The 288,358-nt window shown below is 41.4% G+C and overlaps 1 protein-coding gene and 2 long non-coding RNA genes across 3 annotated transcripts; 1 reads left to right on the top strand and 2 right to left on the bottom strand.

The window, feature by feature from the left end:
- Positions 1–161,226: 161,226 nt before the first annotated feature.
- On the bottom strand, positions 161,227–165,810 carry rtn4r (reticulon 4 receptor). Its single transcript, XM_069930430.1, has 2 exons — positions 165,400–165,810; positions 161,227–163,208 (listed from the first exon to the last, which is right to left on the bottom strand). The coding sequence occupies exons 1-2, from the start codon at positions 165,407–165,409 to the stop codon at positions 161,767–161,769; spliced, it is 1,452 nt and encodes a 483-aa protein (XP_069786531.1). The 5' UTR covers positions 165,410–165,810; the 3' UTR covers positions 161,227–161,766.
- Positions 165,518–247,547, top strand: LOC138759967 (uncharacterized). Its single transcript, XR_011355282.1, has 3 exons — positions 165,518–165,784; positions 243,592–243,736; positions 247,403–247,547. It is a non-coding gene; the product is annotated as an uncharacterized lncRNA (long non-coding RNA).
- Positions 247,548–254,316: 6,769 nt separating this feature from the next.
- LOC138759965 (uncharacterized) lies at positions 254,317–279,979 on the bottom strand. The gene is made up of 3 exons (XR_011355281.1): positions 279,902–279,979; positions 269,816–270,078; positions 254,317–254,432 (listed from the first exon to the last, which is right to left on the bottom strand). It is a non-coding gene; the product is annotated as an uncharacterized lncRNA (long non-coding RNA).
- Positions 279,980–288,358: the final 8,379 nt, after the last annotated feature.

Raw genomic sequence — 288,358 nt, 5'->3', positions numbered from 1 at the left:
TGGAGTAAGGTACTTCTCCAAGGAGAGCCACAAGATGGTCCATTTTCACTGCGTCTTGCACAACATTGTTCACTCGCATGTAGGCTTCAAAAACCTGGAGCCAGTGGTGAAAAATTTCTCCAGCTCGGGTGGCATCTTGATCTATCTTGAGTCTTCCAGGTTTCAGGGAAGTGTCCATGATTAAATCTGTTAATAACATTGATATGCTATAGACATGGACCAGACAAGTGTTATATTAATACTGGGCTTTTATTAACAGACTCTCAGCCACCACTATACTGGGAAAGTATCTCCATCTTTTATACCAGTAGGATGGAGCATCTCTACAGCTATAGCCAATAGCAAGCAACTCCATACATGAGAGGTAGTCAGTATAATACACCCCCTGCATTACATAATCACACACACACACACACACACACACACACACACACACACACACACACGCACACACACACACGCACACACACACACACGCACACACACACACACACACACACACACACACACACACACACACACACACACACACACACACACACACACACACACACACACACACACACACACACACACAGCCTTCCGACTTATGGTAGGGCTTACTGAGAGTTCGTAATGTCTCACACTATGTCATTGCTGGGGGTGGGATCCCCCTAAATTGCTGGGAAAGGCAAATTATAGGGAATTTGGACTGTGGTATGAAAGGCCCAGGATGTTCTGCCTTTCCTGGAATTTCACCCAGGTCCAAGTAGGGTCATTGCTCATCATGGTGTGAAAAGGCCTATTAAAGGATGGCCAGAATACCTCACTGACCTCAGTGGCAGATTGCTCGCCACCCTATCCAAGGTCACCCAGGAGGACTGAGAAATGACCTCAGACCCACCCTGACCTCAGTGGGTTGGCAAGTCTCTGAGGCCCACATGGAACCATGCTGTGTCCCACCAGTGGGCCATAGCCCACTGATTTGGAACCATTACAATAAAGGGTCCTGACCCAAAACATTGAGTGTGTGCTGAATTCCTCCTGCTCCTTGTCCTTTACTCTTAAATTGTGCCAGAAGTAGATTCAAAAGTAATCCAATATAAAAATGAAAGGAAAAAAGAGAAAGATCAGAGGAATGAAATGAATTGAATCACTGACAATGACAAGGGGCCAAATGGCCTCCTTCTAAGTTGTAACATTTTATTGTTGAATGAAAATTTCTGTAGATGAATTATTTTTTTCCGTATTCCTTAAATTTATGTTCCAACATACATTGGAGCCATCAAATCTTATTTGACTTGTTATTCCCAATAGGGCATAAAATTGTTTATACAATGAAAAAAATCTGTGTTTTTTTAAATAAATGACAGACTCAGCTAATAAAATAACATACAAGGTTGTTACCAATTTATTACCTTTTATGACTATGATCTGGCTCTAACTCATGGCCTCCAAAGCAATTCCTTTCACAGTGTCTCATTTGTTTTGAAAGTTGATATGCTCCTTGACTTGGGTATATTGCAACAGTGTAACTTGAATAGATTCTGTCCAGTGTTTTTGATAGATACCTAATGCTCAGTAATCTGATTCCAAGTATATCCTTTCAAGGCAGCTATTATCTTAGTCTGAACTTATGGACAAAGAGAGCAGTAAAGATATAGCTGTTTGTTCACTCAGGAAGTCCCCTTTCAAATGCAAAAATGTGATAATATTTGCCCAGTCCCCTCACACCCCCCCCCACCCCGAACCATCCAACCCCCCACCCCGTGTTTGGATGTGAAAATCCAGGAACAAAAATAGTTAATTCACTCTGCATTTAAAGCACCTCCAACCCACAGTACCATCACAACACGTGATTAATTTATCAGTAATCCAAATGCAAGTACAATAGAAGGTTTCCAGTGATTTCTTCATACATTGAAGGACACTTCACAAAATGTTGCAGCTGAGAAAAAAAAACCTTCCTTCCACTGCCCTCCCTGTAGCAGCTGCCAAAAGCAACTCACGCCTCTCATCCTTCCACAGGTATTAACTTGTCAATTACCTTAAAGAAATTTCAGAAGAATGTTGGAAAAAATATAGATTCAAGTCTGAATAGAAACTCCAGATATCAGTCTGAATGATTCCTCCAAAAGGTAACTGGGTGATCCAGTGATGCAGGTAGTTGCAGTAATTGGTTCAATCTTGGCTCAGAATTGCAACTGGCTAGTTAAACCCAAGGGCATGAATATTGAATTTTCCTATTTTAGGGAATGCCCATACCGATCCTTTTACTCAATCATCTTTTTTTATACAGAGAACAGAAGGTAAATGACTATCAAAATTAACATCCAAAGCAGATTTATTGGCGGAGTATATACTTGACATCTCATACAACCCTGAATTTTTAATTTTTTTTCCTTCAGGCCAGGCAGAATTTCTACTAATTGGTTTTTTTTAATTTTTTTATTTTTCACACTATGAACCATATTAACCAAAATACACACAAACATTTCCCTCTTGAATATACAGTGTTATTTTCTCCTTTTTTTCTCCCTCCTTTCCCTCCTTTCTTCCCACGCCCTCCCTACCCACTAAACGTTCAACATATATTATACAATAAACCCATTAAACAATGTCCTCACACAATGAAAATAAACAAGAAAAATTGTGTCATCTACTTTTACACACTGGGTCAGTTCATTTCATCTTCTCCTCATTCTGTCATTTTAGGTGGTGGAGGTCCGCGGTAGGTCCTCTCTGTTATGTTCCATGTACGGTTCCCAAATTTGTTTGAATACTATGATGTTATTTCTTAAATTATATGTTATTTTTTCCAAAGGAATACATTTATTCATTTCTATGTACCATTGCTGTACTCTCAGGCTCTCTTCTGATTTCCAGGTTGGCATTATGCATTTTTTTGCTACAGCTAAGGCTATCATAATAAATCTTTTTTGTGTTTCATCCAAATTGAGGCCTAGTTCTTTACTTCTTATATTACTTAATCTCTTGGTGCCTGCCACATTGACCACCGCCAGTGGGCTGATATCGCCTCAAACCGTGCATCTTGGTGCCTCACAGTTCAGCGGGCAGCAACCTCCTTTGAAGAAGACCGCAGAGCCCACCTCACTGACAAAAGACAAAGGAGGAAAAACCCAACACCCAACCCCAACCAACCAATTTTCCCCTGCAGCCGCTGCAACCGTGTCTGCCTGTCCCGCATCAGACTTGTCAGCCACAAACGAGCCTGCAGCTGACGTGGACATTACCCCTCCATAAATCTTCGTCCGCGAAGCCAAGCCAAAGAGAGAAGAGACTTAGAAGAAAGATCTCTGGATTTTTTTGGTATGTTGCTTTTTGTGATTTTATTTAATACCTGATTTAGATCTTCCCAAAACTTTTCCACTTTCTCACATGTCCAAATTGCATGTACTGTTGTTCCCGTATACTTCTTACAGCGAAAACACCTATCTGATACTGTTGGGTCCCATTTATTTAACTTTTGGGGCGTGGTATATAGCCTGTGTAACCAATTATATTGTATCATGCGTAACCTCATTTTTATTGTATTTCTCATAGTTCCAGAGCATAGCTTTTCCCATTTTTCATTTTTTATCTTTATCTTTAGATCTTGTTCCCACTTTTGTTTGGGTTTACAGCTTATTTCATCGTTCTTTTTCTCTTGCAGCTTGATGTAAATGTTTGTTATAAATCTTTTAATTATCATTGTGTCTGTAATCACATATTCAATGCTGCTTCCTTCTGGTAACCTCAGTCTGCTTCCCAATTTGTCCTTCAAGTAGGTTTTCAGTTGGTGGCATGCAAACAATGTACCGTGAGTTATACCATATTTGTACTTCATTTGTTCAAAGGATAATAAATTATTTCCCAAAAAACGATTTTCTATTCTTTTGATCCCTTTTCTCTCCCATTCTCTAAAGGAAAGGTTATCTATTGTGAAAGGGATTAGTTGATTTTGCATCAATAATAATTTTGGTAGTTGGTCCTTTGTTTTTTTCCTTTCTACGTGAATCTTCTTCCAAATGTTGAGTAGATGGTGCAGTACTGGTGAACTTCTATATTGTACCAGCTTTTCATCCCACTTATATAGTATATGTTCTGGTAACTTCTCCCCTATTTTTATCTAGCTCTAATCTGGTTCAATCTGGTTTTTCCCTTGTTTGATAAAAATCTGATAGATATTTTAATTGTGCTGCTCTATAATAATTCTTAAAGTTTGGTAGCTGTAAGCCCCCTTGTTTGTACCATTCTGTTAATTTATCTAGCACTATCCTCGGTTTCCCCCCTTTCCATAAGATTTTCCTTATTATTTTCTTTAGCTCATTGAATAATTTCTCTGTTAAGGGAATTGGTAATGGTTGGTAATTGTATCCTTGGGAAGATATTCATTTTAATGCAATTTACCCTTCCTATCATTGTTAGTGGTAAATCTTTCCAATGTTCTAAGTCATCTTGTAATTTCTTCATTAATGGCTCATAATTTAAATTGTATAGATAGCCTAGATTATTATCTAGTCTAATACTTAGGTATCGGATTGCTTGTGTTTGCCATTTAAATGGTGATTCTTTCTTAAACTTTGTGAAATCTGCATTATTCATTGGTATCGCTTCACTTTTATTTGCGTTGATCTTGTACCCTGATACTTCTCCATATTCCTTCAATTTCTTATGTAATTCTTTTATTGATAATTCTGTTAAATCTACTATGATGTCATCTGCAAATAGATTGATTTAATATTCCTTCTCTTTTATTTTTATGCCTTTTATTGTATTTTCCGTTCTTATCAGTTCTGCCAAGGGTTCTATAGCTAAAGTGAACAGTGAGGGAGATAGTGGACATCCCTGCCTAGTTGACCTGCTTAACTTAAATTGATTTGATATATATTCATTTACTATCACCTTCGCCAATGGTCCCTTATATAATGCTTCAATCCAATTAATATATTTCTCTGGTAGGTTGAACTTCTGTAGTACTTTGAATAAATAATTCCATTCTCCCCTGTCAAAGGCTTTCTATGCGTCTAAAGCAGCCACCACTATTGGTGTCTTATTTCCTTGTACTGCATGGATTAAGTTAATGAACTTACAGATATTGTCCGTTGTTCATCTTTTCTTAATAAATCCAGTTTGATCTAGTTTTACTATTTTTGGTACACAGTCGGCCAATCTGTTTGCTAATAGTTTAGCTATTATCTTATAATCTGTGTTAAGTGAAGATATTGGTCTATATGATACTGGTGTTAGTGGATCTTTACCCATCTTTGGTATTACTGAAATTATTGCTGTTTTGCATGAATCTGGCATGTTTTGTGTTTCTTCAACCTGGTTAATTATTTCCAGGAGAGGAGGAATTAATAAGTATTTAAATGTTTTATAGAATTCTATTGGGAGTCCAACCTCTCCCGGCATTTCATTGTTCGGTAGCTTTTTTAATATATCCTGAATTTACTCTATTTCAAATGGTTTTATCAATTTGTTTTGCTCCTCTTCTTGCAATTTCGGTAGTTCAATTTTAGTTTCTATTTTGTCTTCTTTCCCTTCATTCTCAGTTCAGTATAATTGCTCGTAGAATTCCTTGAAGATTTCATTGATCTCTGTTGGGTTATATGTAATTTGCTTGTCCTTTTTCCTTGTTGCCAATACCATTCTTTTAGCTTGTTCTGTTTTAAGCTGCCAAGCTAGTATTTTGTGCGTTTTTTTCTCCTAGCTCATAATACTTCTGCTTTGTCTTCATTATGTTCTTCTCCACCTTATACATTTGTAGTGTTTCATATTTTATTTTTTTGTCTGCCAATTCTCTTCTTTTATTGTATCTTCCCTTGTTGCTAGTTCTTTTTCTGTACTTGCTATTTCCCTTTCCAGCTGTTCTATTTCCCGATTGTAGTCCTTCTTCATTTAGTTACATAATTTATTATCTGCCCTCTGATGAAGGCTTTCATTGCATCCCATAATATAAATTTGTCTTTCGATGATTCCGTATTTATTTCAAAGTACATTTTAATTTGGTGCTCAATGAATTCTCTAAAATCCTGTCTTTTATGTAGCATGGAGTTTAATCTCCATCTATAGATCTCCATCCTCAACCGATGGTCAGAACACTTCCAATCTCTTTTCAGTGCCAACCGCTCAGTCCAAGATTCAGCCCTGCTCCAGCTCCCTCAACAGCCCCTAAGGCTAGAGCTGGATGAGGTCCTCACCCTGGATGAGACATATAAGGCAATCGAACAACTGAAAAATGGCAAAGCACCAGGTATGGATGGAATCCCCCCAGAGGTCTGGAAGGCTGGCGGCAAAACTCTGCATGCCAAACTGCATGAGTTTTTCAAGCTTTGTTGGGACCAAGGAAAACTGCCTCAGGATCTTCGTGATGCCACCATCATCACCCTGTACAAAAACAAAGGCAGGAAATCAGACTGCTCAAACTACAGGGGAATCACGTTGCTCTCCATTGCAGGCAAAATCTTCGCTAGGATTCTACTAAATAGAATAATACCTAGTTTCGCCGAGAATATTCTCCCAGAATCACAGTGCGGCTTTCGCGCAAACAGAGGAACTACTGACATGGTCTTTGCCCTCAGACAGCTCCAAGAAAAGTGCAGAGAACAAAACAAAGGACTCTACATCACCTTTGTTGACCTCACCAAAGCCTTCGACACCGTGAGCAGGAAAGGGCTTTGGCAAATACTAGAGCGCATCGGATGTCCCCCAAAGTTCCTCAACATGATTATCCAACTGCACGAAAACCAGCAAGGTCGGGTCAGATGCAGCAATGAGCTCTCTGAACCCTTCTCCATTAACAATGGCGTGAAGCAAGGCTGTGTTCTCGCACCAACCCTCTTTTCAATCTTCTTCAGCATGATGCTGAACCAAGCCATGAAAGACCCCAACAATGAAGACGCTGTTTACATCCGGTACCGCACGGATGGCAGTCTCTTCAATCTGAGGCGCCTGCAAGCTCACACCAAGACACAAGAGAAACTTGTCCGTGAACTACTCTTTGCAGACGATGCCGCTTTAGTTGCCCATTCAGAGCCAGCTCTTCAGCGCTTGACGTCCTGCTTTGCGGAAACTGCCAAAATGTTTGGCCTGGAAGTCAGCCTGAAGAAAACTGAGGTCCTCCATCAGCTAGCTCCCCACCATGACTACCAGCCCCCCCACATCTCCATCGGGCACACAAAACTCAAAACGGTCAACCAGTTTACCTATCTCGGCTGCACCATTTCATCAGATGCAAGGATCGACAATGAGATAGACAACAGACTCGCCAAAGCAAATAGCGCCTTTGGAAGACTACACAAAAGAGTCTGGAAAAACAACCAACAGAAAAACCTCACAAAGATAAGCGTATACAGAGCCGTTGTCATACCCACACTCCTGTTCGGCTCCAAATCATGGGTCCTCTACCGGCACCACCTACGGCTCCTAGAACGCTTCCACCAGCATTGTCTCCGCTCCATCCTCAACATCCATTGGAGTGCTTTCATCCCTAACGTCGAAGTACTCGAGATGGCAGAGGTCGACAGCATCGAGTCCACGCTGCTGAAGATCCAGCTGCGCTGGATGGGTCACATCTCCAGAATGGAGGACCATCGCCTTCCCAAGATCGTGTTATATGTCGAGCTCTTCACTGGCCACCGTGACAGAGGTGCACCAAAGAAAAGGTACAAGGACTGCCTAAAGAAATCTCTTGGTGCCTGCCACATTGACCACCGCCAGTGGGCTGATAACGCCTCAAACCGTGCATCTTGGCGCCTCACAGTTTGGCGGGCAGCAACCTCCTTTGAAGAAGACCGCAGAGCCCACCTCACTGACAAAAGGCAAAGGAGGAAAAACCCAACACCCAACCCCAACCAACCAATTTTCCCCTGCAACCGCTGCAACCGTGTCTGCCTGTCCCGCATCGGACTTGTCAGCCACAAACGAGCCTGCAGCTGACGTGGACTTTTTACCCCCTCCATAAATCCTCGTCCGCGAAGCCAAGCCAAAGAGAATAAATTCTTGGTGGGATGTCCTCCAGCTCTATTGCTAATAACAGGGGTGAGTGATCCGATAACAATCTAGCTTTATATTCCGTTTTCCTAACTCTCCCTTGGATATGGGCTGACAACAGGAACAGGTCAATCCTTGATATGTTTTATGTCTACTCGAATAATATGAGTATTCCTTCTATTTTGGGTGTTGTCTCCTCCATATATCCATAAGTTGCATTTCCTGCATTGATTTAACTATAAGTTTGGGTACTTTGTTCTTTCTGCTAGTCTTTAGTCCAGTTTTATCCATCTTTGAATCCAAATTAAGGTTAAAGTCCCCTCCTATCAATATATTCCCCTGCGTATCTACAATCTTCAAAAAGATATCTTGCATAAACTTTTGATCCTCTTTATTAGGTGCATATATATTGAGCAAATTCCAAAATTCTGAATATATCTGACACTTTATCATTACATACCTCCCTGCTGGATCTATTATTTCTTCCTCTATTTTGATTGGTCCATTTTCAGTGATTAATATAGCTACACCTCTGGCTTTTGAGTTATAATTTTTACTTACTGTTAATGCAAAAAATATATTCATGAAAAGATATGCATACAAAAGAAAGAAATGTAAACAAACTGACTGAGCAATGCAGAAAAATAATAAATATTCAGCAATAAATAATGTGCAAAGTAAGAATCCTGAAATGGACCTCTGATTGAGTTTGTTTCAGAGTCTGATGTTGGAAGGGTAGCAAATGTTCCTGAATCTGGTGGCATGAGTCTTGTTGCAGCTATACCTCTTTCCTGAGGGTAGCAATGAGAACAGAGTATGCTTTGAATGCGTGGTTCCTCAATGATTGTTGCTGCTCTCCAATTGCAGTGTTCCATGTTGATTTTCTCGATGGTGGGGAGAGTTTTGCCTGTGATGTACTGGGTTGTGTCCACTAACTTTTCCAGGGGTTTTCACTCAGAGGTATTGGTGCCCCCGTACCAGCAGTGATGCAGCTGGTCAGCACACTTTCCTCTGCACATGTGTAGAAGTTTGCCATGGTTTTTGATGTCATACCAACCTATTGCAAATCCGGAGGAAGTAGAGGCACTGATGTGCTTTCTTCACGATGACATTCATGGTTTGGTTTCAGGAAAGGTCCTCCGAAATAGTGACTCCCGGGAATTTAAATTTGCCCACCCTCTCCACCTCTGATCCCTTAATGATCACTGGAACATACACCTTTTCCTTTCCTAAAGTCCACAATCAGTTCCTTGATTTTGGTGGCACTGAGAGCAAGGTTATTGTTCGTGCACCATTCGGCCAAGTTTTCAATCTCCCTCCTGTATGCTGATTCATCATCCCTTTATATTCAACCCACTACTGTGGTATCATCAGCAAATCTGTAGATGGTGATGTTGTCATTGTACCAAGCCACACAGTAGTTCAGGGGGTTAAGAACGCAGCTCCGTGGTGCTCCGGTACTGATGGAAATTGTTGAGGAGATGTTCTGACCAATCCGCACTGATTGGAGTCTGGAATTACACAGTGGGGTATTAAAGCCTATGTCTTGGAATTTGCTGATCAGTTTTGAGGGGATGATAGTGTTGAATGCCAAACTGTAGTTGATGATTGAGTCTTCATTGTCCAGATGTTCCAGGGCTTTGTGTAGAGCTCGTATGATGCCATCTGCCTTAGACCTGTTGCTGCAGTAGGCAAATTGGAACAGCTCATGCTGTTGCTCAGGCAACAGCAGATGTGCTTCAACAGCAGCCTCTCAAAACACTTCATCACTGTGGATGCGAGTATTACTGGTCGTTGGTCATTTAGGCAGATTATCATACTCTTCTTGGGCACCAGAACCATTGAAGCCTGTTTGAAGCAGGTGGATACCACACTCTACTGGTTTGAGATGTTGAAGGTATCCATTGGCAAGTTGATCAGCACATATTTTCAGTACTTGGTCATGTACTCTGAATGGACCAGATGCTTTCCTTTGATTCATTCTTCTGAAGGCAGCCCGCATGTCATCCTCGGATACTGACAGTAGAGGGTCATCAGGAGACATGGGGGTGAGCGGTGGTTCTTCCTTGTTCTGGTATTCAATGACTAGTTCGACCTGAATATTTGGTCTTTTACACCGAGAAATGAGTGACTAGGAAATCTGTGCACATCGTTGGTGTTAACTCATGGAGGAATGAACTAGCATATGAACATATGAACTAGCTGTTTTACTTCAAATTCCCTCAATAATCCATGCAGACAAGCAGCAATTTGGTTTAATATCTGAAAAGCCAACAATGTAGTTCTAATACCTGATCAGAAGGCAATTTGTTAAATGATTTTGTTTTAAATTGGTTAAATTAGAAGGTTCTCATTTCAAATGTTTAAACTGAAGGGCTGTTGGCATTAGAAAATACTGAGATTTTTTTCCCCTGTTCTTCAACGATTTCCTACATAGAGATGGCTATGCTATAATCATTTTGTAATAGAAGAATTATGAGAATATGTAAGTTATCTGGTTAACTGATGTTTAAGGATAAATGTTTGCAGAGCATCAAGGAGAATTTCCCTCTTCATCTTCAATTATTGCCTTTATACTTTAATGTCATCAAAATAGAATGCACAGAGCTTCAGTTTAATTTCTCATCTGACAGACTTCATCTCTTTTGTGCAGGTCTCCTTTAATAGTACACAGGACACTCAATCAAGGTAATATGGTGAGCTTTGTAATAGGCATTCTGCCCAGGTCCAAAAAATGAAAAAAGTAAATGCTTACATTTGATATGCTTCAGCCAAATATACTGATCATGGTGTTCTCCTTAAAGACTTACCCAAAGACCACCTACTCTGCTTGCATTGTATTTCCCTATACACTCAGACTCCTGAAAGAATTCTGATACTTTCCCACCAAATCGGTTATATTTTAAGTGGTATTTCTCTTTCCTCAATTACATCTGTGGTCATTTCAACTCAAGATAGAAGTATTTTACCTGCCACAGATGCTGGTTTAAATGACCCCCAATTACACTGAGGAGCACTATTTTTCTTTTTCATAAAACTTTCTATTGGCAACTTACCAGTCCTCCAGCGTGCATCCTGTTCAAAGTGCCCTGAAATGTAATTTCTCGACTCTCCACAATTTCGACACCCAGGAGATACCCCATCAAACCCTAGCTTGTTGTCCAGTTATCTAAAGCTAATTATATTAATGTTCCTTAAATCTATCATTAATAACACTCAACTTGCTCTCAACCATTTGAGAATCCCTTCCCTTTGATCATCTTTCAGTAAAGAAAACGGTGCAAAATACCTTCTTTACCTTCTAACAATGAACAATTGTTTCCACTTGTGAATTGTGCCCACTTTTTTTCTTTTTTCTGAAATAATTTTAAAATACTTGGCATGCTTTTAGCATTTTTGATTATTTTCTGTGCTCTTCAGAGGCTTAATACAGACTGTCAAGGCCATCCTTCACTTGCTTAAAAGTTTTGAAACTCTTCATGCACTCATGATATCCTAAAATGACAGTAAAAACCCAGTTATCCAGAATTCAAGCCACCAGCAGACAAAAAAAATCAAGGAAAATAAAAAAAATAAATTTTGTAATAAATAAAAATTTAAATAATAGTTCAAAAATGTAACAGTAAATATAAAATTGTAACATTAATCGTTCTCAGAAGTAACACATAAACATTTGGGAGCAAAAATTCATCCAGCAGAGTGTCTTGGTCGTGCTTTGCTCATAGCAGCTGTTTGAATAAAGTTGTATGAAACAGCAATGGTGACACCCAGGGTGAAGACCTGGTTCATGCTGCTTGCCATTGGGGTGAAACTCTTAAAGTGTCTCCTTATCCCCGCTTAAAAATTTTAAATATACAGCAAGATAACAGGCCCTTTTGGCCCAGGAGCCCATGTTACCTAATTACACCCAATTGACCTACAACCCCCGGTATGATTTGAAGGGTGGGAGGAAACAGGAGCACCCAGAGAAAACCCACGCAGGCATGGGGATAAAGTACAAACCCCTTACAGAGAGCACAGGATTTGAACCCTGGTCCTGATTGCTGGCACTATAACAGCATTGCGCTAACCACTACACTATCTATGCCACCCTAATACTAAGATCTTTATCTTTATTAGTATCTGTATATTATTAATTATATTAGTAAGGCTTTATCTGTAAATTTGGAGGAGAAGGGAGGGTTAATTACCTGTAATGTTATTGTTCGTCTTTCTGGCAGCTCCGTGGAGGGGGAGGGAACTTCAGATGCAACGATGGTGAAATGTTTTCTAAGATGGTGACTGAAATTAAAGTCAAATGTTTTAAGGTTTATACAGTATATTCATGCAAGTGAAGTTTGTTCAGTATAGTATTTTTGTCTTTTAAACTGTTTATTCTTAATGCAGGTGTATTAGTTTGTTTACATTCATTACCTGTTTACAGTTGTTTATTTGTTTACATCGTTATGCTGTGTACCGTTTATTTTTGCACTACCAATTAGTGGCAATTCTGCCACACCCATAGAAAAAGGAATCTCAGGGTTGTATGTGATATCATGTACGTACTCTCACAATAAATCTGAAATCTGAATGGGCTGCACTGTCCTGGAATGTTCCATGTTCTATGTTAATGGCTAGTGTTGCTACATGTTTTTTTGGAGTTCTCATGGAGTGAAGATCATTTCCATTGTACATCTTAATGATCTGAATCCACGCATAGCAGGGAACAGATCTTTATTCAATTAAGGGAGGTGGTTGAAGAGGAACTGGGTGAAGACTTTCTCTGAGCTCGGTAACTATGAGTCCCATCCATGAAGACTCCTTATGACAATGGCATCACTTTCTCTTCCCAGATGTGGACGATGGGATTGAGGATTTTTGACTGAAGGAAGTCTAGTACTCTGAATTTCTTCCTAAGACACAAAGTTGACAATTCTCGCACCCCTTGATTACATCACACCATCTCTTTGATTCTAATTCTGGATTCCGATTCAGTTATTTCTCATTTAGCTTTTATCTGTATCCTTGTCAGATTTTGAAAGATACTGAACTGCATTTCCTATCTTAAAAGCAGTAAATCAAGACAAGGTTTTGAGAGGCAACAAATTAATGTGAGGAAGGAGAGGATAAAAACTGAATATTAAATAGCTTCTAGGTTACTTGTCCAGTGACATAACCACTCCGTTGGTGGACACTGCAAGAGAGCATTTCTAATCACTTCCTTGGAGTTCTGAATAATGACAACTTTAAATACGTTGCTTTTCAATTGGATATATAAACCTGGAAATTCTCTGTGCCATATCTCACTCTGTCCTGCATGAATTGAATATCAGAAGTGAAATGGCTGAGTGATAGAGTGGAATGAAGAAGCAGATTTATATAGCTGGGGATTCATCCCCCTCCTCACAGGATCATCTGAAGTACGGCAATCAGACTGTCTCAAAATTTAATAGAGTGTTGAAGCCATGCTGACAGGGCAGTTGGTTGCATTTATGATTGATTCTCTCGCTTCTAAACAAGAATAATCTTGCATGATGGCAAGTTGAAATAACATCACTCACATCGAAGCAAAGCACTGAAGATGCCTAGGAATCGGAACTAAAATCAGAAAATTTTGCACATGGTCAGCAGGCCAGGCAGCATCCCTGCAGAGAAAAACAGGTCGTGTTTCAGGTCGATGATCTTCCATTTAAATTGGTTTTAAGATGTGGTAGGCAAGAAAATAAGGAAAGGGTAGAAGGCCCAGATTAGAACCTGGCAAATGGAAGAGAAATGGGATGAATAATGAAAAACATTTGATATAAAGGAGATGTCAATGGAAGTGTCAGAATATTTACCTGGAAATGTTGAACTGAAACAGTGACGGTAGTGTTTATTGTCGTACACATTGTACAGTATACATATGCATCACCATTCTTGCTGCAGCAGAATAGGTTCTTTCTTAAAAAAACACACACAACTGAAAAGCAACCACAATAGAATTGTCTAATTTATTAAAAAGAGACAATAAATGCAAAGTATAGAAAATAAATATTCGCAGTTATCCTCACGGTAAAAAGTGACACCAATAGTCTCTTCGGAACGTCGGAGCAGTTCCTGATTAGTGTCATGAGGGGAGCTGGAAGAGCCTGATAGCTGTTCTTGAACCAAGAGTGCTGGTCTTCAGGCTGTACCTTCTGACTGAAGCTAGCAGTGAGAGAGCTTGTGCCCAGGTTATTGGGGTCCTTCCATAGATGCATTCAATGGATGGAAGTTCAGAGTCTGTGATGCACCTGGCTATGTTTTTTTTTTCCAACCTTCTGGAGCCTTCTCCATTCCTGGGCAATCGAATTCCAAAACTAGGCTGTGATACAATCTGTCAGTATACCTTCCTCCGTGTACCTGTTGAAGTTTCATTCAGTGTCATGCCAAATCTCCCCAACCTCCTTAGGAATTAGAGATGCTGGTGTGCCTTCTTCATATTTGGTGAAGTTGAGAGCAAGATTGTTGTTCTGGCACCACCCAACCAGATTCTCAATTTTCATTCTTTATTCTGACTCATAATTTCTAGTAATTCGGCCAACAAGGGTGATGCCATCATAAAAATATTATACCAATTTGGAGCTGAATTTGACTATGCTCTCATGAGTGTATAGGGTGTAGAGTAGAGGTTTAAGTGTTTATGGTAAGTGTGGAGGAGGTGACGTTGCCGATTTGCACTGATCGGATCTATTGATGAGGAAGTCAAGGATCCAGTTGCAGAGGGATGAGTAGGGTCCCAGATTCTTTCATTGGACATATTATTTTGTTGATGTGATGGGCTGCAGTTAAAGAGCAACAGCGTGATGTGTGTCCATGGTCCACGTGGTAAAAGGCAGAGTGGAGGGCCAGCAAGATGGCATCTGTGTTGACCTGTTGTTATGATAGAATAATTAAACTGGGTTAAGGTCCTCCCTGAGAATTGATTTTATGCCCTCCATAACCATGCTCTGAAAGCACTTAATCAAGGTGGACATCAGTTCCAATGGCCTATAGGTATTGAGGCATGTCACCTTGCTCTTCTGAAATAATGGAAGTCCTTTTCAAGCAGGTGGGGAGTTCTGACCATTGTCATGAGAGGTTAATGCAACACAGGGCTGATGTTAGCAATCAAAAAGCAAACAAAATGCAGGAAATAGTCTGTCAAATAGAATCCACAGAAATAGAATTTAAAACTAGACATTGTTGCCTTCATATCAGAAACTGTTACGTTTGATGAGTCTTGAAGTCTCACTGCCAAATGATGACATCCTGCTGCTAAGTTTCAAAGTTCAGATATTTTGGCAGAATACAAACATGACATCACAGACAAGCATGAGATTCTATTCCTGCGGGCAAGGCTGAATTACCTAGTGCAACAAACTATACTCAAAAAGACCCGGTTATATGTAATAAAGAAATGTAAATAAACTGACTGTGAAATACAGAGGTAAAAAAATCAATAAAGTGCAAAAGTGAGAGTCCTTAAAGGAGTCTCTCATTGAATTAGTTCCTGAGGAATCTGATGGTGAAGGAGTAGCAGCTGTTCCTGAACCTGGTGGTGTGAGTCTTGTGGCATCTTTCCTGATGGCAGCAGGGAGAAGAGAGCATGTCCTGGATGACGTAGATCCTTGATCATTCCTGCTGCTCTCCAATGGCAGGGTTGCCTGTAGATGTTCTCAATGGTGGGGAGGATTTGGCCTGTGATGACCCTGGCAGTGTTCACCTGTTGTAGGGTTTTCACAGGTGTTGGTGCCCCATACCAGATCATGATGCAGCTAGTCAGCACAATTTCCACCACCAATCTGTAGAAATTTGCCAGGATTTCCGATGTCAAACCAAATGTCTACAATGTCCTGTGGAAGTAGAGGCACTCACATGCTTTCTTCATGACGCTATTAGTGGGCTGTGCCCAGGAAAGATTCTCTGACCTAGTGACTTCCAAGAACCTCATTAGAACATTGCAGGAGGCTAAGTGCAGATAACACAGAGTATATGTCTTATTCATTTTTTTAATACTTTCTCTTCTGTCATAAAGACTTCTGCCATGGAGTGTTTATCATTAAGGAGATAGGCAGAAATAATGCAGTAAGAACTCATTACATGCATTCTTCCCAATGTGTCCCCTTCATTTCCAATGAATGGCCCCACCAGCCAACTATTTATGAGCAGTTCCTGTAAATCAGATCTTTATTTTCTGAAACATCTGAGGATGTCATCAAATAGTCCAATGAACTTAAAAGGTGTACAGTGCAAAGTATACTGACTGATTACATCACGGCCCAGTTTGAAAACTGTGTGCACAGGAACTCAGAAGGATGCAGGGAATGACAAACAGGTCATGTCCATCATGGGCACTGGCTTCCAATCCACTGAACACATCCATGTGAGATGCTGCCTCAAGAAGGCAGCCATTATTGTGAAGCATCCAATCACCTGATCATCACCCCTTCTTGCTGCTGCTTTCAGGAGCTTGAAATCTAGCACTTCGAGGTTCAAGAACATTATTTATCCCACCGCTGTCAAGTTCTTGAGCCTCCCTGATTACCAATTGATCTGTTTGTATTATTGGAACATCAATAAGTTTGCACTAACTGCATCTATGAATATTTATTTATCAATCGTTTTATATTGATTATCTTTTTATATCTCTCATTGCATATTATGGTAATATAATTTATACTGCTGTTTTTTAAATATCTGTGGGAAGACTTATGGTGCATTTAAAAATTAAGCCTGACAATAAACCCTCATGCATGATTTCAAATGATCTACTACCTTGTTTATATCTAAAAATGAACTTAAATACAGCATATGTTTGACCATCTCGTATACATCTCTGTATTCCATATGGGCCATCTCCAACCAGATGGCAGTAACATCGACTTCTCCGGTTTACGTTAACTCCCCTTCCCTCTTTCTCTTCCTCTGCCCCTATGTCTCCTTTCTTCCTGCTCTGCATTCACAGAGCCACACCCCTTTCTCGCCTTCCCCCCACCCCCCTCCCCCATCCCCGTCCTCTTATCCATGTCCAATTATTGCCTTTTGCCTGTCGGCCCATGCTCCTCCTCCACCAGCCTTTTTATTCAGGCCGCTGCCTGCTTTGCCATCTATCTTTACCTCCAATGGACGCTGCGTGAACTGCTGCATTCCTCCAGCTATTTTGCATTTTTATGAATGTTTGACCCCTTAGTTTATTTGATTATCCACCTTTCTTATCTTACTGCATGTAGACATCGATCTAAATCTACCTGTGAAAATATCTAGGACATGGTGTTGCTGTTTCTACCAGGAGTGCTGTTTTCTCTACCAGCACTTCGGTAATATACCTACAAACTATGGGCAGCCAGTTTGATAAATGAGTACTTTCAATGGGAACACCCTTCTTACTGAAGTCATCTCATGCAGGATTGGCAGTTGTGGGTTTCTTTTACTGCTGCATTGTAAAAGTGATTTATATGAAATACCTGGGGTTGTGCTAGTCTGAGAAATTACTGTAAATCCATAGCATCCCATTTTATTGTTAATGCCGTAACTGGGATGAATTGCCATCAACTCAACATAAGTAGCTACAATTTAAAATCACAGATCTGGATTACATTGTATTTCTGTGTAGTTAAATTAGTGTTTTGAAGTAGTTTTGTCTTAACCCTGCTCCAGTCTTGATTCTCAGCATTACTGAGAATATTTTCCAGCGAACAAAATTAAATGTGAAGTACTGCCCTCCTTCTACTGCTGATTTACCATGGAGGTTCTTTTTATCAGGATGTTGCCAGCTGTAAATTCATACCAGAATGGCGGTGGATATCATTGTGTCCAGGTTACAGCATTGCATCATGTTTACAGGGCTCATTACAGAGATGTCACATTCAGCATCTGATGCTGAATGCTGGTTAGATCTGAACTCTGAATCTTTTTTTCCACTATTGCATTTATTGTCTGAATTATACTCATAATTTTTCCCTCATTAAATGTTATTATTATTAAGGTTATGAATTGGCAAGATCAATTTGGAGTTCTCTTTTGCATAGTGTAAACTCACACAGACAGTCACGTAGTGGTCCTTTAGACTTCTGCACCAAGGTAGATTAAAAGTGCTCCAAGTACTGTCATGGTTAAGGTATACGGGGAAGGGTGATTTCATTTGGCAGTTTCAATTTAGTTCAAGAATTTCATCGTGCCCTGAAGGGCAATTTTCTTGGTTAAAATTGAGGGATCATTGTTAGAAATTATGGCAATTTGTTAACCTGGAGAATAATGGACTTTTTTTTGGCATCTGGCATGCATAATTTGTTCAGAGTAATAGGGATTTTGGTCCAAGTTATAAAAGCAAAGACAAAGCAGGTCATTTTGCAATTATAGGGAAAAAATGGTTATTAATGTTTTGGGTTGATAACCATTTATCCAATCATTCTGGCACGATGATGGGTTCATGACCTGAAATGTTGACCCTGTTGTCTATTCATTGATGTTGCTTAACCTACTGAGAATTTTCAGCATTTTCTATTAATATTATCATTATTATTATTACAGATTTCAAGCACCTGCAGTATTTTGCGTTTGGTGAATTCATGCGGCGTCTTTTCTTTGAGTGGTAAAGGAGACACCTTAATTCTGTAACATTCAGTTCAGTATTTGTCCTTGGAGTGGTTGTCGAGGGTGCTACATTTCACCCATGCTGTGCTTGGCCTGAAACATCTGAACATTGATTGGAGCAAAAGAAAATGCAAGTGCTGGAAAACCAAAACAAACAGAATCTGCTCAAAGCAGAAGAAGCGGCAACCGTGGGGAGAGAAAGAGAGTCAAAGAGCCTTCAGCTGAATTGTTTGATGCTGGGTTTCTGAAATGGAAAGTCCTCTCAGATCCAGCTTTCATCCACGCACACACATTAAAGAAATGGTTTGTTCATATGACTTCCTCACTTCCAATATAAAATGCTTTTGGAATACAACGCACTGTTGCAATTTGAAGCTTGTCACCCATCCAAGAATATGGTTGAGTCTGAATAAACCACCTGCTGACGCTTTGCTTGGAAAGACTGTTGTCTCTTTGAAGTAATTTAACTTATCTTTTACATTGATTTGAATGCCACGGAGGGGAACAGATATTATCCAGCCCTTCTCTGCAATATGGCTCCATGCGTTTCATTTGAACTATAACATAATTAGCATTTCTTTGATATCAGTGAAAATTCAAAGATTTTTTTGACAGAGATACTGGATCATTTTCACTGTCATGTCATTGCTCTGCCTGTAATTTACAATGTGACCAAACTCCTGAGCAATTCATTAGGTTGTTGTAAAGGTAATATCATCTCTTCACTTTAAATCTGAGCAAAGCTCAAACATTATAATTTGGGATGAAGTTGAGAAATAGATTTAATCAAAGCTGTTTTTGAATCTCAATTCCTAATACCGAGAGATTGAAGCAATGCTGAAGTCTTGTAGCAGCTCTTCTCACCAGTCAAGACATTGACATCATATTGCCACAAACAGTAGAACCGTGAGTAAATTCTGAATTGGCAGCTCCATATTGTGAAGCGAAGACAGGAGATAGGATCCTGTTTAAACATGAATTTAATTCTTTTAAGCAAATCTATTTTTCAAAAAAACGATTATGAAACTTATGGATAACACAGGACAACAATTTTTTTTCAAAAGGTTTGCTTGCTGGAAAAAAAAATTGGGGATTATGATAGGAAACCAAGCTGAATACAAGGATAATTTGAGATTTGCTGTATCACGTAGGAAGTTGGAGAAACATTAAATTATATTTTATTGAATTCAGCATGTTTAATCTCTTAATAGAGATTCCATTAGTTCAACTGACCTAAACAATGACGGCACCAAGATCAGCAGGGAAGAAGACCAAGTGTGAATGCAGAAAATGAATTTTCAATGACATCTTGCACTTCATGGTTTTATATGCTTGAAGTAGACAAAATATGACAATAAATCACAAAAATAGGTTATATTTAAAAATCAGTATGTGATAGGAAAGTTTTAAGGTACTGTAATTTTCGAGATAAGTTGCCTGAAATTAAAAAAAACCCAGTGTTCAGGAAGAAAAAATCTTTGTTGACAAGTATAATCAGAAAAACCCACTAATATCCTTTTACAGAAGGAAATTTTCCATGTTAAATTGTTAAATTGATCTAATATAACTTCAGACTCTTAGTCATCCAGTTTATTCTTAACTTCACTCTGAAATAATCCAGCAAATATTTAATTTGTATAAAACTACTATGTCTGCTACTTAACTCTCCTGAAGGAGTACCTATAACAGTACAGTTTGAGAGGATGTCCCACCTGCACCTTCTCAATGGTAATTTGAAATGGGAATTAAATGCTGGCCTACTCAGTGGTACCCTCATCTCTTGAGAGAATGGGATGATTTGTCCAATGCTCATTTGTCCTGGATCAGCATTACTTACAAACGCCTGTACCCAATGAAGCTGGCTGGAGCCATGAATACAAGGTCAGGCTTACGAATGAAAGCTGAGGCATACCATTTGACATGAAATAAAGCTGCAGAGCAAAGGTCATTGAGCATCAATGACTGTTGAATGGCTGCATTAGATCCTTACAAATTAATTTGTTCTTGGGGAACTAGTGTTGGCTTAAAGTATAGAAAGTTTATGAAGCCATGTGCAGGAAAACATTAGCGAGAGATGGCCTCCCAGGGGAAGACCTGCACATTACTGCAGATCTCCATCGCCATCAGGGGCAGAAGAACTGCCTCCATGGTTTTGGCTGCAGTGGTGGCGCTTGTCCCCAATGCTAATAAAGAGTAGATCACTGAATACAAAAGATAGCAGGCCCCTAAACACACAAATGGTGTTCTGAGCATTTTTTATTTTAAGCTGTCATTTTCAGACCAAGGATTACAAATTATAAGTATTAAGTTGTCCCACCATATCACTGGCATCCAGATTTATTAACTTTAATATCAGCAAATGAAAACCAGTTCACTGTTTATACTTCCAGCTTTGTACACCTACAGGTCTTATCCAACCTCAGAACTGGTTGTTAGTGTCTACATTTCACAAAGCTTTCCCTCATACTGGTGGAAAACCTTCCAAAGGTTTTGCACTGCTACTGGCCTTTAAGGATATAATTACCTTCACTTCCAATGTATGGGATCATTTCAGTCTGTTCCTGTAAACATCATTAATCAGCTCTTGGCGAACATGTATAAGTCCCTTGTAAAAACTTTTGTTTTGTGTGTACTATCCAGAGAAGTCAGCTCATAGAGTAGGTGGTGCAATATAGTACATTTCCGATTATCCAAAAATCACTTAACCAAAATTCTTACTAATCCGAAAAAAAAATTTTTCAGTGGTAACCTGACGTCACAATGTAAAAAAAATCTTCCACCCAACGTGGTCATGTGGGGCTCTGATGCGCTGTTAGCGTCAGTTTGGTGACATCAGTGAGTGAGTGGAGGAAGTCAGTGGGTGAGGCAGCGTATGGGGAGATTGTTCTCATTTCAGGTAACTCTCTCCCCTCTCTCTTTCCATTTCTTCTTTACCCTCCACTGTACTTGGTTCTCTGCTGTCCCCAGAGTCGGCGTCAGAACAAATCAAATTGGGAGGCATTAGGGTAACTGAGTTGGTGGGGGGGGGGCACTGATTTTTCGGCATCATTGGACCTGGAAGGGTGGTGGGTGGTGGAAGCAGCATTGGAACAGCGTAGGGCAGTGGCAGCAACATCGGTCTGGTGGGTTAGTGGCAGGAAGAGCAGGGACCTCGGGCACTTAAGCAAGATCGGTGTTGGCGGTGGGAAGGTGTCTGGGATCGGAGTGGGGATCTCGGGCTCCCAGGCAGATTCAGCAACGGCAGTGGGACGGTGTCAGGTATCGGTGATGATAGCAGGAGTGGGGACCTTGGGCTCCCGGGCAGGATTGGCATCGGTGGTGCGGATGTGACAGGGATCAGCAACATCTGCTGATGCTACTGGCCTGCTTCAAGCTATTTCTCAGTTATTTGAAAAATGCAGTTAACCAATACATGTCAGGTCCCAAGTGTTTCAGCTAATCAAAAATATACTGTAATAACAAATGAACAAATAAATAAACACAGCATTAGTAGAGAACAGCACGCACCATGTTTAAAGATACACTGAGTGATACACTACAAATTATGAATGAAATGTGAATGGAAAATAAATAGGTTAAGGCACTGAAAAGCTAGCTTTGTGAATTGACAGAGGTCTCCAAGCATAAACATAACACACTGCTCCTCAGGAGAACTGAGATGCACAGAGTGGACCTCATTGGTTATTATTAAAAGTCCTGGTTTAGTGCAGACAAGTGGAAAAGTATTTTCAATCCCAACCCACAGCAAGGCACTTAAAACACATCCAGATATTAATATTCATGTACTGCTGTGAAATTCTGAGAGTATTTTTAGAAGCAATAAAATATTAATCAAAGTATATTATTTTACTGTTATCTTGCTGGGTTTCAAATAAAGTAAACGTTATCAAGAAGAGTTGCCTTGTAACATAACAGAGCAGAGGGGCTATTAACAGGTAATATTGTTGAAGTATTTACTGAACTCAGTCACTGCCATATCCTTGTCTTCAAGTCACGGGTGGCAGTGAGAGGAGCCCTCCTGGTCAGATCCTTCTTGTATAATGGGAATACTATCCATAATGCATGCTTCCCCCCCACCCCACCCAGAGTCAACTGCAGTGGAGTGGAGACAGTTGCTCACCTCTTTGTAGACTGCAAATTTGTTAAGGGTGTGTGGAGAAGGAGGCAAGAGACTTTATCACAGATCATTCCCATAGAGGACTCTTTGATTTAAGGGCTGTTCCCAGGGATTCACACAGAGACACACATCCAGGACTGCTGGGATATTATCAAGTTGGTGATAGACACACTTTGGTCTGCACAAAACCTGTTAGTCTTCCAGCACAGGGAGATGTCAGTGTGAGGATGCTGAGAACTGGCACATTCCAGGCTTTAGGAATGAGGGATGTGCTGAGGTGTTGTACAGCCAACACAAGGGCACAGTGGGGATGGAAAACAGTCTAGAGCCCTTTGGCTACCAAGCAATCAGGGGATGAGACCAGAGGGAATGCAGCAGAGGGGGTGCTCTACAAGGGGCCACAGTAATAGCAACAGTGCTATGTCGTAAATTAAAGGGTAATGCAACAATTTACAGTAATGGAATGTATATGTTGGATGACATGATTAGCACAACACTATTATAACACCAGCAACACAGGTTCTAATCCAGCAGGGTGAAACCACTATTGTACACATTTGTTATATGTAAATATCATGACCTTTCCTGGTTGACCCTGCTCTCACTGGCTGGCTTGTGACTCCTCCCCTTTCTTCCCCATAAAGGCTACCATGCCACAGCCTGCCCCCAGTTCGAGTCCAGGTCAGTGTGAGTGACCAAATCAGGGATACTGTCCATCTCTTGCAAATAAAAGCCTTCAGTTTCGTTAACTTCAGTCTTTGTGCAATTGATCATGCTGTCTGTATATTTTCCCCATGTCAGTGTGCGTTTCCTCCAGGTGGTTAGGTTTCCTCCCACCCTCCTAAAATGTATGGGGTTTGTAGAATATAGTAATTGGTACATTTGGGTGGCATGGGCTTGTGGGTTGGAAGGGTCTACAACCTAAATTTAAATTTAAAATTACATTAAGGATGTGAAAAAAAATTGCACTGTTTTCCTCTGTCTTATTATGAATAAAGTTTATTATTAGAAAATAAGTCCTAATCTATTTCCTGTATTCTAATGGCATACCCTTGACTTCTCTGAGAGCAAGTAAATCTCAATGCCATCACTAGATAGGGTGCTGGGACAGCCCTGGGTATTAGGAATAGATTTGTTGCAAGTATCTACTTGCCTTGATTTTTCCCAATGGAAATTATATACTGATTGCCCACTATATGCAAGTCAATACATTACATCTGAATCAAGACATTAGAGAGCAATGAGATGAAAGGGGAAACAGACCAGACAAAAAAAGAACAGATGAATATGTCGCTGAATAAGAATTTAATGAATGCATTAAAAGATTCAAGAGGCAGGTAAAATTGATAAATTTAATTCATCAAAAGGTAGCAAAAGATGTGTTTTTTTTTAATTGTTTCAAATCTTTGAACATGAGAGATTTGTTGCACAATAAACACATGATGGCCAAATTCATTCCCTGAAAGCATCTTTGAGCCAATGCGGAAATTATTACAGACCACTCCATGACGGTCATTAAAGTATTATTGAAGCACCTTTTGGAGCAGCATCTATGGGTGTTACAGACAAATGTTACAGCCATTTCAGTGTTAAATTTTCAAAAGAATCATTTACAGCTGTGTTCAGTGTTGCCTGTGAATCAAGTACATATTATAGTGAATGGATTAATTGTATAACAATAGCAAGCAGCTGGAGACAATTACAACAAGGTACCATGTAGTGAATTAGATTCACTTAATTCTAATGTTGCTGTAAATCATGGTGATTGGTGTAAAATAAGAAAGTCAAACAGGATCAGATTGGTGTGAGCGCTGATTTATTTAAAAAAAATCTAAAATAGAATTGAGAAAGTCAATCTTCGCAGCAGTCTGAAAAACTCAAGTAAGCGGAGTGAGAGTTGAGATACTTGTACGGGGTTTGTCTCGAGGCACAGAGAGAGAATGCAGGAGGAATCTCTTTATGACCAAATATCTTTTTCTAATTAATAATTCCCTTTGCGATCCTGATTCTGGAACAGAACTACCTCATAAATTTGAACAGCAAATCTGAACGACACAGTGACATAGCTAGAAGAGTTGCTGGTTCAGAGAGCCAGAGACCTGGCTTCGATCCTGACCTCGGGTGTTGTCTGTACAGATGTTCTCCTTGTGGTAGCATGGGCTATCACCAGGTACTCCAGTTTTCTACCACTTCTTAATGATGGTAGCTCAAATGGTCTCTGTAGATTGCTCCCTTTCAGTAAGTGATTTGTCGAAACAGGAGGGAGTTAATGAAGCTGGAGGCATATTTATTGTTATATACATAAGTACAGATGCATCAAAATTCATACTTACTGCAGCCAAACAGGTATGGAAGATACACCAAGCACAATAGTAAATATTTAAATTATTGTAAAATGCTAGGACAGAAAGAAATAATAAATTTCAATGGCTAGATAAATATTCACATTTGCATTTAGTGGATGGAGAAGAGAGCTATGGAAAGAGAGAATTGAGAGTGAGAAGGGTCAAATGGATGAATGGGTTGTAGCAGGTGTGTGTGTGTGTGTGTGTGTGTGTGTGCGTGTGTGTGTGTGTGGATTTTCCATTCCTATGGGCCAAAGCCTGGTCTTCCATCATATGCAAAACTTTTGGCACTGGATTATGAGCAGTGTCTCTGTTTAAAGTGTGTGGTGGTTAACATACAAAGGCAATACCTTGTTAGAAGAAATTACACACAGAAAATTTCCATTCCACATTGTGAAGGCTGGGACCTGGAACATCAGGAACCTCACAGACAACCCTCACAAAGACAGACCTGAATGTCACTCCACTCTCATAGCTTGGAAATGTGCTTTAACTTTGCTTCTGGACTGAGATACAGAAAAAAAAAAGAGGTGTCTGGCTCAAAGGACAAAGCAGTGGATGCAATTTCTTCTGAAAGACCATACAGGGACTCTGTCTTTATGGGGGTGAATTTTGCCATCAAGAATGAGATAGTCTCACATCTCAGTAAATCTCTCTGTTGGATAAGTGAACATCCAATGATCTTTCATCTCAAACTACCATTCTGCTCATCAGCCTCAACCCAGAAACTCCTGATGTGCCCAAAAAGAGCCTATTCTGACTTTATAAAGGTGTTAGTTCATACCCAAACGAGTGACAAACTGCTCTTATTGGCCAACCATATCAGGATTAGAAGAACATTAAATCTTCTATTAAGGTTGGAGTCAAGAATTTTAACTCCAATGGAGCCTTCCTCCTGGCAACATGCTTGGAGCACAGTTTTATCAAAATTCAACAATCTGTTTCACTACACAAAAGTGCTGGAGAAACTCAGCAGGTCATGCGGCAACTAAATGTCCCAACATTTCAGACCTGAGCCCTTCATCAAGGTATGAGCAAAAATCAGGCACGCGACTCAATAAAAAGATGGGTGGGGGGGAGAAGAGAGGAAGAAAAGGAGTGGATCACAGGTTAACAGGTGGATATAGGTGAGAAGATAGAAGAGAAAAAAGGTGAGAAATGATAGGCAGAGGAGGTAGCACTGAATGGGCAGGGAAAGAAGAGAGAGGAGAGCTGAAGAAGACAGAGGGATAGGGAAAGAAAGAGACTTGGGAGAGTGTTTTAGTGGAAAATGGAGAAATTGATGTTTATAACATCTGGTTGGAGAGTGCCCAAATGGAATACTCGGTGTTGTTCCTCCAATTTGAATGTAGCCTCGATTTGGCATGCGTGAGGCCATAGATAGACATGTCGGTGTGGGGATGGTATGTGAAGTTAAAGTATTTGGTCACTGTGAGGTTTCACCAGAGGGATTAACAAATAACCTTGCAGAAAGACATCCTCAACTTTAAGGGTCTATTCAAAAACCTAAGGTACAACATGGACATCATGAACATGTCCAGCAAACTATATGGCGATCATTAAAAGGTATCTGGGGTATTAGACAGGAACCATGAGATAACATGTGGATAAATATTAAAAATCTCCATGATAAAATATGTAATCATTAATAGGAGCTTGAGCTGTCATGTAGGGTCTCATCAAAGGATTTCTGGTATCTTGTCCAGACAATGCTCTATACTCTTTCATGAAAATAATGCTTGTTTCTAAGAGCATCCCTGTTATACAAAAAGCTTGTGCATATTTATTCAATTTTGATATTTTGTTCTCCTAGTTTACATGTTGCATTTCCCAATAGTCTGAAGAAGGCAATTGCACCTGTAATGTTCTTTGAAGTTTGCTGCTATTTAAATCTGCCTGATTTTCATTGATTTGAAATAAAATCTTCATATTGCCCTTGATCTTCACACCCAGTGAAAATACTCTGGTTGCACTGCAAATTTGTTTTCATTTTGTGTCAATAAAAAATACAATGGAAACTTGGAAATGTGCTATGTCTGATTATCTAAACAGAAAAAAGGCAGGTTGATGGTCAGGGTTAAGACTTTCTCACTGGAAATAAATCCCAATGAAGTCTCTTCCCTTGCAATGCTAACGTTTTCCAGCATTTCCTTGTCACCTTTGCATTTGGTACAGATTCAAACAATTATGGAAAAGCAACTAAAAAACAGAGAGCATCAGCTGATCTGGCAGGGAACGAGGCTTCTATGATTAGGGTCCAAGGGTTGGGGGAGAGGGCACATGTGGAGTGATGGGGATAATCAAATATGCAAACTGCAAATGCAAGAGGTTTATGAACAGATCTTAAAATCAGACATTTTGCACATTAATAGTTAATACACACAGCCTTACTGCAGTCTCTGGTTCATTACTGCCTAAACCCTCAGTCACAATTAATGCTTTCATGCTTTTGCAAAGCTAATGTTCTGCATCATTCAGTGATGGACACAGAACCCACCATGCAGCGATTGAACTTTAGCACTCTTTCATCTGTGCCTAATGTTTGTTATTTAGATGAGCTGGAGAAAACTATTTTGTTGTGCTCAGGCCTGTCAATGAAGGCAGTTGTACCAATGCTGCTTGTTATATAACTTGCCTGAAACACCCACGCTCTATAATTCATCACTACTTCAAAGAGGCTGGGCCTGGTAAGCAAGCTGAGAAATAGGCACCCAATCAGCTTTGGTCACTGTAGAGTCTTAGATAGCCATTATCACACAGATAAATATCACAAATAAATTAACTGGTCATAAATCATAACAAAAGATTATTGTATTCTGAAGCAGATCATTGAGTTCATAACCATCCAACTAAAATAATAAATAATTCCAACAAGGAAGATTCTGAGCTGTGACTCTGTGGGAGAATCTAGAACTCATTGGAGGGGGGGGGAGTTGAATACTTTCAAAATAAGAGATTGTCATTTTAAAAAAAGATGAAGGTTCATTTACTGTCAGGTCATGAATCGAGAATTTCTGATCCTGTTGATGCTGCCTCATGCAAGGTTGAAGTAAATGGAATATTGGCTTCACAGCTAGTCGATAAGACCCTCAGTCAGCAGCTAAAGCTCTCCAGCATCCTCTGAACTGACCTGTGAGTGGACATGCTGCTCTCCACTGAATAATTACACATTCAATGAAAAGGCCACATATCCTACAGATCCAGCAATTCACCACTAAGTTGGGGATTCCAGTAATCTCATATCAGTGATTGGGAAAAATTCACGGAATAAGTTGCACCATCCCTCCAAACACCAACTCCTTGAATTCAGTTAGACAATCTGCCATTGTCTCTTTCACTTTGGTACTTATCACAACCTTAATAGTCCCAATACTCTCCATTTGCCTACACGAGTCTAGCCATTCTCATTGGGGGCCCTACACACCCCATCTCCCTTTCCAGGAGCCACAGCACATTTAAGTAAAAGCCTTGTTTTCTTTTCACCTCACATAACATCAATGTGTGTGTGTGTGTGTGTGTGTGTGTGTGTGTGTGTGTGTGTGTGTGTGTGTGTGTGTGTGTGTGTGTGTGTGTGTGTGTGTGTGTGTGTGTGTGTGTGTGTGTGTGTGTGTGTGTGAGAATATATATAAATATTTTTTTTTTAATCGGTAGGAAAGAAGTACAGAAGAAACCTAAACTTGACTGCTTCAAGGGGAAGGGGAGGGGGGCTAGTAAAAAAAAAGTTGACAATGACTGGTGAACACCATGCAGGATATAGCAGCCTTCTTGTGGGCACTCCATCTACCACTATTCATTCAGTCCGCCATCAATGCACAGTAATAGCAGCACCTACAGGATGCATTACAGTAACTCGCATAAGACTCCTTAGACAACTTTTTCCAAACCCATAACCTCTACTGGTTAAAAGGATGAGGGTAGCAAAAACACTGGAACATGACCACTTGGAATTTGCCTGCCAATCCACATGCCACCCTGACTTGGAAATGCATCACCGTCCTTTCACCGCTGTTTGGCCAAAATCCCAGAACTCCTTCGCTCTCAACTTGAGGGGATGCCCACACCTTAAGGACTGCAGAGGTTCAGGGAGGAAGCTCATCATCACCTTCTCAAAGGCAATCTGGGATGGGCAAGTTAAACTCTGACTTAGCTTCTGCAGCCCGTGTTCTTTTAATGAATTTTAATAAAAATGTCAGCATTCAAGGGACAGAATTTTGCATCTCCATTCCTTCCTGAAAAAGAGTGATATCCTTCTGAAGGGGCTGATTCCATGAAGTCACAGTTAGTGGGTCAGAGATATACCACATTGACATCGGCCCTTCAGTCCAACTCATCTTGGCCAACCAAGAGGCCTTTCTGAGTTAGACCCACTTGCCTGCATTTTGCCCATATTCTTCCAACCCTTTCCAACCTAAATGTGCTTTAAACTTCTCTCCTCTTGATGATTCACCCAACAGGCTTCTATGTATCAACCTTTCCAAATAATTTAGTGTTCTAAAACTTTATTCACCTCACTACTCAATGGGACACCAACTGTTAACTCTCCTCATACCTTAAGCCTCCAGGTATTAGTATTATTGTAATAAATAAGAGCTGTGCCCCTCCAAGACAGCTTGCTGTCTAGGAATCCACTAATTTGGTGGGAAGCTAAGCTCCCTACAATATGTGCACTTAGGAACATCACATCTCCATCCCACATCAGTGAGTAGCATCTCTGTGAAGTGTTTTCTACTCAGTGCTGCTCTGCAATAAGGAAAATAATAATAATAATAATAAACATTAATACTAGAAATCTGAAATAAAACCAGGAAATGCAAACACCAGCAGATTTATGGAGAATGAAACAGATTTAACGTTTCAGGTACAAGACCCTTTGACAAAGTGCAATTGAATGAGGGGTCATTCAGGTTCATCGTCCCAGAGGTGAATGATAAATGTCTGGACATCATCCTCAAGATTAACCTTTGATGAGACAGGTAAGATACAGCAGATTCTCTTTGGATTGTGGGAACCTGGGACTTCAAAGCACTAAGCTCTTTCTCGTCTTCAATTGGATCATGAATGATTCATCACAGCAATGCACACCTGGCTGAATGATGCAGATGACATGCTGTCTTGCAGAATGCACATTGCGACCACTCATGACTGTGCTGCGTCTCTAATTGTTAGGATGGTTCTAGCAAGGAGCAGTTGGGCTGCTGGCGATCAGCTCCTTGGATTCAGGAATTGGACTTGGGATTCAGGGAGCTCCAATGGAGAGCTAGCCTCAAAAGGAGATGGGGTCTGACAGCTTCCTACCAATTCAAGGATTTGGAACCAGGGTTGGAGGAGGAATGAGGCCTTGAGCTCAGATTCACTACTAAAACATTATATCAAATGACTGCAAAAAAAGTACAGAGGCACTGAAAACTATGAGATCCACAGCAACTCAGTCTCTGAAGGGACCATGTTTTGCTTCTCTATCTTGTTTTTATAATGGTGCTACAACAAAGGAAAAATTTTGTTCATCTTGTGTTTATAACAATCTCGAATCTTGAACATAGCATTAGAGCTGGTGATAATTGATTGCCACTTGACAGTATTTGGGGAGAGGCACTGGGAGTTTGTGGGATGAAGTAACATCAGATGAGCACAAAATGGTTTAGAATTGGGAAATGACAGGTGGTCATTTGGAGGTGGCGTGTCCTGCATTAAAACATTTCTAAATGATAAAAGAATATATTAAAACATCTTAAGAAAGCTATCAATATTTACTGCATATATTTAAATTACATATATGATTTTGTCATTGTTAAATGCATACATAACTCATTGATATATTTATACAGCTTTTTTGTTTGGAAAGAAGGTTGCCTGACTACATCTCTTTGTCTTTTTCCAAAGAGTTGTTTGGGTAGAAATCGTGATTTTACTTCTGCAGAAGTTCAAGCCAGTTTGAAGTCTGCAGTGCATCAGCAACTCTGCAGGGATGAGTCGTGTTCTACTGTATGAAAGTATATAATACTATGTACTTTTTCAACAATTGCAGGCCCAGACCATTGTGTGGCAACCAGACGTCCCCATGATATACTTTGATGTCCTCCTTTGTGTCAATCTTTGATCTGCTTTAAAGGAGTTGAAATTGATTTAATTTGATTTATTTTAATTATTTATGTAAGAAGTTGGAATAAAAGATAATAACTGCATTAAACTGCTGCTAATCAATTAAGAGACACATATAAAAATAAATTTAAAGACTTTGATAAAAGTATCTTCACAATTAAGGTCAATGGCCCTGCTAAAAAGAATACGACTACCATCTCTAATTGGTGTACAGCTGAGGGGCTTCTCAGGACATGATGGAATGCCTCTGGACTCGAGGCTGAATCTGACCACAGAGTGCTCCATACTGCCACATTGCAGCGAGCAGGCAGACTAGTCTGGAATGTGCTCATGTGCACACTGCAGATAACCAGCAATTCTCTGTGGTCCAACTGCTGGTCTTCACTCCTATAGTATGTTTGATAATGTTTCTCTGTATAAAACATTCAGTAAAATATCACTCTTTGACAGTAATTGTGCAGATATATCATGGATTGTAAAAATCAATCTCAGCTCTTCGATTGTGTGTGCTAATTTTGTATTTGATCTCACATGTTGATCTTCAATCTATTTAGAATGACCGCAATAAGAACTTGAAAGTTGTTGTTGCATATCTATCAAAAATCATGATAGAGTCTTTAAAATGGCATCTTCATTTGTTTCGCTTTGGATGAGGTGGTAAAAGAGGAGGAAGCATCGCACTGTTCATCAAGTCAGAGAGGGCCTGATAGTGGACTCAACTACTGAAATAGTATGGGTAAAGGTAAAAAAAAACAAAGGTGCAATCACTTTGATACGGCTGTTCTGTTGGCCTTCCTATAGCCACCAGGAGCATGAAGAACAGATATATTGACAGATATGGAAAGTTTCAAAATCAACAGGGTTGTCATCATGGGGGACTTTAATTTCCCAATCTTGATTGGGACATATTTAGTGTCGGAAACATAGATGGGGCAGAATTTGTTAAGTGCATCCAGGAGAGTTTCTTGAAGCAGCTTGTAGATCAATGGTTCTAGGATGGCCCCCTTCATGGTTCAACTATCTACCTCAGTGGTTCTCAACCTTTTTCTTTCCACTCACATACCACTTTAAGTATTCCCTATGCCAATGGTGCTCTGTGATTAGTAAGGGATTGCTTAAGGTGGTATGTGGGTGGAAAGAAAAAGTTTGAAAACCATTGTTTTAATCGTACCTAATTGACTCATTATGTGAATGGTTACATAACTCCAAAGGAAATGGGCCAATGACAATTCTGCAAGCAAATATTTCAGTTACAACTGGGTCGAGAGCAGTGATTCTCAACTTTCCCTTCCCACTCACATCCCACCTTAAGCAATCCCTCACTAATCACAGAGCACAGACAACATAGGGACTGCTTAAGATGGGATGTGAGTGGAAAGAAAAAGGTTGAGCACCACTGATGTAGATAGTTGAACCAGGAAGGGGGCTATCCTAGATCTAGTATTGGCAAATGAACCCAGACAGATGATCAGAGTTTTAGTGGTGGAATATTTTGGGAATAGTGATGACTTTTCCTTAATGTTCGAGAAAAGTTCTAAATTAGAGGAGAGCAAATTATTAGACAGAGGTTAAAAGGAGTAAACTGGGAGCAGTTGTTATCTGGCAAGCCCTTAACTGACATGTGGGAATTGTTTAAGGACCAAGTATTCAAGTCCAGGACTGGCATGTTCCAAGTGTAAAAGAATGAATGAGATAGCAAGGTAAGAGATCCTTGGGTGATGAATTTAGTTCAAAAGAAAGGGAGGCATATGTAATCAGACCCCTGGAGGAATATAAAGATTACAGGGAAGAGCTTAAGGAGGCATTAGAAAGGGCAAAAGGGGCCTTGACGTGTACTTGGAGAGCAGAATTAAAGAAACTCCAAAGGCATTTGTATTTGCATTAAAAACAAAAGGATATCTAGGGAGAGGATAGGACACTGAAGGACAAAAAGGAAGGAATCTATGGTTGGAGTCGGAGGAAGTGGGGGAGGTACTAAATGAATACTTGGCATTGGCATTTATGAAGAGGACATGGACAGTGATGGAGGCATAATGTTGAGAAAGCTCATGTGTTGGGGCATTTGGAAATCAAGAAAGAGGTGGTGTTGGGCCTTCTGAAGAGCATTAAGGTGGACAAGTCACGTGGGCTTAATGGGATATCTTTCTCTTTGGCTTGGCTTCGCGGATGAAGATTTATGGAGGGGGTAAAATTCCACATCAGCTGCAGGCTCGTTTGTGGCTGACAAGTCCGATGCGGGACAGGCAGACACAGTTGCAGCGGTTGCAGGGGAAAATTGGTTGGTTGTGGTTGGGTGTTGGGTTTTTCCTCCTTTGCCTTTTGTCAGTGAGGTGGGCTCTGCGGTCTTCTTCAAAGGAGGTTGCTGCCCGCCAAACTGTGAGGCGCCAAGATGCACGGTTTGAGGCGTTATCAGCCCACTGGCGGTGGTCAATGTGGCAGGCACCAAGAGATTTCTTTAGGCAGTCCTTGTACCTTTTCTTTGGTGCACCTCTGTCACGGTGGCCAGTGGAGAGCTCGCCATATAACACGATCTTGGGAAGGCGATGGTCCTCCATTCTGGAGACGTGACCCATCCAGCGCAGCTGGATCTTCAGAAGCCGCCAAATGACGAGATTGCTGGGGATATGACAAACTTCTTTGTATCCTAATTGTAGATAGGCGCTGCCATCAGCTGCTCTACACCTGCTGCAAATGCGTTGCAGCCACCGTACTCGTGGTGAAAAAAAGGCTTTGGCATGGAGTGCATGCCACATAAGAAGCTCCCTCTCCTGGGTGTACAAAGTAAACAGTTTGCTTAACATTACTCTCAGTTGTCATCTTGTTAATCAGCAAGCAATAATAACCATCGTGTCAGAAGCAGGATCACAAGTGTCCCAAGCTGAGACCTTCCAACCGACCAAAAGTGAGTAATCAACACCACGTTGCAACATTGCAGCAGTTGCCATAATGGTGGACAGATTTAGCGGCCTGACTCACTCGTGTTCGAGGGCAATGTAGCTGAGAACTGGAATATATTTGAGCAAGAGTGCAACATATTTATTGCAGCAACAAGCCTGCTTGCACTAGGGCATATATTTTATTGAATTTAGCGGGCCCGGAAAACATTGAAAGAGAGAGGTCATTTGTGTACACAGACAAAATGTGCAAAGGGGAATTCATTACCAGCCTGGCTGAGTCGAGAGAGGACCTTGAGTGTCTAAAAAGAAAATTCAGGGAAATGTGCAACCTACAGAGAAATGTAACAATGGAGAGACACAAATTAAATCAAGAATCTGGCGAGTCAATGAACTTGTACATCAGCGATTTGAAAATCAAGGCAAAGACCTGTAACTTTGGAATGTTCTGTTAAATCTTAATTAAAGACAGGATGGTCTGTGGCATTCATGACGACAAGTATGAGAAAGGCACTTCTGCACGACAATGACAACATTAGCAAAGGCCATCTCTACCTCTTTGGCTTACGAAACCATGGAGGAGAATAGCAGGGAGCTATCCCCCTCCACAGCAACATGCCATGAGCATTGATGCAGTCCAGCTGGGACCTGCAAACAGACAATGGCTGGAGGTCAGGAGGAAAAGCCATCTAGGCTATGCCACACTCACATCCAGAGAAGAGTGCATCAACTGCAGAGATGACCACGTGGCAAGACAAGAAATGTGTCCGGAATTTGACCAGCAACTTAGAGCCTGCAGAAACATTTCAGCAGATGCCGCAGGGCCAGGCAGCAAACCATTGCTGGGAGGACACTAGAATCGACCTAGGAGGATGATCGACCAGCTGGAGTCGGAACAAGGAGAAAGCAACCCAGATGATGAGTATTACATTGATGGGCTGACTGTGGATGGCAGGGAAATATCGAAAAACAGAGGGAACAACGAAGCCTTCACGACTATGAAAGTCAATGGCAAGATGGCAGAAATGAAGGTCGACACAGGAGCAAAGTGCAACGTCATGTCGCAGAAGACATTCAGTCGGCTGAAGAAAATGGAACAGATTAAGCCATGTGTTAGGTCAACAAGTCTAGTGGTATATGGAGCAGGATCAAAACCAACTGCACGGTTCAGCTGCAGTGCTACATATAGGGACAGTTATGTGTACTAATGTTCTTCATAGTCCAAGAAGATGCCATGCCTCTATTGGGCCTGAACACATGCATAGACAGAGGACTTGACTCATTTAGCAGAGAAATACACCAATAAGCCCCTCCGAAGATGATTTGTCCCAGAGAATTTTTTTCAGAATACAGCGCCCTTTTTGCAGATGAGCTGGGGAAGTTGCCAGTAATGAACTCTATGAAGCTTGACCCAGAAGTGAGTCCCTGCAGTTCATCTGGTGCACCGTATACTGGAGGTGATGAATGACAAGGTCAAGGCTGAGATGGACAAAATGCAGGACCTGGGCGTGATTATCCCGGTCTCTGAGCTGACTTAATGGGTGTCCTCAATGGTGGCTGCCAAGAAGAAAGACGGACAAGAGATCCGGATATGTATAAACCTGCGAGACCTCAATACAGCCCTGAAGAGACTGCACCATCCGATGTGAATCATGGAGGAAGTTGCCGCACAAATGGCCGGTGCAACAGTGTTCTCAGTTCTAGATGTGAAAAATTTCTGGCAGATCTAGCTTAACTACAAATCATCACTTCTGACCACATTCAGCACTGGGCTCGGTCGATAAAGATTTCTGCGGATGCCATTCCGGATCAATTGGGCCAGTGAAGTATTCCAGAGAACCATGGAGCAAATTTTGCCGGGTTCCCCTGTGCCATCATAGTTGATGGCATTCTCATGGGCAGCAAGATTTTAGAGGAACATGATGCAAATTTAAAGAAGATACTTGACCGAGCCAGGAATATGAACTTTAGGCTCAACCCTGGACGTGCAAATTCTGGCTGAATCAGGCCAGCTATGTAGGTCGTGTGTTTACTAGCAGAGGTCTGACGGTAGACCCCCTGAAAACCAAGGCCATCAGCGAGATGCTGGTGCCGGCAGACGTGACAGCCCGACAAAGATTCCTTGGTATGGTTAACTACCTGAACAGGTTCATCCTGAACTCAAGCGAACTCACAGCTCCACTGCGACAGCTGATGCTCAAAGATGTGGAATGGACATGGGCATAGTCGAAGGGAGCTGCCAGGAGCCCAGGTCATACCTGGTCTGATCAGATGGGAGGGTGTACAGAAGAAACTGACTGTTTATCCTTCCAGTAAGGGAGCCACCCCCATCCCAAACTAATCCTGACGAGACTATGTTCCAGGATTTGGAAAGTGAGCCTGAGATCAGAGAGACTCCCTTAGTGACCACCTATGAGACTTTAGACAACACACACTCTCAGGGTGAGGGAACCCCAAGCCTCCACATCCATAGAGGGCTACTACAGGACACACTTCGGGCATATCTGTAAACCTGACCTGAAGTATAGACGGAACTGGGTTAGCTATTTTGTTACTTGAACATAATAAATATAATGTATAGCATTAGCTTGAACTGTGGTACTTGGGGGGGGGAAGGTTGCTCAAGAAAGGGGATGCCGACAGCCACCACCATTGGCTGCTCTGTACCCGCTGCAATTGTTTTGCAGCCACCATACTCACCACGGCATGCTGCGCATGCGCAAGCTCCGTAAAGGTGTGGCAGTGAAAAACGGGCTTTGGCACGGACTGTATGCCGTGTAAGAAGCTCCCTCTCCTGTGTGTACCAAAGTAAACATTTTGCTTAACGTTACTCTCAGCAGTTGTCTTGTTATTCAGCATGCAAACACCTAGTGATACGAGAGGTCCCAAAGGACTGGTGAGCAGCTCATGTTGTGCCTTTGATCAGGAAAGGAAAATGGATAATCCAGCAAATTACAGGCTTGGAAGCCTCATGTCAATGGTAGGGAAAATATTGGTAAAGATACTCAAGGACAGGATTGATGTACTTTTGGAAAGTTATAATTGGATTCGGGACATTCAACAGCTTTGTGAGGTTCAAGTCAAGTCTTACCAATTTGATTGAGTTTTTTTAAGATGGTTGATGAGGGTGGAGCATTGGATGTCATCTACATGGACTTTAGTAAGGTATTTGACAAAGATCCTCATGTTGCCAGGAATAGTGGTGAAAGCAGATAGCAGTTAAGAGGTTTCCAGATAAACACGTGAACATGAAGAGGATGAAGGGGTACAGTATCTATCAGGGGCAAACAGCAGATCGTTAATTGAATTTTGATGTCATATCCTGCACAGACTCATGGGCCAAAGGCCCTGTTTTTCTCCTGTACGAGTATTCTATACTCCATGTTTGTCTTAAATTGAGTGCAGTAATGATTTACACATCTGAATTCTTGGATGAAGAGATGGTTTGACATAGAACTATGCTCCTTGGAAATTTAAAAGAATGAAAAGCAATCTTTTTGAAACATACTGATGTCGATCTTCTTGTGTCCATCTCTCCCCAGGCCATGCAGAATTCCACTCTGCCCGGTTCCAAACACTTCAGTGTAGCCCAGTCCAGCAATGGAACAGGCATACAAGTGCATTCTCAGAAAGCTTTCGACAGCAAGTAAAGCCCTTCCCTCAAGTTCAGTGTGATTGGAGCTATTAAAGATATGAATGTTTTTGCTTTGATATTAAAAATTAAAGTATTGATTTTAATTATATTGAAAGACTGAAAAGCAATGCAGTTGCTAAAAATAAATTGAAGTCATTGATGCCAAGATAAATAAATAATAATAGCATACCTATTTACCTTCCTCCTTGGGGCTTTTTTATTTATTTGGATGAGGATTGTTCTGCTTACATCAGATTCAAACTACTCCAGGCTCAGCAGTGAACTACATACATCAGGATGCTCTTTACCAACTACAGTTCAACATTTAACACCATCATCCCTTCAAAACTGATCAGCAAACTTCAAGGCCTGGGAGTCAACTCCCCACTGTGTAATTAGACCATGGATTTCCTCCCCTCCAGACCACAGTCAATGAAGATCAGCAAGAACTTCTCCTCCACAATCTCCATCAGTACCAGAGCACCACAGGGCTGTGTTCTCAGCCCCCTGCTCTACTCACTTTACCCCTACGACTGTGTAGCTCGGTACGACAATAAAACCGTCTACAAATTTTCTGACGATACCACAGTAGTGGGTTGTGTAAAGGAAGGGGATGAGTCAGCACACAGGATGGAGACTGAAAACTTGGCTGATTGATGCACCAACAACAATTCTGCATTCAATGTCTCAAAAACTAAGGAGCTGATTGTTTACTTCAGGGAAGGAAAGCCAGAGGTGCACAATCCAGTGATCACTGGCGGATCAGAGGTGGAGAGGATGAGCAAATTTAAATTCTTGGGAGTCATTATCTTGGAGGATCTTTCCTGGACCCCACACACTAATGGCGTCATGAAGAAAGCACGTCAGTGCCTCTACTTTCCTCAGGAGTTTGCGGAGGTTTGGTATGACATTAGAAACCATGGCAAATTTCTACAGAGGTGTGGTGGAAAATGTGCTGACCGACTGCATTACAGTCTGTATGGGAACACCAACATCCTGAGCGAAAAGCCCTCCAAAAGGTAGTAGACACAGCCCAGGACAACATAGGCAAAATCCTCCCTGCTATTGAGTGGAGGGAATACTGCTATTGGAGAGCAGCAGGAATAATCAAAGATGCACACCACCCAGCACACTTTGTTCTTGCTGCTGCCATCAGGAAAGAGGTCTAGGTGCTACAAGACTCACACCACCAGGTTCAGTAACAGCAGCTACGCCTCCACCATCAGACTCCTCAATGACAATCTCAGTCAGAGACTCACCTAAGGACTCTTACTTGTGAACTTCATTAATTTTCATTTTGTTCTCTCTGTATTGCACAGTCAGTTTATTTACATTCATTATCTGTTTACAGTTCTTTGTTTGTTTACATGTTTTATGCTGTGTACAGTTCAATTTGTGCACAACCAGTGAGTGGTAATTCTGCCATGCCCTCAGGAAAAAGGAATCTCAGGGTTGTATGTGATGTCATGTATATACTCTGACAATAAATCTGAAATCTGAATAAATCTGAAATCGGAACTAGGAGGACTGCAGAAAAATCACACTACCTGTTGGATTCCATGCTACTCTGTTGCCCCACAGGGGCGGGTGGAAACTGTGCAGAAGATGCCCACCATCATTAACAATGGGAAGAACAACTTCTGTAGGAATATCCAGAGAGGTCATGGCACTTGTGCTGACATAGAAGCAGAAGATGTTCCCCAATTAATGTTTAAGACATTTTGCAAGAAGGGTCCAGAATAATGTTTACCTACTAGCTTCCATATTCAGACACATTACAGACCTACTGGTCTCAGTGTAACAGGATTCTCTGTTTATATCCTCATTGCAACTTCATCAATTTGTGTCAATGTGCGATGCCTTAAACCAGTGGTTTTCAAACTGCCCCACTAAACTAACATACCACCTTATGCATCTCTATGGTCTGTGATAAGTAAGGGATTACTTAAGGTGGGATGTGAGTGGGAAGGGAAGGTGGAGAATCACTGCTCTGGACCCAATTGTTACTGAAATATTTTGCTTGAGAAAAATTGGAGTTATGACACATAACGATTCAATTAGGTACTATTAAAACAATGGTTTTTCAAACCTTTTCTTTCTACTCACAATCCACCTTAAATAATCCCTTACTAATCATAGAGCACTTATGGCATAGGGATTACTTAAGGTGGAATGTGAGTTTAGGGGGTCAGTTTGAAAACCACTGCCTTAAACAGTGATACACTGCTCACTTTAGGAATTTCAGTCCTCACATTAAAAATAATTAATCTGTGAGTGTAATTTACTCAGATGATCAGTAAAAAAATAATGGTGATGCTTCCAGAACTGCTGTTACAGCAGTGAAGCCACTGATACAGACCAGAGGAGAGCAGGGAGTGGAGACACAGTGTTCCCCCATGGGATCCTCACACTTAGTCCTAATCCCGTCGGCTCCGAATAGGCTTTAAACAACCTGCTAAAGAATTCCACAGTGTTTTATTTAAAACCCTGCAACCCTGGGGACTGGGCACAAGATGATGGCACTTCTGTAGTGTAGATGGTGCAGCAGCCTCAAGGTGTTGCAGAATCTGGGGGACTGGCATTGGGTACTAATAACCGGGAGAACACCCCTTGTTGACATGGAAGAGAAGAAGAGAAAACCCTAGGTGGTCACTGGATCATGGTGGCGGACCAGCGAAGGGCTCTGCAGCTGAAGGACATGCACATACACAACGAGCTGTTGGTGACGTGGGCGAGGAACACACACAGGCTGTGGGCTGCGGGTACTTGTAGACAAAGGACTCACACCAGGTTTCTGGAGACTGGCTCATGAAAACCAGGTGTCGGAATCAGGATTCAAGAGGATGCTGAAGGCAAGAAGGGCTCCCGAAGTGCCCTGGTCATTGAATGTTTCCTCATTGTGTCAGAGGTTTGGAGCTGGGCTCTGGTTGTGAATGGTTTGAACTGAACTGGAGTCAAATCCACAGACACTCAATGACTCTGAAGGGACTTTCTTTCTCTTCCCTTTCTCTGACTGTAAGGGGCATCAGGCGAAGCTAAAGGGGAATCTTAGTCTATCTTAAGGCAGTCTAAAGGCATTTTCATGTAATACAGGTATACAATCCTTAATATGGACATCTAAAATCCAGAAAGCTCCAAAATCCAGCAAGTGGGGAGAGAGGCAGAAGTGCAAGTTGGGTGGGCGAGGGGGGGGGAGACCAGCAATGTGAGGCGGGCAGCTGGAAGACTGGCAGCGTGAGATGGGCAGGCAACGGGGAGAGATCTGCAGTGCGAGTCGGGCGAGGGAGAGACCGGCAGCACGAGTCGGGCGGGCGAGGGACCGGCAGCGCGAGTCAGGTAGGCGAGGGGGGAGATGGCAGGGGAACTAGAAGGGGCGGAGGTGGATACAACAGCACAATCTAGCTTTCCGAAATCCGGAAAAATGCAAAATTCGGAACACACTGTCTCCCAAGGGTTTCGGATAAAGGATTGTGTACCTTTTTAATGCATAACCATAAATAGTTTCTGATCTGTATGTGATCAGAGTTTCCTGATGTGGTTGAGTTATAACATTAGTATTTTATTTGATCTTCAGAAGATCCCTGTCTATTCTCATACCTGCTCAAATATAAGACCATCTATTTCATCCACCATTGTCTCATGGACTTGCTGCCAAATCCCTCAACTTCAAGGGGTGATTCATGTTCAAGAATTCCTGTTTCCATGGTTGACCAACTTAATCTGAACCCAAGCCTACACTTGGTTCTATCTAAAACCCATACAACTAGTCAGATCCCATTTGTTTAGACCAGTTAACAGACATCTTAATTGTTATGGATATCAGGCAGGAAAGTGGAGTCAAAGTAAAATACCAGCCACAATATTACTTGTGGGACTATATAGCCAATCCCTCCCTCTGTCATATATTCTTAGTTAAGAACTACTTGCGTTGTTTATAGAAGCTATTGGAAAAGAATGCAAAAGATGAAACATTGATGTATCGATTTTCCTGCATTTAATTGAGGAAAATATACCAAGCATTTACAGAAATACAACGATATGAAAAGGCAATGAATTACAAACAGACAATGGGCTATGATAATTTTACAAAACATAGCCTTCAACAAAGAAGATAATGAGAAAATGGAATAGGTAGTTTTCATTGTGAATATTTGCTCTAATATGCAAGATATAATTCAGCTTGCCGAAGAGTTATGCAGTCTTGATAATTAAAGGTAGTAGTTACCAGAGATTAAAATAAATTGTGTTGAGAGGATGAGAAATATGGTCTTGGTAAGGACAGAAAGAAAAGATAGAATTGTATAGATGGGAGTGAGTGCAGTGCTCGGTCAATTGTTACCCTTGGGAAAGCAAGCATACAAATCAACAAAGAGCAAAATAGCAGACATCCAGCAACTGGCAAAGTTTAGTGGGTGTTATGGAGGTAAGAATGATGATTTTTTTTTGTATATATGCAGAAGTAAAGAAAATTAAAAGTGATTATTTTTTTGATGCACTAAAATGTGATATTGTTTATTACTCAATCATGAGTCAAGGCAAAGCATAGCAGTAAGAGAGTGCTCTAAAGTCTTCTAACTGAACACTACACATCTCAATGAATCTCCAATGAAATCTTTCTTGTACAACTGGAACATTATCCTCCACACACGTTGTCTTCGGGACAACACGGCAGAGTGGAGATTGTCGGCCACCTCTTTGCTGAATGCAAATTCGCGAAGAGTGTGTGGAGAAGAATGAAGCAGCATAACAGTGGACTCTTTGATCTACGGGCTGTTCCCAGGGTCACACTCTGTCCGACATCCAGAAATGCTGCAGGACCATCAACTTGGTGAAAGATGCACTTTGGTCTGCCCAGTAACTGTTGCCCTTTCAGCATACTGAGATGTCGGTCCAGGAATGAAGCCGACTGGCGCATTCCAAGCTGCAGGAGTATGTACTAAGGGACACTCTGAGGTTTGATGCAGCCAACATGAGGGAACCGTGGGGAAGAACCACAGTCTAGAGACCTCCCATTACTGGGCGTTGAAGGGCTAAGACAGAGAGGAAGCCCCTCAACCAACAAAGGGGAGAGAAATTAAAAGATCCCACAGTAGTAGTAATGGGATATTGATAAATGTAATGATGTACATTTATAAGAATGTATATATATCTAACATTATGAGTGTAAAAAGACCAACTCTTTTCTTGTTTGTAAATTTTTATCTAGAAAAGGAGTGTCTAATGACAATGTATAGAAACAAGTAGGTGCTGCAGTGGTGGGAACAGTGTATTGAGAGCACAATGTAAAATGTACATTAATGAGAATGTATACTGTAGATATGACCAACATTATGAATGTAAATGTCTTGAATAGTTTACTTGTTTTGTAAATAATTTATTGTGAATAAAGTATATTTTTTGGGGAAAAAAATCTAAATGATGACAATATTGGAAAATCCGTGCTCATGAAACATGGTCATCAGATAGGTCCAGATAACCTATGAGGTCTCTGCAGAATCTTTGGTGATGGGAATATCTCTATCTGTTACTCCAAATTCCAGGACCAATGCTGGATGACTAAAATGATGACTGACAATACGAACGGTGCCACTGCCCATGAGGTGAGTGTTTCAGCACCTGCGTGAAAGAGAAGTGATATTATTTTAAGCACATTGTGGACTTTGAAGAGCTTGCAGGCAGTCATCATGTAACATTGCTATAATGTCATAATATATTCGGGTCTCCCAATTGCAGCAGTGTGCCCCTTTAATTGGTGACAATATCCATCGACACACATAAACCACTGCTCATTCCACTTGAAAGACATCCCAGGTAGTTGGCGTGTGTTACTTAGAGCCTCAACTTATATTGATTAGACCAAGAATAATGATATGTGCCTGATCCTAGGAAAATCTTTGGCACACTAATATAGATGGCATATGGAAGAGCCTAGTCCAGTTTACCAATTGACACAATCTTATCTTGACATCAGAATCAGAATTTATCGTCATGAACATGCCACAGAATTTGGTGTTTTGTGGTGGCATTACCATGTAAATGTTGCTATAAATAACATTTCAAAAAGAAATAGTGCAAGAATATAGAAGAAAATGCAGGCAAGTTTGCAAGAAAATTAAGAAAATCAAGACAAGGAAATAGTTTGCAAGTATGATCTACCATAGGTAAATCTGAATTTCTGCACAATTATCCCTCAAAATGTGCCAAATCATTCACTTTCTAGGTATAAGGATATCCTTATCAGTCAATTGAACCTGTGCAGCGGCCGAATCGCCGCTCCAGTCATCCGACTCAAAATAGAATGGATCCCCTTCACTCCCGAGGAGAAGCCCACGGTTAATGACATGTGTTGCCCGGGGGACATCGCAACATCTGGGTGGCACACCACCAGCCAGTGAATGATGCTACGACATGCTGACATCACTTTCAGAAGCTGGCACATACGTCACCGGAAGTGGGTGTTTCCCTGCGCACAGCGCCAGGAATTCAAGCAATAAAGTCAGTTACTAGTTCACCCTCGCACTGTGTGGACACTTCTTGATTCTGTAACGCTGCCATAGCAGACACTACAGTGGTGACCCCGACAGTTCTAACATTTTTGGAACCCACCTCAAACACGACAGAATGCAGGATGCTGCTAATACTACAGTCACAGCGGCTGTGACCAACATGGTGGCCATGCATTTGCCGCCCTTCTGGGCCAACAAGCTCAGGAATTGGCTGCAACTGGCCAAGTCACAGTTCCACATCTGATACATCATCTCAGAGGACACCAAGTTCTGGCACATCGTCAGCACTCTGGACGCTGTCACCGCAGCCAAAGTAAGCTCCATCATGGAGAACCTGCCAATGGAGTGTAAGTACGAGTAGTTCCGATGTTTCCTCCTTAATTCCCTGGAACTCAGCTGGCATGAGCATAACGTTCGCATCCTAAATATGCAAGGCCTGGGCAATAGGAACCCCTCCGAGCTCATACATGAAATGGTGGCCCTAGCAGACAGACACACGAACTGTTTCCTTTTCGAGGCACTGTTCCTCTCCAAGCTGCCAGTTCACATTTTCTTGGCAGTTTCCGGCATGGATTTCAGCACCCCACACCTAGTAGCCAAGAAAGCAGGCAGACTTTTCCGTACCCTGTAACAGAGTTCGATCCACATGCAGGCCATCTACGCCGTGGGTACTGTTGCTTCAGTACCTCTGCTGGGTTCCCCCAGCAATAGCCGCAGCCCAACCTCAGCACAATGAGCACCAAGACAAACAGAGCAAATACTGCTTCTACCACCACAGATGGGGCCAAAACACCCAGTGGTGCCCCCCACACTGCCAAACCAAACAGGCAGGCCAGCCACCAATAGTGGCCTTGGCGGTTGGCTCTCATAAAGGCCTACTCGACCTCAGGGACCAGTGGACAAAGAGGGACTTCCTAGTTGACAAAGGCACAGGGATAAGCCTCATCGCACCGACGTATTTCGAGACCAAATGCAATCCCAAGGGTCTCCCTCTACAAGCAGCCAATGGCTCTTCCATTTCGAGTTACAGCCATTTGTACCCCCTTACTCTGTGGCGACATCCTTTTCTGCCGCTAGGTATTTACGCTTTGGACCGGAACCAGTATGCCTGCCTACTGGCCAAGTACCCAGCCCCACTGGTGTCCAATTACCACGATGCCAAACCGCCACATGGCATGGAGCACCACATCGAGACCACCAGCCTTCAGTATATGCACGAGCTTGGTGCATCCCACAAGACAAACTCCAGCAAGCCAAGATTGAGTTCACCACCATGGAGGAGCTGGGGATCATCCGTCATTCTAACAGCCCCTGGGCCTCCCCACTGCGCATGATACAAAAGTGCTTTGGTGGCTGGCTCCCATACGGCGACTACAGTCGCAAATGAATTCCCTATCGCACACGTCCATGGTTTCGCCATGAGGCTCCAGGGCTGCTGGATCTTTTCTGAGGTTGACCTCATCAAGGGGTATCACCAGATTCCGGTGCACCCCAGCGACATTCTGAAAACAGCCATCATCACATCCTTTGGCCTTTTAGAGTTCCTTCAGATGCAGTTCGGACTAAAGGATGCAGCCCAGACATTTCAGCGTCTTATGGACATGGTCAGCAGGGACCTCAAATTCATCTTCACCTACCTGGATGACATCCTCATCATCAGGCTCAATGCCAGCACACACTGAACACACCTGACTCACCTTTTCGACAGTTTGCAGCAGTTCAGGCTCACGGTGAACCCAGCCAAGAGTCAGGTCGACTGAGAGACAATAGATTTCTTGGAACACCGTATCACCCAAGAGGGAGTCAAACTGCTGCTGGACAAGGTAGAAGTCATCCAAAACTTCCCCCAAGCCAAGCACGATCAAAGCCCTGCAGGGATTCCTGAGGATAGTGAACTTCTATCATCGCTTTCTGCTGGCAGTGACCACCCTTATGCAGCCCTGTTCAACCTCATCAAACTCATCGACAAGATGCTCCAGTGGATTCCGGAACCACAGAGGCATTCCAGACTGCGAAAGCGGCTCTAGCATTGGCCACATCCCTGGCCCACCCAGATTCTACCTCCCCCTGGCCCTTACAACAGACACGTCAGACAGAGCAGTGGGCGTGGTGTTAGAGCAATGGGTCGACGAGCAATGGTGCCCCTTTGCCTTCTTCAGCAAGCATCTCCAGACACCAGAGCTCAAATACAGTGCATTCAACTGCCAGCTGTGTGTCTGTACCTGGTAATACAATAGAAGAAATGGTTTTCACCGCCTACAAAGACCACAATCCACTCACATATGCACTCAGCAAGGTCTCAGACAAGTAATTGGCGAATCAACAGCGTCACCTCTCCTTTCAAAGTACACAATAGACATCCACCACGTCGCAGGCAAGTCCAACATGGTGGCCAACTCTTTATCCAGTCTCACAATCACCACCACCTCAGGGGGGCTCGACATGGCTCAGCTGATCAAGGACCTAACAGAGGATGCAGATGTCCAGGCCTACCGGACTGCCATCACCTGCCTGAAAGTTAGCGATTTCCGTCCCTCACTGGGGTGCCCGTCTTTACCTTGCGACATATCCACAGGCTGCCCCAGACCCATCCTATCTATGACCTGGTGACAGCTGGTATTTGATCAATCCATGGCCTATATCACCCCACCATAAGGTCCACAGTCTGCCTGTTGCCCGACAAGTTCATGTCGCATGGCCTCTGCTACAATGTGACCCTTTGGACTAAAACTTGTTTGCAGTGTCAATGCACCAAAGTGCAAAGGCACATGTAGGATCCACTCCAGACTTTCAAGCTGGCACAATGCTAATTTGAGCATGTGCACATGGACATCGTTGGCCCACTCCCCATGAGCCAAGGTATGCAGTATCTTTTCCCAATAACCGTTTTACCTGTTGGCTGGAAGCCATACCCCTACCCACATGCGACACAGAGACTTGTGTCAGAGCCTTCTTGTCCACTTGGGTCACACATTTCGGAGTGTCAACCCACATCATCTTGAACAAAGGGGCCCAGTTCACTTCCTCGCCCTTGGCTGACCTAACTAAGTTCTGCAGCAGCCAGTTACACCAGACTATGGCCTTCCATTCTCAGGCAAACAGCCTGGTCAAGCATTTCCACTACTACCTGAAGGCAGCCCTAAAAGCTCGATTACAAGGCCTGAATTGAATTGGTGAACTCTCATGGGTGCTCTTAAGCATTCGAACAGCACCGAAGGAAGACCTACCACCCTTGTCTGCTGGGATAGTGCATGGTTTCCCACTTACTATCCCCAGGGACATTCCTTTCAATCCCTCCGGCCTACAGCCTAGCTCCCTAGATGTCCTCCATTGGATCACATTCCTGATCCAACTCTTTACCCTGCCATATCCCCACGGACCTCAAGTCTGCAGACTACATTTTCGTTGGGAGAGGAAAGCAAGGAACACCCCTAAAGTGCCCCTAATAGGGCCCATTCAATGTGTTGCAGTGGAACAGTGTTGTTTTTACACTGGACATTGCCGGGCGACAGGACAGGTTTGCGATCGACCGCCTCAAGGTGGTGCATCTGGACTCAGGCCAGCCTGGCCTGGAACCCCCCCCCCCCCCCCCAGGTCAGACGCAGAGGCTGCCTACCAAAGCACTGTACGGTAACCTACTCAGAGGGCATCAGCGATTTTCGGGGGTGTAGTGTTGTGGGCCGAGTGACCGCATGGTTAGACGGGCCAAATCACCGCCCCAATCGTCCAACTCAAAATCATACGAGACCCCCTTCACTCCCGAGGAGAAGCCCACAGTTAATGACACGTGTTGCCCAGGGAACATCACCACTTCCAGTTGATGCACCACCGGTCTGGGGGGGACGCCGCAACGAGCTGACAATGCTTCCGGAAGTTGGTGTTTCCCTGCACGCAGCGCAAGGAATTCAAACAACAAAGTCAGTTACTCGTTCACCCTCGCACTGGGTGGACGTTCTTGATTCCGTAACGCTGCCGTAGTAGACACTACACCTGAACAATTTATGAAATTAGAACATTATCCAAAACTGCAACAGGGGTAGATTGGCAATGTGTACAACAGTATGACAAGTAAGGAGAAAGAATGCCACCCATTATTTTATACAAAAGATTTAAAGTAATCACAAATTTGAGTAAGTTTAATTTTGAAGATTAGACTGAAAATGGGAATGAAACACCTATCAGGAAACACAAGATCAATTACAATGTGTCACTTGCTTGTGGTCTCTCCACAACAAGTAAGAGCAAAAAAATAAACTTTTGAGGGAATTCAGAAGGATGGACAACATCCGTGGGGAGGGAGGGGAAAGGATAGTTGACATTTCAGGTCAAGACTCTACATCAGTATTGATGTAGAGGGGTGATGACCAGTAGAGAGAAGCGAGAGAGAAGAGCAAGGCTGGCTGGCCGGCTGGCCAAGTGTTCTACCAAGCAAGGATGATGATGATGCATAGATGGGGACAGGCAGGAGAGAGGTGAAGTTGAGAGACAATGTGTGGTGGGTGGACGAGGCAGGTGAGGAAAGAGAATAAAGGGTGCAAAAGGAGCCAGAGGCTGGAAGGTGATAAATGAGAGGCTGCATATGCTGGATTCTGAATAGTGAGAAAGGTGATAAATATCGGGCAGGATAAAAAGGAAGGTGGTAAATGGAACTAGAAAAGGGAATGATAATAAGGTACCTCTGCAATAAATCATGTACATCAGTTATTTTTTAAAATTAGATGCACAGCATGGTAACAGTCCTTTCCGACCCCCAAGCCCCTGCTGTCCAAATACACCCATGAGACTAATTAATCTACTAACCCTGTAAAACTTTGGAATGTGGGAGGAGACTCGAGCACCAGAGGAAATCCATTCAGACACGTTGAGAATATACATGCTCCTTCCAGACAAAGGCAGTTTCACACCCAGATTGCTGGCACTGTAATAGCATTTGTGCTAACCGCTACAGATCATGCAATATCCATAAAAAGTAAAGGGTAACCAACATTTCAAGCCCAGCCCTTGCTTAAACTAAATATTACTTAATTGATTGGAAGATTTAAATGAGCAAACATTCAAACTCTGAAGGAAATTGTGGAAGTTTTCTAAAGCATAATATTTTAGCAAATCAAATGTACCTTTAAGCTTCTGGCAATGAACAATACATATTCAGTCAATTCGATAGAAGCCTCTCAGTTTTGTGCCATCCATTTACTGTTGCATCAGCTCTGTAAATGTATCACAAAGCTTTCCAGGTGATATATGAGTATATTGGACATGTCGATATATTGATAGATTACATAATGGAGTTATATTTTTTCAAAAAGTAAAGTAGTTGACATAGCTGACAGTGTAAATTTGGACCTTAATAAGGACAAATGTGCATTTGTTAGTCATTTGAAGAATATGTGTTTGATAAACACTCCTCTGAATGGAGCTGAATGTTAGGCATGAGCAAGAACAACAGGGAAGTCTGGTTTTGTCTTTTCAGAAAGGTCTCTGATCTTCAGTGAGAGCAGAGATACACATTAAAATGCATCAGGGTATAGAAGAGGAGCCAAAGTCCTAGAACACAAGAATAATTAGCAGTAATTTGTTAGACATTGAGCATTATTTGATATGCAAGTAAACAGTTGTACAAATTGAGAAGGAAATGCTACCCGTCTAAAGATTTAATTACTTTGGGCATAACTGCATCACAAGTGCAAAAACAGTTCCTGAACAACCCCTGTTTTTGAGCAACCTTCTACTATGAAGACATAAAATGGTGTCTACAGAGGCATGACCCAAGAGATTTATAAATTTTCTGCAATTTTAAATCCACTCTTCAGGAACTGTCGAAGGTCTAGTGATAATACCTGAACATTACCCTGAGTATTCTGTAAAGGACACCAAGAAATGTAAACTATTAAAACAGTTGCTAAGGATGAGAATGGGGAAGAATAACAATGACACTCATAACAGGGGAATACTTGCAGCAAAATGGCAGTACACCTCCTAATTCCAACTCTCCAACTCCCTCAAGAGACTCAAGATCAAAAAAGTGCCGAGAGCTATGCCCTTGTAGCTTGACGGCTCTTTGGCATTCAATATAGAATGGTTGCGATGAGCCATTCCCTTGGAGAACGGGAAAGGTAATAGGTGCAGGCAAAAACAAGACCATCCCATCAGCCAGACTAATGGCAGTGAATGTCCATTCATTGTGTGTGGGAATACTTATCAGCGATGGTTTCATTATTGGTTCTCAGAGTTATATATTGACAACTTTGTTATTTATATAATGATTCTTCTTTTTTCTTTGGCTTGGCTTCGTGGACGAAGATTTATGGAGGGGTAAATGTCCACGTCAGCTGCAGGCTCGTTTGTGGCTGACAAGTCCGATGCGGGACAGGCAGACATGGTTGCAGCAGTTGCAGGAGAAAATTTGTTGGTTGGGGTTGGGTGTTGGGTTTTTCCTCCTTTGTCTTTTGTCAGTGAGGTGGGCTCTGCGGTCTTCTTCAAAGGAGGTTGCTGCCCGCCGAACTGTGAGGCACCAAGATGCACGGTTTGAGGCGAGATTAGCCCACTGGTGGTGGTCAATGTGGCAGGCACCAAGAGATTTCTTTAGGCAGTCCTTGTACCTCTTCTTTGGTGCACCTCTGACATGATGGCCAGTGGAGAGCTCGCCATATAACACGATCTTGGGAAGGCGATGGTCCTCCATTCTGGAGACGTGACCTACCCAGCGCAGTTGGATCTTCAACAGCGTGGATTCAATGCTGTCGGCCTCTGCCATCTCGAGTACTTCGATGTTGGTGATGAAGTCGCTCCAATGAATGTTGAGGATGGAGCAGAGACAACGCTGGTGGAAGCGTTTCAGGAGCCGTAGGTGATGCCGGTAGAAGACCCATGATTCGGAGCCGAACAGGAGAGTGGGTATGACAACGACTCTGTATACGCTTACCTTGGTGATGTTTTTCAGTTGGTTGTTTTTCCAGACTCTTTTGTGTAGTCTTCCAAAGGCGCTATTTGCCTTGGCGAGTCTGTTGTCTATCTCGTTGTCGATCCTTACATCTGATGAAATGGTGCAGCTGAGATAGGTAAACTGGTTGACCGTTTTGAGTTTTGTGTGCCCGATGGAGATGTGGGGGGCTGGTAGTCATGGTGGGGAGCTGGCTGATGGAGGTCCTCAGTTTTCTTCAGGCTGACTTCCAGGCCAAACATTTTGGCAGTTTCCACAAAACAGGACGTCAAGCGCTGAAGAGCTGGCTCTGAATGGGCAACTAAAGCGGCATCGTCTGCAAAGAGTAGCTCACGGACAAGTTGCTCTTGTGTCTTGGTGTGAGCTTGCAGGCGCCTCAGATTGAAGAGACTGCCATCCGTGCGGTACCGGATGTAAATAGCGTCTTCATTGCTGAGGTCTTTCATGGCTTGGTTCAGCATCATGCTGAAGAAGATTGAAAAGAGGGTTGGTGCGAGAACGCAGCCTTGCTTCACGCCATTGTTAATGGAGAAGGGTTCAGAGAGCTCATTGCTGTACCTGACCCAACCTTGTTGGTTTTCGTGCAGTTGGATAACTATGTTGAGGAACTTTGGGGGGCATCCGAGGCGATCTAGTATTTGCCATAGCCCTTTCCTGCTCACGGTGCCAAACTGCATGAATTTTTGAAGCTTTGCAGGGACCAAGGAAAACTGCCTCAGGACCTTCGTGATGCCATCATCATTACCCTGTACAAAAACAAAGGCAAGAAATCAGACTGCTCAAACTACAGTGAAATCACGCTGCTCTCATTGCAGGCAAATTCTTCGCTAGGATTCTCCTAAATAGAATAATTCCTAGTGTCGCCGAGAATGTTCTCCCAGAATCACAGTGCGGCTTTCGCGCAAACAGAGGAACTATATAACGATTACCATTGTGCAAAACATACAAGTTAGGTAATAGTTGTTATTATTCTTTTCTTTCTTTTGCTGATCTAATTAAAAGATAATACATACAAAAAGAACATAAAATAAATTATCTATATTCACATAGGGTTGTTAGTGTCACAATGTGTTCTCTCAATAGTGCAGGCAAATCTTTAATGGTTTTGTAGTCGTGCAGTAGTGCATGTGATACTGAGGATTTTGTGCTTTTAAAAAACAGTTGAAACCAATGGAGTTGAAACCTCCATTTATTTTTTCCACAATGTCCAACAAAAGCTTTCATCTTGCACAGGGGTTGATTTTCCTCTCCAAACACAGGTGTTGTAATCTGCAGGAAGTGTGAAAACTCTTCTGAATTAGGGAACATTTGTCTCAGCGGTCCAGTGCAGTTCACTCCTCACCAATGCCAATTAATGTCAAATTCATTTCAACCTTCAGGAAACTATGGTAGTTACATTACTTGACTTGGAAGATGAAGTGATAACTCAAGGACTGAGGTGAGATAAATGGGATTTGATTTGTAATAACACTGGTATTGGTACTGGGGAAATGAGGGAACTTATCTAATGGACAGCACCTGGAAACAGACTTCCAAAAAATCAAATAGGTAGGGAAGGGGTAATCCCAATGAAAGGAAATCTAGTAAAAGGTAGCAGAGCAGGAAAATCATTAGGACATGGATAAAACAAAAATGTTAATTTGCAATTCTGTTCAGCCCAAGAAAAAGCTGCATTGAGGCAAGTAGGTCCATAGTACAAAATAGAAATGCCAAGATATCTCAGTTTAAAAGATAAATATAATGCTGCTGTGTTTAAAAGCAATAACTGTTCGTAAAATAAAGTGGATAAATTAGCAATGCTTCTAGGGGTGATTGCCCTTAAGGTGTGGGAAAATTAGGCTTGGAAGCTAGATCTCCAAGAATATTCCATATTAAGGAAGGACAGGGAACATAGTTATAGGATGCAGGGAAGCGGTGTTACTCACTGCAATAGTGACAAAGGATATTTGTTCAGAACCAGTCTGGGTGGAGTTCAGAAAGACCAAGGATTGGAAGACATTGTGGACATTTTCTGTAGACATTTATATAATTTAGATAGATGGATGTAGTAAGAGTAGTGCAGTGATTGGTGTGACTTTAATCAATGTATAAACTAGCCAAACTAAAGAGAGGAAGAATTCATTGACATTGTACATGATGGCTCTATGGACCAGTACATTCAGTAGCTGACTGGAAAAGAAAGCTATCCAGACTAGGAATTGTTGAACTACAGTGAAACTCTTGTGCAGGGTCCATAAAGGAAGTTGGGTGGGGGGGGGGGAGACACTATAACATATTTCATACAGATCAAAATTAAAATTAAAGAAGATCAAACCAAAATGAGTGTCCTAAATCTAACCAAAGAAAACTTTGAAGAATCAAGTACTGAATTAGTCAAGATAGATTGGATTTGCAATGAAATGCATAAAGATGAACAGGCAAATACCTAACATTTAAGGAATAAATGCAGGAGCTGCCTGAAGTTATGTATATCTGCATGACGTTAAAATACAGAAGGAAAAGCTACCCAACCTTGGCTTATAAAATAATGTAAAGGCAGTATGATATTAAAAGCGGAGCTATATGTCTGACAAAGTAGTAAGTGTGAAAAATGGACCAGTGGAAATCTGCAAAAAAAGACAAAGAAATTGAATATGAGAGTGAAAATAATGAGAGTAAACTTGGAAGGAACACAAAAGTGGACTGTAAAGGCTTCCATAAATGTGTAAGAGAAAAGAGACTAGTGATGTCAAATGTATATTCCCTACAGTCAGATAAAGGAAAATGCATAATGGAAATAAGGAAATATCAGGGCAATTAAACAAACAACTTGGCTGTATTTTCTTGAAATAGGACATGTGACTTTCTAGAAATGTTAGGAAACCAAGAATCAAATGAACACGAGTATCTAAAGAAGAGTAAATACCTATAAGAAAAGAGTCCCGGAGAAAACATTGAAAGCCAATACATCCCCAGAGCTTGATCATTTTGCTACCAAGAGAAATAAAGGAAGTAGCCATAAAAATAGGGGATAATTAGTTGTCAATTTTCTAGAATTCAATAAATTACACAACAGTTCTTATGGATTGGAGAATGGCATATGGAACTCGACAGTTTAATACAGGCAAGAGGGAGACTGGAAAATAAGAGGAAACTAGAGACTTCTTAGTGGAAAATAACTTATGGGACAATGCTAAAGGAATACATAATTGATGAGATAACAGGCCCCTTAAAAAATATTAACAGGTTTAAATTAAGTCAACATGGATTTCTGAAAGGGAAATCAAGTTTGAAAAAAACTATTGGAATTTCCTGAGGGTGTAACTGGCATAATAGACAAAATGAGTAGATAGGTATTTTTAAGTTCAAAAAGCTTTTGATATTATCCCCATAAAATATTAATGCATAAAGTACATAGTACTGGGATGATGTATTGCATTGATTTAAAATTTGGATGACAAACAGGAAACCTAGGAGGCAGGAGGAGGGTAGATGGGTGACAGTCAGGAGAGGGAAAGAAAACAGGCAGGCAATGCAGGGTATCCCTGTGGCCATCCCCCCTCAATAACAAGTGTACCATTTTGGATACCATTGGGGTTGGGGGGGGGGCCTGAGGAATGACTTGTCAGGGACAAGCCATGGAGATCAGGTCTCTGGCAAGAGGTTTGGCCCTGTGGCCAAGGGAAGGGAGAAGAGCTGTAGTGATGGGATACCAAAGTTAGGGAGTAGATAAGAGGTTCTGTGGAAGAGATTGAGTATTCCAGATGGTATCTTGACTCCCTGGTGTTGGGTTCTGAGAAATCTCAGATAGAGTTCATGGAATTCTCAGGAGGGAGGGTAAGCAGCCAGATGTCATCATCCATGTAGGGACCAATGACATGGGTAGGAAGGGTGAGGAGGTCCTGCAAGGAGAGTTCAGGGAGTTAAGCGCTAGACTGAAGAACAGGAACTCCAGGGCAGTGATCTCAGGATTATTACCTATGCCACATGCTAGTGAGTTTAGAAATAGGAGGATAATGCAGCTTAACATGTGGCTAAAGATATGGTGGGGGAGGGAGGGCTTCAAGTTTCTGGATCATTGGGCTCTCTTCCAGGGAAGGCAGGTTCTGTTCCGATGGGATAGTATGCATCTGAACTGGAAGGAGACGAATATCCTTGCGGAAAGGTTTGCTAGTGCTGCTCCGGTGGATTTATATTGGATTTGCTGGGGGGGCAGGGGTAGATACCAGAGCAGATAGAGAAGTGGAGGAGGAAAAATATGATGTTAAAATTGCATCCACCATTAGAAGTCAATGGGTTGAATGTGGTGGAAATGTTCTCAGGTACATCTATTTCAATTCAAGGAGTATTATAGGAAAGGCAGATGAGCTTGGAGTGTGGATTGGCAGGTGGAACTAAGAGAATGTGGCCATTAGTGAAACTTAGTTGCAGGAGGGGCAGGACTAGCAGTTCAATGTTCCGGGCTTCCATTGCTTTAGATGCTATAGAATGGTGGGGGGTGGTGGGAGTGGATGAAGGGGGTGGAGGAGGAAGGTGTGGCATTGCTCGTCAGGGAAAATACCACAGCTGTGCTCAGGCAGGACGGACCAGAGGGCGAGTCTACTGAAGCTATATGGGTGGAGCTGAGGAATAGGAAATGTATGACCACACTCTTCGGGTTGTATTATAGACCACCCAATAGTCAGCAAGAATTAGAGGAACAAATCTATAGAGAGATAGCAGATAGCTGCAGGAAATATAAGGTTGTGATAGTAGGAGATTTTAATATTCCACATATTAACTGGGACTCCTATACTTTAAAATGGCTGGATGGATTGGAGTTTGTCAAATGTGTTCAAGAAAGTTTTCTAAATCAATATATAGAGGTACCAATTAAAGAGAGTGCAATACTGGATCTCCTATTAGGGAATGAGACAGGACAGGTGACAGATATATTTGTAGGTGAATATTTTGGGTCCAGTGATCAGAATGCCATTAATTTTAAGTTAATTATGCAGAAGAATAGGTCTGGTCCTTGGGTTAAGATTCTAAAGTGGAGAAAGGTCAATTTTGAGAAATGAGAAAGGATCTAGAATGCGTGGATTGGGATAAGTTGTTATCAGGAAAGGGTGTGAGAGGTAAGAGGAGGGAGGACCTTCAAAGATGAAAATTTGAGAGTACGAAGTCTGTATGTTCCTGTCAGAATTAAAGGCAAGGTTAACAGGCATAGGGAAGCTTAGTTTGATGGATATTGGGGATCTGGTTTGGAAGAAGAGAGAGGTGCATAACAGTTATAGGCAACACGGTGCAAATAAGGTACTCGAGGAGAATAACAAAAAAATCAAGAAAAACCTCAAGAAAGAAATCAGGAGGCTAAAAGAAGACATGAGGTTGCTTTGGCAAATCTTTCTTCTTTGGCTTGGCTTCGCAGTCGAAGATTTATGGAGGGGTATGTCCACGTCAGCTGCAGGCTCGTTGGTGACTGACAAGTCCAATGCGGGACAGGCAGGCACAATTGCAGCGGTTGCAAGGGAAAATTGGTTGGTTGGGATTGGGTGTTGGGTTTTTCCTCCTTTGTCTTTTGTCAGTGAGGTGGGTTCTGTGGTCTTCTTCAAAGGAGGTTGCTGCCCGCCGAACTGTGAGGCACCAAGATGCATGGTTGGAGGCGATATCAGACCACTGTGGCAGGCACCACGAGATTTCTTTAAGCAGTCCTTGTACCTCTTCTTTGGTGCACCTCTGTCTCGGTGGCCAGTGGAGTGCTCGCCATAGAACACGATCTTGGGAAGGCGATGGTCCTCCATTCTGGAGACGTGACCCACCCAGCGCAGTTGGGTCTTCAGCAGCATGGATTCGATGCTTGCGGACTCTGCCAGCTCGAGTACTTCGATGTTGGTGATGAAGTCATTCCAATGAATGTTGAGGATGGAGCGGAGACAGCGCTGATGGAAGCATTCTAGGAGCCGTAGGTGATGCCAGTAGAGGACCCATGATTCGGAGCCGAACAGGAGCGTGGGTATGACAACGGCTCTGTACATGCTGATCTTTGTGTGTTTCTTCAGGTGGTTGTTTTTCCAGACTCTTTTGTGTAGTCTTCCAAAGGCGCTATTTGCCTTGACGAGTCTGTTGTCTATCTTGTTGTCGATCCTTGCATCAGATAAAATGGTGCAGCCGAGGTAGGTAAACTGGTTGACCGTTTTGAGTTTTGTGTGCCCGATGGAGATGTGGGGGGGTGGGGGATGGTGGTCATGGTGGGGAGCTGGCTGATGGAGGACCTCAGATTTCTTCAGGCCAAACATTTTGGCAGTTTCCACAAAACAGGACGTCATGCGCTGGAGATTTGGCTCTGAATGGGCAACTAAAGCGGCATCATCTGCAAAGAGTAGTTCACGGACAAGTTGCTCTTGAGTCTTGGTGTGAGCTTGCAGGCACCTCAGATTGAAGAGACTGCCATCCGTGTGGTACCAGATGTAAAAACCGTCTTCATTGTTGAGGTCTTTCATGACTTGTTTCAGCATCATGCTGAAGAAGATAGTAAAGAGGGTTGGTGCGAGGACGCAGCCTTGCTTCATGCCGTTGTCAATGGAGAAGGGTTTGGAGAGCTCATTGCTGAATCTGACCCGACCTTGTTGGTTTTCGTGCAGTTGGATAACCATGTTGAGGAACTTGGGGGTGCATCTGAGGCGCTCTAGTATTTGCCAAAGCCATTTTCTGCTCACGGTGTCAAAGGCTTTGGTGAGGTCAACAAAGGTGATGTAGAGTCCTTTGTTTTGTTCTCTGCACTTTTCTTGGAGTGCCTGAGGTCAAAGACCATGTCAGTAGTTCCTCTGTTTGTGCGAAAGTCACACTGTGATTCTGGGAGGACATTTTCGGCGACACTATGTATTAATCTATTAAGGAGAATCCTAGTGAAGATTTTGCCTGCAGTGGAGAGCAGCGTGATTCCCCTGTAGTTTGAGCAGTCTGATTTCTCGCCTTTGTTTTTGTACAAGATGATGATGATGGCATCACGAAGGTCCTGATGCAGCTTTCCTTGGTCCCAGCAGAGCATGAACCATTGGCAAATAATGTAACAGAAAATCCTTAGGGTTTCTATGGGTATATTAAGAGCAAAAGGATAGTAAGTGACAAAATTGGTTCCTTTGAAGATCAGAGTGGTCGACTTTGTACGGCGCCAAAAGAAATGGGGGAGGTCTTAAATGTTTTTTTTCCCCCCATCATTATTCACTAAGGAAAATGATGCAGAGTCATAAGTAATATGAAAATAAGCAGTGAGGTCATGGAACCTATACAGATTAAAGAGGAGGAAGTGCTTGCTGTCTTAAAGCAAATAAGGGTGGACAAATCCCTGGGGCCTAACAAGATATTCCCTCTGACTTGAGGGACGCTAATGTATAAATTGCAGGGGCACTGGCAGAAATGCCCTTAGCCACATGTGTGAAGCCAAAAGATTGGAGAGTAGCTCACACTTAAAAAGGCTTCAAAAGAAACCCTGAAAATTATAGGCCGGTGAGCTTGATGTCACTAGTAGTTAAATTATTGGAAGGTTTTCTAAGAGATAGGATTGTATAGCCATGATTTGATTATGGATAGTCAACACAGTTTTGTGCATGGTAGGTCATGTTTAACCAATCTTAGAGTTTTTTGAGGAGGTTACCAGGAATGTTGATGAAGGACAGGCTGTGGATATTGTCTACATGGACTTTAAGGCCTTTGACATGGTCCAGCATGGGAGGTTAGTCAAGAATGTTCAGATATTAGGTGTTCATGGTGAAGTAGTGAAATGGATTTGACAATGGCTGGTTGGGAGAAGCCAGAGAGTAGTGGTAGATGATTGCTTCTCAGACTGGCGGATGGTGCCTAGTGGTGTGCCTAGGGATCAGTACTGGGCCATTGTTGTTTGTCATCTATATCAATAATCTGGATAAAAATATGGTAAATTGGATTAGTAAATTTGCAGGTGACACTAAGATTGGAGGCATTGTGAATAGCGAAGGTTTTCAAAGCTTGCAGAGTGATCTAGAAATCTGGCCTGAAAAATGGCAGATGGAATTTAATGCATTTTGGAAGGACAAACCAAGAAAGGATATACGTGGTAAATGGTTGGGTTCTGAGGAGTTCAGTAGAACAGAGGAATCTTGGAATACAGATATATAATTCCCTGAAAGTGGCATCACAGGTGGATAGGGTTGTAAAGAGAGCTTTTGTCATATTGACCTTCATAAATCAAAGTATCGAGTACAGGAGTTGGGATGCTGTGGGAAAGTTGTACAACATATTCATGAAGCCAAATTTGGAATACTGTGTGGAGGTTTGGTCACCTATCTATGGGAAAGATATCTATCAATAAGATAGAATGGAAACAGAGAAGATATGAGGATGTTGCCTGGATTTCAGGAACTGAGTTATAGGGAAAGATGTTATAGGTTATACCCTGAAGTGTAGAAGGATGAAGGGAGGTTTGAAATTTTGAGGGGGATAGACAGAGTAAATGTAAATAAGCTTTTCCACTGAAGGTAGGTGTGATATAAACCAAAGGCTATGGGATAAGAGTGAAAGGGGAAATGTGAGGGGAAACTTCTTCACACACAGAGTGGTAGGAATGTGGATCAAGCTTCCAGCTGAAGTGGTGAATGCAAGATCAATTTTAATATTTGAGAAGAAATTGGACAGGTACATGGATGGGAGAGGTATGGGGAGGGCTATTGGCTGGGTGCAGGTCAACGGGACTAGGCAACAAAAAAATAAAATGGTTTGGCACAGACTAGAATGGGCGAAGAAGCCTGTTTCTGTGCTGTAATGTTTTATGGTTGTATGGAAACTGAATAGGAATAAATAGGCCTTTTTCAGGATGGCAAGCAGTAACTAATGGGATATCACAGAGATTAATGCCTGGGCTTCATCTATTCATAATATACATCAATGATTTAGTTGAAGGAAGAGAATATAATATTTTGATGCCTGCTGAAAATATTAAACTGGATAGGATTGTAAATTATGAGAATACAAATAGTCTTCTGGGAAAGTGGGCAAAAATATGGCAGATTCAATATAATGTGTATTTATCCTCTTCATAAGGAAGAATAAAAAGGCATCACATAATTTAAATGGTGTTTGATTGGGAAGTGTTGATGCACAGAGACATGTGCATCAGTCACTGAAAGTAAAGCGGCTGGTACAGCAAGCTGTTAAAAAAGCAAATAATATATTGACCTTCATTGTCATAAACACAGGGGAAGCAGCATGCCTGGTTAATTTGCATTTTGCATCATAAAATATTGTGTAAAGCATTTTTTACGAGCTCTGCTGCATTTTTAAAAGATCTGAAGACACCCAGGTACCACTCATAGATGGGGGGAAAGGGAGAAAGGGAGAAAGGGAGAAAGGGAGAAAGGGAGAAAGGGAGAACCATGAATGACTCAAAAGACAGAAGTTGAGCAAAACTATTGCTTTTATTAGCAATAGAATGAAGGCACATCTCTGCTGGTCAACTGTCCCGAACTGAGGAGGGGTCCTTTATTGAGGAGACTGTCACTTTTATTTGGGAGCCTGTGGAGGAACCACAGGTACAGTCGTCCAATGGGTGTGCCCAGACAGATAAATACATACCAGTGGTTTACCACTTCATCCCTTGTTTTTTTTTAAAAAAAAGGGTTCACGGGGTGACGTGTTGATGATACAATTACAAATTAAGTCTTTCAGGCAATTTGGTTTTCTGCTGTGACCATCGTAGTACTTGCTGCGACTGCGGTGCAGCAACGGGATCCTGGACAGTCTGGGCCACTTGTATGCAGTCATTAGCGTTGAGCTGGTGGATGCATGGCAACGAGTCTGGTGAGTCATTTATTGGGACTAAGGTAATGTGCCATGGCCCTGGTGCATTGTGACTGGTGAGGGATGGGAGAGGTGTGGGGTGATCAGTGGTGGTCTCTAGAGTCCCTTCGGGCACCAGTTCCCTAACGGAGACAGTGTCTTCATGCCCATTGGGGTATGCCACAAAGGCATATTAGGGGATAGGGAAGTGCAGAGAGACCTAGGGGTACTTGTACACCAGTCTCTGAAGGCGAGCATGCAGGTACAGCAGGCAGTTAAAAGGGCAAATGGTATGTTGGCCTTCATATCAAGAGGGTTTGAGTATAGGAACAAGGATATCTTGCTGCAGCTGTACAGGGCCTTGGTGAGACCACACCTGGAGTATTGTGTGCAGTTTTGGTCACCTTATCTAAGGAAGGATGTTCTTGCAATGGAGGGAGTGCAGAGGCGATTCACCAGGCTGATACCTGGAATGGCAGGAATGACTTATGAGGAAAGATTGCACAAATTGGGATTGTACACGCTGGAGTTTAGAAGATTGAGAGGGGATCTCATAGAGACATATAAAATTCTGGCAGGACTGGACAGAATGGATGCAAATGGGATGTTTCCAATGATGGGAAAATCCAGAACCTGGGGCCATGGTTTGAGGATAATAGGCAAACCATTTAGGACCGAGATGAGGAGGAATTTCTTGACCCAGAGGGTGGTGAATCTGTGGAATTCATTGCCACAGAAGGCAGTAGAGGCAGGTTCATTAAATATATTTAAGAGGGAATTAGATCTATTTCTTCAGTATAAGGGTATTAAAGGTTACGGAGAGAAGGCAGGGACGGGGTACTGAACTTTAAGATCAGCCATGATCTCGTTGAATGGCGGAGGAGGCTCGAAGGGTCGAATGACCTACTCCTGCTCCTATCTTCTATGTTTCTATGGATGGTGTGGAGGAGGTGGACCCCTTTGACCTGGATTGAACTTGTGACTCCTTACGTTTCCGGAGTAGGACCGGCCCTGGAGACATTAACCATGCTGACAGTGTGATTACCTGGGAGAGGAAAACATACGTTCATGCAGTGTGGCATTGGTGGCCAAATAGAGAAGGGACCTGATGGAGTGGAGCACCTCTGGAAGGACCTTTGGCCAGCAGGAGACTTGGAGCCCCTAGACCACAGGGCTAGGAGGACAGCTTTCCAGACTGTAGCATTCTCTCTTTCCAGGGGTTGTAGCTGGTAGTCCTGCTCAAGGCAATGCCTCTGGTCAGCAGGTACTGGCGCAGCTCATCACTCATAAATGAGGTCCCCCAGTCACTTTGAATATAGCTGGGAAAGCCAAGCAGAGTGAAGCGAATACTTAGGGCCTTGATGACTGTGGCAGTTATCAAGGGATGGCGAATGGAAAACGTGAGTACTCATCAATAACATTGAGGAAGTACACATTGTGGTCCAAGGAGAGGAGGGGTCCTTTGAAGTTGACGCTTAGGCTTTCAAAGGGGCAGGTGCCCTTTATCTACTGTGCTCTGTCCATCCAGTAGAAGTGTGTTTTGCACTCCACACAGACGTAGAGCTTTTGGTCATCGACCTGATCTCTTTGATGGAGTAAGGCAGGTTGCAGGCTTTGATGAAGTGGAAGAACCTGGTGACTCTGGGGTGACAGAGATCATTGTGAAGGGCTTGTAAGCTGTCAATTTGTCCACTGGCATAGGTTCCACGGGAAAGGGCATCTGGGGGTTCATTGAGTTTCCCAGGCCAATACAAGATATTGTAATTGTAGGTGGAAATTTTAATTTTCCACCTCAGAATCTTGTTGTTCTTGATTTTATCTCACTGCTGGTTATTGAACATGAACACGACTGCATGTTGTCAGTTAGCAAGGCAAATAGTTCCCAGCCAGTGCCTCCAGCGCTGACAAAGGGACTGAGTGGACTTCGAATTTCGGAAGGTGTGGGAAAAGAAAGTGATGTGTCTGCCCATCTGGTTAAGTGTGACGGCCAGGGTAAAGTCAGATGCATTGCTCTCCACCTGGAATGGGATGGATTCTTCCATGGTGAACATCATGACTTTGGCGAAGTCTGCCATGATACGGCTGAAGGCTGCATGGGCCTCTGGTGTTAGGGGAAAAGAGGCCTTGTCTGCATAGTTGAGGACCCATTGGAAAAAACCCAGGCACCTTCAGGTCCTTGAGGTGTGGGGGAGGGGGAGGAGGGGAGTTTCAGGAGCGAATGCATATGGTCAGGATCAGGACCAATGACTCCATTTTGAGCCAAGGATAGTTTTTATTGTAAATAAGCTTGAGGGGCATGGCAGTGTGCAGGAATTTTTGAAGGTGGCGTCATGGTCCTGCAGGTTGTGACCGCAGATGGTGATGTTGTTGAGGTACGGAAATGTGATCCATTTCCTGTTGGAAAGCCAAGACCCTGTGGGTAACACTGATGGGGACTCTCAGAAAATGATAGAGATAGCTGTCTGCCTCGAACCCAGTATATTGGTGATTCTCTAAGCAGATGGGGAGCTGATGGTATGCCGATTTTAGGTCAATGGTGGAGAAGACCCTAACATTGTGCGATTTGGTTCGCCATATCAGATATACGGGGAAGGGGGTATGCGTCCAGTTTTGTGTGTACCTGTTAATGGCCTGACTGTAGTCGATGACTATCCTGCTTTCCTCCCCATTCCCCACAACCACCACTCTCCAAGGACTGGTGCTAGCCTCAATGATTCCCTCGTTGAGGAGTTGCTGCATTTCTGCCCTAGTGAAAGCCCTGCCCCTAGCACTGTACTGCCTACTTTTAGTGGTGATTGGTTTACAGTCAGGGGTGAGGTTGGCGAACAGCATTGGAGGGATGATTTTGAGGGTGGAGAGTCTGCATGTCGTGCATGATGGGTGATTAGATTGTTGGCAGTGTGTGGTGGGGAAGGGGGCTGAAAGGTCGGTGGAGCGCAGTGGGCAGTTTAAAACCTGCTGGTTACAGTCAGTGAGGTGTGGATGGGGCACATCATACTCCATCATCATGTTTTTAAGGTAACATTGAAAGTCCAGTCCCAGTAGTATGGCAGCTCAGAGCTGTGGCAAGACCAGAAGTTTAAAAAGTTTTTATAGTTTTTGCCCCGCACGGTGAGAGTCACTACACAGTAGCCACAAACATCTGCCATGGGAACCTTGAGGCCAAGGAGACTTTTTGGCTTATTGGCCTCACAATGAGGGAGTAGTACTACACCATTTCAGGGTGGATGAAGCTCTGTCTCCCACTATCAAATAGGCAACTCATCACATGGCCGTTTACCTGAATATCCATTATTGAGCTGGCGAGTTGATGAGTTCGGCCCTCATGAGTTTGAGTAATGAGGCAGGAGATTGCAGAATCCAAGATGGTGGCCCCCATGCAGCGCTGCTGGATTTCAAAGATAGTGCCCAAGATGGCAGCCCCCACAACTTGCACAAGGCACTGCCAAGTCTTGGAGATGGCGCCAAAGATGACAGCCCCCACGACTCAAGCATATTGCCGCTAATTCCCAGGGATGGCGGCGGCCCCAATGGCCCACATTATGGTGCCTCTAGGGACTTGTGGTTTCGATCTGCACACCTTAGCATGGTGTCCTTTCTTCCTGTAGCTGGAGTAGACCATTTCTATTGGTGGGCAGTGTTTCCTCGGGTACTGGCCCAGGCTGCAGAAGTAGAACTTTGAGTGCTCGCAGAATGCAGCAGTCATGGTTGGGTCTCTGGCGGAACATGGTGGTAGTGGTGTTAGGTACTTGCGGTGTAGAGCTGCCATGATTGTATTGCTGGTGGAACGTGATGGAGGTGGCGTGTCCAAAGTCCAAAGATGGCTGCATTGTCGGTCGAGTAGGCCTCCATGTTCTGAAGCACCACCTCTAGTGTTGCTGCCAATTTGACCACCCTCCACAGACTGAGCTCACCTTGCCCTAGTAGTTCTGGCAGATGTCATTGGACCTGATCAGGTCCTCCGTGTACTCCATCATGGCCTTACATTTACAGTCCCGTCCAAGGGTTCTCAGGGCCCAGAGGTACTCAGCGTTCCACTCCCGGGTTACTGCTTTCCAGTTGCTAGGTGGCGTCTGGTGTAGACCTCATTGACATTTCTCAGGTACTGGCCTTAGAATATGGCCATTGCCTCTGGATAAGACAAGGCATCCCTGACCATCAAGAACACCAGGGGCTCTGTGTGCCCTTTCTATTTTCATTCCTTCCTGTAATTCTGGCATTCCTAGGACCCTGGGGATCCATTCTTTTATAAATTCTTTTATATTTTTGCCTTCTTCATCTTCCTTAAGGCCCACTATCTTTATATTGTTTCTTCTATTATAGTTTTCCATTATATTCATCTTCTGAGCTAACAGCTCCTGTGTTTCTTTAACTTTTTTATCAGATTCTTCTAATATCTTTTTCAAGTCATCTATCTCCATTTCTATGGCTGTTTCTTGTTCTTCCACTTTGTCTACTCTTTTTCCTATTTCTGTCATGACCATCCCTAATCTATTCACTTTACCTTTTATTCTTCTTCTTATTTCACTGAATTCTTGTGTCAGCCATTCTTTTAACGTTTCCATATAATCTTTAAAAAATTTTTTATCCATGTACTGTCCCTTCCCTTCATCTTCCATTTCTCTGTGTAGGATTTGATGTTCTCCCTCCTCTTCCTCTGAGTCCACTCCAGGATCTGTGTCCTTTACGTCTGTCTCCTATGATTTTCTTGTTGGATTTTTTATTTTATTTTGTTGGGTATTTTTGTTTTTCTTATTTTTATTGAAGGTGTCTTGGTGTTGGTCTTCTTCCCCTGGGTTGGTCATCTGTTGTTTCTCTGATTTCCTATTTTTATTCTCTTCCTTCTTGTTCCCATTATTTTCTGTTTTCCTGTTGAGAGTCTTGCTGTTGTGTTATACTTGTCTATTTCAGCTGTGGAGATTTACTGCTCAGCTGGTCCCCCCTCCCTTCGGTGTTGTTTTTGTCTTGTGCATCCGCGCATGCGCGAATCTTCGCGCATGCGTGGTTGCTCACTTTTGTTTGGCTCCGTGAGCCATCTTTGTAGTCCTGAGTTTGGGGTTTCCACTGACCTCAGGGAGCAGGCTTCTCTCTCCACGGCGGGCCTCCTCATACAGGTAAGGCCTTCACCTTTCTCTTCCAACGTCTTTCCTTCTTCTTTTCTTCCCGTTGTTTTTGGTTTTTCTTTCTTTGCTGCCATTTTCTCCACACTTTTATTTTTAATTTGTTATAGTTTCTGTGTTTGTGGCTTTGCTTTCTCTTTATTTTTTTTTTAAACTTTTCTGGAGAGGGCTGGTATTTTCTTACCGGTCACTACTCCATCACGTGACTAAACCACACCCACAACAAAAACCAAGATCCATTCTAGTAAAATTCCTAAGATATACGACAAGAGAAATTATATTGGAGAAGGCAATGAAAAAAAATAAGAGAAGACAAAAAAACCACTGGAATACAAAGGTCAAAAATTTTTTTTCTATCCAGACATAAGTTTTGAACTCCTGAAGAAGAGGAAGGAGTTTAACGCAGCAAAAATGACCCTATGGAAAAAATATTATAAATTTATGTTAAAATATCCAGCGGTGCTTAAAATACTTATCCCGGGGCAGCAAAGCAAACTGTTCTCGGATCCGGAAAAAGCACAAAAATTTGCAGAACACCTACAAAGCAGACAGAGAGATGAGAGATATAACAAAAACAAAAATGACAACAAACTATATATATAAAGAAGAAGAAAGTATAAGTAAGAACTAAGAAGGGAAAGAAAAGGAAGAAAGGAAGTAAGGAGGGAATTAAGAGAGTGAGTTTTGTTATATATGAAGATTAAAATCTTTTATGGGGGGTGCTGGGTGGGGAAGAATAACAGTCACTGCGAAATCAATTGACGCTTGCGAGCGGGTTCACAAATCCAAATGAAGAGGGGAGATGTTGTGCCCGACAAGGGACAAATGGCAATTCAGAGAGGGAAGGGACTATTGGGGTTAAAGGAATTTTAGATATGGGAATAGTGGAAATATTTTATGTATTAGAAATGTTGTTTTACAATGTGTTTAAAAAAAAACAGAAATGGATAAGGAGGGAAGGTGGTGATGAGGAAACAGAAAGGAAAGATAAACAAAGTATGAAATGGCCATGTTGAACTATATGACTTTAAATATTAATGGAATACATAACCAAATCAAAAGGACGAAGCTGTTAAATTTACTGAAGAAAGAAAAAATTGATATAGCATTCGTGCAAGAAACACATCTAACTGAAGTGGAACACAAGAAATTAAGGAGAAATTGGATAGGACATGTAACAGCAGCATCATGTAATTCAAAAGCCAGAGGAGTAGCTATATTAATCAATAAAAATGTACCAATCAAAATAGAAGAGGAAATAATAGATCCAGCAGGGAGGTATGTAATGATAAAATGTCAGATATATTCAGAATTTTGGAATTTACTCAATGTATATTCACCTAATGAAGAAGATCAAAAATTTATGCAAGATATCTTTTTGAAGATAGCAGATACACAAGGGAATATACTAATAGGAGGGGATTTTAACCCTAATTTGGACTCAAACATGGATAAAACTGGAAAAAAGACTAACAGAAAGAACAAAGTAACCAAATTTATAATTAAATCGATGCATGAAATGCAACTTTTAGATATATGGAGGAAAAAACACCCAAAGGAAAAGGAATATTCATATTATTCAGGTAAACATAAAACATACTCAAGGATAGACCTATTCCTGTTATCAGCCCACATTCAAGGAAGAGTTAAGAAAATGGAATATAAAGCTAGATTGTTATCAGATCACTCACCCCTGTTATTGGCAATAGAGCTAGAGGATATCCCACTGAGAATGTATAGATGGAGATTAAACTCCATGCTACATAAAAGAGAGGATTTTAGAGAATTAATGGAGCAAGAAATTAAAATGTACTTTGAAATAAATACGGAATCAGTGAAAAATAAATTTATACTATGGGACACGATGAAAGCATTTATCAGAGGACAGATAATAAGTTATGTAACTAAGATGAAGGACTACAATCGAAAAATAGAACAGTTGGAATGGGAAATAACAAATACAGAAAAAGAATTAGCAATAAAGGAAGATACAACTAAAAGAATAGAATTGACAGACAAGAAAATAAAATATGAAACACTACAAACATATAAGGTGGAGAAGAACATAAAGAAGACAAAACAGAAATATTATGAGCTAGGAGAAAAAAAGCACAAAATACTAGCGTGGCAGCTTAAGACAGAACAAACTAAAAGAACGGTATTGGCATCAAGGAAAAAGGACAAACAAATTACATATAACCCAATGGAAATCAACAAAAACTTCAGGGAATTCTACGAACAACTATATCAAACTGAAAATGAAGGGAAAGAAGACAAAATAGATGAATTTCTAACTAAAATTTAACTACCGAAATTACAAATAGAGGAGCAAAATAAATTAATAAAACCATTTGAAATAGAAGAAATACAGGTGATATTAAAAAAAACTACCAAACAAAAAAACACTGGGAGAGGATGGACTCCCAATACAATTCTATAAAACATTTAAAGACTTATTAATTCCTCCTCTCCTGGAAGTAATGAATCAGATTGAAAAAAAACACAAAACATACCAGATTCATGCAAAACAGCAATAATTACAGTAATATCAAAGACGGAGAAAGATCCACTAACACCAGCATCGTATAGACCAGTGTCTCTACTTAATACAGATTATAAGATAATAGCTAAACTATTAGCAAACAGTTGGCCGACTGTGTACCAAAAATAGTAAAACTAGACCAAACTGGATTTATTAAAAAAAGATGAACAACGGACAATATCTGTAAATTCATTAACTTAATCCATGCAGTACAAGGAAACAAAACTCCAACAGTAGCGGTTGCTTTAGACGCAGAAAAAGCCTTTGACAGAGTAGAATGGAATTATTTATTCAAAGTACTCCAAAAATTTAACATACCAGAGAAATATATTAATTGGATTAAAGCATTATATAAGGGACCATGCGTGAAAGTGACAGTAAATGGATATATATCAAACCAATTTAAATTAAGCAGATCAACAAGGCAGGGATGTCCACTATCTCCCTCACTGTTCACGTTAGCTATTAGAACCACGAGCAGAACTGATAAGAACAGAAAACAAAATACAAGGGATAAAAATAAAAGAGAAAGAATATAAAATCAGTCTATTTGCAGATGACATTATAATATACTTAACAGAACCAGAAATATCAATAAAAGAATTACATAAGAAATTGAAGGAATATGGAGAAGTATCGGGATACAAGATCAATGCAAATAAAAGTGAAGCAATGCCAATCAATAATGAGGGTTTCACAGAGTTTAAGAAAGAATCACCATTTAGATGGCAAACACAAGCAATTCGATACCTAGGTATACAACTAAATAATAATCTCGGCCATCTATATAAACTAAATTATCAGCCATTAATGAAAAAAATTACAAGCCGACTTAGAACACTGGAAAGACTTACCACTAACACTGATAGGAAAGATAAACTGTATTAAAATGAACATCTTCCCAAGGATACAATTCCTATTTCAATCATTACCAATTCACCTAACAGAGAAATTCTTCAAGGAGCTAAAGAAAATAATAAGGAAATTCTTATGGAAAGGGGGAAAACCGAGGATAGCACTAGATAAATTAACAGAATGGTACAAACAAGGAGGCTTACAACTACCAAACTTTAAGAATTATTATAGAGCAGCAGAATTAAGATACCTATCAGATTTTTATCAAACAAGGGAAAAACCAGATTGGACCAGATTAGAACTAGATAAAATAGGGGAGAAGATACCTGAACATATACTATATAAGTGGGATGAAAAATTGGTGCAATGTAGGAATTCACCAGTATTGCACTATCTGGTCAACATTTGGAAGAAGATTCACGTAGAAAGGAATAAAATAAATTATCAACCACCAAAATTAATATTGACACAAAATCAACTAATCCCTTTCACAATAAATAACCTTTCCTTCAGAGAATGGGAGAGAAAAGGGATCAAAAGAATAGAAAATTGTTTTTCGGGAAATAAATTATTATCTTTTGAACAAATGAAGGACAAATATAATATAACTCACGATTCAAGGTTTGCATACCACCAACTGAAAACCTACTTGAAGGACAAATTGGGAAAGAGTCTGAGGTTACCAGAAGGAAACAATTTTGAATATGTGATTACAGACACAATGATAATTAAAAAATTTATTACAAACATGTACATCAAACTGCAAGAAAAGGAGAACGAGGAAACAAACGGTAAACCTAAACAAAAATGAGAACAAGATCTCAACATAAAGATAAAGAATGAAACATGGGAAAAGCTATGCTCCGGAACTATGAGAAATACAATAAACACGAGGTTATGCATGATACAATATAATTGGTTACACAGGCTATACATCACACCCCAAAAGTTAAATAAATGGGACCCAACAGAATCAGATAGATGTTTTCACTGTAAAAATGAAACGGGAACAACAATACATGCAATTTGGACATGTGAGAAAGTGAAAAATATTTGGGAAGATCCAAACCAGATATTAAATAAAATCACAAAAAGCAACATACCAAAAAACCCAGAGATCTTCCTTCTAAGTAATATAAGAAATAAAGAATTTGGACTCGATTTGGATGGAGCTCAAAAAAGATTTATTATGATAGCCTTAGCTGTAGCAAAAAAATGTATAATGTCAACCTGGAAATTACAAGACAACTTGAGAATACAACAATGGTACACAGAAATAAATAAATGTATTCCATTAGAAAAAATAACATAGAATTTAAGAAATAACATCACAATATTTGAACAAATATGGGAACCATACATGAAATACAATAGAGAAATCCTACCATGGACTTCCACCACCTAAAATGACAGAAGGAGAAAACAACGAAATGAACTGACTCAATATATAAAAGTAAAAGACAAAAAATTCTTGGTTATTTTTATTAAGTGACGACATTGTTTAACAGGTTTAATGTATCTTATAGATTGAACTTTGAATAAATGGGAAGGGGGGAGAGGGAGGGAGGGAAAGGAGGGGGGGAAAGTGGAGAAAATAACACTGTATATATTCAAGAGAAAAATGTCTGTATGTATTTTGGTCAGTATGGTTTATAGTATGAAAAATAAAAAAATATATTTAAAAAAAAACACCAGGGGCCTGGCTCGGGAGTGCAGTACCTGTAATTTGTCATTCTCCAACTGAATGATGGCTGATAATGCCGGCAGGAACACTTCGAAACAGTGTAGCCAGAGTTCAAAGTTGGTAGATGCCTCAGGCAATTGAGGGTCGATTTTCAGTTTCTCTGGCTTCAGGACCTGCTCCATTTTCAAGACTATTGCAAATAAAATTGATGCACCTGCAATGACTCCAAAGACTGACGTTGAGCAAAACTGATAGGCTTTTATTCATAATAGAATGAAGGCACATCCCTGCTGGTCGACTGTCCTGACCTGAGGAGGGGGCTGAGGGACAGTCACCTTTTTTGAGGAGCCTGTGGGAGGAGCCACAGGTACAGTCAGTCAATGGGTGTGCTCAGACAGTTAAATATATATATACATACACACACATACGTACACAAATATATTACATACACAGTGGTTTACCACAATCATCAACTGAAGAAAGATGCACATTAGTCTGCCCAAAACTTGTTGGTCTTTCCTTCTAAAGAGATATCAGAGACTTTATAAACAAATGCTGCCATCTGATAATATACCAGGCTAGGGGAATACACATTGAGGGACACACAAAACATTGATATAGCGCAGCAAAAGCTCTGTGGGGAATGTAAGGTAAAAACATCATGAGATGGGACCGGAGAAGGAGTCAACTAGTACTAAGGAGTAACAGAATGCAGATGTGACCTTGTACACTCAAGATAAGCTTTGCACTAACAAGAATGATGTGCAGCAGACTAACAGAGAAGGATAGCAACAGTTTATTCATTGGACAATGTAATGGTATGATAATTTACTAAGTACGTATCCTGAGGTATAAAAAAAACACCACTTCCTGATAACGGCAGAATGCGCCTTCTCCAACTAACACTGTTAGTTGCAAGTGTTACAATCCGGCAATAAAGAACAAAGAACCTTGATTTCGACTCAGTCTGGTGTTTGACTCACTCATTCATGAACAAAGCAGACCTAACAATTTGGTGACCCCGATGTGATGGGTGAGTGGACACTGGACGACGGTTTCTGTTTCTCAGCCGGCTGATAAAAAGGTCCAGAGAAGCCTGTTTTAACAAAATTCTCTCTTTTAAAATCTTTATGATTGTCAGTAAGAACTGGAGATCGGACAAATTAGACGACCCTAATTGAAGGTCGTCAACTGCCAGGATTGTAACACGTAAGTGGTTACAGAGAGAAGAAAAGTCCTTAAGGTGGTTGAGTGACATTTGATAAGTGCTTCGCCGACAAACTACTAGAGTTTAAAAAGTCTTTATTGTGTTGTTGCAAAGTCCAATAGAGTGAGAAGGTGGTCTATGAACAATTGGGGACCTGAGTTTTCTGCCCTAAACTGGTTATTAAGAGGAGAAATCTCCCACGTGAAGGTTGGGCTTTGAAAGAAAACGAAGGTTCAGGCTTATTGGTCTCAATTGTATATAAAGACTCACTTATAAATGTCCGGTAGGTATGATAATGTTTGTACACTTGAAAACTTAAGAATTTATTTCCCCATTTCGCCGTGGTGGAATACCACAGCGGACATAAGAGACCTTGAGACGACAAAAAGAGTACTCAGGGATGCCTGCCTGGTGAACAAGGACGACGACGAAAGGCTGCAAAAGCTGTGTCCGGATCAGGTAGGAGATATCAATGAAAAAGTTGACAGAATCTTAAGAGACACCCGGTTTATTTTAAGTATTTTTGATAAGTTAAATGAGGGTATTCCCAGCATCACCAAGGAGATAAAGTTACGTAAATTCATAGATTGGTACAGGGAAACTGGACAAAAATATAGCCCAAAAACTTGGTTTCCTAGTTGTAACCTAACTTTCAGACCTCTTTGGGAAAACAGAGAGTGGAAGACAAACAATCAGAGTATACAGGACAGTCTGAGGTCCAGCGGAGGACCAGACTTAGAGACTGTTTCACTAAAAAAATTTTTTCATCCAGCCTGCAAAGAGACATTTTTAAAAGCGATTTTCATTAACATAGATCCCCTAAATGGACAAGAACCTAAATTAAAAGAGGCATTAGGAAGTGACCCTGCAGCAATGGCTGCACAATTGTCTGCTAAGACCTTTGACCAAGTTATTAGGGAAATTAATCAGGAGTAAGGGAAGCGAAATACCAGTAATGTGGCATTGGAGAAATAAAAAATTATCTGAAAATGTGTAGATCGCTGGAGGAAGATGGGGTGGTTACCCGGGAGCGCTGAGATGTTCCTGACAGGTGAGGGAAACAAAATTCTAAAGCGTAGGGTCTTAGATAAGCTGGAAGAAACAAAACACAGAAGGGAAAGGAAAAGTGCCTGTTTCCAGTTTCCAGCCACGAAGTGTCCGGGTTTGCTCTCTCCCTCCCTCCTTTCACCCTCCCCCCTCTCTCTTCTCTCCCCCTCTCTCTCTTCTCCCCCCCCCTCCTCTCTCACCCACTCCCCCTCCCAATCCCAATCTGTGGCGGTGCTGCCCTGAAATCCCCAGGTGGGGCAGGGCAGAGAAATACAATTTGGTTTTAATTTTGTGCCCACAATTCCAGCTCCGCATCAAATGGGATCCTGTTTTATCCTCTCTCCCTCCCTCTTTCCCACACCCCCACCATTGTGGGATCAGGGCAGATATTGTGGGCTGACGTGTAGCTCACTCGAGGTGGGAGGGAAGGAAGGAGTGATGGTTCCCAGTGGTGGGAGACCCAATCTGATCCAGACCAGTGATCACAGGATGAGAACCTTTTAAAGGTGTAACCATGAAACGAAAGTGTTAATCTGAAGACTTTTCTCCCAGTGGGGCCAGTGCAAGGCATTTTCTCTCTCTATCTCTCGTGCTCTGTGTATCTGCCTCTCTATCTCTTTCTCTCGCTATGCTCTCGCTCTCTCTCTCTCTCTCTCTCATAGTCTCTGGATGTGTGATGTCATGTATGTACTCTGACAATAAATCATTTATAAGTGAGTCTTATACAATTATACAAACGGGACATAGAAAGGAAAATCTTTAATCGAGAGTCTGCACAAAAAAAGATGAGAGACAAGGAGATGCAGTACCGCAATGTCCTAGCTATATTCGAAGAATTTGGTCTCCCTGATAACCCACCTATTATGGCCCCTGTAGAAATAGCTTGTAGATCCCCGCCCTATGCATATGTGGAGTCACAAGGTACCCCTGACACCCCAGACGGGATCCAGGAGTCACGTCCCTTATATCCAGATATTGAAACACTGGGACATGACAGGAACATCGGGAATAGGGACACGTCAGACAAGGTACAGGCCCCTTTACTAAAAATAGAAGGGGGAGTAATAGATGTCGAGACCCCCGTGGAATCCAAGAAAATAGAAAAAGACTTAGAGACACAGAAAAGGAATATGAAAAAGGTTCAGGATAACATTGAAAACTTAAACAAAGATGTGAATGTGCTGGGGCAGATCAGCAAGGAACAAAAAGAATTAATGGTAGGAGTATTGAAAGAAATGGAAAAGATAACTACAACATTGTCAGCAGAACTCAAAGCTGGAGGAACAGTAATAGGAATAAAGGACGAAAAGTGTAGTACAGATGAGGAAACGAGTTACGACCCACCATGGGAGGAAAGTAGCATAAAAGAACTCGGGAGGGAGAAGAGTAGACATGCCCGCCTGGACATAGTTAGGACGAAAGAGAAAGACGTGAAACCACTAGACTCTAACCGAAAAAATTATCTTAGAGACGAGCGTGAACGATATACCTTTGACTCTGAGACATCAGAACCTGACGGGGACAGTGACAGTAGTGACGAAGAGGTGTCTGAACAAGGTGGAATAAATAGATGTATTCCAAGAGTAAAAAAGGAACAGAAATCCCCAAAATTGAGATATCAATGACCATTGCTGATCACGGGGCAGGGAAATCAAAAATATCTACCTTGGTCATGAATGGACTTAGAGAGTCTAATGAAAAAACTTCCTCCATTGAGTAATGGGGCTGGTCCATGGATCTCTTGTTTTGAGCGAGAAACTTGTCAAGAACAATTAGCACTCGCAGATGTCAGAACTATCATGATAAAAATAAAGGCAGAAGGGGCCCTGAAGCAAATAGAGAGAATCCTTAGAAGTAGTAAATTGGGGGATGAAATAGAACCCACTTCGAAATAGATTTTGGGAAGCACTTAGAGAAACATTCCCTACACCCTATAGTTTGGACGCCTTGGTAACCCTCCAACTAAAAGAAGGGAAGACAGAAATGATACATTGTCCATTTATCTTTGTGGGTAAGGAGGGAATAGCTGCTATGGTTGTCATGGCAGAAGAACAAATGGAGTGGTTCTGCTTAGGAGTAGAAAGTGTGCCACATGTAACCTTGGGAATTGCCAAAGATCACCACGCCTGACAGTTGGGACCGATGGTGAAGGAAGCGATGGGGTATGAATACAGGCAGACAGAAATCCTGGGATATTCCACCTCGGAGGGAGGGAAATTTATCAGACTGAATACTGAAGCATGGGACCGGGCAGTGAATGAGAAAGTAGAAAGAGACTGACCCATAAAAGGAGAAAATATTGATCACGGGGACTCAGACAAATATCTTTCTGATCTGAGTCCACAAATGTGGACAATGCCGATGGCCCTATGGGCATTCCTGTTGATGGGTTGCCAAACAAGCCAACAGAGTAGTTCGGATCCATGCGGGGCCAAAGTTATTCTGAAGATAGATAAAGACAAGGATAGCGCCTTCCAGTTCGATCTATGCTGCACTTCTATCTCTAATAACACAGGGCAGATGGGTCACTCACTAAGGGGCTGACAAAACTTAAGGCATTGGCGAAGGAATTAAAAGCCAAATCTGGAGTCTCTAACCCTGTTTTGTCCTGGTTACATGGAGTGTTTAGGAAATGGGGCACAATGTTGGGACAACTTTTCCTAGGATTGTTCATTTCTGTATCCATTTTTATCACTTGTGGCTGTTGTTGTATTCCATGCATTCGAACGCTGGTCACGAGGACCATTGAGAGAGCCTTTGCCAACCGCGATGATCTGCCTCCGAAATATCAAGCTCTACAAGCTACGGAGCGGGACTATCTCACTTCAAAGGAGGCGTTAAAAGTTGCAGAGATCGATCTGGAGTCTGATGGAGAATGTGACGGGGAGGAGATGTTATAAAATAGACTGTAGCACGAATGTTAACTTTTATCTTAACTAATTACTAATGCTTAGAAGGGATAGTTAGTTATTTGCTTGGGGGAAAACGGGGAGAAAACTTGTAAACGGGCAATGGGATCGGGGAAACGGATGGGGGGTATACGTTAAAGAGGGTTGGGGGGAGCCCTCGTCCACCAGCCGAACAACCCCGTGAACAGAACCCGTATAGAGCTTGGCAATAGTAGGCGAACTAATGTAACGTGGTGGTAGCGTAGTCAGGGCAAGATTGTCCTCTAAAGAGGACAAAGGAGGGATTGTAAGGTTAAAACATCATGAGATGGGACCGGAGAAGGAGTCACCCAGTACTAAGGAGTAACAGAATGCAGATGTGACCTTGTACACTCAAGATAAGCTTTGCACTAACAAGAATGATGTGCAGCAGACTAACAGAGAAGGATAGCAACAGTTTATTCATTGGACAATGTAATGGTATGATAATTTACTAAGTACGTATCCTGAGGTATAAAAAAAACACCACTTCCTGATAACGGCAGAATGCGCCTTCTCCAACTAACACTGTTAGTTGCAAGTGTTACAATCCGGCAATAAAGAACAAAGAACCTTGATTTCGACTCAGTCTGATGTTTGACTCACTCATTCATGAACAAAGCAGACCTAACAGGAAGGATCACAATCCAGAGCCCTACTGCCTCTGGTGGACACTGAGGGACTGGGCCTTGTGTCACAGGTTCTCCAACTCTTCACAGGTGTTTTGTTTTCAGAGGAAATGAGCAGATTTGATACATTATAAGAGAATGTGTTGTTTTGGTAAACATAGAAAAACAGGTCCTTACTGATTTTTATGAAGATACTATTAATACAGTATATTTTCAAAGTAAAACAAAATCATTTAATGCCATAAATAAGGCTCACCTGGTTTGTATAGTAGCCCCCCCAAGACTGTATCCATGGTAATAAGAGACTCACTGCAAAGTATATGGAAACAATATATTGGAACCAATCAAGTATCAAGTAAATGCAGTTGACAGTTAATTAACAGAGATCAAACTAAAGGACCCTTGAATGTGATAATTGGAGAGAACTGGCTTGCTCCATGGTATCTATGGCTTTAACTGAACAGGTGAGATGCCTCAGGCATGAGGTCCCATCAGACCCCAGTGAGATGATTGTGCAACGAAGGTGATGTCAGAAGCCACTGATAAAGTATTTTTTCATCCAAGGTTGGTCAAGAAGTGATCATTGAGCATTTATACATTGGAAAAAATTACCTTATCTTCTAATGGATATTAAAAAAAACATGTTTTGTACAATCAATGTTTGAGTGTGTGGACTGCACTCATGTAGTAAATGGCTCTATCTCCCTCTTTCCCATGTTACCAAATTCTTGGGTTCACCAGGATATATCCTGGATCAGAGCGTGTTAGCTTCAAGGAGAGATCAGACAAATGTAAAGTGTTTGTAAAGGGCAACTTGGTAACAGTGTATGTAATTATGAGAGACAGAGAGGGTAGACAGAGTCTTTTTCCCAGGATGGAGATTGTCAAATATTTCATGCCATATGTGAATGGAGGAAAGTTTAAAGGAGATGATATGAGGAATTTTAGAGTGGGGTGCCTGGAATTCACTGCCAGAAGAAATAGTGGAAACATATAGGATAACATTTAAGAGGCATTTAATTTCACAAATGAACAGACAGGGAATAGAGTTATGTAGACTTGCAAGACTCACACCGCCAGGTTCAGGAAGAGCTACTACTCATCCACCATCAGACTCCTCAAAAATAAACTCAATCAGGGGCTCATTTAAGGACTCTTATTTATACATTTTATTGTTTGTTTTTTTAATCTCTGTATTGCACTCAGTTGTTTACATTTCTTTATTTGTTTGCATGTGTACATTGCGTGCAGTAGTTTTTGCACAGCCTTGCCCGCAGGAAAAAGAATCTCAGGGTTGTATGCGATGTCATATACAATATGTACTCTGACAATAAATCTGAAATCTTCTGAATAAGCCTCCCATGAAAGACTTTGTCAAACACCTTACTGAAGTTCATGTAGACAACATCCAGCACCCAATCCTCATTAACAACATTTGTCACCGATCTGATCTGAGGTTTTTTTTTAAAGAGGTAAGACATAACCTGCCCTTATCTGCCCATGACATTCTAAATGTACATAAATCCATTCCCCAAGTATTCTTTCCAATAGTTTGTCTAGCACCGATGTGTGACTTACTGGCCTAGAATTTCCTGGATGATCCTTTTTCCCAAGGTTCAATATTAGCTACTCAAAAGCACTTCCATTCTCAGCTCAAAGCATCAAACTACTTCAATTGTGGTCTTGCTAAAATTCAATAAAATTTCTATATTATTTTGGAAAAATCCAATTCCAACAAAAGCTCACAAACCACACATTTCCATGCTTAGGATAAATATGATTGAACTGAAATATTAACTCTCACTCCACAGGCATCACTTACCTGTTGAATATTTCAGCACTTTTTATTTTTATTTTGTGTGGTATATAAGCATGTTAATTACTGCTGACTTGTGTGCAAGGAAACGGAGTGGCTCTCATTTATCTCACCATTTAATGTGTATTTATATTTCTATAAATTTATCGAAAAGTATTCCATTTGCTAGATCATTCTTTACCAAACCATATCCCTTTACAATCCCTTGCTTTCTCAAGCAGGAATAAGCCAGTCATAATAGCCACCAACCGTGCAAAGCAAGTTAACAAGCCTGGCGATAAAATGACTCCATGGGACCACTTTGTGTTGCACAGAAAAATAAATTTCAAGCTTTGGTAATGTTGACAGAAATGGACAATGGTTAAACATGTTCCTGTAGCTCAATGCAGCAAAATGGCAAATTTTTCTACAAAATAAAAATCACCAATTCCATTTCTAGCCACTTCATGATCGTATTCATCAACAAATTTAATTTGGGTTATTTTCAACATTGCCCCATGTCTTTTAAATTGCAAGAACAAATCACACAGTCAATTTACATTTCATTTGCTTCAAAGGCATAGAATTCTGTGGAGTTGACATTGGTCAGAGATCACCAAGCCGCAAGTGAAAAATGGTCAAGTTACAGTGTGAAAAATGTATAGAAACTCAAAGCACTTTTTTAAAAAAGCTTTAGATCTTCTATTTTACAAAATTCTAGTCATAATTTAGATTCAGTGTATCAGTAAGAGAGAAATAAAAATTCTATAGAAATTCTAGAATCATGGGATCAAAGAAAATAGATGCAGGAGTAGACTGTTCAGTTCTCCACAACTAAAACACCATTCAATAGAATCCTGGCTGATCCAGCAACTTCAGCACCCTGTTCCTGATTTCTCTCCACAGCCCCCTGATCCTTTTAGCCATAAGGTCCACATCCAACCCTTTAAATATATCTAATGAACTGGACTCAACAATGTTCTGTGGCACCAAGTTCCACAAATTCTCAACTCTCTGAGTAAAGAGACTTCTCCTCATCACAAGTCTTAAAATGGTTGACTGATTATCCTTAGTCTGTGACCCCTTGTTCTGGACTTCTCCAACATCCAGAACATTCTACCTGCATCTAACCTCTATTGTCCCTTCAAATTGTATAGGTCTCAAGGAGATCCAGTCTCACTCTTATAAATGCCAACAAGTATAACTTAGTCCATTCAGCCTTTCTTCATGTATCAGTTAGAAGATCTCAGGAATGAGTATGGTGAATCTTTGCTGCACTCTGTCAAGAGGATGTTCTTCCTCAGATGAAGTGATCAAAGCTGTGCACAGCACTCAAGGCGTGGCCTCACCAAGGCCCTGTGCACCTGCATTGGGACATCCCTCCTGCTACTTAAAACCTCTCACAAAAAAAGGCCAACATTTCATTTGCTTTCTTCACAGTCCTGCTCTAGCTGCATTCTACCACTTAATGGCACTCTAATTTTGTTGAATCTACCCCTTTTCTAATAATCAGTCCATTATTATAAAAAGTATGGAATGTTGTGTGCTGGGAGCCAAAAATGGAAGCATAGGCAGATAGAAAGTCAACCAGACGTATGGCTGGAGAGGAGGAAGATGGGACTAGACCTTTTATGAAACAAAATTTGCTGTGAAGTCACGAGCGCTGCGAGTGAGAGAGAGGTGCTAAAAAGCAGTGGGAGAGGTGCTTGCTTAAATTTCTCCATTGGCCAATTAGCTGTAGCCAATAAAGAAGAAGGGAAGCTCAAGTAGAGAGGTCCAATGTTGGAGTCTTTGGCTTGAGATGGCAGTCCAAGAGTGGGAGTTAAAGGCTTTAGTGAGTAGAGGCTGAACAACAAGTAAGATCATGAAATGTCTTACATAGTAACAAAAAGTAGGTCGTGGGATGGCAACTAGAGCAGTGCAATGCTCCAATTGCAGGAAATCTGGAAGAGCAGAATTGTCCCTGGTGACTGAGTTACGGAACTGGAGCTGGATGAACTCTGGGTTATTTTTGAGACAGAGGGTGTGACAGACAGTTGCTATTGGGAAGAGACACACCAAAAGACAAGAGGCAGGTGACTGGGTGACTGTATGGAGAAGGAAGGAGAATAGGCAATCAGTGAAGAACACTGTTTCCCCCACAATAAGTATATGGTTTTGGATTCTGTTGGAGTAGGGGTTATGAGATCTATCAGAGACAAGTTGTAGGGATCAGGTCTTTGGCACCCTTTGGCTACAAAGGGAAGGGTGGAATAGAGGGAATGATAGTGGCTAGGGATTTGATAGCTATGCAAATAGATAGAAGGTTCTGTGAAGAAGACTGAGACTCCCAGATGGTTGCCAAGAAGGAGGGAGAGCAGCCAGATGTTATAGTCCATGTTGGAGCTAATGCCATAAATAAGAGTAGGGATGAGGTCCTGAGGAGGGAATGTAGGGAGTTAGGAAGGAAGCTGAAAAGCAGGACCACAAGGGTGGTAATCTCAGGATTGCTGCTTGTCTGTGAGGATAGGAACAGGAAATTGTGGCAGAAAGTTGGCAGGGGTTCAAATATGTGGGCCATTGGGATCTCTTCTGGGGAAGGTCTGACCTGTACAAAAAGGATGAGATGAACCTGAACTGAGGGGGGCACCAATATCCTGGGGAAAGTTTAAACAGGTTTGGCAGGGGGGGATGGGAACCAAAATGTGAGGGCAAAGAATAGAACAGAAGGTGGAATGGATGATGGAATGTATTGTGGAAGGACAGTAGGGGATGAAGCATAAATGTAGTCAGTTGGAGGGTTTGAAATGTGTCTATTTCAGTGCAAGGAGTGTAAGAAACAAAGGAGATGAACTTAGAATATTGATCAATTTGTGGAATTACGATGTTGTGGCTGTTACAGAGATTTGCCACTGTTACAGGTACTGTGGTTTTGATGTTTTAAAAGGAACAAGATTGGAGGTAGGAGTAGCATTGCTGGTCAGAGATAGAATCACACTGCAGAAATGGAGGATGCTGTGGAAAGAGGGCCTATGGGGTCATTATGGTCAGAAGTCTAAAATAGGAAGGGAGCAATCACTGTCTCTGGAGTAGTTTATCAGCCCCCAAATAGGCCTTAGGATCCAAGGAACAGATAAATAGGCAGATTTCAGAATGGTGATGAAATAACAGGGTTGTTGTTATGGGAGACTTCAACTTCCCTAATATTGACTGGCACCTCCTTACTGTAAGAGGAACAGATGGGGGAGAATTTACCGGGTGTGCCCAAGAAGGAATCCTGACACAGTCCGTGGACCCTCCAACTAGAGGAAGGGCCATATGATCTAGTACTGGGAAATGAACCTAGTAAGGTGGTGGACCTCTTAATGGGGAAACATTCCTGTGATAGTGACTGCAACTTCCTGAGCTTCAACACAGTTATGGACAAGGATAAAAGCAGACAAAAAAAGGGAAATTGTTTGATTGGGGAAGGGCTAATTGTGATGGGATAAGGCTGGAACTGGGGAGAGTAAAATAGGAAGAGATGTTCACAGGAGAAAGCAGAAAAGTAATGTGAAAGATGTTTAGGGACCACTGGTGTGGTGTTCTGGATCAATTTTCCCCATTGAGATTGGGAATAGATGGTAGGAAAAGAGAACCATGCTGGTCCAAACAGGTGAGGCAGCTAGATAAGAGGAAGAAGGAAGCATAATTAGATATAGGAAACAGGAAGGGCTCATGGGAATTACAGTATATGGTAGCCAGAAAAGAACTAAAAAAAAAGACAGAGGAGGGCTAGAAGGGAGCATGAGAGGGCCTTAGCAAGTAGGATCAAGGAAAACCCTAAGGATGATGAGAGTGAAGGTAGGGTCGCTTAAGGATAAAGGAGGAAACAAGTGCCTGGAGGCAGATAAGGTTGAGGAGGTCCTAAATTAATACTTTCTTTCTGTATTCACCAGAGAAAATAACCTTGGTCAAGGCGAGGTCAGAATAGAACAAGATTGTGTGCTGGAAGATGTTGAGATTGGGAAAGAAGGAGTGCTGGATTTTCTTAAAAGCATTAAGATTCCTAAATCTACACCACTCAATGACATATACTCCAGATTGCTATGGGAAGGAACTGAAGAGATTGCTCGGGCATTGGAAATGATCTTTGTATCCTCTGTGGCCACAGAGGAGATGCCAGAGGATTGGAGAATGGCAAATATGGCCCACTTGTTTAAAAAAGGTAATGGGGAGAATCCTGGGATATATAGACTGGTGAATCTTGCATCAGTCGTGGGCAAACTATGGCAGAAGATTCTTAAGACCAGATTTACAAGCATTCAGGGATAGTCAGCACTGCTTTGTTTGGGGAAAGTTGTGCCTCACAAACCAAATTGATTTTTTTATTTTTTGTGGAGGTAACAAAAAGAAATTGATGAAGGTAAGGTAGATGTGGTGCATATGGATTTTGGTAAGGCATTTAGCATTTGCTCAGAAAGTCGTGAGGCATCGGATCTATGGAACCTTGGCTGTGTGGATTCAGAATTGGCTTGCCTGTTAAACCAGCAAAGAGTAGTGGGTGGAAAATAGTCTGCCTGGAGGTCAGTTTTTCAAGCATCTGCTCTGGGACTCCTGCTCTTTGTAATTTTTACAAATTACCTCGATGAAGAAGGTAAGGGTATTCAGTACGTTTGTGAATGGTACGGAGGTTGGAGCTGTCAAGGATAGTGTTGAAGGTTGTCGTAGGTAATAGCAGGATATAGACAAGAGTTGGGTGGAAAATAGCAGATGGAGTTCAATCCATGTATGTGTGAGGTGATGCATTTTAGAAGGTCACACTTGAAGGCAGAGTACATGGTTAATGGTAGGATATTTAACAGTGTGAAAGAACAGAGGGACTTTGAGGTCCCTCTATCTCTTAAGGTTGCTGTGCAGTTTAATAGGATAGTTAAGAAGGCCTATGTTATGCTGGGCTTCATTAGACAGGGATTATTCAGGAGTCATGAGGTAATGATACAGCTTTCTAAATCTCTGGTGAGACCACACAGAATACTGTGTTCAGTTCTGGTCACCTCCTTACAGAAAAGATGTGGAACCTATGGGAGGGTGCAGAGGAGATTTACCAAGATGTTTCCTGGATTATGAGGAAATGTTTGCAGAGCTCGGGATTTTCACTTTAGAGTGAAAAAGGATGACAGTTGACTTGATGGAGGTCTACAAATTTAAGAAGCATCAATGAGGTAGGCAGCCAGCATCTTTTTCCCCCAAGGACAGGAATAATGAACACCAGAGGATGCCTGTACAAAGTGAAGGGAGGAAAGTTGAGGGGAGACATCAGGAGTGTTTTTTAATATAAAGAGTTGTGAGTACCTGGAATGCATTGCCAGGGGTGGTAGTGGAGGCTAGAACAATAGGGGCTTTTAAGAGACTCTTAGACAGGCATATCTTTGGCTTGGCTTCGCGGACGAAGATTTATGGAGGGGGTAAAAAGTCCACGTCAGCTGCAGGTTCGTTTGTGGCTGACAAGTCCGATGCGGGACAGGCAGACACGATTGCAGCGGTTGCAGGGGAAAATTGGTTGGTTGGGGTTGGGTGTTGGGTTTTTCCTCCTTTGCCTTTTGTCAGTGAGGTGGGCTCTGCGGTCTTCTTCAAAGGAGGTTGCTGCCCGCCAAACTGTGAGGCGCCAAGATGCACGGTTTGAGGCGTTATCAGCCCACTGGCGGTGGTCAATGTGGCAGGCACCAAGAGATTTCTTTAGGCAGTCCTTGTACCTTTTCTTTGGTGCACCTCTGTCACGGTGGCCAGTGGAGAGCTCGCCATATAACACGATCTTGGGAAGGCGATGGTCCTCCATTCTGGAGATGTGACCCATCCAGCGCAGCTGGATCTTCAGCAGCGAGGACTCGATGCTGTCGACCTCTGCCATCTCGAGTACTTCGACGTTAGGGATGTAAGCGCTCCAATGGATGTTGAGGATGGAGCGGAGACAACGCTGGTGGAAGCGTTCTAGGAGCCGTAGGTGGTGCCGGTAGAGGACCCATGATTCGGAGCCGAAAAGGCATATGGATAAGGATGATTTAATTTCTTTTTGGTAGAGATATCTATCTATATATATATATATATATATATATATATTTATATATATATATAGGTTGTCACAACATCATGGGCCAAAGAGCCAGTACTCTGCTGTAATGTTCTACATTCTAAACATTAAGTTACGAGAGAAAGTTTCTGGGAATGTACAAAGAACAAGTATTATTTCAGGCTTTCAGCCAGATCCAGAGAATTCCATGTTGGAAAAGAAACAGGAGAACCTACTTTACACAAAAATGCTGGAGAAACTCAACAAGTCATATAGTGTTCTTTATATAGCAAAAATAAAGATACTTAACCAATGTTTAAGGCCTGAACCCTTCATTAATTTATGAGCAAAATGCAGGCAGATGCCTGAATAAAATGATGGAGGGAGATGCAGGGGGGGGGGGGGAACACAGGCTCATGGGAAATCTCCCTCATCCCCTCCCCCAAATTGCCCCCCCCCCACCGGTTCCTATCCCTGTGACCACAGGATGTGCAACACTTGCACCCACACCTCCTTCCTCATGACTATTCGGGGCCCTAAGCAGGTGATTTGTTGCTTCTGAGTAAAGCAACTCATCACCTGTGAATCTACAGGAATCCACTGCTCCTGTTGTGACTGTTTCCATATTGAAGAGACTGTCTCCACATTGAAGAGACTGTCTCCACATTGAAGAGACTGTCTCCACATTGAAGAGACTGGACTTAGACTAGGAGATTGCTGAGCACCTTTGCTCTGTCAGTATCAATTAAAAGGATCTCCCAGTGGCCAACTTTTTCAATTCTGTGCTCCACTCCCATGCGAACCCATCTGTTAATTACCTCGTGCACTGCAAAACCAAGACCACCCATAAAATGGAGGTGTAACACCTAATGTCTGGACACTTTCCAACTGGATGGCATTAACATGGACTTCTCCAATTTCCATAAGGCCACTCCCCTATTTCCCATTGTCTCCTTTCTTCTATTACGAGCATCCATTTCTTTTAGTGCGAGTATCACATTAAGGGCATGTACAGACTGTAACCATTCACAGCTTTGGAGAGACTGTGTGGCATCATCTAGTACCAAAGTTGCTATTCTGGAGAGGAGAAAGGACATTGGGTGCTTTTTCCAGGGACACAGGTGGTGAGGGAGTCCTGTGTGTGGAATACTGAAGGAACAGCACTGAGCAGAAATGACCCTGTGTGATAATGCACAATTTGGCTGATTCTTCCTGTCAGGGGAATTATTGAATTATTGAATCCCACCATGACCAAAGGAAAGATCACTTTGATTGAGCCAAACCTGGGTTTGGAAATAACGTGTTTTGTTTCCCCTATGCAAGGAAAAGGGGGGTTGTGACAACGGTTCATATGAAAGAATATTTCTCTGGATGAAACTTGAGGGGGATTCAGCAGGTTTGGTGACTCAGTATCTCCCACCTCCTTCACAATGACTTCTGTGCATCAGTTTAAAAAGTCTAAATTTTGACAATGGATTTCTAACACTGAAATTTGGAATGACTTTCCAGAATTGTGCCTAAGCTGCAATGGTTTGAATCTCTCTCTCTCTCTCTCTCTCTCTGTGTTGGGTTTTGGGTTTGATTTGACTAATGTGTTCTATTTTTAATAAATATAGTGTTTTAAAAGAAAGAAATAACATTTGACTCAATTAATTTCCATTGCTGCTGGTCTGTGATGTAACACCTACAACTCTGCCCCTTTCCTCTCCATTCAAAGAGCTATCTTCTCCCTCTATCATTTCTCAGCCTATTTTCTCTTGTGCTCTTCCTCCCATATCGACCTATGACCTCTTGCCTGTGTTCCTGCCCTTCCCCTCACCATTTTATTCAGGCGCCTCCCTGCATTTTGCTCATTCCTCAGTGAATGGTTCAGGCCCAAATCATTGATTTGCTATGTTATAAAACACTGCATGACTTGCTGAGTTTCTCCTGCATTTTTGAGTAAACTACAATCACAGCATCTGCAGCTTTTCTTCTTTGAACAGGAGAATCTTTTTGACTTCCAGTCAGATCCAGAGAGCTATCAGCTCTGAACAGGAATAGGGAATCTTTAAAGCTTTCAACTCTTGATCATTCACAGCAATTAATTTAGTTGCAAAGGTACCCACTATGGAAATGACTGTTCAAGCTCAAAACGGAATAATTATTAATTGCCAAGAAAAACATCCACAGAATCATCAAAAGTATGAGAAAAGCAGAATAAAACATGTAAAAAGAATAAGGAAGCATTTTCAGGGGCCTCATATTAGCTTACACCTTCCCAATTGTAATAGTGTTTAATAATGTGTGTAAAATTAACCAAAAAAAAAGATCTGTTACATTGATCAGAAAATGTATATACAATGAATACAGATATTGGCTTCTTGTAGGGTGAAATATAGTTTGATAGAATTCATTATGCATTCCATTCATTGAAAGTTGGGGTGATACCCTCTGACGGTGCAATCTTGCAAGTAAAGATCTTGCAAGTAAAGATCTTGGTTGCATTGTTCCTCCATCATGTCCTGGCACCTTATGGCGATACATTGAAAGCAGGACAGCTGGGAGGGAGCTGTCTGATCTGCAGTGCTGTGAATCACAGCTTATCAGCTGCCTGTGCCAGCTCATTAGTGTCTCAATAAAACCATAGACCAACTCCCCAAGGAGTTCTACCCTGTGAATCGGTGAACAAATCTTACTGCTTGTTTAATTTATTCAGAACAGCTGCAAGCATAAATATCTCATCTTTGTGACCTGATTTATAAGGCAGTGGCTTCCCTGTAAACTGGGATTTCTTTGTCAAATCACATACACAGGGAGACATATTCATGTACAGTGGCACAGAGTCACACACCCTTGTACACAGACATACAACAAAACCCCAGAGTCCCACTGTGGAGCAGAAAAAAGATTAAATCTCTTGTGCAGCGGATATGTTTGTTTTTGGCTTTAAAAATTTTCCACAGTTACTGAGTTGCAGAATATAGGGAAAGATCTTTTAAAAGATCAGGCGGACCAATCATGCACAAATTCTTGTTTGTTTTGATCCAGGATTCGCAAGTGCAAAGCTCAGAAATGGGACATTCTTCATGTCTTTGTTATTCCATTTTGTTTGAATTTGTTTTCCATCAGGTTAAAACCAGACATTTTCTTGCTGCTGCTGGGTTCCCATCTTGATGTACGCGTCTTCACTGATGGATCAGCAGTTGAGAAGGTGCATTCCTTCAAGTTTCTAGGAGTCCACATAAAAGAGGACTTCTGGAGCCAGCAGATCAAAGCAACTGTGAAGAAGGCACACTAATTGTCATGATAATGAATATGCATGAGATGTATGCAGATAGAGGTTGAGCTATTAACCTGACCGGAGGTCAGAGGGCATGTGCGCGATGTATGCAGGCGCGGAATGGTGGAATAATGGAAACAGAGAAATAAATACATGCCGATGTTCAACGGATAAATCATGTGTTGATGGTGCTATCAATTTCACATTTTGGGCCACAAATGTGACATTGGCGACGAGGAGAAACATTTTGGATTTTGAATCCGTGGCTTTGAGCTGGAATGTTTCATCATGGCAGTCACTGGAGCTGAATTTCTAGCACTTAGCGGTGTTCCTCATTTTGACCCGATGGGCGATGCAAGCACTGTGAGCGTGAAGTGGAAGGCATGGCTTGAAGAGTTTGAAGCTTACGCCGACAGTCGTAGCCTATTTCTCGATGGGAGTACGGCGCAGCAGAAAGCGAAGCAGAGGGCGTTACTTCTCTTCATCACAGGACCCGCAGTTCAGGAAACTTTTAAGATGCTTTCAAATACTGGAAGGAAGGAGGAATACCAGAAAGCTGTAGATGCATTGAATGCACACTATGTTGTGACACCGAATGCCACATTTCAATGCCATTTGTTTTGCAAAACAAAACAGGAAGATGGGGAAACGGTCACCCAGTACGTGACGAGATTGCGACAACTGGCTGTTGGATGCATTTATGTGGCAGCTGACTTGGACAACCAGTTATTGGATCAAGTCATGCAGCACTGCAGATCAGACAAACTCAGAAGGCGACTGCTGGAAAAAGGGGGTGAGTTGAAACTTACCTTTTCCTTTAATTTGGCTTGGCTTCGCGGACGAAGATTTATGGAGGGGTGATGTCCATGTCAGCTGCAGGCTGGTTTGTGGCTGATAAGTCCGATGCGGGACAGACAGACACGGTTGCAGCGGTTGCAAGGGAAAATTGGTTGGTTGGGGTTGGGTGTTGGGTTTTTCCTCCTTTGTCTTTTGTCAGTGAGGTGGACTCTGCGGTCTTCTTCAAAGGAGGTTGCTGCCCGCCGAACTGTGAGGTGCCAAGATGCACGGTTTGAGGCGATATCAGCCCACTGGCGGTGGTCAATGTGGCAGGCACCAAGAGATTTCTTTAGGCAGTCCTTGTACCTCTTCTTTGGTGCACCTCTGTCACGGTGGCCAGTGGAGAGCTCGCCATATAACACGATCTTGGGAAGGTGATGGTCCTCCATTCTGGAGACGTGACCTACCCAGCGCAGTTGGATCTTCAGCAGTGTGGATTCGATGCTGTCGGCCTCTGCCATCTCGAGTACTTCAATGTTGGTGATGAAGTCGCTCCAATGAATGTTGAGGAATGAACGGAGACAACGCTGGTAGAAGCGTTCTTGGAAACTTACCAATGCTTTAGCAATTGCTGCTGCATTAGAGGCTGTTGAGGGGTAATTTCATACCATGAAACTGAAAGACAACTCAAGCCAGGCCAGTAAAGACAAAGTTGGTCAACAAGTAAATAGGCTCTCGCATAGCCATAGCCAGCCAAGAAATATGCCGACACGTGACATGGAGTGTTACAGATGTGGAGACAGAGGTCATTTTGGAAAAGACCCATGCTGCCTAGCAAAAGGCAAAGTTATAAAGTGTGGAGGTAAAGATCACTTTGCAAAGAAGTGCAAAAGCAAGTCAAATGCAAACCAGAATGGGAAGAGTACAGCTTCTAAGGGCAAAGCTTGTGGGAAAGGAAAGTCTCCTGGAAAGAAAGGCAATTATAGACAGAGAAAGCAAGGCACTATTCGCCATATAGAAGGTGACCCAGAAAGTGAAGATGATGACGACAACCAGGATGGGCAGAAATACTATCAGTTTACATTGAATGATGACCATCATGAGAAAGTCCCAGTGATAATTGGTGGTGTGACAGTTCCGGTCATTGTAGACTCAGGCTGTGACAGTAATGTAATTGACTGACACTTATGGGAGAAATTGAATAAAAAAGATCATTTGTACGTCAAAGAAGTGTTCACAGAAACTGTATCTATACACAGCAACCAAGCCATTGCAGACCATTGGATGTTTCACTGCGACTGTTGAAGCTGGTGACAAGCACACCGAAGCAGAGTTTGTTGTCATAGACGAGAGGGGAGAACCATTGCTGAGTAGACGCACGGTGCAAGATCTGGCAATACTTCATATTGGAGCTCGTGTCAATTCAGTTCAGTAATACGAGGATATGAAGCAAGAATTCCCCGCAGTTTTCCAGGGAGTAGGAAAGCTGAAAGGTCGACAGCTAAAGCGAGCAGTGGACAAAACGGTCAAACCTAAGGCGCAACCAGTGCGCAGAACCCCATTTGGACTTTGTGGGAAAGTCGAGGCCAAAATCAAAGAGTTGATTGAGCAAGACATTATTGAACCTGTAGAACATTCAACGCATTGGGTCAGCCCAGTAGTGATCGTGCCCAAACCAAATGGTGACATGAGACTGTGTGTTGATATGAGGATGGCCAATGAAGATATAATTCGAGAACGACACCCCATACCAACAGTAGAAGAAGTACTCCAGGAGTTAACAACCAGTCAGGTGTTCTCAAAAATCGATTTAAAATGGGGCTATCATCAACTAGAGCTGGACCCAGGATCCAGGGACATGACAACATTTGTGACTCACTGTGGATTGTACCGGTACAAGAGGCTATCATTCGGCATCAATGCAGCTCCTGAGATCTACCAGTACGAAATCCATCGAGTGATTCAAGGCATTCCTGGAGTCACCAACATTTCTGATGACATCATAGTCCATGCGGCTACTCAGGAAGAGCATGACAGATGGTTGAGGCTTGTGCTATCCAGACTATAGGGGGCAGGCCTTACTGTGAATGGAGACAAGTGCCAGTTCGGTGTCTCAGAGATGGACTTCATGGGACACAGGCTTACACGGGAAGGACTGAACCCAGCTAATGCCAAGGTGAAAGCTGTTGCCAATGCATGTGAACCCCAGAATGCAACGGAGATGAGGAGTTTCTTGGGATTGGTCAATTATTGCGCAAAGTTCATCCCTAACTTTGCTACACTGGCAGAACCACTGAGGAAATTAACCAGGAAAGGTGTACCATTCCATTTTGGCCCTGAGCAGAAGGAAGCATTCACAGCTCTAAAACAAAGTCTGACGAATGCCTATACTCTTGGGTATTATGATCCGAATGCACCAACCAAAGTCATAGCAGATGCTAGCCCTGTTGGTTTGGAGCCGTGTTGGTCCAGACGCATGATGAGGGACCAAGAATCATTGCCTACGCCAGCAGAACTTTGACAGATGTTGAAAGGAGATATTCTCAGACAGAGAAAGAAGCACTCAGACTTGTATGGGCCTGCGAGAGATTCCATGCATATTTGTATGGCATTGAATTTTAACTCATCACGGACCATAAACCATTGGAGGTGATCTACACCACCAGGTCCAAACCGTGTGCCAGGATAGAACGATGGGTGCTCAGACTCCAACCGTACAAGTACAGAGTAGTCCACATTGCTGGGAAAGCAAACATTGCTGATCTGCTGTCCAGATTGTTGAAAGATGGATGCCCACAATCCAAGTCAGAACTGGGGACAGAAGCAGAGAGCTTTGTATGCTTCCTAGCATCCATTCGACAACGGGAGCTGTGACAATGAGAGAAGTCGAGAGAGAGTCCAAACATGACCCAGAACTCATGGAAGTTAGAGAATGTATCCAAAGTGGACAATGGGACAAGTGCACTCAAAAGGCATATGTTCCCATTAGAGACAAACTTTGTTGCATCGGGCAGTGTGTGTTGAGGGGTTGTAGATTGGTGATACCACAGAGGTTGAGGCCGAAGATCATATCATTAGCTCATGAAGGACACCAGGTATTGTTGATGCCAAGCAAAACTTCAGGAGTAAAGTATGATGGGCAGGTTGTGATAAAGACGCGGAGAAATTCGTCAAAACCTGCCATGGGTGTCAAGTAGGAGTAATCCCCCAGAGCCGATCCAGGGTATGCAACTCCCAACAGGACCGTGGATCGATGTAGCTGTTGACTTTCTCTGACCTTTACCAACTGGTGAGTCAATCATGGTAGTAGTGGACTACTACAGCAGATACTATGAGTACTCTGTGATGAGGTCAACGACCACTGAAAAAACGACACAAGCATTGGCAGAGATCTTCGCGAGACATGGATTGCCTGTTATGCTATACTCTGACAATGGTCCACAGTTCATCTCAGAGACATTTTCTGAATATATGAGGACCACAGGCATCCACCATCACAAAGTAACTCCTAAATGGCCGCAAGCCAACGGAGAAATAGAGAGACAAGATCAGTCCATCGAAAAATGACTACGGATCGCTCATGCAGAAGGACAGAACTGAAGAGAAGTATTGCTATCCTATGTAGCTGTCTATTGGGCAACCCCTCATGCAACCACAAGAAAAAGTCCAGTAGAAGTACTCTTTGGGAGGAAAATCTGCACAAAAATGCCCGAACTGAAGGAAATCAGGGATGACCAGGAGATGAGGGACCACGATGCTGAAAAGAAGGGGGCAGCAAAGCTGGATGCAGAATCGAGGCGTGGGCCAGGTACTCAGACATCATGCCTGGAGATAATGTTGTTGTGAGGCAAGAGAGTGGTGGTAAGCTAGACACACCTTATTACCATCAACCCTACACTGTTGTATTCAGAAGCAGCAGTATGGTGACAGTCAGGTCTCCAGCTGGAGTCCTCTACAAAAGAAACGTGTCTGGTGTCAAAAAGTACCAATCCAGAGCGGCACCGAGTGAAGTGGTTGGAAATCCAGTATGAGTTACTCAACCTAAGGGACCAGACGACGTTCCAGAGGTAGTTACCAGTTTTCCCGGTGAAGTGGCCAGAGTACCAGAAACACCAGAGGCCGTAGTGAGCAGTGTTTCCGGTGCTGAGGGTGAGCAACCAAGTCGTGACAGAGGCATTGCAGGAAGGCTGAGACGGGAAAGGAAACCACCTAAGCGATATGAAGATTTTGTGCCATATTTCTAATCGTGCCCGCATTATCATGAAAGTGAAAGTTTGTGATAGTTGGAATGAGTTTCAATGAAGAAAAAAAAAAGTGCATTGATTCAGTGGAAGCGCAGTAATGATACACGCCAAGGAAAAGTGGAAATGTGTGGTGATTGTGAAAAAAAAAGAAAAATAATGTAAAGGGTGTACGCCGAACGCTGCACTTGTGAAACACGCAGTGGATGTGTAGATGTCAGGAAGGAAACCATCACGAACTCCAAGAAAGAGACCTTGGCGAAGTTGTGCTTTGATTACCTAGATCATCGCTGTTTTGTTGTGTTTAGCATTATTAGAAAAAGAAAACTGTGCGCTGAACATTTATTTTATACTTGACCTGGTTTGACTCTGGAACATCAGTAGCAGTAACCAACAATCAGAAGTATTTTGATGCAAGAGGAATGATATTGGAAACATTTGGACAGTGATTTTGATAAATACATCATAAAGTACACGTATGAGTGCTGTAAGAATTGCATTTTTGTTTTGGTCGACTATTTGGTATTAAATGAAAAAAAAACGTATAATTTTAAACGTTTACATTTTGCATATGAGGTGACCATTGTATTAGTATAACTACAGAAGAAATGTTGAGCCATTATATTACATTTGATTATAACATGGTTACGTTACATTTTGTGAAGAGGGAATTTGATGTTGCTTTTGTTGGTTGGAAGGCAGAAAAATGCTATTGATAGTGTTAAAGTGTTTGCATTTAAACAGAAAGAAACACAGCAATGTATTATGTTCGGTGATATTCATACAGGATATACACTTAGATTGAAAGGTTAAGACACATAAAGATATAAAGTTTATTTCCGGTGAAAGGAGGGATGTCATGATAATGAATATGCATGAGATGTATGCAGATAGAGGTTGAGCTATTAACCTGACCGGAGGTCAAAGGGCATGCGCGCGATGTATGCAGGCGCGGAATGGTGGAATAACGGAAGCAGAGAAATAAATACACGCCGATGTTCAACGGGTAAATCATGTGTTGATGGTGCTATCAATTTCACGTTTCAGGCCACAAATGTGACACTAATGCCTCGACATTCGAAGAATTCTGAGGAGATTTTGCGTGTTCTTTCACACATCATCAAACTTCAATAGGTGGTGCAGTGGAAAGTATACTGACTGATTACATTGCAGCTTGCTTTGGAAATTCGAGTTCCCAGGATTGCGGAATGATGCAGATGCAAATATAGCCAGGTCCATTATGGGCACCAACCTCCCATTCATTGAAGACACCTAACGTATATTTCGGCACATAAGTCAATTCTTGAAACCCTCAGAAATAGGGGTCGACTTATATGCCAGATATACTTTTGTGACCTTGAATTCAACTAAAAAAAAATCACTTGATGCCAATTCGGCGTATGTCGACCCTTGAAAAACAAAAAAAAAACAACTACAACAAATTTTCAAGCTACCAGTATATTAGAATAATTTCTTAATTGAAAAGAAAAACACAGAATCCTTCAAAATGATTATCACTCATTGTTTGAGGCAAAATCACGGCAAGCACATCGAAAGACTCACTGTTTAATCAGTCATCATATGGGTCCCAGACTGTATCTGGTGAAGTGGTTTCAGCTTCTTCGTCAGTGTACCACAATAAATCATCTTCCATATCATCCATTACACAAGAGATACAGCACTTTTTAAATGATTTTATTTGTCTCTACTTTCACTTTATCCCATGCTTTGAGCACAAAGTCACACAGCACGTCAAGTGATGCAGCACACATGGGACCTGTCTTTTGTGAATGATTTTTATGCATTTGACATCCATGCATTCTATTCTTCATACATGTGGTCTTTGTATTGCTTGTTCAAGCAGACATCTAGAAGTTGTAATACAGATATCAAACCACCCAGGATAACCGCCATGAAAGTATTTCTTTGTGCTAATCTACTTTTAGTCTTCTCAATTAAGAGGCTATGTAACATATCCCAGATCAGCAAACTCCGCTCTTTGCGTAAACCGCCTGGCCTCCTGTTGCACACATTGTCTATTCATAGTTTTATACCATTTTCATCCATCCATCCTTTTTCATGAAAATACCTGCTGGGAATTTTATTTGAGGTTTAATTTTACTTTTGAAGATGACCGTGGGTCTTAATTTTGTATTGTCGACCATGCATGATAACACCACGGTAAACCTGGTCCTTTCATAGCTTGTACTTCTGGTTTGCACAGTTTTCACATCTTTCTATTCTACTGTTTTATTGCCTATCATGTTGAAATTCATGGGAGTTTTGTCCATGTTTCCAATATTTGCCAATGCAAACTGGTGCTTCTGCTGGTTACATATTATAAACTGGTGAAAACTTACAACTTTACGATCAAGCTCTTTCGATAGTTACTGAACAATTTTTGTTTATCGTCATAATACCAGATTTTTCCAGTTCATGAAACTGTTGCACCAGCCTGCTTAGCCTTAGAATCTTTACTGAGGTCTGTGTGTGACTTTTCCCACTGCAGTGCAAATATTCTTATTTTATTTTGGGTGACTATGTAGCAATCATGGCTCTGTTCACGTACCCATTCTGCTGGTTGATTTTCCAAATCTGGCCAACAAGTGATTCCTCTTCTCTTCAAACATTGCCTTTTTGGCTTTTTTATTAAAGTTGCTTCCTTCTTTCTCCAGTCTCTAACAAACGTCTCATATTCATCAAATTTCCTTGCAGTAGCACAGTTGCTGGATTTCCTGGCCATTTCTATTACTTTTAACTTAAAAATTCCTTCATACTTTCATTATTTTGCTGGACCATTCATGATAACAACCACCCTCAGCCAAAACCCAACACCCAACAGCTCAGTCATCGTGATTTTTGCATTTTTATGCAGCTGATATATGATGAAACCATAAAAGAGAGGCTGAAAATGTAGACCTGACTAGTTTAAAAGTTATACGATATATGAGGCGGTGCCTTAAGAAGGCAGCCAACATCATAAACGATGCCCAGCATCCAGGTCACAACCTCCTCTACCTCTGCATAGAAGGTACAGAACACTGAAATCCAGCACTTCAATGATGTCTACTTTATCAATGATGTTCTAAAGATTTGATTCACATTTGATACACGGAATAATTGATAAACTGAGATTTTGAATCCTCGACAGTCCATTCCTTATTGCTCTCTTCATAGTTTGGGGTCCATTGTTCACGTATTGTTATATGTCCCATTGGTCCAAGCATTGTTAAGGCCTCTTTTAGTCCATCCTCTAACACAGGCTCCATTGCTCCACCCACAATCAAAGAATCCATTTGCTTCACAGGTACCAGTTCTTTTGTCACTATCACAGATTCCATTCACTCCATACAAATCCATCAGACCTATTGATATAGGCTCTGTCATGGGTCCTTTCACAATACTAAGTGAGAATTCATTTGGAGGTCTAATCATTCCCTGGACTATAACTGACCATGCGGTTCCATACCTTGCAATTAATTAAGCTTCATCATTGATTGTTCATAGCTTTTTCATTCCGCCCATTGTTAAAGACCCCATTATTATTTATTAATTCTGTTCCTAATTCTTCCTTGTTGCCAGATACCTGCCTCATGCCATCTTGCTGGAATGTTTATTTTTCCTGCTGTTCCTCCCCACCCTTCCCCCCCCACCCAAAAAAAACATATTCCAACCTTGGCCCTATTTATTGTAGCACACTTCGTTATTGCTTTTACTGATGTTTGACCCCAAAGGGCAATTATTGTCAGCTACATTCACCATTGAGGTAAACACCAAGGATTCCATAAATGGTAATTTCAAATAATAACAATTAGTAAATTGGAATTGATGCAGCATGCATGGCTGTGACAAAATTGTTCACGTCATCCACATAAATATTTGACCCTTTTTCTCTTTTCATCCAGTAATCACAAGAAACATATCATAGAAGTCCTGAAAAGATTAGTGCTAATAAGAAATTGTTTGCATTATCCGTTCATTCCTTCTTATAAACACAACTTAATTTTCAAACTTAATCTCTTTTTCCTTCTCAATATTATTTTGACAATTCACCAAGTTTCTCTCATCCAGAGATTTTATGAAATATTATCAAACTTAATTTAATCAGGCATGATCTGCGATCGATAAATCTACATTGGTGACCCTCAATTAGCCAGTATCTTGCTACGGATTTGTTGTGTACTCCAGAAGATAGCTCACAAGATTCTCTGGCCATCACAGAAGTACTGAAGTTGATCTGTGTGTAATTCTGAGAAACAGATAAAATACAGAGCCTAATTTTATAACCAGCCTTCAACATTCACATGGCCCCATGTTGGGTCTCCATACTTTATCCCTAACAAATCTACTTCCAATTAAGTTATGACTAGCTAATGGGTCCCTTTCTTCCTCTTTCACATTTTCCATCCTCCAACAATTTTTTTTGACTTAATTCTCATTTCCAAAGATTTTTGAACTTCCATTTTGAACCATCAACTTCTATTAATATTTAAGATCATAATTATCTACACAAGGTTAAGTTTCTACATCATAATTTATTAAGTTACTTCAGTTTTGCTTCAAGTATTTATCTCCAATAGAGCATCCTCAGTTTTTCCTTACTTTGAAATAATCTCCAACCATGGAACTGCCACCAGCTACACGGACAATAGTACAGGGATATATCGTCTGGAGCTTCCCTTCATTTGTACATCATTCTGATGAAAAATAAATCACAAATACTCTTCATTGCTGAGCCTGCATCTTGTCATTGTAAAGGTATTCCTTTGCCAGGTAGATTACACTGATTTCAGAAGGAGGCTTGCTGCCACTTTCTCAAGGCAACTGGAGATGGATAAGACTTTGGGGTGTATTTCATAGATTTTGGACCGCTAATCGCAAAACTCATCTTAACATTTTCCTATCACACATACTGTTTTTGAGATATAATGTATTTATGAGATCTCCTGCCATATTTTGTCTACCTCAAGCATAGAAAACCATTAATTCCAACATCATTTGAAAATTCATTTTCTGCATTAGAACTCTTTCCCCTGCTGACCTTTGTGCAGCCAGTGACGAGCATGGTGAAAGGTTTCACCAGGACATTGCAATAGTGGTAAAACAGTATCCGGGCAATTGGAATCCATTAAAGCTAGTTGACTATTGTTGGACACTAACATGAGAAGCATCAGATACTGAGTTCAAATGAAATTCAGCGATAAAACATTTTTAGATCCGTTGAACTAACATGATGTGTCGGCGTCATTATCCAATTAAACATTCTAAGTTCAATAAAAGTTAATTTAATATTTCTCCAACTTCCTATGTGATACAACAAATCTGAAATTATCTTTGTATGCAGCTTGAAATTGTCACAATTCCCAATTGTTTTCAGGAAGCAAACCTTTTGAAAAAAATTGTTGTCCAGTGTAATAAATGCTGGCTCTTGACGCCTTTGCTAACCATTGTTGTCCTATTATCAGTGAGTCCAAATATAGAATGGAGATTATGGTGACAGAACAATTATTTTGCTCTTAATGCTAGCAAGACTAAATAGCTTATTATTGACATAAGGAAGGGGTGTCTGAGGAACTATGCACTTTTTTCACTGATGGACTGCAGTGGAGAGAGTTAGTACCTTCAAGATCCTGGGACTCCATTTACTGGAGGATATCACTTGAATCCAGCGCATCAAGGCAACCATGAAGTAAGCACACAAATATCTCTACATTCTAAGAACTCTGAGGAGATTTGGCATGTCACTAAATAATTCATTTAACTTCTACAGGCATACCACGGAAAGTATACTGACAGATTGCATCATGCCCTGGGTTGGAAACTCAATTGCCCAGGAATATAAAAGGCTGCATAATGTGGCAAAAACTAGCCAAGTCTGTCACAGCCACTGACAACCCAACCAGTCAAGGCATCACTGTGAGATACTGCCTCTGGAAGGAAGCTAACATTTTAAGTATCCCCATTATTGTAGCCTCAGTCTCTACTTGCTGCTACCTTCAGGTAGAAGGCATAAAGTTCAGCACATCAAAGTTAGAACATAGAATATTACGGCACCATACAGCCCCTTCGGCCCATGATGATTCCCCCCCACCCAACAGCTATCAGATTCTTGATCATCCCTGAATTACTCCAGGACCACTACTGAAACATCACTTCCTTCTGGTACTAACTGGAGCTGTGAATATTTATTTATCTATCCTTATATTTGTTATCTCGTTTTCTGTCTTGGCCCAGTGCAGTCATTTAATTGATACTTCTGTAGTTTGTATGACATTTACATATCTTCTCTCAAAAGTAGTATTTCCTAGCAGGAACCTTGATATTATTTTTTATTACGTGCAATGTTCTAAGAAGTCTATTTATAATGTTAGTGAATGTTTCATAAAGCACTTGAGCAACATCATCTGTCATAGACTGCAAAAGAGCAGAGTATTCAGATGTGCTGAACATAGCAATGAGGATTGTTTCTGATGTTATTTAATCTATCATGGATTAAATCCAGATATTTTCCATTGTGACTTATTAACTGACTTAGAGGGAATATGTAAGAGTGGATTTGACTCCTACCAACCCAGAACAGAGCCAACATGAAGGGAGTCAAAATTGTCCAGGTATTCATCAGAAATGTCCTGCTCATTCTGATACCTCCTCAATTCTCTCTGCATCTGTGCAGAGAGAAAAAACAGATTTAACACTTCAGGTCAGAGGACTTTTATTATAACCAGCAAATATTAGATATAAACTAAGTTCTGTTTTCATTTCATATTCTAGGCAAATACAGATATTTGATTTTGGCTGCTTGTCTTCCCAAATACTTTTTTTCAAGATCATAATTTTTGCCAAGATCATAATTTAACTATATAGATTAGTATTTGACACTGTCATCCGGACCTTGATAGTTGTTTAAACCAGATGTGCATAAGTCCCTTGGGTAAGTCGAATCCAAGCAAAAAATCAACAGGTAAATCATGTATCAAGAGGAACAGGTGTTTTTTTCAAACCACAAAAGAAAAATTAGACATCCCCTTCTGAGCCACACCTTCTCAAACATAAGATCTCCTCAAAATATCTAGTGAGCTTTCTCCCAATAACTCCCACAACCACTTTTGTTGGAATCCTATCCTCCAAACTCGTTCAAAGTGATGTGGATTTTAGATATATTCAGCCTTCTTTGGCTGCGGTGGACCAGGTTTAATGATTAAAAAAAAGACCAGTTGTTTCATTATCTTATAATCTCACTAAATATAATTCTAGGTTCCAAGTGGGTGACATGGTTGGCGTAGTGGTTGGTGCAACGCTTTTACAGCGCCAGAGATCAGGACCGGGGGTCGAATCCCACGCTGTCTGTCAGGAGTTTGTACGCTCTCCCCATGTCTGCGTGAGTTTTCCCCGGGGTCTCTTGTTTCCTCCCACTGTTCAAAACATACTGGGGTATAGGTTAATTGGATATAAATTGGGCGGCGCGGACTTGTGGGCCAAAATGACCTGTTACCGTGCTGCATAAATAAATTTAATTTTTTTTTTTAATATTTAAAAATTAGAATATGATCAGATCTACAATGAAGGAAAAGAATGTGTACACAATTATCTTGCAGCTTGCAGACCACATTATAAACTAGCCCCTTTGTAACTGCAGGTGACAGGAACATTGAACACTGTTAAGTGGGAAGAATTCTTGGTGCTGCAGAATGCCATCAGAATGTAAGCATGATCAATAAGTACATAAGTGAAGAAAATCACCCATTCCATTGCAGATGGAATTTAATGCAAACAAGTGTGAGGTATTACATTTTAGAAGGACAAACCAAGAAAGGACATTCACGGTAAATGGTAGGGCACTGAGAAGTACAGTAACAGAGAGGGATCTGTGAATACAGATATATATTTCCCTGAAAGTGGAGTCACAGGCGGATAGGGGTGAAAAGAGAGTTTTTGGCATATTGGCCTTCATAAATCAAAGTATTGAGTATGAGTTGGGACGTTATGGTAAAGTTGTATAAGACTCTGGTGAGGCCAAATTTAGAGTATTGTGTGCAATTTTGGTCACCTAACTACAGGAAGGATATCAATAAGATGGAAATAGTGCAGAGAAGATTTACTAGGATATTGCCTGGTCTTCAGGAACTGTGTTACATGAAAAGGATATATAGGTTAGGACAGAGGGTGCTACCACTATGTGCATAGATGTATGTATGAGCTGTATGGGCTGGCCCGCCCCCGAACCTGTGATTCTTCCCTCCCAGATATCCCCATAAATGCTGTTACAACCAAACACCTCCATCAGTACCTGCCTTGGAACCGGGCCAGCAACATGCAAGCTGTGCTGACACTTTAAGGTGATTAAAGCCTATTAATCACAATTCTCTTTCTGATTGTGGTTGATAGGTAGTGCAATTTAATCATCTTAATTTTAGACTATGGACAAGGTAGTTCAGGATTATACATTGCTGCAAGAACCCGGAGGCCTCAACTAAATTTGACCAGTGGTTGCACTGTCTCAATGCTTTCGTGAGGCGCAGCGACATACAGAATGAAGACGACAAGAGGGAAGAGCTCTTTGCTCAAGTCGGCCACCAGGTTTTCCAGGCGATAAGAGACTTTGCTACTTACTCCAAAGCGGTGGAGATCCTGTAGAAGCAGTACCGGGCCCCAACAAACATCATATGCACATGATTCCTCCTGGGTAGCCAAAAACACATGCTAGGTGAGTCAATCCATGAATAAATGCAGGCACTGCCCATTAGCCCATGACTGCTGAGAAGTGTCTGCGGCTGCCCACATTAAAGGCCTAATATGAGACACATGCATGGCCAGGTTCAGGTCTGGCTACATCAGACAGAGGGTACTAGAAAAGGGAGATCAGAGCCTGAAGAAGATAGTGGACCTGGCCAAATCTCTGGAGACTGCGCAGCGAAGCACCAAAGCATTCTCCTCAAGTAATATGGCCACCTCATGGGGGACACAGGCACTGCCATCTTGGGACTCAGTGTCCCACGTCACTAACACCGCTATCGAGCACCAGAGGTGCTACTTCTGCGGGCACAGGAAACACCCCCAGAAGATCTGCAAAGCCCAAAATGCCACATGCTCCACTTACGGAAGGAAAGGGCACCACTCGAAAGTGCGTAGTCCCCAACCTTCCCCCAGCAGAACTGCTTGCAGCCATCAGCCATTGCCATCTTGGATCGCCTCACATCTGGCTTCATCACAGATGCCACTTCCAGTGGCCGGGGTCGGATCGACGGGGCCCTGGGGATGACAAACTGGCGAGGCACCTCTTCTCGCTCCACTTCCGGTGACATGGGACAATATGTTGACTTGTGCGCAACATGGTGGTGGTCAACTTGGCGAGCAACCCCAAACCAACACAACAATGACTTGGACAGTGACCACATGCTCGCCTCCATCATCCTCGATAAAGACAGCCCGCATCAACAACACCAACTAGCCGACCTCCCGAACACAACCTGCGGCATCTCTACTCTCTGGATCCCTCCACCACCGCCAAATGCAAGCCGGTACCCACTAGGAGCAGAGAGTACAGCCCCGGGACTGAGCCTTCATTGAAACGGAGGTCAATCAACTCTTAGCGGAAGGAGTCTTAGAACCTAGCACCACATAGGACAGGTTATTCTATGGAGCGTAGAAGAATGAGGGGATATTTGATGGAGGTTTTTAAAATTATGAGGGGGTTAGAGAGAGTAAATGGTGATAGGCTTTTTTTCTTTGAGGGTAGGTGAGTCACAAATCAGAGGACATGGGTTAAGAGTGAAAGGGGAAAAGTTTAGAGGGAACATGAGGGGGATCTTCTTCACACAGAGTGGTGGGAGTATGGAATGAGATTCAAGCTGACTGGTAAATGCAGGCTCAATTTTAACATTTAAGAGGAATTTGGACAGGTACATGGATGGGAGAGGTATGGAGGGCTATGGACTGGGTCCAGGTTAGTGGGACTAAGCAAAAAATGTTTGGCACTGACCAGAAGGTTCTAAGTGGTCAGTTTCTGTACTGTAATATTTTATTGTTATACATTTCATTGAAGAAATTCCCATTATTCGTAGGTGATAATCCATAGCTTAATCATCTTTGTTACAATCAATCAACCATAGAAGTCTGCTATCTTGCATAATTGAACTTTCATAATTTTGAATATGATTTAATATTCCTTGTTTTACTTTGTTTCCATGTATTATCATAGCACTTCTTGGTTATTGTTTAAATATATTCTAGGTATTAAGTCACCAGTTTTACATTGGTTGAGATGTCACTAGCAATTATATTCCTAATAAACTTCTGCCTTTGTCCTTCAATCTGACAAGAAGTTGTAGGATGTGGTTGATGAAGCTTTGGTGAGTTGCCGGGGAGGTGGGGGGGGGGGGTAGGGGGGTGTAGAGCTCGTCGAAAAAACCAAAGACTTGTTGATCCAAACCAAGGCTTTTATTATCAAAAGACAGGAGTTCTTCACAGGTGGCCGACCAGTCCGGAATGATCCGACCTGGCTAGGGACACAACCCTTTAAGGCCCAGAAAGTAGGTGTGGCTAAACTCTCAGTCAATCGCTGTCAGCACAGTCATTACACTCTAGATACTGTAACTATATACATTGGTGATAGATCTGTACCATCACAGGGGGCACTTTATCAGTGCTGCACCATGAAACAATGTGGCAGTGGTTAGAGGAATCAATGCTTAAAGTACTAGTTAAATTGTTTAGAGTTCTGGTTAAATGGTCAGTGTACTGATTAAAGTACAAATCAAACACTGATTAAAGTACAAATCAAATAGGTTACAATATTCTAAATTTTCCAATGCGTTGAACAATAAAGCTTGCTAATAAACCCTGGAGCACTCTGTGTGAAGGATACTAAGAAATGTCACAGGGGCACTTTGCTACATTTTAGTACAGTCCTGAACACGGTGAAGTCGCAGCAAACTGCAGAGAAGCGGAAGGTAGTTAACAGCTCACCAGCTCTCCCAGTAGTATTTTGGAAAACTGACAAGAGAAATTTGCAAAAGCCACCAGGCCTTAAAGCCAGATTATGGCGCCAACAGGACCATCTGTGTCCACAAGATGCCGAGGTAGGTGGCTAACTGTGTAAGAGGAGGCCTGATCTGTCTCAAAGCATGGCATGCAGTTTGAAAAAAATCAGAATGCAATAGTGCACTCAGTACTCGAGCCAACTTTTTAACCTTGGAACCATAGAAGGCCCATCATTTCCTTCAATTTAAGAACATCATCATTATTCCCTGAAAATAAGATACCTTATCCATGAAACTGTTAACTGGAAATTTATTGAAAGGTATATTTTGATGACTGTTGAGATTTGCAGGGATTTTCGCAGTTGGTTGAATTGCCATATGGCTGAACTCAATGATCTCCTGCGTGCTTGGAAAGGCAGATTCTTCATTTCACCCTGTCATTCTCTCACGTTGCTGTTTCCAAGTGGTGATGTTGATATGTTCACTAGCATATTGAAACACCCCATCTGTGGCCTGGGTAATGCAGAACAGAGTTTCAAATGGATGGACCTTCCACCAAGACCTTTGCCATCGCCTGGAAGGAGCCAAGGTAAAATTAGTTATGTGTTCTCGCCTCATCTACTGTTGCATCCAGTCCTGTGTGGATGCTGCCCTCAGTCTCAGATCTGGTTCCAAGAGAAGGGATGATTTAAAACTGGGTTCCTGTGGAAGGTGGAATCACTTCAATGTGCATTGGTTTCTCACTAATTTCCAAGGCTTGTGCTGAATAATACATCTTCTGCTAGGGTGGCCTTTCCAAAGGAGGACATGGTCATAGGTTACCATATTATTACTCTCTCTATCTTTCAATTTATTTATTTATATGTAAATTATATATATATATATATATATATATATATCTATATCTGATGAAATGGTGCACCATTTCATCAGATGCAAGGATCGACAATGAGATAGACAACAGACTCGCCAAGGCAAATAGCGGCTTTGGAAGACTACACAAAAGTGTCTGGAAAAACAACCAACTGAAAAACCTCACAAAGATAAGCGTATACAGAGCCGTTGTCATACCCACACTCCTGTTCGGCTCCGAATGATGGGTCCTCTACTGGCATCACCTACGGCTCCTAGAACGCTTCCACCAGCGTTGTCTCCGCTCCATCCTCAACATCCATTGGAGCGCTTTCATCCCTAACGTCGAAGTACTCGAGATGGCAGAGGTCGACAGCATCGAGTCCACGCTGCTGAAGATCCAGCTGCGCTGGGTGGGTCACGTCTCCTGAATGGAGGACCATCGCCTTCCCAAGATCGTGTTATATGGCGAGCTCTCCACTGGCCACCGTGACAGAGGTGCACCAAAGAAAAGGTACAAGGACTACCTAAAGAAATCTCTTGGTGCCTGCCACATTGACCACCGCCAGTGGGCTGATATCGCCTCAAACCGTGCATCTTGGCGCCTCACAGTTTGGCGGGCAGCAACCTCCTTTGAAGAAGACCGCAGAGCCCACCTCACTGACAAAAGGCAAAGGAGGAAAAACCCAACACCCAACCCCAACCAACCAATTTTCCCCTGCAGCCGCTGCAACCGTGTCTGCCTGTCCCGCATCGGACTTGTCAGCCACAAACGAGCCTGCAGCTGACGTGGACTTTTTACCCCCTCCATAAATCTTCGTCCGCGAAGCCAAGCCAAAGAAGAAGAGATATATATATATACATACACACACACACACACACACACACACACACACACACACACACACACACACACACACACACACACAATCTATTTACATTAGTTATTTTTGCAATACCATTTAAATCTTATAAAAATATTTTTTTCTTGGATCTTCTCTATTGTACATCACAGTCTTCCTCTGACTTGCAGTAAACAATTTCTGGAAAGCTCAACCAAGTTGTTGTGGATAAAAAGAAATGTATTTATTGCTTCAAATAGCTCATATTTTAACAGAGGTCCAGCAAAGTAACTCCTACTGCAATGTTCTCATGTCAACTTTATAGCCATTATAATTAATGTTAATTGCTCTATAAAGCAACATTAGTGAATTTGCACATCTCACCATTAATTGGTGTCTAATATGCCTTTAATGACCCAAACAAAAATACTCTTGGTTTGTTGTGTTAATCCAAATTAGTCCCTGAAGAAACCTTTTAAGTGCTAAGTAAAATATTCTATAATTCTGTTCATCCGAATGTCCATCATGGCTACTCTTTGACATCTGATCTACCATTTAGAAGTGTATCCTTTCTTTGCTCAAAGTTCACCGGCTCGCCTTCCAATTGTAGGGAAAACCACGTTGTGGGCCCCAAAAATAACACACTAGACTGGAAGATGTGAAAGTGAATTGCTGCTATTTGGATCCCTGGATGCTGGGAAGGGAAGAGGTGCAGTTGTATGGGAAAATGCCATAAGAAGAGGTGTGGTCGGTGGAGATAGAGGACAGAATCCTGGAGTTGCAAAGGAAATGGACTCTTCAAAATGCTGAAAGGGAAGTAGAATGGAGAAGATGTTTCTGAGAGGAATCTCATTGAAAGTGACAGAAATCACAAAGCAATAATTTCCTGAATGTTTTGTTTCTTATCTTGTCTTCATTCCATTCTCCTGGTTTCTCTCACAGGTGCATTTTCCTCACAGGTACCTCTGAAGTGTCTTCATTTCTCCTGATCCATGGCTCCCACTGCACCATACTGTAGTTAAAGAGCCCTTGGCAGCATCTCATCTATGCTCTGCACCTCTGCCCTCAGCCCCTCTCTTCTTAGACAGAACAATGATAGTTCCTTGGACCTCACTTCCCACCTTTCCATGATTAAATGATAATCCTTATTTTGGTTCTGTCATGTGCATTTTTTATTTTATTTTCTGAGTTCTGTCTTAAGATATTGTCCTCAAGTCCTTGAAGTGAGATTTGAACCCACTCCTTATACTCTTGGGCAAGAGAGCTATAAACTTGAGTGTAACTGATACTTCCCCAACTTAAAAGATCAAAGTTAATAAAGGGCAAAGACCACTGTAATAATATCAAGCAGGAAACATCCCTCTAGTCTATGGCATTCACCTGTGAAAGACTGATGTATTTTGATGCAGATAATTTACAATCCCATCATTGAATTCGAGTTTTCCTGGTTCTTAAAATGTCACAATTCCAGGTAATGTAAAAAAGGATTATGCTGTGTTTGAAATCAATTAATTGCAATAAAAATCCAAGAATTTGTTGTACTGTATTATAAAATGTGATTCTTTCAGTCACCGTTCTAATGTTGTAGACCAGACAAATTTTTCTTTTAAAACAATATATTTATTAATAACTACTAATTATATAACAACTTATTTAAACTTAACCCCAACTATATACTTAAATGTGTATGTGTGTGTGAGATACCCAAACCATTATTAGCTTAGGCACAATTCTAGACAATCATTCCAAATTTTAGTTGCAGAAGTTTATAGTTGAAACTCAGACTTTTAAAGTGATGCCCAGAAATAGTTACGAAGGAGGTGGGATGGACTGAGTGACTGGACTGCTGAAAACTCACGAATCCTTGTCGAGTTCCTCGCAGAGAAGTCCTTTCAGATAAACGTTTGTCACAACTCCCTTTTTCTTGCGTAGGGAAAACGAAATGAGTGACTTCCACGATGCTTCCAAAATCCAGGCAAAGATCGGTCAAAATAACCATTGCTTTGGTCATGATCCAATTCCTCTGTTTTCAAAACCCCGATGGTCAGGGTGGTTTAATGATTTCCATTGCAATAAGCTGAATTGGCCATTTCACAGAGAGTCATTCCACCTCAGTGTTCTTCAGATGTCTGGTGGTCAGTAATGAAAAACTGTTTCTTTACTGTTTCATTACTCTCTGTAAGTGACCCACTCATATGACTCTTTCACCACCTGTATTTCTAAACCACCATTGTTCTTTTTCTTCCTCCGAAGCATCAACTTTGTTTATATTTTGTACTTGATGGTGCCATCCAGTAACCACAATGGTTGCAGCCTGCATTAACCCTTAAAGTAAATGAAATGGGAGCTCGTCAATCAGATACACAGCCTACACTGAAGAAACACAAAAACTGCAGATGGTTGAATCTTGAGTGAGAAAAGAGAAGTTGTGGGGTCTCAGTGGGTCAGGAAGCATCCATGAAGAGTAGCTGTCAATCATCATTTCTCATCAAGACAGACCATGAAGTGTTAAATGACAATTTCTTCCCATGGACACTTCCTGGCCCTGTCTGGCTATCTCGTCTGTCCGTGCTTGGAGTCAGAATGCTGAAGATGTTAAAGGCATCTGAAGCTGAGTGGTCCTGCCAATGTGATTTCTTACCCTTTGAATGAAATATAAGATGGAGACTCTAGGTGAGGCTATGCTGTTAAAGTTTTCATCCATTGCTGGATGAAGAGCAACTGACTAATGTCCTCCTGACCAATCTTGCCCCCTCAACAGAAACAAGGTAACGGGTCATTTATTTCATTATTTTTTGTTGGCTCAAAATAACTTTGATGTTTGTTCAAGTAGTTCACTCAATTTAAAATGCAATCAGTTCTGTGAAGGGTGCTGTGGCATTTTGATGTGCTTATTTATCGAGTTCATTTCTATCTTACCTTTTAGCATTATTAGTCCAGGAACCATAGCAGCGCAGGATAGCCAGAAAGTAAACTTACAGGTTGAGATGGTGGTGAAGAAGACAAATGCAATGTTGGCCTTCATTTCAAGAGGAATAGGATAGGGGTGTGATGTTGAGGCTTTATAAGGCACTGACTCCAGAGACCTCACTTGGAGTATTGTGAGCAGTTTTGGGGTCTTCATTTAAGAAAAGATATGCTGACATTGGAGATATTCAAAAGCAATTCACCAGGATGATTCTGAAATAAAAAGGTTATCATATGAGGAGCGTTTGATAGCTCTTGGCTTATACTAATTGGAATTTAGGCGAATGAGGAGGGATCTCAATGAAACATTTTGAACATTGAAAGGGTAGACGTAGAAAGGCTGTCTCCCACGGTGGGAGAGGGCACATCATCAGGATTTCTTCAGCCAGAGGGCAGTAAATCTGTGGAATTTATTGCCACAGGCGGTTGTGGAGGACAGGTCGTTGAGACTGATAGGTTCTTAATTAGTCAGGGCATTAAAGATTATGGGGAGAAGGTCAGGCAGTGGAGCTGAGTGGGAAAATGCATCAGCTCATGAATAAATGGTGGGGCAGACTCGATGGTCTGAATAGCCTATTTCTGCTCCTATGTCTTATGTTCTTATAATCTTATGATCATTCTCTTCCTTCACTGCACAGATTGCAGTGCAGTGTAAAAGAGTTAAATCAGAATTTATTATCATGAATAAGTCATTAAATTCTTCATTACTATAAAAAAAAGTACATGAAAAGTAAGGCAGAGTCTTTGGTTTATTGATTATTCAAGGATCTGATGGCAGCGGGGAAGAAGCTGTTCTTGTGCCATTGAGTGCTCGTCTTTAGGCACCTGTACTTTTTTCCCAGATGGTAGCAGAGTGAAGAGGGCATGGCCTGGGTGATGGGGGTGGGGTCTTTGAGGATAGAGGTTGGTGTTTTTAAGATACTGCCTTATGTAGATGTCCTTGATGGAGTGAAGTCTGGTGCTTGTGATGACACAGGAACCATGATGAAGTGAACACTTTTAAAATCTTCAATTAAATATTATTACTGGAAACAAGAAACAGCTGTTATACCACATCTGTAATGATGGTCCTTAAATATTTCTCAGGCAGTAAATTATCCAGCTCTCTAAAGGAAAGAAAAACTTGTCCTTCTCTTGCACTTTCATGGCCTCAGATTGCCCCAAAGCACATTACAGTTTCAAAGTGCAATGTGTAATGTGTGAAATCAGCCGATAATCTGTGCACGGTGAGATGCCACAAAAGTCAAAGGCTTGATAAAGTGTTCCGACCCAAAATGCTGACTGACCATTTGGACCCACAGATGATGTCTGACCTGCCGAGTCTTTTTGGCTGCCACAAACTGCAATGTAGTAATGACCAGATAATCCATTACATTATTGTTGTTTATGGAATAAATATTGGTCAACATGAGAGATAACTGATGGAGGTCCTTATGAAGAACTTTGGCATAAAATGTTGACCATTCTTTTTCTCCCCTGAAGCTCCCTGACATGCTGTGTTCCTCCAGTAGATTGCATTTGGCTTCGGATTTCAGCATCTGTGGTCTCCTGCTTTGAACCAGTTCCCTGCTCTTCTTTAAGGTGGTATGGTGTTATTTTTAAAACTCACCTGAGGGAGCAAACAGTAGTCACTTTGCATAATAGTCTCATGGAATTGAGGATTAGCTTACTTCAATATGATTTTGCAGGATCAGAGGTACCTTGGAAGGCCCAATGATAGAACAAAAAGACTCTTCCTCTGAGGCAGCAGGGCAAAAAGATGAATAGCATGTGAGGCAACGTGAACTTTCTGTCATTTAAACAGGATTTCTGGCCTCCTGTGTCTGGCTTTGAAATTCCACCCTGTACTAGCTATGCAATCTTCTGCATTTTGATCGAAGATGGGCCACAGATATCCAGGAATCAGTTAGTGTGCTGCATTTCGTCAAGAAGACAACATGTTGCAGTTAGGTGAAGCCTATAATGTCCTCCATGACTTCCAACTAACTCTTGCCTCCATCAGCACATCTTTCAAGGAAATGTGCGACGACAAAAATGACATCGTTCTTTTGGCTTTCGAACAACTAAGAGATACATTTTTTCCAAAAGTTTGTGAAGATAAAGAGTTAATATCAATTGAACTGAAAATTGCTTTGTTCACCTACTCTGGATTCTTTCTGCTGAATATAGGGGAGTAAATACATGACAAAACTAAGTTGTGTAGGATATGTGCAAATTTTAAAAACCTTATAGCCCAGTGATGACAATAAAACTGAAAAGTATATATAAAAAAAAGACTTTATCTGCTTGTTAATCTCTTCCTGCAACAGAGGTCAGAGACAAGCATTAGCGTCAGGAGTCTGGTATTGGGTACATCACAATGTAGCCCACCCAATAAAGTTAAATAAAGTCTCAACACTGGTAATGCTGGCTAGAGAGGACACTAACCCTGAGATTGAATCTGGAGTATAAACCTACAACACCAGCTAAGCTACAATTATTACTTATGTTAACAATGCATAATGTTAGCATTAAATATGCAATACTTATTCCTGGAGGAGAATATTCAAATGAGCATTATCTCCATTCATCCTGCAGCTCCTTGACAGGTGCATTCCAAAGACATGTCATCTCTTTCAAATTTAAATTTTAAATGTAAATTTAAACATACAGCATGGTTACAGGCCCTTCCGGCCCATGAGTCTGTGCTGCCCAAATACACCTAATTAACCTCTAACCCCTGGAAGTTTTGAAGAGGGGGAGGAAATCCATGCAGACACAGGGAGAAAGTACAAACTCCTTTCAGTCAACGCTGGATTCAAAACCCGGCCTCTTCTGTAATAGCATTTGCTAACTGCTAAGCTGACCATGCCTCCCTTATTTAATTTTATTTATTAATTCACAAAAATGCACTCATCATTACCAACCCCAAATTGGCACCTGAACATTGACCACCTTAGTTAGCTTGGAGTTGAATACGATGAACAAGGACAGAAGGTTTCCTCTCTGAAGGACATTAATAGGTCATGAGCTCAAGGGCTGGGATTAATTTTTGATTTCTTAATTTCACATTAATTTAATTACTTAAATTTGAACTTCCCTTCTTGAATTCAAGCTTTCTGGATACTTGTCCAATCACTTAATTATTACCCTGGCCTAATTTTCAGATGTGATCAGAAGGCAACAACCATGGCAGTAGGTCGTAGGTGGTACAGACTTTATCCCTAAAATTCTGTGACCAGCAGGAATACTTACAGGGTGGCATGGCTTGTGCAGCATTTAGTGCCATGCCTTTACAATGCCAGCGATCAAGACCGGGGTTCAAATCCCACGCTGTCTGTAAGGAGTATGTATGTTCTCCCAGTGCCGTGTGAGTTTTTTTCTGGGGGCTCCGGTTTCCTCCCACCGTTCAAAATGTGTCAGGGTTGTAGGTTAATTGGGTGTAATTGAGTGGCACATGCCCAAGGGCTGAAATGACTTGTTTCTGTACCAAATGTCTAAATTTATATTTATAAGGCTTGAAGATTGCTGCAGAAGTAACAGCTTACACAGATCTAACATTTATTGACAGAATTCAAAAGGCAAGCCTGAAACATTGTCAACTCATTTCAGCCAGAAGAACTGAGTGAATATTAAATTTGATGACCTCATCAGCAACAACGATGCTACAGAAAAGAGGTGGAAAATCTCAGGATATGTTGCAATAACAACTTGTATTATGGGCACATGGACAAAGGAGGTGACTATAGACTTCAGGAGGAGAAGAGATGACCACCCTCCTCTACACATTAATAGATCGGAAAGAGTAGAGAGTAGAGAGCACCAAGTTCCTCGCAATCCACTTAAGTAGCGACCTATCCCAGCCACATAACTTGTCAGGAAGGCACAACAGCAAATATGAGAAGACTGAGGCGGGCACCATCCTGTCAACCTTTTACAGGAGCTCCATCGAGAGTGACCTGGCTGGCTGCATCACAGTGAAGGTACGGTTCAAGTAGAGCTTTGGATCAGAGGTCAGTCCAAAGGATCATAATAGCAGCAGAGAGGATCATTGCAGTCTCCCTCCCCCATCAACGTGATCTGCCAGGATCATTGTCTGAATAGGGCTTGCCAAATCATTAAAGACCCCTGCCACCCATCTTCCAGCTACTCCCATCAGAATAGCAGAACAAGAACTACCAGGCTGAGAAACAGCCTCTTCCCACAAGCAGGGGGACTGCTAAATGACTGATGAACTGCTCATACAATCCCTCAAAGACTCTAGTATGATTAATATTTATTTGTCTTTATATATAGTATCTCCTGCATATAAATCACTTGAGCTACGTCCATAAATGTATTTGTATGTTTTTACAACTGAGGACTGAAGAATGCTGTTTTGTCTAGTTGTACTTATACAATTGGATGATATTAAACTCGAACTTGAACTTGATCCTCCTCCTACAGTGCTCGCTGTCACAGGATCCAATCTGTCACCAATTTGATTCATTAACCAGAAACACAAGAGGACCTCCTCTTATAGATGTTACAGCTACAAAAACAGCTCAGAAGCTGGATTATCTTTGGTGAGTGACTCCAGCTCCTGAAATCCCAAAGTTTTTCCACCATTGCTTTTAATTTGTTTGTTCATGGAATATAGATGTTGTTGGCAGCACTGACATTTATTGTCCATCCCTAATGACCCCTGAAGAGAGGAAGCAATGAAGAGCAAACATGGGCCAGCACAAATAAGAAAGACAAATTTATTTTCCTAAAGACATGAGTGAACCAGATGGATCTTTATGAGAATCAGGTAGTTTCATGATTATTGTTGCTGAAACAAAGCAAATTCAAAAAAATAAATAAATCTTGTTTTACATAATTGAAGTACATTTCCCATTTGGCAAGCTGAGCCCCAAACTTTGGCTACTTGTCTAGTTGCTCATAATGCCCAAGTTAGAAGCATAATGCAATCCATTCCGCTTGTCTGGATGTGTTCAGCTCCAATAAGATTTGAGGATGATGAAAATATCTAGGACAAAGCAGGTTTCTTTCACAACCTTAAACATTAACCCCCCCTCTACCACCAGTGCACAGGGTGCCACTGAAAAATGCACATAAATTACTCACCGAGGTTACTCGGAGATCATCTTCCAAACCTTAGACCTCTTTCAGCAGAAGGATAAGTAGAGCAGACATTGGGGAAGGCATCATCAGCTGCAAATTCTTCTCCATGCCACAGATTGGAAATATATTGTTCCTTCATCTTGGAGTTCCTGCCCAACACATTATAGGAGTAGTTCTACCAGAAAGACTGTCACACAAATGCCAAGCAATGGCCATCTCCAACAAGAGAGAATTTTGCCATCTCACCTTTTGACTCGAAAACCATCACTGTGTCCCCCCACATTCAAGACCCTGAGGGTTCCCAGTAATCCGCACCTCATTGGGACATGTCTTATAAATAAAGTGGCTACGAGAGTGGCTTCAAGTCTGGATGTTCTAGGGTGAGCAATTTATATCCTAGCACAAGGGACAAGCCAATTATTTCATAGGATTCCTGTCTAAGTGAGTGCAGCTCTAGGAACAAGCATTCAGGGGTAATAAAACAAAATGCCTAGTCAGCATGCTATCCACAGTCCTAACATTCACTCCATCCACTCCAATTACACCCTAGTTACAGTATGTACAATATAGGAAACATCCTACAGCCACTCTGCAGGATTATTCTGAGATAATTCACAAGAGCCATGCCTTCTATTAGGAAGAACCCTCTATTTCTCCCATAATGGCAGCAGATTTCTGGAAGCTCCGCCATCTGCAGGGTCCTTTTCAAACCCTGACCTGGAATTTCTTCACCAACCTTTCACCATCATGGTACAACTGGGCTCTCCAACCAGTAGTACTTTACATCCACTGCATAGAACTGCAGTGATTCCAAAATACTGTTCATCGACAACTTCTCCAGGGTAATTAAGAATAAACAATAAATTCCTGCCCTTTCAGTTTTCCCCATATCCCATGAAAAAAATAGACAAAAATGTAAATAACACTTTGCTTATAAAAAGAGTTGTCAGCAAGATTGCAGGAAATAAATTGGGGAAGTGCAAAAGCAGCATTACACAAATTAGAGTGCAGGTGGGTTGATGATAAAGAGAACATGCTTTCAGAGAGGAATTCCAAGATATAATCTCCCTGGCTCTGAATCTTTTGGGATCATTATATCACTGCTTCAAATATGATTGTGTCTGTCAATGTGTTCGACCAGACCCCACCAGTAATTGCAATCTGATGGGACCCCGAGTTAACGCTGGTCAGTTAATTTATCAGCCTGCACTCCTTTGGGATTTGGGAGGTAGTTGGATTATCTGGAGGAAGAACGATACATGACCATAGGGAGAATGTGTAAACTTGGTCCACACTGTACCCAAGGGAGGACTGAACCAAATCTCCGGCACTGTGACTGCTGTACCACTGTACTACCAAGTTCGCTTCATTGTGATTCAACCCTCTATTTCTCCCATAAAATGTTAGACTTATGTTTATTGAACTTTATAGCACAGACCATTAAACCATCTATGAACTTGGAGTTCATGTTCCCTGAAAGTAACAACACAGATCAATGTGGTGATAAAAGAAGGTAAATGGCATTCCAGGTAATGGCATAGAATTATCAACTTGACAAAAAAAACTGGTTACCCCACATTTGGAGGATTATGTTCACTTCTGTTTGCCATACTATTGAAAGGACGTGTTTGTACTGGGGTGAGTGCAGAGAAGGTTCATCAGGATGTTGCCTGGATTGAAGGAGATTAGTTATGTGGAGAGATGGAATAGGCTGGCTTTGAACAGTATTTACTGGAGTGAAGTAGGCAGAGAGGTGATCTGATAGGAAGTTTATAATCTTACATGAGGTATAGATTAGGTAGATAATCAATGGTTGGAGTATCAAAAACAAGACAGCATTGGTTTAAGGTGATGGGAAGGAATATGAAAGGGGATCTGAGGGATACATTTTGAAAGAGAGTTGTTGACATCTGGATATCACTGCCACAAGTAGTGGTGGCTCTGTGGGGAAGGACTGAAGTCTACAGTCCTTCCACTATAGGGGATTGAGGCTGAGGGGAAGCCCCACACACAATGGGGTGCAGTGGGTGGGGGGGGGGGGGAGTAATGACAAGGTGCTACAGAGGTGGAAAGGTGTAGAGAGTGTACAATGTACAATAATGGGAATGTATGGACCTGGTAATAAAGGTGGGAAGAGACTTTGAATAGTTTTCTTTTTGAAAATAATGGTGGATAACAATTTTTTTTTCAAAAGGTTTATGTCCTAAAAAAATGAGGATTATGATAGACAACTTCAAGCTGAACACAAAGATAATTTCAGATTTGCTGTATCATGACAGAAGTTGGAGAAACATTAAATTAAATTTTATTGAATTTTAGCATTTTCATTGCATAAAAAACATCTCTCAGGTTGACATCACATGCTGTATAACAAATGTGAGGAGCCCAGAGTTTGTCTTGGTTGCCAATTTTACAACCCAAGTAGAGCTCATTGACTTTCTTGATAAATGCAGTTATGCTGCATCTTTGAGCCTTAAGTGTATACTTGCCACAATTGTAACAGTATGCATAACAACTGTGCAACATTGACGAGATATTTCTGGTGTACTGAATTCTTCTCGAAGACAATAAATGCTATTGTTAAGTACATTCACTCTGCTATTGCCTGAAGAACATGTGCAAGAACGTGTTCATTTTAGATCAATGTAATGCACAGCATCTGTATATGTCAGCAGCCAGGACCTATTTCCCAGAAAACACCAGAGGACATATGTACAAAGTTAAGGAAGGGAAGTTTAAGGGAAACATTAGGGGTAATTTTTTACACAGAGATTTATGGGTGCCTGGTAGTGGAGGCTGAAACATTGGGTGCATTTAAGACACTCTTAGACAGACACATGGATGAAAGGAAAACAGAGCATGATGGGGTAGGGAGAGTTTAGTACTTTCTTTAGGGAGGAATATATGGGTCAGCACAACATTGAGGGCTGAAGGCCCTGTACTGTGCTGTATTGTTCTATGTTCTACATGTTTTGCTACATTTCAATGGTGACTTTTTTTGGAAAGAAATTAATTGGCCATGAATGATTTTGCATCAATTTGAGTTCCTCAACAGTGTTTTTTTTTTACTAACTTGACTGGAGAGCTGCCTTTTTCACTTGTGGCTGTTCCTCCATTTTGTTTACAAGCTCAATGACTTCACTCCTTTCTGCCTCAATCCAAATTAAATTTAACTGCTGATCTTAGCTTTAATAAACATGGTGTACAAGTGAGCATGAATATCCCCACCTCCCCTCTCGTTCTGGTCGACAGGCATCAAAGCTGCACAATAAATTTTCCTGAAGACTATAATACCTTTAGGTTATATTAATGTAACCTGTTCCTCTTTGACTGCACCCGCAAAGCACCATCATTTACAGATCTATCAGACACAGTATCTGACAGTTTGCATCAGTTTTGACTCCAGCAAAACCACTTTACACAACTGATGGAATCTTTCACAAGCAAACATTATGTTGCAAATTGCACATTGATCAATGGGTTGTCCTGTTTTCTATATTGCACATGAAGTAGCTCTGCCTTTGACTCATCACGTGTAATTGAAGATCACAGTATTCCTCAAACTATTTCTTGGACTGGATATAACCACATAACCATATAACCGTTTACAGCACGGAAACAGGCCATGTGGGCCCTTCAAGTCCGTACCGGTACACTTGAACAACTCCACTAGCTCCTCCGCAAACTCCTGAGGAAGCAGAGGCTTTCTCAGGTCGCTACATCCTGAGATTTTCCAGGTCCTCATAGATTCTCTTTATAAGACCCCGTTTTCTTTGATACTTTACTCCGTTCCATTTCTCTTTAGAAATCGTTGTTCTCTGGGAATCTTTACACATGTTCCTTTTCTCTTTATAAGTCCACATCCTCTAGGATATAGACTAGGTTTATCTCTTCTCTCGATATCCAGTGGTGCTTCCTCAATAAACTTTGGGAAATAGATGCTTTCATCGAATGCTGCTTGTAATTGAATCCAAAAGTAATACAAGCAATTCAAATTGCTGTTTAAAACTTTCTCGTTCATCTGTGCGTTTTCCTGACATTTCTATGCCAAGTGCAGGGAATAAAGACTGACTCATGAAACATATGCTGGCACTGGGGCATTTTTGTTTTGACTTGTCAAGATCAGGCAGTAGATTTTATTCATAACTTCTTTCAAAATGACAGATTTGTGACCTGCAGGGAATATTCTTTGTTGCTTTTACCGGAACACATCTGTGGCACAATGAATGATACGTTGTTCTTTTATTTATGCTGCAGCACCGACAACCATGTTGCACTGACAGATTTGCCATGTGGGTCCAACCATGCCTCTTCAGAGCATGTTGCTGCGAAACAGTTCCTTGTTGTGTAATTGTAGAGGGGAAGGAAGGTGACTTCACCAGGACTTCATGCAATATTGATATAAGCAAACATGTAGTATAGGAGCATAGCTACAATGTTGCAGGCCTAATGATCTAATGGTGGCATTCAAATCCACTACAGCATTTCTACCAGTTCATTATATAACTCTGGAATTTTTTAAAAACTAGCATGACAAGTAGATATCATGAAATAACTAGATGGTTATTAAAAATATATGGGATGCATGGGGAAGGAATGATGCCAGTTTTACTTGATTTCGACAATGTGGGACTCCAGATGTAGTATGCTGAGTACATCTCAATCAGATGAAGTACAAAGGATGACCTTCTCAGGTGTGCCCCGATTTTCAACCAATAATGAATAGATCACGTTTGACACTTACCATTTCTAAAGCCTGTGTGTTGCATGGATGCTATTTCACCTTTCCTAACATGAGCTGATGGCAGAATTCTCTGGAAGGAATTGATATTGTCTAGTTCTGTAGCACACTCAAACCCCCTGAACAGCTAATCAGTGTGAAATATGACAGATGGCAAATGGGATATTAAAACTTTCCAATTATTACATAAACTTTCAAACAGTTTTTAATGTGTGTATTAAAGACTGGGGTGTGCACATAGATTAGTTTACGGGTCAGGGAGGGTTTAGTCATTTTTTAAGGAATATATGTTTATTTTTATTTCTCAGAATTTCATGGAATATTGCATGTACAGTATTTGGATTCCATCCCCACTTGAAAATGCCGAAACTAATTAAGAAGCTCAGACAGCAATTGTGGAAAGAGATATACAAAATTAATGTTACAGATTAATTATCTTTAATTAGAAATGGAAAAGGTTAGTGTAACATGAAAGTTCCCAGTTCAAAGAGGTTGTTTTCCAATCTTTAGGATTGAGTACACCATTTAAACTCCTTTTTCACACCATTCAAATAAGACACAACATTTTAATTATTTTTATTGCAAGAATACTCTGTAAGCTATTGAAATTTTAACAAATTAATGATTCTGCCTTGTCTGCCTCCAAGAAACCTGGAACAACTCACTGTATATTAGGGCAAGATATTGCAGGCAACATTTCTAGATTTCCTCAGTTAATTATACAAGTATTGAGACAAAACATTCTTGTGAGTTTCACAAAGAAATTAGGGCTTGCACTGACTTTCCTCATGACGTTACTTTTAAAGTGGTAGCAAACTTAGTATTTTAGAAAAATGCACTAACTTAAATCGTGTCGTTACTTTTAAAGTGGTAGCAAACTTAATATTTTAGAAAAATGCAATGAAGTGGCTGGAAATAACAAATATGGGATCTCTTTCAAGTTTACAGCAAAAATGGTATGCGAAATTGATACCACATTTGACCTTAAACAGAAACAGAAAATGTTGGACGTAGTTAATAAGTCAAGCAGCATCTGTGGGGACAGAAATATCACAGCTGGAAAAGTGAGAAAACAAACCTGTTTAAGTTGCAAAGATGAGTATGAAAGCATGTAGATCAGAATTGTCTATGAGAGCATGTAGATCAGAATTGTCTATGAGAGCATGTAGATCAGAATTGTCTATGAGAGCATGTGGATCAGAATTGTCTATGAGAGCATGTAGATCAGAATTATCTATGAGAGCATGTAGATCAGAATTGTCTATGAGAGCACGTAGATCAGAATTTCAAGGCCATAATAAACTGTAAACACCAGGAGTGAGAGATGATATGTTCGATGTGAATTTATTGTCACACACAAAAGTACAATGTACTGATGCACTGAAGCTCTTACTTGTTGCATTCAAACAGGAGTTTAAGATACACCAACTATAAAATTCCAAATTTTAATTATCACAATGCAAAATGGAAAAAGAGCTAATAAATATTGCAAGATAAATAAATAGGTATTCTCAGTTGCAGTTAATGCAAGAAAAAATGTGGCATTTCAATCGTGTAAGCAAATCTTTTGATAAATGGAAAGACTACAGATCTTGGATGACCTGGTGGTCCTGGACAGTTTATAGTTAGTCCTAGAGTAATACAAAGAGGTTCAAGAGTCTGTCAGCTGTTCTTAAACCTCGAGGTGCTGGACTTCAAGCTTCTGTACCTTCTGCCCAAAGGGAGCAGTGAGAAGAGATTGTGTTCATGGTGATGTGGATCCTTGGTTATGTTGGCAGCCCTCTCGAATCAACCCTCATAGAGGCTTTCAATGGATAGGAGTTTGGTGCCCGTGATGAACTTGGCCAGGCTTGCCACTTTCTGTAGTGTTCTGCATTCATGGGCATTCATGATTCCCACTCAGGCTGTGATTCAACCAATTAGTGTACATTTCAGTACAAATTGAAATACAGGTAACGACTGTAATTTGGACTGAAGGATCAGTCATATCTGGAAGTGGACATAAGCTGGAATTTTGCCTGCGCGCGTGAAGTACTGAAATCTTAAAGCAAATTTTTTAATTAAATGTCTTATTTGACAAATATAACAGGGATAAAGGGCATGTAAGAGCCAAAATGGGCATACTTGCCTTGATGGTGAGTAGCCATTTTGATTTTTGTGCGCATGTGCGAGGCTTTTCTTGGGGCACACATGGTGGCTTCGCGTATTGGAGTTTGGTTGGGGCATGCATGAGAGTTAAGCACCCTAATGATATTGAATTCGCACCCTTAATTCTCGTGCATGTGCCAACCAAACTCTAATATGCAAACCCACTGCGCATGCACCAACTGAAGACTTGCACATACAAAATCAAGATGACCATGGACCCCGGGGACGCCAATTGACAAGGTAAGTACGCCCATTTTGGGTCTTACATGTCCTGCATCCCAGTTATTGTTTGTCAAATACAACATAAACCACATAAATGTTATATTTTTTCTTACAAATATTTTTTTAAATTTCAGTCATATATGCGGATGGACGTAAGTTGCATAGGTCACAAGTCACTGTAGAAAGTACAGTCACATCCTTGGGAGAGATATAATAAAACTGGCTATCTGTGATTGTTAAAGTCAATATTAAGTCCTAAGACAGTATTGTGCCCAAATAAAAAATGAGCTATTGGTGATCTTTTGCAGCCAAGTAGAGGGCCAAAGGCAAAATGATCAGAGTGAGACTGGGCGATGGACAACGAATTAAAATGACAGGTGACTGAATATCAGGATTTGAATGGAGGTGCTTAACCATATAACCATATGTACAGCACAGAACAGGCCAGTTTGGCCCTACTAGTCCATGCCGGAACTAAATCCCACCCTCCTAGACCCACTGACTAGCACCTGGTCCATACCCCTCCAATCCTCTCCCCCTCCATGTAATTATCCAGTCTTTCCTTAAATGTAAATAACGTCCTTGCTTCAACCACCTCTGCCAGAAGCTTATTCCACATCCCAACCACCCTTTGCGTGAAGAAATTTCCCCTCATGTTACCATTATAATTTTCCCCCTGCAATCTCAAAACATGGCCTCTGGTTTGAATATCCCCCGCTCTTAATTGAAAAAGCCTATCCACATTGACTCTCTCTGTCCCTTTTAAAATCTTGAACACCTCCATCAAATCCCCCCTCAATCTTCTACGCTCCAGAGAAAAAAAGGCCCAGGCTGCTCAACCTTTCCCTATAACTCAAACCCTGACATCCAGTCAACATTCTCATGAACCTTCTCTGCACTCTCTCTATTTTGTTTATATCCTTCCTATAATTTGGTGACCAAAACTGCACTCAGTATTCCAAACTTGGCCTCACCAATGCTTTGTACAATTTCATCATAACATCCCAACTCTTGAATTCAATACTCCGATTTATGAAGGCCAACATTCCAAATGCCTTCTTCACCATTCTATTTACCTGAGTATCAACTTTGAGGGTACTATTTACCATAACTCCTAAATCCCTTTGTTGCTCTGCACTCCTCAATTGTCTACCATTCAATATATATGACCTATTTAGATTTGCCTTTCCAAAATGCAACACTTCACACATCCGTATTAAATTCCATCAGCCATTTCTCAGCCCACTCCTCTAGCTTTCCTATATCTCTTTTTAAGCTATGGTAATCTTCCTCACTGTCCACAATACCACCAATCTTTGTATCATCTGCAAACTTACTTATCCAATTCACCACCCCTTCGTCCAGATCGTTAATATATATACAACAAACAATAGTGGACCCACGACCGACCCCTAAGGAACTCCACTAGTCACCGGCCTCCAATTTGACAAACAATTTTCTACCAGTACTCTCTGACACCACCCATCCAACCATTGTTGAATCCATTTCACTTCCTCCTTATTTATACCTAATGCCTCCACCTTTTTTCCTAACCTCCTGTGGGGAACTTTGTCAAAAGCTTTACTAAAGTCTAAATCGACAACATCCACAGCCTTCCCTTCATCAATCTTTTTTGTAACTCCCTCGAAAAACTCTATAAGGTTTGTTAAGCATGATCTACCCCTGACAAAATCATGCTGATTACTACCTATCAATCCCTGTTCTTCCAAATATTTGTAAATGCCATCCCTCAGAACACTTTCCATCAATCTACCCACCACAGACGTCAGACTCACAGGTCTATAATTTCCAGGCTTACATTTGGACCCTTTCTTAAACAGCGGAACATGAGCCACCCTCCAATCCTCTGGCACTACCCCTGTGACCAGTGACATCCTAAATATCTCTGTTAATGGCCCCACTATCTGTACACTAGTCTCCCTGAGTGTCCTTGGGAATACATTGTCCGGACCTGGAGATTTGTCCACCTTTATCTTTTATGACACTGCCATCACTACCTCCTCGGTTATCCTTATATGGTTCATGACCTCCCCACTATTTTTCTTTACTTCAACTGGTACAATATTTTTTTTCCCTAGTGAATAACGAGGAAAAGAAATCATTTAAAATTTCCCCCATCTCCTCTGACTTCTCACTCAGCCTACCCTCGCTATCTACAAGGAATCCAATTCTATCCCTCACTAATCTTTTACTGGGATCACCCAATCTGCATGTTGCTTCTCCACTGTAGAGGAGACCACATCTTCAGAACTGAGTGCTCTTCCGGCGAAAGGCTTTTTCTGGTCTCTGGAGAGTGAAATGGAAGAGGTAAAAATTGTGGGTGTTGTGTTTGCTGAAATTGTGTGGAAAGGTGCTGTGATTGATGGAGAAGGTCAAAACAATGAGGACCTTTATATCAGAATCCGTTCGAACCAGGAAAGTGCAGTGGAGGAATCCCAGTGAACCTATTGGAAATTATGGAGAATGATCTGTTGGACATTGTAACCACTGCGTACATGGATCTATGGGATCTCGAAACTCTTAACAGAATCATAAACCCAGAGAGACACACAGCAGGGCTACAACTTCTTTGGCCCAATGAATGCATCAGGACTATCAAGCAAGAAATCTACAGAAATTCCAATTTAGTCTCTCCTCATATTCCCATCAAATCCCTCTATATTTTCTAGTATTAAAGGTTCAAAGTCATCAGCTGATCCACCCTGCAGTTAGAAAGCAAAGTTTTTTTTTATTTCCAAAAATAAACTTTATTCACATTAGGTTAGAGATCAAGGCACCTCAGGTCTCTCCTGATCCATCTGATTTCCGAATCATCAAGTTTGCGGATGATACAAGAGTAATTGGCATCACGAGCAACAATGATGGGTTGTAGAGAGGAGGTTGGTAGGCTTGTAAAATGGGGCAAGAATGGAAGGTGATCAGCCAGATGTCGTGGTCCACATGGGGACCAATTACATAGACAGGAGTAGTGGTGAGGTCCTGAAGAGAGAATATAGGGAGTTAGGAAGTAAGTTAAAAAGCAGGACCTCAGGGTGGTAATCTCAGAATGGCTACTTTGGCCATGCAACAGAGAGGGTAGGAGTAGGAAGTTATGGCAGATGAATGTGTGGCTAAGAGTTGGTGCAGGGGGGAAGGGGTTCAGATTTGTGGATCATTAAAATCTCTTCTGGGGAAGGTCTGCACCTGAACTGGAAAGGGACCAATATCTGGTGGGCAGGTTTGCTAGAAAGAAGGTTAAAAGCATGATGCTATGGTTCTGAGTTTGTGAGGGAGGACAGGTAGGGGATGAAACATTAATATAGTCAGTTAAAGGGCTTGAAACTTGTCTATTTCAATGCTGGGAGTATTAGGAATAAAGGTGTTGAAGTTAGAGCATGAATCTACGATGTTGAGGCCATTATAGAGACTTGGTTGGAGGAAGGGCAGGATTATCTTATGCAGGTACTGGGGTTTAGATGTTTTAAGGTTAGGAGGTAAAAGGGGAGGGTAGCATTACTAGTCAAGGGTAAGTATCATGGCTATAGAAAGGGAGGATGCTGCTGAGGACTTGTCTACTGGGACAGTGTGGTGGAAGTCTGAAATAGGAAGGGAGCAATAACTGTGCTAGGAGTTGTCTATAATCCCCAAATAACCATTGGGACATTGAGCAGACAAGTCTGAAGATTTGGAATGGTGCAGGAAATACAGGGAAATACAGGTCCCCTAGCCTGGTTAGCTCCTTGTTGTAGTAGTCCCGGGTCTCCATTATCTCACAGTAACCACGTACGTGCCTACCTGCAGTCCCCTCATTTTTGGATATCTCCCTGTTTTGGAGGGTTGGCAGGGTGCCCTCGTGGCAGACCTGGGACCACGTGGTCACTGGTCGAGCTTGCAAAGGCTCAGGCACACGCACACGGTGGGGGGTGGGGGGGAGGACATGTGTCATAGGATTCAGATTCCTCATGGTCATCACCGTCCATCCACATATACCCATCCGCCAACCATGTATCAATTCCTCCCCCTCCCCCCCCCCCCCCCCCCACTACATTGGATAATGGCCAGCCAGACTATTGAGCTGCTTTCAGCTGCTGTGGTTCAATCAGCTTGGAAGCTGCATCCATGACTTTCATTTCTAGGTTGGTCACTCACACTTGGGCAGTCTGAACTTCCTCCTGTAGTGCACACCAGTGATACTGCAGAGATTCTGTCTCCCTATCTTCTGGGAACCCTGATTACTTAAATCGGATGTGATACCCCAGTGGCACTTACATAGGGATATCAATAACCATAGGGCTCCCCCATGACTACCCCTTGTCTCGAGATACACCGATTCCTCCAGGTGGGAGATCATGGGGTGCCCAATCTTCACTCTGTGTGGGTCCAGCCTGCCGGCCCAGTTGAAAGACTGTAACCCTGATGGTCATCAGTTTTCCCAGTGATTTTATATTCTGTTCCTTTACTAGCTGTGGGTTACCTCCTGCTGCTCCCTTTAGTGAGCAGGTACAAAATAACACATAAACCCAACAGGACACCCACTCACACACTCCTTAGCTTAATCTCCCACATGGTTATGGCTTCACAGATAGACGAGTCTGGACACAAGTGTTATGTTCACAGGTAACTTTAATGAACACACATGAGGTAAACAGGGAAAAACTTCAAATGCTACTCAGTTACTATATTACTAAATGACTGTAGACATTCACATCGGACCCAGGTTAGACTCTAATACCATTGGCTGCCTATATTCTACATGCTCACATATGTGTACACACTCTGCAAACAAGGACTTTCACATACACTCCCGCTTCGCTGTACCAACAGGGGTGCAACTCTCTGCAAGTACTGATCTATCACAGTACTAATGCTCAGCTTATGTGTAGTTCACACCTTATTCACCACACTTCCAACATGGCAACCTGCCATGGAATGATGTCTGGGGCTTGGATCATGAGACAGAGAGAAAAAATATGATATGCGTTGATGTTATATACATTTCTGATCTTGGCACCTAGCCAATAATGACCCAAGATAATTTTAAATGAACCAAAAGCATGGTGTGCACTAATGGATGGCCAGAGTCCAACCTTCATTGACAGGTTATTTCACTTCCAAACAAGTTTCAGACAGGAAGGACACATAACCACCCACAATCCACAATATTCCAGACAGGCAGGGAGGCCACATGTTTCTCCACAATCAACATTATAACACAAGGTTAGCAGAGCTGGCACATCTCTTTGGAGGATAGAAGGATGACAGGAGACTTAATAGAGGACTACAAGACAAAGGAGGAAAAACCCAACACCCAACCCCAACCAACCAATTTTCCCTTGCAACCACTGCAACCGTGTCTGCCTGTCCCGCATCGGACTTGTCAGCCACAAACGAGCCAGCAGCTGACGTGGACATTACCCCTCCATAAATCTTCGTCCGCGAAGCCAAGCCAAAGAAAAGACAAGATTATGAGAGACATTGATAGGTTGGACAGCCAGTACCTGTTTCCAAGGGCAGTAATAGCAAATGCCAGAGGACATATGTACAAAGTGAAGGGAAGGAAGTTTAGGGGAGACATCAGGTGTACGTTTTTAGTGTTGTGGGTGCCCGGACTACCTACCCAGGGCTGATGGTGGAGGCTGAAACTTTAGGGGAATGTAAGAAATTCTTAGACACACACATCGATGGAAGAAAAATAGTTTACGGGTCAGGGAGGGTTTAGTCATTTTTTAAGGAATATATGGGTCAGCTCAACATTGAAGGCTGAATGACCTCTACTGTGCTGTAGTGTTCTATATAACATCAGCCTGAGTCTCAATGCCATTGAGATAAAGGCAATGATGGTGGAGTTCAGGAGAATGAAGGTCAACCACTCTCCATTACACTTCAATGGTTCCATCGTGGAGAGAGCAGAGAGCGCAAATTTTCTTGATGTGCAAATAAAGGATGACCTATCCTGGACCCACAGCACCTCATTAGTTAGGAAGGCACAGCAGTTCAACACTTCCTAAGGAGGTTAAGAAGATCAAAGCTACCGGTCCCCATCTTGACAACATTTTACAGGAGCCACAATTGAGACTGTCCTGACTGGCTGGATCATTGAATGGCTGCAAAGTCAATATAGAGGATCATCAAAATAAGCAAGAAGATCACAGGCGTGATGCTATTCTTTAGGAATGGCAAAATAAGACCCAAAAGAATTATTGAGCACCATCTCCATCCAGGACATAGTATCTTTGACCCACTGCCATCAAAAAAGAGGTGCAGGACCATCAAAATCAGGACTGTCAGGCTGGGAACTAGCTTCTTCCTGCTGGCTGTGAGATTGATGAACAGTATCCTGTAACTGAGTAAATTATCCCAAAAAATATTTTTAGGTGCGTATGTGATTATTATTGAGAACAGTGACCACGTACTTGCCCACCTGCAGTCCCCTCATTTTTGGATATCTCCCTGTTTTGGAGGGTTGGCTCTTTTGTCTGGTTGTATATATACAGTCATAGAACAATACAAAATTAGATCACAGAAACAAACCCTTTGCCCCTTCTTTTCTGCGCTGAGCTATTATTCTGCTGAGTCCAACTAACCTGCACCCAGTCCTATTCATGTACCTGTCCAAATTCTTCTCAGCTGTTAAAATTGAGCTGGCATCCACCACTTCAGATGGCAGCCCATTCCATACTCTCACCACTCTCTGTGTGAAGGAGTTTCCCCTAATGTTTCCCCAGAACTTTACTTTTCCTCTTTCACTCTTAACTCATGTCTTCTGGTTTGTATCTCACCTACCCTCAATGGAAAAAGCCTTCCCACATTTATTATGTCTATTTCCATCATTCTTCTACGCTCCAGGGAATAAAGTCCTAACCTGTTTAACCTTTCCCTGTAACTCCATTCTTGAAGTGCAGGCAACATCCTAGTAAATCTTCTCTGCACTCTTTCTATCTTATTGATATCTTTCTGTAGTTAGGTGACCAAATCTGCACACAATTTGGCCTCACCAACTTTACCTTAACATCCCGAATCCTAGAGTCAATACCTTTGATTTATGAAGGCCAGTATGCCAAAAGCTCTCTTTACAACCTATCTACCTGTGAATTATGCATGCAGGGATTTATATATCTGTATTCCCAGGTCCCTCTGTTCTGCCACATTCGTCACTGCCCTATTTTTTGCCGTGTATGTTCTTTCTTGAATTGTTCTCAAAAAGGAATCACCTCACACTTGTCTGCATTAAGTTCCATCTGCCATTTTTCAGGCCAGTTTTCTAATTGATCCAGATCCCTCTGCAAGTTTTGAAAACCTTCTTCACTGTCCCCAATGCCTCCAATCTTAGAGTCATCTGCAAACTTACTAATACAATTTACCACTTTATCATCCAGATCATTGATATAGATGACAAACAACAATAGTCCAAGCATTGATCCCTGAGGCACACCACTCATCACAGGCCTCCAGTCTGAGAAGCAATCATCCACTGCTACTCTCTGGCTCCTCCTGTATAGCTAATGTCGAATCCCATTTACAATCTCATCATGAATACTGAGCATCCAAAGCCTCTTTACTACCCTCCCATGAGGGACAATGTCAAAGGCCTTACTAAAGTCGATGTAGGCAACATCCACAGCCTTTCCTTCATCAACTATCCTGTTATCCTCTTCGAAAAATTCTAAGATTGGTTAACCACACACAAAGCCATGTTGACTATCCCTAATCAGCCCTTGGCTATCCAAATACTTGTATATCCAATCTCTTAGAAGACCTTCCAATAATTTATCTACTACTGATGACAGTCTCACCAGCCTATAATTTGAAGGGTTACTTTTGAAACCTTTTTTTTAAAAACAACAGAACATCCTCTGGCACTACACCTGTGGCTAACGACGTTTTAAATATTTCTCCCAGAGCCTCTACAATTTCTACACTAGCCTTACTCAGGGTCCAAGGGAATATCTTGTCAAGTCCTGGGGATTTATCCAACCTTATTTGCTTTCATCAAGACATCAAGAACCTCCTCCACTTTATAGGGTCCATGACCTCACTGCTTGTTTTCCTTACTTCTCTAGACTCGATGCCAGTTTCCTGAGTAAATACTGATAAAAAAAATTAACATCTTCCCCCATCTCTTCTGGCTTCATACATAGTTGACCACTCTAATCTTCAAGGGGAAAAAATGTTGTCCCTCACTATTGTTTTGTTTTTAATATACCTCTAGAAACTCTTAGGATTGTTTGCCAAAGCTACCTCATGTCTTCTTTTAGCCTTCCTGATTTCTTTCTTGAGATTTTTCTTGCATTTGTTACACTCCTCAATGACCTAATTTGCTCCATGTTGCATATACCTCCTATACAACTCTCTCTTCTTCTGAACCTGATCCTGAATATCCCTCAAAAACCAAGGTTCCCTAGGCCTGTTAACATGACAGGAATTACATACTCTCAAAATGTCACCCATTCTGGTGATGATAAACTTGAACGTTCATTTAGGTCTATTGGTTGGTGACCTGTCCTTCTTTGGCTGCATGTAACACTGAAGGTGACCAGCTCCTGAACCACCCACTCAGATCAAAAGGTGAATTCAGAAATTCGAGCTCAGATGATCCCTGAATCTTGTGTTCACTGTCCACTGTGAAATAGCCTCCCTTTGCTCAGCAGGTGGAGTGAATGGAGATTTGTGAGTGGGCACTTCTGGAGTCAGGATCTGCCACTAATGGAACTCTGTCTGTTGGATGAGTCAGTCTTCCTCCACAAATGTCAGAAAGTAAGGATTGAGGCTGTCCACTTCAGCCAGTGGCAGGGAGCTGACTGGAGCTGCAATACTAAATTTAGGAAGCCTGAGTGGAGTTTTGACCTCTCTAATCTGCATTGAAGATGGTTGGCCTCATACATAAATTATTATTGCAATCTCTTTTAGATTCTGTTTGTGTTTCCAGATTAATAAGAGTGTAACTCAAAAACTTTGTTTGATATTTGTGATAAGCACAGGGTTGTAATTATGGGAGATTTTAATTTTCCACATATAGATTGGGAAACACATTCTGTGAAAGGACTGGATGGGTTCGAGTTGGTGAAATGTGTGCAAGATAGTTTTTTACAACAATATGTGGAGGTGCCGACCAGAGAAGGAGCAGTGTTAGATCTACTGTTGGCAAATGGGATGGGTCAAGTGACGGAGGTTAGTGTTGGCGAGCGCTTCGGGTCCAGTGATCATAATGCCATCAGCTTCAATGTCATTATGGAAAGAGAGAAATCAGGGCCAAGGATTGAGGTTTTTGATTGGGGAAAAGCTAGATTTGAGGAGATGCGAAAGGACTTGCAGGGTGTGCATTGGGACAATTTGTTTTATGGGCAGGATGTAGTAGAGAGATGGAAGTCTTTTAAAGATCAGATTTTGAGAGTGCAAAAGCTTGATGTTCCTGTTAGGTTAAAAGGAGGGGCAAAAGGTTGGAGAGAGCCGTGGTTTTCAAGGAATATTGGAAACTTGGTTCGAAGAAAAAGGGAGGCATACATTAGATATAAGAAGCATGGAGTTAAGGAGATGTTTGAAAGATACATTGAATGTAAGAGGAATCTTAAGAGAGGAATTAGGAAAGCTAAAAGAAGGTACGAGAAAACTATGGCAAGCAGGGTGAAAACTAATCCAAAAGAGTTCTACAAATATGTTAATGGGAAGAGGAAAGCTAGAGACAAAATTGGTCCCTTAGAAAACCAGAGCGGAAAACTGTGTGTGGAGCCTAGAGAAATGGGGGAGATATTGAACAGTTTCTTTTCTTCAGTATTCACTAAGGAGAAGGATATTGGGAGATGTGAGATAAAAAAAAAGCAAATTGGGTAAATATGGGAAATATAGAGATTACAAAAGGTGTAGTTTTAAGGCTTTTGAAGAATATAAAGGTGGATAAGTCTCCGGGACCAGACGGGATCTTCCCCAGGACATTGAGAGAAGTGAAGGAGGAAATAGCAGAGGCTCTGGCGGTAATTTTCCAAATGTCATTAGATATGGGGATAGTGCCGGAGGATTGGCGCATTGCGCATGTGGTTCCATTATTTAAAAAGGGTTCAAGGAGGAAGCCTGGCAACTATCGGCCTGTAAGTTTGACGTCTGTGGTAGGTAAATTAATGGAGAAAATTCTTAGAGATAGTACTTATAAACATCTGGATAGACAGGGTCTGATCAGGAGCACTCAACATGGATTTGTGGGAGGAAGGTCATGTTTGACAAATCTGATTGAATTTTTTGAAGAGGTGACTAGGAATGTGGATGAGGGTAGCGCGGTGGATGTTGTCTATATGGACTTCAGTAAGGCCTTCGATAAGGTACCACATGGAAGGTTAGTTAGGAAGGTGCAGTCTTTAGGTATAAATTTTAAGATAGTCAAATGGATTGAACATTGGCTGAAAGGGAGAGGCCAGAGAGTGGTAGTGGATAATTGTCTGTCAGGTTGGAGGCCGGTGACCAGTGGTGTGCCTGAAGGATCTGTATTGGGCCCATTGTTGTTCGTTATATACATTAATGATCTAGATGATGGGGTGGTGAATTGGATTAGTAAATATGCAGACGATACTAAGATAGGTGGAATAGTGGATAATGAAGAAGGTTTTCAAGGATTGCAGAGGGATTTGGGCTGCTTAGAAAAGTGGGCTGAAAAATGGCAGATGGAATTTAATGCTGATAAGTGTGAGGTGCTTCATTTTGGTAAGAAGAATCAGAATAGGACATACGTGGTAAATGGGAGAGCATTGAGGAATACAGAAGAGCAGAAAGATTTAGGAGTGACGGTACATCATTCCCTGAAGGTAGAAACTCACGTGAATAGGGTGGTGAAGAAGGCTTTTAGTATGCTGGCCTTTATCAATCATTGCATGGAATATAGGAGTTGGGAGGTGATGTTGAGATTGTATAAGACGTTGGTGCGGCCTAATTTGGAGTTCTGTGTGCAGTTCTGGTCACCTAATTATAGGAAGGATATAAACAGAATGGAGAGAGTGCAGAGAAGGTTTACCAGAATGTTACCTGGGTTTAAGCATCTAGAGTATAGGGAGAGATTGGACAGATTAGGTCTTTATTCTTTGGAGCATAGAAGGTTGAGAGGGGATTTGATAGAAGTATTTAAGATTATGAAAGGGATAGACAGAGTGGATGTGGATAGACTATTTCCGTTAAGAGGAGGAAAGATTAAAACAAGAGGACATGAGTTAAGAATTAAGGGGCAGAGGTTTAGAGGTAACATGAGGGGGAACTTCTTTACTCAGAGAGTGGTAGCCGTGTGGAATGATCTTCCGGGAGAAATAGTGGCGGCGGAGTCAATTGTATTATTTAAGAAAAAGTTGGACAGGTATATGGATGAGAAGAAGATGGAGGGTTATGGGCATTGTGCAGGGAGGTGGGACTAGAAAGGGGTGTTTGGTTCGGTGCGGACTAGAAGGGCCTAATGGCCTGTTTCCGTGCTGTAATTGTTATGTTGTTATGTTGTCATGCATATGAACCAAGCGCTTACCATGATAATTATTAACCAGAAAGTTGGACAATTCTTTCATGATAATGCAACAATCAATCGCACTGATTAAAAAAAAAAACATTTGTGTAATCTCAGGGGGAGTTGAAACACTTATCATTGGCTCTGGTAGAGAGGGAAAATAAAACTCAGAAAACTTAAAATAGACAAGAAAAAATATATCCTGTCAGCCGGGATCTTTGGAAAAGCAAATAATTGTGGTTTAAAAATGAAGTGATGCGTAACATAAGAGTTCGAAAGAAAAAAAGTTGCTGAAAAATCAGTTTTCAAAATGCATTTACTTAGAAAGAGATGTTATATTTCAAACGCCTCTGTAAATGGAATAAAAACAAATGAATTCAAACCGCAAGTCAAAATAAATTATACGTGATATATAACTAAAATATCACAACTAAGAAATGAATATACAAGGTAAACTGGAAAATCTCTATTTGCTGAATTGATCTTTCTTTTAATTGTAACTTTATGGTCTGTAAATTGTAAATAACAAGCTCTGACATTGTAATTAACATCCATTATGAGAGGTGCTCCCTCAAGAAGACAGATAACATCATAAAGAACCCCCATTACCCTGATGTTTTCCAAGCAGAGGGTAAAGCCTCGGTAGATGACCACAGTTTGCACGTATAGAATCCAGACACATTTTTTGGGGCAACTGTATTTTTAGAGGGTGTTTCCTCCTTTGAATTGATGGATTCAAAGATCATGTATAGTGACTGTAATCATATCTTCAGGGAAGAAGCTCTGTCTGTGAAAGAATATAGATATGTTTTTGGGAGATAAATTAGGAAAGGTTTTTTTAGTGTAGGTCACATACAAACACTTTAAAACAGATCTTATTTAAAATACTGGAGCACTGCTCACACTAGACATGTCAGGGCCCACAGTCTTTGCAAAAGCTTTGGAGCATGCCCAAGAGACTTCACTAATGGATTGTTGTTTAGACAAAGGCAACAGATGAAAGAACTTGTCAGAGCTGCAGACTGTCTGCAGTGGAACTTGCTATTCTAAGAGGGTCATGTGGTTTTGCAAGCAGTGAGAGTCAAACAAGCTTTGTGTGTGTGTGTGTGTGTGTGCGTGTGTGTGAGAGAGAGAGAGAGACAGACAGACAGACAGACACACACACACACACACACACACACACACACACACACACACACACACACACACACACACACACAGATCAGTTCTACAGTGTTACAGTCAGCAGCAGTAGCTAGGGCTGGAACAGGACAAGCTGGCAAGCTTGTGGAAAACCCTGTTTGGAAGATGGGTTACGAGTGCTTGGTTCAGCCTGGTCAAAGCCTTTGTGGTTCATGTAAGAGGAGAAGACTGGCTGTCTAATGTTTACTTGAAATAAGAGAAACAAAAAGGAACTCCATGGTGACCTGAAAGAAAGGTTATCATCTGGAGAACCCTGAGGGGGAAAGTTTCTTCAGCAAGACACTGACATGGCTGATGGAAGTAAATCAGTTGTGGGTGTCCAGCATACAATGAATCTCTCTCTGAAAACTGACAAGAACCTTTCAAGCACCAAAGCCTGGTGAACTTTATAAATGTTAAATTCTGTGCACAGTATAAGAATTGCCTGCAACCAGTGAACTTGGAGAAATGAGAAGTGAGATTGGACTGTGAACCAAAGAACTTTTCTGAGCTTACACACACATTACATACATGTGTGCTTAGAATTAGAAGGGCATTAAGTTTGGTTAGTTAAGTCAATAGTGATAAGTTAAAGTGTGATTCTGCTTTCATGTTTAAAGATATTTAAAAGTAACTTTTGTTTAAGTAACCATGTGTCTTGCTGAATATCTATTGCTGCTGTGTTTTGGGGTCCTCTGGGATTGTACCATGATAGCTACAGAGGAGTCTCCCTACTGTCCATCTCCTCAACTGCCTCCTTTAAGGAGTGAAAGAGATGATCTCTAAGTCAAAGAATGGATTCTGTCCATCCAGGGACACTGTGAACATAATTTACTAGAACCATGTATAATTGTATTTGTGTCTCAGTATTGGGAGAATTATACATGTGATAATGCACATAGTTATATATTTATGTGGAATGATATATGTAGCTATTATCACACATTACCTTTCAAATCATGAGGTATATTAACACAATATATTGCATAAATAATGGCTCAGATTTTAAATGGCTTTAAAAGTTTATCTGTACATTGTAATATCTGAGAATGCAGGGAGTATTTTCAGTAAGATAACCAGTGTGTTAATGATCAAATGTTGAACTCTTGGGACAATATGACATGCACAATATTTTCTGTGGGATGTGATGTTTGAACAGTATACCTATTCATCACAAAGTGGGTTACGATAAATAGCTTTTGCAAGTCAAAGACCAATAAATCTATTTAGTCAGGCCATCCTCCCAAAGTGTAAAAAAATTCACAAAATCTCCTCTTCTTGAAACATACCCTTGTGTTTTTCCTGATCCACAAGCTGTGTAATTGAACTTTTTCTTTAAGCAGGCAAGACTTGTCCCGAGTTCCTTTCAGAATAGAGATCACATTAAAATGCTGCACTTCAGATGTGCTGTGATTGACATTAACAGGGAACACACAGGCACTCGAGGGTATAAATTTCCGTTTTCATGCAACAACATAGTACATTTATTTGTAAGGTTCTCCTGTTTGGTATTTCAGATGAAACTCCAATAAAAATGAATGTGGTGGTGATTACCCTTTCACCCCCATCCACAATAGATAAACCGAAGTTGTCCGGAATGTATGAGATGCCAGTTGGCCAGTACATGGCTTTCTCCTCCTCAGTTGCTGGTTGCCATGTTTAATAGGATGAAGGGATCTCAGGCTGTCATGAAGAAGCACCTATTTGGCATTCAGCATTCTCATCATTGTGCACTGCACAAGTTCAAAGGAAGACTCAGATTGGACATGTAGTTCAAAAGGGATTTACTCTCCATCGAACCGTTTCACATCAGCAACTTCAGACACAGCTTTCACCAATTCTTGAAATAGATCCATGTCAAGGAATGCAGACCGAGAAATCCCATATTTTAAAGCACTTGCTTGATAAATGAAAAACACTTCTATTTATATGGCACCTAAGGCTTTTCTTTTGGAATAATCAAAAGTAATCTACAGCCAATAAAGAACTATTAAGGTGAAGTCCCTCTTGTAATTTGGGAAAGACAGCAGTAAATTTGCAGACATCAAGCAACTCAGAGCAATGTGATAATGGCCAGTCAATTAGTTTTATAAATGTCAATAGTAAAATAATAGAAAGAATATTTAGCAATGACTCCTTCCATTTCTCCAAAACAAAAGAATGGGATTTTTTTTATATTCACTTGAGAAAAATATATGGACCTATTTTGTCCCATGCAAAATATATCAAACCTGAGAGTGAAGCATCCCCTCAGTATTTCCCCATAGTGTCTGCCTCGATTGGATATTGACCCATTGTTTTCTGGCTCAAAGATAACAGAGCTACTAACTGAAACAGATGTTTTGCATGATGTTCATTTGAGTTTCATCAACATTATCAACAATAATTTTAAAATAATTCAGTGCAATAGCCTTTAAGCTCAGCACTTCCTACATATTTATTTTTGCATTTTACACTTTACTGTATTTACATTCACTGAATTACTGTTCATTGTGTCTCGTTAAAAGGTTGACATTGCTTCCTACAAACAAAAATGAGAAGTAGCAATGAAAATAGCACAAACTAATTTCCCTAATGGAAGAAATTTTAGAATCTCGTGTGAATATATTCAATTCTAAGCTACAAATCTGGTTAAATTATGAAATAAAATTAAACATGAGCAAGAAAAAAATACTGGATGAAATTTAAATTAAGCATTGATATCTCCTTGCATTTGAAAGAACAGGTGCACTTGTATAGTCCATTCTGCAAACTCAGGATATCCCAAAGTTTTTAAAGCCATTGGATACTTTTAAATTGTACTCACCAGTGTTATGTCGAAAACAGTTGCAAAGAACGTTAATTAAGGAAATTATTGGTCAATTAATTTATTTCTGGATTGTTTCATTCTGTCCTTGTGGATGCAATTTAATACAAGTGGGCAGGGTTGGGGTGGGGGCGGGGCAGGAGGTGAGCTGAAACAATATAATTGTGAAACGCATGAAAAAAAAGTTTCATTACTAGGTAGGCAAAACAAAACAAGTCCAAACCAATTTAGTAAAAATGAATGAATGATTAAGTTACAGAGGAAACTGCAGGTGCTGAAATCTGGAGCAATAAACAATTAGCTTAAGGTACTCAGTATGTCAACCAGCATCAGAGGGAGAAAAACAATGGTCAACATTTCGGGCTGTTTCCTGACTTCAGTTCTTTTCTTCAACAGAAGGTGATTATCCATTTCAGCAGATCACATTGACAACTAGTCACAGCACCAAATATATATTTGGCCTGGTATGGGGGCACCAATATCTCTGAGCAGAAAGCTCTGCAAAAGGTGGTGGACACAGGCAAGGGCATCACAGGCAAAAACTCTCCCCATCATCGAGGACATCTACATGAAACACTGCCATTGGAAAGCAGCAGCAATTATCAAGTATCTATGTCACTCAGGTCATGCTGTGTTCTTGATGCTGCCAAAGTAAGGTGGTATAGGTGCTACAAAACTCATACCTCCAGGTTCAGGAATACTTGTCTACAGACCCCTGGACAATAGACTCATTTAGAGACTCATTTAAGGACCCTTAACCTGCTCATTATTTATTACTGAATATTTATTTTCTGTACTCAGTGTGCTTACATTTTTTTTCTTTTGCTTACTTTCTTTCTTTTGTATACATTTGTTTCTTCTTGAGTACAGTTTACAATACCATTAATTAGAAATTCTGCCTGGTCCGCAGGCAAAAGAATCTCAAGGTTGTATGTGGTGTCATGTATGTACTCTAACAATAGATTTGAACTTTGAACTCTTTCATTTGTGCATGTGTCTGACACTCCTCTTGGCATTCACAAATAATTTCCACTGATTCCCTGAACCAGAGCCACTTACCAAAATTGATTCCCCACTCTATCAATAATTATGTCAACCTGGAAATTGGAAGATAATTTGAAGATACAACAATGGTATATAGAAATGAATAAATGTATTCCATTAGAAAAAATAACATATAGTTTAAGAAATAATATTGAAATATTCGAACAAGTATGGGAGCCTTACATTAAATACAATAGCGAAAACCTACCGGGGACAAACATTACCTAAGTTGATGGAAGGAGAAGGAAAGAAAAGAATGGACTCAGTAGAACTTCTGGTGTATTTTTGTTGAATGACAACATTGTCTGACTGGTTTAATGCAACCTAGATTGTATACCTAAAATGGATGAGAGGGGGGGGGGGGGTGGGGGGTGGCTTGGGAGGAGGGAGGGTGGGGGGAGAAAAAGTCACTGTATATGTGTGAAAAAGAAAAAGTGTATATCATGGCTAATGTGATTTATGATGTGAAAAATAAAAAATTTAAAAAAAAAGGTTATACACCTGACATTGGATATTAATGGTGTGTTAATGTTACTTACGTGCATTTTTTATCCATCCAACCTAATCAAAATATCATGTCCAAATGGCCATTGCTTGGCCTTTCATCATTTTAAATAATTCAATTAAATATTCACATTTAAATTTTCACAAGACAGGGAAAAATAAACTCCAGAGAATTGTGAACTTGGCCAGCGACATCACAGTATTCAGTCTTCACTCCAATATTTTCACTGTAATGCTGCCACAAAACAATGGATTTTGTGACATGTTCATAACAATAAATTTTAATTCTAATTCTGATTTTCCTCTGTTATATTTCATCTGGGTTCATTTTGAGCACTACCGTTATTATCACTTTTCTAGACCAACAAGATTTATCACTCAAAGTTGATAATGATAATTAAAAATATCAGTGCTCTTGAATAATCTCCAGGGCTTTTGAGAGGGGTTAAAACTGATGAACAAATTCAAAATGACATTTCATGAAGGATGTTATTGTGCAATTTGACTTCTATTGGATTTCTCCCAGCAAGACTTACAGAACATTATAATTAGACTTTACGAAAACCTCCTAGCGCATTTTTAAGAACTCCATCATTGTCATGCTTTACTCCAATATCACCAGTGAGATCAGCAAAAGGTTAAATCTGCTGGGATCTCTTAGTGTTTTCACAGGTACACTTGAAATTGGAAATGCAGAATCTGCTCCTGTGCAGCTATCTTTGCCAACAGACAGTGAATAATCGGCATTTCAAACTAAAAATGCCTGCAAAAGTCAAGACTAGCGAACCTCAATTTCTTGTTGCTGTCTTTCACCGCCATACAGTGACAACACTGTTCCCAACCAGGCTGGAGATGAATGGTTCATTCTGGTCTGCTGGCTATTATTTGTGTGAATGACTAAAGATGGTTTTTATCATAGTATTTGTGGGATGCACTTGGTACATTTTTCTAATGAAATTAAAGGTTTTGCTTGGCAATGTTGCTGTAGTTACAGTTCTCACAATTTTTATGCATCAGCTTCCCTACAATTCCTGACTGTTAATTATATTAGGTACCATCATAACACTTGTCACCTTTGAAGAAATAAGTGAATGCCATAACTAATGACCTGACCTAGTTTTAAACTCACCTTTTCAGGATTACTTGCATTTACATTGACACTTGAAGCTTGTTGTGGTCAACTGCAGATTCCATTAATGGGAAATGAGTGTAGTTTACTGATGCAAAGAAGTTATGTAAAAAACCTTTGACACATCTTGGGATTTCACCTATATCTGTTCTGAGAAAACCTTCAATGGCCCGTGTAGGGTTTTAATCATCTAGTGACTCCAAATGACCCAAAGAGAAAATCATTCATAACCGCCATTGACCTTCAGAACCATCTCATAAAAGCTTTTGTTACACTTGGTAAGCTCATTATTTTTCCTTCGTAAAATTTGTTTTCTTTATGTTCACAGAAGTATATTTGCCTTATTTTTGGCTTTTTTCTTGCAGAGGGCAGTTACATTTGGTTTTCATGAAAGTCAAGATTCAATTTATTGCCATAGTTAAAAAAACAGTGTTGTAGTACATGAAATTTCTCTTTGCCTCCTGCAGACAGATTCACCACCGGCAGTAATTGCGTAAGCAACTCTTAGAGTTCTGACAGTCAGAGAGAGAGAAGCAAAAGAGAGTCCCGCCAGAGTCACCGAGTGGCCATAGATTCGCCTCCAGCTCTTCCACAGCCACACAGAGTCTCGTCCAAACCAATGGCAACCCAAGCTCCAGATCCGAACCTCCGACATGGTCAGGAACACTTCAGCGCCCTCAGCCCCTCCTCGCATTCCAGTTCCAATACCTCACACCCCTCCAACCAACTCAAGGCAGTCTCCGGCAGTCTGCCGTCCAGCGTGAGTCTCCCGACAGCAGTCTCCAGCAGCCCACAGCTTCCACAGGTTTCTCACCTCAAGTCGCCAGCAGCCCGCCCATGCACTGGTCCTTGGCCACAGACCCCCCTCTCTGGTCCACTGCTGTGGTCACCATCCCCATGGGTCATCTCCTCCACTTCTCCCTCTCAGACGGTGCGTTATCTAGTTGTCCTCTGGTGCCCTGCTCCAGTTCTCTTTTTAAAAATATTTTATTTATATTTCACACAAGCTTGTACAGTCATACACAGTGTCATACCAAAAAAAACAGTTCACATTCAAATATACATATATTCATTTTCTTTATGACTATATATAATAAACCCCTTGTCTCTACCAACCCCCCTCCCCCATACATAAAACAAGACAACTCACTCAAACTTCAATCAACAAAAACAAAACTTTAACACCAGGAAAATAAATAATAAATAAGGGGCAGAGATTGTCGCAGCTCAGTGGGTGGCCTTTGGGCCGATATTCATTCCTGACTTTCCTTGATCGGGATCAGTGCAGATCGGGATCAGTTGCAGCAAGGAACAGGGAAACCAATCATCACCTTGTGCCTATGTAATGCATGTATGGCTGCCAAGTCTTAGGAAAGGCACTGTATTTGTTTCTCAGGTTATGTTATTTTCTCCAGGGGAACACAAATCTGCATTTCCTTGTTCCTGGTCACTGCCAATACGATTAACACAAATTGGATTTGAAATTTGGTCAGCTTCATTGTAAGCCTTATGACCATTATGTTTCCCAACAGGAACCACTCTGAGTCCTGTGGGAATCGCTTGGCCTAAATCTACCCAAAAGGCCTCACCTTGGTGAGGTTGTGTGCATGAATGTCCCGGTCGCAACGCCACATCTGAAGCATTGGTCTGAGTGTTCCAGTTTTGACCTGTTTATTTTCTGCATTGTTAGAATCATCTGGTGCAAAAAGTTATACTGCACCAGCCTGTACCTTGCATTGATGATCATGGTCATGCTTTCCCGGCACAAGTTGGACCAGCACTTCATCAATTGCAATACCGAAGTCTGACTCCCATCTTTCTTTCCGCCTATGAAGGCCCAGTTTGGGACCCTCCAACTGGAACAGGCAATACATTGCCAAAATAAATTTCTTACCGCCCCACCAACCCAACCCCCCCTTCAAATCAAGGCCTCTACGTATCTGCATCGAGGTAGGGCCATACTTGGACCCAATGAGTCCCGTAGAAAAGACCTTATTTGAAGATAGCAGTGGAATGTCTGATTTGGCAAAGCATGTTTATTTTTTAGCTGCTCAAACAACATTAATTACCCCTGCTCGTAACAGTCCTCTATGCACCTGATGCCATTACAGCACCAGGTATCCAGGATCTTGTTACCTATCGATAATGGTATCAATTTATTATGAGTCAGGGGTGTTATTGGTGACAGCTCCACTTTAGCATTCAGATACTGGTTAATTTTAGTCCAGATACAAATCACTTGTTTTAGTATGGGCCTGCCCTTCTTCCCTGACAGCAATTTGGCATCCCATTTCTAAATGAATTCCTCTGCTCTCTTCTTGCCCACCAAGTGCAGATCAATTTATACCCAGGATGGTACACCTCCTTCCTGAAAGAGAGAGGCGATGTATCTCAACTGAGCTGCCCAATAATATTTTTTGAAGTCTGGCATTATCAATCCGCCTACACTGTAGTCCCATGTTAATTTTTCCATAGAGACCCTTGCCACCTTACCACTCCAAAGAAATTTTCTAACCTTATGTAGCAGCTGTTTAAAGAACCCCGGGGTAATGGCACAGGCAATATTTGAAATAAAAACTGAAATCTTGGCATCACCTTCATTTTGATGCACCAATGTTATGGGCAGGGACATCCATCTCTTTAGGTCCTCCTCGACTCTCTCCAGCAGGGGGGCATAGTTTAACTTGTATAGATTATTCAAGTTACCATCAATATTAACTGCTAGGTATTTGATCCCCTCCTGTGGCCACTTTAAGTTGACTATAATTACCCTCGGTGAGTGGCTTCAACTCGTTCTTTTCCCAATTGATCTTACACCCAGAAAGTTTCTCATAGCGCTGCAGTACCATGTGCAGTCGAGGCAAAGAAGTTGCCGGGTCTGTCAGATATATCAGTTCGTCATCAGCAAATAAGTTAATGTTAACTGTTCCTGTTCTCTGCTTCCCTGGAGTCTGCAGCCTCTCATGACTGTTGCCGATGAATAGGTGCTGCCTTCTTGGGCGCAGACCTGCAGTCGTGGGATTTCAAATAGAAACCTTCGTTGGCTCCCTCAACAGGCTGTTTAAAGCCTGTGCGGAGCTGTCGGCAGTTGACTGGACAGCTGGTCCCTGCTGGAGCACTACATCTCTGCTCCCTCGCTCCTCACGGGTCCACACTAGCTTTTGCATCTGAATAGAACATAGAATGGTGTTGGTGCTGCGCAAATTGCTCAGCAAAAGGAGGTGTAAGACGCTCCTTCTGCCCGACAATCTACAGGTCACCCTTGGGTAAATTGCAGTATCTGCTTAGCCTCCCAATCAGGGTCACGTGAAGCCATGGATTGCAGATGGTGGATGATTTTTACAAACAAATTTTTCTAATTGGAATTTATGTTTGTAAGGCTTAAAACGGCCAGGGTTACCCATCCAGTTTGGACACTACAACGGAAGAAGGCAACGAGAAATCACTTCAGTATTTTTCCCTTGTATAATCATGAACTCAATAATCATGAACTCAACATCATGAGTCTCAGCTCAAAGAAGGAGTCTTCATTGAAGAAGACCAGGTGAGGCAACAACTACTAATCAGAGGGTCAGATATTGTGATGGTTGGAGAGACATCATCACCCATGCTGAATGGGAAGGGACCTGAATGAATGAAAACATAGAACATAGCACAGTATAGGCCCATTGGTCCATGAAAAATCTAAATTCTCCCTACTTCATAACTCTCTATTTTTATTTCATTTTGTGCCTAAGAATCTCATAAATGTCTCATCATTACCACTCCTATGATGGTGGTTGCTGAGTTTACAACTTTCTGTAGCCTTTTTCCTGTCCTGTGCATTGGCACCTCCATACCAGTCAGTGATGCAACCAGTTAGAATGATCTCCATGGTGCATCTGTGGAAATTTCCAATAGTCTTTGGTGACATAGCAAATCACCTCCATCTCGTAATGAAATATAGCCACTAGTGAGCTGCCTTCATGATTGCATCAACATAATGACCCCAGGATAGATCTTCAGAGATGTTGATACCCAGGAATGTGAAGTTCTTTCCTCTCTCCACTGCTGACCCCTTAATGAGGATTGGATTGTGCTCTCCTGGTCTCGCCTTTCTGAAGTCCACAATCAGATCCTTAGTTTTGCTTATGTTGAGTCCAACCAGCTGATTTATCTCACTCCTGTAAGGTTCCTCATTGCTATCTGTGATTTGACCATGGTGCCATCAGCATTTGCTTTGTTTGCATTGTTTCCAGGAAACTATAATTATCCAAAGCATTGAGGCTTCCCCATGGATAAACTTTGAAGATGGTGACTGTATTCATGTTTTGCTTTGAATTAATGGGACAATGCAGGTACTGCTCTGTCATTTGGTTTTAAATGGTTCTAACTGAGATACTTTAGTCATTTGTACCTAGGGTGATACAATGGAATTCTCTGTTAATTATGGGATTCAGAGCAATTAGTATTGAGTATATTCAGATGGTGTGTGGCAATTGGAGATTCTCACCACTATTTATATGGGAGCTGGCTCAGAAAGAAGGCTGACCTTTCTTTTTTTTAAATTTTTTTTATTTTTCACACTATAAACCATATTGATCAAGATACATACATTTTCCTTCTTAAATATATACAGTGTCTACCATTGTTGTATTTTCAAATTATCTTCCAATTTCCAGGTTGACATAATACATTTTTTTGCTACGGCTAGAGCTATCTTAACAAATCTTTTTTGTGCATCCTCCAAATCAATTCCAAATTCTTTGTTTTTTATGTTACTTAGGAGAAAGATCTCTGGATTCTTTGATATATTGCTTTCTGTTATTTTATTTAATATCTGATTGAGATCTTCCCAAAATTTTTCTACTTTTTCACATGTCCAGATTGCATGAATTGTTGTTCCCATTTCTTTTTTAGAAAAAATAATATAGTTTAAGAAATAATATTGAAATATTCAAACAAATATGGGAGCCTTATATTAAACACAATAGCGAAAACCTACCGGGGACAATCACTACCTAAGTTAACGGAAGGAAAAGGAAATGAAAAGAATGGACTCAGTGGAATTTCTGGTGTATTTTTATTGAATGACAACATTGTCTGACTGGTTTAATGTATCCTAGATTTTATACCTTAAATGGACGGGAGGGGGGAGGTGGGGAGGATGGGAGGGGAGGGGGGGGGGAGAAAATGACATTGTATATGTGTGAAAAGGATCATGGTTAATGTGATTTATGGTGTGAAAAATAAAATATTATAAAAATAAAAAAATATGTATATATATACAGTGTCGTTTTCTCCCCCCCTTCCCTCCTCCCCTCCCTCCCTCCCTCACTTCCCCTCCCATTTATTTAAAGTTCAGAATATAAGATACATTAAACCCGTTAAACAATGTTGTCACTCAGTAAAAATAAACAAGAAATTCCACTGAGTCAGTTCTTTTCATTATCTTCTCCTTCTGTCATTTTAGGTGGTAGATGTCCACGGTAGGTTTTCTCTATTGTGTTTCATGTATGGCTCCCATATCTGTTCAAATATTGTAATGTTATTTCTTAAATTATATGTTATTTTTTCTTGATGAGATAAAGAATTGCTGGAGGAATGCAGCAAGTTAGTTAGCATCCATGTGTAGAAATGGTTAGTTAATATTTTGTATTGGGACCCTTTATCCTTTCTTCATGCCTTGTAGGGATTTATTGGCCAATGAGCAAGCCAAAATAAAAAGTTAGGCAATTATGCCTTCTATTTAGCAATCACGACTAAAAGGTCAATGAAATTTTTTTTTAATATGTTTTTCTTGAATGTAATCCCTGATTCTAGGGCATGGGTTTTGTACTTCACAAGCCACATTATCTTTTCCTGTCTATAATTAGTTCCACTATATTTTGGTTCACAAATAAACTTGTTTATAATCTGAATAGGAAAACTTTCAAATGATTGTGATCCTTTTTGCGTAAGAAGTTGCTAACAAAATGTAACTTTCATCATTTGGCCTACAGCACTGTTACGCCATGAATTTAAATAGTAAATTATGTAAATAAGATAATGTTTTCAGTCTATCTTGTTCAAAGATATCAAAATGAATGACTGATCAATTTTTGGTAGGGATGTTAACATTAACAATGCTGTAGTTTACATCTTACGATGCAAACTGCAGTGTAAATGTGGCTTCTATCTACCTTCTCTGGGGGGATTGGGGATGAACGATTCATCCTAATTATCTGTCAGTTCCTTTCACCCTGTGAATATTCCTTTTGTTTCCTTTGCCTGCCTTGCAGAAGGCAATTTTATGTAATATTGCAAGTTCTGTACTATTACATGGCAATAAATGAATTCTGAATTTTAAAAAAAGTCTGGCCAAATTGAACCTTTGTTAATTTCAAGTCAAAATTGGATGCATTTCAATAACAGTCTACATTATCAAGGGACTGTGTTAAATGCATCCTAAGGGATCATGATTACTTTAGTCACTGCAGACATCACACAGTTACACCACTATAAGATGTTGTGTTGAGGCCTAATCAATTTCACTGCACATTGAAACTGGTGTAATACAAGAACGAGATTTGGAAGGGGTTTCAAAGAGAGCAAACAAGGATAAACTGTTGTTTGCTTCATTTTATGAAATCAAATGGAACATATTTTGATTGCTGAAAATGAAACATTTTGAAAGGGTTGAGGCTTTTGATTGAACAGTATCTTTATGCCCCAAACTAAAGCTAGAAATAAAAAAAAACACCAGTGGCATTTTCAATCTAAAGGCTTGTGAATGGCCGTAACAATTCACAGCTGGTTGTGGCATGACTGTAAGATCTTGAGTTAACCTACTGCTTGTGAGTTTGCTGAACTGTTTATGGCGTATAAGAACATGGAACAGTGCAGCACATTAGCAGCCCTTCAGCCCTGTGCCAACCCATATAAACCTACTCCATGATCAATCTAACCCTTCCTTTTCTCGTAGTTCATAATTCCCTATTTTTCTTATATCTGTGTGCCTAATTAAGAGTCTTTTAAATATCCCTATTGTATTAGCCTCAACCACTACCTATGGCTGTGCATTCCAGGCACCCAGCGTGTTTTTTTTTAAACTGCCCTTTTGCTCTTCACTGAAGGTTTCCTCCACTCACCTTTTTTTTTGAAAGCTTTATTATTTTAAGAAAATCATTAAAAGAAAAACAATATACATTCCTATATATATATATATATATATATATATACATAAAACAAACACAAAAAAAATTATACCCTTCCCACCCCATCAGCCAGCTCTCTTAGGGAGAGCTTAGAAAAAAAGAAAAATATATAATATATCAAAGTACATCTAAATGCATATTTTCCTAATACAGTAACCATTTATTAACAAAAAAAAAGAATAATTATCAGCCAAATTGTATGTAATTTTTTCCATAACAATACAAACTTTCAATTCATTATGCCATCATGTTATATTAATCTCTGTGCTATCTTTCCATGTACTTGCTACACATTTACGAGCTACAAGACAGTACTAAACGTACAAATTCAATCTGAAATTTATCCAGCCCTAATCTTTTAAAGGAACCATGTAACCCATTAAAAAAATAGGTGGATCTAATCGTAACTTAATGTTATATAATTTTTCCAAAATTAACTTAATGTCTTCCCAAAATGGTTGTACATGAACACAAGACCATACAGCATGTAAAAAAGTACTAGTACATACACCACATCTAAAAAAAGAATCCAAGTTATTAAAACCATATTTTTTCAATTTCTCTGGAGTTAAATATGATTGATGTAAAAAATAATTAACCATTCCAGACCATACATTTGTCAATTTAGTTACACTGTCGTAGCACATATCTGCCCAATAATCTTCAGGAAAAACAAAAGCTAAATAATTTTCCCACTTAAGCTTAGACTTCTTCCTTTCTGGTTTATCTATATTGTCTTGTAACATTTGATTAATATATCCCTTTTTTCGTATAGAAGAAATCAAAGATTCAAATTCCGTTAATACAGGTAGTCATCTCTCTACCACACATGTCTTTCACCAGAGCTCGAAGTTGATAATAAACCAACAAAGAATTTTCAGCAATATCAAAATTTCCCTCAACTGATTAAAGGAAAGAAACTGTCCTTCTACAAAAGATTCCTGCAATGTCTTTATACCCTTAAAATCCCAACTCTTTAAATACTTATTAAATATTGAAAAAGGAATAAGCTGATTATTATGTAATGGGGTTAAAATTGACAATTTACCTTTTGAACCTAAAATCTTATTTCTTTTAGTCCACACCTTTAATAAATGCTTTAATATCAGCATATTATATTCCTGCAACAAATTTTTATTCCATCAATATATCAGAAATGCAAGCCATTTCAAATTTAGCTCAACTTGGGGGTTGGTCCAAATCCATCAATCTACTAATAAATTTCAACTGGGCTGCTTCAAAATAATTTTGAAAATGAGGTAATTGAACCCTACCTAACGCACACTTCCAAGTAAGTTTATGTAATGCTACCCGCGATAATTTACCTTTCCATAAAAATTCTCTCATGGCTTTATTTAAATTCTGAAAACATCCTTTTAAAAGAGGACATGGTATTGACTGAAATAAATATTGAATTCAAGGAAAAATATTCATCTTAATACAATTAACTCAACCAATTAAAGTTAACAGGAGATCTTTCCATTTAATTAAATCTGCTTTAATCTTTTTTAGTGAAGGAACATAATTTAACTTATATATTGATGATCAGCATTTACAATTATTCCTAAATATTTAATTTTATCAGACCATTTCAATTTTATAATATGTTTATATTCTGAATAATCTCCTTCTCCAACTGGCAAAATTTCACTCTTAACCCAATTAACCTTATATCCAGATAATGTTCCATATTGCAATAAGCATTCCTGCAGATGCGACAATGATTGATCTAGAGCTGTCAAATATATCAAAACATCATCTGCAAATAATCTTATATTCATCATCCATAACTCTCATCCCTCTTATCTGTTCATTCTGTCTTATTATTTGAGCTAAGGGTTCAATAGCCAAGACATCCTTGTCGAGTCAAACACGTCAATTTGAACAGTAATGAAACTTGACCATTTGTCACCACCCTGGCAATCGGGTTTGTATGTAAAGCTTTTACCCAACCAATAAAAAGGGCCAAATTTAAACTCCTCCAACACTTTAAATAAAAATTCCCATTGAACCCTATCAAAGGCTTTTTCCGCATCAAGCGTAACCGCCATTGGATGGTTGGGCTGCTGTCGATACACATTGACTAAAGTAATCAATCAAAGAATATTATCTGATGCATTTCTATTCTTAATAAAACCACTTTGGTCAATATGTATCAATTTAGGTAAATACTTGGCAAGTTGATTTGCTAACACTTTTGCTATAATTTTATAGTCTACATTCAGTAGAGAAATAGGTCTCTATGAAGACACTTTCAATGGATCTCGATCTTTTTTGTAATTATATTAATTAAAGCACTGGAGCGAGATTCTGGCAACTCATGCTCCTCAGTTACTTGTTGTAATACATCCTCAAACACAGAGGATAAATCTTCATTAAAATGTAAAATTCCACAGAAAATCCATCATCCCCTGGTGACTTTCCATTTGGCATCTCCTGTATAACTTTCTTAATCTCAAATTCTCTAAACAGAGCTTCCAATTCCACAACATCTTCCTCCTTTAATGCTGCTAATGTTACTTTATATTTAACCACTATCCTGTTTCCCCTCAGAAGTATATAATTTTTGATAAAATGAATAAAACTGGTCATTAATTTCCTGAAGTTTATAGGTAACTATTGAATTCTTTTTAACAGCATTAATAGTCCGTGAAACCTGTTCTGTCTTTAACTGCCATGCAAATACCTTATGTGCTCTCTCACCCAACTCTTAATAACCCTGCTTAGATCGATTAATTAAATGCTCAAATTGATAAGTTTGCAATGTGTTATAACGTAGTTTCAAATTAGCCAAAACCACTTTCTTATTTTCTGTTACATCTTTCTGAAACTCCTTCTCCAATTCAGCAATTTGCTTCTCCAATTCTAAACTCTCTGCCATATACTGTTCCTTAACTTTAGCAGTATAACTAATGATCTGCCCTCCTAAATAAGCTTTTAGTGCATCCCATAACACAAAACTACTATCTACAGAATTATCATTCTCAGTCAAGAACAAAGTGATCTGTTCTTTAATAAAGGTAACAAACTCTGTTTTTTTCAACAACAATGTATTAAATCTCCATCTATAAGATGAATGTACCACTTCTGAACTTGCACAAGAAAAAAAAATAAAGAATGGTCCCTACTTTTATATTCCACCTATAATACTCTTCCTTGTAAATGTGCCGATACTAAAAAAAAATCTATTCTCGAAAATGAATCATGTCAAGACGAATAAAAGGAAAAATCCTTCTCCGTAGGATTGACCCTTCTCCAAATATTCACCAAATTTAAGGCTTTCATCAAGGCCCCAATTTGTATCCCTATCTTTGATTTTGTTATACTTTTTGGAGATCTATCTAATAAAGGATCCAAAACACAATTGAAATCTCTCCCAAATAGAATATTTTCATTAGCCTGATTTAACAACAAAAAGTAATCAGAAATAAAACGCTCATCATCTACATTAGGTGCAAAGCACATTAAACAAAGTCCAAGATTCAGCAAAAATTTTACAATTCACCCTTAAAACCCTCCCAGCATTTCCTTCCATAGATTGCAATTCAAAAGGTAAATTCTTATGAATTAAAATTGCTACACCCTTGTCTTGGAATTAAATGAAGAAAAAAAACACATGACCAACCCAATCTCTCTTCAATTTGAGATGTTCTTTTTCAGTCAAATGTGTTTCTTGCAAAAAAAAGCAATATCAATTTTCATTTTCTTAATATAAGCCAAAACTTGTTTTCGCTTAATCGGGTTATTTAACCCCTGAACATTAAAAGTTGCAAATTTCAGATTAGACATCCCTACGAATTAACAGTATGATCACTCATTACAAATTGCACCCCTTATAATATCTTAAAATCACTATCCCTCCCCTAAATATTTTTAAAAAAGAAAAAAAATTCCCAAACAAAAATGTTTATTAACTAAAAAAAAACTACCAAAAGGTAGTAACACCCTAAATAAAACTGGGTGTGGTAAACCCTACTAGTGGCAGATGACTATCAAAGATTTCAGTGCCATCCACCACCCCCCGCCAGAAATACATTATTCACATCAACATATTCAAATATAATCAATATATTCAACCCATTGACCCCAGTCCCAAAGATTGTTTTGGGTCGTCAATGTCAAAAAGACTTTTGAGTTAACACTTCTTTCTTTCCATTCTTCCCATTTCTCATTGCCATTGCCATTTCCATTTCCATTTGTCTTCCTTTTAGGTGACGGCGGCAAAAATCGACCATTTCCTCGTAAATCTGGTAGTGAATTAGCAAAGATTAATGCATCATGGTCATTTTTGAAAAATTGAGATTGAAAATTACCATAAAAGACTTTTAACACTGTAGGATAACGAAATGCAAATTTGTAACCCTTCCGCCGCAACACTTCTTTAGTCGAGTTGAATTCCCAACGTCGCCTAATAATCTCCTGACTCGATCTGCATAAAAAACTGTTATTTTGAACCATCATTGGAGTTTGACTTTGTCGTGCCTTCTGCACCGCCAAATGTAATATTATTTCTCTATCCTGATATTTCAGACAACGGATTAAAACCGCTGTTGGCGGTTGTCCCAGAAGCGGTTTCTTCCACAACACTCTATGTGCTTGATCCAACTCTAACCCTTCTGAAAAAAACTCCTTGTCCAACAACTCAGGAATCAATTTCTTTAAAAAATTTATTGGATCGGAACCTTCAATATCTTCTGGAAAACCAAAATCTTCACATTATTTCTTCAACTTTGATTTTCCAGTGAATCCATTTTTTTAAATAATTCCTTCTTCTAAATTCCCCAATCACAAAAGAATCTTCCACTTTCTCCATTTTTTACTTATTACGTTAAACCTGATTTTTACATTCAAAAAAAGATGTTTACATTTTTTTTAAATTTTCTTGCACTGTATCCACTGATTTGATATCACTCTTAACTGCAGTCATATCTTCAGACATAGCATTCATTTTACTTGTCACTTCCAAAAATCCTTGAGTCATTTGTTTAAACATATTATCCATTTGATAAGCAATCCCTTCCAAAACAGCACAAATAGACTCCATTCCAGATTCCAGTGCCTCTTTTTGATGCCTACCTTCTCTAGTTTCCACTTTCAGTTGCTCCTGCGTGCTGCCCAGTAAAGTTAAGTCTTCTTCCTCTTCAGATGTCGTCGGTCCCTTTCCGGTGCGGCTGTGGGTCTGAACACCCAACGACAGCACCCGATCACTTCAGGACGCCACCACTTGGGCCCCCCACAGCCGACCAAGCATCTTCCAAACCCTAAAGGCACCAAGCATGCCCAGTAAGGCCAGGGACTGCGCAGGTGCAGCTCCCAACGCCACTCTGTGTGTCCCAGACCCACCCGACGGCAGCGCGGGCTCACGGGCTCCTCTCTCGGCCGAGTCACCCGCGCGCCCAACATCACGGGCATGCAGTTCGGCACCAACCGAGCTTGTCGCCGAGCCGGCGCCATCTTGCAAAGGCAGGATCAGCGCCAGCATCATACTCAGCCAGGCAGGGGTCCTCTGTGCCCTACAAACTCCCAAAATTGACTCCATGGCTTCAGTTAAGCAGGTAGGCCTCAATTCTTCAGCACTCTTAAAAGGTAGTTTCTTCTGCAATTGAGTTTTCATTTTTTTTTTACATTAGTAGCCATTGTAACCCACTAATGTTCCAAAAAAAAACAATTTTTAATCACTTTTATAAACTTTAATAATGGGTACTTAAAAAACTAGTTGAGGAAAGGTCTATCCTCTACACCACACATGTCAAACTCTGGCCCGCGGGCCAAATATAATTTGGCCCGCAAGATCATTTCAAAAATGTATTAGAGGTGGCCCGCCGATGCTGTTTTTTGGTAATGTCACCCCCACCATCCTCCCCCTTCATTGCACATCCTTCTCCATTGTAACACGAGAAATTGTAACACGAGAGGTCTGTCGATGTCATCAGCCGGCCAGCCGGTTGGAAGGCTCCCCGCACAACCAGTCACTTCTCCCACCTGTCGAGGGGTGCGGCGGATGGGCGAGCGCCTGTGATTTCCTGTCGGCGCGACGGGCATGGCAGGCTGCGCACGGCCCCCGGGAAGCGCGAGCCCCGTGCGACTAGCACAGGACGGCCCTTCCACAGCACGAGTGCACTTCTCCCGGTCGCCATGGCCTTCAGCGCTTGCACCCGCGCAGACCCCAGGGACGGCTGGTTCGGCCCTGCACGTGAAGAGAGAGATGGTGGCTGTCCACAAAGGCTGATCGGCAGCGCGCTGGGCCTGAGTGGGTGGGTAAGCAGGAGTGGGCAGAGGATGTAGGTGAGGAGTAATGGGCAGGGGAAGTTATGGTGGTGCGAGGGGCAGTTAGAGGGAGAGATGAGTAGAAGGAGGGGTGGATAGGGAAGAGGTAAAAGGGGAGGGGCAGGGCGAGTAGGGGAGGGGTGATTAGAGGGTGAGAGACGGGTAGAGGGAGGAACAGGTTGAGGGGAGAGGCAGTAGAGGGGCGTGTATAGGATGGGGTGGGTAGAGGCAGAGCGAGTGGAGTGAGGGGTGAGTCGAGGTTGGGTAAAGGACTGGTCAGGTAGAGGGATGGTGGGTCGAAGGTGAATAGAGGCCTAGAGCCTGAGGAGTGAGCAGGAAATGCTGAGTCCTGATGCAGGCCAAAATGGACACAGCCTGTGAATGCTGACTACATCTCCACAGGGACCAAATAGGTTTCCCTCAGGTCAAGCAAAGGGTGAACTTGAGCTACCTACTTCTGACCTGTAACATTATCCTCCTAAAGTTATATCCTAAAGTTTAACATTACATATGTTGAAAGAAGAGAAAACATGCAGATGTTGTTGAAAATGTTCAATAAATATTTAGTTCGGCCCTCAACTTAGGCCAAGTTTTTAATTTTGGCCCTCCGTGAATTTGAGTTTGACACCCCTGCTCTACACCGTCTTGCCACGCCCCCCCCCCACCACCCCACTCTCCTTAAACAAATATTCTCTGGTATTGATCATTGCTGCCCTTGGGAAAAAGGTAGTGGCTGTCAACTCTATCTATGCCCCTCACAATTTTGTCCTCCTCTATCAAACCAACTCTCAAAAGCATATTGCTTTTGTTGTTTAGCATTCATCGATCCTTTGTTGCAATTTCAGTAGACGGGTAACTCCCATTTATATCTGCCTCCTGCTGATCCTGGCAATCTCTTCTCTCTGAAGCAAGGTTGATCCCTTGTTGGTCTCCAAGCAACTGGCATCTCTAAGGTGGGGCTGGTGGTTGCTGACAAGTGCTCCGATCACTTCACAAATCCCTATTTCTTCCCTACTAACTACAAGCAAGAAGTGACTGGCTTACCACAAAGCTACTGCCTCCAATATCACTCCTTTAAGCTGCTTGGTCTTTGAGTTGTTCACAACACTGAATTGCTTAACAAATAATAAGGAATGCCAGTGCTTGCGTGGGAGCTTGAAAATATGCTGTGAGCTGCAAGAAATAAGTCAATTAAAAAAACTCTACTGTCAAGTGAATTGTTTTCTGAGTTATTAAATAATAAATATCAGGAACTAAATGTAAATATTTATTATTTATTAAAGCAAATAACTTGTAAACTTAAAGGTTCCATTATTGTCACGTAATACTACATTTAGACTGTAACACACATGAAATTATTTAACTTTTGTCTTCTGTAAGGCAGAGAGTCGCCACTTTGTCCAGAAACCTACTGCAACTGGTGTTCCTAGGTGGTCTCCCCTCCAACCTCTGACCAGTCCTGAGCCTGCTTAGCTTCTAAGATCTGACAATCTCAGGAATATTCAGGCATGGTGATTGCAGATGATCACTCTAGAAGCTACATTGATAAGCCAATGTTATGAATATTTGGGAAATTGAATAAAGAAGCAACATTGATCTGGTAGAGAAGTGGGTCAGGCATATTAGTATCATACCTTCTCCTGGGAAGGTATGTGCAATGACTGCCTCTTCCTACCAGTATCTCTACCACATCTCGAGCTGTATAGTGGGAATGACTGTTTGCATTAGAGGACTCTCCTGGAAGGTTACACATGGAAGGGAATACCAGATTGTTATGATTGAATATGTCATTAATGAATATTTTGTGGTTGGCTTTGTGAAAGCGGGAGAAAAAGCCAATGTTATAGTTAAGGTGGAAGTGGTGAAATATTGGATAGTTAGAAAGATAGAAAGAGAGAAAATATTAAGGGTTTTGGCATTTTCAAAAGTAAATAAATCAATTGCATCCAAATGAAATATTTATCAGGCTGTTAAAAGAAGGAAAGGAAGAAATTGTGGAGAACATCGTTCTTTTGAAATTCTTTCCAGTTCATGGAATGGTACCAATAGAATTGAGAATGCTAACATAATACTATTAAAAAGGGAGGAAGAGGTAAATTAGTTGCAGGACAATGAATTTAATTTTGGTGATGGGCAGATTTTTGGAACTAATTCTGAAGGACAATGCTATAATTTATTTATTTATTTTGAAAGGTATAGAAAGGACAAAAATTATCATGGATAGTTAATGAAGTACAAAAGGAGGTTCAGGAGGGTGGATGAGGGTTGTCAGTTCTATCAAGGTTTTTGACTAGAATCCAATAACAACTGAGCCAATAACACAGCAGGGTGGCAAACTGGACCCACATTGTCTCAATTATCGGTAAGCAAAGGATCATGATCGACCGATGTTTCTACATTGGAAAGCTGTCAATGCATGGGTTTCCACAAGGAGCATTTGGCTTAAAGTTTCATGTAGTATATGAACATGATATAGACCTAAGCATAGCAGTCAAAACATAAAGGTTGGGAGAGGATATAAAAATTGTCCATTTGAGTTGACTGTGAGAGGGAAAACCTGAATGGACAGAAATGTTACAAATGGATTTCATTCTGAAAAAGTGTGAGATGGTGCATTTGGGGAGTGTTATGGCCACAGAAGGACATGGCATATGTATATTCCCACAGAGCCATTAAGGTATCAAGAGAAGTCAATGAGATCATTAGAAAGGTCTACAGAAGGCTTTTCATTGTTGGCCAAGACAGACAATATAAAAGCATGGGTGTTCTGTTAAAATTATTATGTTGAACCATAGCTTGCATACTGCACCATTCTGGCTATGCTGAGATCCATTTGGATAGTAAATTATAGTTATAAGGAAAAATTGAATTGGCTGGAGATGCTTTCTTTGCAACAAACGCAGCTAGACATAGACTTACTTGAGGTGTATGCACTTACAGAGAACCTGTAAGGAATTAATGGAAAGGATTTTTTTTTTTGGCACAGGAGAAAGAAAAACATGATGCATGATTTAAGGTAATTAGCAGAATTATTAAATAGGAGATTAAATATTGTTTTCTCCGGGGGTGGTGAGACCAGCAACTAACTTCCTGAGGAAATGGTAGAGGATAAACCCCCCTCCTTACATTTAACAAATACTTGGATCCATACATAAAGGAAACATAACTTTGTGCTGGATGCATGGATTAGGTTGTCAAAAAGCACAAAAACAAAGAGCTAAATAACATTACTCTATTTTGTATCATGTATTTCCTCTGATGCTATGAAAGTATTGAGTTGTGTTACCATGCACCTATCATTCCCACACATCACTGGAGCAATGTGTCGCTTGATGAAGTGATTAAAAAATATCTCAGTTGTGAATTATTACATTGCATGGCCATATGTATTTTTTGGGGTTTAAAGAGAGAAGTTACACTATTTCAGTCCTGTCAGATATAAATCAGCCTCTGGAGCCCTTGAATTGTTTTAGAATTTATTGTGATAAGATAAAAAGTGAAATGCATGCTCTCCAAATTAAAGTTCAGCCATAAAATTCAGCCAGTTATCAATATGAAGGCTGTTGAGCAGAATATGTACATTGACAGTACGGTTGGTGTAGTGGAACACCTTTTCAGAACCAGTAATCGGGACCAGACCTGGGTTTGAATCTGTAAGGAGTTTGTGTTCTCCCTGTGTCTGTGTGGGTTTCTCCGGGGCATTGATTTCTTCATACCCTTCAAAAATGTACTGGGTTGTACGTTAATGGGGTGTAAAATGGGCAGCATGGATTCATAGGGCTGAATTGGCATGTTGCAGAGCTGTGTGTCTAACTCCATTATTGTTTTATATTGTGGCTACCATCACGATGGAATGAGAGTTGAACACTTTGGTATGTTAGGATATATATGTACATTAAAAGTATACAAGAGGATTCCAAGGGGTAACATGGGGAGTGGCAAAGTTAAGGGATCATTTTAACCCTCTTAACATTACATGCATGAAGTCAGATGGCAGGCCTGCTCGAGCAACCAATTATATCAACTTTGCCTACTCTGGGACCAGCTAGAATTTAGCTTGTTATTTTTTGTTTGTGTGGCTGCAAGAAGACATCAACACGCATGCAGCAATTGAGATAAAGGCCATATAGGAGATTCAGAATTCAAATGTCCAAGATGAGACTATTTAGGGTTATTGACATGGAAATAATATTTTCTTTACTTGATTCTGACTTCATGACAGCATATGTGAGTGCACCGGCTGGTAACATTTGCTCTGTGCCCCCCCCCCCCCCATAATGATGGTTATTGTAATCGTTGATTGTAATGACCAAGTGTCATTTCAGTCTTGTCAACAGATGCAGGCCACCCTCAGTGGTCCATGTTTTCCTCATGTGCTCTCTCTCCTTGTTGGAAGGCAAAACATATGTGCAATGGTGTGGAGAGCTTCAGTTCCAAGTTCAAATTTATGTTATGTTATTACATGACATCACCCACAACCCTGCAGTCTTTACCCTGCGGGCTAGACAGAATTTCTATTTCTCGGTAGTTCAAGAAACTGTGCTCGAAACGATATGTATACAAAAGAGACAAAGAAAGAAACTGTGTATCTGTGTCATACACAAAATAAATATTCAGTAATAAATAATGTGCAATGCAAGAGTCCTTAAAACGTCTCAGATTTCGTGGTCCGACCCAACATGAGGTTCAAAAGCAATGGTTGCTAGATGATTACGCATGTGTGGATGGTGGGTAAAATGGTATGAGGAACATGGAGTAGAGCGAATTGAACAAGTTGGGGGCGACTTAAGTCAAGCTGTATGAATGTGTGACCCTGTCGTCATTTTTTGTGATGCTCGAGTTGACCAGTGTGTGATGATGCTCCCATCCACCTCTGCCTTCACCAACAAGGTGCTTTGGTTTCAGAAGCAGGTTCCTGCTCTGAGAGAACAAGGAAAATGATTGTCCTACTTGGTTTCCTGGTCCGAGGCGGCGTGTTTGCAATTCATTTTCTGCGCGCACTCCGTTAATCGCCAGCTCAACCGCTCAGTAGCTAGCATGCTTCCAAGGTGTCTTTCCCTAGCGGGCACAGAGCTGTGCGCATCGTCCGCACACCCACTCAGCTTAATTGCTCGGGAAATCCGGAAACATTAATACAGTGGCTGCGTTAAAGAGGCTCTCGCATATTCGTCTCAGACGCCCCCGCTTCCATCGAAAGTTAGAATTCCACCCCCACTAGACCGGAGGTTATCCAACAGGATGACTGCAAGGGAATCCCACCATTCTGTCGTTCAGATGGGGAGGCAGGCGCTTGCACGCCGTGTGCACCATGTTGCGCCGACCTTGGTGCGAAAATTTCCCGGGCGTGCACATCTGGGAAAGGAGCTGCCTTCATCGAACCCGCTCCTGAGCCAACTTATTGTGTTCGCTCTCATCGTTCGCCATACAATGGCAATAAGGCTCTCGATCCGAAACGTCGATTGCCCATGGATGCTGTCTGACCTGCTGAATTCCTTCAACAGCTTTATTTTTGCACTCGATTCCGGCGTCTACAGTGGCTTGTCTCTGGTGGCTATCGTTGTTACATTCGGGGAAGGCGTCGGATATTGTAAATTACTGCAATGCAGCAAAAGGCAAGGAAGACAGATTGTTTATTGGAAGCATGGAATTTAGTGGCCACGTGTGGTTTAAGCACCATCTCATGGTTTGAACGCTAACTAATGTAGATGGCTCTACTTGACACTGTTTCAATTTTCTAGCACTTATAAAATTAGACAAGTCAATTAAAACGGCGGTGCCCATGTTCATTACAAATAATGAAGCCTATCTACTTATGCATCCCGTGGCCCGGCACCAGAGATAAAATGAAACCATCTTTATCATAAATAATATCTCCCTTTGAAATCAAAGCACAGCTCGGAGTCACCCTCCCTCGGCTTGTCAGTACTGCTAATTGACAAGGGCACTTGTCTTGGCATCTCCTATTTCCGCCGTGATTCATAAACTACAAAAATAAAAAAAAATCTGTATTGCTTCCTGCAAGGTGATTTTTTTTCTCTCAAATGCTATTAACTGCCAGGGTTCAACCTGCACCCAACTCCGATTGTCAGTGTTTAATGTTGTGACAAAGCTTTGATACAAAATTAAGACAATGTTAAGGTTGGTTAACGTTGACCATCACTTCAGTCCCTGGAGCAAATAGGGACAGAGAGGATTGATTGCCTGGCTGATACATTGTCAGTGACAACCCCTGGGATTTGCTGACGTAAACCTCATCATCTAAAATACGTCACAAGCTATTGCCTCAAAAAAAACCTGCTACAACTTCAAAGAAGCAAATGTTTCAATTAATTGAAACACTCTTTCGGGCCTGCATGGTGCAATAGTCTTCCAAGTATTTCCGCACCAAAAGTAAAGCATAAAAACCTATGTTAGGCTGTAATTCTTTCATGAAATTATTAAGGCGATGATTGCTTGGCTTCCTGCCGCCTCCACGCAGTTCGACACATTTCCAAGCCCCCTACCATTCCGTCTCAAGTCGTACCTACTAATCCCCACAAGATCAGTGCCTTAGTCTTCTCACTGACACCAATTTGATTCGTTATTGTGGCAAGCCAATCCCCAAACTGCCCTATTGCTAGAAGAATAAGGCTATTAATTTAAAATGTGGTCCACTGGGCGAGGGATAAACTGCTGGTCAATATCGCCCGAGGCTAATGGAGGCCGCTCTTTCCTCATGGGGGGAGTTTGCAGCTCTCATCAGTAGCAGTGCTCATGTGGTCATGAAATATTCCTCAACCTCCAGAGGTCAGAGCCACAGCCAGTAATGAATGCACTCAGAAACATCTAACTTCAGCTATTTGATAATGCTCGACATAGCCCACTCCCCATTTATCGTTGGTTTCAACGGTTGCTGTGAAGCGTTGGCTTTCATCAATGTTTAATAAAAAGATGATTAAAAGAAGCGAGATTCAAATGGAAATATTTCCTGGCAATCTTATTGGTTTTTTTTTTCCTCTCTACTATCGTTTGGTTTTTAGGTTTTATATTTTTTTTTTCCCAGAGCTGAACGATTTGTTTGTTTCTGATATTTTTTTAAAAATTGCCTGGCATTGATTTTTGCTCTTTTGTTACATTTTTGCTCATGTTTTTTCACCCCTTGGAGGGGGAAATACGGAGCAGGTTACCTGTTGGACTTAATGTGCAGTGCTTCCAAAATTGTCGCATTACCTATTCCCCCCTTCTCACCACCCTGCTACCGCATCCTACCAAACCATGAAAGAAACTTTCTTTTTCAGGTGAATTTGTGAGCATATTTACCCAGACTCTAGAAAGAAGAGCCTTTGCACAACGTCTTCCTCGATCTTCGGGAAGCCATAAACCCCCATTCCAGCGAGTTTAAACACTTTGGAACAGGAACAGCCCTTTCGTCTAGAATAAAGCCCCCAAAACAGCTGTATTTTTTTTTTCCTGCAGCTTTGATTTGCCGAATTAAATATTAGCCAAGGCACCTCGTTTTGGGGATGTTAAATGCCTATCTGAGCCGATAGACGAGGCTTTTCGGATGGGCCCTCAGCTCCCCATTGCACTGTTATTCGCGTTTCTGGAATGAGATTTGAACTCAAGATCTTCGAAATCCGAACAGGAATGTTCTGATCACGGCAGTGAACCACATTTAAGGGCAGGGGTTCAATCGGAAATGTGGAAACAGTTACAAACACAGACGCACTTGGACTTGACGGTCTCCGATGCAGAAAATGCTTAAAAGGTGGTGTTATTTAACTGACCTGCTACTTCTAGCCCATCCACTGAATAATTCATTCCTGATTCTCAGCATCATTCCCCAATTTGAAGGTCTACCCCCGTGCAGCCAAGATCAAAGTTACGAATAATGGTGGACCCAATTGAGACACGCAGGCGCAAGAATCCCCCCCTCCCTCCGCACCCCTCCCTTTGTCAAAGGCTGCTTTCAGGTGACGCAGAGAGCAGTCAGGCCCGTGTCGCCCCATGACTGGAATTCGGGTTGGTGCATGCATGTGTGCGCTGGGGGCATGGACTTGCGCAACCCCAACTTTCTACTGTTCGCGGACAGGCGCTGAAAACGCGGGTGGTGACGCTGCACTGTGTACACGCCCAAGTCATCCTCCTGACTTGAGACGCTTCGTGAAATAGGCAGGAACTCGTGAGAAACGTTGAGTAAAGATAAAGCGAAGATTTAGAAGGCAGTGAGAACGGACCAGTTGAGCTGAGTGATTTGTTTCTGCCCAGTGTCTTTTTTTCCTTTGGTGTATTTCTAAGTTATATGAAAATGTACAATTAACCTAACATCATCACGTCCTGCCCCTTCTGCCTTCAGTCGATAGGCCAGAACACTGTTACTGGAGATGTGGGGGAAACGGGGATAATCAAAGCGGAGGGCGGCACGGCTCTTTCGGTGCCAGCGACACTTCAAAGATTTCCAATGGGGTTGGCTGCGTCTCAACTAACCTCCAGCAAATGACAACTGCCCCTATGAGTTCCTAATCACTTTTCCATCACAAGTTATGCTTTGCTAAGACCATTAATGTCTATCTTTTCAGTCCTGAGATTACAGTTGATTTTTTTTTTAATCAGAGTGGATTAGATACTTTTGCAAAACACGTTGGAGCTTCGTTATTGGCTGCAATTAATTCACATTAACTAACATGTTTTTTTCCATCCATAAATCACAGGTAACCCCCAGATTTTACTCTACAGCTCCACTTGAGACTGAATTAATGTACAACTTTAAGAACATTGAATTCCTCAAAGCAAGATTGTCAAACAATTCAGTTATTGCACAAAGGATATCTTAGAAAAATCTTTTATTTTTTTAATATATTTGAGCTTTTTACACAAGTAAAATTAAATGCGTTTGGCAGCATTCTGTAACAAATGCAACGGGAGTGAGACGATAGGTGAAGAGTCGGTACTTAAGGAGCAGAGAGGCGAGAGCAAAATGCCCAGTGCATTACATTCCACAGGGGGAATCAAATCAAATCAAAATCAACCAGAGGAAGGAAATTGCAAGTACCAGATCATCGATTCCTCTTCAAACAGCCTTTTTTGGTTGTCGACCCTCGGCTGTGAAATTTGCTTGATATTCAATGAGAAAATTAAACCCAGGACATTTTTTTTCTTTTTTGTCTTTTTCTTGGAAAAGCTTGATTCACGGTGGAATTTGAAAGGACGTATGTGTTTGTTCAATAATTAGGGCACATTTAAGTATATACACGATTTGCTTTCTTTTTTTTCCCCATTGTTTGTTTTGTATTTTATAAAGGCATCCAATTTGTCAAGCTTTCTTGCCGTACGATATAGTCCTCCCTTCAGACTTGTCGACAGAGGCCGGTGAAAGTACATCACTAAACCGGGCCAGACCTGAAGTGTTTACACTGAACAACGGCGCAGCAGTAAGAAGGGTATTAATGAGACTGGTAGTAGCACTGATTTTCGCAAAAGCATTTTGCTTGATCCGTTGTTGAGGCGGCATTGAGAAGAATCCGCTTTGGGTTTTTTATTGCATTTTCGTTTCTTTTTAGTTGTGGGATTTGTGGAGGACTCTAGATTGTCCAATAATTCTGGATTGAGCATGACTAACGATTGATCTAGTTTGGCCGAAAAAGTCCCCATGGGAGCATCACTCAATCCATTTTTGTAGGTCCCGTTCTTTGAGAGATCGTTTTCAGTGTACCTAGTCTTGGAGATGTTCTCTTTGTCCTTCAGTGGATTGTTAGTGGAGCCTCTGCTGTTATATGAAGAGGGCGACGATTTGTCTTTGGTGTAAATTATGGAGGACTGTTCAGGGTCTGGTTGGCAGCATTTGATCGAAGCATCTCTGGAATTCAACGGGGGTTCCACGGTTGGCAGTTTACCAGACCTGGTTCTCGTGCTGAAAATACTGGTTCTGATCTGATTAGAAGGGTCTAGACATATCTGCAGGTCGCGGTTATTGAGCGTTTTAAGATCGCTGTCGGCCAGACGGGTGGGGGTATGACACTCTAACACCGAACTTGAGCCCCGAAAACGTCGGAACCATTCCCAAAGAGACTTGGCTCTACAGTCGCAGATCCACTTGTTTCCATTGAGTCGGAGGTATTGGAGTGACACGAGGGGGTCCATGGTCTGTCCGGTCAGCACAGTGAGGCTGTTATTAAAGAGATACAGCAGCCCTAGTTTACCCAAGTCGTGGAACGCTCTCCTATGAACCACACTAATGCGATTTTCATGCAGTAAAAGTTTATCCAGGTTGCTCAACCCTCGGAATACGTTTTCCGACAAACCTTTGATCCTGTTGCCATGCAAGAAGAGGGTCGTGAGATTGGCCAAGTCTACAAACAGGTCATCTCGCAATTTCTCCAACTTGTTTCTCTGCAGGTACAGATATTGCAGTGAGCCAAGTCCTCTGAATATACCTTTCGGTAGGTCTGACAACCCACACTTGTGGATGTGCAAGGTGTGAAGGCGTCCCAGTCCTTTGAAAGCAGTTGGAATCAGAGATGTGAGATTAATATTTTCTCCAATATCCAACTCCTCTAGCCGTTCTAAACCATCAAAGGCCCCGGACTGAATCATACTAATGTTGTTGGAGTGGAGCCACAGGACGGTCAAGTTCTGTCGGAAACTGAAGCTGGTGGCGCTTACCAAGGGGATCCTGTTGTTTTGAAGGAAGATCCTCTGGCTTCTGAATGGAATCCCTTCGGGGATTGATTGGAACCCTTGCTGTTGGCAGCTGACTGTCATGGGCTCAGTATAACACGTGCAACCCTTGGGACAGGCCTCGATTTTAGGGAGATAATGCAAACAAAGCGCTAGAAAGAGGAGCCTGTTTCCTGTGAAATAAAGACAATGGTAACGTCAATTCGCCTTGCACATGGAAATGATTACTTATTCAAACATTGTTATTATAACCATCAATGGAGTGAAGGAGAGACACTTGGGATACCGTTTGTGTTTGTCAGACAATCTGCGGTCACTGTGGCGGCCTCCTAAATCTTACCATTATAATTCGAGAAGGGTAATGCTGCTTTTATGGCACCAATTTTTCGCTTTTAATCTGCAGGATAATTCCTCCTGAAACTGCATCCAAATAGCCTCTCTCTCACACCGGCGCACGAACCGAAAGAATTGCACGGCAAACAGTTTTGGCTCATATTGGCACGTTTGAAGATTTTTTAAAAAATAACTCAAAGACGCTGGAAATCTGAATATATTGGCACACTTTTCTGATGTTGAGCCGCGCCAATGTATTTTGTCTTAAGCCAATAGATAGAAGATCCAACAACGAGTTCCACCTCACACTCCCCGCCCCAACACTGCCAGCACCTCCACGATGCCCGCTATTCTCTTTCAGAGGTGAGAGAGCACATTTATTCTTCGTGTAACGTGACATTCTTTCATGAATGAGGACAGTCAGTCCCCAGGGATGGAGGTGAGTGGGTAGGGGAGGGGCCGTGAGGGTTGACAGGTGGTCCCGGACTGCGTGCGTGGAGCCCTTGGTAGAAAGTTGCAGCAGATAGGAGGTGCCCTCGCTTATAACTCAGAGAACGAGTTGTTGACCGGAATTAAAAATAACTGGGTTGTGGAGAAGTAAAGACCCATCCTGCTAGCCTGACTCAAGCCATCATTCTTTGTGGAAATATTCGTTAGTTTTCTTTAGCAATCTATTCAATTATTGCGGGCTTTCTACAAGTTTCCCCATTCTCCAGTGAATTACATTTCCAATTCCTTCTTTCTAATGTGTCCCAATGATGTTTTCACCATCTATGGCTGAACTTGTGCTGTTTTTATTTTTATGAATTATTAATATTTTATTCTGCCCATTCAAGTCTGCCTTTTATGCATTTTTCTCTCTTTCAGTTCCCAAACTTCGTGTTTCCCCACTAGCTGGTTAAACAGTGTTCCGTCTTCTTCCTTCATTTTCTTCCCTGTTTAACCCATACTTCATATCCGATCTTTTTTTTTATCGCTGCGTGTACTCTACTACTCAGTTGCGTATTTTATCTGTTCATTTTTATCTTCTTTCAGACTAATAAATTTAATCGGCGCGTCTCTACACGGTTGTTCACTTCAATCACCCTCCTTTTTTCCCACTCCACGACTTTCCATACATTTATATCTGGATATTACGTGCATTTTATCTAACTCCTTCGTCCTGTTTTGCTTCAGTCTCTGGACATCTCTTTCTCCACGTGTCCGTCTCTAATTCTCCTGATTTATCTGCACCTTTTCTTGTCGTCCTTGTGTGCGCTGCTAGCCGCGCTCTTCTCGCCCCTTTATTTCACCCCAGCCCCATTCCTCTCTCTGCACCTCAGATCTGAATATATTTCTGTGGTGCACCCTTCTTCTCTCGCCTCCTCATTTTATAAGTGCTGTACGGTCACTCCTGGCGGAAAACTTCATGTGAAAACCTCGCCCTTTCCGTCCTTGTCTGAAGGCGGTCCTGAGAGCTGGCATGCAGTCGGTAGTGGGATCTTTTAATACCTAGCAACTCTTTGACACACTAAATAATGAAGTGTCATCATGTCGAAGTGAACAGGCCTCTGCGATCCAGTTCCATCACACAATCTTGGATTTTCATATTCCACTGTTAGATGAGAAGTGATCGCAGCACGACTCGATTGGAAAGGTTGCACTACCCCACAATCTATTCTCCTAATTAGCATCTTGTAAAAGGGAATCCTCCTTAAATAATTCATCCAACTTTTCACCAGGGACTCTTCAAGCCCGGGAGGGACATTTCGTAGACGCGATTCCCTCGGAGCCGGCAATAACTCATGACACCCGGTCGGATTTTTACATTAAACCTTGAAACCGCGGCGTTCGCTTCCCCAGCACAATCCCACAAAGTGAGAAGCAATTGACTATCGCATCTATAATCAGCGCGGTTTATTTTGTTAATGTTTAACACTCAGATTCTAGGCTGGCAATGAGCTCCAATTAACGCAATTTATTGGTGTATGTTTTGAGCTCGAGTCTTATTTTAAAAGAAAGTTGTAGTCTGATGTCTAAGATCTCTCCTACCTTCACCCATCCTCTCTTGGATTAACTCGGAGCAGCTACGCTGCTAACCAGAAGGCACGGCTGCTCTTCGTCTGGCGGTGGCGAGCCTTTCTAAAACCCTCCAAGCCAACACGAACCGGAGAAGTCGCCAGATAAAGTTAAGTCCGGTGCGTGCGTCTGTCGGCAGCTTGGAGAGAGAGCTCTCCCGTTGAAAGCAGCGTCACGCATCGGGAAGCGCAAGATCCACACTGAACATCCCGTAATGTGTGCATCAAAGAGATTCAGAACTTGGAAGTCACGAAAGTCCGATCCATGAGTCCCGAAGAGTTTAGGGAAGAGGGTGAAAATGCATAACAGTGAAACGGCCCTGAAATTCGGCTTCCTTTCTGCAGCGGAGAGAAGGGAGGTGAGCCGCATTCATGTCCGGGCGGTGAATGTTGGAGGCTGACAGTGCAGTAAGGAATGAATGTTTTATGGAGCTGGTGGGGCGGGTTCACGTGGGCCGACGTGCTGAGAATCTGTCATCGGAAGATTGTGTGTGTGTGTGTGTGCGTGTGAGGGGGGGGGGGGGAACAGGAAGATGTGCCACTCTCTAGTTGGCGAGTAAAGGGCAAGGAGATGGGTCGCAGGAGGTATAGAGACGGAGACAGGGTGCGAAGTCTTCGTCAGGCAACCAGCAGGACAAGTGGAGCGGGGGGCGGGGGGGAAGAGAGTTGAGCCATTTTCATGCGTTAAGAAGCACAGGACCTGGTGCACTAGAGGAGGGTACCTCTCAGGGTCCTGCCTGCCAGTCACCCGGGGGCACAGCTCACCCTCCCCATACTTCGTCCAGGAGAGCCCGTCGAATCCCGCAGCGGGTCGAGGATGCACCCGTGGGGAACTTACGTGGCCGCGGTCAGAGGAAGCGAACATGTCCGGGCTGGATCAGGTGTCTCACGCAGGTGCATTTCGTTCCGCTGCGTTTTATTCGCCGACCCGGTCCACTTAGTTGAACTGAAACAAAACGTTAATGAAGTTTTCTCAAGGCAGACTGGAGCTGCGATTAATCCAGGAAGATTCCATCTCCTGGGATTTTGAACGAGGCGGGAAGAGCATTAAATAACTCGTCAATCTGCACGCAAAGGAATGTTGGTCTCGTCTTCTGGGACCAAACTGCAAAGTGAGGAAGGTTGGGTTCTTGAAAGCCCACGTCGAATAGGGGGAAGCTTTGGGCAGGTGGTCAAGGACTTGCGGCTAAAGAAACACCTTACACAAATCAACCAGTGAACAGAAAGTGGAAGGAAGATAGAAACGCACTTAATTGACTTCTTTATTGTCACATGTCCGGAATTACAGTGAAAAGGTTTGTTCTGTGTGCTATCCAGCCGAGTCAATCCTATATAGTTAAGATAGAGCAAGGATGAAAACAATGTTGCAATAATAAAAGCACAGGGCGTCACTAGGGTTGTTGTCTCTCCCACCCCCTCCCTCCCTCCCTCCCTCCACCGAGGGTAGAAGAAACAGGTGCGTGTTCCTTGTATGCCCAGGGTGGCGGTAGTGGCGACACTTGAAGGGTGAGGGGTGGGGGGTGGGGGCAAGGGTGGCACTGAGCAAGGGAGCGGGGGGCTCGGATCGAAGCGCATTAGAAGGTTCAAAAAATAAATAGGCATAGAGTTTCTGCCTGGAAGGTACAGTATTTTGATACCCCCACCCCGTGACACTAGTGCACTGTGCAAGTCATTTTATACTAAAGGGGGAGTCACCAGTCTGGTAACAAAACCATAGAACATTACAACACAAATAGGCTCCTTTGGCCCTTCTAGTCTGTGCCAAACATTGTTTTGCCTAGTCCTACTGACCTGCACTTAGTCCATAGCCCTCCATACCTCTCCCATCCATGCACCTGTCCAACTTCCTCTTAAATGGTAAAATTGAGGCTGCAGTCACCACCTCAGCTAGCAGCTAGTTCCACACTCCCACTCGTCTCTATGTGAAGAAATTCCCCCTCATGTTTCCCCTAAATATATTGGGAAGGGTTGTGGCTGTCATGTGACAGCACTCCCCCAACCTAGTTAGAGGACACACCAGCTGCCAATCAAGGTTTGGTTCCTTCCCACCCATTAGTGCACATCTTGCTGTTGTGACCATGTAAATTATCTGGACTGCACTCTCCAGCCTGCCATTGGCTGTTGTAATTAGATTAACCCTCCTGCCACTGAGCCATTGGCCCCCAGTAACTGATGTGGGCTTGTCCCTCCAGCACTATAAAGGTGCTGTGTGCTCTTTGTTCTCTCTCTTTGCCAGCTTGGGACCACCCTGCTATACTCCAGGCCTAGAAATGTGGAAGGGTGCTGGAGAAACTGTTAGTAAGATATGCACTGTTAAAAGGGTTGTGAGCATTTAATTAGTGTCCCTTATAGCATAGAGCTGTGGTGGTGGGGCATTCTAGTGATTTTTTCTTGATCATTATATGTGTGTGCTCTACATCAGTTACCATTTTCCCACACTTGCCTTCTGTAAATAAAATCCTTAGCTATATCAAAACTGTGTTCAGAGTCCTTGCCTTTGAGACCTACCAAACCTGTTTCCTCACTCACAACACTAAACTTTTCATCTTTCACTCACCTACCCTCAGTGGAAAATACCTATCTACATTTACTCTGTTAATCCCTCATTTTAAATACCTCTATCAAATTTCCCCTCATTCTTCTATGCTCTGGGGGGAGGGAAAGTCCTAATCTCATTTGCCTTTCCCTGTAACTCAGTTCCTGAAGATCAGGCAACATCTGTGTTCATCTTCTCTGTCTATGAATCTGGCAGTGGGTGTTGTAAAACTCGTATCTTCTGCCCAAAGAGTGGGAAGGGAGACAAAGCAAGAATGTGACCATTGAAGAGTGGTTAAATTCATTTATTGCCTGCCTAAGTTTAATCCTACAAATTCTTAGGACTTATACCAATTCAGAGCAGCACCATCTGCTCCAGGATAATTACTCATTCAGGACAAATGTATGCTCTCCAGAATATTGACCAATCTAAACCAAACAACAGAACAAACCAACTCGCCCAGACCACCTTGCATTTTCTAGACACTCATAGAATAGTTACAACATAGAATAAAGCTATTCAGTTCATGAATCTGTAACTGGCTTCCACCATGTCTCTCCTTGGCCTCCCAAATTTTTTCAAAGTTCAGATTTATTGTCAAAATGCATGCAATCCTGCAAATCTTTTTCCTGCATTCAAGGCAGAATTACTGCATATAGTGTAGAAAACTGTACTCAAGAATATATCTGTAAACAAATAAAGAAATTGTCAAGAATATATGTGTAAACAAATAAAGAAATGTCAACAAACTGACTGCAATACAGAGAGAAAAAAAATCAATGAAGTGCAAAAGTAAGTGAATCTTTGAGTCTGTAGTTTAGGAGTCTGATGGTGGAGGGGTAGCATCTGTACCTGAATCTGGTGATATGAGTTTTGTAGCACCTATACCTCTTTCCTGATGGTAGCAGAGAGAACAGTGTGTGCTGGGTGGTGTGGATCCTTGATGATTGCTGGTGCTCTCCCAGATAGTTCTCAAAAGAGATGATGGTTTTGCCTGTGATGTCCTGGCTGTTTCCATTACCTTTTGCACGGCTTTACATTCAATGCTACCATTAAAGCTCAACATTTCCTGCAACCCCCATTCCTCGCATTTCAAGGCTTTCAATCTTGATATCAACATGTCGCTATATCAAATGCCATTTGGAAATTCCTAATTTGTCTCAAGTTAATAAGGCAGGGTAAAATTTCCCTTCAAAGCTCAACCCACATTTATACAAGTAACTGTTAATGTTTTAATACTTTATTTAAAATACAATCACTTAGCAAACATATCACAATATTTCATACTTAATCCAAATACATGTGGTATTTTATAAAAAAGAAAGAGTAAAGAAATACAAAAGAAAGAAAAAACCCCTATAAAAATCCCCCCATTCCCTCCTCCAACTCCCAACAAACTAACAAATGAAAAGAGGGACAAGAAGACCACAATAGGAATACTTCACTTTACAATACTTTTAAATTCATCTTTTAATATTGTTCCTATAATTTTCTCCAACAGTGATGTTAGACTAACTGGCCTGTAGTTACTATGTTTGTCCCTTTTTTTATATACAAGTGTGTAACATTTGCAGTTTTCTAAATCATCGGGCATTACATACAAAGCAACGACTATCTAGAAGATTATTGGCAGGGCCTCAACAATTTTCTCTCACATTTTTTCAGCATCCTTAAAATGCACCCTATCTGGGTGAGGTAACATATCCATTATAATGCTGCTGCTTTTCCAATACATATCCAGCTATATCTTCCTTTACTGAAACTCCAGCTGCATCATCTTCCTTGTGGAGAATGATGTATATATATATTTTTTAAAAACTCATTTAGTTCTTCAGCTATGTCATCTGTTCCACAACTAAATGTATAAGTAATAGCAGCAGGTGTAGACCATTCAACCCATCAAGTCTGCTCTGTCATTTCATAAGAGCATGGCAGATCTGTCCATGAACACAGCTCCACCTACCTGTCTTTTCCCATATCCCTGAGTTTCCAAAATCTATCTATTTATCTGCATTTTAAATATATTCAAGGTGCTAGCCTCCACTGCTTCCCTGGGAAGAGAATTCTGAAGATAAATTCATTTTTTGATCTTCATTTATAATTCTTTCCATGATCTCATGCCCATAGAATGATATTTGGATGCTACATTATGTTTACTGACAGTCTTATTTCATGCTCTCTTCTTCACCTTTCTGTAATCAGCCTGGTTCTCACATAAGTTAACAAAATGGCAGCTGACTTTTTTTTCACCTCTCTGCTCTCACCTCCTCCAGCACCAGCTCACCAATTCCAGGGTATTTCTTCCTTCCTACATCTCACAAAGGCAACTCCATGGTACTGATTGCCCCATCATACCCTTTCTTTGGGATACCACACCAACCATCTGCATGCCTCTATCCCATACACCTTTTGGTTACCTTCCCAGTTCTCTGGGCTACACACCTCTGTAGGCATTCAGCCCATCTTCTTTGTGACCTCAGCTCCCTTCCACCACCATTGCTTTCAGTTTTTATTCAGCAGGAGTACTATATTTAATCCACACTATTGGAGGGAAAATTTGTCAGTTTTATAAGTGTTAAATTCACCATATTACTTTCAAATTATGAAAATCTCTCTTTACCAATGCAAATTGTAAGAATGGGAGAATGCTAAACATGACTGATTATAGACACATCTCATGATGACAATGTCACTCAAGTAGAAGGAGCCAAAAGTAGATGCCAAACAGGATGGCCAACAAGGCCTGGACATGAAATCGGTGACCGATTCCACTACAGCTCCTTACAGCCGACAAAGGTGGCAGGCCAGCAGAACAATGCAAATCCTGATGTAAACCAACACATGCCATTTGAGACAATAGACAATGGCTCACAACTCAAGTGGCTCATTTTAATAGTAAATGTAGACACAGAGGGATGATCAGGAGAAGAGTTGGCATCAATAATAAAGAGAAAAATCTGGTTGCCTGCACAAGGATGCAAAAAAATCATGAAAATTTAGCAGAGTTTGGATGGTGTTGGGTTCATTTTACATAGAGAATAGCACATGAGATGGTGAGAATGAATATATTCCATGTAGAAATAAAAGGCAAAATAATAATTTTTTAAAAATCTGAAATGATAAAACATTTGGGCAAAAATAAACATTAAGAATAAATTTTGCCATCACTAAACAACCATCATGCTACATGATTTGTTTCTTAAATGTGGAAAATATTGTCATATTTGCCTTTGTGATTCAAATGTCATGTTAATAAAACTACCCAATATATTATTGTCATAAGGTTGGCCAGCAGCAAACTAGCTGATGTTAAAAATAGGGAAGTGAATTAATGATATAACTCAGAATATACCCAGTTTACTCTTGATTTTGCTCTTTGTCAGCAATCTCTGGACATTGTCCTAAAAATAAAAGGTTGTGTTTCGCAGGCCTGCTGGCAATGCCTCAACAGAAAATTGGCAGAAACCCTGGAGAAAGAAATATGAATAACTATCTACATCATTTCCAAAAGTTCTACAGTGATGGCCAACCAGGAGAAATCACGTTAAATACTGACTGACATTTTCAGCAATATCCATTTTGTGGGAACATTGTTTGCCATTGACCTTCAGGAAATTTGCCCCTTTATGTTTAATGATTTTTGTAGGATGGACATCTTTCCCCTACTGTCAAAGGTCAGTTCTACACGATCTCAAATATCTTATTAGCTGTCACATCAAATGTGCTGAGCAGCCAACCACAATAAAAATGTTTGATCACAGATATTCAGGAAGGAAGCACACGATTTTAAGCCCACCTACATCTCTTTCCCCGCCTTTGCTCATGCTGACTGATGTCCACTTGAATTAGTTCCATTTGCGTCTGAACCATTCCTGTCTAAATATAGTTGTACCTATGGCAATTACTTCTTCTATCAGCTAGTTTCATATTCTCTCCAGTCTGTGTGGGAAAAAGTTGCCCCTTTCTCCTCTCACCTTGAATCTATGCCCTTTAGTTTTAGACTCCTCTCACCTGCAAAAAACGACTATTCATCTAATCTGTGGCTCTCATGATTTTATGAAACTTTCTAAGTTTGTCCCTCAGCCTCCTGTGCACCCCTGGGGGGGGGGGGGGTGGAAACATCTATCTTATCCAGTCTTTCTTTACAACTTAAGGCCTCCAGTCTCCCAAATATCTTTGTTAATCTTTTTATCCATACTTTCTAGCTCAAATAATATTCTTCCCACAGTTGGGCAACCAGAATTGGATACTATACTCCAAGTGTGGACTGTATTCCCTGTTTGAATAAGGTAAATATATTATACCTATTTCACCATTCTACCTATCTAGGTATCTAGTTTCAGGGAACCATATATCTGTGCCTCTAGGTCTCTCTTTCCTTCAACATTCCCCAGATCACTTCCATTTACTGTGTAAGTCCTGCCTGGAACTCAATGAGATGCAGGGTCAGGGATTCAATTATAAGGCCTCTGCATAGGACCGACCACTCAGTATTAGGGAGAGGGAGGGGGGAGGTCAGGGGGAAATGTGAAGACACTGCAGGAATTTGGAGTTGAGGCCAGTCTGGAGTTGTGACCAGGCATAGGATCAGGAGTGGGTAGAAGGATGGATGGCGTGTAATGTGGTGGAGGTGCTCAACATTATCAGAACTTGTTGGCTCAGAATATTTGTTCATGAATGATCAAAGCCCTTGTCAGCAACAATATTAATTTGTTGAATCTGATTTAAATAATTCAACATGGCCACCTTCCACTCATGGCATGCAACAGAGGACTTATCTTGGTGTGTCCTTCACTCTTCTGGAATTCTTTTCATTTGGAGGGCCTCACATCCATAGTGAGGAAGTGTTTTGAGAGGCTGTGTTGAAGCATAACAGTTCCTATCTGAGCAGTGACATGGATCCATTCCAATTTTCCTACAGCTGCAACAGATCTTTGGCAGATTCCATATCACTGGCTCTCTACAAAACACTGGAACACCTGTACTGCAATGATGCAAAAATTGGGATGCTCTTTATTGAGTAAAATTATCCCCTCAAAATTAAAAATCAAACTCCATGTCTTGGGCCTTAAAACCCCTCTGTGCAATTGGATCCTGGATATCCCCACCTCCAGACCTAGTCAGTTTGAATTGGGAAAAACATCTCTACAATTTCCGGAGCATACGGAGATGTATTCTTCGCCCCCTGTTCAACTCACTTTACACCTATAAATTTGTGGCTCAGTATGACAACAACACAATATAATTTTTTTTTGTAGTGAGCTGTATAAAAAGGGACAATGAGTCAGCCTACAGGAGGGAGATTGAAAACTTGGCTGAATGGTGCACCAACAGCAACCTCTTTCTCAATATCATCACGTCCAAGGAGCTGCTGTAGACTTCAGGAAAGGACAACCAGGTGTTAATGGGGGATCAGAGATGGGGCGATGAGCAAGTTTGAATTCTTGGGGTATCTATTGCAGAGAACCTGTCATGGACCCATCATATTAATGCCTCCATAAAGAGAGCACGTCACTGCCTCTGCTTCCTGAAAAGTTGGCAGAGGTTCGGTATGTCATCGAAAAACCTTGGCAACTTCCACAGGTTCATTCAGAAACATTGAAAGATTCGTAGTTTATTCAATGTTGTATGTGATGTCCATGTATGTTCTCTGTCAATAAATTTGAATTTAAACTTTGAACTTTCTTGAATAACACTAATTGTTTTCTGATATCTTCCAAAACTCCCAATGTCTTGCACATTTTTCTCATATCTTCCTTGAGAACCAGTCTCTCTCATTGGCATCAGCCAATTGAATCCAGTTCAATGGTCTTTCCTAGACTAGAGGATTGCTTTTATTTTTAGGGATCACCATTTTTTTTACAGCCTTTGCCAGTGATGGATGCACAGATTCTGATGAATTCATAAATCAATGAACAAACTCAAACAAACAAATAAATAAAAGGTATATTGACCGATGAATCAATAAATATGCAGATAAATAAATAGACAGATACATGCATAGGTAGATAATAGATAGACAGACAGATAGATAGATTGATAAGCAAATAAATAGATCAATAAATCAATAGCTAGATAAATAAATAAATAGATGTAGTTAAATAAATCACTGTCTTTATTGCATCAGTTCAAATCTGTCATCTTCTACCTCAAAAATGCTCAAATCTGCCTCAATGGAAGATTAGGGACATGCCATTTGGTCCTCAAGTCTGTTCTGTAATTCATTGAGATCATGGCTAATCCATAACTTTTCTCAATGTACTGATCTTTGCTTGATATCCCTTGGTAATTTTGGTCATTAAAAAGAATCACAGCATTAATTGCCAATTGTGAAGAAAATTTCAAGTTTACCCTACACATCGAGATATTCTATTACCCAACTTTCAAAAGATTGGACCCCAGTTTTTAAACCCTGTCACTTGGCCTAGCCTCATCAGCCAGTGGAAATAGTTTCAATCCAACCAGCCTGGTGGTTTCCTTTAACATTTTGAAAATGTTAATCAAATCACCCTTTAATTTTTGAAATGTTATAGAATACAGTGCTTTGGTCTTGTGATTTGAATTAAATTGTCGCTAGCACCAAGACAGAACAAAAAAACATTGGTCTGATGCTGTGGAGGCAAGTCACCACTTTGAGAGGATCTGCTAGGAACAGCTTACAAACTATTTTTTAAATCAAAACATTTAAACATGAAATATTCCACAACAGCACCTCAATGACTTGTGACATGGCATAGTGATTGCACAAGAATCTGGAATTTAGCCTTTGAAGTCCACAACTCATTCTGGCAAATTTATGCTGGGCTCTTGCCAAAGCCGATATACATTTTTCGATTCCTGCTTCATTTAGGAAGTGCTCTATACTAACTGCTTCAGGTTCATAATGGATAACCTCACATTTGTTTGTGGTGAAATCCATTTGCCACAATTTGTCCATTTTCTCGCTCTATCAATATTCTTTTCTAATTTAGTGCTTTGATCTTCAGTGCTTAACAGTGCCATTGATTTTTGTCAAACTTGGCAATGTTTAATATGTGGCTTTTTATCCCATCATCTAGGTCATCGAGTATAGTGAACGAACACAGTGCAATAGATTCCTGTGCTCCATTAGCCATATCCTGCCAACTTAAGTATCTGCCCATTATCCTGGGCTTCCTTCCCCAATTCCTAGAAAAGCCCACAACCCACAGCAGCCTCAGCAGTTATCCTTCCACATTCTCAGACCATCTCGGCCTGATGTCGGCCTCTCTGTCTTCTTTCTCAGATCATTATCCTGGATGTCGGCCTCTCTGTCTCCTTTCTCAGACCATCGCCGTGGCCCAAAATGGCCTGTTACAGTACTATATGTCTAAATTTGAAAAAAATAAATTAAATTTTAAAAAATCAATTTAAAGTGACTCAGTGAAGAGGATTGGGAAGAGACTCTAATAGCTTGTTTATTTTTATGCATGTCACTTGGAGTTGATTCAATTTTATTAGAGTATTTGTGAAATGTTTATACTTTAATACATTGACCACTTTAATTGGAACATTTTCTTTTGATAAATATATTTTAAATTATGGTTTATTCCACTGTTATTGGTTACATGGAATAAATAATTAATTGTAACCAAGAAAATCAAGTTCCAATATTCATGGTATTAATCTATTTTGAGTCAGGGGTGTAATCCCCACTCATAAGTGGCATTACTTTGCTGTTGTCCCACTTGATCTTGTGTCCTGAAGGGGATCAGGTGTATCGAGGACTGTTATGAGCAGGGACAATTTATGTCATTCGATCAGTTTAAAAAAATGTATTGTTTGTTAAGTAATTATTTTCTCTGCTATATTCAACTGAAATCTTATTTAATGGACAAATTAGGTCTGTCAATTACTTTAAATCTGCTGATTTATTTTATACCAAACATGAATTACTTGTTTTAATAGTGGGGCTTCTCTTATTCCCAAAACAAATTTACCATCCCATTTATAAATAAAATCTTCTGCTATCCTCTCACCCACCTCATGCAGCTTAATTTGTGCCCAGGATGGTTTATCTCCCCACCCCCCTCCCCAAAGAGAGAGGTGATAAACTTCGACTGGGCTGCCCAATAGTTTTTTTTTAATCTGGGAACCGTAATCCTCTCAGGGCATAATCCCATGTGTTAATTTCTCAATAGAGACTCTTGCCATCTTACCGTTCCAAAGGAACTTTCTAATATGTTTATTTAGATCCTGAAAAACTCTCTGGGGCAATGATATGAGCAGTGTTTGGAAGAACTACTGAAGTCTTGGCAAGACATTCATTTTAATACAGTTGACTCTACAAACTAATGTAACCAGCAGGGGGACATAATTTAATTTATATAAATCTTGCAAATTATTATTTATTTTAATCTCTAAATATTTTATCCCATTGAGTGGCCATTTAAATGGACTATTTCCTTGATAATAACTATAACCCCCTCTCATAAGTGGCATTATTTTGCTCTTGTCCCAATTGATCTTGTATCCTGAAGGGGATCAGGTGTATCGAGGAGTGTTATGAGCAGGGGAAACTTATGTCATTTGATCAGTTAAAAAAAAATGCATTGGTTGTTAAATAATTATTTTCTCTGCTATTTTCAACTGAAATCTTATTTAAGGGTCAAATTAGGTCTGTCAATTACTTTACTAATATGCAGCGATTTGGAGACTCTGATTTTAATGGGATTATAAAGAAATGTATTTCCTATTTTAAGCAAAAACTCGTAAAAGGGTGGAGGGGGGGGTTACATAAGTCAAGACAGAGGCTGGATACAGACTTACACATTATAATTGGAGAACAGTGCTGGACCGATCAATGTAGAAACAGAATGACAAATACAATTAATGTTAGATATAGACTGGTACAATATCATTTCTTGCATCAGTTATACCTCACACCAGAAAAAGTAAATATATTTAAATGAGAAATTTCAGATCAATGTTTTAGATGCAGCAGAGAGATGGAAACCTTTCTACATTCATGTGAGGCCCTTCTAGAACAAGTTCCACAAAACCCAGAAATGTTTTTACTGGGAAACGTCGTGGGCGTAAGACCTATAATGAGGCTGTCCGAATGTCAAATGCGATTTGTGAAGATTGCATTGGCATTGGCCAGGAAATGTGTACCGGTTACCTGGACGTCTGACTCCCATCTAGGAATGGCATGATGGTATGCGGAAATGCAAAGTTGTGTTCCTCCTGAGAAAATCCCTTACAGATTGAAGGACAAATATGATGTTTTCATCAACATTTAGCAGCCGTAGCTATGGAAAATAGCTCTAAATCTTTAATTTCTCCCCCTAGCCCCCAGAAAAGCTAGATAATTTAAGGCTCGAAAGGTGGATAGTGCAAACCTGACAACCTCTCATACTTTTCTCTCTTTTCAGCTTAGTCTTGAACTATCTTGCTCTCTATTCTTTTTCTATTCTTCTTACTTTTTCTCAGGTGGAAGGGAGGGGAGGTACGGTTAATATTAGACATGCAGTAGCTATTAATGGATGTATATTACCTATTTTTTCGGAAATTTGTTTTGTCCTTTGGCCCGTTTGACTTGAAAATTTGTAAATAAAATTAAAAAAAAAGAAAATCAAGTTCCATTTAAATCATATGTGATTCCAATTTTCTTAGTGATGTTTTGGGATCACACATTCCTCCCCTTTACGATTAGGGCCTGTAGCTTCTGGTGACTAAGCCAAATTCTTGTTTTATTATGTAGGATTCTGCAAATGTTATTGGTCTCTGGAGAATCACACTTTGCGATTCTGCCAATTTTCCATCAGAACCGTACCTCTGAGGCCTTGAATATAATTTGTTTTTAGTGCGGGTGTTGCAGCAGTTGAATATTGATATATTGGGAAAAAAGATTTGCATCTATATTAAGGCTTCAGAAATATATCACAGCTTTTCAGAATGAATTGTTTTTGTGTTGTAATTGTAGCATTGCAGACAGATTTAGTAGTCAATTTGTATTAAAGATCCCAAAGACCAAATGACATGAATCCTGACATTTTCAGCACATTGCTTCTATGGCAGAATTGTCTAATTAATTTCACTCCTCTCCTCTTTCCTGTTAGCCATTTATTCTCTGTCTGTCTGTCTGTCTCTCTCTCTCTCTCTTTATTTCTTTCCCTCTCCCTTTCTCAACTCTCCATTGCATGTTACAATCCACTTGTACTGTGTTTTTGGAAGTAGTTTCCCAATGTAAAAAACTTGAATCTGTACCCTTTGAATAAAGATCCTTCAACTACAAGAAACATTGACTCATATTTAAGATATCATAATATTGATTATTTATATCAAATCTCTAATTAAGCTTTTCTATTCCAAGTGTGAGGTGCAAAAAAACTTGGTTATTTTCCATCTGCATGACTGACATTGCTCAATATGGTACCATTTCTGTAAGTCCATCCTTTTGAATTCCTTCCAATGGTAGTACACTGGGGATTTGAACAAAATGCTCTAGTTGAATCCTACTGCTTTGATTTACCAAAAAGTCTTTGCTGGACTTCCTTTGAATTCCTTTGAGCAGTATTATTATATTGTCCAGCGGCCAGCAAAGATTTTTTAGGCCTGTACTGACAGGTCTTTTTGTTCCTTCAACCTTTAAAGAAAAATTCCATCCAGGCACTGTTACACTGTAGTGATTAATGAAAAGGATGATCGGCAGGTTAATTAGGCTCTTAAATGTACTGTGCTAGAACAAATTCATAGCAAAATCCAGATGCGTTTTAATGTTTATTAAAGAACAGAAGAACTTGTCACGTGACGTGGTTGTTGTACATCGGTGGTAATGTTCATGGTAATTTGGTAACGGTCAACAGAAAATATCAGAGCCTTACTCACCCTTTCCGTCTCTATCCCGCTTTAGCAGTCAACATGGGCTAATGACTTTCAAACCCAACAAAAACCCCGCTCATGTGCCAACAATTGAAGTGAATAGTGCGTGTGCACCTGAAGAAGCAGAATGTGTGCAGCCTCTGGAACCTGGGATGCTGCTGATGCCCTCAGTCAAACCAACAACAATAAACAATACACCTTTGGCTCCTACAATACCGGCCCCTAATTATTGTCTCAAATAATAATTACACATTTATAAATAACAATCAAACTCAGTGTATTTCAATATTGTGTAGATCTTGTTTCTTCATTCTTTATAAGGCCAGAGGTTATTAGCACATAGCCTTGAAAAGAGTGATATTTATGTAAAATCTGTAGTCGGTGGAGTTGACAAGGGGCAAGGTCCAAAGAGCAACAAAATAAAGTCAGTTTTGGGCTTGACAAAATTCCTTTGTCAAGCAGACTTTGTTGATGGGTCTGTTCAGAAAGCCAGTTTTGGTCTTGATCCCAACATTACCTACAAGTCCCTATTTGTCTAGAATGGCCCAACAATTTTTCCAGTTAGCCAGGAGTTTCAAGGTGCTGAATCATCCATGACGAACACAATGCCTCCTGGTGTGAAGTTGTGTCTGATGATCATTTCTGGCATTTCTGCAGTTGCGGAGGATTATTATTTAATCCGTCTTTTCCAGAATAAGTCTGACATATATTGAACTCGCCTCCACCTGTGAAGAGCATATATGTCTTCCTTCTGAACCTGCCCTGGTGGCATCGATGGCATAGTGTTAAGGAGAAGAAGGTGGTTCGGGGTAAGTGCTTCAAGGTCATTTGGGTCTGTAGAAGCCTTAGTGATTGGAGGACTGTTGAGGATACCCTCAGCTTCACATAAAACTGTGCGGAGATACTCCTCATCAAGAATTTGCATATTCAGGGTGAAATTGAGAACCTTTTGCACTGATCTAATTAAGTCTTTCCCATACACCTTCATGGTGTGAACCAGCACGGTGATGGAAGATCCAATTGATTCCTTTCTGGAGCAGTGTATTATAGATTTGACCCTGATTCTAGCTTTCATTTTCCTCCCTCAACTCACACTGCTCCCACAAAACTGGTGCCATCGTCAGGTCGTCTGGCTGTAAAACACTGAAGGGCATTGATGAAAGAGTCTGTGTCAAGTGATGATGTCACTTCGATGTGAATTGCTAGTTGAAGCCTCTTCTTTGGCTATTGGTTCCAACCTCCTGCCAAGCGTTATTGGTCTGCCTTGCTGGCTCAACTCATTGATCGAACATTTCTTTGAGAGGAGCTGTTTTCTCGAGGTCTTTAGCCTGATGAGACTTCTTGGGTTCTTCACACTGCATCCTGGCTTCCCCTGGTTCCTGGGAACTGTAAACAAATTTTGTATCTACTTGGTCCCTTTAAGAGCATTTCTGCTGGCTGAATTGTCTCTGTGGTCAAGCTTACTTATCTGAATGTTTACAATAACATCTTCTAGGCTTCCTGCCAATTCTGCTACCATAGCTCTGGCTTTTCTTTCAAGGTTGCAGTTGTCTGGCCAGCTTTTGGTTCAATTTCAAACTGAGCAATTCACAGAAAGGTTCAGACACTTCTGGAACATTCTATTATTACAGTGTGGACATCACTTGGCTTTAAGTCAAGTTGTTAATTCTTTTAGACAAATTTTATGAGCCTTTCTTTCAAACAAAGTTCACAATTAAATTTTTCTTTGAATCAAAATATAGACAACAATTTCCTTATTCTAATATATCCTAATTTCGGAGTATCATCTTCCAAAATGTGAACTGCAATATCCCAAATTTTTATCTCTTTAATCCAACAAATCAAACTCTATGGCTGTTACTTTATGTAGTTTTAATTCGTTGATAGAGCGGATAAACATTTTGCATAAGTTCGCATTAAGACTCTCATAATGATGAATAAAAAGTATTTACTGTATAATAGAGGTACAAAATGTATATGAGGATACAAATGATATAAAAAGCTTTTAAAGAGATGCAAAATGGTATTTAAAGAGAAACAAAAATTCAAAAAATTTCTCATGCTCACGCTTCCTTCGCATCTTGGTGAATAATGAACAAGCTGTTAGTGGGTAGGTGGATATTATGACATATTACATCATAGTCACTATGGTAACATACAATAGTTCTCTTAAAGAGACAGTCACAAAATTAACTAAGAATAAAAAAACCAGAAGGTTTTAACCTTTACAACATCTAAACCCTTTTTTGACTTTTTCAAATATTTTATTAAGTTTATATCCTACATACAAAATCATCTAATCAAAGGAGACAATAGGTCATATCATATACATATTATATGACACATATAATATAAATGAAAAACCTATCCATAATTGTTTATTTAGCATTTTTCATTATATATATATATATATATATATATATATACCAATATAATTTTGGATAGAAAATTAGGCAAAATTAAAATACCTTTTTATACACAAAAAGTGAATTCTATCTTTTTAATGGTATGATCCATGATAAACCAAATTAAACTCATGTTTAACTAATTGATTGAAAATATAAAAAGAAAAGAAAGAAAACAAAAATCCCCAAACTAATCTAATCCCTCCCTCTAAACAAGGTTATCTTGTAAAAAATGTAGAAACAGATCGAACAACAATCTTTAGATGTCAGACAGAGAGTCTCGACTTCTTAAACCTTCCAATTATGATAGTAGTTTATGAATGGGCCTCACAGCTTGTCAAATTGAAATTTCATATCTTTAACTTTGTATCTAATTTTCTCCAAACTGAAAAAGGACATAACATCATATAAGCACTGAGCATGAGTGGGTGGAAATTCATCTTTCCATTTCATTAAAATTACTTATCTAGCTTTTAACAAGGTAAAAGGTAAAATATTCTCTTGGGTTGAACTCAATAATATGTCCTCCTCTCAAGAGAAATCAAACAGAACAATGAAAGGGCATGGTTCTAATTTGATCTTTAGAATTATGGATAAAGTTTGAAATATATCTGAAGTGCCAGTTAATGAAGAATCCGAAGGCTGTGTAGTTAACCAGAAATCATGGCTTTTATTAGTGTCTTTAGTGGTAGAGATAATACACATAAAATGTCAGGAGGGAAGACAAGGCACAGTGAAAGACTGACAGCACGACTCAGATTCATCACAATATCTTTCCAAAATGTTTCTAAATTGGGATACTCACAGAACGTATGTATCAACGTTGCTTCAAAGAATTTACACTTACCTATACCTAACCTATACCATGAATTAAAACCTGAATCCAAGATGGAAGGTTGGAAAAGATGATTATCTATAATAGGGCCGGCAAGAGGAAAATGATTATAGCCAAAGTAATTTCCTAAATTTTGTCCATAGTCATAAACTATTTCTCAATGCTGGTTTCAATGACCTTCCCTTGACCCATAGTTCTCAATAGAACACTTCCCTGAAGATTAAGTTTATTCATTAGACTCACTGCAAAATGATGCAGTGCTACCTGGGTCAAGAAATGCGTAAGTGTGCACTGTCACATTCCCCTTCCTGGCCTTGACTTGTACAAGCAATATTGAGAGTTTGCAGTGATCTTCAGCAGCCCCAGTAAGACCGTCTGCCTGAACAGAGACTACCACACTGCTTTCAGCTGCTTCCTATATTTCTGCTTGCTCCTTTTCCATTTCCTTCTTTCTTTGGTGGATATGCAGCATTCTGGGATGCTTTAAACCACATATGTTGCAGCTGAGTTGCTTCCTGCAGTTTTTTGCTGATGTGTCCTCTACACAGACAGAAAAACATGCTCCTTTTTCTTTTAGGAAAGTGATTTTCTCACCATGTGCCCTCTTTTCCAACTATGGACACATCTCCAAAGTATGTCCACCTCCACAGAATAAACAGCTCCTCACAGCAGGCAAACTCTCCTTTTCCTTAGTTCCTTTATCATTTTCCTTATCTGCAATGTCTCGGTGGTGGCATATATGTTTTTGTTACACATAAATAATATTATTTATTTCATAATCAATTTTCATACTTACCTTCTAGAGTGGCCGTTCACACACAACGACCAGTGTATGAATATCGCTGCAGGTACTGTAGGTGCAGTACTTATGTATTCTGAATGTAACTATAACTTACGTGTGTTGCATAGCATCACTGTGTGGACATTGTGAGTGATGTCATTCATCTTCCTAAGAGTCTTCAGTCAGAAAGCAAAATGGTTCTTGATCCACAGATCCTGTTAAGGTCAGCATCACTCCAATAATTCAACATAGTGGTTGACTGCTGCTGGTAAGTAAATATCACCTTGCTGCACATTTAAATCTCCCATGTTGCAATGTCGCGAGCTGAACACAACATTGTGGGTGCTCATGGTGTCCTATACATTAGCCCATTGTTGCGAACTGCCTTCAGTTCAGTTTAGATTGCAGGCAGTCCACAAAAAATGTCTAGGGGTGCCGCAGGTAAAATTTTGGACTGGGATTGAGTCACTCATTTCCATTCTGATCTTTTTACATAGACTTCATACCGGGAATTTTGGAAAAATTTCCTGGAACATAGCGGCTGTGTTAAAAATAATATATATATACTTCCTTTTATTCTGGGATGCGCTCTGACTTGGAGCTCCCCACATCTTTGCTCACTGTTGGAGTGTCTTTGATATCTCTAAATACTGGATCTATTGCAATCTCCACTTGCTTTTAAAGGAAATCCACCATATCCTTAAAGGTAGCTTTTTGATTGCATTTTTCTTGAATCTTACAGGCCACTGTTCTTCATGTATCACTCAACCGGTAGGGGAACTTCCTTATAATGACTAGCATATTAGTAGGCATGTCAAGCTCATTCCTGTAGTTGATATCTTCTCTGGCATTACAACATCCCCTTAGAAAGAAGGCATATTCTTGTAGAGGTTTTGTGTCATCCAGTTTTATTGATGTCCATGAAAGAGCCTTCTCCATATACGCTGTAGTAATTTTATGCTCATTGCCAAAATGGTCCTGCAGCAAAGACTTAGCCTTACTGAATCCTCATCCAAGGCCATATCTAGGCGACTCCTTCCAAGTTCCCTTTGTTGTCCTCTTATGTAGTGTTCCAGATAATAGAAACAGACTCTGGGGTTTTTGTTCTTGCTTTCAATACAGTGTTCAAAAGATTTAATGAACACTTGGTACCGAAGTGGGTCACCATCAAAAACTTGAATCTCCTTATTGGGCATGGATGAGAGATATTGTAGCTGGATTAATAATGCAGTGATTGCATTTTGCCTTTCCATAACTGAGAATGTGTAGCTCTGTTCACCATTGTTTGCAGCAGATAAGGTAGATTCAATATGTACATGTTCACTCAGATTTCTGATGCTTGATTGGAGTGTCAAGGGATCTGTGGTGAGAGATGGGATTTGAGCTACAGCTCTGTCTGCGGTTGTTATTATTTGTTTTTGTGGATTGGTAACCCGGTGCTTTGGGAGGATTGGTCCATGTAAATGCATGTATTGTAACTGTGGTACAAAAGGATCTGCCTTAGCATTAAGTATTCCTGTTGTCCTTTCTCAAAATAAGACTCCATACCATCAGACACATCAGATAAGTTACTTCGAACACTGGATCCCTTTGAGCTTCCCAGTACCCTCACTTTGGCTCCAGTAGTAGCCATGATTGCTTCCTGGTCAAGCTGCTCTTTGTGATGTGCTGCAGTGCAAAGAAACAAGTTCAAACTACAAAGGCTGTACTACAGGCTTTAATTAGCTTAAAACTTGCACACGTTTCAGTATCCCTTCTGGCTCCATGTGCTCTACTGCCTACACAAGGGCTGGCATGAGCCTTTATATGGGGCCAGTGATTGGCCTCCCAGGTTACCTCCCTGCAGGTACAATGGGTTACCCCCTACTGTAGGCAGGTAGAAATGCAAACAGGCGCAGGCAGTCACAGACAGTCCGGTGGTTGTTTCACCACACATTTCCAAGGCGTATATATCCTTAAGCATGTTTTGTTGATTGTTATACAATACTTGTTGTACAACAAGAGCAGTCACTTTAGCATCAGCCTTTATACGTGCAGAGGAAATACTGTAAACTCTGGAGTTTGATCCAGAAGAACTTCATTTGCTTCTCCTGCTTTCAACATTTGACACACTGTCACCTGGTTGTATTTCATCCTGCATGTCAGATGTTGCCTTAATATTGGATTCTTTCTCAAGTTTGAATTGCATGTCCTTTGCATCTTCATCCTCTTCACATCTATGTTGCGACACTTCAGCCATTTCCAAGTTGCTGACTTTAAATTCAGTCGAAGTCTTCTGGAGTGGTTTTACAGGATCTTCATTCCCATCAACCAAAGCCACCTCTTTTTCTATTGCCTGTTTCAGCAATAGATTCCGCCGCTTGAGCTCTGATTTGAGATTTGCGGCGGTGGCCATTTTACTTGTATCCCTCTACCGAGCTCAAGCACCAAGCATACACACATTACAAGTCCAAAATTAACAGTCCCCAATGGACAAGCAGCAGCACATCCAAACTGTGTTCAAACCTGCAACAAATGGACAGAAGGAATCCACAAACGTAAACCTACTGCTTCTGATGGCTGTGATGGCTGTCAACGAGTGAGTTTCTACCATGGCAGCAGTTAATAATATTGCTGTGATTTTCAGCAAATGACTCCACCAGCATGTATATAGGATATTCTGCTCTAGGGTTAGAAGCCATGGATCCCTCTGTGGCTGATGCTCAGACCGATGGAGGCGGACGGCTGTCAGCGGCCTGAGATCGGCTTTTCCAACATGGCCACCATATTTTCAGTATTACTCCAAATTGAAGAGGGGAAACCGTCCAAATGTTCCAATCATATCCATTTAATCCAAAACTCCGAGATTTAAGGCGTCCATGCATTTCTGTCGTAGATGCGGCTCCTTTCTGTTGGCTAAAATGTAACGACTGCTATTGTTACAAGATCAAACCAGCAACCATAAAGAAGGCATATCTCACAGGGGTAAAGATGAACAATTACTTTATTAACAAAAATTCACCTTCAAACTTTAATTCAAAATTTCCCCTTTTATAACAATGCCCACTGGTTACTATGCAAATTCCTATAACAGTGTAAAACTAATAAATTCCCCAGCCTAAATATAACATATGTAATTAAAGTCTAAGTTATATTTCCAACCAGCCCACAGAAAAACTTAGACACAAAACATACAAGACTCACAAAACTTCGATCTCCACCGAAGCAAAGATCATAAACAAAATTCAGTTTGTTTGGTAAACTGAAGCCAAAAGATCACAAAATTCAAAGTTGTTTTCTTGTGTTGCTTGCAGAAAGAGGAACAATGGCTTGGTCCAGATCCTTCTGGCTGCCTTCAGAATGTTCATCCCTTTTAAAATGCCCAACATTCTAAACTGCCTCCCAGGCAATGACTCATGTTTTGGGCCTTCTTCCACTCCACAGCACCCCCAGTGGTGGTTTCTCTTTGAAGTCCAGAAATTTTTAGATCATTTTCTGCACATGCTCAGTCTGTCTCCCACTCTCTCAGCAGTCCACCTTCACCTTGCCTCCTAAACGCAAACTGTCACTTTTCAACACAAAACCACACAATCCCTAGGACAATACACAACACAGAACTCTATAACGCTCTCCATGAAAAAGCCACTTGATGATTAAGTGGGCTCTTAACTGTGACACATTAGAACAAATTTATAGCAAAGTCCAAATGTATTTTAAACTGTTTATTTAAGAACGCAAAAGGACTCGTAACATGATGTAGTTGTTGATAACGACTGTATCAACAGTCCATATCCACGGAAACGTGGTAATGGTCAATAGAAAATATCAGAGCCCAACTCACCCACCCCATTTCTATCCCACCATTCCAGTCAATGCGGGGTAATGACTCTCAAACTCTGCAAAACGCCTCCCCATACGCCAACAACTAAAGTGAATAGCCCATGCTCACCAGACAAAACAGAATACATGTAGCCTCCGGACCTCAGGACACCACTGACTCTGCAGCCAAACCAACAACAATAAACAACACACCTTTGGCTCCTACAACCTCATTCTAACTGAATTAACTTTCACCTGACATATATCTGCTCATTTCATTATTATATTAACATTCCCTTGAAGTTTGTTGCTATCCTTATAAGTCTTCGCTACATTTCCTCACTTCACATCATCTACTGTGACTGTGCATTCAACTAATAGATATCAGGAAAGATAACATTTGATGTGTAATTCTACTTTGTGTGAAAAGCCACCATTTCCCACTGCTACTTGATTCTATTACTCACTTCTCTCTCTCTAGGCCAATCTTGTACCCATCCTGATATTGTCTGGGCTTTACGTTTGGTAACAGGTTTGAAATGTGGTGGCCTTTAAAAGGCCACACATGTACAAACCTTCCCAAATTAAATTTTGTTTCAATTTCATTTGTTAATGGGATGTGGACATTGCCAGTCTATCTGGCACACATTGTGTATCACAAGGTGCTCCAGAATTAAGTAAAGAATACTGTTGAACCAGGACTCATGTACAGGTTGGAATGGGTTTGTGAGAGATGGGAAAATTGATCTAAAATTATGAACATGGAAGAAACTAAAATTCATCAGTTAATGGCTGTAACCAGTACAAACAGGATAAGCTTGGGGGTTAGGATGCAGGAAAGCAGAGTCAGCACGATTAACATAAGAATCTTCTAGTCTTTGTGACAAGACCATAAGACTAAGAAAAGGAATGGTAAGGTACAATAGAATGTAGGAAGTTGAGGTAGTCTGGATCAGATAAAGGTCTCCTAGCCCTGGACAGAAGTACCAAATCCTACATATCTAATTAGCTAACCATACACAGATTTATACATATGAAATTAGCCAACCCTAGATAGAATGAGTCAACTCCGCATACCAAGAGATTGTAGCCCCGAGAATCAGGAAGGTGTGAATAAGGACAATGACATGATGGGACACCCACAGGATATCCCCTGGTCCTCCAAGTGTACTGAAACTGCACGTAGGCAGGAAGGATTACCTATGCCAAACCCATCCAGGGGGCAGAAGAATGTAAGGGGGAGGGCACTCTGATACTGAAATTGACTGTATAAAAGTTGGGTGAGCCCCAGTATGTGTGTGTATTCCCAGGGTAAGGGGAAGCACCCAACTTTGCATTGTTGTTGTAATAAATGTTCTTTGTTCTCAATTTTTGTCTCGAGCAATTTCTTTAAAGGTACTTTAATTTCTAACAGGTTTGAACAGAAGATTTATTTCTTTTTTGTCTTTTATGTTTTTTTTAATTGGAAATAGGATTGAGACTGATCAACAGATAATGCCTTTGACAATTAATATTCTATCATGAACTGATATTTCCAAATACCAATTTTTTCATGGATTATGTTTTCTAGCAGAAACATTTGGCTGACTAGTCTACAAATGCTTTTACTTTCAAACAGGAATGCTTCATTTGCAATCCTCCATTCCTTAGGCACCTTTCACATAATCAAGAAGGATCAATCTACTGACTTTCAGCAGGCCTTGTTAACGTATTCTACTTTGTGAACTGTTATCCTTTGAGTATCTCATCAGTATCTTTTTTTTTACCCTATCTCTTATCCCTATGCTGTCTCATTCACCGATGCACTAGTCACACTTATTTTCTCCAGTGAGATTGAAACAAAGTGCTCATTTGGTACCCCAGCCATGTCTTCTGGTTGCGTAAAAAGATCTAACGTTTGGGAGCTAATAATTTCTATTCTTTGACTGTCCTTTTTAGTATTTATACTGGTTTCCTTTTATGTAAACCTATCTATTCACACACACACGCACTCTTTGGACCTCCTTTCCCATGTATAAAATCCCCCTTCTACGGAGTACTTTAATTTCTGATAATGGGGATTTTACTGTATGATTGGTCAGCAGGAAACTCCTGCTTGGAATGCTTTCCACTACTCCCCCCCCCACCTAAACCCCCCACCCCACCCACCTCATGGAGATATGTTTGCTGTGATTTTCAAGCCATTTCCTTTTTGAAAAGCTTTTTTGACATCTTAGTTGTATTTTTCATCAGTTTTTGATTCTTAAACAAAAAGCACGTGGGCTAGATCCATTCTTATTGACCGCCTTGATAAATATTTTAGAACTGATGAAATTATAATCTTGTTTCATGTGCCTGGCCAAGAATTACTGTTTTCTTCTCCTTTGAACTGAAAAGACATTGATCAAGAAAATAGTCTTCTCTAAATATGAGGAATTTCTCCTTTATGCCCTTTATGTTTCAATAAAATATTAGTCTATTTTTGAGATCATTTTAGTTAAGAAATAAAATTTTGCTTGCTATCAGATGGAAACCGCTGGTTGGTCTAATGCTTTTTATTCACATAAATCAAAGAACCAGACAGGTAAGTTTGGTGTCTTGTCTAAAGAACAAAATAACATCCTCAACAATGCCAACCCACAGTTTTTACATGAAGCTTGAAATGGGTTTTCAATCACAATTTAAATGTGAATGCACAGCAGAAACTCTGATAAGAAATCAACTTGCTTTGGCCTGCACCTCCTCATGCTTGTCGACTTCCAGAAACCAATGCACCTTATTCATCATGGCAGCACAGTTGGCGCAGCAATTAGCACCATGCCTTTACAGCACCTGCGATCGGGACTGGAGATCGAATCCCGCGCTGTCTGTAAGGAGTTTATACGTTCTCCCATGTCTGCGTGGGTTTTCCCCGGGGGGCTCCGGTTTCCTCCCACCATTTGAAACAAATCAGGAGTGTACGTTAATTGGATGTAAATTGGGTGGCACGGAGTCAAAGGCTGAAATGGCCTGTTACCATGCTGTAGGTCTAAATTTAAAAATGTATCTCTCGCGATGATTTAGCCTCCAGTCCTTGGGTCTGTATTCCCTTGTAGCTGATCGCTACAAAGAAACACACACACAGGTTAAGCTCACTCCTTTATTAGGGCTGGAAAGGCTGCTTTTATACTGTTCAAGTTTCCACCGTTTTTGCTCATTGACTGAGTCAGCCATGTGAATAACAATAGCGGGTGGGAATATCCATGCATATGAATCTTCCCCAGTCTGTTTTTGCTGAGTTAGCTGGGCAGCTTGACCAATGCCATTTTAGGGCTGATGGTCTGATGCTGCCCCAGCTTCTACCCCCGTCGGTTCGTTGTCCTGGGAGTCACTTTAGCAATCTCTGTCCGCGTCTGCTGCCGCACGATGTGTCGGTCCTCTACTTGAATCCCCCCATAACCAGAGTTACAGGCTATAGTGTCCGTAGGTATAGTCCCCAAAGTCTTTTGTGGTCTGCCTCTGCATCAAGGTGTTGGTGTCTCCACGCATTCTGCTGGGTCTGTGTGGGCAGGCTTGAGTCTATCTTTAGTGAAGACCTTTGGTTTACCACTGATGTCCTGCTCGAAGGTGGCTCCGTTGTTCCGGTTGACTTGAAAAGGACCTTCGTATGGCTTCTGCAGTGGTGAATGGCGGAGTCCTCTGCGTACAAACACTTACTCACAGTCCTTGAGCTTTTTGGGGATGTTGGACTTAGCTTGTCCGTGTCTGGTGGTGGGATCAGAGCCAGGTTACTGACCTTATTGCGCAGTCTGTCCAGGAAGGTGCTTGTCTCCTGCTGTCCTCTGGCCTGTGGAACGAAATCCCTGGGAACCGTGAGTGGGGTTCCGTAGATGAGTTCAGCAGAAGATGCATGGAAGTCTTCTTTCGGTGCTGTTCGGATGCCCAGTAGTGCCCATGGTAGCTCGTCCACCCAGTTAGGGCCCTTGAGTCTGATCATGAGGATGGTCTTGAGGTGCCTGTGGAAACGCTCCAACATATCGTTGGCTTGGGGGTGGTATGCTGTTGTATGGTGTAGCTGAGTGCCCCACAGGTTGGCAATGTTGGTCCACAAACTGGAGGTGAACTGTGTGCCTGGGTCAGAAGTGACATGCTGTGGCAGTCTGAATCTTGCAATCCAGGATGAGAGGGGTGCTTTGGCATAGGACCTGGTGGATGTGTTGGCCGGGGGATTGCTTCTGGCCACTGGGCGAAGTGGTCGACCGCCGTGAACAGTTAGTGGAAACCCTGAGAGACTGGCAAGGGCTCCACTATTTCCACATGAATGTGGTCAAATCTACATTTCGCTAGCTCAAAAGGCTGTGGGGGGACCTTGGTGTGTCACTGTACCTGGTTGTTTGGCACTGTGTACATGCCTTGGCCCACCCCCGGACTTGTTTCTGCAATCCATGCCACATGTACTTTCTGGCCACCAGCCAGACCATAGTCCTGATGGATGGGTGTGCCAGCCCGTGGATGGAGTCAAAAACTTGTAGCCTTCATGCCGTTGGGACAATAGGTTAACCCTGCCCGGTGGTCACGTCGCACAGGATGGTGGTAGTACCTGGGCCAACTGGAACACCCTGATTCCGAAGGCCTGTGACAGTGGTCCTGACATGCGGGATCTCCTCATCCTCCTGCTGTGCCTCTGCCAGTGCTGTGAAGTCCAGACCGTTGATCAGGGAGTGGATGCTGTGTCTTGACAAAGCATTTGCAACCATGTTGTCTTTGCCCAAGATGTGCTTGATGTCAGTGGTGTACTTAGAGATTTAAGACAAGTGTCTCTGTTGGCAGGCTGACCAGGGATCAGAGATTTTAGCCAAGCTGAAAGTCAATGGTTTGTCCTCTATGAAAGCCCTTCCCTCAAGAAAGTACCGGAAGTGGCAGATGGCTAAGTACAGCACCAGCAGCTCTTTATCAAAAGCACTGTACTTTAGTTCAGGGGGCCGCAGATGTTTGCTGAACAAAGCTAATGGGTACCAACTTCCTTCTATCTTCTGCTCCAGGACTCCACCAATCACTGTTCCTGAGGCATCGACTGTGAGGGCCGCGGGTGCATCTGGTCTGGGGTGGGTCAGGAGTGCAGCTTTGGCCAGGGCTTCTTTGGTTTCCACAAACGCACATGCAGATTGATCGTCCCAAGTCAGGTCCTTCTCCTCGCTGGACATCAAGATGAACAGAGGACACATCACTCGAGAGCTGCTGGGATAAACCTGCGATAAAAGTTTATCAGCCTCACGAACTCCTGAAGACCATTGGTTGTACTGGGCTTCAGGAAGCTGCGGATGGCCTCTACCTTGTCTGGCAGTGGTGTGGCCCTATCGTTTGTAATCCTGTGGCGCAGGAAGTCGATGGTGTTCAGGCCAAACTGGCATTTGACCAGGTGGATGGTGAGGCTGAACTCTGCAAATTACTACAGTGATTTCGGAGGTGCTGTAGGAGTTCCTGTTGGGTTCTACTTGCCACGAGGATATCGTCTTGGCCCACTGCATCCATCAGTCGCTGGAATGTCTGTGCTGCATCTTTGAGCCTGAATGGCATCCTCAGGAACTCAAACAGCCCAAATGGAGCGATGATGGCCATCTTAGGGATGGCATCAGGATGAACTGCGATCTGGTGATATCCTTGCAGGAGGTCCACTTTTGAGAATATCGTTGCTCTGTCCAGGTTTGTCGCAAAATCCTGTATTTATGGCATGAGGCAACAGTCTGGGGTGGTAGCTTCGTTGAGCCAGCGATAGTTGCCACATTGTCTCCTGCCCCCAGTGGCTTTAGGCACCATGCGCAGGGGCGAGGCCCAAAGGCTCTCTGACCTTCGAACAACACCCAACTCCTTGAGCTTGCAGAATTCCTCCTTGGCCAGTTTGAGCTTCTCCAGGGGAAGTTGTCTCACCCTTGCATGGAGAGGTGGGTCCTTGGTCAGGATGTGATATCTGACGCTGTGTCGAGGCATCTCCCCTGTGAACTGAGGGGAAAGGATTGCCGGGAATCCCGCTAGCACCTTGGAGAACTCATCCTCCGAGCTGTGGAAGGAGTCCAGGTGCATTGCCTGAAACCTAGTGCCCCTTCAGTGCAAAGGTCTGGTAGGTCTCAGTGTGGATGAGTGGCTCTCCTTTAATGTCCACTAGAAGGATGTGGGCTCACAGCAAATCCGCTCCAAGGAGTAGTTGTTCCACTGCGGCTAGCGTGAACTTCCACGAGAAGTGACTGCCCCCAAACTGCAGCTCGACCCTACGAGACCCATAGATCCGTATACTGCTGTTGTTGGCACCCTCAATGTAGGTCCCACTAGCCTGCACCTCGTGTCCAACCCTGTCGGGAGTATCTCTGCTCCTGTATCCACCGGGAAGTGTCTGCCAGAGAGGTGGTCCCAGACATGCAGGAGGCATGTCGTTTCCCTGGATCACGCAGGGGGACTGGCATCGGCGGGGCTCGGTGCCCCATCTCTGGTGGTAGATGCACCATCTGTCACTGGTCTCACTCTTGCCTCTCATCTGCTGTTCCTTGCTTGGGACTGCTCTGGTCTGATTGCAGGACTTCTTTACGAGCCCCACGGTAGCCGAGCACTTCTGTTTCTGTTTCCACAGAATGGGGGTCGGTGAAATCCGGCTCCGCCAGGAGCATTAGGATGTCTTCAGGCATCTGTTCCATGAATGCCTGCTCGAACATGATACTGGGCTGCTCATCTCCCAGGAGGGCCAGCATCTCATTGATGAGTGCTGATGGGGATCTGTCTCCAAGTCCATCCAGGTGGAGCAAATGTGCTCCTCGTTCTCGCCATGAGAGTCCAAACGTCTCGGTTAATAGCTCTTTGAAGGCAGTGTAAGTGCCTTCCGATGGTGGCCTGTGGATAAAGTTGGCCATTCTGTCTGCAGTCTGGAGATCCAGGGCACTGATCACATGGTAGTACTGGGTAGTCTCTGCTGTGATGTCCCAGATCTGGAACTGAGTCTCCACCTGATCGAATCACAAATTGTCCAGAAGATCGGGAGCTTCAAGCAAACTGTGCTGACTGTTGCTTCATTCTCCATTGCTAAGTTTAGATTTTTTCTAAACTGTCGGAGTCACCAATTGTAGCCGACCATTACAAATAAAAACACACACACACACAGTGTGGCAAGTTAAGCTCATTCCTTTATTAGGGTTGGAAAGGTTACTTTTATACTGACTGAGTCATCCGTATGAATAACAATAGCGGGCGAGAATATCCATGCATATGAATGTCCTTCTTCCCCAGCCTGTTTCTGCTGATTTAGCTGGGCACCTTGACCAACGCCATTTTAGGGTTGTTGGTCTGATGCTGCCCTACCTTCTACCCCCGCTGGCTCATTGTCCTGGGAGCCGCTTTAGCGATCTCTGTCCACGTCTGCTGCTGTGCGATGTGCCGGCCCGATCCCCACAATTGCGGGCCGCCAACCCTGATCAAATTGCCACTGTGGTGAATGGAAGGTTTTTAAATACTGTACTTAATTTATTTTATCTTTAACATAAAGGGGTTTTGTGATTCTGGCATTGTCTCCTGTTCATATACCATTAGGTTGATGGGATTTCTGGTGTTCTGCAGCACCTGGATGACCATCATCTGCTGATTTGGGTGTCGAAAGACAATTTAAGTTGGCATATGCTTCTGATGTACAAAAAATTTCAAGCCATTGTAAAAACTGTAAACAGTATGTGAACACAAAAATGTTAAATATTATGAAAGGGTAAATAGGAATGGAGCATTTCAGTAAAGTAAATCAATTAAAAAAGATATCAGTGTGCAACCATTTTAATTATTTGCTGCTGTTCTCATTCATTGTGAAGGATAATTGCCAATCCTAAAGAAAATTGAAGGGATTAGAATGGAGGGCTTTGTAGTATTCTTTTTTGGTGCAGGTTTCTAACAAAGCTTCTTTCAGTCGGTGCTCCTGCATGAGTGTGGAATTAGATCTTTGAATAATTCTGTATTGGAAAACAGCCAGGGGTTCGTTGACAAGCAACTACTTGTAAGTTTGGGTTTTTCATGTTTGCAGAGACCTCCTGGGCTAATTAGCTGTACACAGGGATAGACCAGCAGTTCTGTGTGGAACTATTGACAGATTCGCACAATTGTTGCCGGGAGAGCCACAGTGAATGAGTACTGAAGTTTGGGCACAGGGCTTCACGGGAGAACTGGCCATTGATTTCTGATAATCAGGAATTGGGATACAGAAGACACCTGCTAGAAAGCAAAGTTTCTGTCAGGTGAAGAAGTGCCATTTGGGTATTGATCAAGAAATGGGAGATGAGAAACATGTTAATTTATTTCACATACATTCCATGATAATGTATTTTATCTACGCTACGTAGTGATTTATGAATTCTGTAAAAGTTTATTTCTGTGTCCTAAATGATCATAAAGCATATGTTAATTGATTTTGATGCCAAGGCCAACCTTGGAAGTAAAAGTAAAAGATTGATATATTGTAAGTCAATCCAAGAAAGCATTGGATTGAAATTTAACCTTTTTTTGAACTTGTTAATATTACATATTATAGTCTGTATAAATATTTTTTATTATAAATCTGGTTATGTGCAGAAATGTTTGATGGAACCAGTATAAATATTGAAATGGGTGACAATCAATCTGATTATTTGCAGTTTAAATGAAGGTGCACTATGAATCAAATACTGTGTAACCATCATATTTATTATAAGCATGTACCAGCTTACACTGGTGCGAGAGGACAATCTGTTTTTACCAGCCTCATTTAGTGAATGTTAGTGGTAGTATTGGTACTGAGTAAATGATGATTTATCTAGTCAAGAACTCTTTATTTTGCAGCTGATTTCTGCACAAATAAATGGCAAAATGTATTGCAGGACCTTTCCAAAATTATTTTTCAAAGCATTTAGTAGTATAACTTGATATGAAAAATTCTATTGGACTAGCCTAAATTTTATTTTGATACTAGATAATAAGACAATGTACTTCAAGTCTTCATTGATTTGATAAGTATCTTTTTTCTTAGCAATTCTTTAGTTGGGCACTCGTTTGGGATCAAGAGTGAATTACTTCCACTGTGATCTTGTAAGAAGGTGGCTGATGAAGCAAATGTGGGAATTGCAAAGTCTTCCATGAAGATGGAGGTGGTGACTGGTGAGGTAAACGGGTGGATAGCTTGTAAACATCCTGGGCCAGAGATACCCTAAAGTCAGACTTTCCATTTCTTCAAGAAGGCAATGAGGGCGTCTGTCAGCTTGTAACTCTGTTCTCTTAAATATCTCTTACTGTGGCAAATCATTGAGTTTTGTTTTGCGCACAATATAGTCTTCCCAAGGCAGCTAATTGAGTAACTGGGGTCCCCCAGTTGGAGATGTCCTGGGAAATGACGCTGCTTATCCTTGCAGTGAGTTTGGAGGATTCTGTAGATTTGTGGACTCTAAGGTTTACTTTATTGTGTTAAACTCAGTTTTGCACTTTAATTGTGTCTTTTTGAGAATCATGATTAGCCATGTGTAGCGTAGATAAAAGATCACCCTTAATTGGAGGGAGAACTAGTTGTCAACACAGGTGGGGTTCATGTACAGGCTTCAGAGGGGTTCTGGGTTTAGGCAGGAAACCAGGGTTATATACGGGCCCTCAGGGGCGGAGTGGGAGGTGGGAGTAGTTGTCAGTACAGCACTCTTCTAGTGAATCCCAGTTCACTACATACACCCCTACCTTCAAAATTAATAGTCTGTGGATGAAGAGAACAAGGATCAGAAGCCGGTAATAGACACAGAAGAGAAATATTTACAATACTATTTATAGATTGAGATGGTGCGGGTGTTGGAGATTCTGGTGGAGCACCTTAGCACTGGGGAGCCTTGGGATCCTTGAGTCTCCTGGTTCACCTGTGATGGAAGGGTAGTGGGCTGAGGTTCCAGTTCGACAATAGAGGGGCTTCACTCTCCTCCGAAACCGTGTCCCCTGAGGCCCTGAGCAGGTTGGGGAAAAAGAGCTCGGTCACTTGTGGGGCACTTGAGGCAATGGATCCTCAGATCCGGCGGGTGCCAGGTCCCTGATGGAGACGGTGTCCTCCCTGCCATCAGGGTACTTCATGTAGGTGTACGTGGGGTTGGCATGAAGCAATTTCACCCTTTCCAACAGGGGGTTGGTCTTGCTACTCCTCGTGTGCTTCTTGAGAAGGACCGGACCAGGATCAGTGAGTCAGGCTGCGAGTGTATCCTTGATGCCGATCTTCTGTTGAATGTAAACATGAGCTCACGAAGAGTAGCATTGGTCACCATGCAGAATAGCAACCGAATTGAGTGGAGCGCAATGGGGAGGGCATACTGCCAGCGCGAGTCTGAAAGACCTTTTTACTTCAGGGCAAGTTTGACAGCTTTCCAGATCGTGGTGTTCTCTTTTTACTATCAGTTGTAACTGATAGTCTTGCTGGATGCGATGCCCCTCACCTGCAGGTATTGATGCAACTCATTGCTCATGGAGGCTGAGCCCTGTCCAGGATACCCAAACAGTGTGAAAATGGAGTCTAGGGCCTTCATAATGGATGAAGCAGATGTATCTGAGCACGGGATGGCAAATGGGAAGCAGGTCTACTGATCGATGACAAGAAAAAAATAGGTGTTCCCATTTGTAGAGGGGAGAGATCCCTTAAAATCAATGCTGAGCCATTCAAAGAGCCTGGATGATTTAATCAGGTGTGCTTTCGCGGGGCAAAGAAAATGACATGGTCATTTCCCTGACATCTTCTATTGAGTAGGGCAAATTGTGGGACTTGACAAAATGATCTATGCAGGTGACCCCTGGATGGCAGAGCTTATTGTGTATGGTCCACAGATGACCGGTATGTGCGGGGGCACAGCATCCCCTGGACAATGCATCTGGAGGGTTGTCAAGGGCCCCTAGCCGGTAGGCTTGCAATTTTGTCATTCTTGATTTTTCCCCTCTTAGTGTTGCTGAACATGAATGTGACAGAGCACTGGTCAGCAAGGTAATGCCTCCAGTGCCTTACAGCTTCTACAATGTCCTGAGCCTCCTTTTCCACAGATGGGTTCAGGAGCTCGTGGCCTTGAAGCATCCGTGAGAAAAAGGCAACCGGTCTACCAGTCTGATTGAGAGGAGTGGCCAGGGCTATGTTCAAAGCATCACTTTCCACTTGGAAAGGAAAATTCTCATCTACTGCATGCATGGCGGCTTTCGCAATGTTACTTCGGAGGTAATTAAAAGCCATCTGGGCTTCAGCCGAAAGGGGGAAAGCGGTGGCCTTTAAGAGGGGATGAACTTTGTCGGCGTATTAAGGGACCCACTGGGCATAATATGAGAAAAACCCCAGGCATCTCCTCAAAGCCTTATGGTTCCGGGTAACAGGGGGAACGTCCTATCATGGTAGGAGCCAATGACACCATTCTCCATCATGTAGCCAAGGATAGCCAGTCATGTATTCCTGAATACATATTTTCAGAATTGTAGGTGAGATTCAGGGCTCTCACCACGTGGAGAAAGCTCTGGAGATTGGCATCATGGTCTTCCACAGTGTGGCCACAGATGGTGACATTGTCAAGGTAGGGGAAGGAAGCCTTCAACCAATACTCATCCACCATCCTGTCCATCTGCCGCTGGAAAATAGACACCCCATTGGTAATACTGAAAGGGACCCTTGGGAACTGATAGAGTCAACCGTTAGCCTCAAATGCTGTGTACGGGTGGTCCTCGGAATGGATTGGCAGCTGGTGATAGACGGCTTTCACATTGATGGTCAAACTACGCGATATCGTTCACCATATCCGAAATGTGAGGGAGGGTGGTATGTGTCCAGGAGTGTGTATCTATTGATTGTTTGGCTATACTAACATGGACTTGATTTCCTCCTTTACCACCACCATTTGCACTCTCCATAGGCTGGTGCTGGGTTTGATGATCCCCTCCTCCAGCAGGCGCTGTGTCTCCGTCTTTATGAACGCCCTCTCTGCTGCACTGTACCTCCTGCTCTTGGTGGAAATGGGCTTACAATCGGCAGATAGGTTTGGGAACGGAGGCGGGGGGGGTGGGGTTGATGTTCAGCATGGAGAGGCTGCAAGTGGGTTCTTGTTTTGGGGACAATCTGTTCCGAACTGTTACGGAAGGAAGGGGACCAGAAAACTCCAAGGTCATGCTTTTAAGGTGTCACAGGAAGTTCAGACCCAATAATAGTGGAGTGCACAATTCATCTAAAATGTACATGCAAAATTTACAAAATTCTCCCCTTCAAATGACAGATGAACGATACAATGTTTCTGTACACGCGCCGAATGGGACTGGGACACTAGGAAGATTTGGTAATTAGACGGGTACATTTTTAAGTTATATTTTTGCATAGTCCGTGAGTCTATGAAACTTTCTGTGGTGCCTGTGTCAATCAGGCACTTGGTCGAACGTTCATTTATCTTCATCATCACCATCAAGTTGCTGAGCTGGTGAGGTCTATTCTGGTCAAGGACCAGCAATGCCAGATTGCCAGGTATGGCTTGTTCTTCCCTCGAGTGGCCCCCTCTGTCCTGAGTCGACCTGTGCAGGTAAGATGGTGCCGACCTCATGGCACGGCAAGATGGCCACCCTCCTTCCTCCTCTTACAATGCCTCCATCCTTTTTTGTAAGCTAATAAAATTGAAGTGTAGATAAAAGCTCACACTCGACTGGAGGGAGAACTAATGCTTTTATTAGCTTACAACACAGGTAGAGTTCACAAACAGGCTTCAGAAGGGTTCTGGGTTTAGACGGGAAGCCAGGGTTATATACGGGCCCTCGGGAGAGGAGCTGGGAGGTGGGGCCAGTCGTTAGTACAGTACGCTTCTAACTAATCCTAGTTCACCACACCATGCACATGTGATGTAAACTTAGTCTTAGAGAGATACGGTGTGGAAAGAGTCTCTACAAAGCAAATCAGTCTTGGTTATATGGAAGATTTCCTGTGGCATTTTGGAATGTTCTTGCACCCAATGATTGCCTTTTGAATTTATGTATTGTAGGAAATACATCTGCTTAATTGTGCAAAGCAGGATCCCATCAACAGCAATGTAAATTCAAACAGGATTGTAGTCAAGAAAGAGTCAGGGATCCAGGGTCTCCTTCAAATGTAAGGGCCATTTACATTTCATAAAACAAATGAATGAGCATATTTTAAGATAATACAAGGGACAAATACTTGCAATAAGGGTAAGTGATAGCTCCTTCCCAGTGGGATGGTCTACCATTGACAACCTGAATTGTTGACAATTCTTTTTCTCCCATTGATGCTAGTCAACCCACGGTGTTCCTCCAGCTGATTCTATTTGGTTTCGGATTTCAGCACCTGCAGTTTCCTATGTGTCTGCAAGGTGCGTCACCACAGAGAGGGACCTTGGACAATGCAAAGTCATATAGAACAAACTTGTGTGCCAGGGCATGTTGAAGATAAGACAGAAAGAAATGCTGGATCTTCTTAAAAATATTAGTATGGATAAGTCCCTGCAACCAGATGAGATACAATATGTACCAAGTTACCACAGGAAGCAAGGGAAGAGATTGCTGGTGCATTGGCAATGATCTTTACTTCCTCCCTGGCCTCAGGGGAGGTACCAGAGATTTGGAGAATGGGCAATGTGATCCCCTTGTTTAAAAATAAAAGTAATAGGGAGAATCCTGTGAATTGTACTCCAGTGTGCCTCATGTCAGTGGAGGGAAAACTATTGGAGAGGGAGAGTGTCCAGATTTGCTAGCATTTAGAGAAGAATAGTATACAAAGGAATAGTCAGCATGGCTTTGCGAGGGATAGGTCATGCCTCGTTCAGAGAGTTGTGAAGCATGGGATCCATGGAACATTTGCTGTGTGGATTCAGAATTGGCTTGCTTGAGAAAGCAGAGGGTATTAGTAGATGGAACAGATTCTGCCTGAAGGTCAGTGACTAGTGGAGTTCCACAGAGATCTGTTCTTGGACCTCTGTTCACTGTGATTTTTATAAATTATCTGGAAAAAGAAGTCGAGGGATAGATCAGTAAATTTGCAGATGACATGAAGGTTAGAGATGTTGTGGATAGTGTAGAAAATTTTCATAGGTTACAACAGGACAAAATTGAGATGCAGATTTGGGCAGAAAAGTGATGGTGGAGTTCAGTCCAGATAACTGTGAAATGATGCATTTTGGAAGTCAATCTTGGAGGTAGAGTACATGATAAATTGCAAGATTCTTAACAGAGTGGAATAAAAGAGAAACCTTGAGCTCCAAATCCACACATCTCTTAAGAAGTTAAGAAGGGTTATGGAATGCTAACCTTCATTTGCTGGGTCATTAGTTCAAGTGTCGTGAGGTTATGTTGCTGCTTTATAAAACTTTGGTTAGATCACACTTGGAATATTGTGTTCAGATCTGATTGCCTCATTACAGGAAGGATGTGAAACTTTGGAGAGGGTGTAGAGGAGATTTACCAGGATGTTGCCTGGATTGGAGAACATGTCTAATGAGGCAAGGTTAACAGAGCTAGGGCTTTCCTCTTTGGAGCAAAGAAGGATGAGAGGTGATTTAACAGAGGCATAGATAGGGTGGACAGCCAGCACTTTTTTTCCCCCCAGACCAAGAGCAACAAATACCAGAGGGCATCTGTACAAAATGAAGTGAGGAAAATGTAGGGGAGACATCGGGGGTGTTCTTTTACAAAGAGTAGAGGCTGCCTGGAATGATTTGCAGGGGCGATATTAGAGGCTGGTACAATAGGGACATTTAAAAAAACTCTTGGGCAATAAAAAGATACAAGAAACAATAGAAGGTTATGGGTGTGAGGTAGGGAAGGTTTAGTTTGTTGAATGGGTCAGTACCACATTGTGGGCTGAAGGGTTCTATGTTCTAATTGGGCAGCGCATCCCATAGATACTACACGCGTTTTTGCTGCACCTACAAAATATCCAGGATGTAAGGGGGGAAAAAAACTTCAATTGCTCAACCAGCTCTATGAATTTCTTTATCATTGTGAATACCATTCATAAACCTCCTCAAATTCTTTGAGTGGCTGTCTGCAGTCCTTCCATCTTCTCACATCCAAGATAACCTACACAATGGTGTTCATTGTGAGCAATATCAAGAGAGAGACAATATGCACCGAAATTCTATTGTCTCCTCTGCTTGAACATTCAGATAGCTTGGAACTGAAGCCATTTTATTCAGTGGTTCTTCAAAATTTGCACTGAAATGCATGGACAAAAATGATCTCAGGCACAAAATGGGGTGGAAACTAAGTGCATGTAAGCTCCTGGCATGCACTCTGTGAGGTACATGGCAATGGAGGATAGTGAATGAGTAAAAATAGATACTCAGCTCTCAGAATAAAGGCTCACGACTTGGAGTGGCAGAAACTCGTCACAAATTGTTTTTCCCAGTGTTCCTCCTTGCAGACCCAAATAAAGCAAAATATTGCTGAAAATGCTCAATATCTGAAGTAGTTGAGCTCTGCATTGAATCTGCATGGCTGTATTTTTTTCAGCTTGAAAGATGGGATTCTCTTCATTGTGGTCGGAAGGGTATTGGTGGGTATTGGTGGTGGAAGATGGTGGGAGGATTATTCCTTCTAAGAGTAGTACATCTTCCAAAATGCTAGATTAAGCAGCTAATCAATCTAGTAGGAGATTGGTTACTTTACAGCAATAGTATAATTGCTTCACTAGAGCTGGAAATCCCATTACGAGCAGCATTTACACACAAGGGTGGCATGTAATCACTCCAACAGTTTTGATCCAAATGAAACCTGGGTTTTGCTAATGAATTGAACCCAACTATGCTAATAACCAGATATCCTGGGAGAGGTTCACTTCTGCTCCTCTTGAGTTTGTACAGTCAGCCCATCTGATCATTAAGCCAACTTAATGCTGGAGCCAAATGTTGTGCTCATGTGCTCGAGGGCTCATTGAAGTAGCCCCAAAGATTTACTTTTTGCTGTAACTCTTTCATGAGAGAAAATTAACTGCAAATTAAGTTAAGAGTCTGATTTTGAACAGCTATTCAGCCCGTCAGGTTTATGTTGACCTGTCGCCATCATTTTTGTTGATCCCATCCTTCTAGCACCTGGTCTGCAGCCTTCAGACCTAGTTGATTCAAGTACTTCTTTTAAATTCTTAGACGCTTAAATGCTAATCACTGACTTTGCTTCCATCGCTCAATGGCAGTGTATTCCATGTACCCATCACTTTGAGTCACAAAGGTCTCTCTCAGATCCCCTCTAAATCTCTTGTACTGATGCCCGCTAATTTTATTTACTTATGGTACAAAAATTTAGTTTCCTGCAGTCTACCTTATTATCTCTCATAATTTTATACTGCTTCCCATTATCCTCCTTCCTGCCGGGATGAAAGGACACAGTCTCTTCTCATAATTGAATAACCCATCCCAGGTAACATCCTGGTAAATTTCTTCCATATCCCCTTCAATACTGTCACATCCTTTGTTTTCCTTGATGACATGAGCTGCATGCAGTACTCCAGTTGAGGTCTGACTAACATTTTTTAAAATAAAATTGGAACATAACCCCTCTAATTTTTAATTCAGTGCCTCCACTTATGAAGGATAGCATCCTATACGCATTCTTACTACATTATCTGCCTGTGCTGTCAACTTCAAAGATCTTTGGAGTTTTACACCAAGATTGGAATGTTCTGTTAATTATGCATGCCATGGCTGCTTTGATACTCCCAAAATGCATCAACTTGCACTTATCTGAATTAAACTGCATCTGCCATTTCTCAGCCCCATTTCTCCACCACATAGATATTAAATTATTGCCTAATATTCCACACTGTCAATAACTTCAATCTTTTTGTCATCTGCAAAGTTACTGATCATGCCTCCGGTATCCAGATGAAAATAGCAAGGATCCCAGCAGAGATCTGTGCAGAACACAGCTAGTCACAAGCATCCAATCACTAAACGACCCTCTAAAAATCACACTCTGTCTTCTATAGCCAAACTAATCTTTTTTTAATCTAATTTTACAATTTGACTAGCATCCCATTTTTTTGCTCTTGACCTTTTGGACCAATACTTCATGCTGGACCATGGCCCTCATTGATATGCTGAGTTATCGTTTCCAAAAATTGAGTCAGATTGGTCAGACAAGCTCTGACCTTGACAAAGCCATGCCAGTTATCTCTTTTTAGACCTTTGTTGACTCATTTTAAATCATCTTCAGCATTAGCAAACCTCTCAACAGATATTGGTTCCTTTCCAGTTCAGATGCAATATTTCCACTTGCACAGGCCCCACTTTCCCCATAAGTGGTCAAATTGATGCAAGAACCCGTAGTCCATCCTTCCAGCATCATCCCCAGCTGCACATTCAATTGATCCATCCTTCTATTCCTATACTTGCTCGTGGAATCAATGCAGCGGTTGTAACCTTTGAAATCCTGTTTAATCAGCTGCCTTAAACCCTTCTGATAACTATACCATTATCAGTGACAATACCCCGAACCCTTTGTGAAGTCCTGAAGCCACTCTGAGACATCTTGAACCTAGAACCAGGGAAGCAACAATCCATCTGGGAATCTTGTTTGCAGCCAGCACACAGTATCTTTGACCCTTTACAATCAAGAAGGAGGTAAAGGAGTATATCAAAATCAGGATTGCCAGGCTGGGAAATTGCTTCTTCCCCACAGGTGATGAGATTGATGAACAGTATCCTGTAACTGAGCAAGTCATCCAAAAATATTTGTATATTTATTTGAATTCTATCTTTGTGTATTATATGTGATTATTTTGTCCTGTGTCTTGTGAGTGTATGTGTGTTCACCATGGTCTAAGGAAATGCTTTTTCACCTGGTTGTTTATTCACAATCAGATGATAATAAACTTAAACCTGAATCTCCTTACATTCCCTCATTCTCCCAGTCTGATTCCTTTTCAATTCAGCAAAGCCCTCTGTGGATTGCAAACTTAAGAAGATTTGAGTTCACACCTAGAATACTGCATGCAAATTTTTATACACTTATTTAAGGAGGGATATATTTGTATTGGAGTATTGGATGTAGTTCGGAGAAGTTGTCTAGTGAGGAACAATTGAGCAGGTAGGGCTTATACTCATTGGAAATGAGAGACAATCAATGCATTCCAGATTCATAGGGAGATTTTCAGTTTAAAGGCCAGGGATGTTCTAGCATTGATTAGGTGGTGTTTATGGGGGAGTTGACTATGGATAGACAATGGAAAGAATTCACAGATCTAATGGAGAAATTGCAAAAATCGTTTATACCGGTTTGGCATAAAAATAAACCAAAAAATACGACTCAACCGTGGATAACAAGGGAAATTAGAGACAGCATTAGGTCCAAAGAGAGAGCATATCAATTGGCCAAAAAAAGTACCACAACCGAAGACTGGGAGCAGTTCAAGATGCTGCAAAGGAGGACAAAGGGATTAATCAAGAGAGCAAAAATAAATTACGAAAGTAAGCTTGCGGCAAATATAAAAACTGACTGCAAAAGCTTTTATAAATATGTCAAGAGGAAAAGATTGGTGATATCCAGAGTAGGTCCTTTGCAGTCGGAATCAGGGGAATATATAATGGGGAATAAGGAAATGGCAGACCAATTAAATTCTTACTTTAGTTCTGTTTTTACAAGAGAGGATACAAATAACCTCCCAAGGATGTTGGGAAACATAGAGACTAATGCAAGGGAGGAACTGAAAGAAATCAGTATCTCTAAGGACATGGTCTTGGGGAAATTGATGGGATTGAAGGCAGATAAATCCCAAGGGCCTGATAATCTACATCCTAGGGTAATTAAGGAAGTGGCCATTCAGATAGCAGATGCTTTAAGAATTATTTTCCAGAACTCGATAGACTCAGGATCAGTACCCATGGATTGGAGGGTAGCTAATGTTACCCCACTATTTAAAAAGGGGGGTAGAGAAAAAGTGGGGAATTATAGGCCGGTGAGCCTTACATCAGTAGTTGGCAAAATGATGGAATCCATTATTAAGGATGTAATAGCGGAGCATATGACTAGCAGAGAAGGGATCGGACGGAGTCAACATGGATTTACAAAAGGTAAATCATGCTTGACAAATCTATTGGAATTCTTTGAGATGGTGACAGGTAAAATAGATGGGGGAGAGCCAGTGGATGTGGTGTACCTGGACTTCCAAAAGGCCTTCGATAACGTCCCGCATAAATGACTGGCTTAAAAAATCAAGGCTCATGGGATTGGGGGCAAAGTATTGATGTGGATTGAGAAATGGCTGGCAGGTAGAAGACAGAGAGTTGGGATAAATGGCTCATTTTCTGAGTGGCAGGCAGTGATCAGTGGGGTGCCACAGCGATCTGTACTGGGACCCCAGCTGTTCACAATTTACATTAATGATCTGGATGAGGGGGATTGGATGTAATATCTCCAAATTTGCAGATGACACTAAGCTAGGAGGGGTTGTGTGCACAGAAGAAGGGGTCAGGAAGCTCCAGTGTGATTTGGATAAATTGAGGGACTGGGCAGATACATGGTAAATGCACTACAATGTGGATAAATGTGAGGTTATCCATTTTGGTAATACAAACCGGAGGGCAGATTACTATTTGAATGGCAATAGATTAAGAGATGGGGAAGTGCAGAGAGACCTAGGGGTACTTGTACACCAGTCTCTGAAGGTGAGCATGTAGGTACAGCAGGCGGTTAAAAAGGCAAATGGTATGTTGGCCTTCATATCAAGAGGGTTTGAGTATAGGAACAAGGATACCTTACTGCAGCTGTACAGGGCCTTGGTGAGACCCCACTTGGAGTATTGTGTGCAGTTTTGGTCACCTTATCTAAGGAAGGATGTTCTTGCAATGGAGGGAATGCAGAGGCGATTCACCAGGCAGGAATGGCACGAATGACTTGTGAGGAAAGATTGCGCAAATTGGGATTGTACTCGCTGGAGTTTAGAAGATTGAGAGGGGATCTCATAGAGACATATAAAATTCTGGCAGGACTGGACAGAATGGATGCAGATGGGATGTTTCCAATGATGGGAAAATCCAGAACCCGGGGCCATGGTTTGAGGATAATAGGCAAACCATTTACGACCGAGATGAGGAGGTATTTCTTTACCCAGAGGGTGGTGAATCTGTGGAATTCATTGCCACAGAGGGCAGTAGAGGCAGGTTCATTAAATCTATTTAAGAGGGAATTAGATCTATTTCTTCAGTATAAGGCTATTAAAGGTTATGGAGAGAAGGCGGGGACGGGGTACCGAACTTTAAGATCAGCCATGATCTCGTTGAATGGTGGAGCAGACTCGAAGGGTCGAATGACCTACTCCTGCTCCTATCTTCTATGTTTCTATGTCTAGGTATCTAGAATTTCGAGCATTATTTAAGGAAAAAATGTTGTCCATTTAAGCTGAAGATCAAAAACAATTTCTTCTCAGGGAGCTCTAAGTCTTTGGAATTCTCCACCTGCAGGGAGTTATAGAGGCCAGGTTAATGACCAAAGAAACCTGCGATGGGAACAAGAAGGAATGGGGAAAGACGATCATGAACAAATCAGCTCTGATTTTGGTGACTGGCAGTAGAAGCTTGAGGCGTATATGGTCCTTGCTTGAACTTGTGTTAAACTTTCAGAAAGATGCAAATTTTATGTTAATTAGTCATTTGCAAAGTTAAAATCAATTAAAAAAAATTCAACACAGCAATATAATAGCATGATTTTTTTCTTTGTGTACCAGCCATCTTTTTAATTTTAAAAACAAAATCAAATAGAAATCATTTCTGTGCCTTTCTCATTGCAGAATGGACAACTGGATCCAATTGACAAATATAAGAGAATTCTTTTGATTAAAAATTTATGTGATAAAGATTTCCTTTGATGAACGGCATTCTGGAATTACATGCTTGAAGTGCAAATGAAGATGGCAAGACATTAATATCTGAGCAAATGTTCTGACAACTCATTGCAAGTTGTATCTCAGTAATACTGTATCACCATTGCATTTCAAAACTATGTGCCTTATCTATCCATAATAATTACTCACAGTAGTTTTGTAGACATTAAAGTTAAAAAAAATGTAATACTTTCAAATATCTCATGACCTTAGAGTCCTTCACAGCCCACGAGGTGCTTTCAGAGTATAGTTGCTAAATTTTCTCAAGATTTACGCCAGAATAATAAAATCAATCAGATAAATAACCAGATAATTTATTTTAAAAATTGAAAAGCGGGAAATATTCAGCAGATAGGGCAGCTTCTGTGGATAAAGAAATAGTTAATGTTTCAGGATTTGATGATGTTTGCAGATCAACCCTTTAAGCTGCTTTTCCTCCTGTTGCCATCTAATCATTTATGTTTGATCAGGAACAAGCTGGTTTAATGTCTCCCCCAAAAGACTGCACCTCTAATTGTTCAACGCTGTGCTTAAAAGTCAAGAATTTGTTGCCCATCCTAATTGTCCCATTGAAGTGAATGGTCTGCTGGCCAATTAAAACTCAACTGCATTGAGTCTGGAATCGGAAAGAGGCCAGACTGGGTAGGGATGGCAGACTTTCTTGTTTTAAAGATAATGGTTCCATTATTGTCACGTAATACTACATTTAGAATGTAACATACATGAAATTATTTAACTTTTGTCTACCATGAGGCAGACAGAGAGTTGCCATTTGGTTCAACGCCCCTCTGTGATGATGTAATGGGGGTGGCTCTAGTCTGTTAATAAAAGCCCTGTATTGGTATAATACTTGACTGGTCCATGTCTATGGCATTTCATCCTCACAGACACCTACACCACCTGATGTTCCTAGGTGGTCTCCCCTCCAAGTATTGGCCAGCTCTGTGCCTCCTTAACTTCTGAGATCAGACAATCCCAGGCGTATTCAGGCTGTCTGGTCCTATGATAGTCTGATAATTTCACAGTAATTATTACTTATTAGTTTTTAATTTCAAATATATTGAATTGAATTGAAATATGCCAGCTGGCATGGAAGGTTTGTACATTGCTTATTTGTTGGTAAAGTCTTTTGGATTCAATATTCAAATGGACAGCATGTTAGTGACGTGGATAAATGCAATGCTATTACAGCACCAATGACCTGGGTTTGAATCTAGTGCTGAGTGTAAGGAGTTTGTACTTCTCCCTCTGGCTCCATGGGTTACCTCCTGTTGCTCCGGATTCCTCCCATTCTTTAAAAAAAGTTTGGGGTTATATGTTAATTGGGGTATTTGGGCAACATAAAGGCTCTTGGGCTGGAAAGGCCGCTTATCGTGTTGTATTTCCAAATTAAAATGAGAATAATATTCCTATCAAGTAAAACTTAAAAAGAAAACTGAAGGATCTTGAAAAAAAGAGATGTAATACTTTGGGGTGTCCATGGAATTGAATGAATCTTGTTTAAATATTTTGATTACTTTAATTGAAAATTTACCAGCTGCCAGACTTTGCAATGTTTCCAGGAGGTGGCCAGATGAATGGAGGGCCTGGATGATTGTTTTTTTCATTGTATGTTCCAGAGTCACAAAGGCACTTTTAAACAGTTGAATGGAGGGCCTGGATGATTGATTTTTCATTGCATGTTCCAGTCACGAGGGCACTTTTAAACAGTGGAATGGAGGGCCTGGATGATTGTTTTTTCATTGCATGTTCCAGAGTCACGGGGGCACTTTAAACAGTTGAATGGAGGGGATAGATGATTGTTTTTTTATTGCATGTTCCAGAGTTACGAGGGCACTTTTAAACAGTTGAATGGAGGGCCTGGATGATTTTTTTTATTGCATGTTCCAGAGTCACGAGGGCACTTTTAAAACCTTTACTGTTAACTCAACAGGTTGACTTGCTGTATCAAAGCAGCTGTCAATCTGGGCACAGTTGGACTGGCAGATTTATTTAGAGCCATATTTTGTTAATGTGAACACTCATCACTTACTAGACTCAAGATTGCAATATATTCCTTCTGTAGAACAGGCTGAAATTGTTTGCACATATTGCCAGGAGTAATGATTAAAAGTGGTGAACAATAGATGTCCTGACTGCTGCTAAATATAAATCACTGGAAAAGAGCACAAAAAAAGCATAATTGTTTGGATTGCAGGGAGTTGGAGAGCACAGATGGAAATGTGCTTGGATAGATAGGTTGCTTCTAGCTGAGGGGTCTGGCAACATTTATTATCACCACTTTAATACACCCTGTTATGTACAATATTATTGTCGAAGGAGAATACTGGAGAACATGACACAGCTTAATCCTTTGCCTCCAGACATTTTGCTCAGATGATACAGATCATAACCATATAACCATATAACCACTTACAGCACAGAACAGGCCCTACTAGTCCATGCCGTAACAAATCCCCACCCTCCTAGTCCCACTGACCAGCACCCAGTCCATACCGCTCCAGTCCTCTCCTATCCATGTAACTATCATGACTTCCTCATTCTATCTTCATCACTAAGCTTTTATTGTCATGTGATTTAGACATAGAAAATTGAAGAGAATTTTGTCTTTTTCCTATTGTAGTGTATTATTTTCCCAAGATTCTTTGAGTCACTCTTCCATTCCTCCTTCCTTGCCCAGTACTCCTCCCACTCCCTTTTTCCTTCAAGGACAATCCCCACTCCCCCTTTTCTTCAAGGACAACCTTTTTTGGGGGCAGGTTTATTCCTTTAGAATTAATTGGGGCATGGTTAATTGGAAAAGAACAATTGGGATTAATTTCTTGTTAGGCTTTCAAGGTTGAAATGTCAGATTCGTCCTGAAAGTGCATCTACTTCTATTTTTAACTATGACAGTGAAAGTCAGAAGCATTGACGGGCATTTGTTTGAGGAAGAAAGCTGCTTTGTACATGATTAAAGCAATAGTGTGATGTGGAACACAACTTGATGCTCGACATCCACTGATTGTTCAGTCATTTCGCCATGACAATCACCAGCTCCTTGCCTTTTGTTCATAGTTAACAAACCATTCCTCTTCCATGCTCCATCCTGTCAGTTTTATTTTCAAGGACTTGAAGATTCTGGTGCAGGAGAAATTCCTGACCACAAGAGATTCTGCATTAGAAAGCACTGTTTGTTCATTCAGATAAGGGCCATCTCTATGTACTGAATCATTCTTTATTCAGCAGCTGAGGTTTACTGAACATATTGTAGTTGAGTAAATATTACTCCTTGTGGAACTATATCTCATATTTATTAATTCAGCATATCTGACCAAGATATATTTAATCTCAAAAGGCACAAATATTCAAAATGGCTGATGCCTAAAATTGGGAATGCTGCATTATTAAGGGAACATGAGTACCGGTATCAGGGTAGAGAGGATTTGTTACCTAACTAGTAATCCAAAGAACTAGACTAATGATACTGCATAAATCTGCCTTTGACAGCTGGGAAATAAAAATTCAGTGAAGAATGGAAATGCAGAGCTAAAAGCCTACACCAGAAACAACAAGAGAATTTTCTATTATACTCAGATGATTTCCCATTTGTGAGTTAAGTGTGGTCCCATGTCCAGCAGATCTACTTTCTAGGTTGTCCTTGAAGAGAAGGGGGAGTGGGGAAGGGGGAGGTGGACAAGGAAACAACAGTGAAACACGGGTTGAGCTTTGAAATTCATCTAACTCTGAAGTGCCTCCTTGCCTTTCCTGGGTGATGTTACAACCTGTTTATGATGCTGAGGGAACATATACTCCAAGGCATACCACAGTATCTCCATAGATACGTTGACTTGTATTTATTTGTGCAATTGCTTATAAACAAAAATCTTGCTGGCTTCAAGTTTCTCATTTAGAACCTTGATAATGTGACATTATAATGTATACTGTATAGTTTAGCATAATCAGGGAGATGCTTGGATAATGAAATCAATTCTTTTAGGCAGTTGCAGAAGAAACCTGCTGCCCTTAATCAGTCAGGCCTATGTATGAGTCCAGACCCATGGCAAATTAGTCATAGCAATGGAATTAATTTATGAAGATAACTAGGCATAGATCACATCTAGCAAAGGATTAGGGGTCAACTATGCCCCAGCACTGAGAACCAGGTTGTATTCTAAAAGCATGTATGTTTAAAAGGTTAATTCTAAGAAAACAGAATTCTAAATTGATTATTTTTGTATTATTGCTTCCATCTATGAATTTTTTACATGACTGAGTATTTTTAATTTATAATGGAATTTTGTCTCTGTACTTTGAAATATGACCCAATGAGTTCTGATCTTCAGTTTTAGTGATAAACAAACTGTGTATAGTTTGCAATTTGTTAAGAAAAATTGACCTGTCTTGATCTATTCAATTGCTCATAAACAAAAACCTAACTGGCTTCAAGTTTCTCATTTTGAACCTTGGTAATGGGACATTGTAATGTATACAGCTCTGAGACAATGAGGTTTTGTGATTGCTTTTCTATTAATGGAGAATCATCCTAGACAAAAGTTAAATAGTGTTTTACTTCATACCTGATCCAATAAATACTTCCAAGACATCAATGAAAGAAGTAAAACAATAAACAATAGTTGAAAATGAGCCATCAGTTGTGCAAAAGCCAGATTAGCAAGAAAAATGGTTTGATCCATCTTGATTGACACTGTGTATTTAAATCTTATAATCTGGGAAATATCCTGCAAAGTAGTGGTAATTCCATCAGTTCAGTATTAGCTCAATCCACATTAAATTCCAGAGTGAATTCCATGTACCTCAAACATCCACCTCAAAACAATGTACCAGCCTTGAATTGGATAGATTGGCAACAGATGTTGTTTGACTATGTTAGTTACCTTGGGAAGGCTACAGCCCATGTCACTGCCACATATTTGGAATGTTTACTATTCACAGCATTGCGGAAAACACTTCTAGGTGCATTATTACAGGTTAAGCATATTTTAACATTTTTAAATACCAATTTATTTTCCTGGATCCAAGAATAAGATAGAAATTGTTCCCTGGCTGTTGAATGATGAATACAGTGGTGAAATATCTTGGCAGCAAATCAAATATTCGCAAGAAATATCCTCCTGATTACCATTTACCATCCTCCATCCATTGATGATTTGGTGCTTCTATATAATGAACCACATTTGGAAGAAGCACAGAGTAGCAACAGAATGAAGTCTGGTTGGGGACTTCAATATCTATCACCATCTTCAAAATCCATCATACATAGCACCACTATTTACTGAGCTAGCCGAGTTCTGAAGGACTGGATCTGCAGCAGATAGTCAATGAACAAATGACAGATAAACCTTTTTGATCTGGTCTTCAGCAATGTTCATTATAGTTTTGGTGGAAGTGCAATGCAATTAAGAAAAAATAGGATAGAACCAGAGACTTTACATCTTTGACATCTGTGGATCTTTAAAAGGGATGAACACCATCAAAAAACTATAACCTCATGTTCTAGTATATACTCTGCATCGAGCTAAGAGACCAACCCCAGTTCAACGAGGAGTGCGGAAGAGAAATCCTGGGTGTGACCCTAAAAATTAGGAACAAACTTCATGAAACTGTAACAAGGACATGTTAAACAATTGTACCAACATGCACAAGACAAAGTTAAGCAATACGATAATCAACATGTCAGATCTCATCAATATTTTTCCATCCTGTCATAGAAGGTGCAAATTGTGTGGGACAATTAAACAGCTAATACGTGGGGAACATTCCTATCCTCAGTGTTGGCAGGAAAAGGAATGTGAGTGCTGAGGACAAGGTTGAAGAATTTACAACCATTTTCAGCAGAAATGTTGAGGGAATTATTCATCTCTGCTTCTTAATGAGACCTCCCCCAGTCTTTGGCAATTCAATTCACTCGGTGTGATAGCAAGGTATAGCTTCAGTATTGAAGACCTGTACTCTAGAATAATGTTGTACCTCTATCTTGGTGGAGTTGCAGTTCCCGAACAATGAGCAAAATTGTTAGCAAAAAAAGATGGAGAAATCTATTTTTGCAAATTACTGACCAATTATCAGGAAAATAATAGAAAGTGTTGTCAACAATACTAACAAGGGGAAATTGTTCTCTAAAACCTGAAGGGTAACACTAAGTTTGAGTTTTGTCTGGAAATCTCAGCTTCAGTACTCATCACAGCATTGGTTGGAATATGTCGCCTTATAACATGTTACCTTATAAATAGGGTTCATTGAGTCTATGCTAGCTCCCTATTAATTCCTCCCATTTTCATCAACCATCCCCATATTTCTACCATTCACTACACACTACAGGAAAAGGTATGGTTATTAGTTAACCTACCAATCTATACCTTTACAATGTGGATGGAAAGCCATACAGTTACAGGGATAACATGCTAATTTCATGTGGGCAGCGCCAGATATCAGGATTGACTTGAGTTGCTGGAAATAACAGGGAGAAATTTGACCTGCTAGGTCACTAGTGCCCCATGGATTGAAGAACTGAATATGAGACCTTATCTATATATCAAAGAATCTTGGTCAAATTTCAATCATTAGAGCTATCAATGTGGGAGGCACAACTGGCACAAAGGAAGATAGTTGTGGTGGTCAGAGATACAATATCCCGCCATCAGGAATATGCTGCAGGAATTCTTCAGAGGAAAATTCTTCGATCTTTCACTGGTTCATGATTTTGCTTTCAGCGTATGATCAGCCGTGGAGATATCTTGTAATGATTCACTCTGTTCAGTTAAATTCACAACCCCTTCAACATATGAATAATCCATAGATCCAGGCAATGTTCAGGCATGGGCTGAAAAGTGGGAAGTAACATTGAATGGCACTTGAGAGACATAAATGACCTTCTCCAACAAGAGAATCTAGCAACTTATCCTTGATGTTCAGTGGCATGACTATGGGGTCCCCAACCATCAAAATCTTGAAGGTTCACTATCAATCAGAACTAAGCTTGCCTATCACACCCAAAGTTTCTCTCTCTACCAAGCCAGAAGTGTGATACCATAATTCTCCATTCACCTGGATGAATAGATCTCCAATACAATTCATAATGTTCAACACCATCCCAGAGAATACAGCCCACTTGACTGGCCTGAATGTCACTCGCTCCATCTGCGGCACGTTTTGGCTTCCGTTTACACCATCTGAAAAATTCCCTGCAGTTGTTGTCCATGGTTCCTCTAATAATCTTGACACACACCAGAGACTGGAATGAGGAATGGTTCTGGCCTGAAACATTGGCCACTCTTTATCTTGCACTGCTGCTTGACCGGAATTCCTCCAGCAAAATGTATGTTGTTTTTTTTCTGAGAGAGCTCTTTCGTGGTTGAGATACCAAAAAGGACAAAGACAGATTGGAACACACCATCTGCAAGGTCCCTGACTTGGAAACATATTATTTTCTTCATTTATCCTGTAATTCTCTACACAGTAACAGCGCAGGAACATCTTTGTCATCTTAGTCCAAGAAGAAAGTTTTCCACAATTTTTCGAAGTGCAGTTAGGGATAAATAAATGGTGTAATTGCCACTGATATGTTTCAAAAAAATACCATTGGCTCTGTATTTTAGTATTGTTGTAGTTTTCTTGTTATTGTATTTGGATTGAAGGTCTGTTTATTCTATGTAAGTAAAACCAGGTTACAACAGAACAGTACACAGAAAAAGATGAAATCTTTAGTTCTCATTCTAAATCACTGGGGTGCTTATATAGTGTAGATTTAATCTTATATCAGCATTTCTAAAGTTAAGATTTATTGCCAGAGTACATACATGATATCACATACAACTCCAACATTTTTATTCCTGCAGACAAGGGAGAATTACCACTTATTGGTAGTGAAAGAAAGCCTGTACTCAATGTACACCTGTAAACAAATAAAGATATGTAAACAAACTGACTGTGCAATACAGAGAGGAAAACAATCAATAAAGTGCAAAAGTAAGAGTCCTTAAATGAGTCCCTGATTGAGTTTGTTGTTGAGGAGCCTGATGGAGGAGGGGAAGCAGCTGTTCCTGAATCTCATGGTTCAAGTCTTGTGGCACCTGTACCTCTTTCCTAATGGTAGCAGCAAGAACAAAGTGTGTGCTAGCTGATGTGGATCCTTGATGATTGTTGCTGCACACTGACAGCAGCGCTCCTTGTAGATGTTTTTGATGGTGGGGAAAAAATTGCCTGTGATGTCCTGGACTGCGTGCACTACCTTTTGCAGAGCTTTACACTCAGGGGTTTTGGTGTCTCCATACGAAACCATGATGCAGCCACCCAGCACACTTTCTACTGCACATCTGTAGGAATCTGCCAGGCTTTTCAATCTCATACCAAACATCCACAAACTCCTGAGGAAGTAGAAGCACTGATATGCTTTATTCATGATGCCATTAGTGTGTTGGGTCCAGGAAAATCATCTGAGATAGTGACTCACTCCAAAGAACTAAAATTTGGTCACTTCTCCATCTCTGATCCCCCAATGATCACTGGATCGTACACCTCTGGTTTTCCTCTCATGAAGTCAGCAATCACCTCCTTGGTTTTCGTGACATTGAGCACGAGGTTGTTGTTTTTGATGCCAAATTTTCAATCTTCCTCCTATATGCTGGTTCATCGCCCCACTACTGTGGTATCATCAGGGTATTTGTAGATGGTGTTGTTGCTGTTGTACTGAACCACACAGTCATGGGTGTAAAGTGAGTTGAGCAGGGGGTTAAGAACACAGCCCTGTGGTGCTCTGGTATTGACCTGACCTGGCCTGTTCTACGTCAAAAAATAATAATTTAAAGTGGTTGAAACTGATTATTCAATTCATATATGATTGGTTCAGATCATTTGACACTGGAAACCAATGATCAATTTTGTTTTGGTGTAATTTTATTTTATTTATTCGAAGGGAAATTACAGAGGTCTGTTTGTCATGTGTAATGTAAAATTCAATGTGAATATTGGTACAGAATGTTTGTGCCCCCACCAGGTGCTCTCCCAGAACCATTCTAAGTTTAATTTTCTTTTAACATTCCAACTTCCTTCGCACCTCTCTCCCGGTTAATTCCTGTGTGTTCACACATTGAGACGTGTGGATCTGTTTGGTTGCAGATAACCGAGCACAGCCTTGAATGGGAAATGCCACTGAATCCAAGAGAATAATAATTTTTAATGGTTCTTGGATCTCACCACTCTGCAGAAGATGATTTATAATTTAATGATAATTGTAAAATTCAAATATTAATTCAAACCTTTCTAGGCAGGGTCAAGCAGATCTAACAAGACAATCACAGAACTTGTGACAGACATGAAACCATCAGGACATTAGTGACGATCTTTGACATGCAAGAGAGACCTGATCATTTTTTGTCATACAGTTGGTGAGATCACTTATACTGCTCAAATTCATTCACATTGTGATTATTGATGATCGGATGCATCCAATATAACCTTGAAGAAATGTTAATTCTACGCCCACTCAACTCCTGCACAAATTAAAAAAAAAGGATTCTTTTTGAATACTGTGGTTATTTTTTCTATTCATTTGTCCTTAAGCTGAATTCTCCCTTCAGAAATTATTTGATTAGTCAGTTTCTCAGCAGTTTTTACTTAAAATTATTCTCTGGGATTTTTGTGCTGACCATACGAACTTGAACTTTCTAGTACCCAGTTACCAGCATGACCAGAAATCTGTAAACACGCAGCCTATCAGATTTAATTGAAAGGCACATCTTTTGAGGAAAGCAAATCCTACACAGTGACTTCCTAATGAGTGTTCCCAAAGAAAACAGGATTAAATATTCCTCTTTGGACACTGATAGGGCAAAAAAAAATTCTGTGGTCTCTGTGGTTGGCAGTCTTGATGGCCATCAAAGAATTTTTGGTCCGTTTTCCAATAAACACATCAGGGCACATTCTTGCAGGTGTGCCTTATGATTGTCCCCGGTGCACAGACAATTTTTCCAACCAAGTATGATGCACTTCTAAAAATTACAAAATCTGAGTTATTAATTGGCCGAAGCTTTCTTTGCTTGGTGCCAGCATATTAAACAACATCTTATCTGCATAAAGTGTTGAATCTGAAAAATGCCTTGAGATGATGCCAGGAGACACTGGGAATGCTGAAACATTGTACCTTTAATCTGGCTGCTACTTTCTAATACCTTTTCCTAGCAGGAACAATATTAAGACTCAATTTATTATGTCAAAATATTGCTTAAAAGCATGACAATATATTTCCTTATTAATTCCTATGCATACTCCTGAAAACAGGGCACCATGATTTTAAAAAAATACAAACTGAAAGATAATTCAAGAGCAAAATATTGCAGATGCTGGAAACTGGAAAAAAAAAACAGATAACTTTTCAAATTGACAATCTTCATTTACATATTTTTCTGAACAGGTGAGTGCTTTCAATGTTTCTCCTTTTACGACATGCTGGATATAATGTTTGCAGATGGGTTGAATCTCTCCAGTTGCCAGGTGGTCCTTTAAGGACCAGGAAGGTTTTCACAGATATGAAGAAAAACAATTCTGCAGGAGCAGTGACGCTACCTGCCCAAAGAAATATTGTTGGTAACGAGGGTGAACATTGAGGTTATTTGAAAGAGTACACCGAACACCAGCTGTCTGTCACGTTGTGGCTTTGTAGCTTGGATCTCTTTAACAATACCTTTTCAGTAGTTATGGCAGCCTAGATTCATATTTATCCTTTAAGAGGGTTGTTAATTGATATTTTCTGCAGTAATTACTGTCAGTTCTGGTCAGCTCACAGTGTGGCAGATATCAATATTCTACTCCTGTTACTGAGAATGATGTCCTAATGCAGTCACTGGAAAACACAGCAGAACCCATCAGTGGAGTTCAGTGACCTCCTTTATAACAAAGAAAACAGGAAAAATGAACTCCTCCTTTCTTGTAAAATCCACTGAAAAGGTCTGTTATTGTAAAGTGTTTGGAGGAAATCATGGAAGTGGAAGAGAGTACGAAGACAAAACGTGCCCTTTAAATGAGTGATCCATTAAACACATACCACTTCACTTGCACTCCCAAGGCAGATAGTATAAGTGTATTTACAAGTGGACATGGGCAAATATGTGTGCATGAGTTAGTACTTTCAATCAAAGATAGCATGTGGTGGCAAACTCATAAGGTTCAGAAGCCTTCTGTGTACTACAGTAAATCTCCTGGTATCCAACACCTATAGGGATTGGTAGATGCCAGATAAGAGTATTTTCTTGTTGCTTGAGACTTGTAAACTAATAAACTAATAAACCTGTATTAAGAATAAACAGTTTAAAAGACAAAAATACCATATTGTACTTGTACTGAACAAACTTCACTTGCGTGAATATATAAACCTTAAAGGATTTTAATTTATTTTCAGTCACATTCTTTGAAAACATTTAACCATTGTTGCATCTGCAAGTTCCTCCCCCTCCATGGAGCCATCCCAAAGATGAATGATAACATTACAGATGAACCCCCACCCAACTTCCTCAAGTATACAGATAAAGCCTCTGACCGGGGGTGACACCTACTAAGCAGGAATAAGGAGACACTTTAGGAGAGTCACCCCAATGGTGAGTGGCATCAACCAGCTCTTCATCCTGGACCACGCCATTGGTGTTTCACACAATTTTATTCAAACAGCTTCGACAAGCAAAGCATGACCAAGGCTAATTCTTTGCTCCCATCTTCAGAGAACATTTACTTTTACGTTTAAACTTGCGTATTATTTATCTATTATGTTATTCTTACATTTTTTTCTTTTTTTATTATTTTCCTCTTTGTTTTTGCCTGTTGTTTGAGGCTGTCTGTTCCTGATACCAGGGGTTTTACTGAATATTATTTCAGGGGGACATTCTCTGTCAATTGCATTGTTTTTAATGAAGATTTTGTTTGACATATGGGACATGTATTGAACAGTATCCAGAAGGAAAATTCTTAAAGGTTTTAATCTTGATCTATTTCATTAAACGGCCAGATAGATTATCAGTAAAATTGTGAGAGGGAGGGGAATGATGAAAAGGAACTCTCCTGAGGTAGGGACTTGAAAATAATGGCTTATTCTAAGGAAACTGATTTTAAAAATGATATTATTGTGATGCAAGTACTAAAATCTCCTAATCTCGCTCAACAATTTAATAGCAATTCAGCTTTGCTCTTGGTTTGTGTTTTATTGACCGTGACCTCAGAGGTTGAAATTTGGTTGCAATAAATACACTAATTACAGTAAAACATAGTCAGGAAATTACATGGATTGATCCAACATTTTCAATTGACCCTATCATAGTTTATTTTAAGACCATTCAACACTTTAAGAGACTAAAATAATGAAAATACTTATTCACAATATAAGAGGGATATGATAATATCAGTCTCTTTGATAACTATTTATTTTGGCACCTTACCAGTACTGGTACTGGTAAAGCTTCAGTATGTGTGATTAATTAGATAAGTTCACTGCTCCACAACATGGACCAATGGTTACATTTTTTTATTATTGAGACACAAAATGTTGGACATGCTCAGAGTTTTTTTTGGAATGCTTCATTTATACATTTTAAACCACAATATAATTACATTCAATTGTAAACTATTTTTTTTAAATTATTACATGTGGTAATATCCTCCCATCCCCCTCAACCCACCCTCCCACTCCCCCACCACGAAAAAAGAAATAAAACTGGAGAATGCCAAGAAATAAAACATTTATACAGAAAAATCTATTGGAGATTACCAAGAAGTGACGTTTTCAGAGTCAATCAGACATGCAAACCAAAATTTTGTAAATATGGGCTCCCTATTTTCCAAAAAATAAGATATTTATCTCACAAATTATAAGTAATTTCCTCTATCGTTATACAGTTATGAAGTTTTGTATGCCATTTTTCCATGCCTAAATCTATTTATGTCTTCCATGATATTGCTATACATTTCCTAGCATCTGCTAAAGCAGTTAACACAAATTCAATTTGATAAATATTTAAATTTAATTTTGGCCGTATTACTCAGTAAAAATAACATTGAGTCCTGTGGGAATTTGACCTTAGTAATTCATCCCCAAAATATACCTACTCTTAACCAATATCGTCTAACTTTAGAACATTGCCAAGTTGAAACATGCTCAGAGTTGTGTGCACAGTTTACAAAAGAGAATATAGTCAGCATTCTTGAAGGGTAAGTATGAATTTTTTGAAGAGTCAGTTGGAATTCGAAACAACGTCTCCTCCTCACTGATTATCAACACAGGAACATCCTAAAGATGTGTCCTTAGCCCACTGCTCCACTTGTTATACACCCATGACAGAGTGGTCAGGCACAATTCCGATGCCATCTACAAGTTTGCCAATGACACCACATTAGTTTGCAAATTCACAAATGGCAATTAGGAAGCATACAGCAGAGAGATAGATCAGCTTGTTGAATGGTGTCATTGCCAACAACCTTGCGGTCAATGACAGCGAAACCAAGGAGATGATGGTGGACTTCAGGAGGAAGTCAAGGGAACATGACCCAGTTCTCATTGTAGAGGAGAGGATCAAGAACTTCAAATTCCTGGGTGTCAACATCTTCGAAGATCTGTCCTAGAGCCTCCACGTTAATGCAATCACAAAGAAGGCTCGCCAGTGGCTTCACTTTGTGAGGTGTCTGAGGAGATTCGGTATGCCACCAAAGTCTCTCATAAATGTCTCCAGGTGTACCGTGGAGAGCATTCTGGCTGGTTGCATCACTGGCTGGTATGGAGGCGCCAACTCTCAGGACAAGAAAAAAGCTCCAGAGGGTTGTTAACTCAGCCTGCGACATCACAGGCACCAGACTTCGAGGACATCTACATGAGCCAGTGTCTTAAAAAAGCAGCCTCCATCCTCAAAGACCCCCAGCACCCAGGCCATGCCCTCTTCATTCCGTTATTGTCAGGAAAAAAGGAACAGGAGCCTAAAGATGAGCACTCAATGGCATAAGGATGGCTTCTTCCCTATTGCCATTGGATTCCTGAATCATCACTGAACCAAAGACACTGCTTTACTTTTCATGCCCTATTATTTTTATTTTTTTATAGAAATGTTGTTAGATGGTTGTTTATACAAATGGTTCTGCTGCAAAACACCAAATTTCATGACTCGTTCATGACAATAAATTTTCATTCTTACTGTGGATTCTGATTCTGAAATAAATAGAGTCTAAAACACTACAGTTAGGATACCACAAAGTCATTCACAATGCAATAACTTTAAAGTGTTTTCATTTTGATGTGGGGGTCAATGCATCAACCATTCTGTTTATAGCAACCTCTTCCTTCCTGCTCGATCAATGTAGACCACTCTCAGGGGACTATTCAAACAAGCAAAAATGAATTATTTTGGCCACTTCACTAATAGTTGCTCCTCAACCAAAATCAACTGTTGGTCATCTATCTCATTTTTCAATTCTGAGCTGTTTAGCCTTGCCTACGCATTTACATTAAAGTGCTTGACCATCATTAGTGATGCAGTTGGCTTTAACTTTAACTTTCCCCTTGACCAAATAATCTCAAATCACATGACCAACTTTGTCCATTGTTGTTCCTCTTTTCCTTCAGTTTTCCAGCCCATCTAATTTTGAATATTTCCATAGTTGCTGTTGTAATTGGTGAACTTAAAATGATTTTTAGATCCCTACAGTCTCTGCAGTTAATATTTTTCTGTTTTGTGACTTTACTGTGAAACTTATTTTGATCATTTGGGGAGGAAGGGAAAGGCAAGCTACATTCTGCCCTATTCCATCCTTAAATATGTTGCTGTGACCTTCCCTGATTTTCATTGTGCTAACAAAATGGGCCTAATATTTTTCCTTTTGTGTATATTAACTTTTTAAGGCCACACCCCAATTAATCTAAATCCAGTTCTATCCAATTTAGAAGAATGGAAATGATAAATGACATGGAATAGCAACACTAGTAAAAGGTAGACTCTGTAGGAAAGTTGGTTGTAGAGTCACCTAAGTGAAAATACTGCAGACGTTGTCAACACAAAGGCAGAAGAATGTAAAGGAGACATAGGAGATTGCAGATGCCGGAACCAGGAGCCCAACCTGATCTGTTGGAGAAATTCAAGGGGCTGAGCAGCATCATTGAGAGAAAAAAGAATAAATGATGTCTCAGGCAGAGGCTTTCCTCAAGACGTCAAAAATGCAGGAAACAGTCTGCATGCAAGGCTACAGTTTTGCCGGGATAAAAAAAAATGTTAATGGTCCTTGTTCAGAATATTTCAGATTTATTCATCCTGTTAATACATCTGCTGCTGATCGCAAATTGGGATCAGAAAATATTTGGGACATATCTGAAGAAACTGTCTTCATATTCACAGGTCAAGTAAATGGTTCACTTGCAATGACAATCAATTGGGCATTAACTTTTCCTTTTGCACATGAGTCAAATATTTTTAAAATTCCTGTTCTATTATTTCCACCTCACTCCATTACCAGCTGACTGAGATTTTCTCATCTTGGGCTTACTTGTTTTAATAAATAAGTTGATAGCTGTGAAGCAGGTAGAAAAAATGAGAATTGGGAAGGGTTGGTAGAACATAAACCAACAATTTCTAGCTGGCTATTGCTTACCCCTGCTTGTAGGATGGCTGATAGTTATCCAGTCAGTGCAGAAAGTGAAAAAAGTTCACACATATTCTTTTGCGTACAGGTAACATTGCCTGACCGATATGTTTTGGCAAATCTATGTTCATTGAAAAATGAGTTTTGTGTAGAGGAGAGCTCTGTTATAGGAACAGAACTATCTCACTGAGATGTTGTAGGTAGAATCCCAAGAAAACCCTGCACCATTTTATTAGGAAGTGGTGTGACTGTCATATGACACTCAAGCTGCCAATCAAAGTTTGTTTCAGCCTCCCCCCCTCCATTGGTGCACACCTTGCCATTGGACAATGTAAATTACCTAGACTGGACTCTCCAGCCTGCCTGTACTTGGCCTTGGGTCATTGGCTGTTGTAATTGGATTAACCCTCCTGGCACAGAGTCATTGGTCCTTGCTAATGACCTAGGCTGAACCCTCCAGCATTATAAAGGTGCCATGCGTTGTTCATTCTTCCTCTTTGCCAGCTTGGGACCACTCTGCTTCCCTCCAACCCTAGAAACTGTTGGTAAGATGTGCACTGTTAAAAGGGTTTAATTAGTATAGATTCATGTCTGCATTGAGTCGAGGTGGTGGGACATCATGGTGATTTTTCCTTCATTATTGTTTGTACCAGTTCATTGTGAGTGTGAATGAGAGTGCCGCATCTGTTACCATTTCCCACACTTGCCTTCCCATCAAAACTGTGTGTCCAGTGTCCTTGCCTTTGAGACCTACCAAACCTGTTTCCTCAATCACAACTATCATTCTCTTACAAATGCTTCTTCCTCATCTAAAATGAGAATCCATCTTCTCTCATAACAGAATAGTATTTTTCCCAGCCTGGGCTTCAGGATAAAATGTGAAAATGAACAAGCTCTTGGAAAATGGTAAAGAAAATACAAAAACAAAGTCAAAAATATGTGCTTTTGTTGGCGAAATTTAACACTTTTAATCACAACAGCAAAAAAGACCATTCAGCCCTTTGACTTCTCCCATTCCATAACCATCCAGACCTCTCCCACCCATGAACCTATCCAATTTATTCCTAAAACTTAAGAGTAAACCTGCATTTATGTCAGATGGCAGCTTGCTCCATACTCCCACTACCCTCTGAGTGAAGATGTTTCCTCTAATGTTCCTTTCCACTTTCACCCTAAGACCATGTCCTCTCGTATCTAAGAGGAAAGAGCCTGCTCGCATTTACTCTGTCTATGCCCCTCATAATTTTGTGAACTATCAAATCTCCACTCTTTCTTTGACACTCCAAGGAATCAAGTCCTAACCTGTTTAATCTTTTCCTGTAACTCAACTCCTGAAGAACCAGCAACATCCTAGTAAATCTTCTCTGCACTCTTTCAATCTGACTGATATCCTTCATGTAGTTCGGTGACCAGATCTGCACACAATCCTCCAAATTTTGCCTCATCAGTATCTTATATAACCTTACCATAACATCCCAACTCCTATACTCAGTACTTTGATTTATGAAGACCAAGATGCCAAAAGCTTTCTTTACAGCCCTGTATGCCCATGACACCACTTTCAGAGAATTATATACCTGTTTTCCCAGATCCTTTTTTTCCACCACACTCCTCAGCGACCTACCTTGGATTTTCCTTCCAAAATGCAACACCTCACACTTGTCTGCATTAAATTCTATCTTCCATTTTCTGCCCCATTTTTCTAGTTGGTCCAGATCCCTCTGCAAGCTTTGGAAGCCAACTTTGCTGTTCGCAATGCCTCCAATTTTAGTGTTACCAGTCAACTTGCTGATCCAATTTACCACATTATCATCCAGATTATTCATATAGACAACAAACAACAATGGTCCCATCACTGATCCCTGAGGCACACCACTAGTCACAGGCCTCCAGTCTGAGAAGAAATTATCCACTACCACTATCTTCTCCCTTCAGCTAATTTTGAATCCAATTTATGACGTCTCTGTGGATACCTAGTGTCTGAAACTTCTAAACTAACCTCCTAGATAGGACCTTGTCAAAGGCCTTACTAAAGTCCATGTAGACAACATCCATAGCCTTTCTTTCATTTACTTTCTTGGTAACCACCTCAAAAAAATCTATAAGGTTTATTAATTATGACCTACCATGCACAAAGCCATGCTACTATACTTAATCAGCCCTTAGCTGTCCAAATACTTCTATATATGATCTCTCAGAACACCCTCCAATAATTTACCTACTACTGATGTCAAGCTTGCCAGCCTATAATTTCCTGGTTTACTTTTGGAGCCTTTTTTTAAACAATAGAGCAACATGATGATTTCTACTGCTCTCCAATGGCAGTGTTTAATGCAGATATACTCAATGATGGGGAGAGTTATGCCTGTGATATACTGGGCTGTGTTCACTACCTTTTGCAGGGCTCTCCGCTCAGAAGTATTGGTGCCCCCATACCAGGCCATGATGCAGCTGGACGGCACACTTTCCATTACATATTTGTGGAAGTTTGCCAAGGTTTTCAATATTGTACCAAACCATATAACCATTTACAGCACAGAAACAGGCCAGTTTGGCCCTACTAGTCTGTGTCGAATATCATCTCCCACCTAGTCCCATTGACCCGCATTTTGTCCAAAACCCTCCACTCCTCTCCCGTCCATATATTTATCCAACCTATTCTTGAATATTAACATCAATCTCGCTTCTACCACCACTGCCGGAAGTTCATTCCATACCCCCACCACCCTCTGCGAGAAGAAATTTCCCCTTATATTTCCCTTAAACTTTTCCCCTTTTACTCTCAATCCATGCCCTCTTATTTGAATGCCCCCCACTCTCAGTAGTAAAAGCCTATCCATATTGACTCTTTCTGTACCCCTTATAATTTTGAATACTTCTATCAAATCCCCCTTCAACCTTCTATGCTCCAGAGAATAAAGTCCCAGCCTGCTCAACTATTCCCTGTTACTCAAACCCTGAAACCTCGGCAACATTCTCGTAAATCTCCTCTTCACTCTCTCTGTACTGTTTATATCCTTCCTGTAATTTGGTGACCAAAACTGCACACGATATTCCAAATTTGGCCTCAACATAACATCCCAACTCCTGTGTTCTATACTCTGATTTATGAAAGCTAACGTACTAAATGCCCTCTTCACCATCCTATCCACATGTGATTCAACTTTCAGAGAATTATGTACCATGACTCCCAGATCCCTTTGTTCCACTGCACTCCTCAATTGTCTACCATTTAACATGTATGTCGTATTTTGATTAGTCCTATCAAAATGTAGCACCTCACATTTATCAGTATTAAACTCCATCTTCCATCTTTCAGCCCAATCTTCTAACTGTCCTATATCACTCTGTAAGATTTGATAATCTTTCTCATTATCCACAACACTGCCAACCTTTGTATCATCTGCAAATTTACTAATCCAATTTGCCATCCTATCATCTAGATTGTTAATATATATGACAAACAGCAGTGGACCCAGTACCGATCCCTAAGGCACTCCACTAGTCACCGGCCTCCAATTCAACAAACAATTTTCCACCACTACTCTCTGGCATCTCCCATCCAACCATTGTTGAATCCATCTCACTACTTCATCATTAATACCTAATGATTCCACCTTCCTTACTAACTTCTTATGGGGAACCTTATCAAAAGCCTTACTAAAGTCCAAATAGACAACATCCACCACCTTCCCCTCATCAACCTTTTTGGCAACCTCATCAAAAAACTCTAAGATTTGTTAGACAAGATTTGTTAGACATGATCTACCATGTACAAAACCATTCTGATTACTCCGAATCAATCCTTATCTTTCCAAATAGGTGTATATCCCATCTCAAAGAACACTTTCCATTAATTTACCAACTACTGACGTCAGACTTACAGGCCTATAATTACCAGGTCTATTGTTGGATCCTTTTTTTAAACAGAGGAACAACATGAGTCTTTCGGCACTTCCCCCGAGGCCAGTGACATTTTAAATATTTCTATCAACGCCCCCACTATTTGTTCACTAACCTCCCTTGGGGTCCTAGGGAATATTTTGTCAGGACCTGAAGATTTATCCACCTTGATCTTTTTCAATATAGCCAACACTACCTCTTCATTAATCCTTATATTATCCCTGAGCTCCCTACCATATCTTTTCACTTCATCTGGCTCGATATTCTTTTCCTTAGTGAACATTGAAGAAAAAATATTGTTTAAAATTTCTCCCATCTCCTCTGGCTTCACATGGAGCCTACCCCCCTCATCTTCAAGGGGTCCAATTTTATTCCTCATTATTATTTTATTTTTAATGTACCTATAGAACCCCTTTAGATTTATTTTTACTTTTCCTGTCAAAGCAGTTTTATATCTCCTTTTAGCCGTTCTAATTTCCTTAAGATTTTTAAACTCTCCTTATATTCCTCAAGCAGTTCATCTCTTCCTTGCTGTTTATACCTGTTGTACACATCCCTCTCCTCTGAACCAAGTTTCCAATATCTTTTGAAATCCAAGGCTCCCTACAGTTTCTAACCTTTCCTTTAATCCTCATGGGGACATACCAACTCTGCACTCTCAGAACTTCCCCTTTGAATATCCTCCATTTATCTACATTCTTCCCTGAAAATAACATCCCAATCCTCACCTTCCAAATGTTTCCTCATCCCCTCAAAATTTGCTTTCTTCCAATCAAGAAACTAATAGTATTGTGATCACTAGACCCAAAGTGTTCCCCAACACAAACCTCTGTCACCTAACCTACCTCATTCCCGAATAGAAGATCCAATACTGCCCCTTCTCAAGTCGGTTCTTCTACGTATTGATTCAGAAAACTTCCCTGAACACTTGTAACAAACTCTACTCCATCCAACCCTCTTACTGTATGGGTGTCCCAGTTAATGTTCAGAAAGTTGAAATCTCCCACAACTACCACCTTATTACACATATACGCAATCTCCTTACAAAGTTGGTCCTCTAATTCCCTCAGCCCATTTGATGGACTATAATACACTCCCATTAATGTATTCATGCCTCTGCCATTCCTCAATTCCACCCAAATAGCCTCACTGGATGATCCCACCAAACCATTCTGCCACAGCACTGCTGTAATGTTCTCTCTAATAAGCAATGGAACTCCTCCACCTTTTATCCCCCCTTTTCTATCAAACCTTCACAAACTCCTGAGAAAGTTGTGCTTTCTTCACAATGATATTCATATGTTGCATTCAGGAAAGGTCCTCTGAAATATTGATTCTTAGGAATTTAAATTTGATTACCTTCTCCACATCTGATCACCCAATGATCACTGGATGATACATCTCTAGTTTTCTACTACTTAGTTTTGGTGACATTGCATGCAAGGTTATTGTTAGTACACCATTCAGCCAAATTTTCAATCTGTATGGTGTATACAACCTACTAAAGTGGCTTCATCAGCAAATTTGTCAATGGTGTTATTGTCGTACTGAGTCCCTCAGTCATACAGTAGAGCAAGGGGCTCAGAACACAGGTCTGTGGTGCTCTGGCATTTGTGGAAGAGATGTTCTTGCCAATATGCACTGATTGTAGTCTTGAGGTGAGAAAATCCAGGATCAAATTGAGGCCCAGGTCTTGGAGTTTGCAGATCAGTTTTTAGGGGATGATGGTGTTGATGCTGAATTGTAGCTAATAAAGAGCATCCTGATGTAGACATCTTTGTTATCTAGGTGTTCTAGGGCCTTGTGTAGAGCTGGGTCAGCATCAGAATAAGTCTAATCGGGGTGGCATTAGAGTAACTGTGGGGGGAACAATATGACGTTTGAAAACTCATTCAGCGGGTGGGGGGGTCCACCTACCATGAACCTCCTCTGTGCGCCGCCGGCATCGCACTTCCCCCCCCCTCCTTCGTAACAGACAAATACATTTCTTATATCGCATGGAGACGAGTGACACTAGTGCTGTGGGTGGAGCAGGGATCACAATACCTCATTTGAGGGGGCGATGCCTGCAAATGCCCTCCCCCTTGGCACCGGCCCTGGTGTAGATCTAGTGAGTGACCATAGATCTTTTGCTCCTCTTGGCAAATTTGAATGGATCCATGTCACCGCTCAGACAGGAGCTGATATAGTTCAACATCAGCCTCTCAAAACAAATTGTCACAGGAAAACCAACAGCTTTGATAATGAGTTTATTATCATACAGATTTTGCAATGTATGTGTACCCAACTTCTTACTTGTTGCAGCTGAACATATAAAGTACTGTAAGAGGATCTAAATTGAATTAAATTAATCTATAATAAATGCAAAATATATAATAAAATACTAAACTAAGTGCCAATAAAGTGACTTGCAATAGTACAGACAGCCATGATTAGGATACTAAGGGAAGGTACAAGAGTCTGATAACTGGTGGAAATCATCTTGAACCTGCTGGAGGTGCTGGTTTTCAGGCTTTTGTATCTTCTGCCTGAAAGTAGTGGTGAGACAAGGTTGTGGACCAGGGTGGTGGAGGTCCTTTATAATGTTGTCTGCCTTCTTGATACAGTGCAGTGTCTCACATGGATTGAGCCTGTGATGGTCCTGGTGCTTTTTACCGCCTTTTGTGTTCCTGGGTAGTTGAATTTGAAAATTAGGCTGTATACTTTCCACAGGCATCTGGAAAGATTTAATAGTGTCTGATGACAATTGAATATGTATCAAATTGAATTTCTGCATTTGTCATTGGAAGCTTCTAAAAAGTGTTTAGCTATTACATGGAAATCAGACTCGATTTTAGGGATGAAAAGATGGCATAATGAAATGAAAGGCTGTATTTCTTTAGAAAAGATTACATATAATTTGAGAAAGAATTTTTTTTTTTGCTAAAGTTTGGAGCCCATGTTTGAAAACTATTGATGTTAGAATACAAACTCTTGGTCCGCACTGATGGATGCCACCGCTCCTGCAGCCAAGAAACTTTAAAGTTCCAAAAGTGATTTTACCAGATATTGATCTCCTTTTTCTCTCTTTGTCGGTGGGGAAGGGAGGAGAGAGAGTATTAGTTGGGGGGTTGGAAGGTTGCGGGGGTGGGTGGGGGAGGGGGCGGTGAGTGTTATATAAAAGTGAATAATCACATTATGTATGTATCAAACTGTAGTAACTAATGTTATGTTTTGTGATTTTAAACTTTAAATAAAATGTTTAAAAAAAAGAGTATCTGACGACATACTTTCCTTGGAAAGTAGAAGTGCTGGTATTTCCAGGAAAGATCTTCTGAGATGTGGATTCCCAGGAGCTTGAAGGTTTCACCAACAACAGCGGTATTGCTAACAAATTTGTACATTGCATTGCTACTGAGGAAAGGTTCCCAGACAACCTCACTGTGAAACCCATCCTCGTTCTCTCCAGCTGATGATTTGCACTTCTTTAGGGAATGCATTCAATCACACTCTGACTGTTCAAACAGACAGCAAGTATTCCAATTACCCCTCTCATCATTTAGACTTTTCAGAGATTATATTGCAAACAAAAAGAGACAGTTAAAACAACCAATTTGTTTCAGTCATCAGATCTCCATGAGTTGTAGCATTGAGGCAAGAGAGTTTTGCCTAACAGTACGAGACTATAGATCCAAACCTTAATTCACCTGCATAATTGTGATTTGTTAGATGGAGCTGCCAGAAATATAAATTCTCTGCAATCCAGTCTGGAGTTTTACAAACACAAATATGGACCAAGTGAATATATGACTGACATCCAAATCAAGCCAGATATGTAACTTTACCACTGCAGCCCATAGAGAACTATTGCTCTCCAGTGTCATTCCGAATTGACTGCTTCGCTGTCTCTTAGCACATTATACAGACAGAAAGATAACAAGTCAAACATCTGGGTCCTCTCAGGGATTTCCATCACTGAAGTCCTAGTTATATTCTGTTAACTATGATGGGTAGGACATGCTGTTTGCATACTGATACCAGATTTTCAAAACAGATGCTTTATTCTAAGGTTCATTATGGGAAGAGATTATCAGACAGACAGACAGTCTTCTCAAACACTCTAAGAAAACATGCAAGTTCCTATGTTCAGTTATGAATTCCTGGCCCAGAAGCATTCATGATGCACTCAGAACCTTGCCCTCATCCAGAGGCACACAAAATCCTTGAATCAATGGTTGCAGCCCTGTCCACCCATCTGGCACCATCTGCCCCATCGGTGAGAGTGCTTCCACTTCCCATACTCTTCTGGGACATGACAGAGGCTCAAAATACCAGAATGGCAGGAAATGGGTGGCCCTTGATCCTGAGAGCGGGTGCCTCAGATAAAGATTGTCGCAAAGGTTTTAAGATTGTAGGAAAAGAAATTGTATTCAATGAGCAACATTCCGTGGCAAAAGATCTTCAATATTTCAGGCCAGGTATTGTCAATATGCACCCTGTTGTTTGTGTGCTTTTAAAATGTTTGATGAACAGAAATGTTGAAACAAAAACCTGAGCTGGATGTGGGGGAGAACTGGCCCTCATTTTTATGCCTTTGAAGTTCAGTAATGAGGTTGAAGCACAGAAGCAGGACACCCAGGAGCTCATCATTCATTGATGCTCCTGTGTGTGCAGCTCCTGAGTTGCACTAATTATTATGAATACTTCTTGATGTTGGTGTGGGTAGGAGGAAGAGGTAATGACTCAAAGAAAGGTCAGTGTTTTGCTTAATAACCATAAGGATAAACAGTAGTTAAAAACAAGGTAATTTTGTGTTGAGCTAATAATTTGAAAAGTCTAACAAAATGAATGAAAGTTAAACTTGATGCATGGTTCTGACTTCTTTTAAAAAAGAATAATTTCTATAGCTAAAATCTAATTATGGACTTTTATTTTAACAAATGTGCTTCTAACTTTGCTTTTATTCATGTAGAAACTGTGTCCATTTGGATAACGCCTCCTTAACCCAGATGTGTTTTTTTAAAAAAAACCCGAGCTGAAATGCAAATAATTCAGGTAGTTATTGAATTTCTTTTTAGCATTAGAATTTGTTTCCCTGCATTCACATAACCTCAAATCAATATTATGTACATGCTAACGAGAAAATCTCTTCTTGGTCTCACCTTTGGAAGCCCAACTCATTTCCAGCCAGCTGATGTATTTTACAGTGCCTTTGTTTGAATTTTGAATGTTTACAGTATTTTGGAGACCTTGGTCTAAGTCTTATTCTTTAGTGATATTAACAATCACATTCTGTTGGAATTCTTCTATTCTGAATCCAAGCGAAAGAACCATCTTTCCATCAATCTCCCTTTATTTGTTCCTGGGCCTCACATTATTTTTCCTTGGTTGTAGAGTCCAGAATTCCAATGAGCCTCTTTAAAAGTATGATGGATGCCATTCTCCTCATCTTTTGGATTGGAATCTCTTCGAAATGTATCTTCCAGGGTGCAGGATCCTTCCACCTTGCGCTAAATTCTTCACTGGTTTCTTGGTCACTCATCATTCTATACATACTCCTTGGTCTGGCATTTTATCTATATTTTTCCAGAACACCTTTCATTACTCCTTACTCGGATACCCAGCAATCATCTTGACTTTGGATTGGCTGATGTCATCCCCTCTTCTGCATGCTACCCTGGAGCCATCCTCATCTTCTCCCTTTTTTCATAAGGAACTTCCATCCATCTGGGTAATTCTTTCTACATCTGAAAGTGTCTTTTTTTTTAATCAAGTACATTTGCTTTAATAAATCAAGCCAACATTCATAATAAATCAGGTTGTTAATGAATTTCTTTTTACATTAGAAAACTTTGGTAGCAGATTTTCAATAGATAAAATTACATGGAACTCTATTTTGAAGAGAGTGAATTCATCCTCTCTTTGTGTTAGACACTCATCATTACAATTTAAGTTAGCACACCAGGCCCACTATTCCAAAGTCCAATTGGCTAAATTCTGTTCTAATCTCTCTTCTAAATGTGATAAATATAAAACGGAAGGTACACTGTACCATACATCCTGGTTATGTCCGTCTCTTGCCAATTTTTGGGATGGTGTATTTTGTACTTTGTCTTTAGTTCTTAACATTACTTGGACTCCATATCCTTTTATTGCTCTCTTTGGAATAAGTGGGCCAACAGGTCTGTTAATGACTGTTTCATAATCCCACGTAGTTGCCCTCACCTCCCTTATCATAAGAAGGGCCGCATTAATGAGATGGAAAGATGCTGTCCCTCCCACTCACACTCAATGGTTGTCCGATATGATGGCACATCTGACTTTCAGAAAAAAATAGATGTTCCGTGACTGAAATGAATCTTAACTTACTTAATTACTTTCAAAATTTATAAGATTAACTAGTTTCTGGTTTTTGATCCCAATGTTAATCTTTTTTCTCTTATTATTAGTAGTGTAATTGTTAGTGTTAAGCCAGTAGCCTCTGAAGTGAGGAGATTGATATTTAGATAATTAGTGGTTTGCTTTTTATTTCTTTTTAAATGTAAGATAGGTTCCAATACTATTTGCATTGCTATACATGATTTGTTAATACTTTATTTTATTGTCACGTACCTATGTAATGTTTATTTGATAAAAACCAATAAAAATATTGAAAAAGAGAATTGACTTCCGCTCTCCTTCATGTAACTACAATGTAATGTTCTTTATAATCTTATGCTTAAACCCCTCCAGTCCACTGCTAATCATGAAATAGCTTAACCACATTGACCAATGAGGAGTAACTTTTAATTAGGCAATATTATCAAAGTGTTGAACATCAAAAACTGCATTCATTGGCACAAAACCTAAAGTGCTCATGGCACATTTTTTTTGGAATGTTTTCTAGGTGGAGGGATGGGGAGAGGAATTCATTTTAAAAATTATTTTAATTGCTCCAGCAATGAAAAATGTTCAGTTATAATTATCCCGAGTTCTTTATCTTCTTGTAACTCAGAGTTGGTTTGATTTCAGTCAGCTAAAAGAAAAGGATCATAGATGCTGTCAGTGTTTGAACACCAGTTGGTGTTCTCCTTAACACTCTGCAAAAAAATTTTTGGGTAATCCTTACATTGATAAGTTTGTACTCAAACATAAGCAGAGATTCTATTCCTCTGTCAAAAGCAATCATTTAGATGTGCTCATCACATGCATAGCACACTCAGGGTTCCAGGAGCCTTGAGTGACATAAAGATCAGCAGAGATTATTGACCCAGCTCTGGCTCCTTGAATCCTCAAGGATTCAAATAAATCAGAGAACAAGTTTTCAAGAATTATACCCAACTACTCAATTCTGCCTAGAATCACAAAACCACAGATGCTAGAATTTTAGGCAAACAAACTATAAGCTGCTGGAGACTTAATAAAGTATCGATAAAGTATGCTAACCCAAAACGTTGACTGACCATTTCCATCCACATAATAAAAATAACCTTGTACTCAATGTCAGCAAAACGAAGGAGATGATTGAGGACTTCAGGAGGAAGTCAGGGGAACACAACCCAGTCCTCAACAAGGGCTTAGTAGTAGAGAGGGCCAAAAACTTCAAATTCCTGGATGTCAACATCTCTGAGGATCTGTCTTGGAGCCTTCACCTTGATGCAATCACAAGGAAGGCCCACCAGCGGCTATATTTTGTGAGGTGTCTGAGGAGATTCGTTATGTCACTAAAGACTCACGAACACATCTACAGGTGTATCATGGAGAGATTCTGGCTGGTATGGAGACACCAACTCTCAGGCCAAGAGTAAACTCCAGAGGGTTGTTAACACATCACAGGCACCAGACTTTAGGACATCTACATGAAAGCAGCCTCTATCCCCAAAGGCCTCCACCACCCAGCATGTCACTCTGCTACCATCAGGAAAAAGATATAGGAGCTTAAAGATGAGCACTCAATGGCACAAGGACAGCTTGTTTCCCGCTGCCATCAGATTCCTGAATAATTTATGAACCAAAGACACTGCTTTACTTTTCGTGCACTACTATTTTATAGTATTGTTGTAAGATGGTTATAATCTAAATGTTTTCTCTAGGATGCTGCCACAAAACCTTGAATTTCATTACTTGTTCATGACAATAAATCCTGATTTTGTCTGACCCACTGAGTTCCTCCAGCAGCTTATTGTTCATTCCTCATTTCTGCCACTTGATATTAGGATTGGACCAATTAAGATCTTTAACTTTTTCAACCCTTTGTATATAATCCACAGTTGATGTAGCTTTGGCTGAAGTAATTTGCAGCTCTCTGGCAGCAAGAGTTAGGTAATGCATAAATTACTCTGCAGGGCAGCAGAGTTAATGTTACAGCGCCAACAACCTGATTTCAAATCCAGGGCTGAGAGAAGACTGCAAAATTCCTTGGTGGATTGCCAAAACAATAGCATGAACATGTTTAGACATGATCAAAATTGATTGTGTTTCGATTCCACAGTGAGATCAACAGGTTAACCATATGTCTTGGGTAAACTTATACCTCTCATTTTGTTCATTTTAGATTGGTCACAGTGTTTGAGCTACCGAAAGAAAATAGACACACACACCGAGAGCAGTTCAGTTTATACAAATGTTTATTACTAATTCAAAAGCTGATTTCACACTACAATATGCAAGCCCTTCCCAACTATACTTATCAACGCTTGGACTGGTCCCAACTGCCGAAGCGAGGCAACAACTGCACACTTGTAGTAGGTTGTCAGGTCGCTGGTAGCAGCTTCTCCACCTCCCCCGACCGGGACGTTGCTCGGACTCTGGCTGTTCTTCCTTCTTGACAAGGGGTGTTCCCACCCCTCGGAGAGTCTAAACTTCAGCAGTAGGACCACAGGCTTATATACCCCAAAAACAATTAATCATGCACCTACTCCTTCTAATATTTGTCAGTCAAAATCAAAACTGAACATTACATTCTACAATTTAGAAGATTAATTATTATGGAACCAGGATGTTATAATTTCCTGGTTTATCTCGTAGATACAAAGACTTATTAAAACTTCTCGTGCAAGACAGGTTGTGACCAATTCGTCAATTTCAGAGTGTTGCATTTGACAACTGCTTTCCCTGGGCCTCACAGTGGAATTCCATTTCAAACTGTATCTTCAGATAAGTCCCCATGGCTGAGTTTAATTACATCTGCTAGTTCTGAAAGTAAGGTGACCTGCGTGTGGACCCAGTGTCGTCAGTTCCACATAAGCAAAAAGCATCTGGGTACATGGTTTTAATCCTCCATTACACCATATAACCATATATAACCATATAACCACTTACAGCACAGAACAGGCCAGTTCGGCCCTACTAGTCCATGCTGTAATAAATTCCCACCCTCCTAGTCCCACTGACCAGCACCCGGTCCATACCCCTCTAGTCCCCTCCTCTCCATGTCACTATCCAGTCTATCCTTAAATGTAACCAATGATCCCGCCTCAACCACGTCTGCCGGAAGCTCATTCCACATCCCTACCACCCTTTGCGTAAAGAAATTTCCCCTTATAATTTTCCCCCTTCAATCTTAAACCATGCCCTCTAGTTTGAATCTCCCCGACTCTTAATTGAAAAAGCCTATCCACATTTACTCTGTCTGTCCCTTTTAAAATCTTAAACACCTCTATCAAGTCCCTCCTCAATCTTCTACGCTCCAGAGAAAAAATCCCTAGTCTGCAGAACCTTTCCCTGTAACTCAAACCTTGAAATCAAAAGAGGATATTCTCTTTTGAATATCCTCCATTTTTCATTTATATCCTTACCTGAAAATATCCTATCCCACTCAATACTCCCCAAATCCCTTCTTGTGAACCTTCTCTGCACTCTCTCTATTTTGTTTATATCTTTCCTATAATTTGGTGACCAAAACTGTACACAGTGCTCCAAATTTGGCCTCACCAATGCCTTGTACAATTTCATCATAACCTCCCTACTCCTGAATTCAATACTCCGATTTATGAAGGCCAACATTCCAAATGCCTTCTTCACCACACCATCTACCTGAGTATCAGCCTTGAGGGTACTATTTACCATCACTCCTAAATCCCTTTGTTGCTCTGCACATCTCAATAGCCTACCATTTAATGCATATGACCTATTTAGATTTGCCTTTCCAAAATGTAAAACCTCACACTTATCTGTATTAAATTCCATTAGCCATTTCTCAGCCCACACCTCCAGCCTTCCTAAATCACCTTTTAATCTACGGTAATCTTCCTCACTGTCCACAACACCACCAATCTTTGTATCATCCGGCAAACTTGCTTATCCAATTCTCCACCCCTACTTCCAGATCATTAATATATATAGCAAACAATAGTGGACCCAGGACCAATCCCTGAGGAACTCCACTAGTCACCGGCCTCCAATTGGACAAACAATTATCTACCAGTACTCTCTGACACCTCCCATCCAACCATTGCTGAATCCATTTCACTACCTCCTTATTTATACCTAATGCATCCACCTTTTTTCCTAACCTCCTGTGGGGAACTTTGTCAAAAGCTTTACTAAAGTCTAAATAGACAACATCCACAGCTTTCCCTTCATCAACCTTTTTTGTAACCCCCTTGAAAGACTCAATCAGGTTTGTCAAGCATGATCTACCCCTTACAAAACCATGCAGATTACTCCCTATCAATCCCTGTACCTCCAAATATTTGTAAATACCATCCCTCAGAACACTTTCCATCAACTTACCACCACAGACGTCAAACTCACGGGCCTATAATTCCCAGGTTTACATTTGGACCCTTTCTTAAACAGCGGAACCACATGCGCCACCCTCCAATCCTTTGGCACTACCCTCGTGACCAGTGACATCCTAAATATCTCTGTTAATGGTCCCACTATCTGTCCACAAGCCTCCCTGAGTGTCCTTGGGAATATTTTGTCCGGTCCCTGAGATTTATCCACCTTTATCTTTTTCAACACAGCCATCACTAACTCTTTGGTTATCCTTATATGCTTCATGACCTCCCCACTATTTTTCTTTACTTGAACTGGGTCAATATTTTTTTCCCTAGTGAATACCAAGGCAAAGAAATCATTCAAAATTTCCCCCATTTCCTCTGACTTCTCACTCAGCCTACCTTTGCTATCCACAAGGGGTACAATTTTATCCCTCACTAATCTTTTACTTTTAATGTACCTATAGAAACCCTTTGGATTTATTTTTACTCTGTCTGCCAAAGCCTCTTTGTGCCTTTTTTTGGCCTTTCTAATTTCTTTCTTAAGATTCCTTCTACACTCCTTGTAGTCCTCCTTCAAACTCTCAGCTCCCTGCTCTTTATACCTCCTGTACACCTCCCTTTTTCTCCTAACCAAATTTCCAATATTCCTCGAAAACTAAGCCTCCCTATGACTTCCAGCCTTTCCTTTGATCCTCACTGGGACATATCTACTCTGTACCTGCAAAATTTCTCTTTTGAATATCCTCCATTTTTCATTTATATCCTTACCTGAAAATATCCTATCCCACTCAATACTCCCCAAATCCCTTCTTATTCCTTTGAAATTTGCTCTTCTCCAATCCAGAACCTCAACTTTAGGCCCCTCCTTGCACTTCCCTAAAACCACCCGAAAACTAACAGAGTTATGATCACTAGACCCAATTTGTTCTCCAACATTAATGTCCGATACCTGACCTAGCTCATTCCCTAACAGGAGATCTAGTATTACACCGTCCCGAGTCGGTTCTTCTACTAATTGATTTAGAAAACAATCTTGAACACATTTAACGAACTCTAGCCCATCCAGCCCTCTAACTGTATGGATATCCCAATCAATGTGAGGGAAGTTAAAATCTCCCATGCTTGCATGACATTTCTTTCTTTGGCTTGGCTTCGCGGACGAAGATTTATGGAGGGGGTAAAAAATCCACGTCAGCTGCAGGCTCGTTTGTGGCTGACCAGTCCGATGCGGGACAGGCAGACACGATTGCAGCGGTTGCAAGGGAAAATTGGTTGGTTGGGGTTGGGTGTTGGGTTTTTCCTCCTTTGCCTTTTGTCAGTGAGGTGGGCTCTGCGGTCTTCTTCAAAGGAGGCTGCTGCCCGCCAAACTGTGAGGCGCCAAGATGCACGGTTTGAGGCGTTATCAGCCCACTGGCGGTGGTCAATGTGGCAGGCACCAAGAGATTTCTTTAAGCAGTCCTTGTACCTTTTCTTTGGTGCACCTCTGTCACGGTGGCCAGTGGAGAGCTCGCCATATAATACGATCTTGGGAAGGCGATGGTCCTCCATTCTGGAGACGTGACCCATCCAGCGCAGCTGGATCTTCAGCAGCGTGGACTCGATGCTGTCGAACTCTGCCATCTCGAGTACCTCGACGTTAGGGGTGTGAGCGCTCCAATGGATGTTGAGGATGGAGCGGAGACAACGCTGGTGGAAGCGTTCTAGGAGCCGTAGGTGGTGCCGGTAGAGGACCCATGATTCGGAGCCGAACAGGAGTGTGGGTATAACAACGGCTCTGTATACGCTTATCTTTGTGAGGTTTTTCAGTTGGTTGTTTTTCCAGACTCTTTTGTGTAGTCTTCCAAAGGCGCTATTTGCCTTGGCGAGTCTGTTGTCTATCTCATTGTCGATCCTTGCATCTGATGAAATGGTGCAGCCGAGATAGGTAAACTGGTTGACCGTTTTGAGTTTTGTGTGCCCGATGGAGATGTGGGGGGGCTGGTAGTCATGGTGGGGAGCTGGCTGATGGAGGACCTCAGTTTTCTTCAGGCTGACTTCCAGGCCAAACATTTTGGCAGTTTCCGCAAAGCAGGACGTCAAGCGCTGAAGAGCTGGCTCTGAATGGGCAACTAAAGCGGCATCATCTGCAAAGAGTAGTTCACGGACAAGTTTCTCTTGTGTCTTGGTGTGAGCTTGCAGGCGCTTCAGATTGAAGAGACTGCCATCCGTGCGGTACCGGATGTAAACAGCGTCTTCATTGTTGGGGTCTTTCATGGCTTGGTTCAGCATCATGCTGAAGAAGATTGAAAAGAGGGTTGGTGCGAGAACACAGCCTTGCTTCACGCCATTGTTAATGGAGAAGGGTTCAGAGAGCTCATTGCTGTATCTGACCCGACCTTGTTGGTTTTCGTGCAGTTGGATAATCATGTTGAGGAACTTTGGGGGACATCCGATGCGCTCTAGTATTTGCCAAAGCCCTTTCCTGCTCACGGTGTCGAAGGCTTTGGTGAGGTCAACAAAGGTGATGTAGAGTCCTTTGTTTTGTTCTCTGCACTTTTCTTGGAGCTGTCTGAGGGCAAAGACCATGTCAGTGGTTCCTCTGTTTGCGCGAAAGCCGCACTGTGATTCTGGGAGAATATTCTCGGCGACACTAGGTATTATTCTATTTAGTAGAATCCTAGCGAAGATTTTGCCTGCAATGGAGAGCAACGTGATTCCCCTGTAGTTTGAGCAGTCTGATTTCTCGCCTTTGTTTTTGTACAGGGTGATGATGGTGGCATCACGAAGATCCTGAGGCAGTTTACCTTGGTCCCAACAAAGCTTGCATGACATTTACTAGAATGTGAAATCATCTTCCATTTGTACAAAATCTGTAAGATAGTAAAAAGTCATAAAGTCCATCTCAAGAGTGTTAATAGCATAAGACATGCTAATTATTGGTGTAAATTTGTTTTTATTTGGCCTTTTGTTAACACATTAAACTTTATGGCAGAATGCTGAATAGTCGAGACTCCCATCTGTTAATGACCTCATAATCTGAGATGACACGCCAGTGCAATCCAGTCAATGCTGTACTCGTACGGATGTCATCCTGCAGATCACCTTGAAGTTCAGGTGAATGTTAAAGCTCCAAAAGCAGCTGTTCCAGAAGTGGGCAGACCTAGTGAAATCAAGATCAATATTCATTCTTCTGCCAATATAGCAGAAAAACCAGAAACCTGCCAAGCTTCCTGTTACTTGTGAAAGCTAACTAGATCTATAATGCAGCAACATCCGCTTACAGACTATTTCTTGGAATTATAAATGCTTTGGAGCACTTAGAGGTTAGAGAGAAAGAAGAAATGTTTCTCATTAGGTTTATAACCACTGTTGTATCACTTCAGTTGTAGCATGCAGTGTCCAAATTTATATCCTTTTGTTATTATATTTTATTTTATTTTTAAGTAAAGAATATGTACATATACAAAAAGAAGGACTCAATGAATGTATATATGAATATATACAAAATAATTATATCTTTAAAATGCACATTAGGCTTAGAAATAATCCCCCTTTCTCCACACACTGTACCTTAAAAGAAAGGAAAGAAAACAGTGGATAGAGGGGGAGAAGAAGAAAAATTTAATACAAGCAAAAAATAAAAATATTAAATTACTTATAAAGGTTGAAATTTAAATATAAAATATTTAATAAATAGACTAAATTATCCGGGCATTTAAATAATTCAAATAAGGCTTCCAAATAATATGAACATGTTATATTCATTTGTAAGATGCTATGTCAGTTTCTCCAGGGGTAGTCAACTTTGCATTTCCATATTCTAATGATCATTATGTAAGAGGGAATCGGATTTCCGTGTTACCGCTGTACACTTTCTGGCCATTGCCAAAGCAATTTTAATAAATTTGGATTTACTTTTGGAGAAGTTAACATTCATGACAGCCAAATCCGCCAAAAGGAACAAATTCATATCCTGTCTTGCTCACTTAAGAACGATCACATATAAAATGATTATAGTTAGGTGCAGGGTTGTTTAGGTCAACAGGTACAACCATGGTGTGTGTCTATGTCCTGTGGTAATTATATTTTTTGTTCTCTTTCTCTAATGTTTCCAGGTCCAAAAGCTTACGGTTTCAATCCCCACTTTAGTCCTGAGCACAAAAAAGATTTGGGTTGATATTTCAGGAGAATTTTAAGGGTGTGTTACACAATTTGCTTCCTATCTGGTTGAGACCTAATCTCCTCTCTTAAATGAGCATAATATGCCTCCTGGAATATTTCACAGTAGAGCAAGGGAGTTGTCCCCAGTATCTGGCCAATATTTTATTTCACAATCAATCTCATGTGGTCACAGCCTTAACATTGCTTGTGGAAACTTCCTGTGTGCAATCTTGCTTTTGCATTTTCAACATTAAAATATTCAATATATTTCATTGACTGAAAAGCATCCAAAGATAACATGAAAGGTATATAAATTCAGGTCTTTAATGGATAATTAAATATTTTAAAAAGTTAATTCGAAATAGATTGTCCATAACATCTGAATGAAATGAGTTGGGTTTTTTTACGTTATTGCTACAGATCATATTTCTTAATACTGTAAAACCCCTGTTATCTGGCACTGATGGAGATTGGTAGATGCTGGATAAGTATATTTTTCGGTTGCCTGACACTTTCTCATACAGTGGATAACTATACATCTGTATTAAGAATAAAAACTTTTTCACAAGACCAAACCAAATGTAAAAATTTCCCTTTCTGTATTCCACACCGAAAACATAAGTCTGAATTCCTAAAACCATAGCATTTTAATTTCTCCAGTGTCAAATATAACTGATTCAAAAAGTTATAGTTAACTAAACTATATCTCACATTTGTCGACCTGGTTACACCTCCTTCACACATCTTTACCCAATCTTCCTCCAAAATAAAATCTGTAACTCCTTCTTGGATGAAGATTAGGGAAATTTGGAACATTTGTACAACATTCCGTTATTGGTTGACCCATTACTTTTCTTAATGGGATATATGACAAATTTAAAAGTGGGTTTAAAATTGGATAAGCTTCAAATTGCATTCATTCGCTTGGTTCTAGCTGTGGCTAGAAAATGTATTGCAGTAAACTTGGAAGGATGATGTAGAGATAAATATTCAAAGATGGCATAATGAGTTGAAATCATGTATTTATTTAGAAAAAATAACATATAATTTGCGTAATAATTACTTTTTTTAAACTACAATGTGGGAACCATATTTAAAATATATGGCTTTGAATATACTTTAATTATTTTTTTAATAACAAAAAGCCACTCACCAATAACTGACATTTGTAAAAGGCTCCATTAACATGAGGGGGTAGGGGTAGGTAGGGTTTTTTTGTAGTTGGGTGGTTAGGTAGGGGGGAGGGGTAGTTTACTAATCTATTATTATGTATTTTACAAATAATGAATTGTAATATGGGGTTTTTATATATAATTTTGTTATATTTAAAAAAAGAATAAACACTTTAAAAGAGAATGATACTATACTGTACTTACACTGAACAAACTTCACTTGCATGAATATATAAACCACTTTTTTAGTCACGTTCTTTGAAAACATTTAACCATCGCTGCATCTGTAGGTTCCTCCTCCTCCATGGAGCTGCCCAAAAGATGAACAATAACATAATAGATAATTAACACCCCTCCCCCGTTTATAGATAAAACCTCTGACTGGGGTGACTCTTACTAAGCAGGGAAAAAGAGACACTTTAAGAGAGTCACCCCAACGGTGAGCGGCATCAACCAGCTCTTCATCTTGGGTGACTCACCGCCAAGGAACTCCACTAGCTGAATGTTTGCTCCCATCTTCACCAAAGGTTTATGTGTGTTACTTTAGAGAACATTTACTTTTACAATTTTAAACTTATATATTTTACCTATTATTTTATTCGTATTTATCTTAATTTTTAAATTTTTTTTTGCTGGTTGCTTGAATTCCAGATACCAGAGTTTTGCTGTACTTCACATCTCTACATTCAAAGTTCGATTATGCTGATATCCACTTCAAGCTTCTCTCCTGCACAACTCAGCTCTTCAGTAATTCCTGATGTGTTTCAACTACAGGACGGACCAAGTAGACTTGATGGTGAGAGCTTTTAAGTAACAACTATTGCTTTGATCCTTTGGCAGGTTGTGTTTATCAAATCTTGTAGAGTTTTTTGAGGAAGTTACCAAGAAGGTTGATGAGGAAAATACTGTGGATGTTGTTTATATGGACTTTAGTAGGGCCTTTGACAAGGTTCCACATGAGAGGTTGGTTCAGAAGGTTAGGACACTAGGTATACATAGAGAGGTTGCAAACTGGATTCACAATGGCTTGGTTGAAGAAAACAGAGTGATGGTAAATGATTGCTTCTGAGGCTGGAGGTCTGTGTTGAGTGGTGTGTTTCAAGGATCTGTGTTGGGATCATTATTGTTTGTTATCTATATAAATTACCTAGATGATAATGTGGTGAATTGGATCAGTAAGTTTGCTGATGACACAAGGATAGGAGGGATCATGGACTGTGAGAGAAGATTTTCAAAGCTTGCAGAGGGATCTGGACAAGCTTTGAAATTGGGCCAGTAAATGGCTGATGGAATTTAATGCAGCTAAGTGTGAGGTGTTGCACTTTGGAAGAGCGAATCAGGGTAAGATGTACACAGTAAATTGTAGGCCACTAAGGAGTGTGGAGGTGTAAAGAGATCTGGGAATACAGATACATTGTTCCCTGAAGGTGGCATCACATGTGGACAGGGTTGTGAAGAAAGGTTTTGGCATCTTAGACTTTATAAATCAAAGTATTGAGTATAGAAGTTGGGATGTTATGTTAAAGTTATTCAAGACATTGGTGAGGCCACACTTGGAATATTGTGTGCAGTTCTGGTCACCTAGCAACAGGAAAGATATCAATAAGACTGAAAGAGTGAAAAAAAATGTACTTAGATGTTGCCGGGTCTTCAGGAGTTGAGATACCAGGAAAGATTAACCAGGTTAGGTCTATACTCCTTGGAAAGAAGAAATTCTTCTCGATAGAGATTTATAAGATTGTGAGGAATATAGTCAGAGTAGATGTGAGTAAGATGTTTCCACTTAGATTGGGGGAGATAAATATGAGAGGTCTCAGCTGAAAGGGGAGAGGTACAAGGGGAGCATTAGGGGAAAGCTTTTTACTCAGAGAGTGGTAGGATAGTGGAATGAGCTGCCATCCCATGTAATGAATGCAGGTTCAATCTAGAGTTTAAAACATAAATTGGATAATACATGGACAGGAGTGATTTGGAGGGTTGTAGAATGAGAGTAAGTCAATGGAACTAGTTTGTTTTATTGATTAGCACAGTCTGGAAAGGTTGAATGGTCTGTTTTTTTTCTGTGCTGTAACGTTCTATGGTTCTATCCTAAATTTTTGGTCACCTGACTGCTTCTCACAAATATCTCCCAGATTTCCATCAGTAATTAGTCAATGATAACACACGAATGGTTAAACAGCAACACTCTTCCCCAATCAGATCTGGAAGTTGGAGTCACCAGTTTTCTAGTTGTAGCTTATGACAACCTTGGTACTGTTGCTTCCTTCAACCGAAGGTCCTGATAAGTGTAAGAATCAAATGCCTTATCAATCTCATTGATAGGCCCTGACAGATGAAAGGGTCATGGCGCAAGAGATATACGATGTTTCCTTATATAAACTGAGGCACAAAATAAGAACTAAAGTGCACAAAATAAGATTTAATTCTTGAAGTATGCATCTTTAGTTAGGCCATACTACACTCAATTCTGGTCTCCAAAATGCAGGAAATATATGATAGAAGTTGATAAGGTGAAAGGGACATTTATACAGATGTTATCAATGCTAGAAAAAAAAAATTGCTTTGAGGCAGCACTATGGCCTTGAAGCTCTGGAGACCTCATTTCAATCTCAATCTTAGGTACAAAGCGATCGGGAAACCTTCAGTGCCCGAGATCCTTTGGCTGTCCTCAGCACCCTCTCAATGCCTGACTCCGATATCTTGTTTCCCCTGAAATGATCTCCAGCAACCCACAGCCCACAGGTGTCCTTTAACCACACACAAGTGGGTCCCTGAGCCACTGAGCCCCCTCCCTGAACTTCTCTGATCTGCTGCTGTGGTCACCATACTGTAGGTGGTTGTTCTCTCTGGTTCTCCTTCTCACCGGAGGAGGGGTTGCTCTCTCTGTTCCCAGTGACCTGCACCAGTCGACTTTCTCCCCTGGAGGCTGGAACCTGTTGTGGCTGCCATCTTGGGCACAGACCCGTACAAGTCAAGTAAAGCCTGCATGGATCTGCTGGTTGAACCTTCCGCTCACCACTCTCCTGGGTCCGGACCAGCAGCGGTGCTGCCCCTTTTTTTGCACAGTTTAATCTGGTACTCTGGTTTCCTCTCCCATCCCAAAGATAAGTGGATTGGTGGTTAATCGCCCACTGTAAATTACCCCCTGGAGCAGTCTGGTGGCAAGCTAATGAAAGGACAAGTCACATATAAAATGACTGACTTATGGGACTCCTCTAAGAACCAGTGAAGACTTGATGGGTCCAATGACTTTCAAGTCAATGAGATACTGTATATGAAAGAACATGGAAGTTGTGTATTTTTTCTTGGAATGGAGGAGGCTGATCACATATGTTAAATGCAGTTCATAAAACTGTGAGGGGATTTTTCTACCAGCATAAGAGACAAAGCAAAAAACCCATAGGAATATATTTAGAAATATATTTAAAGTGTTTGGCAGAAAGATTAGCGGAGAGTTGAGGATTCCTCCACTCAGAGAGAGGCAGGGATCTAGAATTTGTTGCATGACAATGTGGTAGAGCCAAAACCCCTCATCAAATTGAAACTGTTGTTGAATATGCACATGAATAGCTGGGGCCTGCAGGGCTACAGACCAAAACCCGCATTTTGCATTTTTGTTTCAGATTTCCGGGGGTCAGGTTTTTCCATTTTCAGGACTTAGTGGTGGAAGATATGCTCATGCAGCTTAGCTCTTTTTCACTTGGTACAGGCAAAATAGGCCAGATGTTAGCACAGGGGTTAGTATTATGCTGTGACTGGGATTTGAATCTGGCACTCTCTGTCAGGAGTTTGCACCTTCTCCTCGTGTCTGCATGGGTTTTCTCCTGGTGCTCCAATTTCCTCCAACCATTCAAAGCTCACCAGTGTCATAGGTCAATTGGGTGGCATGGGTTCATGGGCTGAAAGAGCCTGTTACCATGCTGTTATCTAAATTAAATTATATGCCTTATCAAGTTGTCAAAAAATGCAGAAAGCTTGAGATCCGGGAATGATTCAGGACATTGGACTGAAACAAAAGAAAAATAGAATATCAATACTACGAGCATTGCTGTGCAAAAAATTCAGATACAAAGTCCACAGACTGTACCACAGGCTTTTATCAGCTTAAGCTTGTACACTCCAGGTCTCCGTACCCTCCTGGCTCCATGTGCCCGACTGCTCTCAAAGGGGCCAGCTCGAGTCTTCATACGGGACGGTGATTGACAGCCGGCCAGGTGGGACCAGCCTCCCAGGTTGTCTACCTGCATATACAGTGGTTATGCCCTGCAGTAGGCCGGCAGGAGTGTGGCCAGTGTAGTGGTTATATCACCACAGGTACAAACTAATGAAAAATGCAAAAACAGGCAGCAAGAATTTGTCTAGGCATGCAAAAGTAAATGGCAAGAACAAGGGTGGGAGAATTTGGAAGGAGAAAAATGAAAATATTAGAGAAATTAAGCTAATACTTTTTGTTTATTTTCAGAGAAGATGCAAAAAACATCTCCTACAAGCTCCAGAACATCAAGGGTGCAGTGCAAGAGAGGAAATCTTTAAAAAAATGTATTAGTTAAGAAATATTGTTGGAGTGTTTTAATAGGCCTGACAACTGAACAATCGGACAAAAAAAATTAAACTATATGTCAGAGTTTTGAAATTGGTGGCTGTAGTACATGTCAAAAGAATCAAAAGCTTGTTGATCCAAACCAAGGCTTTTATTAACTAGAAGACTGGAGCAGATGACATGTAGGTCGACCAGTCCAGAATGATCTGGGTCTGGCTAGGAGCAACCCTCTAATACCTGCCAATCACAACCATCCTATGCTACATTATATACATATACAAAGTGGTGACAGAATCCGTACTATCATATTCACTCCTTCTTTGAGAACTGACCCCGGGGTGAATGGAGGGCTGTAAAAAAAAAAAATGGGGGGAAAAAAAGGCTGGTGGGATGTTAGGGGCTGTAACGGTCAGGGGGGGGCCTGATCGTCCGGTGTGACCGCCGTGGTACTGGGATTGGGGTCACTGGAGTCATGTCACTGGTAGGCTCATTGGGTGCGGACACCGCCTCGCTTAATTCCCCAACAGTGTTGTCGACAGGCTGGCCTGAGTTGTTGCCACTGCTGCTGGTGGGGTGGTGTTGATCCCTCTGTTCAAGCACGTGACCTAGGGGAGAGGATTTGGAGGAGGTTGGGTTGGGAGCAATGCCGAGTCCAATCTGGTTTGGGCTAGGTCCCTTACCGAGACTGTGTCCTCCCGCCTGTCCGGGTACTCAATGTACGCATAATGCAGGTTTACAAGGAGCAGTGTCACTCAGTCAACCAAAGGGTCATTCTTTGAGTACCGGACGTGGCGTTGCAGGAGGACAGGTCTGGGAACCGTAAGACACGCTGGTGTGGATATTCCCGATTTGGATTTCCGTGGAGTGGCATTGGTCGAGGTGCATAGGAGGGAGCAGATGGAGTGTGGGGCACTAGTGAGGCCTTTGGACCAGTGGGAAAGCGTAACCGCTTTCCAGTCGGTGGCATCCTCTCTTTCAACCTGCCCATTACCGCATGGGTTATAGCTGGTGGTCCTGCTCGAAGCAATACCATGCTCCAGGAGGTACTGCCGCAGCTCAGCGCTCATAAACAAGGACCTCCAATCACTTTGGATGTAGCTGAGGTATCTGAAGATGGCGAAGATGCTGTGCAATGCCTCTGACTGAGGAGACGGTCATGTCTGAGCAGGGCACAGCAAACGGGAAGCAAGAATACTTGTCGATCACCGTAAGAATGTAGGTGTTATGGTTGGTTGACGGTAAGGGCCCCTTCAACTTAGACGTTCAAATGGTCGGGTGGCTTTGATGATGTGGATGTTCTCCAGACAAAAGAAGTGGGGCTTGCACTTAGCGCACACCAGGCAGGCTCAGGTCATGGAGCGAATCTTCTCGACTGTGTAGGGCAGGTTGAGAACCTTAATGAACTGCAAGAACCTAGTGACCCCCGGATGACAGAGCTCCTCGTGGAGTCTCTGCAGCCTGTCCAGTTGTATGTTGGCACAAGCCCCCCTGGAAAGTGTGTCTGGCGAGTCATTGAGCTTACCAGGCCGGTACAGTATGTCATAATTGAAGGTGGAGAGTTCGATTCTCCACCTAGCGATCTTGTCGTTCTTGATCTTACCTCGCTGGGTGCTGCTAAACATGAACGAGACTTCGTGTTGATTGGTCAGCAGTGTAAAGCGCCTGCCAGTGAGGTAGTGCCTCCAATGACGTACTGCTTCGACTATGGCCTGGGCCTCCTTCTCGACAGAGGAGTGTCAGCTCTCAGAGCCCTGGAGGGTCTTGGAGAAGAAGGCTACCGGCCAGCTGGCCTGGTTCAAAGTGGCCGCCGCAACACCATTCATGACCCCAAAGGGTACCCCGAGGAAATGATACAGCCACCTGTTCACTTCAAAGGCCGTGAAAAGTCGGTCTTCTCAGCGGATCGGGAGCTGGTGATAGGCCGAATGTAAGTCAATGGTGGAGAACACACCCTATTGTGCAATCTGATTCACCACATCTGTAATCTGTGGGATGGGGTACACATCCAGAAGCGTGAAGCAATTGTCTGTCTGGCTCTAGTCAACCACCATCCGTGGCTTCTCATTGTTTTTAACAACCACCACCTGGACCCTCCCGGGACTTGAGTTGGGTTTGATAATGCCCTTGTCCAGCAGTCTGCGCACCTCGCTTGTGATGAATTTCCTGTCTTCATAACTATACTGCCGGCTTTTGGTGGCCACTGGTTTCCAGCCAGGGGTGAGGTTTGCTGGAGTGCTGGAGGAGCGACCCAGAGGGTGGAGAGGCTACAAGTGGGGCACCTGGGCATGGGGGCAGGTGGCTTGGGCTGTCGCTGGCAGGAGGCTTCTGGGGTGAAGTGGTTTCAGACAGAAAGTGGGGCATGGGGCCCCCCATAGTGCAGGGAAACAGTTCAGAACTGGCACTGAAAATCCAGTCCCAACAATACGGGAGCGCACAGTTGTGGGAGGACTAACAGCTTAAAATTGGTAAGTGTGATGCCCTGGACTTTCAGGGTCACCATGCAATACCCCTTTACCCCAGTCCAGTGTGATCTGGTCGCCAATGAAATCTTCTGGTCAGTGGGGAGAATGACCAGTCCGCAACAGTGGGCCAGGTCTGGACGGATAAAACTCTTGGTTGACCCCGAGTCAAATAAGCAATTAGTATGGTGTCTATGCACTTTAATCAGTTCCATTGCTTTAGTGAGGGGATGGGAGCAGTCCTGGTCCAGGGTCACTGATGCAGCGACCTGTGCTGGGAACAGTGAAGTCTTGCGTAGTGACGTCACGCAGCATCGGGCCGGAAGTGCACTGTGTGTGTGTGGTGATGTCACAGAAGCAGTCGGGCTGGAGATGTCAGCATCGAGTAGCTGGGGCTGCTGCCTGCAGCCTGCTGGGGGCGTTGGCCTGCCAACGGTAAGTGCTGGGGGTCGCTGCTTGCAGTCGGCGATGGGGCGGTCAGTTGGGCAGTCGTTGGCAGAAGTGGCAGTGGGTACTGGGTCGGTTGCGTTGGTGGTGGTGGCGGGTACCAGGTCGGCAGTGTCAGTGGCGGCGATAGCGGCAGCAGTAGCAATGGTAGCGGCAGCAGCAGTTCTCAGGTTGGCGGCAGTGGTCACTGAAGTCGGGGCCAGGGCCTGGGCGGTCGTTGCTCTGTGTGGGAGGTCCAAGCAGGCCAATGTCATCGCGGCGAGGGTGGAGTGAACCTTCCACGTTTGGCGCCTGCCCCGTGATGTCAGGAGCTGCCACGTGATGGAGCCCTCGCTCTCATTGGATGAGAGCTCTGGAAAAGAGATGTTTGAATGGGAGGGCGACGGTTGGGCCTCACACGAGGCACTGTGTTTGATGACTGCCATTTTGGAGTGACAGACTACAGCAAAGTGGCCATTTTTAAGGCACTTCTGGCACCTGGCTCTCCTTGCTGGACACTGGGACCTGCTGTGCTTGACCCTCCCGCAGAAGTAGCACTTCAGGGTCGCATCAGGGAGTGTAGCGGCGGCCAACAGGCCATCGGTGGGCCATGGGGTAGTAGGGTTGAGGGAGGGCATCCTATTCACTTCATAGCATTGGGGCAAGCCCTGAGAGTAAACAACCATACTTAAGACTGCAGCCTCCATTGTCTCTGCAATCTGGGTCCCGTTCTTTAGGTTTTCTCCCCCGTGCTCTAGCAGGTGCTGCTTCACCTCATTCGATCGGACCCCGGCCACAAAAGCATCCTGAATGAGATCATCGGTGGTCTCAGCAGCAGTTCTGTCTGTGCAGGCACAAGCTCTGCCCAGTGCTTGTAGTGCTTGGAGATAAGACCTACAGGACTCTCCGGGCAGTTGCCTCCTGGTCGCTAGTTTTTACCGGGCGTAGACCCTGTTTAGAGTCTCGTAGAGTCCTTTCAGCACCTCATGGCTGCGCGTAAGTGGCTGCATCCTGGATGCTTTCATAGACTCTCGGGGACACCATAGACATCAATACTAGTAGTCGATGACCATCCTCCACCACGGCAGGATCAGAGAGTTGTACCTAAGCTTCGAAACACTCACCCAGTGCTTAAAGTCATCCAGAGCTGTAGCCGACTGTGGGTCGATGTTGAGGCGTTCCAGTCGCAGCATACGCTTCATCCCTTGAAAACTTTCTAGTTAATAAAATTGTAGTGCATGTCGAAAGAATCAAAGGCTTGTTGATCCAAACCATGGCTTTTATTAACTAGAAGACTGGAGCGTATCACATGTAGGTCGACCAGTCCAGAATGATCTAGGTCTGGCTAGGAGCAACCCTTTAATACCTGCCAGTAGGCGTGGCTATGCTCTCAGCCAATCACAACCACCCTATACTACAGTATATACATATACACATTGGTGATAGAATCTGTACTATCACAGTGGCCTTGAATTGAATGGATGGTCTAGCTGTCCTCTTCCACAATTCTCTAGGTTCTGGAATTGGAGTGCAGCAAATATGACTGCACTGCATAAGGAGGGAGAGAGAAATTACAATCAGTGGCTAGGAAAATCCTGAATTTGGTAAGAAAGCATGTCGAGAAACTTAGAGCAAAGTCAATATGAATTTATGAACTGAATGTCTTATCTGACTTGTCTCTTCGATATCTTTGAAGATGCAACCATCAGAATAGTCAGAAATTAAATGTGGGCAGCATGGTGGGAGTAGCATTTTGCGAGACACCATTACAGTGCCAGCTACCCAAGTTTGAATCTGGCACTGTCTGTAAAGAGTGTGCACTTTTGCTCCGCGACCTGCGTGGATTTTCCCTTGGCACTCCGGATTCCTGCCACCCTTCTAAACCTATGGGGTTGTACATTAATTAGGTCCAATCAGGTGGCACATCTTTCATTGCTTGAATCGGCTTCTACTGTGTTGTAATTGAAATGCTTAAAAAAGAATAGACATGGAAGAAGCCAATGAGTGCTGTGAATTGTTTTAAGGCTTTTATTAGAGATTGCGGAACAAAATTAAAAATGGATTTGGGGGGGGGGGGTGTAATTTGCAAGTGTGGGAGCCGGGTGATACTTGTTGTTTGCCTTATGGCAGGCAGAAGGCGATTTTGTGTTCTTTACTATTAAATGACAATAAAGGAATCTTGAATCTTTCACAGATCTTTTGAACTGCATATTTTATGCACAGTTTTAGTCTCCTTACCAAACTTGCAAAGATTCATTAGACAGATTCCCACATTAGCTGGTCCATCATTTGAGCAAAGAGTGAATAGGTTAGGTCTTTGTTTTATAAAGTGTAGTCATTCAGTATAAAAGGCTTTAGAACAAAATAAAGGCAAGACCATTGAGGAAAGGAAGATGAATCATTGAACTTCTTGATCCCAGAAAGCTGCAGAGGCTCAATCATTGATTGCATTCGGAACTGAGAATAATAGATTTCTGCATTTTAGAGAAGCCAGGGTTAGAGAATGGTCTTTGGGTAGAAGTACAGCCTGATGTAAGTGAATGGCTGCTAATGCTCAAGGGAGTCAAAAGATCTGTTTCTTGTATTCATCTCTATGCCATCAAACTTGGGTCTCAGCAGATGGAAGAATCACATGATCTTCAGAGACATCACATGAGACTGATTAGTTAGTGTAGTTCGGAGGAGATATAGGACTGTTAAATATCCTGTCTTTTAGATGTTGTTCTAATGAGGCCCTGTTAACCATCTCAACTGGGCATAAAATATTGCAAGGTCCTGGCCATATTGATTGAGGGAGCTTGTTGTGTGAAAACAACCTGCCCTACTTATCTGGCAATTGGCTGTAATGTGCTTTGAGACATTTTATTTGGACCCAAACTAAGATGATACAGATCCAAATAACTCAGCTGGTGAAATAATGCTTTCAGTATATAAATTCAATTTAAGTCAGTGATTCCTTTAGACGTTCCAGTCTTCACATTTTGGGGTTCTGTTTTTCATTTCAATCCCGCTTGTAGGGTGTTGGGGAAATCTCTAATGAAACCACAGTTGAAATCTAGTGTACAGTTTGGGTTACCTCGTTGTAGGAAGGATGTGGAAGAGGGTGCAGAGGAGATTTAACAGGATGTTGCGTGGATTGGAAAATAAGTCTTTTGAGGCCAAGTTAGCAGAACTCAGACTTTCTCTCTGGTGTGAAGAAGATGAGAGGTGACTTAATAGAGGTCTACAATATTCTGTGAGGCATAGATAAGTTAGGCAGGCAGAACCTATTTCCCAGGACAGGAGAATCAAACACCACAGGACATCAGTACAAAGTGAAGGGAGGAAAGTTTAGGGGAGATATCAGGGGTAAGTTTCAGAGAGATGTGGGTGCCTGGAAAGCCTTGCCAGGGGTGGTGGTGGAGGCTGAAACATTAGGGGCATTTAAGAGACTCTTAGACCAGCACATGGATGAAAGAAAAATAAAGGGTTATGAGATAGGGAGGGTTTAATTTTTTTCATGGTTGGAAATATAGGTTGGCACAACATTGAGGGCCAAAGGGCCTGTATTTTGCTGTTGTGTTCTATGAAAGTTGCTGGCATTGAGTGGGCACTCTAGGCAGTGATAGGGGTTGCATAAACTTAGCTGCTATCCAATTTATTACATGGAGGGGAAACTATACATAATGAAGATCGAAGTATATCAGATGGAAATGACATGAGACTGGTTTAATGAATGAGGCAATTGTCCAGCATTGGGGATAATCAGTTTCCAAGAAATCTTTATTTTAGTGGAGTGCAGTCTGCCATCTATTATGTTGTGGTTTGTTCTTTCCTGTTTGGTCATTGATTTGCTTGTAAAATAAAGCAGCCTGTTGATTTATAATTGGCCTTAACCAACAAAAAGATTCAGCAGACTGCCTTTTGCAAGTCAGAAATGATGACAGGTTTTATTCATATATTGTCTCCAATGTAACAAAATGACTCATGCCACTCTATAGGGACAAATTCAATCAAGCTTCAACCTATAAAAGCAGACACGATGGCAGATGACCAAAAGGATGTAGAATTTCAAGGGCATCTCAAATCTGGAAAGAAAGAAAAAGGAGCCAAGCTTTATTCTATGGCTTGATAAGCCACGATCTTACTGAATGGCAGGCATGATGGCCTACTTCTCCTCTCATTTCTGTTGTCTGAGAGTTATTCCAGAATTCAGTCAGCTGAAGCTCTGTCTATCAAGAACAGAAATTTGGCCATTGTCATGGATAGAAATAGAGAGGGGTTGACATTAGTCATACAGCATAGAAACAGGTCCTTTGGCTCACCTTGTACACCCTCTATATCAAGTTCTATGTATACCAATCTTATTGCATTTGGTCTGAAGCATACCATGTCTTGCTGATTCAAGAGCTCATCCACGAGCTTCTTGTATGTTGTGGGTGAACCTGCCTCTTCCACATTCTCAGGCAGTATGCAATCATCCTTGAGAACACCTCTTAACAGCCTATTCCTCATGTTAAATCCATGCCCTTAGATCCTGGATACCATTGCCAAGGCGACAAGTTTCTTACTATTTACCTGCATGTGCTTCTCATTGTATAAACCTCTATCGGGTCCCCTGGAGCTTCCCATGATCAGAGGAAAGCAAATCCAGCTTGTCCGGTCTCTCCTCACTGCTTCTTAATACTATCCTTAGGCCTAAACTTCATACTATATATGTGCTACTTTTATTAAGCCTCATAAAATGCACTAATCAGGATTAAAATTATATTTTCCATCGCCTTCGATCTTAGTAGCCGAACAAATCATTCTGTAGCCTAAGACAAGAATTTGAAAAATCCCTCAGAAATTTCAAAGCCATGTGAAGCAAAACCCTTGAGATCAGCAAGCACACATAATCATTGCATTCATATTACTTACTGTAAATATTTGTGTATAATGCGTTCCTGTATAATGCGACCCCCCCCCTCATTTTTGAGGGGAAAAAGGGAAAAGTTTTACCCCCATGTATAATACGACCCTCCCCCCACCCACCTGAGTCACGCTGTTGTCTCTCCGCCCGCCCGCCCGGCCATCCATGTCACACTGCCGTCTCTCACGATCCCCCTCCCCTCATCCGCCTGAGTTGCGCTGGTGTCTCTCCACCCACTCTCCTGTCCGGCCGCCCGATTCGCAATGTCGTCTCTCATGACCCCCCCTCCCCTCACCCGCCTGAGTTGCTCTGGTGTCTCTCCGGCCCGAGTTGCGAGTTACATAAATTTTTTTTAAATTTTACTCCCATGTATAATGCGACCCCCCCCCCCTAATTTTGAGAGGAAAAAGGGGGGGGGGTGGGTGAAATTGTTTGCATTATACTCGAATATTTACAGAAAACAGTAGCTGTTATGGTTTTCATAATTAATTTTTATTCGGTGAAGGCCAATGTACAAGGAGGTCACAATAGGAATTGTGGCAATTCTAGGATTGCCTAAGATCTCCGTTATCATCTGCTGCTCAAATTCTTTCTGACTTTAGACATGGCTTACCATACAGTGCACTGGCTTCTCCACAGTGAACAGAGCATTGCTTTAGGCTGAAATTGTATTTATCATGCCATTCCTTTTGTTTATGTTTGCTTTCTTTTTCTTTAGCTGTCATTATAATCATGTTCTCTTGTGGAAGCTCATCAGCAATCACTCCTACATACCTCTGTGTTCATGTTATTTTTAAATTAATTGAAATAAAAATTGTGAGAAATGTACAAGCTCACCACTTGCCATCAATGTTTTATACTCTCGCACATAATGAAAATGAACAATGTTATACAAAACATTGTTATGCTGGATATATTAAAGCAAAAGAAAAAGAAACAGGATTAAACCATTTGACCCATGTGGTTTACTGTGCTGTACAATAAGACTGCAGCAGATCTACTCCAGTATCATTTTCCCTGCACTATCTCGGATGACTTGATCCCCTCAAATACAGAAATCTATTGATCTGTTTCGAATAAACTCAGTGAATGAGCCTCCAAACATCTTCAGGTTAGAGAAATTGAAAAGATTCATTTGAAGAAATTTAAACTCATCCAAGTCCTAAATGTTCTGAGTGAGCTTTCGAAGCCTGAAAGACATCCTCCCTGCCCTCCATACGCAGAAATTTGATGCAACTAATACATTACCAGTGCAGTTTTAAGCAATGGGTGCTGATCAGAAAACTTACCAGCAATGCCCCATCTAAGAACAAAGGTCTCTTAAGTGGTACTGATGGAGGACAATATTATCACACTTGCTGTCTTTTGAATGGAATATTTAAACTGAAAAACTCACCTTATTTTTTTAATCAGGCACATAATATAAAGCATCCCAGGGTTATTATCTCTGATGCTTTGATCAATATTTAACCAAAATTTTTAAAACAAATTATCTGGTCACTCTCAGATTGCTTTTTGTGTGCCAGCTGTGTCTAATTTCACAGTCATGTTCAGTTCGAAGTACTTTAGGATGTCTTGATATTGTAAATCAAATTGCAAGTTTTGTGTTTCTTTTTAAATACAAGTACTCCCTGACTTAGGACCGAAATTGGTCATATATCAAAATAGACGCAAGTCGGAATTTTGTCCGCGCGTGTGGAGTACCAACGTCTTAAAGCAAACTTTTTAATCAAATATTTTTTCATCATAGATTTGACAATAGCAGCTTAAATCTTCCTGATTTTGTTGATCAACCTTGGTGAATCTTTTCACATTCTGGTCCATGCTTTCCTCGTTAGTCGGCCTTCCAGGGCCTGTAGGCTGGGCATGGCCAACTTGAGTCTTTGGTGATGCATGCACAATGGTTTTCTGTTTTGGAGTTCAGTTGGTGCATGCACAAGAGTTAACGATATTGAATTCATGCCTTTAACTCTCATGAAGGGGCCAACCAAACTCCAATATGTGAACCCATTGCGCATGCGCCAACCGAAGACTCGCACATGGGCACAGGAAACAAGATGGCGGTGCCCAGCCTACGGACCCCAGGACACTGACTAACAAGGTAAGTATGCACATTTTGGCTCTTACATGCCCTATATCCCTGTTGTAGTCTGTCAAATACAACATAATCATTGTAAAATTTATACTTTTTCTTTATTTAAAAAAAATTGTTTATATGTGCAGATGGGCATAGGTCACAAGTCAGGGAGTGCCTGTAGTGAAAAGCTATATCCTATGCTATTTTCTAATTTTTTTTTGTCAACATGGGGACAATTACTCTGATGTTGTTCTTGTACTCTTTACAGGAACTAAATTTAGCCTCATCTGTTTTTTTGTGATGACTCCAACTGATTAAACTAAATTCCATTCAGTCCATTTGACAATTTCAACTAGGTTTTTTTTAAACCCATGGCAACAATTACGAGGTTCCCTGCATTTTCTTACCTATCAGCTGTTTATAGGGCATCTATTTTTGATGCAGATATCTGAGTAAACATCCCGTGCTCCAACAATTATTCTGAGTTCCTGACTCCACTCATCTTCCGAGTGAATATTACTGCCCTCATCCTAACCTGTGCGGAAATGGCCACAAAGCAAGACACAGAAGATGAAAATGAAACAAAAAAAATTTGCAGATGCCAGAAATCTGAAGTGAAAACAGAAAATGCTGGAGTTCCCTGCAAGAAGAGGATCAGAGTTACAGCTTGAAGGCCCTTTATCTTTCACACAAGCTACCGATAATTGAAAGGATCAGGCAGCAACTGCGAAAAGACAAGTAGTATGAATACTTCAAGACAATAATATTGTGCTCCTTTTAAAAAGCATAACTTAAGCAAACCTGAGCTTGGTGGACACAATAGCACTCCAGTTAGCTCAACTGTCTCACAGCTCCTGAGATGCAGGTTCAAATTCAATGTCCAGTTTAGTCTATTGTCTGGTTTGTATATTTTTATATGACTTGGTTTCTTCCAAGTGCTCGGAATTCCTTCATAACCCAATGAAAGTTGTTTGGGAAGTTAGTTATCTAATGTAAATTTACCCAAGTGTAAAGTATTGCAAGAGTTGATGTGGATGCAAGAGTTAAAAATTGCAATGAATATAAATGATATACAATGAGTCCAAGAGCCTATTTCCATATGGATTATTCTATGCTGTTCACAACATTTCTCTTTCCATTTCTTTTAAAAAAAAATTATTTTTCACACTATGAGCCACACTAACCAAAATACACACAAACATTTCCCTCTTGTCATTTTCTCCACTTTTTCCCCCTCCCTTCCCTCCCTCCTTTCACCCCCTCCTCCCCACCCACTCAACGTTCAACCTATATGATACATTAAACCCATTAAACAGTGTCATCGCACAATGAAAATAAACAAGTAATTTGTGTCTTCTACTTTTACATACTGGGTCAGTTCATTTTGTCTTCTACTCCTTCTGTCATTTTAGGCGGTGGAGGTCCGTGGTAGGACTTCACTGTTGTGTTCCATGTACGGTTCCCAAATTTGTTCAAATACTGTGATGTTATTTCTTAAATTATATGTTATTTTTTCCAATGGAATACATTTATTCATTTCTATGTACCACTGCTGTATTCTCAGGGTATCTTCTAATTTCCAGGTTGACATTATACATTTTTTTGCTACAGCTAAGGCTATCATAATAAATCTTTTTTGTGATCCATCCAAATCGAGTCCAAGTTCTTTACTTCTTATATTACTTAGAAGAAAGATCTCTGGATTTTTTGGTATGTTGCTTTTTGTGATTTTATTTAATACCTGGTTTAGATCTTCCCAAAACTTTTTCACTTTCTCACATGCCCAAATTGCATGTACTGTTGTTCCCATTTCCTTCTTACAATGAAAACATCTGTCTGATACTGTTGGGTCCCATTTATTTAACTTTTGGGGCGTGGTGTATAGCCTGTGTAACCAATTTTCTTGTATCATGCATAACCTCGTGTTTATTGTATTTCTCATAGTTCCAGAGCATAGCTTTTCCCATGTTTCATTCTTTATCTTTATGTTTAGATCTTGTTCCCATTTTTATTTGGGTTTACAACTTGTTTCCTCGTTCTCTTTCTCTTGCAGTTTGATGTACATGTTTGTTATAAATCTTTTAATTATCATTGTGTCTGTAATCACATATTCAAAATTGCTTCCTTCTGGTAACCTCAGTTTGCTTCCCAATTTGTCCATCGTATAGACCAATATCTCTACTTAACACAGATTATAAGATAATAGCTAAACTATTAGCAAACAGATTGGCCGACTGTGTACCAAAAATAGTAAAACTAGATCAAACTGGATTTATTAAGAAAAGACGAACAACAGACAATATCTGTAAGTTCATTAACTTAATCCATGCAGAACAAAGAAACAAGACGCCAACAGTGGCAGTTGCCTTTGACACAGAGAAAGCCTTTGACAGAGTAGAATGGAATTATTTATTCAAAGTACTACAGAGGTTCATCCTACCAGAGAAATATATTAATTGGATTAAAGCATTATATAAGGGACCATTGGCAAAGGTGACAGTAAATAGATATATATCAAGCCAATTTAAATTAAGCAGATCAACTAGGCAGGGATGTCCACTATCTCCCTCACTGTTCACGTTAGCTATAGAACCACTGGCAGAACTGATAAGAACAGAAAATAAAATAAGAGGGATAAAAATAAATGAGAAGGAATATAAAATTAGTCTATTTGCAGATGACATCATAGTATACTTAACAGAATCATAAATATCAATAAAAGAATTACATAAGAAATTGAAGGAATATGGAGAAATATTGGGGTACAAGATCAACGTAAATAAAAGTGAAGCAATGCCAATGAATAATGCGGATTTCACAAAGTTTAAGAAAGAATCACCATTTAGATGGCAAACACAAGCAATTCGATACCTAGGTATACAACTAGATAATAATCTAGGCCATCTATACAAACTAAATTATCAGCCATTAATGAAGAAATTACAAGACAACTTAGAACATTGGAAAGACGTAGTACTAACACTGATAGGAAGGGTAAATTGCATTAAAATGAATATCTTCCCAAGGATACAATACCTATTTCAATCATTACCAATTCACCTAACAGAGAAATTCTTCAAGGAGCTAAAGAAAATAATAAGGAAATTCTTATGGAAAGGGGAAAAACCAAGGATAACGCTAGATAAATTAACAGAATGGTACAAACAAGGGGGCGTACAGCTACCAAACTTTAAGAATTATTATAGAGCAGCACAATTAAGATACCTATCAGATTTTTATCAAACAAGGGAAAAACCAGATTGGACCAGATTAGAGCTAGATAAAATAGGGGAGAAGGTACCTGAACATATAATATGTAAGTGGGATGAAAAGCTGGTGCAACTTAGGAATTCACCAGTACTGCACCATCTGCTCAACATTTGGAAGAAGATTCACGTAGAAAGGAATAAAACAAATTATCAACTACCAAAATTAATATTGACGCAATATCAACTAATCCCTTTCACAATAGATAACCTTTCCTTTAAAGAATGGGAGAGAAAAGGGATCAAAAGAATAGAAAATTGTTTTTCGGGAAATAAATTATTATCTTTTGAACAAGTGAAGAACAAATATGTTATAACTCACGGTACAATGTTTGCATACCACCAACTGAAAACCTACTCTTTCCATTTCTTGATGTAGCCTTGTGTGTCCATGCTGTGTTAGACTTTGCCACCTCACTAAGCTTTTCCCTTTTCTGGAGTCATACAACATAGAAAAAGGTCCATCAGCCTATTATGTTCACACTGATCATCATGGATCCACATGCACGAGTCTTGGATTAAATATAAATTTGGACATACAGCACAGTAACAGCCCACGAGTCTATGCCACCCAATTTACACCCCATTGAATGGTGGGAGGAAACTGGAGCCCCCGGAGAAAACCCACGCAGACATAGGGAGACCATACAAATTCTTTACAGACAGTGCAGGATTTGAACCCTAGTCAGTCCCAATCGATGGCACTGTAAAAACGTTGCGCTAACCGTTACACCAACCATGCCACCTACACCAACCATACTGACTAACTTGCTTTTTTTTATTCTCCCCACGCTTTTCAACTTCCCTTGGATTTTCCTGCCAATCTAGACTCCTAGAGGAATTTACGTGGCTGAATAATCTGCCAACCTGCTCGTCTTTGCAATGTGGGAGGACACCAGAGAACAGGGAGAAGGTGTAAATTCCACACAGGCAGCGCGAGAGGTCAGGATTGAACCCAAAAGGTGTGAGGCCAGAGCTCTAGGAGATGCACCACTGTCTCTTTGAAAATAATCCCATCCAAACTTGAATTATTTTTCAATTCTGATATGATGTACATTGTCTTTTTCTCCGTTATACCCCAATGTTCCAACACCCTACACCACAAATAAATCTTCATGTGGAACCCCATCAAAATACTTCACGAATTGAGGGTTAAACATTGTAATTAAAATGTTCTAATATCTTTCCACAAAACTCAAACTGATTCAATCAATTCTTATCAATGACCTGTAAATAATTCCTTAGTATTCACACCTTCCCACAGGCAGTGAGAATGCTGAACAACCAAGGAATTATTCACACTAACTCTCTGAGACTCTCATATTCATGAAACAATATTTCTTTACTTATTTATAATATATATGAATATTTGTCCTGCGTTTGTATTGTCTGCATATATGCATGTTACTTTTGCTTGTGTGCCTGTGAGTTTTGCATTGAGGACTAGAGAATGCTGTTTCATTGGACTGTAGTCCTGTTTTGCGGAAACTGCCAAAATGTTTGGCCTGGAAGTCAGCCTGAAGAAAACTGAGGTCCTCCATCAGCCAGCTCCCCACCATGACTACCAGCCCTGCCACATCTCCATCGGGCACACAAAACTCAAAACGGTCAACCAGTTTACCTATCTCGGCTGCACCATTTCATCGGATACAAGGATCGACAACAAGATAGACAACAGACTCGCCAAGGCAAATAGTGCCTTTGGAAGACTACACAAAATAGTCTGGAAAAACTACCAACTGAAAAACCTCACAAAGATTAGCATATACAGAGCCTTCGTCATACCCACACTCCTGTTCGGCTCCGAATCATGGGTCCTCTACCGGCATCACCTATGGCTCCTTGAACGCTTCCACCAGCGTTGTCTCCGCTTCATCCTCAACATTCATTGGAGCGACTTCATCTCCAACATCGAAGTACTCGAGATGACGGAGGCCGACAGCATCGAATCCACGCTGCTGAAGATCAAACTGCGCTGGGTAGGTCACGTCTCCAGAATGGACGACCATTGCCTTCCCAAGATCGTGTTATATGGTGAGCTCTCCACTGGCCACCGAGACAGAGGTGCACCAAAGAAGAGGTACAAGGACTGCCTAAAGAAATCTCTTGGTGCCTGCCACAATGACCACCGCCAGTGGGCTGATATCACCTCAAACCGTGCATCTTGGCGCCTCACAGTTCACCGGGCAGTAACCTCCTTTGAAGAAGACCGCAGAGCCCACCTCACTGACAAAAGACAAAGGAGGAAAAGCCCAACACCCAACCCCAACCAACCAATTTTCCCTTGCAACCGCTGCAACCGTGTCTGCCTGTCCCGCATCGGACTTGTCAGCCACAAATGAGCCTGCAGCTGACGTGGACATTACCCCTCCATAAATCTTCGTCCGCGAAGCCAAGCCAAAGAGAAAAGAAGAAAGAAAGAGTTGTGCAATCAGATGTGACTTGATGACTTGACATCAGGAGTCACCCTGAACTCTGGTAACAGCACCAGAAGATCTTGACCACTTCTTTCCTCTCTTGACACAGCAGGATTTTGGGAATGTTACACTTCAGTATAAAGTTTCCTGATGAAATTCCCAAAACTGACTTGGAAGGTGAAAATCGAAAAAGACGCTTTGGCAAGATTCCATAAATATTGGAATGTTGCTGCAAGAGGCCCATGTGATTCATTCAGCCTGCTGGATCCAGGATACAAATCAGACTATTGCTACCTGGATTTCAATTTCAACATACTTAGATTTGCACTTCTCATCAAGTCAGAAAATCTGTGCTGGGATATTGTCACATTTTTTGCTGAACCAGTTCAAGGAAAGAGACATGGGAAGAGAAAGAAGGAAAAAACGCCCCAGTGGGAGAAAACAAAAATACAAGAGCCTGGCCTGACACTTGATGAGATTTGGCTACCCTGTTTGTTGGGCTCAATTCTGCTGAATCATCATAACTTTCTCTGTCCTGCAGTCAATTGCTCAGTCTATAGAAGAGAAGTCATGGAATGAAGGAATGAATACATCCTTGATTGAGTGGGCTGACAAGTTTATGACTGAGGCTAAAATGAAGAATATAGTCCCCAGGTTATGAATGAGATCCATTCCTAAGTATGTTTTAAGTCAAATTTGTGGGTAAGTCAGAACAGGTACATACAGTTCTATTTAGCCTCAGTTAGTCAAATTTCTTGAAGTAGGCATCAAGGGAGGTTTGTACAGAGCTTTTCTTGCATGGGGTTTACACTTTGGAGGTATAGTTACAAAGGGTAAATAACCATTATCTAATTCAAAATGGCAGACGGCGTTCTCCTTCCTCGAGCCAATGAGCTGCTGAAGCTACGCACAGTCCGTTCATAAGTACGAGTTGTCTGTAAGTTGGACATTCCTAACCCGGTGACTGCCTGCAGGAGCAGAAAGGAGCAAATAAATGACAAGAGGGAAAGACATGACTGGAGAACAGAATGTGAGAGGGATTGCGACAGGAGGAAACACTGTACTAATACAAATTCAAATTGTAAACCTACCTGACTGAATCGTGCAATCTTTCTACCACCCTATGCTCTTGTTCTTACGAGGGAACTATTTATAATTTGATTAAAAACAGAATTCATTAATTGGTAAGATAACAATCTAGTGCAAGTCCTAATAGATCAGCCTCTCCCTTTTTTTCCGTGGTAATGCCACTCATCTCAGACATTTAAGTGCTGTGACTGTTGCTGTGGACATGGTTGTTTATGGACAAAAGTACATTGTCATCAACAGTCTTAACTTTATGGACAGTCTCACAAACACACCCTCTAAATGACGAATGTTTCCAGCTTTTTCTGGTTTTACTTCAGATTTCCAGCATCAACGCTGCTTTGATTTTAGGATATGAGAATCTTCAACTGATGTGAATGCAAAATAATTATCAGCATTTGCATTCCTGGGGAGGTTGTTCTAGTAGTGATGGCAAGTTGGTGAGCTTGTAACACATTCCCCTCTGGACGTCCCTTTGCTGTTCTGAATAATGAGCAGGTTTTACCTGAAAACAATGCCTAACTTTACACTTGGAATTAGCAGAAATAAGCTGTGAACAACCTTGTCTTACAGCCCTCAGTTATCTGATATCAAACTGTGATTTAATTAAAATCAAAAATGAGATGAAACAGAGAGATTTTTTGCCAATTCTAAAATGCAAAGGCTGATGTGGAGAAAAAAAACCTATTCACACCTGGAGTGTTCCTGAACCAAGACCAAGAAATTAATAACAGAAAATTTGGGAATGCTCAGTAGGTCAGGAAGCATCCATGAAAAGAGAAACTGTTAATGTTTCGGGTCTCAGATCCTTCCCTAAAACTCATCGTGCCCAGTCTTGATCTCAGACCTGAAAAGTTAAGTAATTTTGCCTTTCCACACATGCTGCCTCTGTTTCCATAATGGTCTGTTTTTATTTCAGATTTCTAGTACCTAGTTTCAGATTCCTGACAAATAAGTACTATTTTTAATCTAGAATTATTCCAGGAAACTAGATGGGAAGTTGCTGGCATGGGAGAGGACTTGAAGAAGCAGGTTGGTAAAGGAGGAAGAAAGTATCTCTGTCAGCATTAAGCCTGAAAATACAGGTTTACAGAGTGGGATATATTGGTAACCGAAGCAACACCCACAAGGGACGATGTGTGAGAGTAGTAAAGAAGAACATTGCAGGGACTTAGTGCAGCATTTACATAATCAGACAGAGTCAAAGTGCCACAACAACATGGAATCTCATTAGGTATATTATTTCAAAAGAAGCTAAAGTAAATTTCCTTTATTCCTGACTACTAAATTATCCAGCAAGAAGCAGCATGCTAGACCACACACCTCACTCAAAAATTATTTAATGTCATTAAGCATTTGGGCAAGTAGAAGCTCACCAAAAGGAGTCAAAATAGACTGAAGGGATGGGTGTTCACAGGTAATCCAGATGAAAATCCTCTTGAACTCCTCCAACCATATCTGTTTGATTTAATGCTCCAGGTATGGCGTCCTCCAAGTCAGACTTGGGGACTATTTTGACTGAGTATGTGCGTTCTGTCCATAGTGGCCATCCTGAGCTGTTTCCATTTTAACATCTCTTCCTATTCTCAGCCTATTCTGAGCCTTCTCCACTGCCAGAATGAAGCACAACATAAACTAAAGGAACCATGTCTCATGTTATGCCAGAACATTCTACAATCCAATGAAATGAGAATATCCTTTTCTAATTTCAGGTAAAGAGTCCCCTCTCCTTTTTCTTTACTACTTCTACTCTTCCCCCTTTACCTTCCTTTTTTACCCCCTTTTTTATAAACCCAATTTTCCCATCCATTATCTTTTCACCTCTTCTTTGTTTACATACCTATCCCTCTCCCCACTGGATTCTTCTGCTCTCTATTTCCACCCCATTTGATTCCACATGGTCTCCTTCATTATCACCTTTTCTTATTAGATTCCAACACTGGCAGTCTTTTACTTCTAACCATCAACTCCACAGTGTCGGAGTCATCTTCCTCCATCTGACCCCTTTAACTTTCTTGCCTCTCTCTCCCTTTGTCTGGCATCTGCCAATTGACTACCTCTGTCCATCATGTTTTCCCTCTCCCTGGCCTCTGTGCTACCCCTCCCACCCTGTCCACTTTACACATGCTTCTCTTCTCCATATCCCCAGTCGTGATGAAAGATTTCTGCCTGAAACATCGACCATTCTTTCTCTCACTGACGCTGCTCAGCCCACTGAGTTCCTTGATCAGCTTGTATTTAGCTTCAGATTCCAGCATCTGCAGTCTCCTGTGTGTCTTGGGATGATAATTGGCTGAGAAGTAGAAGACAGAAAACTGGAACAAGGAGAACACGTTCTGACTGATTGGATGTGATGACAAGTAGCCTTCCTCAGGGAAATGTAATGGAGCCTCATCACAAACAGCAATTATGTGGATGAAGGTATGGAGACTTACCCACTCAAATTTGTAATAGCTCTAAGTTACAAAGCAGAGTTAATTATATAAATAGGGGCAGGAAGTTACAAAGAGACAAATTATGTGCAAGAATAAAATTGACAGAGGCTAATGCTAGATATGTTTAGGTTACTTATGGACAAACCAAAATATAATCTTTATGCTTGAAACTAAAAATATCTGTGGAGGAGGAAAAATGTATGATGAACTGAACACTGAAATTAATAAATACCCAGTTGGACAATTGGTCTTTTTCTCAAAAGGACTAGAATTCAAAGAATTATGTTCTATCACAGAAGTTCTTCAGACAATCCACATCTCGAGTACAAAATTCAGTTCAGTACATTGACTTTTAGAGAGAACACAATGATAATTTTCCACAATGTTACCTTTGGTTAAAACGTTGAATTATGTTGAGAGATGAAGTAGAGGCAGGATTCAATAAAGAAGGCAATTATTTTTTTTAAATTCTCTCTTCTGGCAGTGAAATCCAGAACAAAACTCCACCATAATATTCCAAAAGCAAATTACAATACAGTGGTTGCAGGAAATAATTGTTCGGTCAAACAGACGTTGTCTGTTTCAGGCCTAATGATCATCAGAACCTTCACAATTTTGTATGCTTTTAAAAATGAAATCAGTGGTCCAAAGTCCCAATTGAACAGATGGAGATATGTTCAAACAATGGGACTCCAGGGAGCTGGGCTGGCTTTGCAATTTTATCCAGTAGATCAAAATCATTTTCTAATTTGTATCCTGTATGATCTGGTGCATAATATCAATGTTTTGTTAAATTATATTGGTGTCAAGACCTTCAGTGAGTTGGGAGGGAAACAATTTATTTCAAGTTTAAGTTTATTTTTCCATTATACCTGGTACAGTGAAAAGGGTTCTTCCACGAGCAATCTAGCAGGTTAATTATAATATTTATGCAGTAGAAGGGCAAGAGCACAATTACAGAATTTTGAGTTACAAATTTTTTAAAAATCAAGTAGTACAAAGAAAGGGCTGGACGAGCACTTTTGTGGTATTCACTCAGGAGCCTGATAGCTGGTGCGCGACTTCACACTCTTGAACCTCATCTCCCCCAGGGAGGAGGAGGACGAGAGAGTTCCTGGATAATGACGGATCCTTCAGAATGTTGGTTGTGCCTTCCCTAGGTGGTGGCAGATTTGCATGGAGTCAGTGGAGGGGAGAGAAATTTGTGTGAGGTTCACCATCTCCTGCATCATCTTGAGCAGAGTAGCTCCCATGCTCTTCTGCAACCAGCAAGGATACTTTCAATGGTGCACCTGTAAGAAGTTTATGGACATGAAGAACATGCCAAACTTCCTTGGTTTTCAAAGAAAGTGGAGACACTAATGTGCTTTCTTGAATGTGGTGTCCACACATTTGTACCAGGTCAGGCTATTGGAAATATTTATTCCCATGAACTTCAAGCTATTTACACATCAGTGACACTGATGTGGACAGGAGTGACATCTCTACTCTCCTAAAGCCAATGATCATATCTTTCTTCTGACAAATGTTGAGAGAGGTTATTAACTTGGCACCATGCCTCTTGAATTCCAATCTCCTGTTTGCATTCCTTCTCATCATTATTTGATACCTTCCTGTAACTGAGATTGTCACTGAATTTCAAGATAGACTTGTAATCTTAGTTGAACAGTTGTGGCTGTAGAGTGTATATAGCAGGGCACATCATTAAGAAGCACCAGTGGTGAGAATGATTGAGGATGTGTTGCTACCCTTCTTCGCTGATTACCACTTGTTAGAAGTCGTCAAGGATCTGGTTACAGATGGGCACTCTGAGGGCTTCAGATTTGTTATCAGAGTACATACATTACATCACATACAACCCGGAGATTCTTTTTTTTTCTTCAGGCATGTAAACAAATAAAGAACTATAAGCAATGTAATACACGTAAACAAACTGACCGTGTAATAGAGAGAACAAAATAAATCAATTAAATGCACAAATAATAGTCCCTAAATGAGTCCTTGATTGAGTTTGTTGTTGAGGAATCTGATAGTGGAGGGGTAGCAGCTGTTTCGGAACCTGGTAGGGTGCGTCTTGCAGCACCCATACTCTTACCTGATGGCAGCAGTGAGAAAAGAGTATGTGCTGGGTGGTGTGCGTCCTTGATGATTGCTGCTGCTCTCCGATGGCTGAATTCCTATAGATGATAGTGGGGAGGGTTTTTTCTGTGATGTCCTGGGCTAGGTTCACTATCTTTTGGAGGGCTTTATACTCGGGTATTGGTGCTCCCATACCAGATCATGATGCAGCCAGCTGGGGACTATGATATTAAAGACAGAACTGTAACCTACGAACTGTAATTTGACATAGGTGTCCTTGGGTTCCAAGGAGGGCTATAGAAATGGCATCTGATGTGAACCTTCTGGCTGATAGCAAATTGAAATGAGTCAAGTCTGGCTGGCAGTGTGGTGGTACACCACCGGCCTTCTGCTGGAGGTAACCTCTGTACCTGCAGGAGAGTAAGGGGACAGGACAATACCTGGTCGCTGTCAATCAGTCAGCCTGAATGGATCAAGCCCCACCCAGTCAGGTGTCAATCACCCTCCGGGATATAAGCCTGCGCCGGCCTCCCGAGGCCTCATTCAGAGTTGCTGCAGCCACATCCAGCCTGGCTCTGTGGAAGTCTTTGTGGATTAAAGCCTGTTGTACAGACTTTATCTTTGTGTGTGTCTGATTCTGGCTAACAGCGCACCACAGGCAGACTACAATTTATGTGAGCCATGGTTAGACTTTAGATGTTCCTCATTATGGTGGACATCAATCATCATTTAGGCCTGTTATTGTGCTTTTCTTTGGTACTGGTATAATGATGAAGCAAACTGACTCTATAGCTGGTGCAGAGAGAGACTACAAATCTGTAAATATATTTACCAGTTAATTGGTACAGGCTCTCAGGACACATTATGAGATTCCATCTGGGCCAGTTTCTTTCCATGAGGTGACCTACTGTAAGGTGACTTGACTTCAACAGTGACCATGGGTGCAGCAGTGGTAGTCACTACCTTGCTGGCTCCCTATTCAAAGCAAGATCAGAACACTCAGCTCATTGGGGAAAGAGTTGCACTGTTGCATGCTATGCTGCCTGGCCTTGCTTTGTATTCAATGATAGCACACCTCTCCTGCCATAGTTGCTGTATCTATTGTAGGTTAAGAATTGATTCATTTTCCTGATCACCTTGTTAAGATTGAACTTGGATTTCTTGTTAAGGGTTAGGTTCCTGACTTAAAAGCCACTAACCTGGCCTCCAGAGGTGCCAATTACATCTGTACGAAGAGCTTTCCAATATTTAAACATGTCACAAATAGCCACGATTTCTCCAGATTTCGAGTCAGCATGCAGTCCCATTGCAATGGAGCTTGATGGCAGTGTTGGGATATTTTTTTGTCAAGCAGCCAATTTGCTTCCAATAAATTCCCATGAACACTCAAGATCTATTGTGAAGTCCACTTCCTGTTTGGGTGAATATCCTTGTTGTGGTATCGATAGGTTGTGTTTCAGTCCTGTACACAGAATGAGAGGAAAATTACTCATCTTGTGGTCCTTGTCTATCACTTATATTGATAACTTTACTCAATTTGTCAGTATCTCCCTCTATTGATGGTTAACTAACCATCTTAATCTCACCTTCAATATTGCTTCCCACCTGAGCATTTCCTATTACCTATCCCTATTCCTTCTGTTGGCAGTGATTCAGAAATCCCTTGATCCCAACCCTCTCCTCATGGATAATCTTTACAACACATCTTCTCCCTTGACCCAGCATCCATTGACCTGGCCTCTTCTCTCATTCCAGTGAATATTTTCCAGCCCATCTCTTGTCTCACCAGAGAGATTGCTGGGCACAGGAACTCTTGCCCCTTCCTCTCATCTTTTTCATTGTCCTTCTTAATTTTTACCCAATTGCCTTATCTTCTCCTTTCTCTAATTTGAAGTGAATAAATCCTCAAGTTTCAGTTTGCCCCCATCCCCTTAACATGCCTGTAATTGCCTCAGTGGATAAAGACACCAGCCTTTTAACCCACAGTGGAATGGGATTTTTTGACCTGAAAATTATTTTTTTGTATGAAAGGTTACTTACCACTGACCTTTCCTTCAAACCTCTTTCTTCCCAGTCCCTTCTGGCATAGCATACATGCAAATTAAATTTAATGTATCTGCACAGACATCATCTCTTCAGAAATGCCCCCAGGTAAGCAGTTCCTTCAGAGATGTTGTTGATCGGAGCCTACTGCTGATGTTTATTAAGTAACTACAGTACATCAATTAAAGATTAGCGTATACAGAGCCGTTGTCATACCCACACTCCTGTTCAGCTCCGAAGGGTCCTCTACCGGCATCACCTACGGCTCCTAGAACGTTTCCACTAGCGTTGTCTCCGCTCCATCCTCAACATTCATTGGAGCGACTTCATCTCCAACATCGAAGTACTTGAGATGGCAGAGGCCGACAGCATCGAATCCACGCTGCTGAAGATCCAACTGCGCTGGGTAAGTCACGTCTCCAGAATGGAGGACCATCGCCTTCCCAAGATCGTGTTCTATGGCGAGCTCTCCACTGGCCACTGAGACAGAGGTGCACCAAAGAAGAGGTACAAGGACTGCCTAAAGAAATCTCTTGGTGCCTGCCCCATTGACCACCGCCAGTGGGCTGATCTCGCCTCAAACCATGCATCTTGGTGCCTCACAGTTCGGCGGGCAGCAACCTCCTTTGAAGAAGACCGCAGAGCCCACCTCACTGACAAAAGACAAAGGAGGAAAAACCCAACACCCAACCCCAATCCAGCAATTTTCCCCTGCAACCGCTGCAACCGTGTCTGCCTGTCCCACATCGGACTTGTCAGCCACAAACGAGCCTGCAGCAGATGTAGACATTACCCCTCCATAAATCTTCGTCCGCGAAGCCAAGCCAAAGAGAGACAGTACATCAGCTGTTGTTGGACCTTTGTACTTCTTTTGCATTGGTAATCAGTGATCAGCCGTGTGGATTAAGTAATTAACAATCACACCCTGGTTTGGTTTGGTGCTGACCAAATAATGTGATAAATCATGAAGAAAGTAGTGACTGCAAAGATTACTAATATAACCAACACTGTACTGGGTAAGTACTAGTGATCATATTTCATTGCTTGATCTGGATCACTCAACTACCATACTGGATTATTACTAATTTGCCATAGCCTACCTTTTGATTTGTCGATCACCGTTCTGCATTCAATGTTAATTTGTAATAAAGTGTCATTATAACAAGTTTTTTAAAAAGTCATTGCAGTGAATGATAATTAATTTGTTGGCTGACCATAAAATTGTTAAAATGTTAATTGGATTGCAAGGATTTGCCAGAGAATGCAATTAATTTTTTGCTTTATAGCATCCATAGCTGTTCTGTGAGCACTCCATTAATTAATTTTTCTCTGTCATTAGTCTGTAACCACTAACCAGGTAATTACCAAGAAGTAAAAGAACAGCACACCACCATCACGGGTGTTGATAGTTGTATACAATTAATTAATATTCAGTGTACTCTTTAATCTTTCACATGTTACTGACAGAAGCAGATAATTGCTGAATCATCATTTTGGGTCACCTTTAATCATTACTGGCTTGGTCGATATTTGAGAATCTAAACCATCACTGGCATATGAGCACGTAGGCAGTCATCAGTGAATCGACAGACAGGGTAATGGTTAACCTTTTACAGAGAGTGGATTGAAGAAGAAGCTTCTGAATGTCATATTTTAAGTTTGATACCTCACAGCTAAGTGGTGTGTGCTATTGACCTTAATCCTCCCTTCATCTTCATCGAATGTGACTAAGACTGTGAGTGTTTGCCCCATCTTCAGTTTACACTGTGTGCATCATGTTCTTTTGGAAATTATTGTAGTTTGGTATCCAATTCCACAATGATGCACTTAGCTCTATAAAGATGTTGATTGAGAGTTGAATTTATTCAAATGGCTGTAACTTATGCAGGGAGACTCCCTGAAAATTTTTTTGGTACTTGTTATGCTTGTGGAAATTTTACTTCATGGATATTGCTGTTCACGTTTGCATCTTTGTCAAACGGACAGGAAGAACTAAGAAGTCAAGACTAACAAGGTTAACAGGGTTGTGGAAAATTCCACTGAAGGGGACAAAATCTATGGTTTCTGGAGATTGGTTGCTCCTTTGTATCTATATGGAATGTAATTTACAGACCAATTTTCAGGTTTCCTTGTCTTGTGGACTACCAGGCACTGAAGTGTCCACATGCACACACAAAGTTCTGTGCACTTGTACATGAAGTGACCAATCACTTCAATTCTGTGCCTACTCCCATGCTCAAATGTCTGTCCATAGCCTAATGTATTATCCCACCAAAACAACCTGTAAATTGGAGGAACACTTGATATTTCATCTGGGCACTCTCCAACCAGATGGGTTTGACATCGGCTTCTCTGCTTTCTGCTGGCTCTTCTACTTCTCTTCCCTGTTCCTTTGTCTTCTTTCCTCCAGCTCTCCTCCTTCCCTCTCCATTCACAAAGCCATCCCTCCTCCCCCTGCTTGTTGGTGTGCCCCCCCTCCCTTATCCACCTATTAACTCCTGCCTTTGGGACCGTGCTTCTCGCCTTGCCCTCTCCCTACCATTTTGGTCAGGCACCTACTGACATTTTTTTCAGACCTTGATGAAGGGCTCATGACTGAAACTGTCTTTATCTGAAACTTTATCTTGGCTACATAAAGTACACTGCATTGAGTTTCTCCAGCATTGTGTTTTTACTTCATTTATGCTGCCTGCAGACTTGTGTGTTTTACTACTGAAGTGTCTGTCTTCTAGCCCAAGTAAACCCAAAAGGCTAGGTAAATTCTGCTGAAGCAGCACTAATCCCAACTCTTTGATCCCCTCTGCTCTTAACCTTGTCAGAAGCATGCAAAGTCCATAAGGTCATCTCTGACATACTGCTGTAATTATCAATGAATTGCCCTTGCCTGCTGTTCTCCTTCCAAGCATGGGATCGTTTTTTGCTCTGCATTTCACGTGGAGCTGAGGGACCGTCTCCTGGTGTGCATTTCATATGGAGCAGAGGGATTGTCTCGTGGAGCAGAGGGTCTGTGTTCTGATCTGCATTTCATATGGTGTGTACCTTCTGGTCATTTCAGCTCTATAATTAGGCAACTTGCCTCTTGGGCTGCTCTTTTGAATACAACAGTCTTGACTTTTGAATGCCTGAGGAAATTGATTGCAGCAATCCTAGCTCAATCTGTCATCACTGACAAATGAATTTTTTTCAAAGACATTTCAATAAGGGATTAGGCCCCCCCCACTTTAAATCTCTGAACTCTCAGCAGGAGAAAAGCTGCGTCACCTGTCTCGTGGCTCTTTTAGCTGGCTTCATTCCCATTAGATAAATGTTATCCAATTTCTAAACTGGTGATTTTAATGTTAATGGAAGACAGATGTGGGGCAGTGTAAGATAGCGAGACTGTCTGTGTGTGTGTGTGTGTGTGTGTGTGTGTGTGTGTGTGTGTGTGTGTGTGTGTGTGTGTGTGTGTGTGTGTGTGTGTGTGTGTACCAAAAACACACCCGCACCCAAAATCACACATGCACATGCATAGAATTCTAAATGTAAATTACTTTTGTGTTTCTACCACGCACAAAATTCTGTGCATTTGCACATGAAGCCATTTTATTTTGTGACACTCATTCACTAGAGTAAACTGACAACAACTGGGTGAAACAACTCATGACTTCATTTAAACAAGAAAATATGCAGATGACGGGGTTGAGTGCAATACACAGAAGTGCTGGAGAAACTCACCAGGTCATGCAATATCCATCGGAAGTGAAACATAACCAAGAGATTTATAGGTGGATACAGGTAGGAGGGTAGAAGACTGCAACCCCATCTGCTGCCAGTACCCAGCGATGGTCCACAGTCACTGTGCTGGACAAGTTGCAGTTCTGAGCTCAGTATTTCATTAGCCCCCATAGGCAGCCTCTTCACCCCAAAGTGAGGGGTGACTCATTACTGCAGGATCATCCATGCAAGTCAAGGCTTCTCCGCAGGACCCCAGGGCAGAACACTGTCAATGAGACACTTCTTCATAGACAATGAGAGAATGTCTCCTTTCTGGAGATAAATTAGAAAAATAAAATCTGTAGCTTTATGCATCATACAGTGCCATCCAAACTTTAAGGGTTTAAGAACATAAGAATTTGTTCAGGCATTCAATAAGATCACGATAGATCTTGCCATAGATTCAGTTTCCCTCACCTGCCCGTTCCCTGTAATATTTAATTTCACCACTATTCAAAACTATCTATCTGTGCCTTAAATTCATTCAATGAGGCAGCTTCTATTACTTCCTTGGGCAGAATTTCCACTGATTCACTATTCTCTGGGTAAACCAGTTCCTCCTTATCTCTGCCTTAAATCTAGATCTCTGGTTCTCATATCACCTACCAGTGGAGACACCTCCTCTATTTTACCTATTCCTTTCATAATTTTATATATTTCTATGATTCCCCTTCATCCTTCTCAACTCTAATGAGTTTAGTCCCAGCCTACTCAATCTCTCCTCACGCATTAACTCCCTTATTTCTGGAACTACTGCAGATACTATTTATTGTCATGTAATAAAACAGTAATGCAATATTACACAAAATTGCCTTTAGTCTGCCATAAGGCAGACAAAGAGTCACCATGAGCATTTGTATAGCCCAGCGCCCCTTACAGTCAAAGAAAGAGAAGCAAAAGGGAGTCCCTCAGAGTCACTGAGTGTTGGTGGATTCACCTCCAGTGCTACCACAGCCTCTGTAACCGCACAAGACTTCAGTTCAGTTCAAACCATCAGCATCCCAAACCCAGATTCAAAAATCCAACACAAACCAACCTACTGAATCTCCTCTATACTACCTCCAAAGCCAGTATATAATTTCTCATGGAGGAGACTAGTAGTGCACACAGTATACCAGGTGTGGCCTCACCAGTACTTTGTACAGTTGCAGTAGAACCTCCCTGCTCTTAAGTTCAATCCCTCCACTAATGCAGGCCAACATTTAACTTACTGTCTTGATTACCTGTTGCATCTGCAAATTAATTTTTTTGGTGATTCATGAACATACACTCCCAGATCTCTGCACAACAGCTTTCTGCAATTTTTCACAATTTACATGATGTGCTATCAATAACTTTAAAAAAAAACTGGAGTTACAGAACAATAGGCTTTTATTTACAATAAACCTGAAGGTCATCCTGTGCTGTGACCTAGGCTTTCTGAGGAGGGGTTATGGTGTTGGATCTTTAATACAGGGTCAAGAGGGAGGAGCCACGGGTAGAGTCACAGGATGGGGGGAGCCAGATAAATGAGTGTACAGCAGTTCACCACATTACATAATAGTCTGATACACTATTTTCCCTTCTAAATTAGATGATTTTTTAAAATCAATGTTATATTGCATCAGACACTTGCCCATTGATTTAATTTACCTATAATCTCTCTGCAGACTCTGTGTCCTCGAGAGAGAGTTTGCTTTTTCCACTCAATTTATTATGATCAGCAAACTTAGATATACTACACATTGTCAAAAAGTCCTGCCACACAGAAGCAGGACTTTCTGCCTATCAAGTCCATACCCACCATTAAGTGTTCATTTACATGTGTCCAATCTCATTCTCTCCAACTTCCTGTCACCAACACACAATTTTTGCGGGCCAGCTAATCTATCAACTGGCATGTCATAAAGGTGTGGGGAAAAACATGGTAAACCCTCTACTTAATGGTGGGTATGGACTTAATGGGCACAGTCACAGGCAGAAGGTACAAATTCCACACAAAACCTCCAAGGTCGGTGTCCAATTTAGTTACGTGGGTGGCACAGTTGATGCAGCAATTAGCACAGTGTCTTTACAGCTCCAATGATCGGGACCAAACATGGGTTGGAATCCCATGCTGTCTGTAAGGAGTTTGTACGTTCTCCCGGAGACTACGTGAGTTTTCCTCAGGGTCTCCAGTTTCCTCCCACCATTTGAAATGTACCGGGGCTGTAGGTCAATTGAGTGTAAATTGGGTGGCATGGACCAAAATGGCCTGTTATCAGGCTGTATGTCTAAATTTAAAAATTTAATTTTAAATATCTGCGAACAAAATAAATTTGGGTGGCATCCCCAGTGAAACGAAAACATTCGTACTTAACAGAATTTTGAAGTGATTATGTGACGCATTAAATCCAGATCTGTGGGACACTGCATAAATTAAGCAATGGGGAAGTACAGGAAGAAGGTGGTGGCCTCCAAAAAAAAAACCTGATCCTATAAGATGTATGCAAAGAACACTGTGACAATAGATCAATGGGCCTGATTAATTAACCTGTGGAAAACTATATGCAAGAGAGAGAGTGGCTTGGTTCAATGATTTCTCTGAAAGAAGATGTCTGTTGTCAGAGAGAAAGAGAGAAAAAAAAATCAATCTCCTTCAAATCTGAATCACTAGCTGGAGTCCTAAAGGTCAGAGAGCAATGTGACTTTGTAACTCAGTACCTTAACTGAAATGAGACTCATTACAAGTCCTGTGGCTGTTTAATTGCAAAGTAACCCAATGCTGAGGAGTTGAGATGTAACTTTCACGGAACAAGTTCTGAATTACATGGACTGCTGAACTGAATGAAGGCTTGAGACCTTTGACTAGACCTACATTTTCACTTTAGCTGCCTGGGTCAGGGAACATTATAGGAGTACTAGCCAATTAGGCGGTACGGTCAACCTAAATTGAAAGAGTGGATTATTAATCAGGACACCTACACACCAAATTCAAGGGGAAACCAAATCAAAGTTTTCAAGATTCTAAGTAATTTTAAAATGATTTCTATTTAGCAATTTGACACCTGCCACAATGTCACTAACTATAATACCTGTTGAAACTCAACTAGATGACATGAACATCGACTTCTCCTATTTCCTCTCGCCGCTCTCACTTTCCTTTCTCATCTACCTCCTGCCCTTTCCTCCCTTCTCCTCAGCCTTCATTTCAGGCACCCTCCTGCTTTTAGGCTCATACCTTGAAGAAGGGGTCAGGCCCAAGGCATCAGTTATTTCTTTACCTCCTATAGACACTGCAAGATCTGTCGAGTTCCTCCAGCATTTCTGCATTTTCTCTACAATCACAGCATCTGCAGACTTTCATATTTCACTCAAGTAATAGATTTAATGACTTCACATATTGGACAAATGGTGGTTAGCAAATCGCCAGTTCAATTGAATCTATCTCCAACTTTATTTCCAATGAACCATGTACTGATCCATGTTTATTTCCCAACCAAGGTTATCACCCAATAAGATTATCCACTTGAGGCATAAAACAAATTGCTGGAGGATTTCAATGGGTCAAGTAACTAACGTAGGGGAGGGGAAGGAAGCAACTGTCAATGTGTCGTGGCCTCAAGATTGAGTATGGTGAGGGAACATGGCAGGTGTAGAGAGGGGGATGGGTGACACAAGGGCCGGAAGGCGATAGATGGAGCAAAGATTGGTGAAGGATATTGGGCAGGTGGAACTAGGTGGGGATAGTGATAAGTAGGAACACAAAGGCTACCTGTGCTGGAATCTAATGTGAGGGAAGTGATCATGGAAACTATTAAGGGAGAGGCAGAAGGCAGATGGGAGAAGGATCTGATGGATGGCATGCATGGGAAGACAGTGGATGGAACTGGGGGAGTGGGAGGATGAAAATAGGAAAAGGGAGGGGCTGGCAAGGGGAAAAATGGGAGGACCAAAAATGGATTGATGACAGGGTGAAGCCCAACACAAACAAGAACAAAAACATCTCATGTCAGCCTCGGTAGTCCACAATCTAATGATATGAGCATTTCCCTCCCTTTGTTTAGCTTTCTCTGTGGCTGCAAGCTCATTAGTGGCCTCTGGGCTGGTGAATTGGGTCAAGTCAGCATCTTTTCCCCGGATAAAAGTCAATGGTTTAATTAGTTTGGGTGGGGGGGGGATTAAGGGAGATGTACCAGACAAATATTATACCCAGAGGATGGTTGGTACCTGCAACAGTTTGCCAGAGGTAGAGATGCAAGCAGATACTATAGTAACATTTAAGAGGCTTCTAGAACAACCATTCTCACCATTTCTTTGGCCATGACCTTCTTAGGGCTCTGCTCAAGCTTTACGAGCCCCCTTCCCTGTGAAGCAATCAAGTTTTGGTATTTTCCGTACTTCTCTCCTACTGATTGCTTTAAAAAGAAGCATAAAAACTATTTATGTTACATGAGGTGAAAAAAAAGAGGCTTTGATATGATGTTTCCCCTGGAATGGGGGAGGGGACCATGGGGGGTCCCATTGAGAATAGCTGCTCTAGATAGGCACGTGACCATGAAGGGGATGGAGGGAATTATCTCAAATGCAAGCAGCAGAGCTGAGTTTGATTTGGGCATTATGTCCAGCACTGATCCATTGTTTAAAGGGCCTGTCCCTGCACTGTTTTGTTCTATAAACATGGTAATTGTTTAGCAACTTTCTCTGACAGCTCGTTCCACATAAAGACCACCTTTTGTGTGGAAAAAAATTGCTTCATTTCTCTCGAACCTTTTCCCTCTCACTTTAACCCCATGCCCTGGAACGATTCACCCTGAGAAAAGTGTTCATTTAATCCATGCCCTTCATGATTTTATAAACCTCTGAATGGTCATCCCTCAGCCCCTGTCACTTCAGGGAATTAAGACCCAGTTTATCGAGCTTCTCCTCTAACTTAAGCTCTTTAGTCCCAGCCACAGCCTGGAGATTGTCGCCCACAACCCTGAGCCTCATGTCTCAGCATTGATGGGCTGCATTGCTTGTCAAGCTTGCCCACTGTGGTAAACCATAGATGCGCATAATTGTCTGGTTGGTCACACCTATTAGCCGATTGTACCTGTGGTCCCTCCCCACAGGCTCCGGTATAAAGGTGGCTGCTCCACAGCCCCGTCCTCAGTGCAGGACAGTGGAACAGTATGGATGTGCTATTGTTCTTAAGTAATAAAAGCTTATTGGTTTCTCAACAATCGTCTTTTGAGTAATTGATGGTGCATCAATTTTATTTACTGTTACAAGATCAGACCAGCAACCACAAAGAAGGCATATCACAGGGGTAAAGATGAACATATCCTTTTTAACAAAAATTCATCTTCAAACTTTAATTCAAAATCCCCCCTTTTATAATAATGCCCATGCAAATTTCTATAACAGTGAAAACTAATAAATTCCCCAGCCTAAATATAACATATGTAATTCAAGTCTAAGTTATATTTCCAACCAGCCCACAGAAAAACTTTGACACAAAACAAACACAAAACACACAAGACACAAACCTTCGATCTCAACTGAAGCAAAGATCATAAACAAAATTCAGTTTGTTTGGTAGACTGAAGCCAAAAGATCACGAAATTCGAAGTTGTCTTCTTGTGTTGCTTGCAGAGAGAGGAACCATTGGCCTGGTCCGGATCCTTCTGGCTGCCTTCGGAATGTTCATCCCTTTCTGAAATCCCAACATTCTAAACTGTCCTCCAGACCATGACTCCTGCTCTGGGCCTTCTTCCACTCCACAGCACCCCCAGTAGTGGTTTATCATCCAAAGTCCAGAAAATTTTAGATCATTTTCTGCACACGCTTAGTCCATCTCCCACTCTCTCAGCAGTCCACCTTCACCTTGGCTCTCTAAGGCAAACTGTTACTTTTTAACATAAAACCACACAACACATATGCCAATACACAACACAGAACTCTGTAACATTACTTAAAGTTTTTTTTAACAATAGAGCAGATCCTGAAGCCAGAAAAGTTAGAGGTCGGCCCTCAATCGCCTGAGGCATCCACCAACTTTGAGCTCCTGCCGCATTATTTTGAAGCATTCCTGCAGGCTTCCTCCACCATTATGTGATCAGAGACTGATAAACCACAATACACCTTAGTGCATTCCATGATCAGGGATGCCTCATTGTATCAGGAAGCCATGGACATATTCAAAGGACAGTACCTGCATAAGATCAATGTCATCTTCTGGTGACCCACAAACAATGACCCGGTGAGGCTAACACTGAATATCTTCAGGACCTGAGAGGCCTTGGCTCGGCCTGTGAATGCAAGTCCATGTCCACCACAGAGTACACAGAGGACCTGATCCAGGACACCTGCATCCTGGGGATCAAGTCGAACTATAACTGACAGAGTCTCTTGGAGCAAGGGGAGCTCAGCTTGCAGAGAGCAGTTGAGCTGGCAGGTACGCTGGAGGTAGGCCTCCAGAACATGGATGCCTACTCGATCGACAATGCAGTCACCTCGCTGTTACCCCTGGTACTGCCATCTTTGGACATGCCCACCATACCTTCACTCCACTAATGACTCAACCATGGCAGCAGTGCTCCATGATCACCTCCCGTCGTTGTGACCTGACCACTGCCGCAGTGCTATGGGAGCACCCAAAGTGCTATTTCTGTGGTCTGGGCAAGCATCATAGGAAATGCTACCCAGCAAAAGATTCACTGGGCTCCAGCTGCAGGAAGAAGGGCCACTATGCCAAAGTGTGAAAGTCAAAACCATTTCCTAGCAGTGCCACATGCAGATCATGGGGGCTGCCATCCTGGACACCATCACCTGGGGCCAGCAGTAACATGTGTGATCCATGGAGGCTGCCATCTTGAATACCACTTTCTTCCACAACAGTGACGTGTCGGGACCTGACACTGACCTCCATCACACTCGACAAAGACAGACCCCATCAACTCCCCAGGTCGATGATGGATATTCAGGTAAACAGCCACTTGAAGTGTTGCGTATTTGATAGAAGGAGCACAGAGAGCTTCATACACCTAGACACAGTGTGCCACCTTTCCCTCACAGTATTGCCGGTGAACCAGAAGGTCTCCTTGGCATCCAAATTGCACACAGCGAACGTCCAGAGCTTCTATGAAGTGAGTAACAGTGTGGGATAATGAATACAAACACTTTAGACTGATGGTAATGATGCAGCTCTGCACCACTGTGCTGTTGGGACTGGATTTTCAGCATCGCCTTAAAAGCATGATGATGGAGTTTGATGGGCCCCATCCACCCCTCACTGTGTAGAACCGACAATGCATGCCACCCACCCTCCTCAACCCCCCCCCCCCATCATACACAGCCAATAACCCAACCATTCACCACGCACGACCTGCAGGCTCTCCCCACTTAAAATTACCCCCACCCCCCAGTTATTCACCAACCTCAATCCCATCTGTAAACCCGTCTCCTCCAAAATTTGATGGTACAGTACCGGAGACAGAGCCTTCATCTGGGAAGAGGTACAGCGCTTACTCAAGGAGGGGATTATTGAAGCCAATACCAGCCCTTTGAGAGCGCAGGTAGTAGTAGCAGTACAGAATAGGGAAAAGAACAGGATGGTCATTGACTACAGTCAGACCATCAACAGATACTCGCAATTGGATGCATGTCCCATCCCATGCATCGTCGACATGGTCAACTAAATGCCCAGTATCATGTCTTTTCGACCATTATACAATCAGCTCCCTATCACGGGGTTCAAGGAAGATGGTCACCTCTATTATTTCCTGCGGATCCCCTTTGGCGTCACAAACAGCGTCTTAGTCTTCCAGCAGGAGAAGGACTGCATAGTGGATCAGTACAAGTTGCGAGCCACTTTCCCGTACCTCGATAACATCACCACCTGCAGATACAACCTGTAGGACCATGGCACCAACCTCCAGAAATTTCTTGAAACAGCCAAGCTCTATAAACTTACATATAATATGGCCAAATGCGTGTTTTGCACAATCCATCTGGCCATCCTTGGCTGTGTCATGGAGAATGGAGTCATTGGCCCAGACCCTGTCTGCATGTGGCCACTCTTGGAGCTTCCCTTTCCACACAGCCACAAGTCCCTGAAGAAGAACCTTGGGTTCTTCTCCTATTATGCTCAATAGGTCCCCAATTATGTGGACAAGGCCCATTCCCTAATCAAATCCACATCCTTCCCCCTGGTGGCGGAGACTTGTGCAGCCTTCAGTCACATCAAGGCAGATATTGCCAAGGCCACAATGCATGCTGTGGACGAATCTACCCCATTTCAGGTGGAAAGCCATGCGTCAGACTTCATCCATGCAGCTACCTTCAACCAGGTAGGCCAGTGCATTTTTTTTTCCCATACCCTACAGGATCCCAAAATTCGACACTCCTTGGTTGAGAAAGTGGTCCAAGCCATTGTCAGTGTTGCACTGGCACCATTACCTGACCAGTAAGAGATTCATCTTGCTGACTGACCAATGCACAGTTGCATTCATGTTTAACAGTGGGGCAAAATCAAATGTGACAAAATACTGAGGTGGAGAATTGAACTGTCCACCTACAATTACGATACAGCCAGGTAAACTTAATGAGCCGGCAGACGCCCTGTCCCACGGGACCTGTACCAGTGCACTGATCAATTGCTACAAAAACTCCACAACAATCTCTATCACCCCAGAGTTACCAGGTTTTTTTTCCACTTTATCAAAGCAGCAACCTGCCTTACTCCATTGACGAGATCACGTCCATGACAAAGAACTGCCAGATCTGTGTTGAGTGCAAACCACACTTCTACTGGCCAGACAGAGCACAATTAATTAAAGCCACCTGCCCCTTTGGTTGACTCAATGTCAATTTTAAAGGACCCCTGCCCTCCACTGACTGCAACATGTATTTTCTTAACATCATTGATGAATACTCCTGTTTCTCCATTTGTCACGATCAGGACCACCAGTTACAACCCCCAGGATAACAGACAAGTGGAGAGGGAGAATACTACTTTTTGGAAGGCAGTCCTCCTGGCCTTTGGGTTTAAGGGTCTCCAAATCTCCTGCTGGAAAGAGGATGCCCTCCACTGAATCAGGTCCCTGCCACAATTGCCACACTGTATGAACGTATGTTTTCCTTTCCCAGGGAATCTGTGACAGGGACGACACTACCTGTGTAGCTGATATCCCTAGGGCCCGTCCTACTCCGGAAGCATGTGAGGAGCCGTAAGTCTGACCCCCTGGTCAAAAGGGTCAACCTCCTCCATGCCAACCACCAATATGCCTACATGGCATACCCCGACAGACACAAAGACACAATCTCTGTCAGGGACTTGGCTCCCTCAGGGGCTCTGGAGACCACTGTTGATCATCCCACACCCCCGTCTCCATTGAATACACATGATGCACCTGACCCCTGGTATCCTGCATCTGCCCTGAGGGAGAATACACCATTTCATCAGCGCCTACCCACCAGAACACCACCAATGAGTACATACAGATGCCAAAGACCGACCAGGACCTTGCTGCTGCACCCCAGCCACAACCAGTACAACAACAGTCCCAGCAAACAGCCAGACCACCTGAAAGACTGAATTTGTGACTTTGAATTATAACTCTGTAAGTTCCACTTCGCCCCCCACCACCCCCCGCCCCCCCCAGACTCTTTACAAACAAGGGATGAATGTGGTAAAACACTGTTGTATATAATTGTCTGGACCCTCCCCACAGGCTCCTGTATAAAGGTAGCTATTTCACAGCCCCCTCCTCAGTGCTGGACAGTCGAACAGAATGGATGTGCCATTGTTCTTAAGTGAATAAAAGCCTATCGGTTTCTCAACAACAGTCTTTCGAATAATTGATAGTATATCACCCACATCTGTCCTTACTGACAGCGTCTGCATGCTCAGCCCCGGAAGGGAATTTATTGCAGTGCAGGGCAGTGGCTTGTGTCAAGTTTCCAGCCCAGCATGTTGCCTGAGCCTCCACAACGATCTCTATCACCCTGGAGTTGCCAGGTTTTTTTTCCCACTTTGTCAAAGCAGCAACCTGCCCTACTCCATTGACGAGATCAGGTCCATGACAAAGAGCTGCCAGGTCTGTGTTGAGTGCAAACCACACTTCCATTTTAAAGAACAAGATATGCATGACTCTGAGTGTTCACCAGAGAATCAGAAATGTAATGAATCAGCATCCTGTAGAGTAATGCTAAACCAATTACCATGTCAACAGTTGGATGCCACAGTTCCTATACCGCTCCTAAAATTGAACTGAATATTTTTAGTCACCAAGCTATAGGACAGATATCATTAAGCAGGAAAGGGTGCAGAAAAGTCTGATAAGAATATTATGGCGACTGGCAGAAAAATTATCTGGAGAGGCTGGGTCTATTCTCCCTGGAGCACTGGAGGCTGAGGGCAGAACTTAGAGGTTTATAAAATCATGAGGGGCATAAATATGGTAAATATTCATAATCATTTTTCAGGGTGAGGGAGATCAAAACCAGAGGGCATAGATTTAAATTTAAAGGGGAAATATTTAATAAGGATGTGACTGGCACCTTTTACACAGAGAGTACGTAGAAAGAACTGCCAGAGCAGTAGAGACAGATATAATTATAATGTTTAAAAGACAGTTAGACAGATGCATGTCTCAAACCTTTAGAGGGATAAGGGCTGAAAGCAGGCAAATGGGCCCAGCTTGGTTGAACAACTTGGCGAGCAGAGACAAGTTGGGCTAAAGGGCTGTAAAATTCTGACTCCAGGATTCCACGAGTTAAACCACTTGCGGATGCTTCAAGGACAAAAATGATATTATGTAACTTCACTTTAATGAAAAATAACATTGAAGGAAGGAATATCTAAAACAGGCTACATTGCTAATTTCCAAGGTCTCCCAGGTCAATTCTCACAGCATTTGCATTTTAACTGCAGATGGACTGACGCATCGAGATGCTGAAGGATTTCTGTAGACACTGTAGGGACTTTACTGGCTGATATAAAGGACTGGCTGTGCAGAACAGAGAAGGGAAGAAATTTCTTTCCTTGATTGTGGTGGTTCTTTGGAATTCCTACCCAAGCAGCCTGCTGGATTCAGTGTAATGTATCTGACAACTTTTATGCAAGCTTTGAGAAGGAGAACTCAAAGTGCCTTCGGGAATCCCTGCAAAGGCTGATGACCCTGCGATAAATCTGTCAGTGAGGAGAGATGTGTCTCTGAGGCCAACATCAAAATATCACTCAAGAGGGTGAACTCTTGCAAGGCATCAGGCCCTGATGGTGTACCTGGCATGGTACTGAAAATCTGTGCTAACTAGCCGGTGTATTCACAGACATTTCCAATCTCTCACTGCTGTACTCAGAGGCTCTCTCCCCCTTCAAAAGGGCATTAATGATCCCGGTGCCCAAGGAGAATAGCGTGAGCTGCTTCAATGACTATCGCCCAGTAGCACTAGCATCTACTGTGATGAAATGCTTTGAGAGGTTGATCATGGCCAGAATTAAGTAAAGGTCTGGACCCACTGCAATTTGCCTACCATCACAATAGCTCCATGGCAGATGCAATATAACTGGCTCTCCACTCAGCTCTGGATCACCTCGATAACAGCAACTCCTACATCTGGCTACTCTTCAACAACCACATCTCAGCCTTCAACACTATTATTCCCTCAGTGCTAGTCAACAAGCTCGAAAACCTTGACCTCAGCATTCCCCTCTGCAACTGGATCCTTGACTTCCTCGTTGCAAGACTACAGTCAGTACGAATCAGAAACAATGACTTCTCACTGATGATCGGCACAGGTGCACCTCAAGAATGCATGCTTAACCCACTCCTCTACTCACTCTACACCCATGACTGCATGGCTAAGTACAATTCAAATGCTATCTGCAAATTTGCCGATGACACCACAGCTGTTGGCAGAAGCATACTGGAAAGATTAAATCCGCTAGTTGAGTGGTGTCACACCAACAACCCTGCACTCAACGTTAGCAAAACCCAAGGAGATGATTGTGCACATCAGGAGGAAGTCAGGAGAGCACAAACTAGTCCTCTTCGAGGGGTCAGCAGTAGAGAGGGTCAAGAACTTCAAATTCTTAGGTGTCAACATCTCGGAGGATCAGTCTTGGGGCCTCCATGTCGAGGCAATCATGAAGAAGGCTCACCAGTGGCTATACATTGTGAGTCTTTTTTGAGGAGATTCAGTAGGTCACCAAAGACTCTTGAAAACTTCTATTGGTGTACCATGGAGAGTATTCTGTCTGGTTGCATCACTGCCATATAATATTGTGCCAATGCTCAGGACAGGAAAAACTCTCCGCAGGGTTATTAACTTGGCCTGTGACATCACAGGCACCAGACTTCATCCCATTGAGGACATCTACAAGATGCAGTATCTTAAGAAAGCAGCCTCCATCTTCAAGGACCCCCCCCCCCCCCCCTCCACACCACCACCACTACCCAGGCCATACCCTCTTCATTCTGCTACTATCAGGAAAAGATACAGGAGCCAGAAGAAAAGTACCCAGTGGAGCAATCTTTGCCATCAGATTTCTTAATGAACAATGAACCACAAACACTGCTTTACTTTGTCTTTTTGTTTTAACCTTTTCTTGCACTATTTTTATTTATTTTGAAACATGGTTTATAGAAATGTTTGCTCTGTGATGCTGCCCCATAACAGTGAATTTTGTGACAGAGTCATGACAATAAATTCTGCTTCTGATATTCATGACCGAGATCAATGGGTTTTTGGACATTAAATGAATACACCACTGGCCTACTGCAGGGGGAAACCTCTGTTCATGCAGAAGAGCATTGGGACAAGACAACACCTGGCCGGCTGTCAATCAGCCTACCTGAATGGACCAATCCCTACCCAGTCGGGTGTCAATCACCCTCCGGGATATAAACCTGAGCCGGCCCTTCGAAGACACTCTCAGACTTTACAGCAGCTCTCCTCACAGCTGGCTCTGTGGAAGTTTATGTCAAATAAAGCCTGTTGTACAGTCTTTTGGCTTTATGTATTTGCTTCTGACTGAAAATGCACCACAATTTATTCGACATAAATTCTTAAAGCTGCTATGGAAAAGCTCTTGAGCGCTGGGAGCCTCAAAATCGACCCACGCCACCTGGAACCACTAACATGCTTCGAGATCTGGAAGCACATGGTCGAAGCGATCATCGAGGCTCACGCCGACGACATCCTGGACTCCGATCGAAAGAGACTCGTCTTACTCCGATCAAAGCTGGGTTCCCGAGCCTTCCAGGAACTCAAAGACTGCACCGGGTACTCGGAAGCGATGAACACCATTGAGACCATGTATAAACCTCCAAGGAATGTAGACTTTGCAAGGTACCTCCTGAGTATCCATGCCCAACTACCCGGAGAGATGGCAGAGTCTTATCTGGGAGCCCTCCGTGAGTTGGCCCGACTTTGTCTGGCTGAATCCAGGATAAATGAAAGGGAGGTTGAGAGACTGATCAGAGATGCCTACATCCGAGGGCTAGGCGCAAGAGCTGTCAGGCAGAAGCTGCTGGAGGACAATATCTACTCCCTGGCCAAAACAGTGGAGATAGTCCGAACCCTGGAGGCAGAAGCTCGGCATACCGAACCGAAGCCTTCAACTCCAGGCTTCCTCAGGCCTCCGCGTGCTCAGCACACTCAGCTGCTTTGGCCCTAGATTAAGCTGAGGAAGAAAACACTGCTGCTGCGGGTGCCCAACGCTGCTGTACGTACCGTGGGTCCCGGTCCCGGTCTGATTGTCGATCAAGCAAAAACTGCCCTCCCATAACCCAGTATTGCTCGAGATGCGGCAAGAAAGGCCACCGCGAATGAAAGCCAGCCGGCAGCTCAGCGGCCCTCTACGATCTCCCCCCGCCCCTCACAGCCCCTGCCACGTGCGATTGCCAGGCCACGCCATTGCCCCTGCAGCCACTTCCAGCCTCCCTAATCCTGGCAGCCCAACTTCCTGCCTTGCCGGCAACGATCAGCGCATGCATGCC

The sequence above is a fragment of the Narcine bancroftii genome, chromosome 4, assembly GCF_036971445.1.
Source record: "Narcine bancroftii isolate sNarBan1 chromosome 4, sNarBan1.hap1, whole genome shotgun sequence".
NCBI classification, from domain to species: Eukaryota; Metazoa; Chordata; class Chondrichthyes; order Torpediniformes; family Narcinidae; genus Narcine; species Narcine bancroftii.
Note: the sequence above shows the minus strand (reverse complement) of the source record. Positions and strands in the feature narration are given on the sequence as shown.